At 35.3% G+C, this 288358-nt stretch overlaps 15 protein-coding genes, 1 long non-coding RNA gene and 2 other non-coding genes across 28 annotated transcripts in view; 9 read left to right on the top strand and 9 right to left on the bottom strand.

Moving 5' to 3' along the window:
- LOC123678155 (protein slit-like) overlaps positions 1-71519 on the bottom strand; it is a 129182-nt gene extending 57663 nt beyond the window's left edge. Inside the window, exon 1 of the mRNA XM_045615007.1 lies at positions 71249-71519. The gene's annotated coding sequence lies outside the window, so the exon portion shown is untranslated. The remainder of the gene's footprint in view (positions 1-71248) is intronic.
- Positions 71520-121321: 49802 nt separating this feature from the next.
- LOC123679144 (alanine--tRNA ligase, cytoplasmic) lies at positions 121322-125465 on the top strand. Its single transcript, XM_045616564.1, has 6 exons — positions 121322-121957; positions 122062-122326; positions 122404-122638; positions 122695-123091; positions 123354-123732; positions 124099-125465. The coding sequence occupies exons 1-6, from the start codon at positions 121496-121498 to the stop codon at positions 125259-125261; spliced, it is 2901 nt and encodes a 966-aa protein (XP_045472520.1). The 5' UTR covers positions 121322-121495; the 3' UTR covers positions 125262-125465.
- On the bottom strand, positions 125278-127277 carry LOC123679145 (mitochondrial ribosome-associated GTPase 2). Of its 2 annotated transcripts, none has more exons than XM_045616565.1 (4): positions 127046-127277; positions 126508-126993; positions 126313-126451; positions 125278-126257 (listed from the first exon to the last, which is right to left on the bottom strand). In XM_045616565.1, exons 1-4 carry the CDS (start codon positions 127157-127159, stop codon positions 125890-125892), a joined length of 1107 nt encoding a protein of 368 aa, XP_045472521.1. In that variant the 5' UTR covers positions 127160-127277; the 3' UTR covers positions 125278-125889. The 2 variants fall into 2 exon arrangements, with proteins under 2 accessions (XP_045472521.1, XP_045472522.1); XM_045616566.1 differs by having other exon boundaries at positions 126508-126977; positions 127046-127185.
- A 4258-nt stretch (positions 127278-131535) lies between these two features.
- Positions 131536-160163, top strand: LOC123679147 (plasmanylethanolamine desaturase). The gene is made up of 4 exons (XM_045616567.1): positions 131536-132370; positions 149944-150155; positions 157958-158176; positions 159812-160163. Exons 1-4 carry the CDS (start codon positions 132112-132114, stop codon positions 160076-160078), a joined length of 957 nt encoding a protein of 318 aa, XP_045472523.1. The 5' UTR covers positions 131536-132111; the 3' UTR covers positions 160079-160163.
- A 4575-nt stretch (positions 160164-164738) lies between these two features.
- LOC123678150 (U6 snRNA-associated Sm-like protein LSm4) lies at positions 164739-165820 on the top strand. The gene is made up of 5 exons (XM_045614998.1): positions 164739-164882; positions 164940-164981; positions 165038-165136; positions 165198-165393; positions 165449-165820. The coding sequence occupies exons 1-5, from the start codon at positions 164880-164882 to the stop codon at positions 165520-165522; spliced, it is 414 nt and encodes a 137-aa protein (XP_045470954.1). The 5' UTR covers positions 164739-164879; the 3' UTR covers positions 165523-165820.
- A 377-nt stretch (positions 165821-166197) lies between these two features.
- On the bottom strand, positions 166198-169540 carry LOC123678149 (PPP2R1A-PPP2R2A-interacting phosphatase regulator 1). The gene is made up of 4 exons (XM_045614996.1): positions 169193-169540; positions 169052-169136; positions 168471-168930; positions 166198-167773 (listed from the first exon to the last, which is right to left on the bottom strand). The coding sequence occupies exons 1-4, from the start codon at positions 169339-169341 to the stop codon at positions 167601-167603; spliced, it is 867 nt and encodes a 288-aa protein (XP_045470952.1). The 5' UTR covers positions 169342-169540; the 3' UTR covers positions 166198-167600.
- A 167-nt stretch (positions 169541-169707) lies between these two features.
- On the bottom strand, positions 169708-171046 carry LOC123678148. The gene is made up of 2 exons (XR_006747197.1): positions 170085-171046; positions 169708-170027 (listed from the first exon to the last, which is right to left on the bottom strand). It is a non-coding gene; the product is annotated as an uncharacterized LOC123678148 (long non-coding RNA).
- Positions 171047-171419: 373 nt separating this feature from the next.
- LOC123678147 (golgin subfamily A member 2) lies at positions 171420-176313 on the top strand. The gene is made up of 4 exons (XM_045614995.1): positions 171420-171587; positions 171663-172908; positions 172967-173991; positions 174761-176313. The coding sequence occupies exons 1-4, from the start codon at positions 171531-171533 to the stop codon at positions 175931-175933; spliced, it is 3501 nt and encodes a 1166-aa protein (XP_045470951.1). The 5' UTR covers positions 171420-171530; the 3' UTR covers positions 175934-176313.
- Positions 176314-176704: 391 nt separating this feature from the next.
- Positions 176705-176913, bottom strand: LOC123679381. Its single transcript, XR_006747394.1, has one exon. It is a non-coding gene; the product is annotated as a small nucleolar RNA U3 (small nucleolar RNA).
- Positions 176914-177537: 624 nt separating this feature from the next.
- Positions 177538-180967, bottom strand: LOC123678142 (probable ATP-dependent RNA helicase DDX23). Its single transcript, XM_045614984.1, has 9 exons — positions 180466-180967; positions 180261-180412; positions 179980-180199; positions 179662-179923; positions 179261-179599; positions 178943-179128; positions 178680-178879; positions 178115-178478; positions 177538-177839 (listed from the first exon to the last, which is right to left on the bottom strand). The coding sequence occupies exons 1-9, from the start codon at positions 180883-180885 to the stop codon at positions 177622-177624; spliced, it is 2361 nt and encodes a 786-aa protein (XP_045470940.1). The 5' UTR covers positions 180886-180967; the 3' UTR covers positions 177538-177621.
- A 222-nt stretch (positions 180968-181189) lies between these two features.
- LOC123678144 (conserved oligomeric Golgi complex subunit 4) lies at positions 181190-185418 on the top strand. 2 transcript variants are annotated; one of them, XM_045614985.1, is made up of 10 exons: positions 181190-181350; positions 181401-181598; positions 181675-182152; positions 182211-182527; positions 182601-182848; positions 183003-183222; positions 183274-183540; positions 184459-184644; positions 184709-184929; positions 184986-185418. In XM_045614985.1, the coding sequence occupies exons 1-10, from the start codon at positions 181273-181275 to the stop codon at positions 185026-185028; spliced, it is 2256 nt and encodes a 751-aa protein (XP_045470941.1). In that variant the 5' UTR covers positions 181190-181272; the 3' UTR covers positions 185029-185418. The 2 variants fall into 2 exon arrangements, with proteins under 2 accessions (XP_045470941.1, XP_045470942.1); XM_045614986.1 differs by having other exon boundaries at positions 181200-181350; positions 181405-181598.
- LOC123678146 (arf-GAP domain and FG repeat-containing protein 1) lies at positions 185236-256319 on the bottom strand. Of its 6 annotated transcripts, none has more exons than XM_045614988.1 (6): positions 256072-256319; positions 208518-209152; positions 189467-189571; positions 186628-186870; positions 186172-186440; positions 185236-185854 (listed from the first exon to the last, which is right to left on the bottom strand). In XM_045614988.1, exons 1-6 carry the CDS (start codon positions 256230-256232, stop codon positions 185813-185815), a joined length of 1455 nt encoding a protein of 484 aa, XP_045470944.1. In that variant the 5' UTR covers positions 256233-256319; the 3' UTR covers positions 185236-185812. The 6 variants fall into 6 exon arrangements, with proteins under 6 accessions (XP_045470944.1, XP_045470946.1, XP_045470948.1 ...); XM_045614990.1 differs by having other exon boundaries at positions 189491-189571; positions 256072-256318; XM_045614992.1 differs by lacking the exon at positions 256072-256319 and adding an exon at positions 253646-253826.
- Positions 256320-256598: 279 nt separating this feature from the next.
- On the top strand, positions 256599-260975 carry LOC123678145 (sentrin-specific protease-like). The gene is made up of 7 exons (XM_045614987.1): positions 256599-256755; positions 256814-256911; positions 257079-257164; positions 257224-258049; positions 258949-259276; positions 259553-259770; positions 260323-260975. The coding sequence occupies exons 2-7, from the start codon at positions 256844-256846 to the stop codon at positions 260630-260632; spliced, it is 1836 nt and encodes a 611-aa protein (XP_045470943.1). The 5' UTR covers positions 256599-256755; positions 256814-256843; the 3' UTR covers positions 260633-260975.
- Positions 260976-261566: 591 nt separating this feature from the next.
- LOC123677584 (protein Mo25) lies at positions 261567-264166 on the bottom strand. The gene is made up of 4 exons (XM_045614197.1): positions 263368-264166; positions 263150-263314; positions 262989-263093; positions 261567-262854 (listed from the first exon to the last, which is right to left on the bottom strand). The coding sequence occupies exons 1-4, from the start codon at positions 263923-263925 to the stop codon at positions 262672-262674; spliced, it is 1011 nt and encodes a 336-aa protein (XP_045470153.1). The 5' UTR covers positions 263926-264166; the 3' UTR covers positions 261567-262671.
- A 43-nt stretch (positions 264167-264209) lies between these two features.
- On the top strand, positions 264210-265622 carry LOC123677586 (sorting nexin-20). 4 transcript variants are annotated; one of them, XM_045614203.1, is made up of 4 exons: positions 264298-264459; positions 264538-264624; positions 264677-265119; positions 265178-265622. In XM_045614203.1, the coding sequence occupies exons 2-4, from the start codon at positions 264609-264611 to the stop codon at positions 265487-265489; spliced, it is 771 nt and encodes a 256-aa protein (XP_045470159.1). In that variant the 5' UTR covers positions 264298-264459; positions 264538-264608; the 3' UTR covers positions 265490-265622. The 4 variants fall into 4 exon arrangements, with proteins under 4 accessions (XP_045470157.1, XP_045470159.1, XP_045470156.1 ...); XM_045614200.1 differs by having other exon boundaries at positions 264671-265119; XM_045614201.1 differs by having other exon boundaries at positions 264210-264624.
- A 4-nt stretch (positions 265623-265626) lies between these two features.
- LOC123677585 (S-formylglutathione hydrolase) lies at positions 265627-267258 on the bottom strand. Its single transcript, XM_045614198.1, has 5 exons — positions 266990-267258; positions 266715-266920; positions 266425-266664; positions 266151-266373; positions 265627-265982 (listed from the first exon to the last, which is right to left on the bottom strand). The coding sequence occupies exons 1-5, from the start codon at positions 267035-267037 to the stop codon at positions 265803-265805; spliced, it is 897 nt and encodes a 298-aa protein (XP_045470154.1). The 5' UTR covers positions 267038-267258; the 3' UTR covers positions 265627-265802.
- A 300-nt stretch (positions 267259-267558) lies between these two features.
- Positions 267559-269433, top strand: LOC123678221 (mitochondrial nicotinamide adenine dinucleotide transporter SLC25A51). The gene is made up of 2 exons (XM_045615120.1): positions 267559-267909; positions 267971-269433. The coding sequence occupies exons 1-2, from the start codon at positions 267751-267753 to the stop codon at positions 268694-268696; spliced, it is 885 nt and encodes a 294-aa protein (XP_045471076.1). The 5' UTR covers positions 267559-267750; the 3' UTR covers positions 268697-269433.
- Positions 269434-270400: 967 nt separating this feature from the next.
- Trnae-uuc lies at positions 270401-270472 on the top strand. The gene has a single exon. It is a non-coding gene; the product is annotated as a tRNA-Glu (tRNA).
- The last annotated feature ends 17886 nt before the right edge of the window (positions 270473-288358 follow it).

Genomic DNA, 288358 nt, shown 5'->3' with positions numbered 1-288358 from the left:
ACCTTCACGATTTTTTTTTTCCAAATTCAATCATTTACTCCTTACTATACTATCTATGTTGTACCAAAAAAAAATTTGAATTTAAACAGCTCCTTCTGGGTGTTGCAGTTTCTTTGTGAGTTAGTATTACTCCCAGGCCTGGAGCAAAAATGACATTACCATAGCATAGCCAAATGAATAAAAACGAGTGTCTTGTATTGATGTTTTCTGATGGAAAAAATAATGGGCAAGCAAAGGAATTTCGCTGTAATGAAGAAATTATTGCCAAGATTAATACCTATTTCAAAAGAGGAGAATTTTCTTACAGAAAAAGTATTGAAAAGTTAGAGGATCGTGGAAGTACATGTACCACCCTTGAAGGTGATTATGCTGACGAATAATGTCAAATTTTCAAGAATATTGTGTTTTCACAGGCTGGGCCCGGAACTTATTGAGTGAATATAATTCGACACAATTTTCCCAACCACATATGCTTTTATGTTGCTACTGTTAATTCTACCAGAACCCTATGTATGTATATAGATAATTCATCAACAAACTTCTGGCCACCCACTGTGGTAAATGCACATTAATCGCTCTGTCTCTCTTCAATCTATACTCGGTTCATAAGTTGGGCCATTATGACAAGGGGTGAATTATCGTGTGAAACATTAACGGGACCTATCCAGATGTGCATTCGTGTGCAACAAGGGTTGCACATCTTGCTACATTGCGTGTAGACAGCAGCGTCATGTGTTGTGATTTTTCTGTAAACACGATAACATAACAGGTCGAAAGGCATGGGCGCTGATCGGATATACACATGGATTTGACGCTGAGGTGATATTAGTTTATGGCTTTGGGTTTTACTGGGATGGTACGGAGCCTGATTGATGCGATTGGACTGGAAATCGGATTATTCCATGATTATCCTCAATTCGAGGTATCATACTGTTGTTGTACACACATCGACAAAAGTGTTGCTCCCTCTAGGTTTCTCAAAAAATAAACAATCTGTGTTCTAGAAATGAGAAGACTATTTTCCTCTATTTCAACAATATTTGATAGAATATCTTTGTTCGTTACTATTGCCTTGTGTAGAATGAGACAGAATAGGAAAAATGAGAAAATATCTATAGTAATCAATTATTTATTTTTGATTAATTATAGTTATTCCACAACTGAACCCACATTCAATAGTCCGTATTACCACCTCTTCTTTCAATCAACTGTCCAATAGATCTAGGCATCCCACGAATCAAGTCATCAATGAAATTTTCAAGCTTATCGTTCCATTCTTCCAGAAGGGCTAAATTCAATTCCTGAAAAGTTGATTAGATATTGCTTTCCCTAAGTAATCCCATACGTGCTCCATTGGATTCATATCTGGTGAGTTTGCTGGCCAGTTCATTCTCTAAATATTTTTCTGTTGAAGAATGTTTTAACCCTGCCTATGCGTTGGGGTGGGGCGTTATCATCCTAATAAATGAAATTATCTCCGAATTCGTTAAGCATAGGAAGAATGATTTGGTCAATGATGTTTTCTACGTAGATGACACCAGTCATTGTTCGTTCAATGATAATGAGGGGGGTACTGCGACCGAACATTATACCCCCAGCGCAATATTGATCCACCTTGAAAGGGCACAACTTCCTCTCCAAACCCTTTCTTGTCGACTATCACTTTGTAAACCGAATCGTGACTCGTCCGAAATGAGTACGTTACCCCGTGGTAAAAGCCAATCTTGGTGATGTTCTGCCCATTGTCTTCGGGTAGCTCTATGTCTAGGTGATAGCCAAGGTACTCTTAAAGGTATCCTTGCCTTGCATTTGAGGAATGCAACCTTTCCTTATGGTATTGGTTGGGACTACCAGTCTTTAGGACTTCAAAAAATGACTTCGAAGGGCTGTTACAGATACCGTTCGATTCCTTCGAGTAAAACCGATATAATGGTCTTTCCTTGGAGATGTTACTCTGGGTCGACCAGACACCGGTCTCCGGGCAACACTGCCGGTTTTCAGTAGAAGTTGCGCAATTGGTGGTTCGACAAGCTTCTTGATGTAGGACTACTATTCTTGTCCTATCAAACCGAGAAATTGGAAGTCTTGGCATTTTCCACGGAATATTCCCAATATTACAACTTTCATTATCCTTTTACACCTGGATTCTCCCGAAAAAGAAACAAATTTTGTTGGTTTATTGCTTTCATTTAAGTGTTGAGATAGTGACGATTCCACAGGCAAAAAACTGTTACATTCAACAAGTTGAGAGTAGATAGTTGGGGAGGCAAGACTTTTGACGATCTGTGTATGTGTTGTCATTAATTACGAAGCTGAAGGAAGAAGATATTTTTGTGTTCTTTCAATTTCCTTGGTGATCCAGATAGATATCGAAGTCAGATATAAGGGTCGTTTTGGCTAGAAGGCTACATTTCAGAAATGCTAAAAGTTTATCAAGAAGATCGTTCACAATATCGGTGAATCTGCCAACGTTCATGGGAGTCTTAACTATCACTTTTCGGGAATTTGAAACTAGCTTCCCAAGAAGTGTAACTCTTAGTGTAATTCTCAGTTGAGCCAGACATTTGTTCACTATGTGTTCCGCTATTTCTAAGTCCGATTTGCAGACCCGGAAAGTGTTTGTCAAGTGTTTCAAAATTCGAGGAACAAAAAATCCGAATAGCAGAAGAAAATTTTCAGTAGTCTAATAGAAAATATGTCCACCTCTAGAGTTTATCAAAGCTCTTAACCACCTAAGTATGCTTCAAAATCAAATTCTGGGATTGTTGCTGCGGTATATTCTTCCAGGCTTCTTGTAGAGCCACAAAGAGTTCATCCCTACCGTAAAATTATTATAGTTTTGACAATAAGTAACTTTTCTCTGTAGCATCTCTCATTCATATTGAATTGAATTTAAATCAAGTAACGTTCATGATTCTGACTTAAGGTCAATGTTTTTCGTCAATTTATGTGCTGAATATACGTCATTTGGCGCTGGCACCTAATGTAGAAACAGTAGTGATTCATCTAACTATTCGCAATGGAAATCTACCATAAAATTTTCCTACTAAGTGATCTTTGATAAAGAGAACTCCAACAGAAAATTAATTGGAATGCAAAACTATCACTTATAGAGATTGTCAAAATTATTCTTGTCCTCGAATTCATTGATCAGAAACGCATCCTTATTAATAGTAAAAAACTTATAAAGGCTCTGGCCTGCCATGAACAGTTTTCACATCACTCAAGTGAAGAAGATTCTGACAAATAAGTTTACCAATAGATTTTCATGAAACCTGGTACAGATAAAAAACTATGAGAAACCCTAAATAATACTGTCTAGATCAAGAAACCCTTTCATCTAGTTCTCACCAATATCCAAATCAAATATCATTTACCTACCGACACTCCACCACCATTTCAACATCTTCAATCTTCATCGCATCACCTCTGTCAGAGACTCAATCGCCTCAGAACTCTAGGTGAGACGCCAATCGAGGCGACAAGGACAGAATTACCAAACGATGCGAACAAAATTACATTGTCGAGTCCAGAAGCGTACTCTTATCCTAATACAAGCGCCAGAGACAATCTGGCCGATAATGGAAATCAACGGCTGTCTGTCGGTATTGAAGTAACAATCTACCCATCGTGCCAATTCCGTGCAGAATTGCCTTTGCGGTTTTCCTCCTACGTGGAGACGCTGCCGAAGAATCGATTAAGCTGCGTCTGGCTTTGACATATAGTGGTATTTTATCGGAGCGAATTGTAAGACGTTTTGCGCGAAAAATTTCGTTCGGTGTGTGGAGATCTTTATTGTCAAACCTGAGAAAATGTGGAAGAAATGTTTCTTTTATAGGTGAATAATCGTATGATATTATACAGGGTGTTTCCTAAACATGCGGCAAAAATTCAGGGGGTTGTTCCTTGGACTATTCTAAGAATATTTTGTCCTTTGATGATTTTTGAAAAACCTATTTGTTTCGAAGATATAGGGGAAACAAAATTTCAGATAATAACATTTTATCATGAAAAAATACACGAAAATTCAACTCAACCTACAAAAACTGTTGAAAATGACCACCTCTAGCCAGCATACAGGCGATTCATAATAGTCAAAGATAAAATGTTAATTGCTAATACATCACAAAACGAATTCAAATGAAAACCGTGTTTAATCTGTATTCCTTTACCATCTGCACTTATCAATTTTTAGTCAAAAAACTGGCCGTTTTTAGTAATTGGAATGTTGTTAAACAAATTTAAAATAAATTGTACCTACTTAGTAAACACAGTGCGGTACGCATTTTTATTTAAACTATTATTAATTTCAAAAATATGAAAAATGTTGTTCGCCCTGTATCTTCGAAACAAAGAGGTTTTTCAAAAATCATCCAAGGACAAAACATGCTTAAAATAAGGAACAACCCCCTGAATTTTTGCCGCATGTTTAGGAAACACCCTGTATATTTCAAACAAAGTTGAATATCATTATGAAAAGTTGAATATCGTTTTAAAATACTCTTGTGCAACTCTTATTATCAATAGGGAACATCACAGAAATTAAGGCTTCTCATATACATCCATTTTATCAATATCCGATTAGAATGTTGGAATAAAATGAAATAAATAGAACAGAGCAACCCCTGCGTACGAAATTCCACATCCAATTCATTCGATAAGAGCCGATTAAGCCTCTGGAATTAGAGTAGTAGACGCACTATGAGTAGGCCGTTTCTCTAATCTGCCTCTACCTCATTAGAGAGAGAAGCAAGATTCTTTGCACTATGGGCGTATGTACCATAACCTCTGAAGAACCACGCTTATTGGAGTGACGGAAATACAATAAAATAATAAATGAAAATCTTCAAATTGAACCACGTTTACAGTTGACAAAGAAATATTCAATCGGGTTCAGATCCGGGCTTCATGCAGGCCATTCTAATCGTTGGATATGATCCTCATCCAAAAATTGGTTAACACTATTTGCTACATGCGGTCTTGTATTGTCGTGCATTAAAATGAAGTCATCTTTAACAAATGGAGCATAAGGAACTACAGCTTTCTGAAGAACGTCTTGTATGTAACGTTGAGCAATCAAATCCATTTTCAATAAATAATAACTCGGTATATGCTGCTCTAAATATACCGGCCTGTTTCTTTTTAGAGATTGGTGTGTTTTTAAAATTCCAGGCTTTTATCTGAATATGTGTATGTTCAAAAGAAATGAAGGTATATCACGGTGAAAAAAAATTGAAAAATGGCGAAAATGATGGTTTTTGTAATAAACTAAGCCTAAATTCTACAAAATTCCGAACTGTTTCACAGGGTGTTTAGAAATTGGACTACAAATACATGTTTTTCCTCACCCTGCATAAACAAGCTATCAACAAAGAATTTATCAACAATTTGACGTGCAATTGAAATCGATGAAAAATTCCGAAAGTTTTTGGACAACTTCAGCAAAATATTTAGGTTATTATATTGCTATGTTTTTGAGTTTTGTAATTCATTTGAACAAATACGAAGAGATATTTGTATGGGTTCATAAATTGAACAAAAACTTTCAAATAATACCACGAAGTTATTCTTATTGGTGATAACTGATAAGTAAGACCATGTAAGAACGTTAGAAGCAAAGAAAACAATTATTTCGGGTTTTAGATGATTTTAAGTATTTAAAAATGAGGAACGAAGAGATACCACTCTATATAGACTTTAAAGGCCTTCTCCTGAAGATTCCTCAACAAACAATGTTGCATATTTCCTCATTCAAATGAAATTCATTTGAATTCACCGCTTCCTAGTTCCAGAATTCATGGAATGAAACTAGGATTTACACATTCAGCTTCCTTTGGACTGGGAAGAGCAACTTCAATATTTATCCTTCATTTTAATTCATTCGAGGACCTGAGATGAAAGCGTAATAAGTTCATAAAAAGACGAACAGATCTCGATTGCGACTACGTGGCTCTGTATATCAAATATTAATGGTTGCTGAAGTTTTTCATCCACCATAAAATTGTATCAAAGTGTAGCATTTCCAAATAATGTTCTTTTTATACTTTCATCAGGAAAATTTTGATTTTTTTTATGATTTTCAAGTGTCAAAGTAATATATATATATGTCTCTACAGAATGGAAAAAAATTCTGAGAAATTGCCCAAGAAAAACTTTTCAAACATCTTGAAATTCTCGAGAATTCGAGAGAAATTTCAGAATGTTTAGGTGGAAAAAATTAAATAATGAAAAATACTGCAAATTTCAAAACTAAATGCATTATTTCCTGCTACCTCAATATAACAAATCCACTGTGTTTCCAATGAAAAGTCATATATCTCTTTTTGAAATTCTATTTTCACTTTTCAATACCACAAATTACAATTATTCCGCAACACACATTTTCAATGACTGATATTAAAAATGTATAATCTGAAAGAGCTATAGCGAACAAAATTATAATTTATAGAATCAAAATATGGAAATAGAACAACTGTCATTTTATTTTCGATTCAAAATTAATGATCAATTTTTAAATATTGTTCAAATTATATTTGCTTCCTCCGTATTGCGATAGATGGATGTAGCGGTTAGTGATAGTCGAAATAAATAGATCGTGATGTCATACAATGAGCTTAGGTATTTGTAAACATAACGCCATCGAAATATTAGTCGATTTGTGTCTGTATCATAAAGTTATTCTCAATTAAAAATGTCAGCTTACGAGCCAAATTCTCGTCATTTGCAAGAGGTTCTAATTTTCTGCTTTAATATGAAGAAATCTGCTGCTGAGACACATCGAATGCTCCCAAATACCTATGACGAGACCGCTATTAGTGAAGGAACGTGCCGAGAGTGGTTCCAACGCTTCAAGAATGATGATTTCAGCATGGCGGTGGAAGAGAGAAGGTTTTCTACTATGCAGAGGCATTACTTGATCAAGACTCGTGTCAAACGCAACAAGAATTGGCAGGATCATTGAGAGTGACGCAACAGGCCATTTCAAAACGCCTGAAAGGCATGGGAATCAAATCAAATTAAATCAAATTTTATTCCTTAGAAATATAAATACAATTTCAATCATACAATCTGAAATTATATACCCCTCATGTGAGGATGGACGCACCTAAGTAGCAACTTGTGTTGTGCTCTCCATCTTCCATTCGGGGTGTTCAAAGATATTACAAGAACTAAATATTGCAGGACCGAGATTAAACACACTTGTTTTTACATCCAAGGCAAACATTTAGTCTGATGATCCTTTGAGCAAAATATAGTAACAAAAATAATGAAAACAAAATAATGACAGAAAGAGAGAGGCAGAGAGAGAGAGAGAGAGAGGGAGAACCCAAGAAGAAAAAACACAAGCTGCCACTCTCATATGAATGATTCAGAATCAATGAATTGGGTGTTGTACGAGTTGAAGCCGAGAGATGTTGAAGGGGTTTGTTTGCTTGTGAACAGCTGCTTGCAAGGCAAGGACGGAAGAGATTTCTATGTCGCATTATGACTGGAGAAAAAAAAATGGGTTCATTACGATAATCCAAAACGCAGAAAATCATGGGGATATTCGGTCATACTATCACGCCAACGGCCAAACTGATTATTCAAAGGTCATTCGATGGGACCAGCTTGGCGTGGTGCATCATGAGTTGTTAAATTCGACTGAAACAATCACAGACGATTGTTATCAAACGCAATTAGTGCGTTCAAACAACACAACGAGAGACATGATAAAGTGATTTTGCAGCATGTCAATGCTCGACCCCATGTTGCGAAAGTGGTCAAGATATACTTGGAAACGTTGAAATGTGAAGTCCTACCCCACCCGCCGTATTCTCCAGACGTTGCTCCCTCAGACTATCACCTGTTTCGATGAATGGCACATGGCGTGGCTGACCAGCACTTCCGGTCTTATGATGAAGTAAAAAATTGGATCGATTCGTGGATCGCTTCGAAAGATGACCAGTTTTTTCATCGCGGGATTTGTACGTTGCCCGAAAGATGGGAGAAAGTAGAGGCTAGCTATGGACAATACTTTGAATCATAAATGTATTACCAGTTTTTTTCACAATAAAGCCACAGATTCCGGAAAAAACAGCGGAAGCACAGTTGAACGCCTATGTAGTAAAGGTTTTTTTATTTCCGAAAGTTTTTTCCATTATTTGGATATCCTATGTGTAAAATGTGCAATATGTATCCTCTGTGTGAACGGAATAACTGAACAACTTGCCTCGTCCCCCAAAAAAGGCTGAATACGCCCATAATTTTTCTTCAAAGAGGAAATTATAACAAGTTTTCATCCCCGCAGTTACTTTACGCACCAGCTCACGATCGCCGCTGGAAAAAGTACTGGAAATGGATCATTTCCTCGGTGGAAATTCAGTGCGTTAACGAGGTCTGAGCCTCGAGAAATATCGACTGCATACTGATTATTGCAAACTTTAATACCAGACGCGCTGAAAGGCTTGAAATATTCCACGTCAAAGTGTTTGGATATTAAGGCCCGAATAAAATTAACATAATTGCCTCGTTTATGTTCCAACTTTGGATATGGACAATTTTGGGAATTGATAGTGGCCGGGATGCCGGAAAAATGAATTTTCTCTGATAAATTGTCTTTGTTCTTCGTTGTAAAAACTCGTATTTCGATGGTGGGTGGAAGCAAAGAAGATATTTGGCTGATTTTCGAAATAATATTGCCGGATATTAAGTGATATTCACAAACGTTGTTTGTGTCCCTGGTGGTATAGGAATCACGTGGGTTCAAAGAAGCTCGTGAATCCTTATATACTACAAACATTTCAGAGGGTATTGAAGAACGATATTTACATATCTGAACTTATTTATTTGTTATTCGTTGCTATGGAAGCAATTATTATTTAGCGCCATGTTTCGTGATTTTGATTGTCAAACGAAGTGGAAAATAATAATAGTTTTTTTTTGTTATCTTTCATTTAAATTTTTTGATGTCGAAGAATATGTAAACTGCAATGTTCGATTTAGATAACTAACTTTTTTTCAAATGATATTTCTCACATAAGAAAAAAACAAAATGAAACAGTGTTCTAAATAAATACAATATAAACAAATACAATCAAGCTGCATCAAAATAATCTTCCAAACAATATGGCTCTAGCTCTATTAACAATTTCTTGGTTCTAGTTTTGAACTGCTTGTATTTATCAATGACCTTGATATTATAAGGTAATTTATTGAAGATTTTGATACTCGTATAAGATAGCATTTTTCAGAAAGAGATAACCTGTTCTCGTATTATAAGTCATATTAATTTGTAGATATTATTTGTTACAGATTCAGTTTTATTTTATATTAATACATTAGGCATTCATGAAGGTACAAGCCGAAAATCGTCACAAAAACTTGGTGTCTAAATTTTCCTCTGCATGATTCCCTGTAGCTCATATTCAGCAGTTATCTAAGGAGTCTCTTCTGATTAACAAAAATAGGCTTTACCGCTGAGTTGACTCCCCAAAATATTATACCATATCTCATCAGAGATTCATAGTTCGCAATTTCGCATAGTATAATGTCGTCTTTATATCATTGTCGATATATTTATTGATTATTCTCATGGCATAATATACACTATTTAATTTTTTCAAGAGCTCCTCTATATGCACTGTCCACTGTAGAAATTCATTTAGAGAACAACGTAACTCGACATTGAGGATTCAATCTGTGTTATCTATAATATAATTATTCATAAGAAGTCGAAGAGCAAGTATGATTTACAATGCCAAATTCAAAAAGTTTAGCTAACGTATTAGGTGTACAACTTGGCTTCCGCCATTTTGCAATGGATGGTTGAAACGAAAAGTGGTAGTCGAAATAAATAGATCGTAGATGTCATACGATAAGCTTAGGTATTTATAAACATAACGCCATCGAAATATTAGTCGAGTTGCGTCTGCATCATAAAGTTATTCTCGATTAAACATGACAGCTTACGAGCCAAATTCTCGTCATTTGAGGTTTTGATTTTCTCCTTCAATATGACGATATCTGCGACTGAGGCTCATCGAATGCTTTGAAATTCCTATGGTGAGGCCACTATTAGTGAAAAAACAGTAGTTACAACGCTTGAAGAACGGTGATTTTGACGTCGAAGGCCAGCATGGCGGAGGAAAAGAGAAGGTTTTTAAAGATACAGAATTGGAGGCAATACTTGTTCTAGAATTAGTAGGATCATTAAAAGTGACGCAACAAGCCATTTTAAAACGCCTGAAAGTCATGGGAATGATTCAGAAACGAGGAAATAAGGTTCCGTACGATTTGAAGCTGAGAGATGTTGAACAACGATTGTTTCCTTATTACCAGTCTTATGAAGAAGTAAAGAATTGGATCGATTCGTGGATCGCCAGTTTTTTCAACGCGGGATTCGTACGCTGTTCGAAAAATAGGAGAAAGTTTTCGATAAGCACTACTAATACCATTGTAGCTATGGACAGTATAAACTGTATTGATATGATTTTGAATGAAATTCTTTCTACTAGGGCCATCAAATTTTAAGCATTACTGGCTTGTCAAATATTCAATAGGGAAATGTGGAGCACAGCATTGAAAATTTTCCTGCAGCTGATTTGCTGAGAATCGAAAATCATTGGGGATTTAAGTCTTATACACTTACTGAAGTTCATGTGGAATAGTCCATAATTGATAAACATAAAATTTCCACAATTTTCGGAGAAAATAACATGAAAAATTTGCAAATTAATGCTATACAGATAACTATATTGATAACTGGGACCAATATTACTGATTGTTGGCGTTATATGTTGTTAATAATTATAGATAATACAATGAAGAGGTAGTTCTAGTAGATTAATATTACCATCATTCTGTATTTTTGGCAAGTATTGGCAAAATATACTTTTCATCAACACTTTACGCGAAAAGCAAAACATTTCAAAAGGTCAATAAGATATATATTAGAATAAATCCTTACTGACTCCTTTCAGCTAGCAACCGGTAAACAAGATCTACAGTATTGGCTAGCAGAGGGCTGGAAAATGCAAAAATTTTCCTCTTATAATTTTCTGAACCTTCCACATAAACAAATAGCAATAATTAGATAAATCAGAACCATACAGAGCCTAGCAATCATTCATCATATCCAATTGGAGGTAGACATTCATTCGGTACGTCATTCTTGTCAGCATCAAATTCATCTGGATTAAGCCTAATTGAATATCTGCTATCTGGGGAGGTAGCCACTCAATGGAGGGATGGGATGTCAACCCTAATAGACTACATTGGCGTTGTTCCAATGAAAACTGAACAATGCCGATAGATCTGTTCGGATTTCAATTGTGCAACGGCATTTCGGAGCTTTGTTCCTTTTCATTACGGAGGTGGACTGGCCATAATTCGATTCGGTCTTGGTGGCTCAATTGATTCGAAGTAGGGCTGATAGTGCAATGGATGAAACCATCGGTTCGCATCATGTAAAGTGAATTTGGGCTGGATGGAGATTTGCGCTGGGAACAAAGAGTCAACTTTTTTCTATATCTATGGTTGACAGGGAAATTCTATTCAGATTTATTTGTTATACAGGGTGTTTCAAGTTCGACAGCCTATTAGACGTTTCTGAAAATTTGGAATATGATATTGTTCATGATTCTCTATTCAGCTGAAATAAACTGCTCCACTTGAGTTAGAAATATTTACTTAAATTACAAAAAATATAGTTTCAAATGAGATTGTAGGAAATAAAATTAATTTTTGGCCTGTAGGTCTGGAGCGTAGATTAGGGTGGTTAAGAAAAATCGAGTAAAATAACGAAATTTCATTCTCAGAGAATTCAAGCATTTTAAGAATATCAATACAATGTATGACCTCCACGGACATCAATAACAGCTTGACATCTTCTTTGCATACTACACACGAGGTTGTTGAACATTTCTTGAGGAATTTGGTTCCATAAACGGGGCAGAAGCTCTCTTAGATCATTTGAGTATTCCGGGGTAGGTTGATGATTATATAATCTTCTTTGGAGCATATCCCATGCATGTTCTAAGCAATTCAAATCTGGTGAGTGCGGAGGTATTGGTAAAGTTGGAATACCAAGCTCCTCGCGCGCATTCTCAACTATGGCTGCACGGTGCAATCTAGCGTTATCGTCTAGAAATTGAAAAGTTTCACCAATAGCAGCGTGAAAATTTGGCTCAACAAACTCTTATAAATTTCAAAATAAAACAAAATTTTATGCAGAAAACCAAACATCAGAAAAAAGGCGACCAGATTGACAAAATGTCTCATACTGATTTTTATTGGATTGATTCAAGTTGTTAATGAGTTTTAAATGATTTTACAGCGATTTTCTCGAAGATTACATACTTTTCAAAACGATTGAATACGATATCCCTAACTCTTGTGGAGCAGTATATTTTCGAAGCTCCAGAACCATACGTATGGATGAATTTATAAAATCTCGAATAATTCTTGACTTATTGAATTTGGGAGCATAATTATGTTTGGTTATTACCCTTATTTTTCTCCCAAGAATTCAACGCAATCATAAAAAAATAGGGTTATAATTTGAAAATCGAAAGTTATAATCAATTTTTGGCACGATATGTGACCCCCGAGAATATATTTCTCAAGTTCAAGATATGCACGATATCCCTGCATCATTCTAATTCGAGAAAGTGAATCCAGTATCCGCATAGGATATTCACAGTAAAATAACTGACGTAATTGTGACTATGGAAATTCTCTCTTTTTTTCGTTTTTCTCTTAATATTTTGAAAACTATAAGGACCAACGCAATAATTTTAGGAAGGAGTAATTGAGAATGAAAATCTTGATATATGATATCTAAGACAAAAAAGTGCCAGAGCTTCGAAAATATTTTAGTTGAATAGGGCATCATGAACAATGTCATATTCCGAATTTTCAGATTTCAAATAGGCCCCGTTCTCCAGAAACGTCTAATAGGCAGTCGAACTTGAAACACCCTGTATACAGGGTGTTTCATCCGTAAACGGAAAAAGTAGAACGGTGAATAGAGGACACCGAGGTGGTTCTAAATGTACCCCATTTATTGGGTCTGACTGCTTTGTTTACCGAGATACAGGGTGATTTATGAATTTTACTCATTTCTTTCCGAGGTCATAACAAGCGAACCATCCAGTATATTTTCTTCATATTTGGCACACATCTTTCTCATTTAAAGTTTAAATGAATCATTTAATGATCACAAGGAAAATTCAGGTCCAGATTACCAAGAAATTATGAAACGATTGTATCCTTGAAACCACACCCTGTACATCATAATTTTGAAAATCCGTTTTTAGAATTTGAAAAGAGCACAAAAAACATAACGAATGCGCGTAATTAAAATTTCCGCGCAGACAATTTTGCTGCAATATTTTACAACTTGAACGTGAATTTTTCGATGAATTGGATATCAACATAGTGTAATAAACATAAATAGAGGGAGTATATGGAATATTTACATGTTTCCAACATGGTTATATTACGTTGTCGGATTTTGATATATTTTCAAATCTACAATTTTACTATATCGTTATGAATGTATAACGTATCGAATGAAATATATTTATTTGAGTGATTCCCGATTAAATATGCAAATGTGAATATTTGGAGTCCGATTTTTTCCCTAATTGTCGAATTTATAATAAGCAGGATATTTATTATTTTCTGTATCTACCTGCTGAAATCGAAGGTTTGGCAACTTTTCCTGAAGTTTGTTTTCTGATGTATTTAGGTATTTATTTCAATATATTTTGACTCAATATGAAACATTAATTCACTATGGAACATAAGAAGTGCGTTCTTTGTAGAGAAACTCGCGAATTGAGTGAAATAGCGTATCACTGATATGTTTTAATTTCCGCGCGCTTCATGTCAAATTTGTTAGTTCATGTTGGGGACAAAATTTGTTTACTGAAAATGACATATGCTTTTTCTATCTATGTTTATTACTCTGAGGATATCAAAAACTGGTTTTACTTCTATATTTATAAAGACATTGGAGGATACCAATATGAGAAAATGTCAAAAGATCTACCGTCTAAGAAAGAGACTAAAAGTAATTCAGAGATCTGAAACGCTCAAAAATGTACCTTTTACAAATACTTACAATATGTATGCAAAAGGAAACTTCAACATAATGAACTGACCCAATAAAGTCGACATTTTGCGACGTCATCGGTGAACATTTATTTGTGGTTGGGTTATTGGTTGCCATAATCCCGGAACGGTCCTAAATTGAAGGCAATCAAATAAATTGCGATGAAATATACCTAATACGTATTTTATTGACAAATACTCGACAACCTTTCGGTGTATCAATTGAGTTTCCCAAATTCATATAAGTACTCATTCATTCGCGACAACAAAATAAATAAAACCTGTGTATACAGTATATAAACAAAGTCTAAATTGGCCTCCCCTCCTGCCATAAAAATCAACCGTAACCGAACCCTAACCTCAATTAATTGTAACGGCATCGACCTAATTTCCGACCGGTCAAATTAATACCTTCGAACAAGCGTTACCTGCCGCCCAAAGAGCGGGGAAAGCACCCCGAAATTCGAAGAATTCGCCGAAATCGAATTCATTCTGGTATAGGAACGCACATTTCAATTTCCGTGCACAGAGGGCGACACCTCCGCCCCGTGAAACGTATGGTTATCAGTTATGTACTGGGTTGTACAAATTTGGTGATGAAAATCCCACATCGATTAAAATAAGCTTAATTGACAAAATGTTCGTCTTCAGTTCGACATCACACGTAATATTTTCTGACAAAACGAAACTAATAAAACACAAAAAAAACTACCAATTATTGAATCTTAGCCTTACTGCAGTCATCTTTGGTGAATGAGAAAACTAACTGAAGAAATTATAGATCGGGTAGAAAGTCAGTTAGGATCTTTGTTAGGTTTTTTATTAAATGTCGCCAAGCATTGGGTCATTCAGATGGCCACCTTTAGGGCACTACAAAATTTAGTTACAAACAACAAAGATCCTAAGTGACTTTCTATCCGACAGTAATTGAAATCAGGACTTACAATCAATCTGAACCTATCAGTTTAAAGTCAGGAAGGAACACTATCAAGAGTCGCATCTGACATCTCTGTACATAAAAATCTTCATGGTTTTTACATCAAAAGATAGATAATAACTATTATGTGTCAAGATAATCATGTGACCTCCTCTGGAGATTTATTTGCCAGCAGAAATTTCGCAAACTCGACGAAGAGGCACATTGGACTTGTGTGAAGTAGCACCATCCTACAGGACGCAAGTTCTTTGATTATAACTCAAAAAGTTCTGCAGTTCAGGCAACAAATTCAAAGCATATTCATTATGAAGAGGTTGGGATCATCACGAACAGACCTTTTAACCCTTTTCACGGTCTCTCAATATCAATAACCGAATTGTTCGAAAGGAGAGAAATGCTTGGCTTATAATTTAAATGAGGAAAACCTAGCAAAAGCTACGTTTTCGAGATACAAGGTGTTAATGATCTTTTCTCGTGGCATCTTTCCTCCACAACTCAAATTTGGCATAGATATTGCAATTCAAAGTTTACGTCATATGATATTTTAAGTTTGAATATAAATCTACAGGGTGATTTTCTTCTGGGTCAGTGCCTGCGCCCAGCTTCTTTCCTCCAGAATTTTTTTTTGTGTACCTTTCTCTGGTAATTTAGAAAAATGTAAAAAGAAATTGTGGTCCAGTACTACACTTTTTGCTTTCTTGTAGTTTTGTCGTATCTGCTACCAATTTCGAGAAAATAATTAAAAAAAATCTCTAGTAATCCGCAGGGAAATCAAAATTATTAAAGAGATCCAGGTAATGAGCTGTGTTCATAAATTTTGGTACCTATTTACCCAATCTATGATAAAGATTCGATAAACTGGTATAATTAATCTTGTATATCAAAACTAAGTATTTTAAGGGCCCATGTATATACATATATTTCCCTAAAAATTGTTCAAGAAATCTCTCACTTTTTTGTACCTCCAATTTAGGGACATCTGTATAAACAAAAAAAATTCCTGAAAAAAAGTTTTGGAATTTTTCGAGTATCTCACACAGAAACCAAGATAAAGCGAAAATGGTCTTTTTCCAAAACGCTTTATAAATCGAAATTGAAGCAAGGTTTTTGCGATCAGATTGCTGATAACTCATTATTTCTAAAAAAGAGATCGCGGGTCCTTGAAAATTTTGTGGTATGACTGAACAATTGTCAATAGTAATATCCCTACAGGATATAATATATGATAGACGAGATAAATTTATGGAATTCGAAAGCTCATTACTTGGTAACTGAGTGACTTTGTAAGCTGAGTGTTGTTATCAACATATGAGCTTGAGAAATTTGTCATGAAATTATGAGGCATTTGTCACTGCCCGAGAGATATTCGCTGGAAAATTTATTGACTGAAAAATTTATAACTTCATTGAAATTTAATCAAACATTAGATTTATTGATGTTCTCTACTGTAGATGATCTATTACCATTGTAGGCATCTCGGACCGATTCAAATACTATTGTTAAACGGGTCACTTATATTGTTACATTTTTGCAAGAGTTCCACGTTTCACATTGTCTTCTCCATTGCTTCTTCATATTCGATCTTGTGTTTCCTTCACATATTGACCGCTCAATGTTTTAATATCAACGTCAATTATTCTAAGCTCCCATGTTGATTCAATTCATATTCTCATTAGCAGCAAAAATCCATATTTGTGACTGTATGTTGTATTTCTGGGAATTTTTCTTTGATAAGCGCATTTATACTTCGAACATACGCATTGCCAAAATGTGACGTGTTGAAATTTTTTTGGAATTTAGTATAATGTTGTTCTGATTGGTTGCGTTCAATCAAACGACCTCAAATAAACTACTTTCATTGGATTTCTACTAGAGCAAAAAATTTTCGTACAAATAAAAATAGCGGAAGTAAATATTGTTTTCATTCATAATTTGTATGAAAGCTACTAAAGTCACTGTGTACATATATCAGGTTCATTAATCTCGGGGCCAGAGCTATGTAAAATTGTTAAAGCACTTATTTCGGGATAAACACGGCGGATTCGGCCGAGTTTCTAACGACGTATTTTTACTCCGTGTACATGTCGAATCAATTTTTTTTTGTATATTATATTCATTTGAATATGTAATATTGTATTGTTGGCCAAATAAATAAAGTTATTCAAAAAAGAAATTCGAACCGACCTGCGCCAGAAGAAAAAATTATGCCGTCAAAAACTCGGCCGAATCCGCCGTATTTACCCTGACCGGAACCATTCAGCCCCCTGGAATATATATCCGCGGCGCGAGAACCGATTCCAGGTTAAATGATTCCGCTCGCCGAATTGACGCATTAAAACCGGGCCAGACGGCCGCCCGCCGTATTCAAATTGCGTCGCATAAATTGCCATAAAATAGAAGAAACAAAGCCCGGTAGGGCGCGTTATATATCGACGGGTTCTCCGCGGCGAACAAAATAGAAAATGAATTTGTTCTGTTCGGGGGGACGAGGAGGGGGAGGCGCAAGGGCGTGCCGGAAAAACAAACAGCTGAAGGTTAATCTAACGAGGGACCCGCGGAAAAATCGGGGGTTTCCGGCCGGATTTGGGAAGTAGGGAGATGTGAGTGAATGTAGGTTTTTCCGGTTGGAAGATGGAAAGTTGAAATTTTTGAACGATACTGGAGATTTATTAAATGAGAAAAGCCGGTTGTGATGGAGGGAATATTTGCTTGTTGTTCAAATTTGTTCACATATTATTTTTTCCTTGATACCAGGGGGTTTTTTCAAGTTCAATCTGTCAAAAATCTCGAGGAGGAAATATCTCACGGAAACATGTTTCGAATAGAAGGTTAATGGTTTTGAGGGGACCACTTAAGCGACAATCTCTTACATTTAATTCTTCCTTCCTAGTTTTGAACAAATACAAGGTGTCCAAAAAGGGTATCGGGTATTTGTTTTGTCGCTGCATTTAATAATGAGTGACAGGGGGGATTGTGAAGGGGATCGTGATGTCCGCAATTCTTTGGAGTTTCTGTGACGAAGGAGCAGTACCCAGGAACGCATCGCGCTTTTTGCGTACGAGAGTATTATCGCAACGGTGATTCAATAGTAGCTTCTCAACGTTTATATCGTGAGGAATATCGTACACGCCATACACCAAGTGATGACTCCATTAGAAAATGGATCCGAATGGTCGAAAATACAGGTGCGACGATAAAAATTCAAGAATTTGAACGCCCTCGTTCAGTCCGCGACGAAGAAACGGTACTTATTTCCATGAAAATCGACGAGGCCAACCACTCAATGTAAATAGTGACGGTTATTGCGATATGCTGCGAAACTTTTTGGGTCCAGAGTTACTGAAATTTCAAGGTTATAATTCAAGAACGTGGTTTCAACAAGATGGGGCCACTCGCCATACAACAAATCAAGCAATGGTAGCTGTTAAAGAATTATTTCCTAATAAGGTAATTTCGCGTAGGGGTAACATCAACTGGCCTCCCAGAAGCCCCGACCTTAGTCCACTTGACTATTTTGCATGGGGGTACATTAAAAGTAAGGTGTATGAGAATAATCCAATGAATTTGACCCAAGTGGAGCAAAATATAAGGTCAGAAATGGCAGCAATATCGAGAGCTATGTGTCAGCGTGTGATCGCCAATTTTCGTTACCGATTAGAAGAGTGCCAGCAGCGTAACGGTCACCATTTAGATAGCATAATCTTTTCCAAATAATTTTCCACTTCATGCTGTAATAATTAACAATAATTTTTTTTTTTAATTGTAACTAGTTTTTGTTTTATCGAAGTTACAAATACCCGATACCCTTTTTGGAGACCTTGAACAATTTTTCACGAATCGTCCCAGATAACCGGTCAATTGAAAAGTCCCCGGTCTACCATTCATAGTGAAACGCATTTTTTTGGCAAAATTCGATTTTATTATTCAACATAGTTGCCTTCGAGGGCGATACGGCGATTATAGCGATCTTCCATTTTTGTAGTACGATTTGTCTTTCGCTTCAAAATAGGCCTCAGTTTCGGCGACTACTTCTTCATTGGCGCTGAATTTCTTTCCAGCGAGCATTCTTTTGAGGTCTGAGAACAGGAAAAAGTCGCTGGGGGCCAGATCTGGCGAATTCGGTGGATGCAGAAGCAATTCGAAGCCCAATTCATGCAATTTTGCCATTGTTCTCATTGATTTGTGACACAGCGCATTGTCTTGATGAAACAGCACCTTTTTTTTAAATGAGGCCGTTTTTTAACGATTTCATCCTTTGAACGATCCAATAACGCTATATTATAATCGCTGTTGATGGTCTGGCTCTTTTGGAGGTAATCAATGAATATTATACATTGCGCATCCCAGAATGCTGCTGCCATAACCTTGCCAGCTGATTGTTGTGTTTTTCCTCGCTTTGGATTCGGTTTGTCGTGTGTAGTCCACTCAGCTGACTGTCGATTGGACTCCGAAGTGAAATGATGGAACCATGTTTCATCCATTGTTGAATATCGACGCAAAAATTCAGTTTTATTGCACATAAATAGCTTCAAACACTGCTCAGAATCATTAACACGTTGTTGCTTTTGATCGATTGTGAGCTCGCGCGACATCCATTTTGCACACAGCTTCCTCATGTACAAATATTCGTGAATGATATGATGTACACGTTCAGATTATATTTTCACAATGTCTGCTATCTCGATCAACTCCTCTTTAAGGTCATTAAAAATTATTTGTGAACTTTTTTGATTTTTTCGTCGGTGACAGCCTCTTTTGGACGTCCACTGCGTTTGCCGTCTTCGGTGCTCATTTCACCACGTTTGAACTTAGCATACCAATCAATGATGGTTGATTTTCCTGGTGCAGACCCCGGAAACTCTTCATCAAGCCAAGATTTTGCTTCAATTGTATTTTCCCTTCAAAAAGCAATATTTTATCAGCACACGAAATTCTTTTTTTTCCATATTTTTTCAAATAACGAAAGTAGCTACACTCATAACGCATTATCTCACAAACTAATGGTCGGACTGCTGTCAAAGTTTGACACGCATTGTTTGAAGGTTGGTACTAACTAAAAATAAAATTGAATTTAATACTATCACCCCTATCTGTCCATCAGACCGGGGACTTTTCAATTGGCCTAATAGCTTTGTATTCGGGTTTGAATTCACATTGAATTTAAGTCGTATGTTGTCCAACTATTCATTGAAACAATGGAATACATTCTGCGAATAAAGATACATGGCTTGACGGAGATTTCAACTAGATTTCAAATAATTTTTTTAACACATAGAATGCGTGCATCGATTTCCTGCAGACTAAGAAACTCTCATTTGATACATTTTTTCATTCAGGCTCTTTCCAAAAAGTTATTTCAGTGGATCTTTTAAAATGGACCACCCTGTATATTGGCACGAAATATTCATTAAAATTTTTCCATTTCGCATTAAATCGATCGTTTCATTAAAATAGCAATTTCGCGGCTTGTAATTCAATTAACAAAATAAAGACAATTAAAAAATAATTATTTCACCAGCCTATTTCTATTTCTGGCAGAATCGCAAATGACCCATAGTGGTATGTAATTCAATGCGTTGGTCTAGCACAATTTGAGGAAAGCTTCGATCGACCTTGCCAAGCACTCAACCTAATGAAGGAAACAGGAACATTACGCAATTATTATTATTAATAACAATGACACCATTTCGTGTATAATTGGTTGCTTCCAATGTTCGAAATTAAACAGCAAATGTTAATTTCACCGGCTATTTAATTATGAATGTAGGCCCTGAGGATTTGGTTGAACGTTGTGTCATTCTGTTTTCGATAAATTAAATTAGCCTGCTTCTTTTCGTAGGGAATTGCGTTCGATCCTGCAACGAATGAATAACAGCAGATTCTTGGAAATGAATAATTTTACATTGTTATCAACATGCCGAATTCAGAGTTGAAACTTCTTCGATTTCAAGAAGCTAATATATCCTACCGTAATTCGTTGCAGAATCGAACGAATCTACTGTTTTACTGTTATTTTACTGTCTACTGTTATTCTACTATTTCACTTTTCTACTGCTATTTTTCTGTTCTACAGTTATTCTACTGGTCTACTGTTATTTTACTTTTCTACTGTTATTTTTCTGTTCTACAGTTATTCTACTGGTATACTGTTATTTTTCTGTTCTACTGTTATTATACTGTTCGAATGTTATTCTACTGTTCAGCTACTGTTCGTTGTAAAATCTTTCTGCTGGACGTTTCGTTCGATCTTCAACGAATAACAGTAGAAAAGTAAAATAACAGTAGAACAGTAAAAACCACTATAATAGTAAAATAACAGTCGATACTTCAAGAGGAAGGAGTTTTAATTCTCCCGAATTATATTCTATTCTGCAACGGATAACAGTGAAATTGTAGAATAAGTAGTTGGTTCAAAATCGAAATTCTTCATCTAAGACTGAAAGAATGAAAAATATTCGATTAAATTCTTCCACAATCTTAAGGTAAATCCCAAATCTTCCAGATGAATGCCGAGTTGAAAGTCTTACAATATAGCAGTTATGCTAATTTTATTCGGTTTTTAATGGTCCACCCTGCAAGCAATGAATTTTAATTCAACGTCTTACAGTTGGGGCGAAATCCCAGAGAAATAGGGTGTTTATTTTTATATGTGCTCCTTAAGACATAACGACTCTACCCTCAATTTGAAGCGTGAAAAAAACCTTGTAGTGTGATAAAATTCATTGGGAGAGCAGGCAATTAAGCAGGCTACGTAATTGTGTACCTGCTTCTGTAGAATGAATACAGAATGAAAATCATAAAGAAGCCGGTGATGAAAAAAAAATGCTTTTCTCCCTTGTGAAAGGTCGATAATTGGAACGAATAAATCATGAAGCCTCCAAAATAAAAGAACTGAAGATGGATCATTTGGAATTCTACTGAATAAATTGATTTCACTCTTATTAGGGAGGTAAGATCGAATGTTTTGAAAGGAATATAATGGATTACTCCAATAAATGCTGCACCCTATCTCAAGTGGAGCTTTTACCTCAGAGAGTGAGGAAATGAAGAAAAGAGGAAAAAACCTTTTAACTTTGACTATGAAATGAGAGTATTTAATTACATAAAATAAAGAATTGATTAAGACAAAGTGAACTAAAAATCCTTATATATAGGGCTTTCTAATAGGAAAATTGCAATGCGGAAAAGTTGTAATGAGAACACTGTTTATTATTTTTTGACATTGCTTATTTCATATGTGTTATTTAATCGTGGAAAGATACACGCTTCAATGACGTTCCGAAAATAAATTATTTTATCAAACTCTGTAACCATTTGTAAACAGTGATTTTGACGTCGAAGACCATCATAGCGGTGGAAGAGAGAAAGTTTTCGAAGATGAATTGGAGGCATCACTTGATCAAGACTCATGTCAAACGCAACAAGAATTGGCAGGATCATTGGGAGTGGCGCAACAAGCCATTACAAAACGTTTCAAAGTCATGAGAATGATTCAGAAATAAGAAAATTTGGTGCCGTACGAGTTGAAACCGAGAGATAAGGAACGGCGTTTGTTTGGTTGTGAACAGCTGCTTGCAAAGCAAATATGAAAAGGATTTCTGCATCATATCGTGACTAGAGACAACAAATGGGTTTATTACGATTATCCGAAGCGCAGAAAATCATGGGGATATCTCGGTCATGCTTCCACGTCGACGGCCAAACCGGTTCCAAGGTCATGCTAAGTATTTGGTGGGACCAGCTCGCCGTATTGTATTCTGAGTTGTTAAAATCGACTGAAATAATCGCAGGCGATCGTTATCGAACACAATAAATTGAAAGACAAACGACTGCAATACAACGGGAGACACGATAAAGTGACTTTACAGCATGATAATCCTCGACCCAATGTTGCAATAGTGGTCAAGACATACTTGGAAACGCTGAAATAGGAAATCCTACTCCATATTCTCCAGACGTTGCTCCCTCGAACTATCACTTGTTTCGATCAATGACACACGGCCTGGCTGACCAGCACTTCTGGTCTTGTATTGTTATAAATTGGATCGATTTGTGGACTACTTCAAAAGATGACCATCTTTTTCAACAAGGGATTCGTACGAAAGATGGGAGAAAGTAGAGAAGTATTGTCCAAGGCAGGCCACTACTTTGAGTAATAAATTTATAACCAATTTTTTACAATAAATCTTCGAATTTTGGAAAAACGGCAGAAGCAAAATTGTACGCCCATGTAATTATCTCAAAAAATGGGGATTATCCTCCCAGGTTGTGTGATTTGACTCCTTGAGATATATTTCCTTAAGGATATGTCAAGTTACGTTTATGTTGTTTTCAAAATCAGCAATTGAAAATAAACGATGAAATCGATTAAATACAGTCAAATTTATATGAAAAAGTGTATTATTTTGAACTCAGTTTTGAATTCGAGTTGGTTCGAATGGTTTTTTTTGTTTGAAAACAAAATTTTATGGGAGTATAAATCCGAAACCATTGAACGAATTTCGAAGTCAACGAGATATCTGAATCCTGATCATGCCTCGAAAATTTAAAATTTCTAACACATTCCTTTCAAGAATCATCTTGTTCTTACCCAGCGAACAGTTAAACGGCCTGACAGAATCGATTTTAAACTTGAATTCTTCCTCAGAGAGTCAAACTGAATCTTTCGAGACCATTTTTGACTTGAAATTAAGAATTACACATATTTGGACAAAATTATAGCGATTAATAAGTTATCAATTAAATCGAGTATCAATAAACTAGTTTAATACAATCGTGATTCATCGCTATTGTCATGAATAATCACCTAAAAACTTCGCAAATATAATTCCATCATCAACATCCCATTATTTCTCTACATACACGGATAAATACTTATCAATTCTCAATTAGATTTTGCCATCAAGTAATCTATACGTTCCGTACTTCATTAAAAACATTCCCGTATTGTCCATTCATTTATTTGAAAGGCTCATCATAACTTCATTTGTCAACTCGCTAATTTGATGAAAGGTTTCATTATAGCCAATGATGACACGCCATCTCTAGATGGCAAGAGAACAAATACGGTACAGTTTTGTTTAAAATGATTTACGCTAAGTTCATTAGTCAACAATTCGGATTATGAAGATAGGTACTGCACTTTTCACTCGTCAGACAGGAAGTGCCGTATGTGCAAGACGCAAAATGAGTTCAGCTAAGCTTTTATTTTTATCGACGGTGATATCTAGAACGGAAGACTTTTTTTGGTTTTTTATAAATTGAAAATTTGACAAGGGCGCTGACCTGAAGTGTGGAGATTTTGCGAGCTTGTTCATATTTGTACTTGCCAAAAATTATGTGTTTCTTCTTATATGATACATTTCCCAAGAAATTAATAATAATAATAATAATAATAATAAAATGGTTTATTCTGTAAGCTACAGGGTATAAACATATAATCACAGAGGCGTGAGCCTGTACGTGACTTCTAAATAAACAAAATATAATACAATAGCCGGTATTCAAATAATTCCACAAATCAAAATCAAATTCCAACAATATATCCTAACAAAAGATACAATAATCAACAAGAAATTAAGAGTACATCATCCACACACCACTATAAATAAGACCAAAGTTTGAAACAGATTTTAGTCAAAACTACTTGTCCGATTTGAACTTTTTTTTATGTCCTCTTATATTTTTTTTGAACGATGGTGTGTAAACTGTAGGCTTCAGTTTGTAAATACCGGATTATAACGTGCTTTTTCATGAAATTTAATTCAACAAAATCATGTCTTGCTATAAAATGGTGTTTCCCGAGTATTAAAAAAGATAAAGAAGTGAATGAAAGATGGAAAAGTTGAAAAACGATAAGGCTAAAATATAAGTCAAATTCTTACTTGATAATGTATCTCATACTCTACAAGATTTAAAAAGTTTTGACGAAAATGAATATTTAACTTTTGCTACTCTTTGGTGGTGCGTTAATTTTTTGAGAAAATGTATTTGATCTCTTTTAGTGAACACCACCAAGGTGAAAAATCTCCCTATAAAACTATCCTAACACAATTTCACATAAAGATTTCCCTTGCTATTTTGCAATTAATTTCTTAATTAAAATTCGATTTATATTATTAAAATCAGTGGAACCTTTTTTATGATTATAACATCATGCTAATTCCGATATGATTATAAACAAATAAACACAGAAGAAAATTATCAAAGCACTCTGCAACATAAGCATTTTCGTTTGATTTGAACGCATCCAGACAATTATCTAACGAAATATTCCCCAAAAGAGAAATACGAGTATAGACCTTCAAACCTTTCACCCGTAAAACCTTCTACCTTTGAGGTATGAGGGTTCATTTTTCATTTTAACTTGATACGAGCAAAAAACTATATTCTCTGAATAATTAAATTGGGGTTACGAAAATCATACGGCTGTTATGAAGCCAAACACCATCAAATTTATTGCTTGGCTTACTTGCCATATGTTCTTCAATATTTATAAAGGGTTGTGGAGGAACTGCTTTTATTCTGAACAGGTCGAGTCTCTTCTTTCATATCATCCTGTAATAATTACCCGCTACAGAAGTCTTGGTTTCATACCTTCATTCGATACAAATGGGTGTTTTTTTAAGAGCTTGAGAACTTTGAATGATAATACAACACAGAATTATTGTTAGAATCAATGTTTTATTATTATAATCTGATAATTCCACGCATTTATTTTTTTCATATGCTTTCAGACAAATTATGTACGCCGAGGCTACGAGCTATATCTATCATTCGATCAGTACGATTTTTCACTACTTCTTGATTGGATTCCAATGCTTCAAGAGTTGCTGGTTTATCGGCACAAATCAATGACATAACAAAGCCCTGTAAGAAATAATCGGGAGACGTTAAGTTGCACGAACGAGGGGACCAATTAAAAGGACCAATTCACTACTGAAAATAAAGTTGTCATCAAATTGATTTTGAGATGAATTGATGGCAAGTTGCGCCATTTTGTTGGAAACAAATGTCGTCGATGTTGAGCTTTACCACCCTGTATCTCAAAAGGTAAGACGTTTAGGACATATGTTCATATGAAGTTTTTTCTTAAAATGGGCTCAAAAATCACCCCCAAATATATGGACATTCAGTTAGGACACCCTGTATACTATATCGAATGAAATATATATTTGAAAGATTCTCAATTAAATATGCAAATTTGAATATTTGGAATCCGATATTTTTCCTAATCGTCGAATTTGTAATAAGCAGAATATTTATTATTTTCTGTATCTACCTGCTGAAATCCAAAGTTTGGCAACTATTGCTCTCCTCATATCATGGGTTGTTTCACGTCGTTTAGCGCGCTTGAAGTTTGTTTTCTAAATTTCTGATATATTAAGGTATTTATTTCAAAATATTTTGAGTAAATATGAAACGTTGATTCATTATGTGACATAAGACGTGCGTTCTTTGTAGATAAACTCGCTAATTGAGTGAAATATCGTATCACTGATATGTGTTCATTTCCGCGCGCTTCATGTCAAATTTGATAGTTCATGTTGGGGACAAAATTTGCTTACTGAAAATGACATATGCTCCCTCTATCTATGTTTATTACTCTGAGGTTTTCTCGAAAGAAAATTGCCAAATCTTACTTCAAGTGCTTTTTTTGAACGATCATACAAGGTGTAACATGACTAGTTGGCCTCAGCCTAGTGGTGAATGTAGGTCATCCAGGCCTTTTTGAAAAGCATCATGTTGTATATGCTGTTAGTGTCGAAGATACAGGGTGATTCATGAAAATTGGCCTAAATTTCTCATATCCACAACTTGAAAATCAGCAGTCCGATTTATTTAAATCTTTTGGGTTTTTTCACTTTATATAAACCTTTCAAAACGTTTTATGTAATTTCAATATTTTCAGAGCAGCACTCTGATTGAAGAATTTTATCCTTCGAAATCTTCATTTTTCACACGTTTCAGAGGAATATAGTTATTGCCATGAAAAAATCTAATGAATCCAATTTTTACTTTGAATAATATTCTTTTTTCAAGAGAGTCGTGAACGACAGAATCCATATTTTATATAATTTTTTCAAAATACGGTCCTGTTTTTATTTCTTTCGTGATAATATTTGATGTTGTCAGCTGAGATTTTGAATTTATAGCTTTCTATTCAACTTCAACTAGACACATGAAATGTTTTGGAGTTTACAAACCCATAAAATTGGACTGCTGATTTCCAAGTTAAGACTACAAGATAGCTAGTCCAATTTTCATTGATCACCCTATATCTCCGAAACTAACAATTTTGGGGATACACAATGAGTTACTTTTCGGAAAAACCTTGATGACTTGCATTCACCACTAGGCTATGTCCAACCGCTCATGTTACATCCCTGTATATCGATACTTCCTAGATAGAAGGCACACGATATTTCCACAGAAGTTCGAACAACTTTTTTCCGATAAACGAATCTAAATATCTTTCCCATGAGCTCCCCAGCCCTATCCCATAGCAGCTATCCATATCAAATGAAACCCAGAAGAAGTAACACGAGTAATTTCCCACTTAATACTTGTAACGAGAGATTACAGTGCGATTCCCAGAATGTGGGAGGCCTTGGCTGAGCGTATAATGTGTAATTGCAGACTTATGGACGGTGAACTAGTATCGGTCTATTTTTGTAGAGAAACTTCCGGCCATTTAGCAATTTCAATGGATTTTGTTCCGACCATTAGTTGGCTCTGGATCGCATGCACTCAATACACTCACTAAAGCGGATTTTTTTGGAGCTGTTGTCGCTTTTAAAATGCTGCGAATTTTACATGAAGGTTCGTTGTTTCTACTCCATTTCGTTTGTTGCGCTCAGTGGGATGTCTACTATCGAGAGAAAAATGGGTAAAAATAATGATAAACTGTAATGTACGCTATTTTTTATGGAAAACATTTGTCGTTTTACTGTGGCTTCATCAGGCCACCGATATAACATTTTCCCACATCTACTGCCTTATGAACAAGCCCATAACATAACACAGGCCAACAAAATGAAAAAAAAAATTTGGTGCCAGAAATCTAACATCTGATTTTAGATGTTTTTAATGTGCTGATTCCAAAAATGCCACCAGATTTTTTCTATCAGCTGTAGTTTTTGAGATACACGTTACAGGTTAAATGATATATGTATAAGAGACCTGAATCTCTCAAAGGAATCCGCTGAATTACTTGCATCCAGATTAAAAGAAAAAAATCTACTTTGTGGAGGTACTAATATTACATTTTATCCTAAAATAGATAAGGATCTGCTGCCTTTTTTCACTCAGGAAAATGACTTGGTATTCTGTAACAAAATAAAAGGGCTCTTAGAAAAAATGGGTTTGCCTGAATACACTCCAGATGATTGGCGCCTTTTTATTGACAGTTCAAAACGTAGTTTAAAATGTGTTCTTTTACATAACAGTAACAAATATGGCTCAATTCCTATTGGTCATTCTACTACCATGAAGGAAGAATATGAAACAATAGCATTAGTTTTGAGAAATATTAAATACGAAGAACATCAGTGGTCATTTTGTGTTGATTTAAAAATGGTTAACTTCCTCCTTGGACAGCAGAGTGGTTATACAAAATATCCTTGTTTTTTGTGCCTTTGGGACAGCAGAGCTAAAAATGAGCACTGGGTTAACAAAAATTGGCCTTCAAGAGATGTCATGATTCAAGGAATACAAAACGTGATCAACGAACCTTTGGTTTCAAGAGAAAAAATCTTACTTCCGCCCTTGCATATCAAGCTAGGCCTAAGGAAGCAATTTGTGAAGGCCTTAAATCGAGATGGAAATTGTTTTGGGTATTTGTCACGTAAATTTCCTGGCATTAGCACGGAAAAACTTAAAGCTGGTATATTTGATGGTCCTCAAATAAGGCAACTTGTTAAAGATCCACAATTCACCACATCAATGAACGAGACCGAATCTAACGCTTGGAGTTCATTTGTTCAAGTAGTACAAAATTTTCTTGGCAATCATAAAGCCGAGAATTACGTAGAATTAGTGGAAACTATGCTTTCAAATTTTAATATTCTCGGCTGTAACATGAGTATAAAAGTTCACTACCTCCACAGCCACCTAGATCGTTTTCCAGAAAACTTAGGTGATTGTAGTGAAGAACAGGGGGAAAGATTCCACCAGGATATTAAAACTATGGAAGATCGTTATCAAGGACGATGGGATAGCCACATGATGGCGGACTACTGCTGGAGCCTTCAGCGAGACTGCCCTAGTAAACTCCATTCTAGAAAATCGTATAAAAGAAAATTTTTATGTGATTAGTGACTAATGTAATTATGTAAATTAAGTTTTTGCAATAAATACTTAAATCCATGTGTCTTTGTTTTTTTTTAACTGTCAATAGTAATTTTATATATTATAACAGTTATAACGTAAATTATATACCCAATTTTTTTAAAAATCTCAAAAACTAGATCTGATAGACAAAATCTGAGAACTTTTTTACAATCTGCATCCAAAAATTACTCAGGAACAGTTAAAAAATCGCAGGCACCAAAATGTGTGTTGGCCTGTGTAATCGATGTATCGTTATGACATCCAAAATAGAAAAATGTATTTATTTTAGCTCTCTTATAGAAACAGTCTTTAACAGGAATTAGTACATGTTATTCTAAATGTCCACCATTAAGTAAGATGTTAAGATTTTGATGACCAGAACATTTAATAATGAAAATAGTGAGCAAGCCAATAAGCAAGCCAATTGGAGGAAGCCGAAACATTTAGATTATACAAGGGTTGTCCAAGTTTACAGAAAATCCTTTGGGACCAGTGAATTTATTGCCGATCAATACTTTAAAATGAACCCCGGTATTTAGCGGATCGCGGTATCTACTTCAAAGAAACATCTGACCAAGAGTTTTATGGACTAGTTCAAGTGGCTTTGGATATACTTTACCACAAGACTACTAAAGGTGTTCCATTGGTATATCTACCTCCTATACATAGGCCTGTTGATACATAAAATTTACAGAATTTGCAGATCGAATAAGGGACCAGCTGAACAATTACTAAAAGAATATCCTAAACTGGCAAGCCTGAGAAGCACACTTCTGGAAAATCGAAACCATCAAGAATCATCAAGAAGTTGTAGCCATTGCTGTTAAGGGCGTTGTCAGATTTTATGCGTTAACATAGTTACCTTAAAGGATGATACATGCTCTCTAACACTCCTTTCAGTTTTCAATAGGTATACCTATTCTTTAGAAACTATCATCTTTGAATTCGAGATAGGCTTAAACCTCGAATTCACTTCTTCGTTAAAGTAAAATTTCTTTCCCTGTAGCTTTCTTTTAAGGTTTGCAAAAAGCCAGTAATCACTGTGAAGCCAGATCTGGGCAATGAGCTAGGTAGTCAAAGTGTTGGAATCACAATTTGTTCAATTTGACCATGATAGTTATCAATTTGTCACAAAGAGCATTGTCTTGGTGGAAGAGATTTTTTTCTTCTGAAGTACGTTATTTCTTTTTTTATTGCAATGCATCGATTTAATAACGTTATGTCATAGTTGCTGGTCTTACCTTTGTCAAGATAGTCATAAAGTCAGTATGCCACCTTTCAACTATTGTTGTCGATGGAGTAGATTCTGAATAAAACTTATCAAGCTGCACAATATTTTCCTCGTCGAAAAACACTGTTTTATCAATCCAAAAAAAGCGTTCTTATCCATCTGTCAATAACAACAATTTTAGCGTCACTTAACCTCCAATACCCCAATCTAGACTCAATCCTACATTCCGAAATTTTAACACATATCTTTTGAGGTTGGCACGAACGAGAACAAAATGGTATGGTACCCCTGTCCCGGGAATTATTGGTAGATGTGTTCTATGCTAGAGATATAATTAGGGATTGTTAATATGAGAGACCTTTAATGACCAGATCTCTAATACTGCGATGACGGAGAAGACACGAACAGAAGAAGAATATGATAATAGGTTATAGAACGAAATATCAAACTGGCAGCAGTTCTGAAAGACTGCTTTTTATTCCTATATTTAATCTCATCAATGAACTGGTTCAGAATCCTCCTATAAAATCTAATTATTGTTTACGAACCTAATAAAATAGCACAAAAAATGGATCATTTGACCATTCAAAAATTTGAATAACCAAACAAAAAGAACGAGGAGATCAACAAGACTTTATAGACCTTCTCCTGACTGTTCGTCAGCCTAAAACTTCGAAAATTTACCAACTCAATCAATTCCAGCTTTTTCAAATTGTTTTCTTCCTAATTCCATTTGGATATTGTAGATTGTAGAGATGCGTAACAAACTTCAAAAATTCTTCTTTCGACCCAAAAAAAAAATAAAAAGGATAACACAACCTCTCACGCGCCCAATTCTCAAACCTCTGCCCGCCCACTTATCTCAGACAATTCAACGTTTCCGATGAGAGGCACACTCACTAATTTCCTCGGAGATTACGCTTCTTGCTAATTTTCACCTTTGCATCCCAACCCGACAAAAGCTCAACCGAATTGGCGCCGAGTAGTTAGAGCGAGCTAGTCAATAGAAAGGCGGCAAGATCTTAAGCTACATTGCCAAATCCCCGCTATGACAAGCGTGGGACGGGCTTACGTCCTTTGCCTGTTTAATTAGTGAATTTCATTAAGTGCTATGAAAAGCGTTCTATTAATTTCGACTTGTTGGCGGAACTAGAGCAGATAATACAAAATGGCATGTGCTCATCCCCCCCACCAGGTCGTGTGTGATGCGAAATTGGGTATTTGATGCGTGGAGAGGTTATGTTATTAGAGAACGGCGTCAGTCTCCTCTTGTGATATGTCGCGTTTGGAAAAATCGACTAATTGCCACTTGGATGCTGTGTGTAACCTGAGACAGTCAGATTAATAAACGTACAACGTATCTCAAGTAATTCCTTGAAATATAAGCGTGTCGAAGTGTACACTAGGGTGCTTCGAATGAGAACTTATCTTGAGTGTGATTCACACAAGTGAAAAGGGTCTAATTGAGAATTATCTGAAGGCTTTGATCCTCCTACGTCATATATAAGTAAAATGAATTGATCACTTAATAAGTCTGCATAGAGGGATTGGCAATAAGTGTTCAAGTGTCAATTGAGAACCATCTGTCCTTAGGCATAAGCTACCTATGTTTTAAGTTCAATAATTTCAATGAAAAAAAGTCAATTCCGGAAAATTTATGTGCAAATTTTACACTTGTGTTTATTATGTCCTATCTCATAGATTATCCAAATCTCGATCCAAATCATCGAAACAAAATGCTTTAGGAAATTTAAAAAATAATATTCTACCACCGAACTCAAATCTTCCCTTGCGCAACCACAGTAGGGCTCAACCGAGGGTTCAACCTCTGGTTGACCACTCTGCCACTGATAGTTATAGTGAGGGATTTTCCAATAAGAGGTTTCATTCTCAATAGTCTGCTGTCTAGGCTGCTATCATGTTTGAAGCTGTTATCTTCAGACATTCAACAAGTAAAAACTTTGCCAATACTATAGGAACTAATCATGCTTCAACAACGCAATGAAATTGTTGAAATTGAAGTTGCAGTTTGCAATTTTGGGTTGTCGTGAAACACCTTCTCGGCCAGCAATGATGAAACAGGTGGAAAAATTGGGGCTGTTGGGACAAGAACATGATGGGAAGAATCGAAACCGTGTGCGTCACTCAAGTACAACTGAGAATATTGCTGCTGTAGCGCGTAGTGTTGACAAAAAGCCAGGATTGTCAAGTCGGTCAATCACCAGTGACGTCGATAACGTTTATTTTCAACAAGACTCACTACGTGCCACACAAGCAACGAAACAATCGCAATTTTGTAGAAAATTTTTCCTGGCCGTGTTATTTCTCGAAGAAGTGATTACAGTTGACCACCGAGATTTTGTGATTTAACCCCTTTAGAGTTTTTTCTTTGGAATCGCGTGAAAGATAAGGTGAAAGTCATTATTGCTCCACAATCGATTCAAAACTTCAAAGATGGAATTTGTAAAGTTATCAAAGACATGGAGCCGCAAATGTGCGAATTGATCATGGAAAATTCTTGAACGGGATTAGGTGCTGCAACCGTAGCCGTGGCGGCCACTTAACTGATATCGTTTTCCATCGTTAATTGCATACCTCTTTGCAATGGGATAAACATCCATTGATTCCCCTTTGAATGTACTCTTTTTTTCTATATCGAAATGAAGCCTCCTATTGAAAAACTCTGTAGAAGCTAGTTATTCAGACACATTGTTAATATAATAAAGATGTATTAAATAATTCAGAAACAATAAGCACTAGGACTTCGTGGTAAAAAATACCATCGTGGCATGTACAGAGTTGCAAAATTGATGATACCTGAACTATAACTAAAAACTTAACTGTATAACCTCATTTTTTTCGAGTTATCGGCCAAAATTTAAATTTGGGCGATTAAAACATTGGTAATTATCTCCTTTTCTGTTGTGTTGTGCTACGATGATGATTTTTTATAGCAATCCTGTGGCTGACTCTTATTTTTTCCAAGAGGTTTCCTTGTTGAACTATAACAAGAAGTATTTTGTATTTCTTATGGAAACAATAGTTTATGGTTTTTCCGTTTCAAAAATAATATAACATAGGTAATGATCTGCCAATTTTTGTAACAAATTTCATGCGAATAGCACTTATAATTCGATTTTAAATTGAATGTTTCATCGAATTTTTGGATTTTTGCGTATTTCTAAACGTAAACTAAAACATTTTGGGACTAGTTGAATTTTTTCAAGCATGTAGCGATTATTTTCAAGTCGTTTTTCGTTTCCAAAAAAAAAATTGTTTCAAAGAAATGATAAATTGTGAGAAAATTACATAAATCCAAATTTGAACCATAGCGGAAAAGCTCTTGACCCTTCGTCTTCGCGTTTTCTTTTTTTTCGGGACGATGTCTTCACCTCTTCATAGGAAATATTAAACAAGCTTCTAAACACTGCCACTACGTCATACATCGTTGTTATAGTAAAAAGTTTTTTTGTTTTTTTTTCATGCAATAAGCACTGATTTAGGTAGTTGTCGCCAACCCAGACAAAATCTCCATCCTAAGCGGTTTTTATATACGCTGATGTAACATTAGAATTGATGGTATTACTCCCAGACTTTCTCCGTCATAAATACGACTTAAGGAAGGTTACACCCAGCAAATATCGTTCTTTTTCATGACCTTTTAATTGTGACGAAGTGTAAATTGGAAGAGGCCCCTCAGCCTCCTCTCATGTTGCTGAATTACGATAGATTCATTAAACGAACCGTTTTGGAGTGGATGAGTTTTTTTTCTAGAATTTACCTGCATTAGACCTTATTGATTGCGTCTGGCTTGTTAGACCCACCTGAAAAAAAAAATTTATTAGTTTAGGATGATGAATTTCAGGTTTGAGGCAATAGAAAATATACTGATGTGATAAGTTCACTCTAATTGAAAAGGTATTAGATTTATTCCTAGTAGAGGATCCACGAACACATAACAATTTTGGAATAGGTATTCCAGGGTGGCTGGTGGAAAGAGGAAAGGGAAATAAGGGTCAATACATTTCAGTAAAATTGGAACAGTGGATCGTTCAACATTGCTTATTTGCTGATCTTAGCGTTCACCTACCAGGCCGCTAAGATGTTCAATACATTTCTCATTGATTATTTAGATATCTCCGAATTTCGGATGAAGCGTGTTCTGAGAGCTAGACTTCTCGAATTAGTATTTAATATGGACTCTTTTATTTTACCTTTCCTGTTATACCCTTTCCCTTTCACGATACTAATACTGTTGAACTACTCCTCCTAATCATATTGGGTATGTTGTTTTGATTTTTGTTTCATGAAACCTACTGACGTGTTTTCTTTTTTTTCTTCTCCTCTCTGGAGTAAAAAACGCTATTGTAATATTTGTATATATCGTGCTGCACAGGTTAAGTGTGAAAATAGCCTAAGGCTAAACTTCGCCTGTGTTGTACTGAAAAAGGAAAAATAAAGACGTTTATTATTATTATTATTATTTGGCGTCCGTTCGCCTAAATGCTGTATTATAACAAATGTTGTAGTGCTTAAATTAATTATTATTATTATTATTATTGAACATCGATTAAAGTTTAGGCAATGCCTATAAACTCACAGAAAAAATATTTTTTTTTAAAGAGGAGAGCAAGGTAAAGTGCTTGAAAAGCGAAAAATAACAAAGATTATCTGGAGAAAAAAAAAATAACACAATAAAATTACACACTTTCACTTGAATGCCAAGGTGTTGAAGACTGAAGCGAGAAGGAATTCGTGACCAATTGTAGATGTGCTGTCGTACCTCGGGATTCACGGATGGAGCCAGGATTCAGCAGGCTAATTTAGTTTTTTGGCTGTTTGGTATCTGATATATTGGTGTTAACAGGAGTACCAGATAGATATTCATCAACATGGCCACCTTCAAGAGTAATACATGTTTTCCGATGCTATTCTAACTTTTCATAAACTTCTCATCTTGAAAAAGTTATCTTTGATTTCGAAATAGGCTTTAACCACTTCTATGACTTCTTCATTGGAGGCTAATTTTTTTAAATCACTGGGGCCAGATCTGAAAGATAAGCTAGGTGTTTAAGCAGTTGGAGGCTCGGTTGGAGGCGCAATTCATTCAATTTGACCATGGTTTTCATCGATTTGTGACAAGAGGCATTGTCTTCAAAAAGGTTTTTTTTTTGTGTTTTATCAATCCAATACCTTTATGTATTATTCACTGTTGATTCTTTTACCCTTGTCAAGATAGTCAATGAAAAATGTACCATACACGTACTGAAATACAAATGCCATAACCTTGCCATCTGATATTGGAGATTTTGGTCAAATTTCTCTTACTTCTTTTCAATCAGCTGACGCTCTCTTCTACTGAGTTGTGTAGTGTTGAATCCATGTTTCATCCAGTGAAAAATCAATCCAAAAAATCTTGTTTCATCATTCTCTTTTAGCATACCACTTTCAAACTATTTATTTCTGAATAACACCTATTAAGACATTGCTCTGCTTGTTCTAGACTCAATACTATGTTTCAAAAATGTGACAAGCAACTTTTGAGCTTGGTACTAACGAGAAAAAAGTATATGGCACAGGCGAAACCATCTTTGCGCGAGGCTCTAGATTTATTGAGGGATGTGCTATCTTTGAAGGGGATTAAAACTGTATAATATTCACAAGTGATAAGGCTCATTTTCATTTGAGCGAAGAATTCAAGCAAAAGATTTAGTATATCAGACTCCCAAAAACTAGCTCTTCTACTTCAACAGGTTTGGTGTGCTGTCTTCCGATTTGACATAATTTGAAAGGGTTCCACATAAAGGAGAAATTTCATAAGAAAATACTGAGTTTGAGTGGAAACGTGCGCCCAACAGGCTGGTTGTATGTCATCTACCCGAAATTATTTTTCGGGCTTAAAGTCAATATTCTCAAATGCTCATTTCCACGGTGATAGTAACAATCACTATCGTGATAATGCGACAGCACTCTCGCACTATTATGATAGTAACTATCAAGTAGCTTATATGGTGATAGTTCCTGCAATAGTAACTATCACGATAGCACTTAGGGATTCACAGCTTGCCTTGATATTCGAGCTACTCGACTTGAACTTGACTTGAAATCAACTCAAGTTCAAGATAAGTAGTAGTTTTTCAATATCAAGTCAAATATTTATTTCTCAAGTACATACTTGACTAAACATTTAAAAACTTCTACTTGAGTTTATTTCAAGCGAAGCCTAAGTAAGTAGCTTGAATATCAAGTCAAGCCGTGAATCCCTAATGGCACTATCGTGATAGCATTATCATGGTGAATAATATTCGTAGGGATTCATCAAGCCAAGTAGCTTGACATTTTAACCAACTACTTGACTTGCTCGTAAAAAAATGACTCGAGCTAGACTTGACTTGATTTTAGGTATTTATTGCTTGACTTGTTATCAAGCTACTTGATATTACTTGAGCTTGTTATGCACGTGTCACAAGGCATATATTTCTGCAATCTCGTGCGCGCTCAGACTAAATAAGGGGATTTCTCGAGCGTCGAGATACTGAAGTATTCGCCAGTTTGAATTTATTAGTAGTTTTCTCACATTTCTATGAAATCTTTTGATAGATTTTGGTAGTTTCAGAATTTATCTTCACAAAACTTAGCCAAAATGGCCAAGGATTTTTTTTCAACACCAGCATCTCCAGCTCCTGTTGAAAGACAATTTTCCAGAGCTGCTCTTACAGCTACAAGAACCCGCAATAGGTTAGGCAACAAATCTATAAGATGCCTCATGTGTCTTAGGACCTTAATGGAAAATAAAAAAAAATCAAACAAAGCCTGGCGGTTTCTCAATATTGAGAAACTTTATTTCTTATTATTTTTCATTTTGTTGATAGTGACTCAGTTCATGTTTCTATTTCAAAAGAGTTGATATTTTCGGTTCTTTTATACAATAAGTGTAATAAATTGAAGTGTTTTTTGCAAGGTTCCACCTCATTACATCATTTTTTATTGATATGACACTACACAAAAAAACTGCTAACAATCAAGAAGCTTTATATGATTCAAGTACTTGATAAATGAATATTTGACTTGACATTGAAAAACTACTACCCGACTTGAGCTCATGCTCAAGACAAGTAGCTTGAAAATCATGCCATGCCGTGAATCCAAAAATATTCTAGAGGAAATTACTGAGTAACAATGATTTGAACAACCTAGTAGTTAAATGGTTCATCCAATATTGTCAGACCTTGTCGACTAAAAACCGAATAACCCCTACAGAGAAAACACCTCATCCAGAAAGCGATTCCACAGAGATCCACTCAGGTGCTGAATCTAATGACACATATACGCCAAAAACAAACCATCCAATCAAGTGTATCTTTGTAAGGGGAATCATTCCAATTGAAACCGTCCTCATGGACTCTCACCCAATCATCCAGCACAGCCCATTCATAAAAGGATCATGTTCTCCTAATTGCCTGCATTCCCGAAGGCTAATTGAAAAATCTACAGCCAATCAACGTTGCACGTCCCAAAAAGGGACTGCAGCAGCACTTGCAGCTGCAGCATCCAAATCGGCCTCGCAATTGAAGGAACTTATACTGCATCCAGAGGGAGAATCGGGAAAATAAGTATGTCTGGATTGGGATAGTCTATTTGACGTTCTTGAAGTTTCGCAACTCTGGAGCGACTTCAACCGTGAACGCTGAGGGTAGGTATCTGGAAAGGAGAGAGAGGAAGTTGTTGGTGATTAGGGCCTGATTAGTTTATGTATATCTTTTGCGCAAATTGGGAGGATTTTTCGTTAGTCGAATTGGGAAGCTCCAGCTCAATACAATATAAAGGGCCATATACGGGGATGGAAGATTTTCAGGAGATGTTATCAAGGAGAGTTGCAGCTTTATTTATTGCTGTAAACGATTGGATTTGATTGCTAGTTCTGCTGGATTTGGAATTTTTAAGTTTCCAAATGGTTTCGGCGTAATTTTGCTGGCTGAAATTCAATAAATATTACTAACGCATCTTATATTCAGCGCTTGTTAACCAAGCAGATCGCTCTGTTATTTTCGAATTTTGACGAATCGATCCTCGAATTCGATTCTGTCTGTCTATCCGACGTAAATATAATAATGATAAAGACTTAAACATTGAGATTTTCAATCCAAATTCGGAATGTAACAGTTAAGTTCATTCAGGGGCAGATCCAGACGATGTTTGAGGGGGAGGGGCATAGAAAGTCACGGCTCATATAGGTTAGCAAAATTGCAAAATAGCGGAATTTTTTGTTGGTACCTACCGGGTCAAGTGTTTTTTCATAGAAAAATGGATTTTAGTAAATCATATCATATTCAGTTTCCAAAATATACGTAGGACAAAAACAAGGAAAAATTTCACATATTCCATAAATTTATTTCATAAGAAAACCCAGGTGCAAGAAAGTATAAGGTGTAGTAAAAAGAAAACCATTATCATTGCATAAAGAACAAGTCTTCAATTACCATAGTTAACACAGTTGTGCTCCAGGTGAACAGCTCTTGCAAGATAATTCCCTACCAATCTCACACGGCAAAACCTTCCTGGCCGTTTCCGAAGGCTCACCGCGTTTCGACCACGACCTGCATCCAGAGGGAGAATCGGGAAAATAAGTATGTCTGGATTGGGATAGTCTATTTGACGTTCTTGAAGTTTCGCAACTCTGGAGCGACTTCAACCGTGAACGCTGAGGGTAGGTATCTGGAAAGGAGAGAGAGGAAGTTGTTGGTGATTAGGGCCTGATTAGTTTATGTATATCTTTTGCGCAAATTGGGAGGATTTTTCGTTGTCGAATCGGGAAGCTACAGCTCCACATTGGAATCGTGAGGGCCATATATAGGGATGGAAGATTTTCAGAAGCTGTTATTAAAGAGAGTTGCAACTTTTTCTATTGCGGTAAACGATTGGATTTGATTGCTCCTTCTGCTGGACCTAAAGATTGGAAATTCGGATCATGATTGTAGCGGTTAAGTTCTTTGATAATTCAACTAGAGGTTCCGTGAAAATGACCGTTGCAAATTTTGTTTTCCTGTTAATTTAAAAACTCAATATTCGATCGATATACAAATGTCATGAAAATGTTACATATGAATGAAGAATGAATGAAAATGTTGAAAGAATGTAATTGAAAACCATGTAAAAGCAAAAATGCAAATGTTAAAAATTTAAAGGTAACTACCTATGTGCAAATTGTGAAATGTTAAATATGAAATGTAAAAATGTGATGATTTCTTCAGTCTCAGGACTAAATTAAAACAAAATATTGAAGTAATTACCCTATCTTTCCTTGACCACCAAATAGACGAAATTGAGAATCTGAGTGTTGACATGAAATAAGAATTTCAAAATTCAATCAAAACTTCAGGCTGATCATATCATCAGAACTATTTTAAAATTAAGCAGAGTATCTACTGGAAAAAAATCTCAATATTTCCATTGTAACGTATTCGACTATACATACTTGTATGCATTATAAGAGGTTTTCCAGTAGGCGATTTCATTTTGTACTGAAATAATAAGTATCTATGTAAATTTGAAAAAAAATTAGTGGATGTTTATTTCATTTCAAAAAAGAAGGTATTATATATGGAAAAAGATATAAGCCAAATAGCCGCCAATAGCAGCACCATATCCTTTACATGAAATTTTGCATGACCAATTCCCACAATTGCGGCTGTATATACTCTATAACTCCATGAATTAAATTTTTAAGGTCTTGAATCTAATGTTGAGCATTGGCATAGACCGTATTCCTCAAGTGGCCCCAAAGAAAACAGTCTGAAAGTGTTAAATCACAAGATCTTGATGCCCAATTATGATAACCTCTTCGAGAAATTACACGACCAGAAAACTTTGCATCCTAAATTGAGATTGTTTCGTTGCTTGTGTGACACGTAGTCCATCTTGTTGAAAATAAACTCAAAATAGCTCAAATTTTCTCAACAGTTCAACTATTGCCGGTTGAGAAGGTGCATTACGATGACCCAAAAGTTATTTAGTTTTGCTCACTAAAATGCAAAATTTTCACTATTTTTTAGTGAACTTCAAGAATTTCAGTGCATTGTTGAAGCATGAATCATTCAATTTTCGAAGATGACGTAACTTTTACTTGTCAACTATCAAATATGACAGCTTCAAAAGTTACAGCTAGTCAGATAGCGGGCTTTTCAAAATAAAACTTCTCATTGGAAAAACCTATAGAATTAAAATTTCAAGCATCTTGCAACTCATTCATAACAAAATTAATTTTGAATGAGGAAATTTATCAATAAATAATTTCCAAATGTAATTGAACAAATCGAATGTTTCACTCAACTGACTCCAATTAAATAGAAAACTCCTGGATTCACATTGAAAAATATCCGATACCTAGTTGATACAGCATTTGTTTGTTCCGGGAAATCACAAATGAATACAAGCAAAAGTCCGTTTTAACAAAATGCTTTTTTCCGGTGTTCGATTCCCGGAAACAAGCAGCAAAATGGAAAACATTATTCAGTCCCGCATCATGAGTGAATATAACACCCCAGAGGGGTGAATTCATTAATTAGGGGTTGCCGAATGATCTGATCCAATCTGATTTACGATTTACGTGATTTATTAAAGTAGGCATCGCGCATTTTTTGATCTTCGGGAATCCGATATCAATTGGGGTCCCAATTACGGAAAAACGGATTTTTTGATCCTTCGTTCTTCTCAAACGAAAGCCATAATATGATTTTCTTGATATGTCTGGGTATTTAGTTACTTTTCATCATAATTGCAATCGTTTGAAGAACAAAAAACCCTGTAATATTCATTGTGTTCATTTTGGAATATGCATAATCCAAAAATTTAATTGAAACATAATAAAGCAGTAACTTGAAGTAAGGAGTTTATTGCGCTGGTTTATTTCTGCGACAATTGCGATCTTCGAGACCACAATACAGTTCATAAATTCATCTGGTTTCCAAGGGCGCAATTTACGCTTGAATTACGAGCGCTCAGAAAATCCTGACTTTATGTCAATTTTTTAGAACAATCGCAATTTAGCAAAAAAAGTTTTCTGGCAGTGAACTAATAGATAGAGGGACCATATTTTATTTTCAGTAAGCAAATTTTGCCCCCAACATGAACTAGCAAATTTGACAAGAAGCGCGCGGAAATGAAAATATATCATGTAATACGATATTTCACTCAATTCGCGAGTTTCTCAACAAAGAATGAACTTCTTATGTCCCATAGTGAATCAACGTTTCATATCAACTCAAAATATATTGAGAAAATACCTAAATATATCAGAAATTCAGAAAACAAACCTCAAGCGCGCCAAACGACGTGAAACTACCGATGACACTAGGAGAGCAAAAATTGCCAAACCTTGGATTTCAGCAGGTAGATACAAAAAATAATGAATATTCTACATACTATAAATTCAACAATTAGGGAAAATTCGGATTCCAAATATTCAAATTCGCATATCCAATTGAGAATCACTCGAATAAATATAGTTTATTCAATTTAATATATATTCATAATCATATAGTAAAATTGTGAATTTGAAAATATATCATAATCCGACAACGTAATCCAACCGTGTTGGGGACATGTAAATATTGCGTATACCCCCTCTATTTATGTTTATTACCCTATGTTTGACAAAAATCCCGACTCAAAATTACAGAAACTGCGACAAAACCATACAACAATCTGTTCGGAGACTCCTGCTCAAAATTATGATCGAGCACGACCAGTCAGCAAGCCCCAAACCGAAATATTAAATATTACTCCCAACCCCGCTGAAAAATTAGACTCGCATCGCAATGATCTCCTCCGTGCCGCGTCTAGTGCCCAACTGGCAAGCGGGGTGATTTATCACGCCAAGAGCCCGTACCGAGAACAGACCTCGCGCCGTGGAACATCGCCTTCTTCGGGCCCGTTTCATTAATTCGTCCCGAACAAGTGATACGGCTCAATCACTCAAACTCCCACCGACCGGAGGCGGCCGATTCTTGCGAGCTTTTCGGCTCGTCCGTTCCATAACTCACAATGCCGGTAGGTGTTGGGTCTTTTGTGCGATGGCGCGGGCATCCATCACTCATACTTTCGAGCCGAATTGATGGACGAAGTCGGCGGGGTGGGAATGCTAAATGACCTCTCCGGAGATGAGATCCATTTCCAGGAATTAGGCTCAGGGCTCAGTTGGAGGAGAACCTATTGGTCCATTTGTTATTTTCGAATGATGAAAGGGGATTGTATTAGAAAAATAATGATGGGCGTTCAATTTCTACGATTTTTGATACAGCTTGATACGTCTGAAGAAGTGTTTCTCGTATATTCAGCTTTGAAATGGAGATTTTTCTAACCTTCACCATTTCTGAGGATTCTGCTCTATAACCATTAGTAGCGACAATTCGCTATCAGATGAAGTTGTGAAACCTACGCCATAGGCGTTACATCTGATAGTCCTATGTAGGATGTCGAAAAAGGGTCAAACATCACTAGTGTTTGATTTGAGCGATGATATTCTAAGACCAATTTTTTCAGAGCAAAGTACCATGATAAAAGATACTACTTTCCAGGGGTTTACCATTCATTAAAAATAACAATATTATTAGGTGTAGAACTTTGCTTCCGCCGTTTTGAAATAAATGGCTGTAACGGTAAGTTGCAGTCGAAATAAATAGATTATAGATGTCATACAACAAGCTTAGGTACTTGTAAACATAACGCTATCGAAATATTAGTCGATTTATGTCTGCGTCGTAAAGTTATTCCATATTAAACATGTCAGCATACAAGCCAAATTCTCGTCATTTGCGAGAGACCTTAATTAATTGCTTCAATATTAAGAAATCTGTAGCTGAGGCACATAGAATGCTCTCAAATACCTATGGTGAGGCCGCTACTAGTGAAAAAACGTGCCAAGAGTGGTTTCAACGCTTCAATAACGGTGATTTTAACGACGAAGCGTGGCGGTGAAAAAGAGAAGGTTTTCAAAGATGCAGAACTGGTGGCGTTACTTGAGCAAGACTCGTGTCAAACGAAAAAAGAAATTGCAGAATCATACAGTGTCGCAACAAGCCATTTCAAAACGCCTGAAAGTCAAAGGAATGATTGAAAAACAGAATAAGGAAATTGGGTGCCGTTCGAGTTGAAGCCGAGAGATGTTGAACGGCGTTTGTTTGCTTGTGAACAGTTGCTTGCAAGGCAAAGACAGGGCGGATTTCTGCATCGCATTGTGACTGGAGAAATGGGTTCATAACGTTAATCCCATCAAGCGCAGAAAATCATGAGGATATCTCGGCCATGCTTTCACGTCGACGGCAAACCGAATATTCATGGTTCTAAGGTCATGTTAAGTATTTGGTGGGACCAGCTTGGCGTAGTGTATTATGAGTTGTTAAAACCGACGGAAACAATCACAGGCGTTCGTTATCGAACGCAATTAATGTGTTTGAGTCATTGTCATTGAAAGACAAACGGCCGCAATAGAACCAGATACATAATAAAATGATTTTACAGCATGAAAATGCTCGACCCCATGTTGCGAAAGTGGTCGAGACATACTTGAAAACGTTGAAATGGGAAGTCCTACCCCAACCACCGTATTCTCCAGTCGTTGCTCTCTCGGACTATCACTTGTTTCTGACTGACCAGCACTTCCGGTCTCATGTAGAAGTAAAAAATTGGATCGATTCGTGGGTCGCTTCAAAAGCTAGTTTTTCAACGCAGGATTCGTACGCCACCCGGAAGATGGGAAAAAGTAATGGTCAGCGATGGACAATACTCTGAATCATAACTGTATATAACATACAATAAAGCCTCGAATATTGGAAAAAAACGGCGGAAGCAAAGTTGTATGCCTATGTACTTTGATCATAAATTGAAGGATAACCTCTGGACACAATATATTAATTCTATAATTCACTACTTATCTTAGCTAGTTGAATGAAAAGTACTCGAAAGTACTGTGAGTATTCTTTGATACTTTTAGAGTGTCAACATTCAGCATGATGAAAAATCCACATCAGCACTGTGTATAAGGCATGATAACAAAGAAATTCTTCCCCTTTTTGCACTATGTTTATGGATAAATTTAGATCAGTTAGCGATAAAGAGAAAAACATTTCAGATAGAGTTCACCTACATTTATCAATTGTACAATGTGCAACATAACAAAAATAGATACAATAAACGTTACATATACATATGTATCTGATAATATAATAAAGAATTGTATGTTCATGTTGTAAAGGGTGTTTTTTTTAGAGCTACAGAACTTTAAATTGCAATAAAACAACGATGGATTATTCGATTGACATGAATTTTATTTATCCGCAAGATAATCTTGTGGCATAACATTTTAAATATGATTTCTGGCATATGGCAGCCACGGCTGGCTCGGATGTAGTCCAATCTGGACGTCCAATTTTTAATGACTTTTTCCAACATTTGTGGCCGTATATCGGCAATAACACGGCGAATGTTGTTCTCCAAATGGTCAAGGGTTTGTGGCTTATCCGCATAGACCAATGACTTTACATAGCCCCACAAGAAGGTAGTCTAGCGGTGTTAAATCACAAGATCTTGGAGGCCAATTCACAGGTCCAAAACGTGAAATTAGGCGGTCACCAAACGTATCTTTCAATAAATCGATTGTGGCACGAGCTGTGTGACATGTTGCGCCTTCTTGTTGGAATCACAGCTCCTGGACATCATGGTTGTTCAATTCAGGAATGAAAAAGTTAGTAATCATGGCTCTATACCGATCACCATTGACTGTAACGTTCTGGCCATCATCGTTTTTGAAGAAGTACGGACCAATGATTCTACCAGCCCATAAAGCTCACCAAGCAGTCAGATGTAACGGTGTTTCGAAATACACTTGAGGATTAGCTTCACTCCAAATGCGGCAGTTTTGTTTGTTGTCGTAGCCATTCAACCAGAAGTGCACTTCATCGCTAAACAAAATGAAATGGACGTAGTGCGCGATACGTATTCCGCACAGAACCATTATTTTCGAAATAAAATTGAACTATTTGCAAGCGTTGTTCAGGCTTAGTCTATTCAGGATGAATTGCCAAACCAAACTGAGAATAAATCACTTGACAGTTGTTATATCGGTCGCCATCTTGAACAGTAATGCCAACTTAAAGTTATATACCTCGAAAAAAAACACCCGTTATATTGGTTGTAGGTGGAAATTCACCTAATATCAAAAGTGTACCTATATGAGAAACCAGTCCAGGAAAATTATTGCCTACCGACGGATCGGAATACTGTATTAGCATATTTTTTAGTCTTGATATGCTCCGAGAATGTAGCCATTCATGAACGATTTCAGAAAAGCTCAAAATAATAAACGCACAGGCTGAGCAACACGTTTTTTGCCATCCAGTGAGCAGTAGGAACCATTCTCGAACAGCCCCCGTTCCCAAAACTGAAAATAAACAAAGACCGAAACAAAACCGATTCTCAAATGAATAAACCCGCGAATCATCTACATCGCATCCATAAATTGCAAATGATCACTGACCCATTTTGGAGTCAACAACAGGGGCCCGTATTAACCCACCGTTTTGGGAACCATGAAAGCGGATCTGTCGAGATCAGAGAGAGGAAATGAAGTCATTTCGAATAGGTGTACCTAGAGCGCTTGTCGATAAAACATCCCGTTTGTGGAGCCTCTCTATTCTCTCTCGGTCTGGTTTCCTTTTGATAAAAGCGTAAACGTAAAGTACTGCTGAATTTTTGAATTGAATTTACGTATGAATACATCCCTAACAGGAGTCGAATGGACAGATGTTCGGGCTCTACTGGTTATTGGGATGAGGGGTCTTCATTTTGCGGCGTTGCCGGATTGTTGCGTTCTGGAGGTGTCTTGAAGGATTTCTTGGTTGATTGTATTCGATATTGTTTGAAGTTTGAAGAAATTTCGCGTTTGGTCTTTGGGATATCTGGAAATACTGAGAGAGTCTTTGACTTGTACATATATTTTAACATTGGATACCTGAGGTCAGTGCCGTATCTAGGGCGTGGCAAAGGTGGCACTTGCCACGGGCGCAAGGTCTGCAGAGGCACCCAAAAATATCAAGAGAAAAAAATATTGGAGCACCAGACGTAATAATTCGACAGATCACAACTCGGTTTTCATGTATACGCCTCGCTACGAGCAATGCCGAGGAATCTGGAAACCAAGTACGGAGATCTTTCTTTTTTCTCGAAAAAAAATTTTTTTTACAACAACATTTAATCATATCTGTAATGTGAGAAAAAGTGGTTTGATGAAGATGTTGGAACTTAATTACTCAAAATATTTTTTTTTATTACCTACTCGATTGTTCTCACCTTATACTGGGTTTTCCTAAAACGGAGTTACGAAGGAAAATATTCCTTGGATAATTTAAAAAAAAAAAAGTCCCATAAACTTGAGTCCGCAAACTCTTTGTTTTCGAGATACAGGGTGTTTCTTGTATAGTCATACTTTTTAGTGATGCTTGTATTTATTAGTTTATCGAATCTTTATTAATCTTCGCTACAGAATTTGTTGATAAGTAACATAAGTTATAATTAATTTATTCATTACAGCTTACTAACTGGATTTTTATAATAATTTGGATTTTCCTGAGGATTACCAGAGACCCATTTGATTTTTTTTTCGAAATCGATAGCAGATACAACAAAACTACAACAAACCAAAAAGTGTTGTACTAGACCAGAGTTTCTTTTCACATTTTTCTATAGAACCGGTGCTTCACCAAAAAAACAGTTCTGGTGGAAAGAAGCAGGTACCCTTCCAGAAAAAATATCATACTGTAGATTTGCGTACAAAATAAGCAGTTCACAAGATGAAAAATGAAAATTGGAAGATATATGCCAATTCAAGTTAAATATCTTGTGGAGGGAAGGTGCTATGTGGAAAAAAACTTTAACACCAGTATCTCAAAACCAAAGCGTTTGCAGATTCATGTTATAGGACTTTTTTCTTAAAATGATCCGAGAAATCTGTCATTTTCATTTGTACACATTAGGAATCAGATATAATTAATTCAAAACTGATATCTGCACAATTAAATTGCAATTTGAATGAATCACACAATAAATTGTATGACACGGCCCAGACAATTTTTCGATGCGAATTACTCAGTTCAGTATTTTGATAACTACAATATTGAAATTTTGTGACGAGAATGAAACAAAAACCGAAAACAACGAGTAAGTGCATGCCGATTACGAATGCAAAAATTACAGATGGCAAATTTATTAGTAGTATAGATAAGTACCATCCATTTCTACGCCCTTGCTGGAAACTTTGAAAATATTACTGGCCTTCCCTAGAATTTGCGTACTAAGCATAAAATAATCACAAAATATATTACTTGAGTTATGAACAAAAAAATACTATAAGAAAATATAATCGACGAAAAAAAATCTTCGAAAATGGGGGGCGCTGTCTAAGACATTGCCACAGGCGCAATAGTACCTAGATACGGCCCTGCCTGAGGTCAAAATAATAATAATAATAATAATAATAATAAGTTTATTCATTATAAACTACAAAAATCTTTCATAATATAATGTATCTGTAAAGACAATAAATAAACCAAGAAAGAAGTCACTAAAGGTCATACCTGTACGTGACATACCTATGAATACATGAATATAAGACGATAAAACTACAACAATGATAATATATACCCAATAAAAATAACAATAACATAACTATTTAAACTTATTAAACTGACCAATAAACAGTTAAACCAAAGTACAATAAAAAACACGGTGAGGGGATAATTTAGCCCAGAACTGATGGAGCAAATTATATAAAAATTCAGTCGGTCATCTACTGAAGCGCCATCAAAAAGCTCATCATGAGAACAAAGCAGGTGTAAACATTTCCAACCAGGATAGTGCATGCATTATATTCTTATTCATTCTATCATTCTGTGAATCATTTCTCTAGAGTTTTCAAAAATATAACTTTTCAGTAGATTTTTGAAATTTTTCAATGCATTCTCACATTTAATATGGTCTGGTAGTGAGTTATATAGTTTGGGGGCTTGATAAGTGTAACATTTTTGGCCAGTCGCTTTCTTTGTCTTCTTCAGTACGTATGTTTTATTTTTGTTTCTTGTGTTGTAATCATGGTCGTAATTCTTAAGCTGATATCTATTTTTATGTTGGTAGATGTTTGTAAAATAATAGTATAGCTGCCGTATGTCCATTATAGAACTTTCCCGAAATAGACTGTCCGATGGATAGGTAAAATCTTTTTTATACATTACTTTGATGATCCTTTTTTGAACTACTTCAAGATTGGTCAAAGTAGTTTTACCAACATTACCCCATGCAACTATACCATACATCAGATGGGGCTGGACAAGTGAGATATAGACAGTGTGTAGCATTTCAGGATTGAGAATCTCTCGTAAAACTCTGAACTTGAATATCAGAAATCTAACTTTCTTAATAATATGCTTGACGTGTTTATCCCATTTTAGGTTTGTATCCAAGACAACACCCAGGTATTTGAATTCTGTAACAGCACTTATATATTCGTTATTCAGAATATTTATTGTTTGGAAATCTGGTGATGTTCTACTGTCAATATGTGTGGGAAGGAACGATGTTTTTGTGAAGTTAATGGTTAATAATTTGCTATTGAACCATTTTTGAATCATAATGAGATCCTTTTCTGCCAGCATTTCGACCACCTTCCAGTTTTTTTCCTCATAGAAGATGCAAGTATCATCAGCGTAGGCTATAATTTCTCCGGCCGTAGGAACCGAGAAAAGATCATTCAAATAAATGTTGAAAAGGATCGGTCCCAGCACGGATCCTTGGGGTACACCGAAGGTAATTTCCCTTTGCTCGCTCCTGATGTTATTAATTTGTACCAACTGATATCGTCTTGTAAGATATGTTTTGAATAACTGTAGACCAACGCCTCTGATACCCACATCCTCCAAAGATTTTAGCAATAGTGTATGGCTAACGGTGTCGAACGCTTTCGAAAGATCAATGAAGACACTCAAAGCCATCTTATCAGTGTCCATTGCATTATACATTTTGGACGTTAGGTGCAATATGGCATCCTGTGTGGAAACACCACTTCGAAATCCATATTGTTTGTTGGACAAAATATTGAATTTGGTTAGGTAGGAGCATAACCTGACTTTCAGAAGTTTCTCAAATATCTTGGCAAATGTAGTCACAAGTGAGATAGGTCTATAATTAATAGCCTCTAGGGGATCACCGGATTTGAATATTGGTTTCACCAGAGATATCTTAAACAGAGAAGGAAAATATCCTTTTTCTAGGCTTCTATTCACTAAATTTGCTAACGGTTCAGAGATATGTTTCACTATACATTTTAGTGTTTCACCAGTTATTCCATCTTCTCCCGGAGACTTTTTGTTTTTCAATTCCTCTATGACTCTCACTATTTCTGTAGGCGTAGTAGGTGAAAGGAAAAAAGAGCTTGAGTTATTATATTTCCTTTTAGGGAGGGCATAGTTTGGATCCACTTCAATTCGATTAGCTAGGTCTGGGCCTACTGCAATATAATGTTCATTGAATACATTGGATATTATTTTTCCATCAGTGACAATATGACCATTTTTTCTTATTTGATTAATTGATGTCCTATTTTGTTTGCTGGATGTTATTTCTTGGATTGTGTGCCACATCGCCTTATTATTATTAACGTTTTCAGAAATTTTCTGTTTATAGAAATCATTCTTGGTTTTCTTTAAAATGAAGTTAAGTCTGTTTTTATATTCCACATATTTTCGATGCAACTCGTAGTTGAAGTTTGTTCGTAGAGTTTGATACATTTTATCTCTCTCATTTATTGATTTGATTAATCCTTGGGTTATCCAACTCTTGCGTTTTCTTTCTCTATTTTTCACCGTGTAGCTACAATCTTTAATTTCTGTGGTAACCAACATTATAAATTTTTCCACTGCTGTGTCAATATCTGTGATGTCATAAACAGGGTTGAAATTAGTATTTTTCATATTCATGGATAATTTTTTGTAATCAATTTTCTTGTATGTGTTTGCCCTGTTTTTGGTGGTGGTAGTTTTTGTATTAGGAAATATAACTTGTAATAGAACGGAATAATGGTCTGTTATTCTAGATTTTATGACAAAAGGCAAAAGCAGTTCTAAGTCATGTCTCGTGCGAAGAAAAATATGGTCCAGGCAGGATTTTGAGTTCTCAGTTACTCGAGTGTGTTCATTTATTGTGGACACAAAATTAAACTCGCTCAGTGTATTAATATAGTCCATAGCGTCTCCATCACTATCATTAAGAAGGTCAATATTAAAATCACCCGCTAAAATGTAGTGATGCGTTTCATCAAATTTTTCTTTCATTAAGTAGCTTCTTAGGTTTTGTATAAATTCTGCTGGTGGGTTTGATGGAGATCGATAGCCTGATAGAATCCTGACCAGCTTGTCATGAAATGTCACTGTCGTAAGTATCAATTTGTTACCATCATCAAGAGAAACAATTTTGTAGGTATAATCTAAGGATGATCTGATATATACCATTGTTCCATCATTTTGATTAAAAGTGCCATAATTGTATACCAAGCTATATCCATCTATATTCAAAATATCTATATCATCTATTTGCCAGGTTTCAGTCAAGATTATACATTCTGGTTTGTCTGAGAACTGTTCGAGGCAGCATAACAGCTGATCAAGATTCTTGAAAGCGCTTCTAATGTTATTGTGTAAAATTTTAAAATTATCACTATTCTGATTAACCCTGAGCACCTCATCGCATTCGTAAAAATTTTCTAGGACTATTGTTTCCACCTCACTTGCTCTGAAGTCCCTGATATAATCATCCATGTTGAACCACCCCCGAAAAACTCAACAAACTGTAGATCACCGGTTAGCTTCCCCAATTCAAGACCCAGTATAATGACACCGTATGTACACACAATATCATCGGGGCCACAATCACGCCAACACGAAAAATGAAAGAATACTCGAAATGTAGGGCAGACAAATTGCTCAGATGAATTATGTTATTACCCCATTCAATCACCAACCAATACAAAGGATAAAGAAAAAAAGTAAATTGTATTTGATTGTAAAGTTTTGCGACAACAATAAAACGAAAAATTAATTTTATAGATGTAAATGAGTCTGTGGAGTTATTTTCTGCTTGCTGAGCGAAGTTGAAGTTTTTCCGTGGATGCTTGGCCTGGGTTTGGGTTCGGTTTCAGTGGTTTCCTGGGCAAATTTTGGTTTGTTGATAATTGTACGTTCTCTATTTGCTGGATGCCTGTTATTTTCTTTTGTGTTTTAATTTGCGTTTTCGTCTCTATTCCACAGTCAGATTCCTTATTTCGGGTCCTGGTGTCTGGTGTTGCGGGTGCACTGTGGTTTTGCTTCTCAGCAGTTTCTTCCTCTTTCTTTTCTCTCAATGTTTCTGCAGTATAGGCGGTCCCATCCACAAACAATCTATTTCCTCTTATATAACTTATTATCCCAGTGTTTTCCCTAGCATTCTTCAAGTGGTATCTCAATAGTTTGTTATCTTCTCTCTGTTCAAACGTGAGGTCGTGCGCAATGCTGATCTGGGTACCCTTCAGCTTCTTGCAGTTTCTAAAAATCTCTTGTTTCTTTAGGTTGGATACTAAGTTGAGTTTGATCGGGTTGTTTCGAGCATTTTTAATCCAAACAAAATTGTTGACATCCGACCTCGATATAGCTACACCCAGTAGTCTATGAATTTCCTCGAAAACAAATTCCAAGGATATCCCCTCCTCCTTTGTTTTCATTCCAAATATGACAATACCATTTTCTCTCGATTTTCTCTCTAACGTTTCGACCTTACTCTTCAATTCTTTATTTTCCCTTTCCAAATATCTAATTTTCTCCTTCAATGACTCAATTTTCAATACAACTCTTGCTTCACTGGCTTCTATTACATTTCTCAGTTCAGTTCTGTTGTTAACTATTTCGTTCAGAAGTTTGCCAAATTGTTCATTTTCATTCATTTTACCACGTTCTTTTTAGTGGAGGTGTATGGTCTCCTTTAATTTGTATAGAGTTCCGCAAAAAATGGACGTGACTCTCAAGGACTGACATGTGATGGGGGTTTCCCTGTGTTTATCTTCTTTCTAACTTCCGTTTCGAGTACAGAATACTATCAATTTATTATCCAAATGTGTCCTTTAAGTGTTATTTCATACGTGTTTGAGTTTCAGAATTATATGCGGACTGTTACATACCAAGATATAATAATTTTTGAGCACGACGTTCAGGTGATGTTCACACTATAAAGCAGCACATACATGCGAAAAAAAAAAATAAACACTTCTTTCCCTTACCATTTCTTCCGATTCGGCTATGTTGAAAATATAAAGGCTGTTGAGAATTCTCCCTCAAATTGTTCCATCGAAGAAAATGATTTTTGAAACATTGTTTTCCTTTGATATGATCAATGTTCTCCCAATACATATTTCTATCCAAATCTCCCAGTTTCTTCATTATGACCATTATATTCCATAAAAAGGCCCGAAATTAAAAGAACCCAACTCTTTGAAGTAATTTGAACACTAATTAAAAAATAGATGACAATTTTGAGAAATAAATGTATTCCTACTTTTCGAGTAATTTGATCTTGAAAAAATTATGTGTGAAATTAAAAAAATTGGGTTGTTTGACTGAATGCAACTCTGTTTTTATAATATAGTAGCCCATTTCCAAGGTTAAAATGGTATATTTCCTCATAGGAAAAACTTAAGTCTACTGGTTTTCAGGGGTGGCATGGTTAATTATGAAAACTTAAAATGACTACGCTCAATCGGAAAAAATAGTATAAGAAAAAAGTTTTCCTATTGACTTCAAGAATCTGCTGTTATAATAAATGTACAAAATTCACTCTGTCTACATGTGTGTTCTTCAAGCTCTATGGAAAACTCTGGAACATGATAGCTGTGCACATTCCAAACTTTTTTCCTATTATTCCAATTAGTTTTTTGTGATGATTAAACCAGTTTATCCAATTTTTATTGATCTTCGCTACGGATTGTGTAAATAAGTACCAAAACTTATAATTAATTCATTCATCACACATTATTAACTAGTCTCTATAATAATTTGGATTTTCCTGATGATTACTGGAGAATTGTTTCAAATATTTTTATCGACATCGATAGCAGATACGACAAAACTACAAGAAACCAAAATGTGTAGTGCTGGTCTAAAGTATCCCTTTATATTTTTCTTAACTACCAGTGGTTTTTGTAGATTTAAATTGGAATATTATGCCGAATTTGAGTTGAATATCTTTTTGAGGAGAAGGTGCTATGAGAAAAAAAACTCGGAGAAAAATCAAACTTTAATACCCTGTATCTTGAAAACAAAGAGTTTGCTGACTTATACTTATAGGGCTTTTTCTTTCATAAAAAGATCCAAAGAATCGGTCATTTTCGTTTGTATCTTCAATTCAGAATCACCCTTTAAAAATGAATCTGAATGTTGTTGAAGATTTTGGATCTAATGCTTTGATCAAATTTGGTCAAATTTACACTTCACACGCAGTTTATCTAAGCTTATCGTTCGTAGTATTCATACGATGTAAACTAATCTTGCCAAGTGAAAATCCATAGCCTCCTGCTCCATTTTCCGCGAATGATCGAAGTTTTTCAAAGGAAAACTTCGAGGTACTTTTTTCAAGACTCAAAAACACGCGTAATCAACTTCAAATCACTCTTGTATCATCAAAAACAAAAATTACGAGAAAAGGAAGTAAAAACTCCACAGAATGAACTCATTTCCCCTTTGAAGAAATGAAATTAAATTCGAGAGTAAATTTTTATTGGGAAAGTTATCAAGGGTCCAGATCTTCATCCCTCGGTGGAGCCGAAGTAACTGCCATGTGCCTGGGGCAAAGGAAATGGATATTTACGCAATTATGAAAATTAAAAGTTAAATTACGGTCCCACAGGTAAATCTGATCGAAAGCTCGATGTAGGATAATTGTACGTAGGTTTGTAAGCCAGGGGGAAAAAGATGTTATGAAGAACTTGATTGGCGGTTTGTTGTCGAGTAGGTAGCGAAACAATGATAAGTGTAGCTACTTCAGCGTTTCCTGATCATTGAAAGGTTATACAGAATCATTTTGTTTAGGTGAATTTGGTGATTATTTGGGCCCTTTTTCTTCGAATTTTATTTATATGTTGTGCATTAGGTACGTATATATCCATAAAAAATGTTCAAAAAATTATCGCCTCACATTTTCTGTGTTGATATTAGAGCATGTGCCAAAAATGGAACAACTAGCGTTGAAGAAACTGAAACATTTTACTTATTCGAATGAATCTATTAGAAATAGATTGTACTAAAATAAAAGATATTACATATTTTCATCGTCGGAAACAATTTCGGACCTTGTTAAGATATAATGTAACGTTCATTTTTTCACAGGAAACTTGTGACTTTGCTTTGCACTCGGGATTTCTACATCTCTTGCCACTCTCGCGGATACCTTTTTTTTCAATTCCAATGTGAGGAAGGATAATTCTTTTTTTTCCAATTCCAATTGTGGCTCCAGTAAGAAAATTGTTCGCCTGCGCTTTTCAGATATCACGTAAGATCTTGATAAAATTTCTGATTAACCAAGTACGAATTCAGCCAGTGCTAAATAGCCACTAGATTTTTTGGCTATTAATGTTCTCCTCCACAATATCCAACTAGTGCAGCACACCATATCCAGGAATTGGAAAAATATTCTCAAGTGAAATATGCGGATTTAACAGATACCTTAGCCTTTATTGTGCACTGTTCCGAATATGGCAGAAATCAAGGAATAAATTTCAAGCAAAAAAGGAGATAGGTGGAAGATATTTCTTCAAAGTGTACAGGAATCCAAATAAGGAACATCTCTAATGATTTTTTTTGTTTTACTAAAATCCTATTTTGCATGGTTTTTCGAATAATACATCGTAACAGGTTTAAGCACACTAGATTTGACCTAACTCACAAAATAAGCGTCAGATTGCGAGAAACATTTCTGAACGCAGAGAAGCGAGTGTGCTGTATGTGGAACAGAATGCGTTTACGATTTTAAACCAATTCATCTCCCAGAAAAATTGTTGAAGAGGACATGTTCCAAATTTGGCACAGCGATATCTCACCATCCTAACCAGTAAAAAAAATATTTTCTTGAAAATTCTACTTAATTCGTCAGCATAGCAACTTCGACTGTCAAACATGTATTCCAACGTTCCTCTAACTGTTCAATACTTTTTCTGTTGGAAAGATTCATTGTTACTTTAGAAATAGGGTTCAACCTCGCCTGTCACTACTTCAGTTGAGCCAAATTTCTTTCCCTAGAACACTAAACGTTATTGTCGATGGAGCATAAATTCTAGCTGTCATATCAACTGGTATTTTCATCAGTCGGTTTTGTTTTTGATTCAAACATTTAAAAAAATATTTTTAATTTTTATAAATTATAAACAAAAATCAATCAAACCTTTGTTCATAGGAAAAAAATATCCTAAATGAGCACAACTATCTGTTGTCTTAATATGGATGATGGATTATATGTTTGATAGTTATTTGGGCTGTTTTCAAAATCAATATCAAGACAACAATAAGAAATTCGGCATGGGCCCGAATTATATCAAGAAGTTCGAAAATTTGAGAAACCCTCGAATGAACTTGCCACAGAAACTAACCACCCAACGTTTTTACACCTTGCCAGAGACCACAACCTCATTCCTAAAAGTTCCTCATAGTTAAGCTCCCAATAAGAGGCAGAAGGTCGGTCAGAAGGTCCAAAAGAGCAAGCCATGCACCAATAAGAGAAAGGCTCAACAATTACCGGTTCAATAAGACTAACCTACGTCAAACTTGTGACATAAGTGCAAGCATACGAGGCAAAACGAACGCAGAGGACTCTGAAAATGTCATAGAAGCAGTTAAGAAAAGTTATGAGAGAACAAAAAGAGACATAAAAAGAAAAATTGAAAAGCTGATGAAAGACTCCTGATGATGGAAACAGCCCAAATAACTATCGAGCATTACTATCATCCCTCAAAGTTTGTAAATTGGCTTGTAGAATAATCTGTAAGAGGAGTTATGAAAGAACAATAAGAGACACAAAGAGAAAAATTAAAAACCTGATGAAAGACTCATCATGATGGACACAGCCCAAATAACTTTTGAGCATTACTATCATCTGTCAAAGTTTGTCAATTAGCTTGTAGAATACCCTGTAAAGCGCTCAGTTGAAGAGACCAGCCCTCAAAAATGATAAGAGGCAGAAAGGCGGACAGAATCTTCAATAGAGCAAGCCAAGCACTAATAAGAGAAAGGCTCAACTAACACCGGTTCAATAAGACTAGCCTACTCCAAATTTGTGAGAGCATCAGGGCAAGCAAACGAGGCAAAACAAACGCAGAGGACTATGAAAATATTACAGGAGCAGTTAAGAGGAGTTATGAGAGAACAAACGGACAACAAAAAGAGATACAAAGGAAAAAAAATGAAAAGCTGATGAAAGACTCTAGATAATGGAAACAGTTCAAATAACTATCGAGCACAACTATCATCTGTCAAAATTTGTCATTAAGCTTGTACAAAACTCCGTCAAGAGAACAGCACTTCAGAATGATCCAGAATAAGACTGCTTGAGAAAATAATGTCATTACGTCCATTCCTAATCGTAAAAATATCACGAAAAAAAGTGCGTGCAACATCTCAAGTATTATAATCACTTCCATTCCTCAGAATTCGCACTTCTAATTTACATGATAGACTTTGCGTGCTCGACGTCATTTGGAGCAATACTGCTGGCATTACAGGCGAGCAAATTCGCAAAACGTCTGTATCCATCTGAGCTGCCAGAAAATTCAATTAGATGTCGCGATTATGTCTCGTATCTAATTTTGGCGAATCCATTAGTGGCATTTTCCGCTTCTTTTATTTTTTCAGGCGAATGGAATTTCGACAGCGATAATTTGAATTGTAATTTTCGAGGAAATGAGAGGAAATCGTCTTTTCGGATCTGGGTCCTCGCAGAGAGAGGGAGAGTTGTCCTGATTTTTTGCTGTGAGTAATTTCGTTGCCAAGATGGGGATTCTCGTGTCTGCTTCTTGGGCAAGGTTTATGTTTCGTCTCTTTATGCTTCGAATGTGATTAGTATTAAAATAACTTTGAGAAATGGGATTTGAATTGAAAAATTTGAGATGGAAAGAAATTTTAATAAATGGGATATTCCCCATTTCTTCAGTAAAAGGGAACACTACCACCTGATTGCGCAGTTCGGTATCCCTACAAAGCACTGATGTATTTTGAAAATATTCTGTGAAGAAATCCTAAAAAAACCATCATACAGTGAAATTTTCTAAAAATACTTGTAAAGTACTTCCTTTCGACGAAAGTTGGAATTATTGTAATATTCCTAACTTCTACTAATAATTCAATCGTTCTGGCAACATCGCATATTATTTGTGCACCTACTACTCATCAGGGAAAATATCGGCAGATCACGAGAATGCCACGTGGTGGTGTTTTATGTTTCATTTTCAGCCCAAATTTGAAGAAATGCATGTAACAGAAGTCTGTTTTCGTAAGTAATTGCACAAGTGCATCACAATTACCGATAATTTTGCATGACAGCGTGTTGTCATGAAAACTGCATGAGTTCATTTTCATTTTTAGAGAATGAGCCCGACTCCGAAGGTGAAGGGCTCTTTCTGACCAGCATGACCGCCAGATTTATCCCCATGTGATTTTTTTTCTGTGGGTCAGTTCAAATGTATGGTTTACACGGATTTTCCGTAGACCCTCCTGCTATTGCATATACACAGAAATGCTTGAAAAAGTGGAAACAAATGATACAATTTGAAATAGTTGCAATGGCAACACTGTGTATTATTTTTTGATATTTCTTATGTCATTTGTGTTCAGTACGTTATGCCATTTTGTCAAGTAAAATTACACACTTCAACAACAGAGACTGATAAATTATTTGATTAAAATCATTGCTCATTTGTGAATATTAAGAGTAATTTGAGAAGAATTCATGAACGACATTCTTCAGTTAATCGACTCATTATTCGATGAATTTTCAAGAAATTTAAAAGTGTACAAGTGAACAAAAGTACCAGTAGCAAGAACTGAGCAGTAGTTGTTACCACTTTCAAATTCATCTATAATGCAACGAGTAGTTAGTGAGTCGATTAATAATAATGTCATCCATGAATTCATAAATTTTTTTGAGTATTCATTCAGATATTATAATTATATGGCTTCAAGTTTTGGAGAAATAATTTCATTTTTAAAATTCATGTATCATATTTTCTAATAGGTAGGATCAAATCCCAATAGAATAACAACCGAATATGTAAGATATATCATGCAGATTACTTTCATAGTTCCTACTCAAGAAATTCTTGGAAAAAAGAGTCTCGCTGATTTTTCACAACTATAAATACCTCATTTGATATGGCCATCCGATACAATAAACTATGAAAAAAGTTGGTTTAAAACCTATCTAAACAATCATCAGCAAATCGAAGGTATATTTAGGTCCCAAAAAATCTGTACGAAAACACTGACTCCCTCTTATCTGGTTGTTTTGAAACGGTTTTTTGAGCCATGGAGCGAAATGCTTTTATCCAGCGATAACGTAATTGAGAGAGGTTTCATAGCTTTGCGGTATCTCAATATTTCAAGTGGGTTCTTGTGGTCTTGGAGATAATATCCAATTACCATGATAATTAAAAATAGAATCAAGAAAAACGAACCACAATGTGTTAAATTCGCATCTGTTGATGTTCCGCCGACTTTGCGACTGGAACTGAAACGAAGATGGATTTTGCGAATACAGGGTGGGCCTTAAGTACACTTCCGCAAGAAAAATTTGAATTGCGTATTCTCTACGAGCTTCTTGCCTTATAACTCGATAGCTGTGAGCTCTCACAGATACTATAGTCCGACTCTGTTGAGTTTCGATGAAGCTTTTTCAAAAGTTTGATATCCAAATGTTTGTAATTCTTGAGCGCCAGCGTCAATTCATTGAAAAGTAGGCTATACAGGGTTTTAGGTAAAAATGCGGCAAAAATTCAAGAGGTTATTCCTTGGAATATTTCAAGGATATTTATCCTTGTTTATTTATATTGTTATTTTATTATTATTATTATTTTAACTATTGTTCTGCACTGCTCATATCATGTACCCAGGGAGATATAAATAGACTTCAAATAAATCAGAATAAATCACATCAAATAATTAAAAATAAATCCATGAGAATAATCCTAAGATGTAGTAAATTAAGGCATGAAGTAGTTATGCATAATGAATTGAACTGATTACCCGTGGAAAAAAAAATATGAAAAAGGCCAATTTGACCCTAATATTCAAAATAGGGATTGATCTCGCACCAAGATATTCGAAAGATTTCTCAGACAGAAGAAGAAATTTGTATGATAACAATATTAGTTCAGGAAATAACTTCAATAACTGCACAGTGGGAACAACGTCCTTGCAGACGTCCTTGTTCTTTGTGTTTGTACAATGGTCTTCCAGAGGAAATTAAAATTGCACCATTTTTTAGTACATTCTGTAAAAAATTGTATAGTTATTTAAGAGGAATGTAAATAATGTTGTTATTATTATTATGTTCTTTTTTGAAAGGGGGGATGAATTATGTATTTTATAATGGCTTCAAATATTACGAGTATGAGCTCTAAACTAGTGTTCCTCAAGGATCTAATCTAGGTCCATTATTGTTTGTCATCTTTATGAACGATATTATATGCTCTCTTAGTTTCAAGGCTTTGGCCTTGATTTGAAGCTGTATTTGAAGCTGTATTTGAGAATATGTCGAACTGCTGATGTTTTTCGTCTTCAATCAAGTCTGGAGTTTGTCCACGGATGGTGTTCGCGGAATGGGATCATTTTGAATTTGAAAAAGTGCTTTAAGGTTACTTACACGAGAAAAACGGAGCCGCTCACTTTTAGTTATCAAATTGGAGACCACCTGATTACTGCTGGAAGCCGCTTTCACGATCTGGGAGTCCTATTCGACAGTGATTTGAGTTTCATTCCACACGTTGAAGAGATATGTGCCTCTTCTTGAAGGTCATTGGAATTCCTCTTCAGAAGCTTCAGGGAATTTGATGATTTCTCTGCTCTCAGGAGCGCTTACTTCTCGCTTGTTGTTAGTAAATTGGAATATGCTAATTTGATATGGTTTCCAATATATGCAACCCATCTCACTCCGGTTGAGCGAATCTAGAGGAAATTTCTAAAGTATGTCATGTTCAGGAGGACGAGGAGGTATCCTCAGCGTGGTGCTGATCTTTCGGGTATCATGGAGGAAATGGGAATATCAACTTTCCTTACACGTCAGGCACTGCAGTGCGCAAAATTCACACAGAAACTCCTTAGCGGAAGGATAGACTGCCCATTCCTGCTCTCCCAAGTCAACATCCTGTTGCCGAAAGTGGTGACCAGGCGTCCGCTGGCGTCTGGCCTGCCTACTCCTCAGAGCAACATACTTCGGAGGAGATCTGTGTTCGGTTTTGTGAAAGTGCTAATAAGCTGAGATTTGATGTGTTTTTATAGGTATAGTTTTGTATTTGATTTTTATAGTTGTAGACATTTTGAGTTCTTGATTTCTAGTATGTCTTTCTCTAGTTTATGAAATGCTTATTTAGTTGTAACTTCTAATTGGGAACTCTCCAGTTGGGTATAATAAAGATTTATTATTATTATAATGTTAATTTTCCAATTTTATTCTAGCCAAGTGCTAAATGAATAATATTATCATTATTATCACTACTCAAATATTATTGTTCAATTTCAGAAGTAATGTGAGATTAAAACTATAAAATTTGATTTCCAACGAGCCAGTGCTCGAAAACTTCTGCTGAGGCAAAGATTATCCAAAACATAGTGAAGAAACTCAAACGAATCAGCATATTAAGACGGAGAACACTTTCCGACCACAGCAAAACCAAGTGAAAATACCGAATTCAATTAGCCCAAATTGATATAGCTATTATCCAGCATATCTAATCTAGTTAAAACCATTTATGGTTTAAACCATTCCCGGATCTTCGCCGCGAGCTTTCAAAGCGATTGGGGAAGATTTCCGGTTCCGGTTTTTACGAGCGCAAAAGTCGAATAGATGGTGGAAAACATAATTGTTCTTTATTTCAAACAAGTCGACGGCGGCGGGGTCGCTAAGAAAACTCCCACAATTCAATTTTCCGCCGGTTTGATAATTCCGGGGAGTTGCATGAAGTGATAATAAGACCGGAGAGGTTTCCTGGTTGGACGCCATCGCCTGGGGTTCCCCCGTAACTGAGAGTTATAGTCGCGGTTGTTGGAGTTCCGAGGATTCGGGTAGTTTATCGGTTGGATCTCGAGGTGTTTTCGACGGTTGGTTTTGATAGGTTTTGGTTGGATTTGGGGAGTTTGATTTCGCCTATTTCGAAACTTTGATTGGAAAGAAAAATAATAATAATAATATTGAATTGTATATGCATTATTCAACTGCTTTTGAGCAATTAATAATATCTATTAGCAAACAGCGTGAGTTATAATAACTCACTGTAATTAGTCTGAAAATATGGATCTATGCTTTTATACATCTAATTCTATTTGATTTCCACCCATATTGAAATCTACTACGCTTTCTCGATTTTTCAAACCGAACTGTCATATTCCATTGACGAATTATTGAACGATTATTCTTTTCGCCGACTCGACATTTTTTATTTTTGAAAAATTTTTATATAATTTTTTTTTTCGAGGTACATAACTTTAAGTTGGCTTTACTGTTCAAGATGGCGACCGATTTAACAGCTGTCAAGTGATTTATTCTCAGTTTGGTTTGGCAATTCATCATGAATAGACTCACGCCTGAACAACGCTTGCAAATAGTCCAATTTTATTTCGAAAATGATGGTTCTGTGCGGAATACGTATCGCGCACTACGTCCATTTTATTTTGTTTAGCGATGAAGTGCACTTCTGGTTGAATGGCTACGTCAAAAAACAAAAGTGCCGCATTTGGACTGAAGCTAATCCTCAAGTGTATGTCGAAACACCGTTACATCCAGAAAAACTGACTGTTTGGTGCGCTTTATGGGCTGATGGAATCATTGGTTTGTACTTCTTCAAAAACGATGATGGCCAAAACGTTAGTAAATGGTGATCAGTATAGAGCCATTGATTACTAACTTTTTCATTCCTGAATTGAACAACCATGATGTCCAGGAGCTGTGGTTCCAACAAGACGGCGCAACATGTCACAAAGCTCTTGCCACAATCGATTTATTGAAAGACACGTTTGGTGACCGCCTAATTTCACGTTTTGGACCTATGAATTGGCCTCCAAGATCTTGTGATTTAACACCGCTAGACTACTTTCTGTGGGGCTATGTAAAGTCATTGGTCTATGCGGATAAGCCACAAACCCTTGACCAATTGGAAGACAACATTCGCCGAGTTATTGCCGATATACGGCGACAAATGTTGAAAAAAGTAATCTAAAATTGGACGTCCAGATTGGACTACATCCGAGCCAGCCGTGGCGGTCATATGCCAGAAATCATATTTAAAATGTAATGCCACAAGATTATCTTTCGGATAAGTAAAATTTATGTCAATCGAATAATCCTTCGTTGTTTTATTGCAATTCAAAGTTCTATAGCTCTAAAAAAAACACCCTTTATGTAATTGATTTTGGTGCCATAACTTTCAGGATACAGGTTTTTCATCAATCTCATTCACATAAGTTACAACACTATCCCCTATAGAAATCGCCCACAAATATCCCAAAATTAAACTCTATCCGTCGAAATAACTCGGTCCCTAAACGAGCCTTTAATTCCCTGAATGCGTACTTCAACAACTATTTAATGACGATCTGATATCGAAGATCCAGAGGGAGTTCCTGGAAATCCGGACCCAGATATGAATTAGTAGGGTAGATTAGAAAATACTTATACACGCGCGTGGTGGGCTCACCACTTACCACTGCCTCTGGCTCTCATTTGAATTCAGCGGAGACAGAATTGTAAATTCTGTCGAGAAAGAGCTAGCAGATATTGGAACGTGGAATTGCTCAATAAACTGAACGGGTTTGTCGTTACTGGCAGGGATATCAGGGAAGATCGGGATAATTCGTGTTTTTACTGAAACCGCTAAGTGATTTATATCTTGAGATTAGGCTCAACATCTAGGTATCTTATCAGGATGCTGGGTGGGGATTCTGTGCATGAAGTTGACATAACTTGTTGGCTTGTTACGTTTCGAATTATGGAGTGAGTTAATTATACAAAGTGCCAAACTTCAGTAGGAAACAAGAAAAGTAATAAAGCATGATGTGGAAATGTTGATGTTTAGGGTTGAATCGGATATACAGCATGTTCCTAAATTAAAGGTAAAAACGAAAATGACAGTTTCTTCCAATCATTCCAAGAAAAAGTCCTTTGAACATGGACCCGCAAACGCTTTGTTCTACAGTGTGTTGAAGTTTGATTTTCTCAGAGCATCTTTTCCTCACAAGATATTCAACTCAAATTTGGTATAAATATTCCAATTTAATGTTTTCATCATTCAATATGCGAAGTTTGGATGTGAATCTATAATACAATACAAATGGGAATAACAGACTAGCGATTTCGAGAAAAAATTTCAAACAATTCTCTAGTAATTTTCAGGAAAATCCAAATTATTATAAATATCCAGTCAGTAAGTTATGATTAATAAATTGATTATAAGTTTTGGTAATTATTTAGACTATCTGTAGCCAAGATTAATAAAGATTCAATAAACTGGGATAATCATCACAGAGAAGTAGGACTACAAAAAACACCCTGTATCACGAAATCAAAGCTTTTATATAGGTGTACAACTTTGCTTTCGCCGTTTTGCTATAGATAGCTGCAGCGGTAAGTGGTAGTCGAAATAAATAGATCCTAGATGTCATGTATGAAATCTGGGTTAGCTTAGGTATTTGTAAACATAACGCCATCGAAATATTAGTCGATTTGTGTCTGCAACATAGTTATTCTCGATTAAACATGTCAGTTTTACGAGTCAAATTCTCGTCATTTGCGGGAGCTTTTAATTTTCTGCTTTAATATAGAGAAATCTGTGGCTGAGACTCATCGAATGCTTTCAAATACCTATGGTGAGGCAGCTCTTAGTGAAAGAACGTGCTGAAAGTGGTTTCAACACTTCAAGAACGGTTATTTTGACGTCGAATACCAGTGGAAGATCGGTGGAAGATTTTCGAAGCTACAAAATTGGAGGCATTACTTGATCAAGAACGTAACAAAAATTGGTAGAATAATTGGGTGTGACGCAACAAGCCATTTCAAAATGCCTGAAAGTCATGGAAATTATTCAGAAACAATAAAATTGGGTGCCATACGAGTTGAAGCCGAGAGATGTTGAACGGCGTTTGTTTGTTTGTGAACAGCTGCTTGCAAGGCAACAGGAGGAAGGGATTTCTGCATCGCATTGTGACTGGAGACGAAAACTAAGCAAGCTAAAAAAACTAAAAACTAACTAAACTAGGTTCATTACGATAATCCCAAGCGCAGATAATCATGGGGATATTTCGGTTATGCTTCCACGTTGACGGCCAAACCGGTTCCGAGGTCCTGCTCAGTATTTAGTGAGATCAGCTCGGCGTAGTGTATTATGAGTTGTTCAAACCGATTGAAACAATCACAGGCGATCGTTATCGAACGCATTTAATGCGTTCGAGCCGAGCATTGAAAGACAAACGGCCGCAATAAAACGAGAAACATGATAAAGTGATTTTGCAGCATGACAATGCTCGACCCCATATTGCAAAAGTGGTTGAAACATACTAGGAAACGTTGAAATCAGAAGTCCTACCCCACCCGCCGTATTCTACAGACGTTGCTCTCTCGGACTATCACTTGTTTCGATCAATGGCATACGGCCTGGCTGACCAGCAATTCAGGTCTTATGAAGAAGTGAAATATTGGATCGATTCGTGGATCGCTTCAAAAGATGACCAGTCTTTTCAACGTGGGATTCGTACGCTGCCCGAGAGATGGAATAAAGTAGTGGCCAGCCATGGACAATACTTTCAATCATAAATGTATAACCAGTTTTTTAACAATTAAGCTTCGAATTTCGAAAAAAAAGGGCGGAAGGAAAGTTGTACTATAAGTTATCCAAGGAATCTCCCATTTTCTTTTGTACCTCCAATTTAGGAACACCCTGTATAGTATCGAAAAATCTTAAATTGACGAATAACTTCCGATATTCCTACTCTTCCGCGATAAATCTCAACTTTTAACAATAAAATATGGGATATGAATACCCTTTCATTAAATGGATATACTGAAGATAACAATTCGAATTTTATGTCAGTACGTACCTGTACTGCCTTCGTATATTCAATCGATTCAATCTATTTATATAAACTCTGCATGTGGTTGCAATTCTTCAGACGACATCTAGAAGAGTCTTATTTGTTTATCGTTGCTCTATGAGAAGAAACAGATATTGTGGCTCCTGTTAAATGTTTTTACGGCCTCAAAATCCTCAGTCAGCATATTATTAAGTACTTTCATCGCATGTAAGACACAAACACGTGAATTTTCTATATACGGGGGACTGTACAGGGTGGGGAAATAAGCGAGGTAAGCGGCTATATCTCAGGATCCACTCATCGTAGAGACTTGCGGTAAAAAATTTTACCACTAAAGTCGAGTAGAAAAATGAATTTTACTCGAAAATGTTTCATATGAAGTTGAACAAAAAATATCATCACTTTAATCTTTGGAAAATTCTCTATCTTTTTGAATTGTCACTTTCGATTTTTCGACATCAAATAAGAGTAGGTGAAAGGGAAAAATCTGACTGATTGAAACGCTTGTAACTTCAGTTTGGCTCAACATTTTTGAGCAAATTAGATCTCGTCTGAAAGATAATATCTTGTTGATTGAGAAAAAAATATAATCATGATAAATTTGTTTTTGCTGCTTTCGGTAGGGGGCGCTAAGTCAGAAGTTCATTGTTTTGTTCATTTTACTCCGAAATTTCAAATGTAATGATAGGATTTCCTTAACAGAAACAGAAATTCCATCAAATTTTGCATGAAAAAACCTGAAGGTCGCAATGCGATAATTTCAGGCGTTCTGAAGTTATGGCCGAAAGAAGATATTCTTCAACTGATGCACTGCGAAAAACCAAATTATTTCTTTAAGTTCTAAGAGAAACAGAAATCCCATCAAATTTGTATGAAAAAACCAAAAGGTCGCAAAGCGATAGCTACAGGCGTTCTGGAGAAACAATTTGGTTTTTCGCAGTGCATCAGTTGAAGAATATCTTCTTTCGGCCATAACTTCAGAACGCCTGAAATTATCGCTTTGCGACCTTTAGGTTTTTTCATGCAAATTTGATGGAATTTCTGTTTCTGTTAAGGATATCCTATCATTACATTTGAAACTTCGGAGTAAAATGAACAAAACAATGAACTTCTGACTTAGCGCCCCCTACCGAAAGCAGCAAAAACAAATTTATCATGACTATATTTTGTCCTCAATCAACAAGATGTTATCTTTCAGACGAGATCTAATTTGCTCAAAAATGTTGAGCCAAACTGAAGTTACAGGCGTTTCAATCAGTCAGATTTTTCCCTTTCACCTACTCTTATTTGATGTCGTAAAATCGAAAGTGACAATTCAAAAAGATAGAGAATTTTCCAAGGATTAAAGTGATGATATTTTTTCTTCAACTTCATATGAAACATTTTCGAGTAAAATCCATTTTTCTACTCGACGGTAGCTATTACGCCCCCTAGCGGTAGAGGTATGAACTTCAAAACAATTTGCAGTGTGTTCTCTTTATCACTTTAGTGGTAAAATTTTTTACCGAAAGTCTCTACTATGAGTGGATCCTGAGATATAGCCGCTTACCTCGCTTATTTGCCCACCCTGTACAGAGGATTTTCATTCAATTTATAACTGTTTTTGAACAACAAATTCCTGGAATAGGTAGAATATCAAATTACCAATATACGGAATACTGAAGTTATGAATTTTTGTTTCGAAAATTGCAATTTCCTTAAAGTTCTATCTAACAAGTCTTCAAACAGCTTTCTCATCTTAGTCCATGTATGAGGTATTTCCTTGGAGAGTAATTCTGTTATATTAGAAACTTCAAGCCAACTTCTTGTACATATGACTATTACGCGCTTGTATCAAAGTTCCTTTGAGAAGTTTCAGCTCATAGTTCTGACAATACTAGGGGACTTCAGCAAATAGCTGAAGTAGGTACTCGAACATTATATAATACCTCTAGCAAGTTTATCCGCTACCTATGAAAATGGATCAAGGTGTAATTTTCATAACTCAAGATCTTCGGATTCATAGATTGAACTTTCAAAATATTTTAAGCATGAATGTGAAAATATTTGAATGAACTGAAGGGTTTTCCAATCATAGGTTTCATTTTGATAAAAAACATAAAGGGTTCTCCAATAAGAGGTTTCACAATAACCAGCTGGGTAGCTGTCACTTTTGAAGCTGTCTTCTTTTGACATTAGATAGGTGAAAATTACGCCATTACTTAAAATGGAATTATACAATTTTTGAAAAAATGTCATACTGTCATTTCTGTCGAAATATTTATCTGTAAATGGGATCAAACTGGAGCAAACGATCAAGAAATTGATGTTTTCATGAACTTTTGGCAAATATTTATAAGAATCGCTGATTAAAGAAAAATCACATTACAAACATACAAAAAACTCATGTTGAGAATGTCCTAGTTTGAGTTGAAAGGATTTTGCCGAATGCCGAGGATTTCTCTCTCTTCTATTTAAAAAATACAGAAAGTTAAATTGGGTTCCTGGAAAGGCATCAACCAAAAATCAAACGATACCGTCCGTCCGCTGTTGAAAGCTTATCTTATAAACAATCGGAAAGAATTGATTGATATTCATTACATAAAGAATTATTTTCTTTTCGGCACCAACCTTTCAGCATAAAATCATGATTTTGGAGCTCGTGATGGCATGTTTACATCAAAGTTTAATGTATTCATTCCACATCATGAAGATCTAATCCTGATAGACTTAAAGTACAACTGAAAATATCGCATAGCAATGATAATGAAAAAGATTACTTCTAAAGTTAAATGCACATGTTGCCTTTTAATATCAACAGGAATAAATGTAAGCTCAAAGAATGCGATCTAAATCCTGGTTTTGAATCAAAAACGTTTGGTTTCATTATTGTATTGAACTGTCTGTACAAAGGAGATGCCGGCAGGTAGTGTTCTCCTTTATAGTTCTTTTTCGTATTTTTCTTTTGATGTTCAGTGTGTTCCTTCAATATGAATAGCATTGGCGGGTTCTATAAAGCACTATTTTTTATAATCCTCACGGAATTTCAGGAAACGTGACCATGTGAAATCCAATCACATCAGTGACACTGATGGAATGCATTCATATAAATTAGAAAAAGCTCCAGTTTTACATCGATCCAACTACTCCATAGATATGAAGAATAAATAAAAGATTGGGTTATATTTGCAGTGAATTCGTTAGTATGAACAATGAATTTAAAAGGTAAGAATTCAGAAATCAAAAGTTTAATAGCTCACTCCCAACTGAACAAAAATTTTAACAAATATAAATTCGAAGAACTTCCTAGAGTTATCATAACTGTGAAATATATATAGACATATAAACATTGCGAACCTTTTCAGGATGTTATTCTCTGAGTTATTTGGGGTCAGAAAGGTCATTCAGGTCGGAAGTACTTAATATTAAATGTATCTTTTCCTAATAAATAACAAATTCTTCGAAATTATCGAAACGGCTTATGATATTTGTACGAGTTTTGGTAAAATGGGTACCTCATTGAGGTCATTATCACGTGGAATACCTCGTTTTCAGCATCTATAGTGGCGTGCGTACTAGCATTGACTTTCATATTTTCGAAAAAAAAAATAATGCGCCAGTGCCTTTTTCCAAAATACGTTTCTACAATTTTGATTCAATTCAGAACAAAAAAAACTATCTACGCTTTTTCTCTAGAATGCATCACTTTTCAATAAAAAATTTGAAAACCGTTTGATATTCAAAAAATAAACAAGCAGAGTATTTTTTTTTACATCGAAAAGCTTTCTCAAGCCATTTCGAAAAATTGGATGAAGTTGTTATTCATTTGGAGAATATATACCACCCCTATCTTGGAAATGAAGCATTTCCGGATAAAAATCTGCTGAACCTTTTCGACTCCAAATAAATGAAAGATAATTATTCTGAATGTGATCACAATGTTTATGAAACACCCTGAATAACATAATCACATAAATTCATATCGGAGTGATGTCACTCTGCAACATACCTAGTTCCATTAACAATAAATCATTCATTTCAATTTCCCAAAATCACATGAACATTGAAGTTCAAATTATTTCTATTCAACTGACCCACTAGCATAGTAAATTTGACGTAATTTTACGCTTCAGCGTACAAATTTTATTACTGCAGTTATACTACACAACAGAATCAGGGTTACATAAGGGAATATCTACATTATATTTAATAATGATAATAATAATATAAAATTCAAAAGTATTGAAAATCCTGAGAGATACATATTGTATTAGAAATTAAGTAATAAGTTGTCACTTTTGTTGCTTATTATTCCTTATCTTCCACATCGATCCTATTCATAATAGAAAAACACTTTCTTCCATAATATTTAAAAAAATTAAATGACATCAAAATTATAAAAACTAGGACATTACAGTACCTGCTTCAAATTTCTTGTTCGCAAGACGTCATTTTTTTCTTCAAAGTTATTTGTGATGTCTTGTGAAGCAAAAAAGTGTGTAAAAGGAAGTAGTAGATGTACGAAAATAATTGTTTTCAAACTCTATTTGACAGCCAGAAATACAGCTATTGGTCTGAGTAAATTGAGGCAAAATTTTAAGAGGGAAACGTAAAATGCTTAGTTAAGATAAAATTGAGAATATTTCAGATGCATGCAGATGTTATAAGAATCGAAATATATGCATAATGAAAAAATTTCCAACAAATTTTCGTAAACGAAAATATATTTCATCAAAGTTCGGGATAAAATTGTATGACATTTTCCAAATCATCTAAAACCACGCAATAGATCAATATAAATTGAATCGAATACGAAAAACCAATTCCTGAAAAAAAGTGAAATTGCTTTTCATACTTTATCTAGTCGTAAAAGCACAACGTCAGATAAAAAATCAGCGAACAAATATTAAACACCGTGTATAATATTCCCTCGTGATTGTTGAAAAAATATGTTTATGGAGAAAACTTTCCCAATTTACCCCGAAGAAAACTGTCGATTCAACTCGAATTTTCACGTTATCTCGATATACACGAAAACATCAATCAAACAAATGACAGTTTCCCATATGGCAAGTCGTTCCATGGAAATCCACAGGGAATCCAAGCCTACTTATCTCATCAAAAGCCCTATATTCCGAATGAAAACAAGATTGATTTTCCGGCACCGGTTTCCATGGCGAAAACCCAACAATGATTTTCCGAGAGAGCTTCCGCGCAGCATCCCTGGATACAGACACAACATCACTGACCACAGATATCGGATTTTCCTACCTTATAATTTTCCAAATTTTCCACCAGATGAAAATCCTTAATGGTAATCACGCACTAACTGATCAACACTCGTTAAGTCTACTCGCACGTGTGTGTAGCATTTAAAAATCGCCGGCTATACGTTCTAATATCGCAGTAGGCACTGGAAGACATACGAAGCGCGCGTTTCAAAGCCCACTCGAAGGGATACCGAAAGCGTGGACTGTCAGTGCGCAGCTCTGTGTTTACTACGTACACCACGAGGTCCGTTGCTTCGAATTTGAACCCCTGTATGTAATCAGATTCGCCGAACGTGATATCCTGCAGAGTTCCATTGAGTTGTTGGTCCTACACACCTGATAGAAGCGTTAAAGGTGGCTTCACGCATACGGAACTCGCTTACGGTTGGATGTAATGGGACTATATCCGCAAATGAGTAGGCTTCGTTTGGAATAATAAATGTTGGTATACGCTATGGGGTCAACGGGTTTTGGGATGAATTGATTGTTGGAGCGTAGTACGAAGTCCTTTTTATGATTATCTATTCGATAAAATAATCGGAAAGTTTAATTTTCAAAACAATTTTCTTTTCAAGAAAGAGAAAAAAAACATTCGTTTTTATTAAGTCTGTTTATATTGCCGAAGTTTTATTTTACAGACTTTTACTTTCGGTAGGGTGCATAATATAAAAAACTGATCACTATCCAGTTGTTTGGAGAACTTACGGTATCTGTTGTAGGCGGTAGGTCTTGTTACCCGATTGCTAGTCAAAAGGCGTCGGTAAAGTCTTTTGCTGAATCCCAAATTGATAGCCATTAAAATTCACAAATATTAAGAATGGAGAGAAGAATATTTCTGTATAGAGGCTGACCATTTGACGTTTTCGGTTTGAAGTAAAAAGTTTTTCAATAGGAGGTCTCATTTTGATATAAAAAAACGAGTATATTTTGAGAGAAATCTATAGATATCTAAAGGGTGTTTTTTTTTAGAGCTATAGAACTTGGATTATTCGATTGACATGAATTTTATTGATCAGCAAGATAATCTTGTGGCATTACATTTTAAATATGATTTCTGGCATATGACCGCCACGGCTGGCTCGGATGTAGTCCAATCTGGACGTCCAATTTTCGATGACTTTTTTCAATATTTGTGGCCGTATATCGGCAATAATACGGCGAATGTTGTCTTCCAAATGGTCAAGGATTTGTGGCTTATCCGCATAGACCAATGACTTTACATAGCCCCTCAGGAAGTAGTCTAGAGTTGTAAAAATCACAAGATCTTGGAGGCCAATTCACAGGTCCAAAACGTGAAATTAGGCGGTCACCAAACGTGTCTTTCAATAAATCGATTGTGGCACGAGTTGTGTGACATGTTACGCCGTCTTGTTGGAACCACAGCTCCTGGACATCATGGTTGTTCAATTCAGGTATGAAAAAGTTAGTAATCATGGCTCAATACCGATCACCATTGACTGTAACGTTCTGGCCATCATCGTTTTTGAAGAAGTACGGACCAATGATTCCACCAGCCCATAAAGCTCACCAAACAGTCAGTTTTTCTGGATGTAACGGTGTTTCGACAAACAGTTGAGGATAAGCTTCACTCCAAATGCGGCAGTTTTGTTTGTTGACGTAGCCATTCAACCAGAAGTGCGGTTCATCGCTAATGGACGTAGTGCGCGATACGTATTCCGCACAGAACCATTATTTTCGAAATAAAATTGCACTATCTGCAAGCATTGTTACGGCGTGAGTCTGTTCATTATGAATTGCCAAACCAAACTGATAATAAATCATTCGACAGCTGTTAAATCGGTAGCCATCTTGAACAGTATTGCCAACTGAAAGTTATATACCTCGAAAAAAAACACCCTATATATCGTAAGGTATGCCATTAACGATGACAAACGAATACAGCCAAATGGTCGCCACGTCTGAGGTTGCAGAACAATATAACCTTCATGAAATTTTCTCAATTCGCACATTCAAGATTATGTCCACGATAACCTCACGAATGGCACCTTTAAGGTCTTGTATCGATTGTGGAGCATCGGCATAGACCTTATCTTTCACGTGGTCCCAAAGAAAATAGTCTGACGGTGTAAAGATCTTTGTGGCCAATTGTGATCACCTCTTCAAGAAATAACACGGCAAGAAAACTTTTCTGGCAAAACTTCAATTGGTTCGTTACTTGTGTGGCAGGTAGTGCCATCTTGTTGGAAATGAACGTCGTCCACATTAATAGATTCCAAATCTCGGCATAAAAAATAATGAATCATAGCTCGGTAGCGCAATTCATTCAATGTAACAGTGCATCAGCCCCATTTTCTAATGAAAAAGGTCCAATCACACCACCAGCTCAAGAACCGCACCAAACAAGGACATTTCAACATCATTCTTAGATTTTTCTAATCACAAATATTCTGTTTATCAACGTAGCCCCCAAGGTGAAAATGGGTATCATGGCTGAAGATGATTTTCCGGAAAATTTTGATGCATTTCGAAGAACGAATCAGCAAAGATATGACCTTGCTAGTAATAGACCGGCTTCAGTTCTTGTGTTAACTGAGTATCAAAAAAGTTTGTTGATGTCTGAAACAATTGTCTGTTAGGCCATCAAAAATATTATGAGTTTTAAAAGCCCTAAGAGGGAACACCACCACGTTATTGCTCAGTTCAAAACGTATTTAAATATAATTCTTCTTACAGAACACCGTTTTGTATGAGCTTTCTACATGATTTTTTTGAACGATAATCTTCATTGTAGTATTTCAATATTTTCAATTTGCAAATGAAAAAAAATAATAATTATGGTAACTTTTCGTTTTTTCGCAATAAATTTTTTTACAGAGCACTGACGTATTTCAAAAATATTCGAAAAAAAATCCTGCGAAAAACCATTACAAAAGTGACAAAACACAAAAATTCATAAAAATGCTCGTAAAGAATTCACTTTCGACAAAAGTTCAATCTATTGAAATATTCCTAACTTCTACTGCTCATTCAATTGTTTTGGCAACACAGCTTTTCATTTTTTAGAACAGAATATGATTTCATTTCCAATATACAGTAACAAAATAGCAAAATACAAAGAAGAGGAAACATATCAAAGTTACTTAAACCACAACATTAACACTATGATAAAAATTTCAGAACAACAATGTATTACAGTAACTTCCCTTCTGCTCTGGAAAAATATTAACAGGTCCCGAGAATATCACCTGGTGGTGAGCCTTCTTAAGACCTAAATCTTTATGCAAAATACGGTTTAATCTCTTTTTTATAAAGTGTAATTCCCAAGATCGAAGAAGAATCGATAAATTTGTGTTTTCGTCAACACTACGGGCTACAGTAGCAATATTCTTAGTTCTTCTTGAGTGATACACACGATTTCGAGTCTTGACAACACTAACTTGTCCTATCAGCTCAAATTTTTCCACCAGTTGCACCACAAATCGCTTCAGTTTTGCAAACTGTGTCTGCATACTTTTCACCATTTTGTAGTGAATTTCAGTAATTTTAATGCTTGATGTTGAAGCATGTATAGTTCCATTTTTAGTAATTTCGTAGTTTTTACTTGTCTGAACTGTTGTCCAGATAGCGGGCTATCCAAAATGAAACCTCTTGTTGGAAAACCCTTAATTTGAAATATTACCATCGTTCACAGTCAGAGGTTAAAGTGGCATTAATACTCCAGCATATAGAATTAATATCAATAAAGGCGACATTTATTTAGGTTTGCTGAAAAATTCGTTACCCTAATCACCACCCACTTTCAATGGTCTCATACCACATCATATATCAAAAATTTCACAATAAAAAACCTCACGCCTGTCGTCAAAATCAAATTCGCAGCAGCATCTGTCTAAGAGCTCATCTCATCTCGAGGCCACTGCACTCATTCTCCTAGCAACTGCATATTTGATACGCGTTCATTGCTACTGAAGGGCTGAAAATTTATAATCTGAGCTGCTACCCCACGCGTATCGTCAGATTACGAAACCCCGGGGGATTTTTAAGGGTTGTCCGGTTAAAACATGATTGCATCATTCGTAGGGGCGTTCTAGTTGGGGTGAGCGTGCTACAATTAAAGAATTGGATGAATTGGAGCGCAGGAAGGAATCGTTTATTTTTATCGTGTCGTGTGTGGCGGCTATTTGGGTTATTTCAACTTCGTTGGTTGATGGTTGCAACTTTGGGTCGTATTTTTTGTTATTTATCTGATATCTGGGTGGCATTGGATGATTTTGCTTTTATTTTTCACTTCTTGGCCTTCACGAACAAAACTGTATCACTTCGTAATTCGTTATTTTCGAATTTCGAGTCAAGAGTGATCTCAAAGGATAAGGTGTGCCTCACAATTGTGTAGATTATAGATTCAAGGAGGATTTCATTACATAATAGACCTTATGGACCATTGTGCCCCCATCAAAGCATTTCTCATCGTTAGTCTCCATTTGTCGTCGTAGTCTACAGCTCATATACAGTTTCAATGAGTTCTAATGAACTTATTTGGGATGGCTTCAATAAGGTTACTTCCACACTTTTACAAGTCTCTTGTCCAAATCATTTTGTAAGTTGGCTAGCGATGGTAATAAAGTTTCTTAATATTGAGGAACCTCGAGGTTTTATTTGATTTCAAAATTTCCATCCAGGATCTGAGAGACATAAGGCATATTATAAATTCGTCGCCTAAGCTATTGCAGATTTTCGTAACTGAAAGAGCAGCTCTGGAAAATTGTCTCTCAACAGGAGCTGAAGATGCTGGCGTTGATAAAAAATCCTTAGCCATTTGTCCAAGTTTGGAAATATATTTCTGAAACTACTAAAATCTACCAATAGATTTCATAGAAATGTGAGTAAACTACTAATAAAGTCACACTGGCGAATGCTTCTGTCTCTCGGCGCTCGAGGAATACCCTTATTCAGTTTAAGCGCGCACGAGATTGCAGAAATAAGCCGCGAGACGCGTACATATCAAGCTCAAGTAATAGCAAGTAGCTTGATATCATAATTAAAATCAAGTCAAGTAATTTTTCATGAGCTTGATTTGCAAGTCAAGTAATTGGTTAAAATGTCAAGCTGCTTGTCTTGATGAATCCCTAGTGGCCTGTTATGTATAACTTTTGAAGTAACCAGTTTATGATGAAACACCCTGTATTTACTTATCTCATGTCCAGTACAACCACCCCATCCTCAATCGATATAAAACGATCCTCCATTGATGTTAATTTTGTGCTGTAAGCAGAAGGGGTGCCTTGACAGGATTTAGCAACCCCTTCGTCATTAAAATACGAGTGCCGATGCGTGATAACCTCGGCGTATCAGAGAATGTGAAAACTTCCTGTATATCATCAGCATGCATTCATTTCGTCCCTATCGAGGTCCCTATCTCAAATTCACGGTACAACTGACCGGTGCGAAGATTTGAAAGGGTTTTGATAAGGAGGGTTGGAATGTAAGCGCCATGCTTATGAATCATCATCGGCTTTGTGTAGATCCCCTGTTTCTAGGTTACGCAGATTATTTTTGATGATTTTGGGACTTTAAAGAGTACTAAATACAGGGAAACGGATAATACCTATAGGGTTTTTCAATAGGAATAATACAATTTGAAATGATTATAATCGTAACACTGTGTATTATTTATTGTGTTGAGTAGAAAATGCCATTTAATTATTAAAAAAAGACTTGCTTCAACAACCTTTAGAAATTGTATAATTGTTTTATCGAAATGAATGCTCATTTTAAATGGTGAATATAAAAATAATTCATGGATGACATTATTCATTTAATCGACTCACTATTCTACGTATTGTAGAAAAATCTGAAAGAGATACGAGGTATGTGTGAAAAAAATCGCCTTCAAATTTGATAACAATACTACTACTTATTAACTGAAAATGTATATGCTGCCTACGATGTATAACTGGTTGCGAAATTGGACGCTACTGGTTCAGTCGGAAACAAACAGAGGGTGCATGAAAGAGACGAAGCGAGGAATGTTGCTATTTTAGGCCATGTAACAATGGATCCTACCTTGAGTACTAAGAAATTGTTCAATGTATCTGGTGTTTCACGCACAACAATCATGAGAATTCTGAAACAACATAAATTCCATCCTTATAAGATACGATTGGTTCAGGAACTGAATGAGGATGATCCCGATGGCCAACTCCAGTTCTGCGGAGTGGTCAGTGGAAGGATTAACAGTACTCAAAACTACATGTTCAATATTTCTTTTTCGGACGAGGTTTTATTTTAACTAATCGTCTTTGTAAACCAGCATAACTGTCGGTATTGGTCAGATGAAAATCCAAGATGATTATTTCGTGAGGTGCATATTCAGCGTCCCCAGAAAATAAATGTTTGGGCAGGTATTTATGGAATCACATAATCGGCCCTTTTTTATATCTAGCATTCTCACTGGTCAAATTCCTTCAGATCTACTGAAGAACGCCATTTATCCAGCCCTCATGCAAGAATTGGAGAATGCAGAAGACCATCCAACAATAATTTTCCAACGAGATGGCGCACCACCTCATTTTAACCGGTGTGTCAGTTGAAATTGGAAGAAGGAGACATATTGAGTGGCCATCCAGATAACCTGATCTGGCTAAACTGGTCTTTTTTCTATGAGGTTACCTGAAATCCAAGATTTACGCTAACCAGCCTGAGTCACTGGACGATTTGCGAACTCGGATCATTAATGAATACACTAGAAATCTTGAGTAACGTACGTTAACGTTTTCAGCAAAAGTTACATAATTGCATGGAAGTGAAAGCTGCCCAGCATTTAATAAACTAATCACAAAAGTAAGTACCCTCCCACTCTTGATAAGATCTTCAAAATGAGGTATCGCAACATCCCTCATCCCTATTCAAAGTCAAGGGGTTGTACTCACCCCCGTTAGGCGGTTGAAGTTTCTGAGATGCGAAGAGAGGAAAAGTTGTTCCCCTTCGAATCAAAAATTTACGGGTTCGAACGATTTTCCACATTTTCATTTCAAAGCCGGGAAATCGGGGTGTTAAGTTTTCGTAGACCACACTGTATAATGAATTCCACTGGTTGAGTCGAGCAATAAGATAACCTTCAATTCAATTGAACTAGGATTTAAATCGAGTTGTAAAATACTTCTTTCCAACATTGGAAACTACTAGTTGTTTTTGTCGGTTAGTTTAGCTAGTGAATCGTTAGGTCATTGAAAAAAAAAATCTTATGAATATATGTACGGAATAGCTTCCTTCCTGAGATACAAAGCGTTCAAGTTAAAGAAAACGTTATTTATAAAACATCACAATTATTCTCAAACCGATTTGACTGAAATTTGGTAGAAATTTGAAAAAAAATTGTTAATTTTTTACTTTTTATCCGATGTTGTTCATGGATAGTTTCTAGGACCGGTGGATTTTTTTCTCGAAAACGAAGCTTGCTATGAATAAAATACAAGAGACCAACAACATGAATATTGAGGAATCAGAAAAAGTAAAATAATACAAAGAAGTCAGTGGCGTACTTTTTTTCCTCAATATTCTTGGCTATGATGTCCGACTCAGTGGACCAACAATATTGAGACGCCACTGATCCTAATAATTTCAATCTATTTACCGCTAACTGAGCGCCTCAATACTTCAAATAATGGTACCAAATTTTAAACAGAATTTTAACTACCAAAAAAAAATTATAATTTTTTTCTTTAATATAACTTTAAGAGTCACCCTCTGAAGGTTCTTACCGAAGTTAGGAAACACCTTGTATATACACTCAAAAACTTAACTTGGTCGGTCACTGTAACTATTGCGTATTTCTTCCCGATATTTTTCTTGAATTTTCTTTGTTTTGAGGCACAATCAACATGAAATTTTTCATAAATTTTGAAATTGTTGTCCATATCAATATAACATTTGAATCAAATTGGTATTTAGAAAAATTAACAAAAAACAAAATTTTGAACGGCGATATTTACGAAACTATCACTACTAGATGAATTTTACCCAATAATGAATTCAACCCTTGCATTTAAGATCCGAATCTACCATGACAATTTGAAGATTCTAGGTTTTTCTCTTCGGATGTTACAATTTTTACGGGCGGACCGAATTGAATTTGAGGTCAGATTCGTCATCAGCGAGTCGTACCTCAGAATTCAATAACTGTGTTTGGCCAACGAGCGCTCGAAAATGAAAAAAAAATGCAGGAAATTAATTCATTACAAAAAAAATGCAATTCTACCCCTATATTGATAAAATTTCGCCGAGTGAAAAATAAACTTCCAGGCTTTCATTACATCCATAATTCCAGACATTTCCCCCCCAAAACAATAAAAAACAAGAATTCAAATACAAACACGTGAGCGTAACCCAGGTTTTTCATAAATTTCCCACTCGCAGATTTCAGATTCAATGAAAACTCCGTCGATAAAACCGTCAATTTGTTCTCAGTTGGACCTCATTTTCATTCGAAAAGGAAGAATCTAGACGCCTCGGGCCGTTTGCTAAAAACGGATCGTTAATTTGACCTCTGGTTCGGATTTTCCCATGGTCGTGTTGGTTCAACAGTTCCCTTCAAGCCAATACCAATAGGTTTGCCTCGAATTTATATTTCATCGCTGTTTCCCTCCTTTTATTTCTTACTGTTCCCGGATAACAACGTTTCGAATTCCGGGTATTTGCCTTGAATCAGGAGATGTTTGAGATATCCGGGAAAATGGTGGAGTTTTCCCATTCCATCAAAATCAATTCAAGGTCTGTTCTGAAAGAGGATTCGGTGTACGTATATCAGTACAGCAAATAAAGACCTCTCATGTTTTTCCTGTGAGGGGAGTAAACAGAATCACGAATTGATTTGGACCCTTTTATGCGATATTTTTCGGAGGTATTGGTAGATTTTCTGAATAGATGTAGAAATATGGGCTCTTGTTGCATTAAGTTTCCGAAATAAAATAGAAACTTCAATAATTCATCGGCTAGATGAAATGAATCGATAGGATAAATCCAACACAGAGCAAAACGGGTTTTCGTACAAGCTCTGTGCTTCCGCTTCTGAGAGGTTCTACACAAGCATAGTAGATTTGAACGATATTCTACACATCTCAATTCTTCTTATTTTGGTACCTCTTCTAATGTTGATTGACGACAACCTTGGCAAATTCGTTCTGCTCTTGGATGGTGTCAACCAACTTTTGGACATCCCTGTCCAAATTCATATATTCTTCATTCAAAAGTGTTGCCTCCTTTTTGGTCTTCGTCGTTTTCCCTCTATTTCGCCCTTTATGAACTGGAGCAATTGATACTGATCACCTCGTGTCCGAAGTAGACCATTTTCCACCTTTTAATAGATGTTTATAGCTCTCTATCTGCAGTAACACTTTCCAGTACCTTCTCATTCGATACTGTGTCCACAAAATTTTGAGCGAAATACTCACCTTTCAAATACTTCCCTCAAAGTGGCCAAATTGAAGGTCTTGGTCTCCAGAACAGCATTCAACCATTAGATTCACTTCTGAGGATGCGTTACTTAGGAGTTTTTTCATTAGCTCAAATCCTCATCTAGCATACTTACCTCTTTGATCTTATTTCGATGTCTGGGTTTAGACCAGACTGTTATCCAGCATTCCAATTATTTCATTTTCTTCATAAAAATTATTTCATTTCCACTTTTTTATTATTTTAATAATAATTGTTTTGCTACAAAGAAGCTCCTTCAGATTAAACATTTCAAATAAATGAAATCTGATGAAGCTACCGTAAAGCAAAACAATTGTTATTTGAATAATAAAAAGTGAAAAAAGAATAACTGCCCTTCCAGATACTGGAGTCCATCAGAACTCTGGAACTGGAGGGCGAGCTGTAGAGTCCGACGACTAATAGCGAGAACAGATCGGATGAGGGCACGGTAGACCATAATGTGGAATGAAACATCTCTTGAATCTACAAATTTAGAGTTTTGAAATCAACAAGAAGACAAAATTTCGAATAGCCATCAACAGAATACCCAGTCCGATTTTGCCCATCAACAAACTAAATCACGGCATTCTAGATCCGAACCTTCCCTGAAAATTTCAAGTATCTAGGTTATTCAATCGAAAGTTTTCACGTATACGACTTGACAGCTGGACACAATGGAATTTGAGAAGGGATTCATCAGCAATGAGTCGAATCTTATTATTTGAGAGGATCCCTGGCTTATAATTCGAAAATTACAGACATTGTAGCGTGTTATGCACTCAGAAACAGGAATACTCCTTATGAGAGGATGAATTTGTTCTACTTGTATCTCGAGCCATTAGAATCTATAGAGGCTGAGGTAAACAGAATATTCATCTTCCAATAATGTCGTTCATGTGTTCAATGGCTGATAGGTCAGGATATCTAGGGGTCCAAGGCAAGAAACAGAGTTGATGAAAATGAACCAACGTAATGCTGACTATATGTGGTCTTACATCATCTTATTGAAGAATTGGATTGGTGTGTCCGTAAACAAGGCATAACATAGGGATTCACTACTTTCTGCTTCCATAAGCAATAGCCCCTCAACACCATAATTTCAATGGTGTGATGCAAATGTCTCTATATAGAAAATTGAGAATCTCGTCGTTCAACACTTTGCCTGATCAACTCTTTGATGAAATAGTTGAAAACCAATAGGAAGGAAGTGAAACTTGCCTCTACATCAATCGTAGAAGAATGTGGTAAATAAGGAGACAAAAGGAGGAATGAAACAATTCAGGATGTCCGTAAAACATTAGGAAAGAATAAGATGCAAATTCGTTGAAATACTCGAATGAACTCTTTTTTTGCGTCCAAAAAAAGAGGATCGAAAAACACTCAAAACACTAATTTTTCTTCGAAGTGTAATAGAAACATAAATAAGGCATTTCTCACGCTCACCCCCAACCGCATTTCTACAGAAGATATAAATTGTCGAGGTGAAAATTTACAATCTACCCTTAATTGGCGCGGCTTTATGAATATTCACTAGCCGTGAAAAGTTCTTGGTTTCAATTAGAAAATCTGAATATAAACCAGCGACTCCAACAATTCAGGGAACAATTATAAATTATGAACTTCCCAAGCGAAATCTCACTTGGATTTCGTTCAAGAGGTGTGTTGGTGTGTTCTTGTGAAAATTATTAGATATTGCGAATTTTGGAAAATTAATTTTTGAATTATTATGTGTTTCGACAGGAGCCAAACAGTTTGAGTTCGATTTTCGTTCAAGTTCGAAATTTAGCAAATTGTGATGTGTAGATCTTAACGCCGTTTGTCTTATTTTGGTAACCAAAATCTCAAGCATTAGCTAGCAGGTAATAATATCCTTATTTTAGGACGTGCATGGTATATTGCTTATTGCCTATTTTGTCTAATGTAGAACAATCAATAATGAATATCACACATTGGATCGATAAAATGCAGAAATTAAGAAAAAATGTCCTCAGCGAAAGAAAAATTTCCATTTCATCAAGACAATGCTTCTTGTCACAAATCGATGAAAACCATTATCAAACTGAACGAATTGCTTGACCACCCAGCTTATTCTCCAGATTAGGCTCTCAGTCTCAGTGATTACTGCCTTTTTGGAGACCTCAAAAGAATGCTCCATGAAACAAAAATTGGGACTAAAGATGAAGTGATTGCCGAGGTTGAAGCCTATTCTGATAGAAAAGACGAAGATTTCTACAGAAAAGGTTTTAAAAAGTTAGAGAAGCTTTGGAGATGTATTACTCTCGAACGTTGTCGAATAAAGTCAAATTTTTAGATGGTCTGTCAGGTTTTCGAGTTGGGTTTTTGATCTTTAGCCCATTTTGTTCATTTGCCCTCACTCATTCTGAACACGTGGTTTTTCTAACATCGTCTCCTCATTCTGCCTCTATCTGGAGTTTTTCTCTTATGGACTCGCTCCTAATCTCAGAATCTTCATTTCAGTTGTTCGGTTGATGCTTTTTATTTTCGTCGTTTCAGCTCTCGTTTCTACAGAATTTTTTATGCAGATTTTATGTGTTATACAGGGTGATTCATCACTATGGCCTATTAGACGTTTATGGAAAACTTATCATAAAATTGTGATGAAAATTTGCCTGTTGAGTTTGAAACAATGACCTTTCTCCCTGAAATATTTTCAGATCTCTACAACTTCCTTTTTTTCAAATGGCACACCCAGTATATTATTGCATCATTAGATAGCTTTTTTCATTGAAATTTCAGCTATATGCCATACCTTGGGTGAAAACACAACGGTTCATGAGTTAATGAGATTCCTATGAAAAAAATGGTGGCGACGGAGACCATTGAATATTTTTGCGAAATTTTTTTGTTGAAAAAAACATTTTCCATTCTCGATTCTGCAAATACGTAGTATTATAAGACTGTTGCAGGGTGTTTATAAGAATATCACGAACTTGGACAACTCAAATTCATCAAAACTCAAGATTTTCAAATTAGAACATATATTTTTCATTATTTCGGTAGATTTTACGTACAAAAATAGTTGGGGTTACTTAAGCAAACCCTGTACCTGAAATCAATCATTCAAGAGTTATCGACAAAGAACTTTAAATGAGCAAAAGCCGAAACTTCTAACTGTGTAGAGTAGTCTGTGGCTTCCGGAAAACCCAGAAAGAAAATTCGATGTTCGGATAACTAAATTTTACATTTCATGACTTATAACTAATTTTCCGTTGGGAATGTTGAGAAATTCATAAACTAATACAATTTTCAATTGAGAATAATTCATTACATCTCTTGAAATTTAGTTATCGAAACATCGAATTTTAGTTTCTTTCTGTGTTTTCCGGTTTTTCCTCATTTAAAGTTCCCCCTCAATAACTCTTAAAGTATTCATGTTAGGTATAGGGTTTGCTGAAGTAACCCTCACTTTTTTTATACGTAAAATATAATATAATAAACAACAGCATCAAAGAATTACATGCCAGGCCAAAAAAGAAAAAACACATTTCAGTTCTTGAAGAATTCTTCCAATGAATATACTGTATTCTCTAAGAGGATCTGCTTCACACTTCTTGAACTTCTTCTCTGATAATTGCTTAATTGATTCAGGCAGCTTATTATACATTTTTGGACCCCAGAAGTCGACACCCTGTTGGGAAAATTTCCGTCTGTGGTATGGAATGCTGAGCTTATCTCTTCCTCTAGTATTGAAAAGATGATATAGGCCATTGGATGGAAAATGGTCCAGATTTTTATGAACATATGTAGCGCATTCAAGAATATATACTGCTGGTATGTTTAGAATTCCCAACTTTTGGAAAGGAACCCTGCAGCTGTCTGTCTGTTTGAGATTCATGATTATCCTTATAGCTTCCTTATCTTCCTTATAGCAATTTTTATTTCCTTATAGCTTTTTTTTGCAGAATCATGTCAGGACATGGACTAGTGATGAGGGACCCCATAGGAGTGTTCCATATGTTGCCACAGAATGGAATCGACTAAAGTAATAAAAACGATAGGTTCTAATGTGAAAATCTTGAGTTTTGATGAATTCGAATTGTCCAAGTTCATGATCTTCGTATGAACACCCTGTACATTTTTGTCCAAACCGCGAATAGATTTATAATATAACGTATTTTCAGAATAAAAAATGATGAAGGTTTTTTCGAAAAAAACTGTTTCTACGAAAATATTCAAAAAAATGCGAGTCCTCGTCGCCACCATTCTTTTCATAAGAATCCTATTAACTCCTGAACCGTTGACTTTTCTCCCAAGGTATGGCGTATAGCTGAAATTATCACCAAAAAAGCTATCTAACGTAAGATCAACCACCTACCGACGCCTTTGATATAGCAACCAGTAAACAAGACAATCTTGACAACACCTTATCTGCAGTCATCCATAAACCTGGATCGTGCTAAAAATCCATATTTTTGGCGTCCAGCTTGGGGGCTTCAAACACGTTAGGAACTATCATTCAACATTCAATCCGGAACTGAGTGATTTTTCAACATCAACGAAAACACATCGATCTGTTCTCCAAGGAAACACCGCAGAATTTTATCCAATATATCATTCCCGATACTGCTGAAAGCCCCATTTATCATATTTACTCTATCAATTAAAACTACATATAACTTTCCTTCACAATGCCACGGTTTAATTGAGGATAAAGCAAACAAAACTTTGAAGAGAAATATACGGATCCTTAATGGGATCTGCCATTCACTAGTTCTCGATCTAAATCCCATATTGCGTCGAAATGAGAAATTGTACTTTCCATAAATTCAATTTGCAACTTTCTATTCTCAAAGGTTTTGGGAAGTATTAAGGTATCGGGAAAGTTGGGATTAGGTCGAGGAAGAAGCGGGAGCCTGAAGAGAATTTTATTATGAATTTGGGAGTTTTAATTTTTGCACGGTCAATTTCTTGATTGAAAAATTGGGGGGATCTGTCTCATGTGCTTAATTGCTATCTCAAGACGAGGAATCTTCCGGAGAGGTGTTTTCTGTTCAATATTTGCATTCATAGTGTTGAGACTAATTCCTTTCGAATCCTACAAACTATCATTGTTAGGGAAGGCATAGTTTGAATATTTTACCCTTCTAATTGGTTCTCTGAACTGACATGATGCCAAGAGCTTTTAAACTCTTGTCGAAAATTGTTTTTATCATTTTTCCACGAAATTTAGCTTGAATGTTCGAAGCATTATTTTACAATCCAGTAGAAGATTTCTGCTGAAATACATACAATTTGGAGATGAGTATCTCCCACCGTTACTCAGTATGAAATTTTCATTTTAAATAATGTTTTGGCAACTTTCGTTATATGTAACTGTCGACCCTTTTAAAATATACTAACTGACAAAGAAACTGCAACACCTAGAATGAGCTGTTTAAATTTAAGTTTTATTTGGGTGCTACATAGATAGTATAGCAAAGAGTAAATGATTGAATTTGGAGAAAAAAATCGTGAAGGTTTTTTCATGTGAATAATTTTCGTTATTTAAATATAATAGTCGTTTTTTGCAAGTTTTTTAAATTTAACAACAAACCAGCTGTTCGGGGAGATCTAAAGTCGATCATCAGTTGTTGTTAAAATGATGCCTATAAAGCACGTGTACGCAGAATTCATCGCCAGCTAAGTGAATTTGAAAGTGGTCGAATTATTGGCCTACGGGTTGTCATTTCAAAAAATCACTAACCATACGAACAGAAATCCTACTACTGTTATGAAATGTTATCAAGTGTGGTTTGATAATGCCCAAAATCGAAGAATAGTAGGCACCGGACGTCGAAGGGAAACAAATGAAGTTCAAGATCGACGTCTAAGACTTATGGCCATTAGGGACCGATTTGCGACAACTCGATCTTTGGCCGATGAGTGGTTAGGACAACAAAGTCATTCTGTAACTCTCCGAACGGTTTACCGCCGAATAAAGTTTTTTGGACTGGAGCATTATCGATCCCATCTTGTATTATCTCTGACGGTTGAGCATCGCCGGCAACGATTACAGTGGTGCAGAGAACGTCAACATTGGAAAGTGGAATGGCATCAGGTCATCATTTTTGATGAATCTCGATTTTCCTTGGGTGCACATGATGGCCGAAGAAGTATTAGATGACGTCGGGGAGAAAGACGTGAATCTCAGTTTGATATTGAGTGTCATGTACACCGGACAGTAGGCATTATGGTATGGGGTGCTATTGCACAATCAAGTAGATCACCTTTAGTCTTTATTCGGGGTAACATGAAAGCGCTTCGTTACTTTCAAGAGATAGTGAGTCATATGTTCTCTCTCACCTTAACCGTCTAGAGAATCCAATATTTCAGCAAGATTATGCCCGACCTCATGTTGCCAGAGATCTAAACTTTTTCGATGCGACCCATGTGAATCTTTTGCCATGGTCGCCCAGATCCCTCGATCTTTCGCCCATAGAGCATGTTTAGGACATCATGGGTAGAAGACTTGTAAATTTACCCCAGCCCCCACGGACTTTGGGCATTTTGAGACATGAAGTGCAGGTAGCTTGGGATAGTATCCCTCAAGAAGAAGTAGACCATCTTATTGCATCAATGCCGAGATGTGTTGGGGAGATAACCGCGGAGGACAAACACATTATTAACAAATTTATTTAAAGAAATTGTAGAGCCTTCGTTTTTTCCTTCAAATATATATATTTACTATTTGATAGACTAAATCAGTTTTACCAAAAAAATTTTTAATTTGAACAGCTCCTTCTGGGTGTTGCTGTTTCTTTGTAAGTTAGTATATTAGCCTGTGCAACTCAAAAACTGGTCATAGCTAAGTCAATGCTGTATTGCTATATTATAATGAAGTATTTCATTAAACATGTTTTCTTTAGAGAAATGTTACTTTAAACCTTCAAAGAAATGGCATGTTCCAACTTCGACAACCTGTATTTCGTAAACTTGTCATATGATTGAGTTGGATCCATAGATTCTCTTGCTCCTGAGTTCATATTCTACAACATACGAAAAATTCAGAAGAATTAAGCTTTGACAATTGTTCCATTAGGCTACTACCTGGTCCATCTATGAACTCGAGAATTTTAATGAAAAACTAAAATGAAGGTACGGATTGCCTAAAAGCCAAAGATCGAGTAACTGATACGGCCTTTCTGTTTCTCCCTATTTAGAATAACACAGAACCCTTTCACCTTCCGTTTAATTAATATCCTCCCCACAGGGAACGTTGCTTAATTCACTCAGCCACCAACCTGTCCGATATTTATATCAGCTAATTTGCCATCTGAATATTCATAATATTGACGGGGGGTACGTGTATCGGTTAACACACCCCCTGAACTTGGCAGACGCACGTCTTCCCCTTTAGGTACTGAAGGCGGTTTCCGTCATTCGAAACATTATTTGCATTGGAAATATCCCGTTTCAGTTTGTTGTGTACGTCCCTGTGGAAATATCTATTAGGAACCCTACACCGGGTTACTTAACTTACCCTTATTCAAATTTGTCAATCGATAAAAAAATTAGGTTTCGGTACTGGCGGGTTTCCGGTCTAGGTGCGGCTTCCGCGACTGAATACAAAGGATGTGAGAATTTAATTCAATTTACGAATTTAAAAAAAAAATTAGTTATGCATTGACGCTGAATCGGATGCTATTTCTTTGGTCTTCACTCATTAAGTCCTGGGTCCAACCAGTAAAAACACATTTTTCCTGAAAAATTTAACTAGTCGTCAACATAGTCACCTTCAAGAGTGATACATGTACGGGGTATCCCAAATAATTCGATGCTCATTAAAAGCTTCCCAAGAACTATAAGACTTTAAAAAAAAATCTTCAAGAACCTCCAATCTCTTTTTTCGAAATAATAAGATAACAGAAAACAAGTATCTCTATCTATCTATAGGTATCTCGATTTTTCTCAAGTTACAGGTCGTTTTTGTCAGTAATTTTGGTTGTTTATATGATACTTATGATATATGATACTGATATTATACTGATGATGTTGTTTATATGATACTTATGATAGATCATAGAAATGAATTAACGTTTTAGAGATATAGAGGAGATTTGGTGGATTTTATATGATGATTTTTCCATGCAGTTTTTTAGCCGCAGAACTGTCGAAAATTGTTCTATTATCGGTTGTTCAAAAATGTCATCCGCTTTAAAGATATCGATGGTTTTACCTTACAGCCAATAAGCTATTTTATACCATGTACGACCCTAAATCGAATGTCATAACCTTGCCAGCCTATATTTGAGATTTTAGTCAGTTTGGATGGATTTCACCACTAAGTGACGCTTTCTTTTACTCAGGCGTGTAGTAATGAATCTATGCTACATCCATTGTCACATATCTAGGCAAAAATCTTTTTTTATTTCGCTTAAACAGCTCAAAACAGCCTTCAGAATCGACGATGCGTGGTTGGTTTTGATCAGTGTTGAGCAATCGAGGCACCCATTTTGCGCAAATCTTCGTAATGAACAAATAATCACGCAAAATAGTGAATACACTACCTTTTAATATACCAATTTACGTTAGTTATCGTATGGATTATTAAAGTATCAATCGATAATCCTACTAATTCATTATCGAATGAAACGTTTATAATCGATCAATCGATAATCCTACTAATTCATTATCGATTGATACGATACGATAATAATCAGTACCTGACCATAGCTTCTGTGGTGAGGGAGAGGAATATCAATCGATAATTCAACTTATTTTTTAGATAAGGAGAGTACAGATTATCAACGGTTCAATCGATAACCTTTTAATTTATTATCGATTGATACGTTAATAATCGCTACCTTACAATAGCTGCTATGGTGAGGTGAAGGTAGGTAGCCGATTATTAACGTATCAATCGATAATAAATCAGAATGATTATCGATTGAACGATTCAATTGATAAGGAATTCGTAAGATTATCGATTGATAAATTAATAATCGGTACCTCACTATAGCTACTATGGTGAGGAAAGGGAGGGAAACCAATTTTCAACGTATCAATCGATAATGAATCAGAAGGAATATCGATTGAATGATAATTAACGTATCAATCGATAATAAATTGGTAGCATTATTGATTGATCGAATATTTACGTATCAATCGATGAGGAATTAGTAGGATTATCGATTCATTCGTTAATTATCATTCAATCGATATTCCTTCTGATTCATTATCGATTGATACGTTGAAAATTGGTCAACTCAATTATCCCTGTCTGTAGCTCGTTTTATTGGAAGAGAAGACTTCAACTCCTAACAAAACAATATATTCCCAAAAAATTAGAAGCATGTGTTTTTAAAAGGAGTCAATTTTTTCAAACGATAATTTTATTTCGTAGTCCCGCTCCTTCTACAATTGGAAATCCATCAGGATAATGAAGCGAAATCCTACCTTCGGGTTAACGACAGCCTTAACCTACTTAATTTTATCGCATCTCCATTTCCATTTGCCTTAAGGAGGATTCATTACTTTTTGACTGAAAACTAAACGTCGTAAAGTTCGAGTTTACACCTTTCTTAATGTGTGATCTATGCCTCTTGCTTTATGCCACTGTCTAAAAATAAATCAGGGTGGTTCCATCCCTGTCAAATGTGCCTGCGGGCCAGGTCTTTTCCTCATTAAATCACACTTTAGTGTCGCCTTTAATGACATCGTATTTTTTAGTAGCGAGATTGGAGTTATAAACAGGAAAATAATGGATGTGATAAAGGGTTGTTAGGAGCCATTTAATGAATTTGATTAAATCGGCCGTGTCTATTGTTTATCATTCTTATTGGAGTACAAAATCATTAGGGAAGGCATTCCCCTCGCCTGCCTCGCCTCAAGAAACGAGGTGTTAATTATTTTGACGGTGTTCTGATAACGAAGGTAAACTTGATAGAAGAATGTTCAGATATTTCTGGTTCAATTAAGGTTGCTGAAAATTGGACACATTGGTTAGGTTTTTCGTCTTATCTTACAGGCAGAAGGAAAGGCAAGATTTGAGATATTTGAAGGAAAAATAGTGAACCAATCATTGCAACTCAATTTTATGTATATTTTGTTGGCACACAGAATTGAAGTGATATTCGGAAATATAAAAGTCTCATTCTGTTGTTAAAGGGCTCTCAAACTGACAACAAGTCTACACAAAAAGATCTCGGTTTTATGCAAAAATATTAGAAGTGTTGGGACAAATTGTGTGCAATAGTTTTGTGTAGTGACATAAGGCAAATGAAATGGCTAGACAAATCTGAACTACATAGGCGTACAACTTTGCTTTCGCCGTTCGCCGTTTTTTTCCGAAATTCGAGGATTTTTTGTAAAAAGATTGCTTAAACCGGGTCTGGAAGTTTGGAAGCGGTGAATTCATTTCGTGCACAGGTTGAATCTATTGAACCCATCAAATATTGGGTGCAAAAGTTCCTTATACGAGATAAGAGGTCCAACTTTGGAATCTGCTGTAAAAAAGATGGGTTTGCATTTGAAATTTCAAAGTTATCTCTTATCTCGTATGAGGCCCTTTTGCACCCAAAATCTAATAGGCTCAATCGATTCAACTAAAAAATTACTAAGGACCTCAGTATTACAATATGAATTTTTGCATCCTGATCTGAATTAACGCCCCCAGATTTTTGAACAAAAAACGCTGCATAGGGCCCAAAAAAGGACAAAACAATTTTGGTTTCCTCCAATTCGGATGTAAAGTATCCCGCTGAATCCGAATTTGCAATAAAAAAGATGAGTTTGTATTTGAAATTGGGCCTCATATCTCGCCCTTTTGGGTCCAAAATCTGATAGGCCCATCGATTCTTCAGGAGAAATTACTTAAGACTCCAGTATCAGAATTTCGATTTTCCACCTGTGCTCGAAAAAAATTCACCGTTTCCAGACTTTTGAACCACTCGGTATATTTATGATTCAAAGTATTGTCCAATGATGACCTCCCATCTTTCGGGCAGTTTACGATCCCCTCGTTGAAAAATCTGATCTTCTTTTGAAGCGATCCACGAATCGATCCAATTTTTTACTTCTTCATAAGACCGGAAGTACTGGTCAGCCAGGCCGTATGCCATTGATCGAAACAAGTGATACTCCTAGGGAGTAACGTTTGGAGAATATGACGGGTGGGGTAGGAGTTCCCATTTCAACGTTTCCAAGTAATCTTGGCCGTTTAAGCAACATGGGGTCGAGCATTGTTATGCCGTAAAATCACTTCATCATGTATTTCGTTGTATTGAGGCCGTTTGTCTTTCAATGCTCGACTCAAATGCTCAAATTGCGTTCGATAACGATCGCCTGTGATTGTTTCAGTCGGTTTTAAAACCTTATAATACACTACGTCGAGCTGGCCCCACTAAATATGGCATTGAAACCGAGAATATTCGGTTTGGCCGTCGACGTGCATGCATGGCCTGGATATCCCTATGATTTTCTGCGCCTGGGATTATCATAATGAACCCATTTTTTGTCTCTAGTCACAATGCGATGCGGAAATCCCTTGCGTCTTTGCCTTGCAAGTAACTGTTCATAAGCAAACAAACGCCGTTATGCATCTCTCTACTTCAACTCGTACGGCACCCAATTTCCTTGTTTCTGAATCATTCCCTTAACTTTCAGGCGTTTTGAAATAGCTTGTTGCTTCCCTGCCAATGATCCTGCCAATTCTTGTTGCATTTGACACGAGTCTTGATCAAGTAATGCCTTCAATCCTGCATCTTAGAAAACCTTCTCTATTTCACCATGCCATGCTAGTCTTCGACGTCAAAATCACCGTTCTTGAAGCGTTAAAACCCCTCTCGGCACGTTCTTCCACAAATAGCAGCCTCACCATAGGTATTTGAGAGCATTCGATGAGTCTCAGACGCAGATTCCTTCACATTAAAGCAGAAAACTAAAATCTCCAGCGAATGACAAGAATTCGACTCGTAAGCTGGCATGTTTATCGAGAATAACTTTATGATGCAGACACAAATCGACTAATATTTGGATGGCGTTATTTTTACGAATAACTAAACTTATTGTGGGGCATCTACGATCTATTCATTTCGACTACCACTCAATACCGCTACAGCTATCTATTGCAAAATGGCGGTAGAAAAGTTGTGCACTAATAGATTGTTACCACCCTTTTCTTTTTTTATCAAAACAATTTGATGTGTTTCTACTAACGAACAATTATTAACTCTGTGTTTGAACGACTTACTTAGAAATCAAAATTTGAATTTCAAGAACAAACGAGAAAGTACTCCTAAGCCTCCTACGCTTCTAACACACATGTTATTCATGCAGCTGCTCTGGTTACACTATTGCAAATCTAAATTCACCATAACACGATATTTCTGCATATATTTTTTCCGAACGAAAATAATTAGTTCTACCTAACTCAATATTCGCTTAATATCAGTAATCAAGTTTACACTCTCGATGCACACATCCTGCTCAATCAATTTTCTATCCGTGCTGGCGCTGCCCATATAAACTCAATGAGCTGTAATAAATGGTTATCATTCATTATACCTACGGAGATCGTAAAATCTGTCGCTTCAGATTGTTATTTTAATGTAATAGATCACTTCAGCTTATACTAATAGCGATATCTTCCTATCAATCTATTAAACACGGCAATCTAAGCCACTTCGGAGGTGTTAGCTTCCTTCGGGCGATATATAATTTGTTGATCAATATCAGGGATGGTTGCACATTCCTTTATGTAATCTCTACACTCCAAACAAGTTAGTTCCACTATTAGGGGTAACACAAAGACCAAAGGAACCCATTTGCGTCCAATTAGAGCCCAGTGTAGATGTATAGATTGTGAATTAACGATACTAGAAAGTTCAATGAGTTTCCTTCGATGAAGATGCAAGATAATGCACGTACACAGCAAAAGCGTGGGATCGAATCATTTTTCCACAAATGAAGAAAAATGTGGACTTTATTATTATCAGTATCAGTGTCTGTCAATTGCTTCAGTTGATCAATAAAGAGCAAAATAGAAGGAAAACAAGGATCATGAAGAGGGCAATACGACTAGATGAATATAAGAAACTGGATAGGGATGAATGTCCAAACGCCCAAAAGAGGGACAAATTTGCCATGATTGTTGGAAATCTTCACTTAAAAAAGCTCTAAAAGAAGATAATTATGACCAATACGATAATTACTTAACTTGCCGATGCCAATTGTATCTTAATATCAATAACGGTGAGCCTGTTCATATTGTTGTTTTAATGAATTGGAAGAACAAATTTTACAATTTCCATTTTTTAACAACAAATAGTCCAATAAAGTTGAATTTCAACAAATTGTCGATTACATTGTGCGAGCACTTAGTTTCAAACTTATTTCAATTTTGCACTACATTTCTTCAATTAACAACATTTAAATGATACATGTAGAATTAAAAGGTAGACGGCTCAACTATTTTAAGTCGATTGAAACTTTATGGTTAATGAACAGAAATGGTTTCAAAATTGAGAAAAAACAGTCAGAACCGTGTTTTTCCAAAATATTCAACGCGTTCAAATAATTCCTGAAATTCTAGACATTTTTTTAACGGCCAAAAACAATTTACAATTTTCTACAATGAATTTGTTAATAATGTATTTTCCACCGCGATTATCTATACACTCCCCAACACGTCTCGGCATTGATGCAATAAGATGGTTTAATTCTTCTTGAATTCTTGGGATACTATCCCAAGCTACCTGTACTTCATGTCTCAGAGCAGCCAAAGTTCGTGGGGACTGGGATAAATTTCCAAGCCTTCTACCCATGATGTCCATACATTCTCTATGGGCGAAAGATCGGGGGAACTGGGTGGCCATGTCAAAAGATTCACATGGGTCGCTTCGAGAAAGTCTAAACGAACTTTGGCAACATGAGGTCGGGCATTATCTTGCTGAGATATTGGATTCTCGAGCCGTTTAAGGTAAGGAAAAACATATGGCTCCACTATTTCTCGAAGGTATTGCAGCGTTGTCATGTAGCCTCGAATAAAGACTAAAGGTGACCTTCTTGCATGTGCAATATCACCCAATACCATAAAGCCTACTGTCTGGTGTACATGACGCTCAACATCAAACTGAGGTTCACGTCTTTCTCCCGACGAAGCCTAACCCTTCTTCGGTCATCATGTGCACCCAAGGAGAATCGAGATTCATCAGAAAAGACAACCTGATGATATTCCACTTTCTTATGTTGACGTTCTCTGCACCACTGTAATCGTTGCTGGCGATGCTCAACCGTCAGAGGTAACACAAGAAGAGGGCGATAATTCTGCAGTCCAAAAGACCTCATCCGGCGGTAAACCTTTCGGAGAGTAACAGGATTATTGTTTTCCTAACCACTCATCAGCCAAAGATCGAGTTGGTGCAAATTGTTCTTTAATGGCCATGAGTCTTAGACGTCGATCTTGAACTTCATTTGTGTCCCTTCGACGTCCGGTGCCTACTCTTCTTCGATTTTGGACATTATCAAACCACGCTTGACAACATCTCATAACAGTAGTTGGATTTCTGTTAGTATGGTTAGCGATTTCTCAAAATATGCTCTGGACATTTTAACAACAACTAAACATCGACTTTAGATCTCCTCGACCAGCTGGTTTGTTGAAAAATTTGCAAAAAAACGACTACAATATTCAAGTAACAAAAATTTTTTTCATGAGAAAAACCTGCACGATTTTTTCATTCAATCACGTTTTAACAAAAAAAATTAATTTAAACAGCTCCTTCTTGGTGTTGCAGTTCCTTTGTCAGTTAGTATAGTTCTTTTTCTGGAGCAGTTGAAAAAATCTTTAGGGACTTCGTTATGAAATCTGTACAATACATATCGTATAAACGAGCTGTCCCCATCTCCTTCGATGTGAAGAGACCATCCTCAAAAACCCCTCAAGACGGTCCACTCCTAAATTTATATCGAGAAATACCCAAACCAATTGGAACCATAAACATCCCCGCCATGACTCAGGAAATACTTGAACATTTCCGCCCCCTCTCCTGATAAATGAATGAGCTGCTGACAAAACGTGGAAACTTCCAACTCTACCCTATCCGCAATCTCCAGAAAATATGATTTATCGCAGATATTGAATCGGACATATTGTGGGGTGAAGTAATAGAATGTTGCTTTCCGTAATTCCGCTTTATTTTGTGAGGTTCCCGGATTTGAGGGCCACCCCCTTTCCTAGATTCTGGAGAACTATTCCGTTTCGGGGGCAATAAACGGTCACAAATCTCCATCGACGGCTGTTACAATTAGTTGCAATAGGTTATTGAGCCAGATAATCTATTGCGTTGTGTTAGGACATGTTGACAATTGATTTCGGTAGTTAGTCGATTAATTAGTCGTTTAATCAGCTCGTTAGAGTGGAATAATTGAAAAGGGGGGTGCAAGTTATTCCTCCTGATTCAGGTTATGTTTGTTTTCTATGGACAGGTAGAAAGCAGGGGATTTAACTTCTTTAAGGGTGCTAACGGAATGGAAGACCTTGTCCAGTATGATAATATAATATTCAGCTCAGCAGAGTTATGGCTTTGAATTGAAGTTTCGTGGATAGCGGTGGAGTTAAAGATATCAGAAGGCCTTGTATTCCCTATTTTGGTTGAATATTTGTCCATGAGAAAGCTTTTCTCGAAATGGGTAACAGGCTTGCCCACCGCTGTTCAAAAGTAACAACGTATCGTCGATTCTAAACGCTATTTGGAGATATTCAAGCTGAATAAACAGAATTTATTGAGTCGATATGTGGCAGTGAGATGAACATGGATTCATCATTTGACTCTGGAGTCTCAGGGAGTGTCAGCAGTTGATGTACTCTATCCAAAGCGACCAAAATAACAAACTTCAGCTGGAAAGGTAATGGCATCTGAATTCCGGGATATAATGCTTCAAGAAATTGAGGAAAAACGTCCACACATGCAAACGAAAAATATTATGTTTCACCAAGATGTTCCTTGTCACAAATCTATGAAAACCATGTTCAAATTGAACGAATTTCGTTTCCAAATGCTTGACCACCCAGATTATTCTCCAAAAATCTGGATTCCAGTGATTACTGGCTTTTTGGAGACCTCAAAAGAATAATCCAGGAAAATAAATTTGGCTCTAATAAGGAATTGATTTTGATGAGGTTGAAGCATATTTCGTAAAGACGAATCTTTCCACAGAAGAGATATTGAAGAAATATTGAAGTATTGGAGTACATTTTCAAGAAAAAAATTGTTTTTACTTGTTAAACCCGGGGCTTATTGAGTGAAATTGTCTCAATAAATGAAAATATCGATTTGATCGAACTGAAATTCAGAATTCCATTGCAAATTAGGGAAACAAACGTTCATACCAAAAATTGCAGTATAAATATCGATTTTTCTTAATCTACCTATACATCAGATTTTACTGTTTTTTTTTTGTATTAGGTGAACCACTTTGCAACGTTTTGCAATAGGTGGTAGCGGTAAGTGGTAGTCGAAAAATAAAGATCTTAGATGTCATACAATAAGCTCAGTTATTTGTAAACATACGCCATCAAAATATTAATCAAATTGTGTCTGCATCATAAAGTCATTCTCGATTAAACATTTCAGCTTACGAGTCAAATTCTCGTCATTTGCGGGAGGTTTTAATTTTCTGCTTTAATATGAAGAAATCTGCGGCTGAGCCTCATCGAATGCTCTCAAATGCCTATGGTGAGGCCGCTATTAGTGAAAGAACGTGCCGAGAGAGGTTTCAACGCTTCAAGAATGGTGATTTTGGCCAGCATGGCGGTAGAAGAGAGAAAGTTTTCGAAAATGCAGAATTGGAGGCATTAGTTGATCAAGTCTCGTGTCAAACGCAACAAGAATTGGCTGGATCAATGAGAGTGACGCAACAAGTCATTTCAAAACGCCTAAATGTCATGGGTATGATTCAGAAACAAATGCATTAGATGCCGTACAAGTTGAATCCGAGATATGTTGAACGACGTTTGTTGTTTGTGAACAGCTGTTTGCAAGGCAAACACGGATGGGATTTCTACATCGCATTTGGACTGGAGTCGAAAAATGGGTTCATAATGATAATTCCAAGCCCAGAATATCATAGAGATATCCCGGTCATACTTCCACGTCGGCAGTCAAAACGTTCACAGTTCCAAGATCATGCTCAGCATTTGTTGGGGCCAGCTCGGCGTAGTGTATGAGTTGTTAAAACCGACTCAAACAATCACAGACGATTGTTATCGAACGCAATTAATGCAATTGCGAGCATTGAAAGACAAACGGTTGCAATACAATGAGAGACACGATAAAGTGATTTTACAGCTCGACAATGCTCGACCACATGTTGCTAAAGTGGTCATAAGACACTCTTGGAAACGTTGAAATGGGAAGTTCCATCCCACCTGCCGTATTCTCTAGACGTTGCTCCCTCGGACTATCATTTGTTTCGATTGATGGTACACGGCCTTGCTGACCAGCACTTCCGGTCTTTTGAACAAGTAAAAATCGAGGTAAAAATTGGATCGATTAGTGGATCGCTACGAAAGATGACCAGTTTTTTCACCGTTGGATCCGTACGCTGCCCGAAAGATCAGATCGTGAATAGTAGTGGCCAGCGATGGACAATACTTTGAATCAGTGAAACCAGTTTCTTTACAATGAAGCCTCGAATTTCGGGAAAAAACGGCGGAAGCAAAGTTGCACGCTTATGTACATAACTTATTATTTCTTTCGAATTTTCACGGTTAATTGCAAAAAAGGTCGAAGAAATGCCAAGATGCCAAAAGATACAAAAAGAATAGCAAGAAAACATTTTATTTCAGAAAAACATAGACATTTCAATTGAAAAATGGTTCCAAGCTTTTGGTTTCTTATCTCAGCTTGTCGGATTTTTTTAATTTCTCAATCCAAAAATAATTCGATCGTGTAATCAGTTTTATATATTATAATGTTTCCCCATTCTAATTTCATGTTACACGAAGTCAAAAACGAGAACCTCGAATATTTCAGTTCGATTTAATGCCCCAACAACACGGCGATCGGAAGCGATAGGCGAATCAATTTCCATATTCTGCATCAGCAGCCATGCGTTCATATCAAAAATATACATCCGCTGCAATTTCTCAGAAGAAAAAATCAAATGGGGGTCCGATACTATTTATAAATCCGTCGTTTGTTATGTTATCGGAAGGAAATAATTTAATAGCCCATAAGACCAATGAAACAAAACACACCCATAAAATTTTCTATAGTGGTGGTGCTAACGCACTCCTGTAAAAATAGAAGCGACAGCTGGCCCTATGCTGGAGATTCTGATAGAAAGAATTACTACAATAAGAACCATAATTTCCCTTTAATAAAGTCACTCTATTCGTATACAGGGCGTTAACAAATAATTGCGAAAGTTTTTGAGGGGTGAATCCTTGGCGGAAATTGAAGGGTGTTCTTTCTTGTAAACAAAAGCTCTTAGGTCTTTCTTTGGAGAGATGGGGTGGTGTCTTGGATTTTCATAAAAAAGGTCTAGATGTTATTCAGAAGTGTATCCTGAAATTATATATGAAAAAAAATACACATTTTCTAGCAAAGAGATCTACAAAATATCCGAAGTAGTAGATATGAGACAGATATATCCTAATGAAATAGCAGTAAACATTTACCAGAAAAAAAACCTCTTGCACTGAAAGAACATAAAAATTCGACTAGAACAGAAAGGTACAATTATGAAAGACCAAGAGCGGAAAGAAGAATAGGAAAAAGATGCTCTACGTACATAGCCTCAAGACTGTATACAAAAATACCAATACAAAAAGAGAAATAAGAAATTCAAAAAAGTTCAAGAAAGAAATGAAAAACTGGTTAATTAAAGAAGATCGAATATTTATACACTGTCTAACAACTCTTCATCAATTGAGTTGGGGGTATTTTTGAAAGATGAGATGATGAAAGAAAATTCCCAAGATGAGTCAAATTCCCGATTATGAAAGCAAAATGAATCTCGATTATGAGTAAATTTCCCGATTATGAAAAAAATTTCCCAAATAAGACCAATTAGACGAATTTGATTGTGGAATAATGATGGAAAGAACTGTATTTCATTTTTTTGCTGTCGTTAGAATCATATTTTTATTTTATAGCTGTAAACAGTTATTCTAGTGATAACTCAGTTTTTTTCTGAGGTTAATTTGAACTTGTACTTATTGTATTTGAATGAACTCATTTATAATTATTATTATTAGCTACAGGCTTCCAAAAATGAGAAAAAAAGTTTTTCTTGAACTAGCAAAAGAGTTGAACAAATAAAATTTTGTAATCAGGATATGCCTGAGAACTTTTGTTCATATAAAAAATTCATCCCCTTAAAACTTCCGCACTTATTTGGTAACACTCTGTATATTCTTAGAGAAATGAGAAAAGCAGTGACGTGAGGTCAAGAACTTGTTTTTTTCAACTCTTTCGGTTTCTACATGAGAAATTAAAGATACTCCATACCAACCTTGAATCAAAAATATTGATGGTTTCGAAGATATTTAACATGACAAGTTTTTTTTGATTAGTCACTAATAATAGTAATATTTGATAAAGTTTTGTTGAGTCTTATTTTTTGATGAAAAATCAAACAGTAAATGAAAATTTGCAGGATCTCTGTTTTTGCAAATGAAACACTCTGTACTACATTATCGATCCAAAAAATGCACAAACGGACAGAGGCCCTACAAATCAAGTGAACCATATAGCGAAATCCTTTGGTTTTCCTTAAAACAGGTCTTTTCTCTAAAAATGATATTCATACGTTTTTGCTGTTTCATTGAACCACTTTCGAAAGAAAATTCCATTTGAGACAAATGATGAAAATGAACAAAATATATATTTTCCGATGATGTACAGTTATTAGATGTGTAGTTTTCTCGGATAAGCATTTTTCTGAAAAAACAGCTGTTTCAAGGAAAACCAGTGGATTTCGCCAGATGGTGATGAAAATTGTAGAGCTTTCGTTTGTGCATCTCATGAATTGATAAAATACAGACTGTTCAATTCGATATCAAATTAAATTCGGCAAATTTTCATCGACAAAATTTGGCAAGCTATTTTTCATACCCTGTATATCATTGATCTATTTCAGATACACAGTCCAAAGGAATAATTCATGTAGGTGTAACATTTCGAGAAAGTCCAATAGGACTCGCCATAACTCTGTAATATCAAATACTACGAGTATCCAATATTGGATATTGGATCGAAAAAAACTGTAAATCTCGAAAACCTCCAATATTTTCGACGATAGGGTAAGTACGGCGTATCTTTCATTTCTCAAGTAGAAACCGAAAATGTTCAAGACAAAACAGCTTTCCCATTGGAAAAAAAAAACAACGTTTGGAGCCGCGCACGAAAAACTGAACGCCCTGAAAATATTTTTTCTACTTAGTGCTCAAACAATAATGTTACTCTATAAAAAGTTAAAGATTTATATCTCTTCGCTTACCAGAAACATGGAGCGCCCCTGTTGCAATTATTGACAAAAAATGAACTCACAGAATTCGCAGTCAATTCTAGAATAATTGAATAAAAATTTATATAATCTTGCTACATTCAGATAACAAGGGTCAGAAATACAGTCAAATCAATGGTGAAAATCAGAGTTCCAACTAAACATAATATTGTAGGTATATTTTTATGATTGAAGTTCTGGATTTCATGTTTATATTATATCATGATCATGAAAATATTAGGTTTATGGTTTATAGGTACCTACAGATTATGTTTCTCCAGAGAACAAAAACATGAGCATTGTTTTTTGTTGAGGATATCTTGAATTTTCATTTTATCTGAACTAAAAGGTGCATGAAACAATAACAATAATAAGTATTTCTAACTTCATTTTTATAGAAAGAGAAGTAAATTCGTGAATTCGATGAGTGAAAAAAGACTCTAACAGACAATATTTATTCTCCAACAGAAATATTCACTCGGTAAAAAGAATTTATAAGTTGCTGTCGCTTAACAAAACCTGAGGTACATTTTTTTCTTTCATACTTATATATGTATTATGGATAAATGAAAATTTACAGCCTGAAATGAATGAAAAAAGTTTTAGTCTTTGTTAAATGGATAAATATAACCCTCGTACACTGTCAACAGTAATCACCAATTACGTTTATCGCTTGTCAGAACTTTAGAGTGATGTAAAAGTTATCAGTTACAGAGAAAATTATTTAATTAAGAGTTAATTCGATAATCGTATATTTGAGGTCTTCAATTGAGGGGAATTAGCTCGAGAGGTAAACTTTCATGATACCCTCATATAACGTGATCCCAGTATTCAAGTTGTCGCATGCTTTCGAATTATGTTATTTCCAACTTTTAATTGTGTTAAGAGGAAGAAATTGTTCGGGGTTGAGTGTGCTTTCATCAATCTGAGTGGTTCAAAATGGGTACATAATTGCAGTTTGTGAACATTTATGATTTCATGGGGTAATCTTTTCATTATAATAGAGGGTTCTTTTCTCTCAATTTTAACTTCAGGCATCTCCGTCACCTCAACATTTTAAAAGGGGAACTAATAGATTGGTCGAATACGTTAGTACAATTTTCTTCCTATCTCATTTTTCAATAGGAATGGAACATATTTGTTGGCATTTTTACTATTTTTGAAAAATACTGCTATAAAAATTTTCCATTGAAAACAATAAAGACACAATAGAGAGTAGAATTGAGTGAACAAGTTTACTCGAAAAAAATTATTTATGGTTTATGAAAATACACTATTTGGGACTTCATCTCTTGAAAAGAAATGCCTGCAATCGCGTTCATTCAATCTAACATTAAAATTTCCGATATCGGCTTGGCACGTATGATGGCTTCCATTTCATGGCGAACATTTTATTTTAATCGAGCCAGAGAAGTTGGTTTACTATCGTAAACTTTATATTTCAAGAAAACCCACTGGTAAAAGTCTTTAAGCATCAAATCAGGTAGATCAGCTGTTAGCCGGCTTCCTAGTACTCTTGAACTAAAAAACGTTTCTAATAGTTATTTATAATACAAGTGCAGAAGGCATTGATATTCTTCCACGAGTTCAAAATTCTAAAACGAGCCACGAAGTGGCGAGTTTTCGAATGAACGAGTGGAGAATGAGCCTTCTGTACGAGTATTATACATTATTTTCTCCAATTCGTTGCATTTTTATTGAAATTAATGAATTATTTCCATAAATATCATTTAGTAATTTTTGCATTGAAAAATGATGGTTGGCAGAACTGATTTATTTAAGGCCAATCGATGAATTGACAGATAAAGTCGTGGCGGGAAGTTCGGAGTACCAACATATAATAATGAAATATAACCATGAAAACTGTGCGTTTCTGATATATTCTCGCACGATTTTGTTCTACAAGATGTGGAAGAATGAACGGAATAACCACAGAATTAGAGAAATAATCTTCATTGATGAGGTCCATTTTCACCTAGGAGGCTACCTTAATAAGCAGAATTGTCGTATTTGGGACTCGAAAAATCCAAGAATGAATTGTTCAAAAGCCTCTTCATTCTCAAAATGTCACTGTTTGCAGCGGTTTTTGGAATTGGGTGGTGTGACAGGAAGTCACACCACTCTTAGGAAGGCTGGTGCAACTGTTACGGTGAATGGATAACGCTACCGATCTATAATCAATAATTTATTATGGAAGATATGAATGTGGAAGTCGGTTATTTTCAACAAGACGAGGCTACGTGCCACACAAGCAATGAAACAATCGCAATTTCGCAAGAAAAGTTTCGTGGGCGTGTTATTTCTCGAAGAGGTGATCACAATTGGCCATCGAGATCTTCTGATTTAACACCTTTAGACTTTAGACCATTAACGCCCATCAAAACGATGGCGGGACAGCTGACAATCTACATCTCAGGAAACAAATAGATGAGGAAAATAAACCGGAATTAAACAGGCATTGGCCTTCTAAAATAGAAAGAAGAATAAGACTTTTTTCTTTGGGTCCACATGAAAGATATGGTTTGTGCCAATGATTCACAATCGATTCAATGTCTTAAAGATGGAATTCGTGAAGTTATCGTGGACATACATTATACAGACGCAAAAATATCAATGCCAAGCTCCAAAACACCTTGTCACTTTTTTGTTAGATTCTTTTTCTTCTATAATTGAGTGTTCAAAAGATGAAGTATAGTAAGGTATCAGTTGACATAAAAACCTAGTGAAACCATTGTAAGTATGGCGCAATATTTATTGCTTACATTAAGTAATGAGTGTAGATCATTGTCATAAATAAAGTTTCAACCTGTCCGATTAAGAAAAATATTCTGCTTTAATCTACCAACCTCAATCTCACCAATTCTCGTATTCTGTTAGCGTAACGAAGAAAATATCGACCAGTCTATCAGGAATCTAAGAATCCATGAAAGTAAGACATTTTTATGTACAATCACGAAAAACTGGAACAATCGAGATGGTACTTCTTCAAATCAACCAGGAACGTTGACTGGTTTTGTTATCACAACAATTATTTACTACTCATTCTTCCAGAGACTGCTTAATACCAACTTGTATTCCATCTGGTATTCACGGTAGAATGAAACTTTTTCAGGAAGTTTTAATTACAGGCCGCAACGATTTGATTTATTATCACAGCTATTTTCATTGGTTAGGAATGCAGTTTGCAGGTTGATCTATACAGTGAAAAACTCGACTACTCTTGTTAGGAATGGAAAAGGAAGAATCTTATACCTTGTGTAGAATCCACTTATTTTGTTTTTACTTCAAGTAAACAGTTATTCCATAGAAAATACGGTCTGAAGCTTGGGATTGGTGACAAGTTGTGTGCGAAATGAATAAATCTTCTTTTTTTCCTATTAGGAGTTGGCAGAAATCAATTTCGTTTACTCAATGCGTTTAAAATCTACGTGAGTATCACTTGTTTCTTAAAATTCTTAAGAGGGATTACCACCACGTGGTTTTCCGCGTATCAGTCAAACTTTGTGACCCATTCATTTCCACTCTGGCGATCCTGCGATGACCAAACTTTGTGCGATGTACGGAGTTGTATCATATATTCATTTTTTTCATCTTCTTTCTCTTTTCGAAACATATAAGTAGAGTGAAGAAAATGAAAGAAAATGATATTAATCATCTGATGATATTAATTATGTGATTGATATTTCGGCAAAATGCCATCCACATAATTATTGTCAAACCGAAGATTTCCACGTTATTACGTAGGAATCAAAATCGAAAGTCACCCAAGGAGAATGCACGCCATCGAAGGAGAGTAGCGATATATCCCTTGTTAGGGATCATCAGTGGTGGGATTCTGTAACGGCAAAGCGAAGCGAAAACGTGACGAAACGACAGTTTTGCTCGGTTCGGTATTCTGTAAAGGGATTCGGCAATAGTCGTGTTTGCCGAAGCAAAGAACGACCTCATGACGATAACGAAACATTTTAGGGTTCGTTGTCATTACGAAAAGTCCGACGACGTTTTTGATTGGTTTATAATTTTGAATGTTTTGCTTCACAATATCACAATTCTTAATATTAAGTTTGAAATTCATTCTATTAATTATTGAAAAATTGCGTTATGAATATATTATGCAAATATTCTTGTCCAATTTGGTAATTTCCACTGGCAAAAAATCTCAGAGTTATCAATATTCGCTGTTCAAATGGCGTTCTCGTGTTCCTCCAATAGTTATCCATAAATGGTTTCAATTCATCGAATAGAACGTGAACTAAATGTTTCGACAAACGGAAAACGTCTATGAATCTCTCATTCGTTAAGTTAAATGGATCACTTCTATCTCGAAGAAATCTATTCTCCTCTCTTGTAAGAGTTAGACGAACTCTTCTTGAGATTTCCTCGTCGATGATCAGAATCATTGAAAACATGATGAATATTTCTTTATACCTATACACACTATTAGTTGACTCCCCGAACTTATTTTGTAGTATGGGTAGGTTTTGTAACTGGAATAAGAATGAAGGTTTTAAATTATAATCCATTGAACGAGGTTCCATTTCGAATTTCTTCCAGTGCTCAAATAAGACTTTTTGTAATACTCAATATTTGCTTTCAGGTGCTGTATTCAATTAGCTAATTCATTCTTAATGATAAACTAAACAGTTTAAAATGGTATGAAACCCTTTGCTAAGTAACTTCCAATGAGAGTCATAAATTAAAATATAATTTCTGACAATACTCAAGTTAAATACTGTGGATTATTCAAAGGACATTACAGCTAGATAGAGTCCATAAAAGGGACTCTTATCTCATTGCTCTTATTAGAGATTATCTCAGGTACCTCATATGGCAAAACCTGCAGAATCCTACAGTAGCTTAAATATCTACTTATTTGCAACGTTGCCAATGTTCCTTCGTGTAAAGTCGGTAAGCTCCGACAACGAAACTAAAAGCGTAAAGATAACGAAACGATAAAGAAAAAGACGCTTACAGAATACCGCATTCGCTTCGCTTAGCTTCGCTTCGTAACGTTATCGCTTTCGTTTGCTATGATAACGAAAGTTACAGAATCCTACCCCTGGGGTCGGATTCTGTAAGATGACGAAAAAATGAAATAGCAGGCACCTTATTGAACGCTGGCAGATGCAAAGCAGTATGATTACTGCGATGCGCCACCCAGCGTTATTATATTTATTATATAAGAAGAGGGCAGCACTGTACAACTGTAGAATATTTTTTACAAATTTATAGTATGACATCTTTTGTAATGATTTTTGTGAGTTTTTTTTCGCGAATATTAGATGTACAACTTTGCTTCCGCGTTTTGCAATAGATAGCTGCAGTAGCGGTAAGTGTTAGTGGACATAAATAAACAGATCGTATATATCATACAATAAGGTGTTTGTAAACATAAAACCATCGAAATTTTAGTTGATTTGTTTTTGCATCATAGGTCATGTCAGCTTACGAGCCAAGTTCTCGTCATTTGCGGGAGGTTTTAATTTTCTGCTTTAAAATGAAGAAATCTGCGGCTGAGGCCCATCGAATGCTCTCAAATACCTATTAGTAAAATAACATGCCGAAAGTAGTTTCAACGCTTCAAGAATGGTAATTTTGACGTCGAAGACCAGCTTGGTGGGGGAAGAGAGAATTGAAGGCATTACTTGATCTAGACTCGTGTTAAACGCAACAAGAATTGGCGGGATCATTGGGAGTAACACAAACAGTCATTTCAAAATGCCTGAAAGTCATGGGAATGATTCAGAAACAAGGAAATTGAGTGCCGTACGAGTTAAAGCAGAGATATGTTGAACGGCGTTTGTTTGCTTGTGAACAGCTGCTTGCAAGGCGAAGACGGAAGGGATTTCTGCATCGCATTGTGACTGAAGACGAAAATTGGTTTATTACGATAATCCCCAAACGCAGGAAATCATGGAGATATCTCGGTCATTCTTTCACCGAATATTCACGATTCCAAAGTCCTGCTCAGTAGTGTATTATGAGTTTTCAAAACCGACTGAAACAATCTCAGGCGATCGCTATGGAACACAATTAATGCGTTTGAGCCGAGCATTGAAAGACAAACTGCCACAATACAAAGAGAGACATGATCAAGTGATTTTAAAGCATGACAATGATCGACCCCAAGTTGCTAAAGTGGTCAAGACATACTTGGAAACGTTGAAATGGGAAGTCCTACCCCACCCACCGTATTCTCCAGACGTTGCCCCCTCGGACTATCACTTGTTTTGATCAATGGCACACGGCCTGGCTAGCCAGCACTTCCTGTCTTATGAAGAAGTAAAAAATTGGAGCGATTCGTACTCTGTCCAAAAGATGGGAGAAAGTAGTGACCAGCGATGGGCAAAACTTTGAATCATAAATTTATAACCAGTTCTCTACAATAAAGCCTCGAATTTCGTAAAAAAAAAAACGGCAGGAGCAAAGTTGGACGCCTAGGTATTTTAAAAAATATATGAGTTCTTCGTACATTGAACATATCATCAATTCTTTTGTGGAAAGTTACCAAGCTTTTTATATATTTTTTTCATTCACAAATTTAAAAAATTGTTATTCTACAATGTAGATTATTTTTTAAAGATATTATAAACATTGAATGTTTGGACCATTTGGGGAGTTAACAATTTCCAAAAATGAGAAAATTCCGAATTACAAAAATCCTATCAACAACATGAAGGTAATTTGGTCCGTTGATGGCTGTAACCTATGCTGCAGGAATTCTTTTATGTAGAACAATTTTGTCCTGCTATTGTTACTGCTAAAAGCTCGGAACAGAATGAGATCTCGTCTGTGTTTATCTTCTACGCGTCATGTCACATAACAGTTTATTGAAGCAATTCATTATGTGAGATCACGTTGTCACTTTATTGTCAACCGTTTATTAGACTAATTTGCTTTAATAACGACGCCATGGATGGTAATGACAAAGAAAATTTATTTATTCTATGGTTTAATTGTGTTGCGATGTATTTGGATTATAACCAGTGAGGGGACACTAGACGATAGTGACTCGGCTAAATATTGTTATCCTGAAAGATTCAATTGGAAAGAATTTCAGCCAAACAGTTAGTCTCGCCATGATCTGCAATTAATATTTACACTTCAATTTGGCGATTTCATCAGCAAATGTGTCATGGTCGAATTTCATAGGATAGAAAATAAAATATATATGTAACTTAAATTCGGAAAAATTCGTTCAACACTTCAATTGTTTTATCAACTACATGATTCTGCAATAAGAGGTTTCATTTTTATATTAAAAAAAAAACGAGTATATTTTGAGAGAAATCAATGAATATTTATTTAATTGTAAAGAGAAAGGTAGGTATCTAATTAATGATGAAAAACAAAATCGGCCAAATGGCTACCATGGCTACGATTGCAGGACCATATCATTTTCATTAAATTTTCCATGACCAATTTGCACTTTTTGGCTGTATATCCTAGGTAACTTCAGGAATTGCATCTTTGAGTGAATCGATTGTGGAGCATTGATATAGATCTTATTTTCACGTAGCCACAAAAAAAAAGTCTAGAGTTGTTGAATCGGTTGATATCGGTGGCCAATTGTGATCACCTCTTCCAGAAATTACACGACCAGGAAACTTTTCTTGCAAAATTGCCATTGTTTCGGTGCTTATGTGGCACCTATCGCCGTCTTGTTGAAAACAAACCTCGTCCAAATCAAAATCTTTCAATTCTGGAAATAAAAAGTCATTAATCTTAGCTCGGTAGCGCAATCCATCCAACGTAACAGTTGCACCAGCCTCATTTTGGAATAAATAAGAACCAATCACACCACCAGCTCAAAAACCGCACGAAACAGTGACACGTTGAAAATTTAGAGACTTCTTAACAATCATTCTTGGATTTTACAAGTCTCAAATACAATAATTCTGCTTATTAACGTATCCTTCGATGTGAAAATGGGCCTCATCACTGAAGATGAGTTTTCTATGAAAATCCAGCTTGAATTCTTGTGTTAACTGAACTTTAAAAACCTCAAGACCTAAGTCTTTATGTAAAATACGTTGTGATGTCATTTGTGAAATGCCAAATTCCCAAGATCGACGAGGAATCGACAAACCTGGGTTTTCGTCAACACTACGAGTTACATCAGCAATATTTTCAGTTGTTCTTGATCAACGCACACGGTTCCACTTCTTTATATCACTAACTTGTCCCAACATCTCAAATTTTCCTCCAGTTTCATTATTGCTGGCCGAAAAGGTGCTTTACAACTACCCAAACATGGTTTAGTTTCGCGAAGTGTGACTGTATAAGTTTTACCATTTTTGTAGTTAATTTTTCTTTCCATTTTTAGTAATGGCGTAGTTTTTACTTCTCAAATATCAATAGATGATAGCTTCAAAGGTGAGAACTGCCCAAATAGCAGGCTGGTTAACATGAAACCTCTTATTTGAAACCCCTTATAACCAGAACAAAGATGAACTACGAAAATTCATGCAATTTAGCAACAGTGAAGTTTTACAGGATGTCTCATCCTTATTCGGTATAATTCTTGTCGTGAAGAAAAGCCTAGGTGTGTTTTTCGATCTGTGACGCCTTTTTATGATGAATGTTGAGGAGTGTTCATGCTTTCAAACTTATTAAATTCCAAGTTATACCAGACGTAGACAGGGTAGCTTCGCCGAAACCCTTATGTTGGATTCAATTTCCTGTAGGAGTCAAAATTGAATTTTATGGGTTCTAACTTTATGTGTTTCTTCTATCGGTGATATTAACTTCTCCAGTAACAAAACTTCGCCAAAGAGAAGGAAAGTTTTGAGTAGGTACATAATTACGAGGAGCAACTTTTTTCTTCTCCATTTCTGTTGACGGAATTCAAGTGAGAAATAATTCAACAACTTCGTACTTTTTTATTGGTTTGGCCATTGCAGTATATGGGATCAAAAAGCGACGAATTGAAGTTGTGAATAAACCATAACACATTTTCGAAAACGAAAAAAAATTACTATTACACCGAAATGAGCCACTCCGTATATTTCCTATACTGTATGATTGGAAAAATTTCTTGAAAATGTCTATTAATTAAGTTTGGAGGAGATATTCTGACGTATCTTCGAGGCTTCAATATAGTTACTTTCACTTCATATTGTCATGTATTGTGATAGATTCATATGGTACCTAGATATTGAATTGGCTTTTGATCGAAATGTGTTTTAAAGTGGATATGCATGTTCGGCAATTTTTATTTTATATGATAAAGAGTAAAAAAAATTTCTATATTTTTGCGTCGTTTCTTCAGATAACACTTCAATGTTTATGAAGTTCATCGATAAAATGGATGATCCATAATTTTATATTTACCAGAGCGTGGAAAAAACTGATCTTTTGAAGCGATCCACGAATCGATCCAATTTTTTACTTCTTCATAAGACCGGAATTGCTGGTCAGCCAGGCCGTGTGCCATTCATCGAAACAAGTTATAGTCTGAGGAAGCAACGTCTGGAGAATACGGCGGGTGGGGTAGCAAATCCCATTTCAACGTTTCCAAGTATGACTTGACCACTTTCGCAACATGGGGTTGAGCATTATCATGCTGTTAAATCACTTCATCATCTCCTTCGACCGTTTGTCTTTCAGTGCTCGGCTCAAACGCATTAATAGCATTCAATAACGATCGCCTGTGATTGTTTCAGTCGGTTTTAATAACTCATAAAACACTACGCCGAGTTGGTCCTACCAAATACTGAGCATTGCCTTGGAATCGTGAATATTCGGTTTGGCCATCGACGTGAAAGCATGGTTCGGATATCCCCATGATTTTCTTCCTCCTTTGCCTTGCAAGCAGCTGTTCAAATAAGCAAATAAACGTTTGCCGTTCAACATCTCTCGGTTTCAACTCGTACGACACCCAGTTTCCTTGTTTCTGAATCATTCCAATTACTTTCAGGCGTTTTTGAATGGCTTGTTGCATCCCTTCCAATGATCCTACCCATTCTTGTTGCGTTTGACACGAGTCTCGATTAAGTAATGCCTCCAATTCTGCATCTTCGAAAACCTTCTCTCTTCCACCGTCTTGACATCGATATCACCGTTTTTCAAGCGTTGAAACCACTCTCGGCACGTTTTTTCATAGTAGCGGCCTCATCACAGGTATTTTAGAGCAATCGATGAGCCCCAGCCAAAGATTTCTTCATATTAAAGACATGTTCAGACATTCGTCTATATTGTATAAAACCTATGGCCAACCAATCATGTTACACCCTAAATAACAAACTGTCATTATTTGATCAAGCAGAATCTCATTTCTCTTTTTATATTTTTGTCATTAGCTTGATAGCCCGTTATTTGCAACGTTGTTTTTGTATTATTATGGACACCTCTTTCTTCAATCTTTTCACAATCTTTTTATCGCTTGAAATACAAATTTTGAGATTCTTTTCAGGTAGTTTCATGGAAATTAATTGTGAATCTATCAAATTCATTAGAACTCAATATTTCACAATCAAATCCATTTCCAGAATGAGTATCTGCACGCGGAACATAGCAAAGGATGTGTTTGTTTTCAAGATGGATACAGTCGGTAGTTCTAATTTACGACGTCATCAATGACGTCATGGCATTGCTAAAATAAATATATTATAGGTACCGATTACGTTCTCAGAAAATGTTCCTAATAAAGATAAATCAAAAAGATTAGATACTGCTGAAAGAAATCAAATCAAATCGATCTACCGATAAATCACTCAAAACACAGCTGAATCACCGTAAACCCAAAAAATCCCCCGGATAACAGAATTAAACCGGGATCAAAAGGAGAACACTACGCGGCGAAAGAACCAAAAATCCATCCATCACCTATCAATATCAGGCCCTTTTCAATATAATCCAACAGAAAAAGTTGCCGGGCATTATCCACATCTTTTGTAACGGCATCAAGAGGACCCTTCGACGACGCGGCTAGGTAAGACCGATGGTGTTTTGTCTATCGAAAATGACAAAAAACCATACGCTGAAGTCGTTTAGGGGGTTGTAGGGTCGAAGGGTAGGTCGACGCACGTGCTGCTGGCGAAGCCACGGTTGCAGCTGCCTGCTGGTTGCACGTAGAAGTTGAAAATCACAGTTGCGGAGATGCTGGGCTCGCGCCGACTGGTAGCTTCACCATGGGCGCGCGTGTTTCAATCGTTTAATTGATATTCGCATTGATTTGATTCTTGAAAAAATAAACAAGGAAAACAGGGGTTTTGAGCGCTCGCCATTCATGCGCAGTTTCATGTACAGGGTGGGCAAATTTCTATGTTTTAGCACTACAACTTTTAAACTAGAGGAGATAGACAAAATCTGATACCCGATCTCGGTCTCTTTTTCTGAGAAACTAACAAGGGTAGTTTTCATTTTTGGCCGCCTTCTTTTGTTTTCGAGTTATAAGCGAAAATTGAAAAAATGGCGATATCAAAAAACATTTATATCTCCGCTAATACTGATGATAGAGCTCTGAAATTAAATCAGATTTTGTCTATCTCCTCTGGTTTAAAAGTTGTAGTGCTAAAACATCGAAATTTGCCCACCCTGTACATGAAAATGCGCATGAATGGCGAGCGCTCAAAACCCCTGCTTTCCTTGTTTATTTTTTCAAGAATCAAATCAATGCGAATATCAATTAAACGATTGAAACACCCTGCTTTCCTTGTTTATTTTTTCAAGAATCAACATGAATTTTCTATGCTTCTGATGATTCTGTCCACGCCATAGAGTAATAAACATAGATAGAGGGAGCATATGACATCTTCAGTAAGCAAATTTTGTTCCCAACATGAAATATCAAATTTGACATGAAGCGCGCGGAAACGAAAACATATCAGTGATACGATATTTCACTCAATTCGCGAGTTTCTCCACAAAAAACGCATTTCTTATGTCCCATAGTGAATCAACGTTTCATATTAATTCAAAATATATTGAAATAAATACCTGAAAATATCAAAAATTCATAAAACAAACTTCAAGCGCGCCAAACGACGTGAAACAACTGATGACACGAGGAGAGCAAAAGTTGGCAAACCTTGGATTTCAGCAGGTAGATAAAGAAAATGAAAAATATTCTATTTATTATAAATTCGACAATTAGGAAAAATATCGGATTTCAAATATTCAAATCTGCATATTTAATCGGGAATAACTGAAATAAATATATTCCATTCAATTTAATATACATTCATAACGATATAGTAAAATTGTGGATTTGAAAATATATCACAATCCGACAACGTAATCTTACCATGATGGGGACATGTAAAAATTGCGTATACTTCCTCTATCTATGTTTATTACTCTATGGTTGCATGATGGCGCCAGCGTGTAAACCGTACCTCATTCAATTTTAATGGATGTAATGGTGATCCGTTAATGGCTTGAGGATTGTCTTTGCTCCATATACGGCCATTTTGCTTATTGACGAAGCCATTCAACCAGAAATGGGCTTCATCAATAAATAAAATTCTTCGGTAAATATGCTCATCTTCGGCCAGTTTCAAATTAGCCCTATCAGTTAAAATGAGACGTGAATGATGCTCATGTGGCCTTAACTCTTGCACGTACTGTTCATCATAGGCACGAAAGCCAAGATCCTCACGTGAAATTTTCCATGTAGTCGAAGAACAAAGGCCATCAAGTTGGGAACGGCGACGTATCAATTACCGTCATTTTGGTGTCTTCTTCAACACTTTGCGTTACAGCAGCAATAATATCTTTGGTACTCACATGTCTTGATGATGGTTTCGAATTGAGAAGAGCAAAATCAGTGCGAAAACGATTAGTAACTGCAAGAACTACTTATTTATTATTTAGTGTTGATTGCTGACCGTAAAATGAAGAGTGCTTTATAAACTTCAGTCAGTGCTTTCCCTATTTTGTAATGAACATTCCTCTAGTGTAAGATAGTCTAAGTCTGCTCCATTACTTAGATCCGTGAAAATCGTAGAAAATCCACAAGCTCAAGAATAATATTCCCACCAGCCATTTCTGCTACGTCACTGTCCTCACGTCGTCATACAGATCCTCATCATCCTTGGTTTTATGTTGTCAGTTCTCCTGTATTGTCCTAAATCCACACGTGCTCTTTTATCCTTTTATGCGTTGCTACGTCCCAAGATTAAGACGCAATTATAAGGGTGGATTTCTCTTTCCTGCCATTACGGCGTCTTCATATGGCGTTGTGGGATCCATTAGCGATGTTATCTAGGAATTTTATCTGAGGATGTGAGAATATATTACTGGAATCAAATTGGATTTAGTTATTTCGAAATCGTTGGGGATAAAGTTTGTGGGGTTCTCATGCCGTTATTCGTATGAAGTTTATTCGTGAATCATTTGAAGGAATTTAGTGGTTTTGGTATTATACCTATGTAATAATAGGTAACTGAAATTAAATTTTGGAAGCCATCAAAAATTTACTCTTCACGTCCCCTAAGGAATTCTAATGAATAAAATGATGAACTATATGAATTGAGGTTTCAGATTCTTCTGGTCAGTTTCGATGCTCGAACCTTTTTCTTCTTTTTTTGAGATGTAATACCATCAGATGATGCGGATCAGGTTTTTCTGCTCAGTCTCGACTTTAAGAAATTCTTGAACAATCCCTTTTTTTTAATTGATTAAGTAAAACAATCGGATGAATCATTTTTTTATTAAATTCAAATGCATCCACGCCCAACACTAGGTATAAAAGGAAAAGGATATATGTTGCAGACTTTCTTGATGCAAAGATGTTTCAGATTAGTGATTTCGATTTGAAAAATCATGTGTGAAATTCGTTGAAATTGAAAAAAAATATTTAATACATTCTTGTAGGAATCCAGATTTCTCGGAAAAGGCAGAAAATTGAAAATTCCGAGCTCCACTATTTGCTACCCCTTAGATTGGGGCCTGCGGTTTCAGGCTTTTCTGCTCATTTTCGACATTAAGAAATTTTTGAACATTCTCTCTTTTTTTGAGTTGATTGAGTAAAACAATCGAATGAATGATTTTTATTAAATTCAAATGCGTCCACGTCCAACAGTTAATTGATTAGTGAATTTTATGTGAAAAACCATGTGTGGAATTCGTTCAAATTAAAAAAACATTATCAACGTTCGCCAAATGTACATTTCAGTTGTGAGCTCTATTTATATCAGGTGTACAACTTTGCTTCGCCGTTTTGCAATAGATGGCTGTAGCGGTAAGTGGTAGTCGAAATGAATAGATCGTAGATGTCATACAATAATCTTAGGTATTTGTAAGCATAACAGCATCGAAATATTAGTCGATTTGTGTCTGCATCACAAAGTTATTCTCGATTAAACATGTCAGCTTACGAGCCAAATTCTCGTCATTTGCGGGAGGATCTAATTTTCTGCTTCAATATGAAGAAATCCGCGGCTGAGGCCCAACGAATGCTCTCAAATACAGGTGCGAGGCCGCTATTAGTAAGAGAACGTGGAGAGAGTGGTTTCAACTCTTCAGGAACGGTGATTTTGACGTCGAAGACCAGCATGGCAGTAGAAGAGACAAGGTTCCGAAGATGCAGAATTGGAGGCATTAGTTGATCAAAACTCGTGTCAAACGCAACAAGAATTGGCAGGATCATTAGGAGTGGCGCAACAAGCCATATCAAAACGTCTGAGATTCATGGAAATGATTCAGAAACAAGGAAATTGGGTGACGTACGAGTTGAAGCCGAGAGATGTTGAACGGCGTTTGTTTGCTTGCTTGCAGGGCAAAAACGCAAAGGATTTCTGCATCGCATTGTGACTGAAGACGAAAAATGGGTTCATGAAGTTAATCCCAAGCTCAGGAAATCATGGGGATATCCCGGCCATGCTTCCACACCGACGGTCAAACCGAATATTCACGGTCCCAGTATTTGGTGGGATCAGCTCGGCGTTGTGTATTATGAGTTCTTAAAACCAACTGAAACAATCACAGGCGATCGTTATCGAACGCAATTTATGCGTTTGAGCAGAGCATTGAAAGATAAACGGCCGCAATACAACGAGAGACATGTTTAATTGATTTTACAGCATGACAATGCTCGACCCCATGTTGCGAAAGTGGTCAAGACAAGACATACCCAACCCGCCGTATTCTCCAGACGTTACTCCGTCGGATTAACACTTGTTTCAATCAATGGCACACGGTCTGGCTAACCAGCACTTTCGGTCTTATAAAGAAGTCAAAAAATTTGATCGATTCGTGGATGAGCAGTTTTTTCAACGGGATTCGTACGCTGTCCGAAAGATGGGGTAAAGTAGTGGCAAGCAATGGACAATATTTCGAATCATAAATGTATAACCAGTTTTTCACAATAAAGCCTCGAATTTCGGAAAAAAACGGCGAAAGCAAAGTTGTGAGCCTATATATTTTGTAACATCGTAAGCATTTGCGTACCTATGGGAATTTTTTTCTTAGAATAACTCCTTGAAATTTTTTGGAACAGCCTGTACAGATAAGATTGAAATCGAATATAAGAGAAAAAAATTATCGTCTTCTCAATGTTATATATCACACTGACAAAAACTAGTCTTAAATAGGTACAAGCAAAGCCAGATGCTGCAGGATAATAAATAATGTAACTTATTCTACTCACCCATCATAAATACCAACCAACATATGTTTTGATAATGCGGATGCTGCACAAGCAAAGCCCTAAAAAACACAAATCAAGCCTCCCTTAAAACTGAACGCCTAATAGAACTCATACTCATCCATAAATATCTTAACACAATCGTATCCCTTAATAAGACAAATTCATAAATTACTACACCAACAGCTTGCAATCAGAAGAAAAAACGGGATGTACTTATGAGATTTAAACACGCTGCATCCAGGGCCCATCCACTTAAATTCGGAAATGGTGGAAGTTGTAAAGTGCATTTCGTTTTTGAAGCCGGCAAATGCACTCGCTGCCGTTTTCAAGCTGTTACAGAGAGTGAAGCTGTGTAGGGCCGTTTCAACAAATCATCGAAAAATAAGAGTATTCCGAATGGGGTAATTTGTAGGGAAAAGGGTACTCGTTTATTTATGTTTGCTTCCTTTGCAGTCCTACTCCCCAACTGGTTAGAGTGGAGGAAGAACTAACTTCGCCTCTCTAAAAAAAATTGGAACGGTAGAATGTTCGAGAGAGATGAGAGATTTATTGTGTGTACTCGAATTTCTGTCGTTAGTTTTGACAATTTCAGAGTTGTCAGTGATCTCAAGTTGAAAAAACTTTGATGATGTCTTTGATGAGTTGTTACTAACAATTAACATCATACGTATTGATATGATATTTTCTTGGACGTTGCAAGAATATAATTGTTCTCTTGGTATTGATGATGTACTAAAGGGTGTTTTTTTAGAGCTATAGAACTTTAAATTGCAATAAAACAACGATGGATTATTCGATTGACATGAATTTTATTTATCCGCAAGATAATCTTGTGGCATTACATTTTAAATATGATTTCTGGCATATGACCGCCACGGCTGGCTCGGATGTAGTCCAGTCTGGACGTCCAATTTTCGATGACTTTTTCCAACATTTGTGGCCGTATATCGGCTATAACACGGCGAATGTTGTCTTCCAAATGGTCAAGGGTTTGTGGCTTATCCGCATTGACCAATGACTTTTCATAGCCCCACAGAAAGTAGTCTAGCGGTGTTAAATCACAAGATCTTGTAGGCCAATTCACAGGTCCAAAACGTGAAATTAGGCGGTCACCAAACGTGTCTTTCAAAAAATCGATTGTGGCACGAGCTGTGTGACATGTTGCGCCGTCTTGTTGGAACTACAGCTCCTGGACATTATGGTTGTTCAATTCAGGAATAAAAAAGTTAGTAATCATGGCTCTATACCGATCACCATTGATTGTAACATTCTGACCATCTTTGTTTTTGAAGAAGTACCAATGATTCCACCAGCCCATAAAGCACACCAAACAGTCAGTTTTTCTGGATGTAATGGTGTTTCGACATACACTTGAGGATTAGCTTCACTCCAAATGCGGCAGTTTTTTTTTTTTGACGTAGCCATTCAACCAGAAGTGCGCTTCATCGCTAAACAAAATTCGCTTATGAAAATCGGGAACAACGGCAATCTCATTTTGCACTATTTGCAAGCGTTGTTCAGGCGTGAGTCTATTCATGATGAATTGCCAAACCAAACTGAGAATAAATCACTTGACAGATGTTAAATCGGTCACCTTCTTGAACAGTAATGCCAACTTAAAGTTATATACCTCGAAAAAAAACACCCTATATTTCTCGAAATGACAACCCCGCCTCCTGTAGACCAATAATTCGACACTTTCAAATTCACTAAGCTGGCGATAAATTCTGCGAACACGTGCTCTAGGCATTTTAACAACAACTAAAAATCGATTTTTTTCTCCGAATTCAATCATTCACTCTTTGCTATACTATCTATGTTTTATCAAAAAAAAAAAATAATTTAAACAGCTTCTGGGTGTTGCAGTTTCTTTGTCAGTTGGTATATCTTCTGAAAAGGTTTCTCGTTGTGATACAGTCTAATAGTCGAAAACAAATGTAATGATTAATAAAATATTAACGAAAGTGCTACATCTGTTTCATTATTCAGTTCAAAAGAACGAAAGCTTTCAATCCGGATGTTCCCAGTAATATATCATGGTCGAAACATCGGGAAAATATACACTGAACGACGAAAATGTTAATGAAGTATTATCAGGATTAAAGGAGACAACGAATGGGAAAGATAAACACATACGTTAACCGTTCAAAAAGGGATTTTAGGCGTGCGTGTAGTAAACACCCTCTAATGCTCGGATTAAGTAGAGAAAAAGGCACAACTACGTGGATTATCGACGTGAATAAATCAAAGGTTATCGGTCCCACGCAAAAGAATTTTTTCAACCTGAATTCTAATGGAGCACCCGCATTTTTCATAAACTCCACCCAGAGAATAATTTGAAGCGAAACCTGTCGCTTTCCTTTCTATATTATTACTGTATGTAACAGGCAAATTGAAAAGTCCCCGGTCTACCATAATGAAACACATTTTTTTGGCAAAATTCGATTTTATTATTCATCTTAAATTCTAACATAGAGGCCGTCGAGGGCGATACAGCGATTATAGCGATCTTCCAACTTTCCAATACCATTTTTGTAGTACGATTTGTCTTTCGCTTCAAAATAGGCCTCAGTTTCGGCGATTACTTCTTCATTGGCGCTAAATTTCTTTCCAGCGAGCATACTTTTGAGGTCTGAGAACAGGAAAAAGTCGCTGGGGGCCAGATCTGGCGAATACGATGGATGCAGAAGCAATTCGAAGCCCAATTCATCTAATTTTGTCATTGTTTCCATTGATTTGTGACACGGCGCATTGTCTCGATAAAACAGCACCTTTTTTTCTTCAAATGGGGCCGTTTTTTTAACGATTTCATCTTCAAACAATCCAATAACGCTATATAATAATTGCTGTTGATGGTCTGGCCTTTTTATAGAGGTAATCAATGAATATTATACGTTGCGCATCCCAGAATACTGATGCTGACTGTTGTGTTTTTCCTCGCTTTGGATTCGGTTCATCGTGTGTAGTTCACTCAGCTGACTGGCGATTGGGCTCCGGAGTGAAATGATCGACTCAAAAATAGGTTTATTGCACTTAAACAGCTTCAAACACTGCTCAGAATCATGTTGTTGCTTTTGATCGATTGTGAGCTCGCGCTGAACCCATTTTATAGAAAGCTTTCTCATTTACAAATATTCGTGAATGATATGATGTACACGTTCAGATTATATCTTCACAATGTATGTTATCTCTATCAACTTCGCTTTACGGTCATTCGAAATTATTTTGTGAAATTTTTTGATTTTTTCGTCGGTGACAGCCTCTTTTGGGCGTCCACTGCGTTCGCAGTCTTCGGTGCTCATTTCACCACGTTTAAACTTAGCATACCAATCAATGATGAATGATTTTCCTGGTGTAGACCCCGGAAACTCTTCATCAAGCCAAGATTTAGCTTCAACTGTATTTGTTCCCTTCAAAAAGCAATATTTTATCAGCACACTAAATTCCTTTTTTTCAAATAACAAAAGTAGCTACACTCACAACGCAATATCTCACAAACTAAGGGTCGGACTGCTGTCAAATTTTGACATGTATCATTTGAAGGTTGGTACTAACTAAAAATCATATGGATTTAATACTAGCACCGCCATCAGACCGGGGACTTTTCAAGTGGTGTAATGCAGCGTGCCAAAAAAGTAACGTAAAACTTCAATAATTATTTTACGAAGAATCATTAAGAAAAATTCTCGCACCCGTCGATTTTTAATTTCAAAGAGGTTATCAAATTACTTTTCATTTGAAGTATTACAATCCATGTATTGCCATTTGAAAAAATTAAGTAGATGGGTGCGGGGCGTAGTGGGTGAGAAATATCAATTTCAAAAAAGCACGGGATAAATTGCTTTTCAAATTAAAAATCGACGGGTGCCAGGGTTTTCCTTAATAATTCTTCGTACTGCATTATTGACGAGTTACTTTACTTTTTTGGCATGCTTAATATTAAATGATTAAAATGTAGAGAAGAAGAGAAGAAAAACTTTATTGAAACAATGTTTCAAAGGGCTAACGACCTAGGTCTTCCTGCCCATATACAAAGTCTTATTTTACAAAGTATAAAAATGTAAATAAAAAAAGAGTTTAGTTTTTGAGGTGAGTGAATTCATTGTATGTATATGTATGTTTATCGTCTAATTTTTTGTTGCGTTGTAATCTTGTGTTTCCCTTTTTTCGTTTCTTCTTACTTTCCACTGTTTGATAATTCGTATCGTCTTCTGAATCATCGACGGAAGCTTGCGATTTTTCGCTGTTTTGGGACATTTCAGATGAAAAGAACGCCTCGAATTCCGCCTCTTTAGCCGTAGAAGGAACATCTCAAGATGGTCCTTCTTCAACACCGGTGAAAATCTTAAGGAAAATCAAAATTCATTTTTTCGAAAATTGAGGTGTTCTGGTTAGGGGACATCTCTTAGATAAAAGAGGAAACATTTGATAAAATTGTTTAAAGAAAACTGTAAAATAACAGAAATCTGTAAAAGACTGCATAACGTAATAGTTTTCTATTCTATAAATAAGATGTGTTTATCCTTGCATGAGAATAGATGTCTCTGGACGTCTCAAAATTTCTTATAAGAATTTCAAACTACAAAACCGAAATTGAGGTTATTTTTGGTGAAACCTGCTGCGGGTGGGAATTGAAACTTGACATAAAACTGAACTGGTTTTAGTTCTTTGACTTTTGGTCCTAGAACGAGTGCAGTTACGTGGACGTAACTAACCATATGTTTTGAAAGTGCACATTGTTAACACTCAAAGTTCCGAAGAAAAATCGTCATCATGGATACTTCAATGACCGCAAAAGATGTCAGAAATGCCTACATCAATTTCTTCAAAGAAAAACAACACGATTACATTCATTCATCTTCTACAATTCCTTTGGATGATCCTACTTTGCTCTTCACAAATGCTGGTATGAATCAGTACAAGCCCATCTTTCTTGGTACAGTTGATCCAAACAGTGACTTGGCTAAATTGACGAGGGCTGTTAATTCCCAAAAATGTATCAGAGCTGGTGGTAAGCACAATGATTTAGACGATGTTGGTAAAGATGTCTATCATCATACCTTCTTCGAGATGATGGGTAACTGGTCTTTCGGAGATTATTTCAAAAAGGAAATTTGTGCATGGGCTTGGGAGCTTTTGACTGATAAGCTTAAACTTCCTGGCGAAAGACTTTATGTTACTTATTTTGGAGGAGATCAGAAATCTGGTTTAGAGCCGGACAATGAATGTAAACAGGTAAATATAAAATGTAACGTTTTACAACAAATGATGCAATGTTTGATACTCATTATCATCAATTTTTTGCTGTTCATTTTGAAAATATCTCATTTGTTGCATAGATATGGTTGGATCTTGGAGTGCCCCCTAGTCATGTCATACCAGGCAGCATGAAAGACAACTTCTGGGAAATGGGTGAAACAGGCCCTTGTGGACCTTGCTCCGAACTTCATTTCGATAGAATTGGAGGTAGAGATGTACCTGAGTTGGTGAATCAAGACGACCCAGATGTACTTGAAATCTGGAATCTTGTGTTCATCCAATTCAATCGTGAGACTGACGGTAGCTTGAAACCGCTTCCAAAAAAACACATTGATTGCGGATTAGGTAAACTATTACTCATTTTTTTCAAATCAAGTTAGTTTTCCAGGATAATATTGTAATATTTAAAAAATTTTCTATAGGTCTTGAAAGATTGGTGTCAGTTATTCAAAATAAACGATCAAATTATGACACAGATCTTTTTGTGCCGATTTTTGAAGCTATTCAGAAAGGAACTGGAGCCCCTGCTTATCGAGGCAGAATTGGTAACGACGATGTTGATGGAGTTGATATGGCATACAGAGTGTTGGCTGATCATGCACGCACCCTAACTATAGCGTTATCTGATGGTGGCTACCCTGATAATACCGGGAGAGGGTAAGAATTGGAAATTCGAATTTTTGAATAAGTTAATTTCTGCAATTATTTTACAGATATGTCTTGAGGAGGATATTGAGGAGAGCAGTCAGGTATGCAACAGAAAAATTGAATGCCAAGCCTGGTTTCTTCTCTACTTTAGTACACACAGTTGTTGAAATACTTGGGGACAACTTCCCAGAATTGAAAAAGGACCCTCAAAGTGTTATCGATGTCATCAATGAAGAGGAGGAGCAATTTTTGAAGACTCTATCCAGAGGAAGAAGCCTGTTACATCGTACCATACAGAAATTGGGTGATTCAAATACTTTACCTGGAGATGTAGCTTGGCGGTTATATGACACTTATGGATTCCCTGTGGATTTAACTCAGCTGATGGCTGAAGAAAAAGGGCTTGCTGTAGATATGAATTCTTATGAAGAATCCAAGAAGCAGGCACAACTTATATCTCAGGTAATGTGATAATACTTTTTGATATAAATCGAATAATCATCAATTAGTATGAGCTTGGTGGGGGAATCCATTCACTGTAATATTTGCACCAGCCTCACCTGGGTTTTCATCGACACTACGAGTTTTAACTTGTAAATTGTCAAAAAAAGACAGCTTCAAAAGTGTCAGCTATCCAGATGATGGGGTATTCAAAATGAAACCTCTTATTCTTCATTGAGAATTATTCATCAAAATAATTATAATTTGCTCAAAATTTAAACAGGGCAAAGGTGCTGGAGTAGAAGACACAATCAACCTAGATGTCCATTCCATAACTGAACTTCAAAACAAAGGTGTTCCCCCAACGGACGATGCTGCTAAATATGAATACGAAGCCGATAAGTCTTTGTCTTCGGAATACAAGTTTTCCTCTTGTGAAGGAACTGTAATAGCTCTTCGTTTCGACAAACAGTTTGTCAATGAAGTAACTACGGGGCAGGAGTGTGGTGTGATTTTGGACAAGACAAACTTCTACGCTGAACAAGGAGGTCAAATCTATGATACTGGTTATATGGTTAAAGTCGGGGATGATAGTGTGGAATTTTCTGTTAAAAATGTCCAAATCAAGGGTGGTTACATTGTTCATATTGGAACCATTGAAGGTAAGGGAATACCTAAATTTGGAAATTAGTTACAAAATAGTGAAACGACTGTTCACACAAAATTTGTTGAAGATCGTACTTTTTTTGGAAAATTTTGATATCTCGCAATATATCCATCAGATTTCATTGAAATGTTCATTTCCAAGGGGTAAATCTTTGTCAAATATTAAAGGGAGTCTTTCTTGAGTTTTTTTTTCTAAGTTTCGACATTACTTTCAGAAGGTTAAATTGAGTGTATCAAAACAAAAAGCTACATGTGAAATTATGTTAATAAAAATTTCAACAAACACGCCAAACTCCCAACATCACGTCAGTTTTTTTTCACATTTTTTTTCATTCATAAGCACAACCTTTGTTCTTTTGCAGGAACTCTGAAGAAAGGCGATAAAGTAATTCTTCATATCGACTCATCTCGTAGAAGGCTAGTTATGAACAACCACACAGGAACACATGTATTAAACTTCGCCTTAAGAAAAGTCTTGGGAACCGAGGCTGACCAAAGAGGCTCCCTTGTAGCCCCCGACAGGCTTAGGTTCGATTTCACCAACAAAGGTGCAATGACAACAGAACAAGTGAAGAGCGCAGAATTGCAATCGAAAGAACTGATCGATAAGAATGAAGAGGTATATGCTAAAGACACCGACCTAACACTTGCGAAAACCATCAGAGGTCTTCGAGCTGTTTTCGAAGAAACATACCCTGATCCGGTCAGAGTTGTGTCCATCGGAATTCCTGTAGAAACCCTTGAAAAGAATCCATCATCTCCAGCAGGCGAGAACACATCGATAGAATTCTGTGGTGGAACTCATTTGAAGTATGCTGGTCACATTGGTGATTTCGTAATTGCAAGTGAAGAAGCTATAGCTAAAGGAATAAGGAGGATAATTGCTCTTACTGGTCCAGAAGCTTCAAAAGCACTCAAAAAGAACGAATTTTTAGAAAATAGGTTGAACGAAATCAAAACATCAATTGCGGAAGATAAAGATGGAAACAAATCGAAGGAACATGTTAAACAAATAGTTGAATTAACTGAGGAAGTTTCTCAAGCTACAATACCTTATTGGAAAAAAGATGAGATAAGAAACACCTTGAAAAACCTAAAGAAGAATCTTGATGATAAAGAGCGAGCAGCTAAAGCCGCAGTTGCAAATAAAGTTGTCGATGAAGTTAAAGAGTTCCTCAATGAAAATAAGAATGTTACTATTATTGTTAAAGAACTCAAAGCTTTCAATAACACGAAAGCTCTTGACAGTGCTTTGAAACAAGTCAGGAGTTTGAGCCCTAACACATCTGCTTTATTTGTGACTGTTGATGAAGATTCTAAGAAGATGTTCTGTTTGTCTTCTGTACCAAAAGATGCCATCGCTAAAGGTCTGAAGGCCAATGAATGGGTTCAGTCTGTAGCTACCAAGTTAGGAGGAAAGGGAGGTGGTAAACCTGATTCTGCACAAGCTTCTGGAAGTAATTGTGTGGCAGTCAGTGAAATTTTAGAATTAGCTAAGTCTTTCGCTGAGGCAAAACTTTCATAATTGAGATAAAAAAAAATTTTACGTTGTCTGAAAGCCCAGTGTCTTAATGATTTATAATTTATTGTTCTAGAGTCATGAAAAAATGAAACATGATTTTTAACTGGTGCATTTTTATGTTTCCAAACTTCCTATATTATGGAATGCATTTTACTTCTGTCATTTTAGAAAATTGTTAATATTTAAATACAATTTTTTACAATCAAAGTGTCTTTTTTTATAAACAACAAAATTTCCATATATAGAAAATTCTATATCAAAAAAATAATTATTTACATATTAAATACTTGGATTCGATACTATACTTGAAAGGTGAAGTACACACTTCTCAATCTTCAAATATTTTTAAGAGAGTCGACAATAAATTCGCTTTTAGAACAACAACTGAAACTGAAAAATCAGTCATCCACAAAATTAAATTCGAAGACTGGAAAGAATTTTTTATAGAATAATTGAGGGCCCAACACACTCCCCTGGGGCACACCTGTTCTAATTGCGTCACCATTGGATTATTTGTTTTGTTCCGAAGGTACAATTACCTTTCTTGGATTTTGTGAATTGTAAAATTAGCAAAAAATAATGTTTTGACTTCAGTTATTCTGAACTTTATTTTGGTGGAATCAAGTAATTGTTATTCTTCAATTTCTTTATTTTCATCATAAATTTTTCTTATTTCTGATAAAAATTCTCTAACATTAGTTCCTAATTTTGCACTCAAAGGTATCACTTTCATTTCTGTTTCTTGTCTCAAAATATCTATGTTTTCTTTATTTTCAAGTATATCTACTTTGTTTGCAATAATAATCTTCGGTCTTTTTGCCAGGTCCTCACTGAACTGTGATAATTCAAATTGTAAAGTTGATATAGTTTTCCAAGGTTTGGGTAATGAAATATCAACTACGAAAATAAGAGCCAAACACCTTTCTGCATGTTTCAAAAATTGAATACCTAAGCCTTTATTCTTATGCGAGTCAGGTATAAGACCAGGCAAATCAGCAACTAAAAAAATTTCTTGTTAAGTACGAAACTACTACTATATTTTGAAAGTATTTACCAGTAATTTGCTCATAATCATCATATTCAACTGTTCCCAGCTGTGGTTTCAAAGTTGTAAATGGGTAGGGTGCTATTTTTGGGCTTGCTCTTGATATTGCTCTCAATAATGTACTTTTTCCGGCATTTGGAAAACCAATCTGAAAATTGAAAAAATGGTTTTCACAAGAAAATTAGAATTTACAGTTGAACTCACTAGTCCTATGTGTGCCATACTTTTAACCTCCAAGACATACTCAATATGTTCCCCTACAGCTCCGCGTTGACATATTTTAGGAGCCTGATTAGTTTCGCTAAGAAAGAAATGATTTCCTTTTCCACCTGCACCACCCCTAGCAGCCACAAACATCAAGTCTTCTCGTGACAAATCCCCTACAATTACTCCTTTGTTATTTCTTATAATAGTACCAACTGGGACTTCAATAATTTCATGATCCGCATTCTTTCCATGGCAATCTTTATTCCTTCCATTAACACCATCAGACCCTCGAATTTGAGTTAATATATTCCTCAAATCTTTAACATTATGAGAGGCTTTGAACATCACATGAGCACCGTGCCCACCATCACCTCCATCAGGACCTGCCATTTCGTTGCACCATAAATGAAGGAAAGATATGCAACCATCGCCCCCTTTTCCACCAATTGCTTTGACATTTTTTACATCTACGAAAGATTTGGTCTGAAATCAAATCGTTCTAAACTTCCTGTTGTATAGATGAAATTCAACTCACATATGATTTGTTTGATCTTAATTTGACACTCTTTAAGGGTTTGGGTATAGGAGATATGCAAAAACTACGAATGAAAAGTTTAGACAAGCATCTCAATTTCAAATCGAGCGACATAATTTTCAGATATATTTGTTTTTGGTGTTATCCAGTTGATAAAAAGCATTCGTCGCCTAGTAGGAACAGATTTTCTCAATTCTTTTTATTTATTTTTGTTATTGTTGGGTTATGTTGTAATATTTGATCTACTATTAGCCAATTTTCAGTAAGAACTACACTTACAAACTTGCGCTTAGAGCATAGAATATTCTATGTTCTAAGAATTTGCGAATATTTTTGGAAAAAGGGCTAGGGGCTATGTAAAGCTAAGAAACCAATAAAACAATCTATAGAATCATTAATAATGTTCCTATTTGGAATAATCTATACTGCATAATATTATTTTTTAATTAGGTGAAAAATCAGTGGATCCGTTAAAACCCTGGACCTTTCTTATTTGATCAATTTATAATGGATTGAATATTATTTTAAAAGGACGACGCTCCCATGTATAGGTAGAAATCATTCAATAAATTAAGCATTTTCTTCGAATAATTGAAAAAATATCAATTGGAAAATGATCATGAATTAAATTAATATAAACTTCCAACTTCAAACAAATAGACTTGTAATTCTTTTGAAACATCTAGTATTCATTATTCTAGTTGAATTATTGAAGCATAATGTGCCGACGTGTCCAATAAAAAATTTACGAAGGAAACTCTAAGTAGGGTCATTAGGATAAATACGATAAGACTAGAGTGAATAATGTATTCCTTTTTGAATTTTACCCTAACGAATTTTTATTATGCCACCTGTGGAGTATCCTTCGTTCTTTGTTGGATCTAATCAGGCTAAGGTTTATTCGATTCGAAATGTACATTATATATGAATTGAAGAAATAAATTCCAATCGCATTATAGCTGATCAACCATTCTATCGATTAGCTAATAAAGTAGTTCTATGGCTAAGCCAATTCGATCCAAAAATCAAACAAAAGAAAACAATAATCTATTATTTTAAAAGCTGAAAGTTAAGAAATCACAAAAATTTTGAGAGATTATTGAATTAAAATGTGACTTTTTGCTATCACGAGAAATGGCGCAACACGCCGTTCAACGGCGTAGGTGAGGGTGTAAATGGCAGGGACTACTCTTAGTCGCCATTTTGGTGATTCAATCAGTGGTCTCCCTTCCTATAGGATGAAACACCGGACCATAAAATTAGTTGACAACTCTTCGCCAAAAAAACCTGTGATACAATACAACAAAGATGTTGAAATCTTGTCCACAGATTCTTTCTCCTAATACTCTCACTCGGTCACTTAAAATTTTTATGAAGTTCGTTGAGCAAGAACTTTCGTATTTCTTTATCGATTTCAATTCTTTCTACCCCAAATTGAAGATGAATTATTTGGTATCAAAACAAACTCCAGAAAAGTTTTCCAAGAATGTTGATAGCTTATTTATACAGGGTTTATTACAAAGCCTATCCTTTTCGCCATCTTCCAGTTTTCATTTCACCTTGATATCTTGATTTCTTTCCAAGATACAAGTATTCAAATAAAAGCCTGGAATTGTTTCAGAGGAAAAAATCAATGACTAATGGTTTAATATTCAACAGAAATTTGAAACAAAAAAAAAAAAATTGGCTTTTTTCAATATTTCGTATGCCCACCTCTAGCCGTAATAAATGCACACAATCGCCGAGATATCGAACTGGTAAGACGAATAATGCGATCTTGAGGAATTGTGTCATATTCAGATTGCAACGCAAAATGCAGCTTGTCAAGTGTTTTGGGTTGTAAAGAACGACGACTTATGTTTCTTTGAATTTCATCCCAGAGATGTTCAATCGGATTCAGATCCGGACTACATGCAAGCCATTCTAATCGTTGGATATCAACCTCATCCAAATTAACAATACATGCGGTCTTGCATTCAAATGAAGTCAACTCCAACAACTGGATCATAGGGAACTACAGCTTCCAGAAGAACGTCTTGTATTTAACTTTGAACATTTAGAGCTCCGTTTCCAATAAATAATAATTCGGTACGTGCTGCTCTTGATCTGCCGGCCTGTTCCTTAACAGAGGTTGGTGTGTTTATAAAATTCCAGGCTTTATTTGAATACATGTGTCTACAAAAGAAATTGAGATATCAAGGTGAAATCAAAACTAAAAGATGGCGAAAAGGATGGTCGTCGTAATACCTAAACTGAGCGTGAACTCTACAAATTTCCTACTGTTCCACAGGGTGTTGAGAAATTGTACTACAAATACATGTTTTTTTTACTCTATATAAATAAACTATCAACATTTTTTGAAAACGTTTCTGGAGTTTGTTTCGATACCAAAGAATTTATATTCAATTTGGCGTAAAAACAACTGAAATCGATGAAAAATTATGAATGTTCTTGGACAAAGAACTTCAACAACATTTTAAGTGGCCGAGTTTTTTTGCTGGTGACTGATGAGTGTAGTTGAGTTATGAACAGATTCGTAACAAATAATTTCACTTCCTCCACATTTGTATGCATATTCTTCATCAATTTTGAATCATATCTTTTGAGAAAATGAAAATTTTAAACTAAGATTTCAATGATTCTGGTAATGATTAGAAACTAGATTACCTACAGCATTGCAGGGATTTAAAAGCTCAAAATCCATGCAAATTGGTTTCTTGTTCCAGTTTATGCATGTTCGTGAAAATATGTGAAAATCCAATTTAACGATTTCCACTGAACGTGACAAGACTTCATAATTGTTTGTATTATTGCTGCTGCACAATTAAAGTCCGGAAAATATCGATTCTTAGTATTAACCCTCAGTCCTCATTTGTTTAAATTTAGCTGGAAATTCAACTGTAGAATGACCTTATTAGGGTAAATACCTGCTGCTATAAACTTTCGAAAAGATTTACTACCTACTACTCCAGAATGAAGTTTTTATCGCGCAAATCGTATATTTTACAGTTGTAAATGGCGGATCTGCATGAATGGCATTTGGGAAAACCACTTTAACATTGGCGCAGCAAATTTCTTCAATTTATTCACTGAAATTTCAGGTGTAGGTTCTCCTATTTATATTCAGTGACATAGGAAGGAATATTTTCTTAGAATTGGTTTTGCTTTCGAATTCTTTTGAAGTTTGGAAAAAGCCATTTTGCTAAAGCTACTCTTAACCAGTTTACAAAATAGAAATAAAACAAAAATAATATAAAAAAAAATTTTTTTCTACAATTTCAACAAAATTGATTTGATCATCAGTAGAAGAAAAAAAACAAAGAAAATAGAAAGTACTATAGGAAATAACACAAAAATGCAGCATGAATGCACATACTCGTTTCAAACAACAAAAAATGTAGCATCACTTATTAACCTTCAATATCTCGATCCAGACCTCAGAGGACTAAACATAGATAGAGGCAGCATGTGTCATTTCCAGTAAGCAAACTCTGTCCTCAACATAAAATATCAAATTAGACATGAAGCGCGCGGAAATGAAAACATCAGTGATACGATATTTCACTCAATTCGGGAGTTTCTCCACAAAGAACGCACTTTTATGTCCCATAGTGAATCAACGTTGCATATTAACTCAAAATATATCGAAATAAATACCTAAATATATCAGAAATTCAGAAAACAAACTTCAAGTGCGCCAAACAACGTGAAACAACCGATGACACTAGGAGAGCAAAAGTTGCCAGACCTTGGATTTCGGCAGGTAGATACAGAAAATAATAATTATTCTGCTCATTCTAAATTCGACAATTAGAAAAAATATCGAATTCCAAATATTCAAATTTGAATATTTAATTGAGAATCACTCAAATAAATATATTTCATTCAATACAATATACATTCATAACGATATAGTAAAATTGTGGATTTGAAAATATGTATATCACAATCCGACAACGCAATCTAACCATGTTGGGGACATGTAAAAATTGCGTATCTATGTTTATTACTCTCAAGCGCGGTCCCAGGGGTGGTCAAGGGAGTCATGACCCCCTCTGGCAGTGCTATCTATAAGCTTAAGGCTCATTTCAGGAATGAAAGACTAGGAAGCATATAGTGCCTTTCTTATTGGTAGAGTATTTTCACGATGTGGTAACTTTATAACGAAATGATCCTAACATATTTTTTTTAAATTGAAATTCGAAAACATAGTATAAATTTCAATACCGTTTCCAGTTGTGTTGTGGAAAAATGATAGTTATTTATTTGGACCTACAGACATTTCGAGAGAAATGTGAAAAAAAAATTAGAATCTTTGGGACACGTAGCATCTCCAGCTCATAAATAAATGAATCACCCTATATTGTCCCACAATTTATTTGGACCCGCTTGATTACCGCATTGAGCATTTCAACTATAATTATATGACCACAAAATCGATATCACGTGTTTAGAGTCACTCTTATTATAATTCTAAAATCTGGCACACAATTCAAAACTGCAATGAAATATGTATACCGCACGTCAATAGAATATTGACCCCGACAATCTGTAACAAAAGGAATTAGTTCTCACGAATTCACTTTCTTTAAACTCCCACAAATCGATAAATTTCTCTTCCAAATTTCGAGCTTTTTTTTCTCGTCAATTTCTGACTAGTCGATTTGAGCGCGAAGCTTAACGCTCTCATCAAGAGTGCGCGTAAAACGTGAACCCATTCAGCTGTTTCAGTTTGGACGCGCTATCGAGTAAGGTGAGACGCTGTGGGCTCCCGGAAAAACGCGCTACTTTTCCGACAATTTCCCACGTACGTCGATTCAACTGAAGCGAAAAATTTCGAGTGATGATTTGCATTGTCAAAAAGTTTGACTCTGACGTTCCGCCGATGAAAATCCTAATCGGAAAATCCACCAGGTGATACCTACCGTGCATCAGAAACACCTACGTACCAAAAACGGAAGTTCATCAGACCTACACCTCGATGTCAGTCAAAAATTGTTCAAAACTTGTCAACCAGTTTTAACCAATTCAATTTAAATCTACTGATGCGCTTATCTTGAGCAGTTATGGCTTTGCCCCTTACTTTGACCTGTTCCCAAAGTGTGAAGGATGTACTTGTGAACACTGAACAACAATTGGAGATAGGGACTAGTATGGCCAACAAGATCCTGGCTCCTGTTAAGACCGACAAACAAATCTACGAAAACTCGATGCTGGAAGACGACCCTAATGCCAACTGTGCCATAAGGCAGGAGGAGAAGATTTTTCCAAGATGGGGGCCCCAACACAAAGGGGCGCAAGAATTGGCTAATTTGTACAGTAACGGTAAGAGTTCATCAAAGTTGTCATTCAATTTCATCTAATTGAGAGGTTGAGGAATACGCGAAACAATGTTTCTAAAATATGTTCATTATTATTTATAGCTCATTATCATCAGAACAATTTTTCCAATCATATCATTGACATACCTAATAATACGAAATGTCATGATGCTAAATCAACAAATGATAGATTATATGTTATCCGACAATGAATCATAACCGAATTTGCCAAGAATCGAAAGCCTTGAAAATCTTGAAATGTATGCAGGATTCTTGAAATTTACGGTAACTAGGTACATCCAAAAACTTGATTAACATTGTTAATTTGGAAATCATTGCTATTATTATTTTCATTTGATATACGGTGGAGAAGTCACTTTTGAATATTACATTTGTCATTATCAATCATTCAAATAGCTTGCAAAATATTCCTTTTCCGAAGTAATACACTAAAAGCAACAAATTCCTTCATTTTTTTTGTCTACTCTTTTACTTTTCTGAACCTTTTCCTTTCCAATTCGAATATGTTTGTGCAATATTGTATTTTTGCGCTATTTATTTTATCGATAAATTCATAAGATATAAACACCCCACACGAACTCTTTTGAAAATATTAAATATCAATTGAATGATTAAATTATTAAAAAAAATATAAATTAAAAGGCTGAAGGTCAATGGCCATTTGTTTAGGCAATAAGTAAGAGTTTCTACTACTTTCTACTACTACTATAAGGTATGAGGCTGGGATTCCTTTCAACGTAAAATATAATCTCTTTATGCCTTTTGTTATTACTGCCGTTGTTTTTTGGAATTGGTAATTTGCGTTTTGGAAACAGAAAAAAACACCGCAAGTTAAATCAGGAGAATGCAATGAAAGCACTTGTCAGATAATGGGACGAGGTTGTAAAACGCATGAATTTTTCAGAAAATGTTACTGAAAAAATTCATTTCATTTTGGTTTAATATTTTCAATAATAAGCATTCGATTATTCGATTTTTGTTGATTTTTTCAATTATCTTTAGATTCGGAATGTTTTTCGCGCAGAAGTAAATGATGAACCTTTATATAAAATTCGTAGTATTTTTCTTGTTATTTCAACTCAAACAATCAATACAAATTACAGTGGCGATGCCAGCTTTCAAAAATATGGGTGGTCAAGAGGGGGCCGTATTTTTTTTGGGGGGGCCAGAATAAAGCGAAATTATAGTGCTGCTAATCTTTTAGCCTTAGTATTTCAAATTTTAGGAGGGGAGCAGCAGAATTTTAGGGGTGGCCCATGCCCCCCCTGACCCCCTCACCTAGCGTCGCCACTGACAAATTACAACCCTTAGAGGTCATATCTTTACACACATACCACCTCAATTAATAAATCTCGGGCTTGGATCACAGATATCACCGCCAGTGCCGTACCACTTCTCAATTCAGTCTGGATCGAGATATTAAGGGTTTAGTGATGTTACATTTGTTGTTGTTTGAAAATTGGATAAAAAAGAGTTTCGCGTATTAATGAAACAATGTTTTTTCATTGGAAAAAATATTGGGCAAGCAAAGCAACTGCTTGATAACTGTTATTCAGTCTTTGGTGTATCGACAACAATAGTTAAAAGGTTCTCCAGGGCCTCCAGGGAAAAAATAGACTTTACAAGTCTATTTCGAGCAAAGACGAATATTTCTATAGAAAAGGTATTGAAAAGTCACTTTTAAGGTGACAATATGGACAAATAAAATTGAATTTTTATGAAAAAATGTACTTTTACTGATTATTAAGTGGAGTGTTATGATATTTACTATTATGATGTTATTGTTATTTGTTGATAAATTCATCTAGATGAGAGATTCTGATCATTAGATCCTTTTAAGATTTGGCATGAACGTTCAAGTGGTTATTTGATATATCTATACAAATTTTAAGATATTAAAATTTATTTTAGGTACGAAAATGGTTTTAGTTACATTGTTCTGTTGTCAGGGAAATAGAAGTGTTTTTTTTCGATATTCTACTTTTTATTTTTATCTATGTATCCAGTAGTAGTAGTTTTCCATAAAGCTTGAAATGGTTTTTCTTTAGTTATGGGTCTTGACACAGTATTAAAAAGAATTTTGACACAGAATTGAAAAGAATTTTGACACAGAATTAAGAATTTTGTTATACAAGATAGGTATGGCAGATTGATAGAATCGAACACAATTAATGCGTTTGAGCCGAGCATTGAAATACAAACGGCTGCAATACAACGAGATACATGATAAAGGGATTTTACAGCATGACAATACTTGACCCCATATTGCGAAAGTGGTCAAGACATACTTGGAAACGTTGAAATGGGAAGATCTACCCCACCCGTCGTATTCTCCAGACGTTGCTCCCTCGTACTATCACTTGTTTCGATCAATGGCACACGGCCTGGCTGACCAGCACTTCCGATCTTATGAAGAAGTAAAAAATTGGATCGATTCGTGGATCGCTTCAAAAGATGACCAGTTTTTTCAACGCGGGATTCGTACGCTGTCCGAAAGATGGGAGAAAGTAGTGGCCAGCGATGGACAATACTTTTAATCATAAATGTATAACCAGTTTTTCACAAAAAAGCCTCGAATTTCGGATAAAAACGGCGAAGCAAAGTTGTACGCCTATGTATTAGTCAATATTTATACATGTAAATGCCAAATACGATTTAGATATTATCCGTAGCTCAGAAAATTATTAGAAAAAAAACGGTCATATTCACGGAACCCTTAGTCAGATTTTTCCCATTAATGAACTCAACCATGGCATTCGAGATCTGAACCCCTCCTGAAAATTTAAACTTTCTTACTCTTTTCGTTCTAGAGTTAGCGTGTTTCTTTTTCGGCTTTAACGAGTCCAACCTTATAGTTTGAGACCATTCTCGGCTCGAAATTCCAAACCTCGCGAAGGAACGATAGAGCGCTCAGAGTTCGAGGAACGACCGCTCAGAAAGCAGTTTCAACTGGTTGAGTCCTGAAAACGCATCCGAACAATTCGAAAAGAGTAAAAATAAAAACGATCATCCCCATTTAGTTTTTCGTGTCCTAAACGATGAATAGAAATAGTGTAAGCGAGCTAATCCGATAGGACTCTCTCGAATTTAATTTTAGCATATATATCTAAGCGTGTTGCCAGATACCGTGTCATCTTTAAAATATTTCATTCAACTTGATGTGACATAACTTTCGATATCTGTAGGTAAATAGCGTATAACCCGCCTGTTTTTCTAGGAATAGAAGTAAGGGGGGTATTCACGGGAAATTTATTCGATAATACCGAGCCCAGAAGTCGTTGCCCTGCCAAAAATTCGACTCTTATTGTTATAGTGTGTTAAAATGTATATGTACAATTTTTAATTTTGATGAAGAATCTTGGAATAGTGCGTAAAAAAAATTAAATTCTAGTGAATGAAGAATATTGAAATGTTCTAAATAATATTACACCAAATATTTCCAAGGTTTTTGAATAAAATAAAATAGCAAAAGAACAAATACATATCACACCACAATATACAAAGGGCGGTAGGCATGCAAATTTTCAGTATTGTTTCGAAAACTAATTAGGATTACAAATATGTGTTTCGCTGAAAACATTTGACATTAATCAACTGTAACTAAAGGGTGTTTTTTTTTAAGCAATAGAACTTTAAATTGCAATAAAACAACGATGGATTATTCGATTGACATGATTTTTATTTATCCACAAGATAATCTTGTGGCATTACATTTTAAATATGATTTCTGGCATATGACCGCCACGGCTGGCTCGGATATAGTCTAATCTGGACGTCCAATTTTCGATGACTTTTTCCAACATTTGTGGCCGTATATCGGCAATAACACGGCGAATGTTGTCTTCCAAATGGTCAAGGGTTGGTGGCTTATCCGCATAGACCAATGACTTGACATAGCCCCACAGAAATTAGTCTAGCGGTGTTAAATCACAAGATCTTGGAGGCCAATTCACAGGTCCAAAACGTGAAATTAGGCGTTCACCAAATGTGTCTTTCAATAAATCGATTGTGGCACGAGCTGTGTGACATGTTGCGCCGTCTTGTTGGAACCACAGCTCCTGGACATCATGGTTGTTCAATTCAGGGATGAAAAAGTTAGTAATCATGGCTCTATACCGATCACCATTGACTGTAACGTTCTGGCCATCATCGTTTTTGAAGAAGTACGGACCAATGATTCTACCAGCCCATAAAGCGCACCAAACAGTCAGTTTTTCTGGATGTAACGGTGTTTCGACATACACTTGAGGATTAGCTTCACTCCAAATACGGCAGTTTTGTTTGTTGACGTAGCCATTCAACCAGAAGTGCACTTCATCGCTAAACAAAATAAAATGGACATAGTGCGCGATACGTATTCCGCACAGAACCATTATTTTCGAAATAAAATTGCACTATTTGCAAGCGTTGTTCAGACGTGAGTCTATTCATGATGAATTGGCAAACCAAACTGAAAATAAATCACTTGACAGCTGCTAAATCGGTCGCCATCTTGAACAGTAATGCCTACTTAAAGTTATATACCTCGAAAAAAAACACCCGTTATAAACATCTGCTTCCAATTAATTCGAAAGCGAAGGTATGTTGTTTTTCGTCTTTGTGAAATATATCCTTCTTTCAATGAGAGTAATAGGGAATTCTGTTTATATTGGTTGGGATGACATGTGTTATTTATTATACAGGCGGCTTAGTAAAGGCGGTATGAAAATTTTTATAGCAGGAAATGTTGCAAAAGCAGCGGAGAACAACCTTATGTTGTGTTTAGAATCAAGTTAGAAATATGAAACGGCGGCCAGCAAACTGGGCCGAATTGCCACCCCTCATATAGAGGCGCCTAAAACGGTCGCTTCACTGTTAACGCCGGCCCTGAATCCACACTTATTCCAATAGCATTATGAACGATTTTTTTTATTTATTCTTCTTTTATAATATTAAGTTTCAACTGAAATTTGAATCCAGGCCGAAATCCCAGAATTTCGTATCAAATTGAAAATTATCACCTCATTCTTATGCAGAACGACTTTTGTAGACCATTGTTTAAAGGATTCGTTACTTACTTGATGGAAATTCATCACAAAACCTAATATTTAAATCTTAACAACAATCGTTTCGTTAAGACAACATTGGAGATTATTACAGATCTCACACCTCTTCACCTTGTGATAGATTAACCCATGAGGCTATGTAGGGTGTAACCCAAAAATACTGCAATAGATGTACGTCATGATCGTAAAACCGATAATGATTTATGGAGCAAAAGTCTGGCCTGTCAAACCAAATCAGAACAACACAAGAAAAGCCCTCGATAAAATACAAAGGTAAGCCTATGTTTGTATCACTGGAGATATGAGAACGTTCCCAACTGGACATTGGAGATCATTACAGATCTCACACCCCTGCAACTTGTAATAGATAGATTAGCTCATGAGGCCATTATAAGACTATCCAGGGAAGATACCTGAAATGAGGGAATAAGGAATCAGAGAGCCAGGTTTTCTCTGGCCTATTACATACCATCAGCGGACCTTCCCAGTGACTAGATGATAAAGAAAACTACCATCGAGAAAACCTCAACTACGATGCTAAGTAGAATAAAAGATTAGGAAAGGGAGTCCTCAATCTCAGCTCCCAAAAAGAATACCATCGAATGATACAAAGATGGTTTTGAAACCTCAAAAGGAACTGACGCTAGAGTACTCGGAGTTGGCATACAAATGCTCACTATCGTATCGTATCGTATCGTCCAAGTGTCATTCAGGCAGAGATACTTGCAATCGGAAAATGTGTGGAAAAGAAGCTAGTAAGAAACTGTCTGAAATGTGATAAAGTGATACATTCTGACAGTCAGGCTACATCAAAGCAATGACCTCACATATAATCGATTCTAAGATGGTATTGGAGTGCTAAGGAAACTTAATGAAATGGACAAGAATAACACAGCTGTTAAGTCTGGGTTTCCGGTCATTCGGGAAATAAAGGAAATGAAGAAGATATACAAACTTGCCACAAAATGAGTACAAACTCCTTTCATTGTCCCAGAACCTATCTGTAGTATGGCTAAATTTACCTACAAGAAAGAGTTTCAGGAGAAGGAAAAAACCGAAAGAGAAACACTCTGGTGGAATCGTCCTGGGTTGGGACGCCCCAAATTATCCTCATTTTTGAGTAAAGGCATCTATTTATGAATTGCCCTGTATAGCTTAGCTCTTCATCCACTCGAAAGCTTGTATTATATTCAAATGACAAGAATTGTTTTCACTCTCATTTATTATCAGTGAATTCAATCCTGATCTCAACTAATAAACTTTAGCTACTTAGCTCAGAAAACCGTAAGAAAAACTTATTCATAGAGGATATCGAGTTGTTATTCTTGAATTATTCTCAATATCATTAGAAATAATGAAGCGATACCCAACGCAATATATCAAAAAAAAAACATGTCAAACATATCAAAGTTCTTTAGGGTGGCTGCTCTGTTATTAAATTCATTCAGAAACCATTTCTTCGGCAAAATATAGAGCCCGATCCTGGTGGAAGGGATATTTCTGCACGCATACCTATATACAAGTCACAAAAGGAACAATAACCATGTCAGACTTTGTCCAATAAAATTTCAACCGAAGTATTTTTACGAAATCGACGATCAACCTATCATTATATAGGTCACAAAACTATATAGAGTGGATAGAACGATGAAAGAAAAGGGTAGCAACAGCTTTCTCGTGAATTTACCTCCTTATCAATTTTCCTTGAATGCATAAGAATGCTATTCCGATTTCTACGTATTTATTTCATATATAACATTGTTTTGCTAACATTGCGCCTTCTTCAGATGTTGATATTGAATAGCCTCATAACTTTTGAAAAATTACCTATGTACTCTAAGAATTTTCGTGAAACGTCATATTGTATATATAGAGTGTTCCACCAGTCGAATTTTTTTCGATACAATATCATTAGGTTCCATTAGAGCCACATTTTCAAATCGTTTGGAAATACATAGTGTACCATAAAAGTGTAAAAAATCAAAAATATGTTTTTTCTTATGAAACAAACTGTTTTTCATTGAATTTTCAGATTGCATGGAATGAATAGACGCAAGTTTGTTGAAAGTTTCATATGCTTAAAACTAACTTACCGTTTTTGAGAAACTAAGTGTTAGGGCTTTCCGGTAAAAATAAATTTATTCAGTATATTATCATAGCAAGTTCAATTTCAAGAATATGTATTGTTGATTTTTTCATCTTTCTCCATAATTTTTTGCCTTTAAAATTCATGGATGCTAAAGAAACCGATTTTTGTACCAATCTTCATGTGAATAACACCAATAGTTTCCGAGAAAAGTTCTAGATTTATGGATTCTACTCATTCCAAAACGTACCTATATTGTAAAATTTTCAGGGACTGTTCAAGTTTTTTTCTGACCGCTGCTAAAATTTTTTATCGAAAATAATAAACCAAAATGAATAAGAAGACATTGACCTACGTGGTCGACAAACTCCTCAACTCCAATTAGATTTTATCGTAGCAAATTTAGCTCTAATAGGTCATTGGAGTCAAAACATTCCGTCTTTTCTTTTCGAATTAACAACTACTTGTGGTCAAACAGGAAGTTCGAAAATAGTAGGTGGAGAGGTCAACAGGATTATTGATCCTTACAAAAATAACCGCTAGCAAATATTAACATCATAAAATCGATGAAAAAAATCCAGGATATCACCGGAAAATTCGGGATATGTAGTGCCATTTTTGTGAGAAGTTTAGAATAAAAAATAAAAAAAATGAAGCTCGAGAATGATATATAATGTAACTGTGGCAAAAATATCGACCTAACTGGATACAATCCAACCTTCATAGGTCTAAAGCAGAAAAGAAAGGAAAAATGTGAAATTCAGTTTACGTGGAAATTCTTTTTTCTTCGAACAATGAAAATGAACAGCTTGTTACTGTAGACAAATAGATCAGAACGAAATGACAGATAATTACAATGCATCATTTAGTCGATATTTTGTCATGTTTTCTATCAGAATATCTGTATCCATCAAAAAACATTTTTTTTTCAGTTACTAATTTTATTCATGTCACTATTAACGAAAGATTCGATCGGTCTTTATGATAATGTCGGTCATTGAAAAAAAACTAGATGAAACTTTTTGCCATGAGCAATCGAAGACTTCGTGTTCAACGATTCTCTTAACTTTTATTAATAGTTTATTCCAGTCAGTCAAGTGAATTAGCCATAGATGCGATAGGGTTCGAAGAAAAATAAAATAAATATTTACAATTCAATAAAACAAAAAGAAATCTTTAGAAATTAGCTATAGTATTTAAAAAAGGGAAAATTCACTTAGAATTCGCATTAAAAATTCGCACTCTATACCTATATATACAGGATATACCTAATCATCAGTTCACTGTGTTATACGATCAAAAATAATAAGGAAGTTAAATTTTTCTCCAAAAAAACATTTCTCGACATAGCGGCAGCCCTTCAAAGATACATCAAAATTACATCAAATAAAAATATCCCTGAATGTGACAAAAACTGAAAACCTACATTTTTGGATATAAACAACGCATTTGATAAAATTTGATTAATGGCCTTCTTCAATGAATAAAGGAAAAGTTGCCATAATACTTCAAACTGTTTACCTAAGCGATCGTACCGTCAGAACAAAATTCAACGGCATATATTCCAACCATGAAGCAATGGTGGTGTGCCCCAATGGTGTCTACAAGGCCTTCTACTATTCTTCTTATACACCCCCACATCTGCCCACAACTGAACGCACCCAAACAATTACTATTCCTGATGACACAGTCATACAAGCTACCTGTAGTAGCTTCATTTATTCTACAGAATCACCTGCAACATGCTGCAAAAATGATTTGAAAGATGGAAAATCAAAGTTAACGAGTCCAAATCAACCCAGGTTACATTCATATTCAGAGAAGGGAATTATCCTGCTCCTGCTGTCGAAATCAATATCAACAGCAATTTAGCAAATGTCATCAGTACCATTATTGGAATTATATCAAGAAGAAAGACTTAATTGGAAACAATACCTGTCAAAAAAGAAGGTAACAAGTTGACTTAAGATTGCGCTAACTAAACTGTCTTCAGAAAAAAAAAAGAGTATTCTTCACTACATATCTGAGTCAAAGAGAGCGACAGCTGAGTGGATAGAGATAGAGCTAACAAAATCAACTGGCAAAGGTTATGGTATCAGTATTTTGGGTACCTATATATTGTTCATTTTCTATCTTGAAAAGATGAAACCATAACGTTATTGAATGGATTACGTGCATAAATTAGGAAAAACGTCCTCAAATGCAAAAGAAGAACGGTCTCTTTTACCAACACAATGCTCTTATCAAAGATCGATGAAAACCATAGTCAAATTGTACGAATTGCGCTTTCAACTGCTTTACCATCCAGCTTTTCCTCCAGATCTGACCCCCAGTGATTTCTGTCCTCAAAAAAATGCTCCAGGGACAGAAATTTGGCTCAAATGAAAAAGTGATTGATGATGTTTAAGCCTAAATCGAAAGCAACGACGAATCTTTGTACTGAAAAGTTATGGAAAAGTTAGAGGAGCCTTGAAGTATATGTATCAATCTTGAAGGTGACTATGTTGATGAATTAAGTCGATTGTCTGAGAAAAATAGTATTTTTACTGATTGGGCCCGAAACTTATTGTTAGGAAAAACAGTAAACACAAACTGGAAACGTTTCCCCGCCGTCACAGCCAGTGAAAACTAGAATGAACGCATTTCCAATGCCACTCGAATTAATTAAAGCACTACAACATTTTTTTACCGACGCATCGGAGCCGTCACATACTGGTATCTTTCGGTTGCGGCTCAGGGAGTCCCAAACTGATGTCATTCGTTTTATTTATTCACTTCGCTCACGCATTAGTCATAACGTTAGGCGATATTTGGATAAAATAGGGCACCGAATGCCGATACATTCGTCGCTAGGTTGTTGGTACTCTTCAAAATCAGGGGCTTCCATCAGGTGTAATTCAAGCCGGTATTTTCATCGATCTGGTGGTAGAGTGGCGTTCGTAATTGGGGCTTCATAAAACATTTCGTCTATCGATATTTCGCATTCGGCTACGAAAACGCTAATTTGACGAATTTTTTTAATCGTCTTAAATTATTCAGCGAGGTTTATTGAGCCGATAAAAGGTGGATATTTACGATTTTCATCAATATTTTTCAAAAAAAATGAAGTCAGTCTCTTTATAATCGCGATACAGAGTGTTTTATTAATTTTGACAATTTCTTCAATTACCCGTAACTTTCAAACCACCCTATAGATATGGTATGTTTTTTTTTCTGCAAAAACTACTTCATACAGAGTAACTGAATTTTTTCTTCGAAAAATCTAGGAAAAATTGATAAATAAGATTCAATAAAAAAAAACACCCTTTATAAAAAAAAATCCTTGAATTTATTTGGATATTCGAATAAAGGAGCAAAACTAAAGGGAGCAAGGTATTTCTCAAACTTCTGCATGCGATTTTAATACTCAATATATCTAGTCGAATCTCAGACAACGACGTTCGTTTTTATTATGTACAAAATATTATACGTGTTTTATATGATGGGGCTGCACCTCACTTCAATGCTATTTCTCGATTTCGATTTCTCCAACGAAAATTATTCGAATCGTTGGATAGGTAGGGGTGGGCCTCATAACTGGCCTGACTTGAATCCCATCGATTATTTTGTATAGGGTTACTTAAAATAAGAAGTTTACTTGAAACGAATAAACGATAGCATGCAACTTCTTCAGAGAATCGAAGATGCTTGCAACAAATTGAAAAATAGTCAAGAAATGATAAGAAAATCAATAATTTGTCCAATTATACACGAACACAGAAATGCATTTCTTCTGATACTGTAACCTTCTGACCGTTTTGGATTTGTTTTTTGTGACTGGAAATTAAGTATGGCCAATAACCATCACATGAGTGATCCGATTCTCGACATTCTTGAAAGAATGGTCATCAATATCATCAAAAAGAGTCATAATCGAATGTCGATTGAAGCTTGGAGAAAATTCCAATATTCTTTGAACTGACTCTAATTACAGAACTTGTATAATTAATAGATTTCCATAAAATTGATGATTTAATAGTTTGTATTCAGTTTTTGTAATCGACATAAGGTCACATCATTTATCGACATTAAGTTACCTACTAAGTATCGAGATCAAAATTTTTTGTATTCGTGCTATTTGATAATTTGTTGAAAAACAGTATGTTGATAATAATTGGTACATAGAAAATTGGGGGTTTATTGAACATACCAACGAAACAACTATTCAGTGGAACGTTAAAAGTGTATTTCTAATAGGAAATCAAAAATCATCATAAAAAAGGGATGCTCAGGAGAAGTTGGTGGTAAATTCATATATGTTCAGGAAACTACGAAGTTGTAACTTGTAGAATGAAAATTTTCATAAGAGTTCTCTTCATCTTATTAGGTAGAAAACGAAATTGTCGATAATTAGGACACTGTCGATAATTGGGACATTCAACTTACTCTGAAAATTTCAAGTTTTAGTTCTTTCCTTTCGAAAGTTATCGTCTATACGTTAAGACATTGATTCATTAGATTTCTCCTATAGCAATCTATTCGAGATTAGAATTCAATGTTGCTTCGAACGCCCTATATTTTCATTGTCTCTTTATAGGAAAAATGGATCTATTCAAACTCACAGAAGAACTATCATATTTTATTGTAGAAAATGTTGATGTGACATTTTGTCCAATTTTTATTGACAATAAATGTTGATCTGTCGAAAATACAATTTTTTCCGTGAAATGTGTTCAATTTGAAAAGAATATCTGGAAGAATGACCCATCAAGCTCATAAATCATAATAGTCAGCATACATAAAGCCTTAGAACACAACTTTTTATGGAATCACAAGTAGGTGTGCTTCCAATCATGAAGATGATGTCACAAGTATCTATTAACACTCGGTAGAGCACGTGGAATAACATCATAATAATTCTATTATTTATCGCCAGTTTACGTTACAGATATACGAATGTTTCGCATGAATTTTTCGATGATTTCTTTATTTCGTACGTTGACGAACGAGTGAACTATTTGTGCGAAACGATTAGAATTCCAATGAAAACTTTCTCGCTTCAACACAAAAAGCTCAGATCTACATTTAGAATGTACAATTGGAATGAGATCGAATGAAATTTTTGTGTTTATAGATTATTTTATTCTTCAATTCCAGGAATTGTTGAATATTCCAACTCAGTTGTGTCTGGTTCATTAATTCCATCAAGAATTTGGGGAATAATATAAACATCCAGATTCCAAATGATTTATTTTTCCTAATAATTTCAACACTACAAATACGATGGAGCTGAAATTCCACTTTTAGTTGTAAAATAATATTTTCAAGCCTCGTGCAAATCTTCATTCAGATCGATTTACCGAAACTAGCAAAAATACTCAATATTTCAGTGATGACAGGTCCGACCAAGTTGAGATTTTTGAGCAGATAAAAAATAATACATAGGCGTACATTTTTGCTTCCGCCATTTTTTTTTTCGAATTTCGAATTCGGTGAAAAACTGGTTATACATTTATGATTCAAAGTACTGTCCATCGCTGGCCACCACTTTCTCCCATCTTTCGGGCAGCGTACGAATCTCGCGTTGAAAAAATTGGTCATCTTTTGAAGCGATCCACGAATCGATCCAATCTTTCACTTCTTCATAAGAGGGGAAGTGCTGGCACCTTATACTATGGTGCTGGTCAGTCAGGCCGTGTGCCATTGATTGAAACAACGTTTCCAAGTATGTCTTGATAACTTTCGCAACATGGGGTCGAGCATTGTCATGCTGTAAAATCACTTTATCATGTCTCTCGTTGTATTACAGCCGTTTGTCTTTCAATACTCAGCTCAAACGCATTAATTGCGTTCAATAACGATCGCCTGCGATTGTTTTAGTCGGTTTTAACAAATAATAATACACTAGGCCGAGCTGGTCCTACCAAATACTGAGCATGACCTTGGAACCATGAATATTCGGTTTGTCAGTCGACGTGGAAGCACGGCCGGGATATCCCCATGATTTTATGCGCTTGGGATTATTGTAATAAACCCATTTTTCGTTTCCAGTCACAATGCGATGCAAAAAGCCCTTTCGTCTTTGCCTTGTACGCAGCTGTTCAAAAGCAAACAAACGCCGTTCAACATCACTCGATTTCACTCTTACGGCAACCGATTTCCTTGTTTCTGAATCATTTCCATGACTTTCAGGCGTTTTAAAATGGCTTATTGCGTCACTCTCGATGATCCTGCCAATTCTTGTTGCGTTTGACACGAGTCTTGATCAAGTAATGCCTCCAATTCTGTATCTTCGAAAACCTTCTCTTTTCCACCAGGTGCTCTTTGACGTCAAAATTGCCGTTTTTGAAGCATTGAAACTATTTATTATTATTTGAGAGCATTCGATGAGCCTCAGCCGCTTTCTTCATATAAAAGCAGAAAATTAAAACCTCCCGTAAATGAGGAGAATTTGGATCGTAAGCTGACAAGTTTAATCGAGAATATCTTCATGATGCAGACATAAATCGACTAATATTTCGATGGCGATATGTTTACAACTACCTAAGCTTATTCTATGACATCTATGATCTATTTATTTCAACTACCACTTACCGCTACAGCCATTTATTGTTAAACGGCGGAAGCAAAGTTGTACAGTTAATACTTTCAAGCTTTCTTGTTGATCGCCTCATCAGAACCATGGAAAATTCAGGCTGAATATCGAAAAAAAAATCCTAATATTTCAGTGAAAACTGATCCGACTGAGTTGAAATTTTACGTGCAGATTCATTATAACAATTTCAATCTTAACGCGAAATTTCATGTTGATCACATTACCAGAACCATAGAAACTTCAAGAAGAATATTGAAAAAATTAACCAATATTTCCGTAACAACAGATAAGAATTACTTTCGGGACACTTGTATTTTCGTTCCTTAGAAATGACCTGACGCAGACATGAACCTTCATCTGAAATATTTCTAGTGTGTATTTTGATTCCAAATGTGCACGCATCATTAGATGTTTCGTATAAGAAAATCGATGACAATTGTCTCAAGGCACAAGAATAAATATATATTTTCCTTCAATGTTGAAACAGATCGATTTTCCGGTCAAATAGGCATTTTCACAAGAACTTGAGTGGTTTATATCGACCCTACACCATTTCATGTCTAATTATTTCGCCCAATTTAGTTTGTAATTGGTTCAGCGGAAACAAAGTTATCTGATCGGTAGCGGGAAATGCTTATTTACTCTAGAAATAAATAAGTCGCTAATTTTGCAGTTCGAACCAATTTAGAATTTATATTTTTAGCAACCTTTATTGTGCAATAGTCAATTAAGTGCCCGCTATCTGGGCATCTGTCATCTTTTGACATTTGACAAGTCGGAACTACGCCTTTACTAATAATGAAACAATACACGCTTCAACAACGCATTGAATTTGTTAAAATTTACCACAAAAAAGGTGAAAATTTTGCAATGTTCGAAAAACTGAAGCACTCTTGGTTCGTCGTGAAGCACCTTCTTTGCTGGCAATAGTAAAATTTATGGAAAAATTTGATCTCTTGGGACAAGTTATTGATGTGAAGAATCGACACCGTGTGTGTAGCTCAAGAACAACTGAGAATATCGAGGAAAATATTGCTGCTGTAGTTTCTACTGCTGACGAATCCTAATTTTGTGAATTCCTGGGGAATTAGGCATTCTACAAACGACATTACATAGTATTTTTCCTAAAGACTCAAGGGCGTAGAAATGAGGGGGTACTGGGGGTAATTTTTTTTGGTGCACCACTGATAGTTTAGAAAATTGTAGAGAGAAACTCTGGTCCAGTACTACACTTTTTGGTTTCTTGTCGGTTCTTCGGTAATCGTCAGGAAAATTCAAATTATCATAAGATCCAGTAAGCTGTGATGAATAAAATTGATTATAAGTTTTGGTTGGTACCTACTCATTTACCCAATCTGTAGAGAATATTTATGAAGAGTCGATAAACTGTTATAAGCATCACAAAAAAGTAGGACTACAAGGAACACCCTATATCTCGAAAACAAAGCGTTTGCGGGCCCATGTATAGGACATTTTATTCTTAAAATGATTCAAGGAAATTCTCATTTTTCTTCGTACCTCTAATTTAGGAACACCCTATATAAGAGTAGAACAATCGAATCGGATTTCAAAAAAATGCTAATATTTCGAGTGATTTTTGGTTGAAACTTCGTTATCAAACCTTTCATTCTCACATAACAGATAAGAGTAAACGTTGTCGTCAAAAATTTTTTTTCGATTACCAAGTGCGAATTCGTCTTGGAAATTTTCATGAAAAGGATAATTTTCTGCAACCATTGTCGTGGCATCCCTTCTTTAAATGACATACCTTCCTCTTTACAATGAAAAAAAGATCCATCGATTTCTCTTAAAATATATATTTTTTTTCTATATTAAAATGGAAAATTTTATTGGAAAACCCTTTATTAAACTGTATCACAAACTTATGCGAGTGAGTGGTACGCAGTGTATTCAAATGTGATCAAAATGTAAGAGTAAAAAGAAAAAATTATAAAAGCCTTATGTGTTCGAGGGATCAAATTCCCCAAAAAGAACTGGTTCTTCAGAAACAAAACTCAAGCATTTTTTGTAACACACCATTATTGTGAACGAATTTCCACCCAAAAGCTCAACAAACCTCATCAAGATATTGAGTGGAAAAACAGAAATCGAACTGAATTATTTTTCGTATTCAGAAACACTCGATATATTCTCGTTCAGTTGTTTACTCACAATGAATTTAATGATAATTTTATATTAACATCACAATTTCCTTGTTTATGCAACTACGCAGTTTTCACATCATAATTGCATTCTACATATTAAATTTCGACAAACGACTCCCTTCTAATAACCCATCTACAATTATCTATTTATGGAATGATAACTACCGGTGATGGAACTTTGACACGCAAAATAAAATAAAAATGAGATACGAATATCACTTTCTGAGAAGTAATTTCAACATGTAATAAAGCATTATTTATTTAAGCGATAAAGGGGAATTGCTCAGCATTTTTTCTTCATGGCTGAAATCATATCTACTGGTTAATGTGTGAAAACTACAAAAATAATGATTCTATAGTAAATGCGTTTCGCACATTACGGCAGGTTATGGTCAACATAATCGTCCATCTGAGCGTACAATTGGTAAAACATTGATTGAAGTCTTAAGGCCCATACATCAACAAAACGCATGTTTGACCAAAAATATTGCTGCTGTAAGTGAAAATGATGAAGAAGATCCAAATTTATCCATTCCCTGGCGCGTACAACATTTGGCCCTCTCTTACGGCACGCTAAGGGGTTTTTTGCATCTAGATTTGATTGTCCGTCCTGCGTAGAACATAGACCGATTTGGTGCTTATAGAACAACATTATAGTGACGATTTTTCGCATCAAATTTTTTTCAGCGACGAAGCACATTTTTCACTTGGTGGCTATGTAAACAATCAAAATTTTCTTGTGAAAATCCTCATGTAACTGCTGAGAGACCATTTAATCCACCAAAAGTCACTGGATGGTATTCAATTAGGTCTGGTGGAGAGATTGGCCCTTACTTTTTTGAAAATGAAGGTGTCTCTCAATCCTTGAATTCTCATAGCTATATCCAAATGATTACCGTTTTTTTGGCCTGAAATGAATTATATGGAATTAGAAGAGATGGTGCAACAAGCCACTCAACACCACCCTTTTTGGCTTTATTGTATCAAGAAAAATTTCAGGGACGTCCAATTCATCGTTTCGGTGATGTGAATTGGCCATCAAGATCTGATGATTTATCGCCGTTGGATTTTTTGTGGGATTATACAAATAATAATCCTCACTTTCAATCAATAGCAATCATCAATAGTTAGAATTATCATCTGATATTGCCCGTAAGGTTATTCTAAACTAAATGACAGTTTTTTATTAACGTTTAATTTCAGAATCACAAAATAGATAACCCTTCATTATATAACAAGTCTTAAACTTCTTTGCTGAAAATAGGGCTTAAGAGGGGTCTATACCGTTTCAGCGATCAGTTCAAAAATTGCTTAATTTCACGCTAGAGACCAACAATTTATTAAGGTTTTCATTATTATTCATTTTAAAGAGTACGTCATTGCAGAAAGTCCTGATTTATTAATTTTTTTGGAATGGAAAAAAAGAATTGAATGAATTTTTTATTGGAACATAAATATATACATGATAGGTATAACTTTCCGAATAAACATTTATCTTTTCACATCAAAATATTATTCAAGTCTTGTCAAAGGCTGTAAAACGGTTTTTCAAAATTAAAATAAAGACACGTGCCACTTTTTGACGAAATTTTCTTCGATTTCAATATTCCTAACTTCTACTGATCATTGAATATTTGACAAATATTTTCAATAATTCCGAATTCTTATTGACTTTATTTTTTGCAGGAAAGAGAACACAAGAATGCATATGTGTAGGAATATGCATAGCCTTGATAGTAGTCAATTTATTCCTTATAATTAAGAATTTGAAAATAGAGAATATGAACGCCATTGTGGCAGCTGCTTTTGGAGGGATCGTCACTGCAGATTTTTGTTCTGGATTCTTCCACTGGGCAGCAGACACCTGGGGTTCCGTAGACTTTCCCATATTGGGAAAAGTGAGTATACTTCTGTGATATGACTAATCTTTGTTGTTTGGGACAGTGGGATTCCCGCTACTATATCCTGTATAAAAAAGTAGAATTTTGGACTAACATAGTTGTTCATATCTTCAGCGCAAGATAAGACTCTAGGATGTTGGTTTTTCCTATCATGAAATTGGCTTACGTGTTGACTGTACTGAGATTACATTAAAAGGTGTGTGTCGTTTTTAGATACGAAGAAGGCCAACTTGTCAAAATGGGAACTTTTGTCAACTAGCTCTACATGACCAGGGTTTCTGAGTTTATACTCTGAAGCAGAAAATTGACACAGTTGGCCTATTGAGTGTCCTCAAACTCATTCAAAAAGTCCCAAAGTAATAAAGGGTCTTCCAATCAATTAAAAATAAAAAAACAGTAGGTATATTTCAAGAGATGCCAATAACGATAGAAAATTATATCAGCCAAAGCCCAAATAGCCGCCACTGCTACGGTTGCAACACCATTTAGTTTCCATGAAATGTTCCATGACCAATTCGCACATTTGATGCTGTATGTATGTAGGCTTGGTTAATCGATCGTCTAGAGGTATGATTCGATTACCTGGCCTTTCGTCTTTTTCTCCGTGACTTTGTTGGATTTGTAATAATTAAACTCTTTTCAATTATTAACATCTATTTACAAAGCCACAATTATACAGTACAAACTCAGTATTGAGAAGATCCTAATATCGTCCTTATAACAAGTTTCTCACTACGGTACTGAATTTCGTCTTTGACTCGAGTGTTAATTACTCGAAGCGTCTTCGAATATCTCGTCTTTGTCTTATTACAAGTTTCGGTCGTCTCGTCTTTGATTCGTTTGTTACTCGTCTTAATCTAGTCCGCGAACCGTCTTTTCGTCTTACGTCTTAAGTTTCAACCGACTAGACTTACTCTTACTTCGACTTAGGTTGACCGACCGAACTTTTCTCGTCTTCGACTTAACTTGAACTTCTCTCGACTCGAACTTACTCTGTCTCCCTGACCGCAACTCACCCCGTCCACCCTGAATATCCTTCCCTCCTTCCGGCTTGACCACACCCTTAGGAAAAGTACCATCCCCTAGTCCAATAAGAGCTTTGCCGTACCGCCCACAAAGATCTTCGCGGATTCCTGGAAATCGAATATTCTCGAAGGACTAGAACCTGATACACAGATGTGACACATCTGGTACAACCGTGTTGTCTTCGAACTTTCCCAACCCCCCAGTAAATCTCTTCAAGATTTACAACTCCATGACATATCTTCGACACCTCGAAGAATAACACATCCTTTTTACATTATATGTACAATAACAATTCGTTCCCTGTAAATTCATTGAAACTGTCATGCCCTCGACACTTGAAGAAACTAATAGGTCTCCAAGCATCCGGTTGACCATCTCGATTATTTACAGGTAACAATAACTGGATCCTATATATTATTATATTATATGTATATAACTTCCCGATTTCCAACTTTAAAGTCTTGATTGAAGGGCATCGGCATAGACCTTATCTTTCACATGACCCCAAAGAAAAAAGTCTGGAGGTGTTAAATCAAAAGATCTCGGTGGCCAATTGTGATCACCTCTTCGAGAAATAAATTGGTCAGGAAACTTTTTCTGCGAAATTGCGATTGTTTCGTTGCTTGTGTGGCACGTAGTGTCGTCTCGGTAAAATTAAATCTTAGTCTTTGTATAAATATTTATATAAATACAGTCCATTCTCGTTTGTAGAATGCCCAATTTCGAAGTTCGACGAGGAATCGACAAACCTGGGTTTCCGTCAACACTACAGGCTACACCAGCGTTATTTTCAGTTGTTCTTGAGCGACGCACACGGTTTCAATTCTCTACATCACTAACTGTCCCAACAGCCCAAATTTTCGGCCTTTTTTCGGTTTTTTGCTCATAACTTCTAACCTAATTAGTTTTCGATCGAAACGTTCGTTTTTAAATTTATAGAGAATTAAATTCCCTATGATTATGTATCCATAAACTTCTTTTTAAACACAATATTAACCGAGATACAAAATGGATCGGAATTAGAGGAATTATCTCAAAATGTCAAAAATTGGCAAAAAAACAAATTAATTAATATCGGTTCTATGGTAATTATAGTAATTACTCATCTATATCGACGTATCAAAACATGAGGAGATAGCTTCGACTGAAATTCTATGTTTTTGTGAATGTAGATATTTCAATGCTATCATGACATGTTATCGCCTAACTATAAATTCCTATCGACCTATAATTATTTCGAACATCAATAATCAGATAGACAAGGTAAAAATCAGTAAATAATAAACCAAGAATTAATTGAAAATAATGATAGGAATAAGAATAATGGTAGTACATACATTCATGCAAGCATAGGTATACAATTTATGTATAGGGTGTTTTTTTCGAGGTATATAACTTCAAATTGGCATAACTGTTCAAGATGGCGACCGAGTTAACTGCTGTCAAGTGATTCATTCTCAGTTTGGTTTGGCAATTCATCATGAATAGACTCACTTCTGAACAACGCTTGCAAATAGTGCAATTTTATTTCGAAAATAATGGTTCTGTGCGGGATACGTATCGCGCACTACGTCCATTTTATCGTCGACAAAATCGTCGACACTTCTGGTTGAATGGCTACGTCAACAAACAAAACTGCCGCATTTGGAGTGAAGCTAATCCTCAAGTGTATGTCGAAACACCGTTACATCCAGAAAAACTGACTGTTTGGTGCGCTTTATGGGCTGGTGGAATCATTGGTCCGTATTTCTTCAAAAACGATGATGGCCAGAACGTTACAGTCAATGGTGATCGGTATAAAGCCATGATTACTAACTTTTTCATTCCTGAATTGAACAACCATGATGTCCAGGAGCTGTGGTTCGAACAAGACGGCGCAACATGTCACACAGCTCGTGCCACAATCGATTTAGTGAAAGACACGTTTGGTGACCGCCTAATTTCACGTTTTGGACCTGTGAATTGACCTCCAAGATCTTTTGATTTAACACCGCTTGACTACTTTCTGTGGGGCTATGTAAAGTCATTGATCTATGCGGATAAGCCACAAACCCTTGACCATTTGGAAGACAACATTCGCCGTGTTATTGCCTATATACGGCCACAAATGTTGGAAAAAGTCATCGAAAATTGGACCTCCAGATTTGACTACATCCGAGCCAGCCGTGGCGGTCATATGCCAGAAATCATATTCAAAATGTAATGCCACAAGATTATCTTGCGGATAAATAAAATTCATGTCAATCGAATAATCCATCGTTGTTTTATTGTAATTTAAAGTTCTGTAGCTCTAAAAAAAACACCCTTTACAAAAACTTGTTGGAGCCACCAACTATTTTTTGCGCTTGGGGGTTGCTGCACCATCCTCGACGTCTTCGTCATCGTAGCCCATGTTTTCGAAGTCTATCACCATGTCTGGAAGAGGTGTAAATATGAGATTTTCTTCACTCTCGTCGTCAGCATCAACTTCGTAGTTTTCGTCCAAGGACTGTTTTCGCATGCTGTGCCCACACAGTGCTTGAATACTGCGGAGCTCATTAGACCAGCCTTTCTACAGTGGCAGCCAGCGGTGGTGCAACTAGTTATGCCCAAACAGCGTACTATATGCGGAGCTGTTTTGGTGTAGCACCCATTGTTGTGGAGTTGGGAATCTGATACATCTATATCACCATCTTCTTCCCAATACCAAAGGGTGCTGAGATGTTATCAGCGTACTATGCGGAGCTGTTTTGGTGTAGCATCCATTGTTTGGTGTTGGGAACCATCATCTGATACATCTAAAGGGTTTTTTTTTAGAGCTATAGAACTTTAAATTGCAATAAAACAACGATGGATTATTCGATTGACATGAATTTTATTTATCCACAAGATAATCTTGTGGCATTACATTTTAAATATGATTTCTGGCATATGACCGCCACGGCTGGCTCTCATGTAGTCCAATCTTGACGTCCAATTTTTGATGACTTTTTCCAACATTTGTGGCCGTATATCGGCAATAACACGGCGAATTTTGTCTTCCAAATGGTGAATGGTTTGTGGCTTATCCGCATAGACCAATGACTTTACATAGCCCCACAGAAAGTAGTCTAGCAGTGTTACATCACAAGATCTTGGAGGCCAATTCACAGGTCCAAAACGTGAAATCAGGCCGTAACCACACGTGTCTTTCAATAAATCGATTGTAGCACAAACTGTGTGACATGTTGCGCCGTCTTGTTGGAACCACAGCTCCTGGACATCATGGTTGTTCAATTCAGGAATGAAAAAGTTAGTAATCATGGCTCTATACCGATCACCATTGACTGTAACGTTCTGGCCATCATCGTTTTTGAAGAAAGTACGGACCAATGATTCCACCAGCCCATAAAGCGCACTAAACAGTCAGTTTTTCTGGATGTACGGTGTTTCGACATACACTTGAGGATTAGCTTCACTACAAATGCGGCAGTTTCGTTTGTTGACGTAGCCATTCAACCAGAAGTGCGCTTCATCGCTAATGGACGTAGTGCGCGATACGTATTCCGCACAGAACCATTATTTTCGAAATGAAATTGCACTATTTTCAAGCGTTGTTCAGACGTGAGTCTATTCGTGATGAGTTGCCAAACCAAACTGAGAATAAATCACTTGACAGCTGTTGAATCGGTCGCCATCTTGAACAGTAATGCCAACTTAAAGTTATATACCTCGAAAAAAACACCCTATATATTTTTCTTCCCAAAAACAAAGGGTGCTGAGATGGTATCGCACTCACTTACAACGTACAGGAAAAGTATGTCCTAGGGCCCATGTTTGAAAGAGTGGGAAAAATAAAATACGGTTGGGATGATGTCCATTCCACTTTACCTTAAGATGAAATGTACATATCTACTGGACCATACTGTTTTCCTGTTTTTGTGCCCTATACTATAGAGCAAGATAAACTTAGGGACTTCAAACAAGTCCCTAAGTCGTTGAGGACACTCCGAAGACCATTTAAGCCAATATTCAGCTTCACATAATTTAGTGTTGGGCTCAAATGACTTAGCCAACCAGACAACTAGCTCTACGAAGCAGTAGAAGGTTGAGAGAAGAAAGCAAACTAACCTGCGGATTTTCTTCAAAACGTCCACGACTATAACATCGAAATATTCCTATAATGAAAATGGATTTTCTTGTTTAAATACCACTTCCGATAGCATACGATAATATCTCTTGTTTACTTGCGTCTACTGCAGTATCGTTCCGACATTTTCCGACTTAATTATAACGTGAACGAAAGCCGCATCGCAATCACAATCGTGATTCAGTCTTGGTAATTTTCAATTCGTGCTTTGCTTATACGAAAGATAGCTGTAATCGTATGGGGTGAAAAGTTCGAAAATGTCGATCAATAGGGCGACTACTCTGTTTCATATGGACGTGGCGTCTTCAGGTCTCTCCGTTTGGCAGTCGGAAAAACGTGTGTTTATTTGGTTCACCTTGCCCAGAGGGGGGCCGCACAGATATTGTGTTATGGTATGAGGGATTGAACCAATCGCGTGCATTGGATGGCTCCGCATTCATGAAGTTATTTCACATATTTTTATTGATTATATTAGAAAGGAAATGAAATTTCCGTCTGTTATGATGTTTCGCCTACAACAGAGGTGCTTCTTCAAGGGGTAGTTCGCTTCGATTGGCTCGCTCTCATGATGAAGTATTAGGTCAATTGTAAACTCCCCGGTCTGATGCACAGATTGCGGTGCTAGTATTAAATACAAATGATTTTTAGTCAGTACCAATCTTCAAACGATACGTGTCAAAATTTGACAGCACTCCGACCATTAGTTTGTGAGATATTGCGTTGTGAGTGTAGCTACTTTTGTTATTCGAAAAAAGATGGAAAAAAACAGAATTTCGTGTGCTGATAAAATATTGCTTTTTGAAGGGAAAAATACAGTTGCCTTGATGAAGAGTTTCCGGGGTCTGCACCAGAAAAATCAACCATTAGTATGCTAAGTTTAAACATGGTGAAATGAGCACCGAAGACGACGAAGGCAGTAGACGCCGAAAAGAGGCTGTCACCGACGAAAATATCAAAAAAGTTCACAAACAATTCTGAATGGCCGTATAGTGAAGTTGATGGAGATAGCAGATATTGCGAAGATATCATCTGAACGTGTACATCATATCATTCTCAAATATCTGTACATGAAAAAGCTGTGTGCAAAATGGGTGACGCGCGAGCTCACAATCGATCAAAAGCAACAACGTGTTAATGATTCTAAGCAGTGTTTGAAGCTGTTTAAGTGCAATAAACCTGAATTTTTGCGTCGATATGTGACAATGGATGAAACGTGGCTCCATCATTTCACTCCGGAGTCCAATCGACAGTCAGATTAGTGGACTGCACACGATGAACCCAATCCAAAGCGAGGAAAAACACAACAGTCAGCTGGCAAGGTTATGGCATCAGTTTTCTGTGATGCGAAAGGTATAATGTTCATTGATTACCTCCAAAAGGACCAGACCATCAAAAGCGATTATTATATAGCGTTATTGGATCGTTTAAAGGATGAAATCGTTAAAAAACGACCTCCTTTGAATAAAAAAGGTGCTGTTTTATCAAGACAATGCGCCGTGTCAGAAATCAATGAAAAAAAAAGCAAAATTGCATGAATTGGGCTTCGAATTGCTTCTGCATCCACAGTAATTGCCAGATCTGGCCCCCAGCGACTTTTTCCTATTCTCAGACCTCAAAAGAATGCTCGCTGGAAAGAAATTTAGCGCCAATGAAGAAGCAATCGCCGAAACCGAGGCCTATTTTGAAGCGATAGACAAATCGTACTACAAAAATGGTATCCAAAAGTTGGAAGATCGTTGTATCGCCCTCGAAGGCAACTATGTGAATGATGAAATCGAATTTTGCCAAATAAATGTGTTTTACTATGGTAGACCGGGGACTTATCAATTGGCCTATTACACCACTTTTTTGGTATGGTTTCAACCAGGTAATCGATTTTCTCTTGAATTGTATTGTACTCCAAGCAATCTGTTATGAATGCTGGCGAGCTTCTAGCGTTTGTAGAGGATTGGCTAATTGATTCAGCCTTCTACCCATCATTTCCCACACATGTTCAATTGGGTAAAGGTCGGGAGATCCGTGTGGCCACGGCAAAATTTTGACGTTAGCTTCTTCGAATGGTTTGCAATTTGGGAAAGGAAATTATTCTGAAGGAAATGAAGATTCTACCACTTCATCAATATATCGGTGTCGTTCATATTGCCTTGGATGAATCCCAACTGAGATTTACTACCATAAACAATAGCACCTCATACCATAACTCCTACAGTGGGGTCCACATGCGGCTAAACGCAAAACTATACACTGTGACGTTAGCCACGTCTCACCTGGTCATCTTGCTACCATTTTGCAACCAAAAATAATGCCAAAATAGATTTGATTTTCCAAGAAATATACCAGATCATTTCGATTGTAACAAGTAAAACGGCAAATTTTACATAGCTACTAGATTATTTTAATGGAATTTCAATCAATTACCACTCTTAACTAGTTGAACATTTATGTCCAGTTTGGTCCAAAAATTCTAACTTGTTGTTGCATTCTTTATACCATGCAGAGTATACTATTATACAGGGTGGCCAAGTTCTGGCAAATAAGTTCGGTCTGCCATTATGTAGAGTTGATGTTCTATCTACCCTTCTGCGAAACTAAAGATAACCAACAACCAGTGTCTTAATAATTCTGCTACATATATCTAATTCACTAATTTTTTCGTTCTTTCCAGAATTTCTTACGTCCATTCCGTGAACACCATATAGATCCAACGTCTATAACAAGACACGATTTCATCGAAACCAACGGTGATAACTTTATGGTTACGATACCGTTTCTAGGACGCATGTTCTGGGATTTTGTTACTCTGCCAGAGGATGAGGTGCAGAAGAAGTTCACTTGGAACTGTTACGTGTTTCTTCTAGCCATCTTCATCGCCCTCACTAACCAGGTAACATTGGTAGTACTGTGATATTGGGACCAAGGAATAGTTGCGCACTTGGTCTTTCATTTTGCACGAATGCCTGTGGTTTTTTTAATAATTTTAAGCTGGAAGTAGTCTCAGATTATTGAGTTTGACTTACTAATGAAGAATTCGAGGTCAAATAGATTAAATAGTAAAACAAATAGATACTTAGTATACTTCTGTGACAACTGTTCTTAAAGGGTTATCCAATAGGAATGATGATTTAATAGTATATCCAAAAACAAGTTGCAGAATGGGCTCCTATTCCAACACGTATGCAAAATTACGCACGAGTGTTGGAATTGCCTTCTGCAATACACGATATTTTCTCTATTTTAGTCATGTTTTGTGTAATATTGTAATCTTAGTGACTTTTGTATTGTGTCTTGGAAGTTGGTGTGACTGTAACGAAAATTGACAGACTACGGAATTTGAATTTGAATCGTACTTTTCGAATTATGTCTGAAGAAATCGATTTAACAACACACGAATTGAAAGAAATTGCGAATAATTTGGAAATCTATTCAGTATATTCAAATTATACTATATTGACAATTGATGTGTGTTGAAATTTGATAGGTTTGGAAGTCAGTGTTGATAACCACAAAACGAAAAATATAACTGAAAACAATGCTGTAATGAATTCATTATGGAATGGTTTTTAGTACTGTAATGAACTCATTACGATACTGAAATAGAGAAACTTCATTGAATCATACATGATGGCTCATTTTGAAAGATCCACTGAAATAACTTGTTGGGAAGAGCCTGGAACAACAAATGTTTCAAATGAATCATTTCCCTGAATCTTTTAAAATGGCGGTAACCCTGTACAGGGTGTTCCTAAAATGGAGGTACAAAGAAAAATGAGAGATTCATCGAATAATTTTAAGAAAAAAAAGTTCTATTAACATGTGCCTGCAAATGAGATACAGGGTGTTTCTTGTAGACCTACTTTTTTGTGATGATTATACCAGTTTCGAATCTTCATTAATCTTCGCTATAGATTGGGTAAATAATTACCAAAACTTAAAATTAATTTATTCATCACAACTTACTTACTAGATCTTTGTAATAATTTGTATTTTCCTCAAGATTACGAGAGAATTGTTTGAATTTTTTTCAAAATTGATAGCAGATTTTAGTACTGGATTAAAGTTTCCTTTTACTTTTTTCTTAACTACCAGTGATCCGCTGAAGAAAAGTTATGGAGGAAAGAAGCGGGCACTGTTCCAGAAAAAATATCACCCTGTAGATTTGCATTCAAAACAAAATTAGCATATCACATAATGAAAATTTAAGTTGAATATTTTGTGAAGAGAAGGTATTATGAGAAAAAATTTGAAAAAAAAAACAAATTGTAACACCCGGTATTTCGACATCAAAGCGTTTGCAGGCCCTTGTTTATAGGCCTTTTTTCTGAGGAATCTGCCATTTCATTCAATTCAGGAATATCCTGTTTATACCATCAAGCAGAAATCTACAAGTAAAGATAAACTACTAAACTTAACGAAAAATTGAATAAATACGAATTCGAACAAGCGCGCAAAAGCTCCTGCCTTTACCTAAATTCCCATCAAACGAAGACCGAACCAACCAAATATCCACTTTCGTTTTCAGATCCACAAGTGGTCCCACACCTACTTCGGCCTGCCTGGCTGGGTGGTTTTCCTGCAGGACTGTCACATAGTACTGCCCCGCAAGCATCACAGGATACACCACGTGGCGCCCCACGAGACCTACTTCTGCATAACGACGGGGTGGCTGAACTGGCCTCTGGAAAAGATCCACTTCTGGACGGGACTCGAGCTTCTAGTGCAGGCCACCACCGGTTGTAGACCGAGAGCCGACGACATGAAATGGGCGCAGAAAGGCTCGATATCGTGATATTAATTAGGGTGTTTGTCTGGAGTTAATGAGACTTTCCACCCACCCTGTGGAGAATTGATTAATAAAATGTTTGCACGGATCACTCGGGTTATTTCACTGAAAACGCTTATTTTTAGTTGTAAGGTGGTTTGGAGCTGCCGTTGACGGCAAACGAGAATGAATTCCTTATTACACCGTGCCTTTTTTCGTGCCTGTTTCTTTGAGGAAACTCGTATTAAATTAATATAGTTAATTATTGGTATGAAGCATAATAATGAAAACATGTTTTCGTGCCTATTTCTTCTTTCAGCATTCATTCGTGCCTTTTTTGTGCCCCAAATTTAACATAATTTCCTCAAAAATCAGTCCTATAAGATAGATATAATTGGTGACAGCAGCATAATAACAGTATGCCATTTTTCGTGACTATTTCTTTAAAAGCACACGTCTGAAATGGATTAATTAACTGTTTATATAAAACATAATTACAAGGGTATAACTTTTTTTCGTGCCTATTTCTGACCATGCCTGAAATTTTATGCAGCATTTATTCGTATCTTATATTTTATATCGTCTAGCATTATACAGTATCTATGGTATTCTCGTGCCTTTTTTTGACCATGCCTGAAACTCTAGGTAATCTGCTTTGAAGTCAGTCCTATAGAAATAATCCATAGTTCATAAAATAATTAGAAAATCACTGCGGCAATATTTTTTTCATTGATGTTTTGATAATTATTCTGCTATTCAGGATGGAGACAAATCGAAACAATTTAAGTACAACCTGAAACAAACATCAAAAAGGATATGGTGCCATTCATCGGGGGGAAAATTCAAATTTCAAGAAATTAGAAGTCAAAATAGGCAGTAAAAAGGCTTTGTGTAATAAGGGAAGGAAGTGGAAGACAATATTAGTGGGGTTAAAACTAACACCTTGGCGGGATATTCATATTCAAAGTTAAGTTAGTCCATAGTTTTATGAAGTATACATATATCAGAAATGTACCTACAATTTTATAGTGAACTTTTTATTACAGCTTATGAAAAAAAAATCACTCTATCTTTTCAGCCAGAATTAAAACTTGAAAAACTTTTTAACAGATCACTCAATAAGTCCCTGTGCCATACCATTTTTTTCTTGTTTTTTGGCACATAGTATGAAGTCTGTATCTAGATATTGAAGGTTAAATACCGCTACATTTGTTGTTGTTTTAAAAATTGATTTAAACGAGTTTCGTATATTGTTGAAACACTGTTTTTATGGGAAAAAATACTGTGCCAGCGAAACAATGGCTTGATAAGTGTCATTCAGACTCCGCTTTTCGTAAAAGTTCTGAACTGAAAATGTGGAACGAATGCTGTCGGGTTTTCAATTGGCTGATTCCACGGGCGTAGCCAGGCGCCTATTGTTTTCAAGCATACTTTTTTGTTACTGATAAATCATATCAATATAATGAATGAAACTTTTGAAGCCATTTAATTTCTTAAATAAGTACTTGAAATCGAAGATATATTCCCATAATGTTTTTTTGTTGAAATTACTTGATCTTTCATATGGCAAATTTTTTTGGTGAGCTACTACATCACCCTGTACAGGCATACCCATCAATAATCACTTTAATTAAGTATTGGAAGTATAAAATATTTTTTATTTTCCGAAAAAAATGTCAGCCGTTATTCAACTTCAGCGCAAAATCAGTTTTATCCTGAAACAAATTGAATGGTGTATCGAAAAATATAATTTTTAATTTTGAAATTGAGTTTATTCTTAACAACCTACCCAAATAGCATGTTGTTAAAGTGACGATGAAATCTACAAAATTTCAGAGATGTCCATTCAACAAAAGAATAAATTGATTAGGTATATCAAAATAACAATTCCGTTTCTAAATTTAAAACAGTTTTCGATTGATTGGAAGAATAAACAGCTTATCATCATGTTTACTTTTGTATACTTAGTAAAGTTTATTTGTACTTAGTCTTTGGAACAAAAACATTATTTTTGTGTATGTAGACATATCAAAATGCACCTGTTTACATGTTGTATAGGTTACAATTTCAGTCGTTATTCCGAAGTTTTGCTTATTTATAATTTGTTTCACACTGGATGGAACTACGAAAAACTTAGGTATATTGATGTAGATGTTTCTGTAAACCCCCCCTCTCGCGGACCTTATAAATATAAAAATGTATCCTGAAAAATCGAAAAATATGCGTGGGCACTCACAAGGGTGAAAGATTGGATATGAACTTGAATGGTTGAAGACAATTTGAATGTATTGGCATTAATGCATATACATACAGTGGCGTACCCAAGGGGGGGAAGGAATATCCATTATATGTAACAACCTTATATATCTTATCTTATATCTCTTATATCTTATCAATCTTATTATGAGTAAGCAAAATTCTTTGGAAAAATTCTTCAAAAGAAGGAAAAATTGAAATTTTTTTTCTTTATCCCCCCCCAAGGCTTATGTCTGGGTACGCCACTGTATACATAGAACCATTTGCAGCAGTCTTAAATTTTTAATATTTGATCATATGTTTTAATTTAATAGGTGTAGAAAAAGGAATTCATTATTTGTCCAATAGATGGCTTTAGTTATCTGTATCTTGCGTTGTACAAGTCCGATCGGGTTGCACTATATGGCGTTAAAAAGATGAGATATCGCACTACAAAAACATTCTAACCGTTTTGTGATGAGTTGACTCAGTTAAGTTTGAGCGCGCCACAATGATGGACACTAGCAAAAAGAAAATACCCTATATTTTATAATTTTTCTTAGATAAAGACAAAAATACCAGTCAGGCTGCTGAAAATGTGAATAGTGTTTCTGCCCTTATACTGTAATAGCCAATCACGTGCAGTTTTGGTTTCGTCGATTCCGTTCCGGTAATTTCGATGTCAAAGATGCACCACGCACTGAAAGGCCACTGGCCAATTATCGAAAATATCGATAAAAGCATGGATATTGTCGAGTCCTGTTTCGATTGCTCAAGAGCTTAAGAGAACACAATGAACCGTTTGGAACACTATTTGCATAAGGCTGAACTCAAGAAGGTACTAGATGTATGGATATCACATGAGCTAACCAAAAAACCGCATGGACCGAATTTCCACTGCGAATCACTGGAGAATCGCAACAAAATCGCCCTATTTTTGAAACGCTTGGTACCTGGTGATGAAGAGTGAATCATTTATGACAACGTCAAGCAAAAACGGTCGTGGTCGAAACGCGGTGAACCTTCGGAAACGGCCAGGAAGGTTTTGCTGTGTGTTTAGTGAGATTGGCAGGGAATTATCTACCAAGAGCTGTTCACCTAAAACACAACTGTGTTAACTATGGTAATTGAAGCCTTGTTCTTTATGCAATAATAATGGTTTTCTTTTTACACCTTATACTTTCTTGCGCCTGGGTTTTCTTATGAAATAAATTTACGGAATATATTTATGGAATATGTGGAATTTTTCCTTATTTTTGTCCTACAAAAATTTTGGAAACTGAATATGATATGATTTACTAAAATCCAATTTTCTATAAAAAAACAATTGACCCGGTAGGTACCAACAAAAAATTTCTCTGTTTTGCTAATCTATATGAGCCGTGACTTTCTATGCCCCCCCCCCTCAAACATCGTCTGGATCCGCCCCTGTCTGAGCACTTAGGAAAATGGAAATAAGGAAAAAGTGAAATAGACTTCAGTTGCTGAAGGCCTCTCTCTAAAAATGAAACATACCCTAAATATTTAAACTACTCAGAGTTGAGTAAAAAGGTGAAACATGACCTTGGTTGCTGAAGGCCTCTCTCTAAAAAACGGAACATGGATGAGGATACTTCACACTGATGTGAAATACCATCATCCTACCGAGTCTGGAATGTCATTCCCAAACGACACATCGTCAAAAAATCTTATAAATTTCAGCCACTGTTATTGGATCGTTTAAAGGATGAAATCGTTAAAAAACAGCCCAATTTGACGAAAAAAAGGTGCTGTTTCATCAAGACAATGAGCCGTATCACAAATCAATGAAAACAATGGCAAAATTGCATGAATTGGGCTTCGAATTGCTTCTGCATTCAGTATACACCGTATTCGGATCTGGCCACAGCGACTTTTTCCTGTTCTCAGACCTCAAAAGAATGTTCGCTCGAAAGAAATTTAGCGCCAATGAAGAAGTAATCGCTGACACTGAGGCCTATTTTGAAGCGAAAGTTAAATCGTACTACAAAAATGGTATCAAAAAGTTGGAAGATCGCTATAAATGCAGTATCGCCCTCAAAGGCAACTATGTTGAATAATAATATCGACTTTTGCCAAAAAAATGTGTTTAACAATTTATGGTATGATTTAAATCCACGTGTCTCGACAACTAGGCCATTGACACATGTACAAAGTACTATTCCTCTAAGCATTTTAGGTAATAATGTTTACAAAATATTTACAAGTAGGTATTTACAAGAAAGGAAACGTAGTATTAAAGTTACATTAATCGATTGGAATACTTTATTTCAAAAAGTCCACTCCTACTGGAACAATGAATCCTATATGTGAGTCTTCATTTTCAGGACAAATTATAATTATTTTCCAATACCTAAAATCCGGAAATTCCATTAGCAAATTATACTCGATTGGCGAGGTTCAAAATTGGTTCTCCGATACTTTTGTTTGGATAGATATTTTTGCACATCCCTAGTCTATGATATTATTTATCCTAACCTATATATCACTTTCACTGACAAGATTATTTCTAATTATCAAAAAGACAATTGTTTATTGTTTCTCTACTACATCTTAGATCTGTATAATAATCAATATGGTAAGTTTTATTGTGATTTGTAAGCATTCAAATATCTTTAATTAATTTTGTTTTTAGTTGCCTTTATCGTTATTGAGAACTGCCCAAAATCATCCTATGGTGAGTATTAAATGAATTTCTCATTTTTCTATATTTCATATTTTTGCTCTTCGTAGCTGGTGGAACTCAAGAATGGGGAAACTTACAACGGTCATCTTGTAAGCTGTGATAATTGGATGAACATAAACTTGAGAGAAGTTATTTGTACATCCAGGGTAAGTAAAACCATTTGTATATTTATGAAGCTTATTGCTTACGAGTTCTTTTTGTTTAAAGGATGGTGACAAATTTTGGAGGATGCCTGAGTGTTATATTAGGGGTAGTACAATTAAATATTTGCGTATACCAGATGAGGTAATAGATATGGTAAAAGAAGAAGCTGTTGTTAAGAATAGAGGCAAAGAGCAAAAAATTGGTGGTAGAGGAGGTGGTGGAGATCGTCAAATGCAAAGAAATAGACCAGCTGCTCGAGGTATGGTTCAAGTCTTTTTAGATATAAAATATATTAATAAAAAATTTTATCATAGGCAATTTTGGTGGGAGAGGAAGCAAACCTGGACAACCCAACAAAAAACCACTTTTTCAAAATAAAAAACAGTAATTACATTTTGGTTATACCTTCGTTTGTAAGATACATTAATACTAATATCTGTTTGAAATTAGTACTCCTGGACTTATGCTTCGTTACTGGATTTGTAAATAATAACTTTTCAACATGATTATAATGAATTTCATTATATTCTCAATGAATTTAGTTGTTTGACAATATAGATAATTTTTTTGTATGAAAATCATGATTTCGTTTTTTATTGTAAGGATAATTTATATTCATTTTGTTTCGAGTACGAATGCCACTTAAAACAAAGTTTTTAAGATTCAATAAACTTTCTAAAAATGTTCATTTTTCTTAAAATCATCTCCAAGTTTTAGACATGCTGAGGATTATGCTAAATCAAAATGAACTGTTATTGATCAACTAAATTTTTACTTGGTGGAAAACCATTTAATTGATATTATTTACCTGTATTTAATGTCGAAATGAATTGTTTATGGGAAGAATTCCAGTTATATTGTCCAAAGGTAAAATATCTTTATTTGTGTAAACATTTTTGTTTACCATAACAATTGTTTCTTCGAGTAAGATTACTAACAAATATATAAAAACAAATTTTTGTGGAAGTATCAATATCAAAATGAATTTGGGTCAAAGGACCAAAAATTTCAATTATTATTGAAAATGAGCAAGAAAAAATAGGGTTCATTGAAAGATGGAAAATGGGTGATCAGTCTATAATCTTTATCCTAAAAATATTACAAAATATTCATAGAATTATTCAACTACTAATATACACTCATTATTCTAATATTTACATTTGGAAGATCTTGTACAGAATATTTCAGGAAAATTAACAACTAGGGCGAAATAAGAATTAATTATGCATTGCACAAAAAACATCCTTCGTCTTGAGTTATTCTTCTAAAATAACATTAATAACCAATCGTTTTTGACTACTGTCAATGATCATCATCAGCTTAAGTTCTTCAGCCTTTCTAAAATAACTCTTTACCTTATAATTCAATATTCCAATTCAAATAGTTCAACATGTACATAAAACTTTTTATGTTTTATTTGCTTCTTGCTAATTTGAAAAACGAAAGTTAATTCTGGCAAGAATATACTTATCTCAGAAAAAATAGGTTGTGAAATAACTTGTAAGAAATTGATCTTTTCATTTAGAACTACCATATTTTATACAATATTTCTTATCTGCACAACGTATATCTCAACATAATTTTACATTAAATACTTGATATGGGGGATACCTAACAAACGGAAAAACTGCTAGATAACAATTATTTTTAGAAGATATAACATTATAAAGATCTCAAGTTCTTTCCAAAATAATGAAGATTTTTAGGACACTGCCTTTCTGGTAGAATATCTTGATGAATATCAATAATCAAGATATATCTCATAATAGCACCACAAGAAGTCTTGTAGGTAGATATATTTATATAAATAAACAAGGTGTATCTTAAGTAAATTGAAATATTTCCCCTATAGAATCTTGAGACTGAAATATAAAGATTCACCCTAATTTACCTAGATAAAAGGTGCCTCCTGAGGTGTACATTTATACATATGTAGTTGATTTGGGTTAAAACTTCATATTTTGAGTTCAAGAAATACTCTAAATATTTCCAACTACTTATGAGACAACCTGTATATTACAGATATGATTTCAACTAAAACAAACTTTAACAGACTAGATATTTTGCATTTGTCTGTTTGAACAAAAACATTTTAATCTACAATATTAAAAGTCATTTCAATATTTCTAGATGTCCAACACTCTTTCCATTGGATAATTCAACAATGTGCACTTCATTCAATTCATAATATTCATATCATAAAATTCAGAAAAATCACTTACAGTGGATTATAATAATATCAAATTTGAAAACATTTCCAAAATCGAGAGAAATTACGGTCAATCGGGCTATGAAACTCTTATTTTTTTGGCTATTAAAAAATATTGAAATCTGTTAAGAAGTTATATAACTTAAAAAAATAAATAAGAAAATAAAATATCAATTTGTAACAAACACAAGTTGCTAACATTCAAACACAAAAAACAAGAATATGGTGATAACCCAAATCTAAGTTATGACTGAGATTTAACTTGGGCTATCAGCCATATCATGGTCATTTTTAGATAGAACCATGGGTTCTACAGATGATTCGACATTCATAGCTCTACTGGGAGAAGGACTATCAACATTTCTAAAATTAAAACTTGGTGAATCAGCACTGGAGAAAGATTCTGGTGTCCCAACTGAACTCAAAGAGCCTGCAAAATATTAAAAAACCCATAATTTCATAGAAAACACCATTATCAAAGAATCATAATATGGAAATAATAAGGATAATACTTTCCAGTATTTTCTCTAATTTTGTGTCAAATCCGTTCATTCTGCCATACCTTGTAAAACAAAATCGTGCAAGAATATCTGAGTTCCACGCAGATTTCATGGTTATGTTTTGTTATTATGTGTTGGTACTGGGAAATCTTGTGTCACAGTTTTAACTATTATCTGTCAAATTTATGCTAGTGAAAACAGTTCTGCCAACCTACATTTTTCAATGCAAAAATTACTAAACGATATTTATGGAAATATTTATTCCATTAATTTCAATCAAATTCAATGAACTAGAGAAAATAATGTATAATACTTGTACAGAAGGCACATTCCAACACTCTTTCATTCAAAAACTCAGAACTTTATAGTTCGTTTTTGAATTTTGAACTTTTTGAAGAATATCAGTATAGAAGTGTCTTCTACACTTGTATTATAAATAATTATTTTAGTGAAAAAATATACTAATAGTTAGGAATACACCCTCAAACGTTGAGCTCAGTAAATGAATTTTTCCAAAAAACTAATAGAATAGAATAGAATTAATCTATAAAAGTTGTTTCTCAGGTAGTGGGCCATACATATAATACGTACATAATAAATTACTGTTCTTGAATTTCAAATAATTACCTGGCAACGATGGAGCAGTAGTGGTTAGTAGGCCCCCACGTTCAACAGGTGTAAAACTGTGAAATCTTTTTGCCTTTGGACTAGAATAAAAATCCACCTTTTCTTCATCCAACTTTCTTTTAACACCCAATGGGCTTGGCTTGAGGACAGGACTCGCGCTTCTCCTAATTAAGGTACGAGAAGCCCTCGTAGGACTTTGGAAATTTGGGGAATACAAACGAGTTGGTGAAGGTGAACTATGGTGAGGATTGAATGATCCCAAACTGACATGGAGGGGCGTCAATTTAGCCTTGTTCTCTCCAGTAGAATCTCCCATAAGACTGAGATCTTCCCATGACTGTGAAATTTGTATTGTATGTTGGATTTCACGCTCATGTGCGAGTTCCCGAGAATTACTTATGTCAGCATGTTCTTCTTGTCTCAATTGGCTTATTCTGGGAGCTAGTCTCAATGCAGAAACCTGTTGAAAATTGAACTAAAATATTACAAGTTCACATGGTAAATATACAAGCAATAGAATTCTATTATCTTGTAGAAAATTGAAATTGTATTTATTTAAAAAACATTTCAGTACTACATACGGGTGATCCTGTAAGTGGGCTAAAACTAGCACTAAATCTTCTTGTTCTGGTTTGAGAAGCACCGAATATGTTATGACTTGGTTCCCTGTAACAGAAACCATCAGCAAAACCTCTCAATGGGAGACATATTTTTTTATATACCTAATAGTAGATGTGGTTGGGGGTGCTGTAGCCATTACTGCGTTACCTTCGTTGATCATTGGGGCACTAGAACAACGTTTCAAAGTCCCTGGACCGTTGGTTGGACCATCAACGTCCATATCGACAACCGGGGTATTTGGTGATGACATTCAGAATATCTTCAAAAACAAAAATAACACGGAAGTATGGGGACATTTGATGGTAAATTGATCCAGATATCCGGTGCACAATTACAAGAGTATAATAACGTTTAATGCTAAAACAACAGTTTATTTTTCAACATACAACTTCTTCCAAATTTATTACTGGGAACTTATAACTGATTTCTGTTGGATCTGTCAAATATTTCTTGTATTCGCGCATGTCCAAATTATAACTTGTAATTCTCATGGATTTTACTTTGCATTTTGAATTTTTAATAAATATTTCACCTAAGTTCGGAGACTTTTCGAAATAATTATAAAGAACTTTCTGTAATTAAAGAAAAAAAGGGTATTAGTTAAATAGAAGTCATATTATTTTTATATTTTATTTAATAACATAAGCAATTAAAGCAACTTATTATTTATCTACATATTTTAATATAATACTAAATTCAAAAGACACAGTTATTTTTTTTGGTACCTATTATTACTTGAATGTGGCACAAATGGCGAATATAAGGATTGATACGCCCATGAGCTCTATAAGTACGTCTCGTTGTTGTAGGAGCTTGATTTACTTGAATATGATGGATTACATATTGCTCAGGATCTTTATTACTATATTCTGTATTTGAAATTGCATTTTTCAACACTTGCATTACAATTTCTGCGGATTTTTCAGGCCATCTTCCCTGGAATTAAATATAATTTTTAATTTGTGAAGTTCAATGTCACATTTGATGTAATACATTTACAACACCAAATTGTTTGGCTTGCGCTTTTCTTCCAATTCCACATTTGAATTTTTTGAATGGAACACATTCTTTATGAGCCTTAACATTTTTTAAGTATGATAACGCTCTGGAAACAGTCATTCTTCGAATTGCATTAGCGGTTTCTACAGTATTCTTAAAATGAACAGGAATATTTGAAGCTTTCGCTTTAGCATGATCCAAATCTTGAAGATCCTTGCTTTTGACTGAGTAATTATTTCCTTTGGTTTTTTGACCCATTTTTCGATTACTCAAATTAAAACAAAAATCTTATTCAAATGTTTCACAAGAGAGCATAGACATATATATCAGTTGTGTCTATTAATTTATTAGAGAAACCCACGATCAAAGTTGTCTTGAATAGGGGAAAACCCTGGAATAAAAAGTACACTGTTAGCTCAGCACTCTATCGTCGATCATCAACTGATAGGGGGACAGCAAGAAAATATTGACGAGAAGTTCTGAAATTGTCGTGTAGACAATAAGTTGTCTGAACGCCACGGCTAACCAGCATTAATATATATTTTGCATTCGTAAAAACTTGTTTCTTACGAATTTAGCAATCGACATTTGAATTTAGTTGATTCAATTTCAACATCTAGGGGGTAGTCAAAAATTCGTTTTTATTTTGATAAGTTTTTTCTTCGGGGGGATATCGGCCATACTCAAGGGGGGTATTACCCCTGAGTATGAATATTAGTGTTTCAACTTTCCTGAAGATGAAAATAGAAGACTGATGGATTGGATTTGTTAAGAAGCGCCTAGATTTATTTTTATCAAAAAGAATATCTATTATGTTCCAGACACATCTCCAAGAATTGTTTTTATTTGTTATTAAGTTAAATATTTATTTATTTATTTTACTCAACTCAACATAAAAATTAAAAAATCAATATATCATTGAATATTTATGGTGATTCCTGTTGTGCGGTTTTTAAAACAAGATATTTCTGTATTTTGTCAGAATAATAATAATAAAGGATAGAAGAAGTCAGAATAATGTTTCTGTGATGAGAAGTCAGATATTTACAGGGTTGCCATATTGGGGTGTTTTCCCCCAAATTTGTGAAAATTTGTTTATTTTTTTATGGTTTCAGTTAATATGTCTTAAACACAGCAAAAACACTTGCGTGTCCCCTGCAACCCCCCATCCCCCTAGCATCGCCAATGTTATAATAGTTATCAACGTTCAGTAATATTACAAATGAACATATGAAAGTTTGGGGGATTTTTTCGAATATATCTGAAATTGGGGTATTTTCAATGAAGCAGCATGGCAACCCTGAATTTTTATTTATGTTTTGAATTTATGACGTGGATCTCAGCTGTCATCCGTGTCAAATTGAAAGCAAATAATAATGAAAAGGGAAAGTATATTTTTCTTTAAAAACTATTAGAAAGGAAATTTTCATAGTCAGTACAATGGCTGATAATTCTAAAAGAACGGTTGCTGAAAAATTAGCAGCTGCCAAGAAGAAGGTAATGAAAAATTCAGAACATCCATATTGTTACTAGTGAAAGTAATTATATTCAATATCCGTTACTGTATTTCAGCATAAAGCTTACTTAAAAGAAAAGACTCTCAAAAATAATGTGACAAAACGGAAGGACCAAGAAATTGAAAATGAGCGAATTCAACCTGATACAATTCCAATTGAATCTGACAGAATAGAAAGTAATAATATAGATAATATTGATACTAATCACCTTAGTGAAAATGAAAACGAGAAAACACAAGTAGATTTTTCTCAAAATAATGCATATGAAGCTGATCTGCCTCTTCCACAGTATCCAATGGATAATTATCAGGCTAGTTCATTACCTGATCCACTTTCATTCTTTGACAACTTCAATTACTCAAATGTTGGTACTACTTTTCAGAATATTACACAACCCCTCACTAGCTTCTTCAACAATTCAAATAATAATCCATCAGATGAAGATATTGTGACACCAAATCAAATACTTATTGAAGAGCCTAATTTGAATATTAGTAATGAATGCAATCTGCAATCATCCCAGAATTTAATGAATGAGGATACCATTGGACAACAATTATTTTCATATGACAGATTTAAAGTTAACGCTATTAACAATCCTTTTACTGCAAATGAACCTCAGATAGATTCAAATTCAGAAACAAAGGAGTTCATAGAAAATCCAGTATTTGATCAATTTACAAATGCTATTGAGTCGTCAACAGATTTTCAGAATTCAGGCACTGCTTCACAAAATTTTGAAAACTTTGCATTTCCCCCTGCTACTATTCAAAGCAATTTACAAGAATTTATTCCAAATGCCCAAGAGCTAGTCATTCCAGAAAATATAAATGATAATATATCTGTTACATTTGAAGTTAAACCAGAACATAAAACAGTGGCAATAAATGAGAATGAGAATTACAATTCAAATTTTGAAGTCAAGGATGAAATTTCAAAAGAAAGTTCAAATCCCCATTCCAATTCACTGAGTTTTCAAGATATTTCGAATGATATGAATGTCTACATTAAGCAGGCACGACAATTTGTAGATTTTTCAAATATTTCTTCAAATGAAAGACCGAAAGAAGGAACTGAAGAACTTCAATTGTTATTAGATCTGCAGAATGCAAAATGTCTTGAATTAAGCCAGAAGTTATTTGAATCAGAAACAAAATATTCAAAATTGGAAACGGATTATAGAAATTTGGAAATGAGAAAACAGGAGATTGAATCTGATTTGAATTCGCAGGGGGATAGCCATATGGCTAATGATCTGAGTAAACTAAGGGAAGATTTACAGTGCCATCTACAGACAATAGGTAAGTAATCAGTATATCATTTTATAACTGAAAACTGTACTATTTTGAATTTCTTTAGGTATGTTGGTTGCTGAAAAAACTGAACTAACTACCTTGTTGCAAGAAACCCAAACAGCTTTCAGAAATGAATCTTCTCAGTGTGTAGATTTACAGAACGAAATCAAAGAGATGAGGATTTATTATTCTGATTTAGAACATGAATTACAATCGTTAAAATCTGAAAAAATCAGTCAAAATAGTTCCCAGAAGGAGAAAGCTGATATCTGTGAGAAATTACAGAAGGAACTCGATGAAACAAAGGCGCAATGTGAAGTCTATATGCAAGACCTCTTGGAAAGTAGGGAAAAGCTTAAAGGAGTAACTGAGAGTAATCTAGAGTTGCAACGACAAATTCAAGAAATGGGCGGTCAACTTTCAATGGCAAATATCAAGATACAACAGTTAACTCTTCAAGAATCTTCAGAACTAGAAAGTCAACTGAGGAAATTAATTGAAGAGAAGAGTTCTTATGAAAAGCAGATATCCATGTTGAATGATGCTTTGAAAACAGTTTCGAAAGAAAGAGAAGAATCCAATATACAATACCAACAATATGCTCAACAGTTGAACGACCAAATATCAACTATGGTTCAGAGACTAGACGAGCAACAAAAAAATAATGACCAGTTGAAGTTGCAAGAAGAAAATCGCATTAAACACATAGGAGATTTGGAAAAACAATTACAAAATGTACAAAGCGATAATACATCGTACAACTTGCAGAGGAATAACAGTTTCCTGAAAAAGGAACTCGAAAATTCAGTAGAAGTAAATAAAAATTTAGCTGAAGAAAAAGAACAATTGAACAATAATTTGATGAAGGCTTTAGTTGATAAGGAAGTTTTGGAGAAGGAATTGGTGGATTGTAAATTTTCAATATGTCAATTAGAGTCCACCGTCGAGCAGCTTAGAGGAAGTCAACCGGACAATGCTGTTCTTTTGGCAACTATGGAGAGTGATAAGGTTGCAGCGTCTAGAGCTATATCGCAGAATAATGAACTTAAGAAACAGATGGAGGGCATGCAAGAGGTCATGTTAAAAGTGGTGAGAATTTTATTATTAAATTTGTCAATTTTTTTCTGCATTCAAATTCATCTCAATTACTTGCTGAAGGTTTCAGTAAATCTTTCATACAAGGTGTCTTAAAAAATTTAAAATAAAAAAGGGATTGAATAAGCCGTTTGTCAGAAACTGGACCAGGGAAGTTGGTTTACTAACAAAAACTTAAGATTTAAAGAAACCTAACAGGGTGGAGGCTAATGAATGTCACCTCTTCTGGAAATTGATTTGCCTGGAAAATTTCACTGATTCATGATAGAGACACATTAAACATGTGTGTATATGCTAAATCTTGCTGGAACCGTTATGGTCCTAGGTCTATAATTATCTAGTTGACGAAATTCAATTTTATCCGCCTGTCCGGCCGCCGTGGACAGGATAACTCTTGAACAAAATGTGTTAGATTATTAGGGCTAAATCTATTTGATGATTTCGAAATTATATCAAGATAAAGGATAGAAATCAATTGTAAAATACTGGGACTAATTTTCATGGCAAATTTTGTGAGAATTGTATATTAGAAAAATAAAGAACTATCTATTTTTCTATATATTTTTTCGTTATCGCAATAAAATTGTTCAAAAAAAAAGAAGATAAATGACAAATATCACGTTTTCTTTAAGTTTTCAGGGCATTTCTCAGCCCAGGATGTTTCATGAACAATTACATAAATATGAACTTAAACAAGCGCACAAAAATTCTTGACTTCACGTTAGTGCTTTTTTCATTTTTATTAATTAATTTCATATTTCAGAATAACGATAATGTTCAATTGACTGAAACTGTGTCATTGGAAAGAAAAACTAACAAAGAACTTTTGGAAAAATTACAAAAGACAGAAATTTCATTCCGAACATTAGCCGAAGCAATTGAAATCAAAGATAAGGAATTAGTGCATCTTAGAAACCAAATAGAAAATATGACAAAACAGATTATTCATCAAGAACAATTATCCGACCGTTTACATCATTATGAAGCCCAAAATCACAGTTCTTCCTCCCTTCAATTGGAATTACAAGAAGCTAAGCAGATGATTGCTCATTTAACTAACGAACTGAATATAATGAAGAGAAGTCAATTAAACCAAACTAGTCAAATGAACCAAACTATGTCCATTGATCAGACTGATCAAATGAACCAAACTAATCAAATTGATCAGATAAATCAGAAGACGCAAACAAATGGCAATTTTAGAAAACCCAAAGCGCAAAATGGTGAATTGACAAATTCTGATGTAACGGAGGAGTTAAGAATGCAATTGAGTAATTTGCAGATACGAAACAAAGAACTGGAGCAGTTGTTGCAAAACTTCCATTCAACAGAAGAGAAGAAAAGCTTCGACACAAACGGAAATGAACATTTGGACAAAGAAACTGCAATGACGCATTTGGAAAAAAAATTCTTGAGAACAATGGAGGAAATTGCGAGACTAACAGAAGAAAAGCAACGATTGGAACATCTAGTCTTACAGTTACAGGGTGAAACGGAAACTATTGGAGAGTATGTGACATTATATCAGCAACAAAGGAGTATTTTGAAACAGCGAGCCTTGGAAAAAGATCAACAATTGCAACAGTTGACGAACGATAGAGAAATAATAAAAGCTAATCTAGATCGTTTGAATAGTTTGGTGAAAAAATTAATATCTGAAAAAGGTGCTATTCCTAAAGAGCTACTAGACCAGCACGAACATTTCAGTAAAGATAAAAACGATCTATGCACAGAACATCAAAAAATACATCATGAAATAAATAAAATAGCAAGTAATGGAATTGGTAACTCGGAAATTATTATCAACCCAAACACGGAAATTGCTGAGGAAATCATTAGTCTTTTATCTGAAATTAAATCTAGTAATTTGGTGCAACCTAATGATGAGGGCATACATCATTGTCCGTGGTGTTCAGGAAAATTAATTACAGTTTAATTTCTAAGAATCCAATTTTAAAAAATCTATTGATAATATAGCCCTGTATTTGATGTATTTTATTTAAAATAAATATTTCATTTTATTCTACTATGAGGTGTAACTTCCAATATGTTCATTCATAAAGTAGGATATTTGGTTTATTTTTATCATCTTTTATCGTTTCTTATACATATAAGGTAAAATATATATTTTTTTTCGTTGAAATAGGAAAACTTTTATATATTTCTATCTTCCAAGAGATCATCTAGAGTTCTATGTTATTATTATAATTAAAAAAATTTATGACAGCATTTTATATCCAGCAGATCTTCTGGATGTATTGAATTGGCTGTTAATTTTGTACATAGATAATTTATATAATAAATATTGTTGATTAATTTTTGTTTAATTCAAAATACATTAATTTTAATTATCCATGAAAAATTTTCATACCGCGGTATGGTGCCTTCTAATCGAATTCTAACGTTCATTCTGCGTTACCTTGTAGAACAAAATCGTGCGGGAATAATTCAGCTTTCCACAAATTTCATGTTCAATCGCAAAGTAATCATTCATTATTAATCTCGTCGCAGTTTTGTTATACTTTTCATAACAGACGAAATTTTATATGAAAATAAGTCACACATTGGATAAGTCTTCAAATTGTCTATTCTCCCTGTGTTCCCACGTACAAGTCCATAGGGTTTTTTTATGGATTTTCGGATGTTTACTCAAATCACATAGAGTTAATCTAATAGAAATATTTATATTAATTACATGAAAAATGCAACCCCTCAGATTGTGTCGCAACCGTGACCTAGACAACTCCAGGTGAACGATCATCGTTGACTACAAGGATTTCCGTAAGGAATCCCTCGAGTCTGCCTCACGCTCAGGTAACGACACTTCATCTCATCGTCGAGGATGCAACCACTCTCAATTTGAGTTGAGAATGTGTGAAGATATACTACAGAAATGATCCTGTGAAGTATGATCTTAAAAATTTGATGAAAATTTTTATACTTAAAGCAACAGGTTGAGAAGTATTTAGCATTAAATTGTAACTAGCGTCACCTACACGATCACATTCCAAACTTCCAGTGAAATAGAAGTTTTCTATTTCGACTGACAGAACACTATAAATAGTTTTATGTTTCGAACGATACAGAATCCTACTTTGTTGTTATGAACTTCGCTTGCCGCTAGATGTCTCTGCTAACGTGCAAATCTAAAAAAAGACAACACATTGTATAGGTCTTTTAGTTTAATTTCAAAAGAATGAAATGATGTAATACACAAGACGTATACTCTTTTAGTACGAGTCTTTTCCGAGAACGATATAAGTCAATTTCTATCTGGGGGAATAAGTTGTGAATGCAAACGTGGTGTCAACCCTAAATGAAGCACCCATCAAAATTTCCATAAATATTCCATTGATTTCATGAAAATTCAGATCAACAAAAATTATGTATAATCCTCGTGAAGAAGGCTCACTTTAACACTAGTTCATTCCAAATTTCGAACTTGTGGAAGAATATTAATCCTTTCTGCACTTATAACTATTAAGGAGTGTGCATTCAAATACCCCTTAATTTTCAATCAACTAGAGAAAAACGAGAAAATAATTGAAACTAATTTTAATTCCAAATACAAAGAAAACATTCTAAAATTTTTAAATATAGAATTCCTGCATTCGAACATCAAAATCAAGCAAAAATCATTTCATCTCTTCTCCTCTTAGGTTGATTGGGCTTCATTTGGCACTCAGAGTGATTCATTAATTCTGGAGGGCAATTTGAAACAGGAGACGATAGGAGCATCTGTTTAAGATCATAGAATAAAGCTGAATCATCATTGGTACAAAAACTGACAGCAATACCAGCTTTTCCAGCTCTACCAGTTCTTCCAATACGATGGGTATAGTCTGAAAATAAATTTATTAGTCACATTTCTTAATTTTTCAAATCATATCAAATTAAAAATATAGTGAAGTCAAAACTGAATTTAACCCAAGACGTCATCAATGACGTCACTTGAATATATATATGTGTATATACAAAAACATTATCTGTTATTATTAAAACATCTGTTTTACTTTCTGAAGATGATTTTGATGCAAGTAATAAACTCATTATTATTTATCGTTGAAAAAGGTGTAATTTATGAGAATTTTCACAAATAGTTAAATTTTTTTCTTACCTTCAATTGTTTTTGCCATGTCGTAATTGATGACCATCGATACATCTTTGATATCGATACCTCTTCCGGCCACATCGGTAGCAACCAAAATATCTTTGGATCCCGATTTAAGACTGGCCAAGGCGTATTCTCTCTGTTCCTGACCTTTACCACCGTGGAGCGTACAAGCGTTATAACCCAATTTCTCGAGGCCTTTAGCCAAAACATCTGCCCCCTTCTTTTGGTTGACGAATATAATAATAGGTGGATCAACACCCTTAGACAAGTACTCGATGAGTTTACGTCTTTTGTCATTTTCTCCCATAATATGAACGATTTGTTCCACTCTCTCGACAGGCTTACCAATAGAACCAATATAAACAACCTGTAAAACAAAATCACTTCAAATATTAATATGGTCAAGAGAGTACCAGTTATTGATCTTTTGAAAATACTAAACTTCCTTCATTACTGCAGAAAAAAGCTTAACACTTAACACAATGTTTTGCTCTTAATTTTTTTTATAATATTCGATTTGTGGAATTTCACTCCACTAGTTAAAAACATAAAATTTTCTTTTACTTACAGCTGGTCTCCTTAAGTACGTTCTGGCCAATCTTTCTACCGCAGGGGGCATAGTAGCTGTAAACATCACAGTTTGCCTGTACTTCTTCTTACTGTTATAATTTGCTAGGAGTACTTGACTATCTTCAGCCTCTTCCGTATCTGGTTTCAGGTTAGTTACAGGCATGTGTTCCAGAATTTTCTGTACATCGGGTTCAAAACCTTTGGACAAAATGAAAATATTCCAGTTTGTGTATTAAATCGATCAAATTAACTTGTTCTTACCTAAATCTATCATTCTATCGGCTTCATCCAGAACTATATAGGTACACTGGTTCAACACCAAGTAACGATTCTCCAACACGTCAATCAATCGACCAGGTGTTGCGATTACGATTTCGCAACCCATTCTCAGTCTGAAACCTTGTTCTTCCCTACTAAGACCTCCTACAACTACCACAGTTCTGATTCCTGTAACAAAAAGAACACCGTTGCATATTTCGCAATATGGATTGTTATCACAAACCTTTCGAAAAGAATAATGGAAATCTCAAAAATCTTTATCTTGGCCATTATTTACTAAAAATTTATAGTAATACTAACCTAAAGGTTGACCGAACTTAACAGTTTCCTCTTCTATCTGTTGAGCCAATTCACGAGTTGGCGCCATAATGATAGCGTATGGTCCTTGATCGGCATCTTCATTCCTCTCAATCTTCGGAAGAGACTGTATCCAAGATAGCAATGGTATAAGGAATGCTAGAGTTTTTCCGGAACCTGTTTCAGCAACACCGATAATGTCACGATTTTGCATACCTATGGGTATTGCCTGTCTTTGGATAGGAGTGGGATCTTTGTAACCGACCTTATCAATAATTTCTAGCAGTTCTTTTTGAATACCAGATTCTTTCCAATTTCTTATAGGTTCTGGAATCTTTCCACCTGAAATTCAAAACAATTGAGTCATTGCCATGAAAGAACATAAATAGTGTTATAAACTTTACCTTTAATTGTAATGTTGTAGTCTTCTCTAAAAATTCTCCAATCTCTTTCCGTCATTTCTGTATTTTCTTTTTCAGACCAGTGTCGATCATCCCACAATTGCTTTTCTTCCTTCCTCTTAACCTTCTTGAGCCTGACTTTTTCTTGAGCTTTCTCTGCTTCTGTTCTTCTTTTCTCCAGGAGCTCTCCATAGAATTTACTTTGATCCCGTTTCTGGGCTTTTATGTCTATTCCTGCCAAGTTACCTCTACCGAAAAATTGAACCTAAAAACAGCCACTCTACTTAGAAATTAATATTGACTTAATGTTGAACATATTACCTGGTGGCGTTCTTTATATATGTTGTTATAATCTGTTGATGTATCTTCCCCAGCATCCCAATCAAAGACAAATTTTCTGTCATTTAGCCTTCTCACTCGTCTTTTCTTTTTTACTAAACCTAAATATCTCTCCTTAATAGCATCCTGTTCTCGTTCCTTATCTTTATCCTTTTGTTTTTCCTCTTCCTTCAATTCCCTATCTCGAGGTCTTCTGAATTCTCTGTTGTGAAAGGAAAACAAATTCATATATAAACTCTTCTACAAGATTGTTAATTCCTCACCTCTCTTCTTTTCTCTGTTCTTCTATTCTACAGGTTTGAATATTCTGAATTAATTTCTTTTCATCTTCTTGTTGTTTTCTCTTTTGAGCAATCTCCTCTTCTCGTCTCTTAATTGCCTCTGCTGCTCTTTGTTCTTTAGTTAAGAACACAGGCTACAATAAGAAACGATTAGAGCAATTATTCACACGTATTTGCCCTCACTTACCTTACTTTTTGCAGCTTCTTCAGCTTTTTTTTTGGCCAATAGCTCTTCAAGTGATAAAGGTTCTTTTTTCGCATTTGTAGCAGTTTGTTCCTTTTTTAAAGTATTTTTAGAATCCTCATCAACAGGAGTTGGGGATTTTTGGCGTGATTTGGGGTCTTTCTCATCTTTCTTTCTATCATCTTTTCTGTCTCTATCGTTTCTATCACTTTTCGAATGCTTGTCGTATTTTGTATCATGTTTATCATAACGATTAGAAGATTCATATTTATCTCTCGATCGTGAACGATGCCGTTTATGACTCCGATCTTTGCTTCTTGATCTCGAACGTTTCCTTTCCCTCTCTCTAATACGATCTCTGTCCCAATCTTTAATATCATGCCTTTCCTTACTTCGGGATCTCCTTTTTTTATCACCACCCATTCTTTTGAAATTTTAAATTAAGAATTACGTTTTGTTTTTACTCTTACACTACGTATGACAAACATTCAAATTACAGGTTAATTAATCAATTACAGAATAAGAGTATAAATCATAGAAATAATGATTGAAATATTCCAGAATTCTGCTACCACCTAGTAACTCTGAAAATTATAGTTCTTTATGTTTTTTGAATGTAAAATAATCAGTAATTATTACAGAAATATCAAAGTAATAGTAGTTCCACAGAATTGAAAATAGTAGTTCATTAGAATATTATAATAGTTCATTTAATCCGCCATAAAGGTTATGTTGTTTGTTGATGTGTCAAACTAATAAGTTTGAACATATCTGGAATATAATATTATATTAAATTTTTTTAATATAAAAATGCCAGAAAAAGATATATCGTTCGAAGAAATGCAAGAAGATATTCGTGCGCAATTAGATAAGCTGAGAACCGAAGAGGTGAGTTTCGAATTCTTTAAAAATGCTTTTAAACTTCACTTATTTCGAAGGTAGCATTAAACGAAGAAATGAATATAATCATGAATCAAGCTCCTTTCGTTGATGAGAAAATAAGAAATTTGAAAAAATTACTTCCATCACTGAAAATTATAAAGAATGAAGCAATGGATTTAGTAGAAACAATCAAAGATATATCAGAGTCTTCTGAGAAAATAAGTGGAAAAATACGCTCCTTAGATGAAGCTAGAGTAAGTTTTTGTGAAAATATCATTTTCACATATTTTGTTTCAAACAGAGGACCTAATTTTTCCAATTTTATTGCAGAATCGTGTAGATGAATGTCAAAATAGAGTTTGCGATCTTATAGATTTGGAAATTTGTTCTCAAGGTGTTCAAGCAGCAATTCTGGACTCAGATTATGAAAAAGGTGCAGCACATGTGCATAGATTTTTATCTATGGATCAATCACTTCTTAAAAAAACTGCAACCGATGTCGAAAATGTTTCCAATACTCTGAAATCAGTTCGCACTCTTCAAGATGCTACTAGTCAATTAAGAGCTTTAGTTGAACACAAATTCAATGAAGCTGTGAGAAATGAAGACTTGGTGTCAATTGAAAGATTTTTCAAAATTTTTCCTCTACTAGGAATGTATGAAACTGGAATTACTGAGTTTTGTACATATTTAAGGGGAAAAGTTTCAATCACAGCAGAAAAGAACTTGAAAACTGCTATAACAACACCATTGTCTGATAAAAGACATCCTGTTATTTTTGCTGATACCTTAACATTATTATTTGAAGGTATAGATCATTCTTATTCTGCAGAAAAATAATGTAATACAATGTCATATATTTTAAGGATTAGCAAAGGTTATTGATGTTCATCAACCTCTTCTTGAGACATATTATGGGCCTGGTAGATTATACAACGCTGTAAATATTTTGCAAAAAGAATGTGATATTCAGGTCAAAAGAATTTTTAATGAATGGCTAAAATACAGACAAATAAATAAAAAAATGCAACTCATAACGGAGACAAGCAAGATGGGCCCCAATTCAAGTTTTAGTAAATTGGAACGAATTGACCCTAAAGACTTAGATATACTGATAGGCGAAATCACACTTATGCATTATAGAAGTGAACTTTATATAAGATTTATTCAGAGAAAAGTCTTGGTAAGATCATCATTAATAACACTAATTTTTTTTTAATTATAAATATAATTTCATGGATTTTATTCTACTTTAGGCTGATATAGATGTTGGAATTCTTGATTCTGAGAAAAGAGGGGAAGCAGTGAATATTTTCAATCAAACTATTAAAAACAGTGATTTGTCACAATTGAAACATGAACTTCTTTCACATTATTTGAGGTTGGAGCAATATTTTATGGAAGAATCCATAAATAAAGCAGTGGCAATGGATTTCATGGATTCTTCCCAACAAACTTCAAGTATGGTAGACGACACATTTTTCATCGTCAGGAAGTGCATTAGGTGAGATAGAATTGGTCATATAATAAATTATAGATGACGTCTTAAGCATATACTTACTGATCTCTAATGACCTAACCTATACATACAAAAAAATGTTTATTCATTCCAATAACAAAGCTTTTGTTATGAAAAGAATTGAACAGAAAATTTTCAGGAGATCTATATCTAGTGGTAATTTGGATGGAATATGTGTACTCATAAACACCGCTTGTAGAGTCTTGGAAAATGATTTTTGCGATGTTTTGAGGACAAAACTCAAACAAGGATATCCATCAGGATATTTAGATTTAACTCAGGCCTACAATGTGTTGCAGACTATTCAACAGGGTAGATTACAATCAGGGGACACGGAACAATCTAGAATAGCTTTTATTGTAATTATGAAGTACGAAAAACAAGAAAATTTTTTATATTGAGAATTTTAGGTAGCTCTCAATAACGCTGATAGCTGCATAGAATACGTGGATGCATTGTGCGATGGTGTTCTGAAGGAAATAGAACAAGCTTTACCTCCTATGAATTCCAACGAACAAGGTAAACTGGAAAGCTGTCTTTCAGGCTTATCTTCAGTCACCTCTAATTTGAAAGATATTCTGGAGTATGGAGTACAGCAACTTCGTTCTAGCGTTTTAAAGCCAAGAGTTAATCCATGGGTAGATGCTTTTCTGAATATAAATCATCAATTCACAGAGGTAATGATCAATGATAATTTTTGAAATGTGAGTTTTCAGAAAAAAAATATTTGCAACGCTCTTGACGTGAAGTCAGGAGTTGAAAAACCATATAAAAGTTAAAAATGCATGCTTGAATAGTTATTTATAATACAAATGCATAAGGCAAGGATATTCTTCCAATTTCAAAAATTCATCAAAAAATTATGATAGATGTGACAACTTTGAGTGATACCGCGTATTGAAGCTGAATTTATGTACTTTTTGAAAATACGAACAATGATTTAAAATTCAAAATACAAAGTGATATTTTTAACCTGAATACTTTAAATTAGAAATGAGTCCGGTCCTGGAATATTGAAAAAATTAACATGTCTCGACCTCAGTATATGTCAATTACATCCCAAGTTTCAATTAATTCCGCCGATATATTTGGTTCTGATGATGGTTTCATTATTTCCATGAATATGCAAACCCTTCAGCTTTCTTAGGAAAGGCAGAAATAATTTTTTTGCAGTCAATTCGTACTCACCTAGTCCTACTCTAGCTCTGGTAAAAATATGTAAAGTTACTCCTGGGACACCCTGTACATTATTTTCACTAATTCATTGAATTTATCTAAATGAAAGTTATATTCCCAAAATTGTTGTTTGATTTTTGCACTGAAAAATTTTGGTTGGTACAACTGTTTTCTGTATCACAAATTTGACGTGACAGGAGAATTTTGAGTACCAAAATAATGAAATATAACCATGAAATCTGAAGTAAATCAAGACATTTCCGCACAATTCTGTTCTACAAGGTAAATTATGTCCTTTTATCAATTGGCAGCAGATTATGAAAGAACATTCAATATTTGAATTGAATCAAAATGCAAGACAAACTGAAATAATATCAATATGAGGAATATTCCTTGTTTCAAGTGCTGTAAAATTATAGGAAGAATTGTCTCAATACGAAGCTGGAGAAACGTTTGTGCAGACTCTGATTATGAATTTAGAATCCCTGTTGAGTTCATTCAAGGAACAGTTATCTTCGTCAAATTTTGATGCTTTTGTCAGTGCCCTTACTACCGAAGTTACACAGAGATTGGAGAAGGTCATATTGAAATCTACATTCAATAATGTAAGATCGTTTTTATGTAATTTAAATGAAGATATTGGCCATGATGTGTGATTTTTTGGTTTAGTTAGGCGGTTTGGTTTTGGATAAAGAAGTTAGATCGCTTGCTAGCTACATAACAGCAGCTACGTCTTGGTCAGTTCGAGATAAATTCGCAAGATTGACTCAGATAGCAACTGTTCTCAACTTGGAACAGGTTTCTGAGATTTCTGAATATTGGGGCAATCACGATGGAGCTCTAACTTGGAGACTTACACCTTCGGAATTGAAATCGTTCATGCTTCTAAGGTGAGAGAAGAATTGCTTTGGTCACTTTTTATATTGATAAAATTCATTTTTTTTAGGACTGACTTCAAGGCAGATGATATAAAACGATTAAAACTTTAAAATGGCATAACATTAAGTTCTAAAGAAATTATTTTAGGAAAGATATGCTAAACAAGTTTGTAAATTAAAATATTTATTCCTTAATATTTACAAAATCTTTAAACATAAACTTGAACATGTGAAATATGTGCAAGTTCCTTTGATGAATTTCAGCAGGACGGAGATTTGTTTAATGGTTCAACAAAAAAAAAAAAAAAAACACCATTGTAGAGGTAACAATTTTGTAATTTTACTGTACAACAAAATTGTATTTTCACCTTTTTGTATCACAGAACAATGTCATTAGCAATTAAAACTTACCAAATATGAACTTTAGTATTTAAAAATAGTTTTTATGACATTAACCTAAAAGTGGCTGATTCCAAAAATATACAAAACAAGTTACTACCTACTTGGTTGTTCATGATTTGTTCCTTATCTAAATCGACATACAATGAAATTATAAAGGGTGTAAAAAATTTCTGTTACATGAAACATAAATAAATAACCCTTTTTACACCCATTATAAAAAGGCAACAGAGATGAATTTCATAACTTTGCATACAATATTTAATATTCAGATGAATACTAATTTTACACTCATTTAAAAAATATATAAAAGATTACAAGCATTTTTTGGTATAATATCCTTTTGCTACATAGAGGCCTTTAAATAAATAAATAGTTTTCTTTTAAAAAACTGCAGTGTTAGCTGATTATGGCAAAGTTGGGTTCGAAGCATTTGTTGTTGAACAGCTAGACTGATGAAGTAGAAGGAGATTACCATACAAATTTTATTCACAACTCATAAGAACGGGTTATTTGAACCCATCGTAGTGGCCCCAACCTGAAAAAGAGATATAATCAATTCAATACAATTTAATAATAGATGGTTATGGAGAAAACTACAAAAAATAAAGAAATTTGGGCATTTTAGAAATAAGGGAATCAGAACATACTCAGATAATGATGGCAACACTGTATTATGTTTTGACATAATGTCATTTGTGTTCAAGTAGGTTATGAACCATGGAAAGATACACCCTTTAACGTTTAGAAATTGTTGAATTGTTTCATCAAAATTAGTGTTCATTTATGAATACTGAGAAATTTAAAAAGAATTTATGAGATAACCAAAATGTTTTTGATTTAACAAAGCCTTACCTTAAACGGGTTAGCATTCCATAACATATCTCCACCCATTTGAAATCCATTAGGCTGCACCATTGGAGAAAATCCGTTCATCTTATTGTTCATTTCACTCACTCTGAAGGGATTCTGATAATTATTTTGCAGGTGAAAACCATTTGTACCATTCATGCCTCCATTCATACCATTTACTTTAGGATTGTTCCAACTGAAACCATTATTTCCAAATGGGTTGGATATTCCATTCATCTCTTGTTGGGCTACAAAACCATTCAAGAATTGACCTGAAATATAGACAGTGTTAGGTTAAACGCTAAAAGAAATTAATAATGAAGAAGGTTACATATACAGGATGATTTACCTAAGAGAAATGTTATTGCATGATTATGTAGATGGCGCTAGTGTGCAGAAATATATTTATCGGCGGGGTTATCACAACTTATATGTAGATGATTAGATTAAGTTTCTTACTTTGATTAGGCGAGCCGAACAAGGAACTTTGCGGTGAAGGACTGCTGTACATTGATCCTGTGGGTGTGGGCGAACTGTATAAAGATCCATTTGATCCACTAGAGCTCCAGTCTAAGGCAGTCTGCGTTTTGAGGGCGTTATCCAAGTCCTTCAGAGCTGCATATCTATCCTCGGAAGGTACATTGTTTGATATATTCTGACTATGTTGATTCATTTGGTTTAATGTTGAGGTTGGAGGCAAGCCTGTAAAAAAAATTGTTTGAAAATGTAGGAATATTTATTATGCGGAATAGCCTACAGCGGGTGTTACTATGCTCTAGTAAGTTTATTGATAGCTTCTTTGAAGATGAGGAACATAAAATAAAGGTGATTTGATCTGATAATAGATATAGGCTAAATACAGATGCCTATTGGTGAATATTATATCTACTAGTTCTAGTCACTAGTTCTGAGTAAACGATTATCACCAAATATGTGTCTACGAAGGCTGACTAACCTTATTATTACAACAACATAGCTTTACTCTTCAACTTTGAAAAGGAGGAGAAAACATAAAGGATTGTAGTTTTAGGAGAAAATGCTTGAATTGATATATATTGAAGATGTACATATCTGAAGGATAGCTTAAAAATTCCACTTCTTTTGTCTAGGAAATTATGTTCAGTTTTTCTTAAGCTCCGACCAGATCGCGCTCTATCATTTCGTCACAATATATGTAATTTTAGAATTTTGAGGCAAGAATCGTGCTGGTAGCTTCATCAGAATCCAGTGCTTTCCTCTTTTTTATCTCCCAGTTTCTACTTCCGATATTCTTTTTTGTTTTACTTGCTCAAATGATCTTCGATCAATTTTGTCTGGAAGCTTGCCAAAGTCAAATTTCCCAAACTAACTCTGCTAGTATCAATATTAGATGGTTACTTTTGGCCCATACGTAGAAAATAAGATAAAAAATTTTTTTGTTGCTTTATTCGATATCGTACACTGCACACTACTTTGTGCCCAATGTGAACCCCGTTCTGAATAATTATTCATCCAATTCAGCTCCAGCTAAAGGAAATAATAACGAAACTGTTTTTCTTGCCCTGTTACTCACAATCGCTTAATACCATATGGGAATAATTCATACGGTAGCGTGTAATATTCAAATGCTCATTAAAATATTCCGAGTAATGTGGTGTTCCGGAGCGTAACGCAAAGCGCTTGTGAAAAGGCGTGATTCAAATTCCAGCTAAAATAATGAATTTGTTATATGCCAATCATAAATTAAAGAAATTAAACAAGGAAGCATTAAATTGCCAAATTTCAGCGAGAAAGTTAAGTTGGACTAGCTCATTTTCATTCAGGAATGTCTCGAATCGAATGCAATTGCGTCATTGGATTTCCAAATATTTTTTTTTATCTGAAGTATAATCTTCCACAATCACAACCAGATATAAATATTTACATATTTTGCATTAAGAAGAATATAATTTCTGTATAAACAATTTCAAACTAGGCTATTTGACAGATTTTTTTTAATTCTCTCAAATTATTCGGTGATATTAAAAAAACATAGATTAAAAAATAATTTAATTTGAAGAGGTCGACAAAATATAATTTTACGCTACGTAGTGCCAATTACGTCTCTTGAAATTATAAACAAACAAGCTGTTTTCAATATTGATTCTCTGAAGATTATTTTAATTCATTACAATCAATGTTATTTTAAATAGAGTGTTTAATGACCTGACTATCGTGAAAATGAAAAAAATAGCATATTTTGTTTTTCTCCACATGCAGCGAAATGCATATGACATTTTTTCTACCGCAAATAGTGTAATACTTTCAATTTCAACAGTTTAATTCGCCGATCTGAGAGTAGGTCAATTAGCGACAGACTCAGAGTAATAAACATGGATAGAGGGAGCATAGGGTATGTCATTTTCAGTAAGCAAATTTTGTCCCTAACATGGACTATCAAATTTGACATGAAGCGCGCGGAAATGAAAACATATCAATGATAAAATATTTCACTCAATTCGCGAGTTTCTCCACAAAGAACGTACTTATTATGTACTATAGTCAATTAAAGTTTCACATTAACTCAAAATTTATTGATATAAATACCTGAATATATAAGAAATTCAGAAAACAAACTTCAAACGCGCCAAAAGACGTGAAACAACCGATGACACTAGGAGAGCAAAAGTTGTCAAACCTTGGAAATCAGCTGGTAGAAGCAGAAAATAATAAATATTCTGCTTATTATAAATTCGACAATTTGGAAAAATATCGGATACCAAATATTCAAATTTGCATATTTAATCGGAAATCCCTCAAATAAATATATTTCATTCAATATAATAAACATTTATAACGATATAGTGGAATTGTGGATTTGAAAAAATATCACACTCCGACAACGTAATCTAACCATGTTGGGGACATGTAAAAATTGCGTTTACTTCCTATACCTATGTTTATTACTCCATGGTGACAGGTGAATGAAAATATCCAGGTAATTCCGGAATTTTCACCAAATATTTCAGTTAAGTGTCATAGGCACTAAATATCGATCAATCAACAATCAATTTAAGTAGTCGTATACAGTTAATTATTTGGAGATTACTTGCACTTTATGGCAAACATTAAAATTCGATCGATTCAAATTGTTGACGCATTGCATAATTCGATACACTCTCTGAAACAATTCCTCCAAACCAATTAGGTTAATTACAGACTACATAAACGAAAAAAGAAAAACAAATATAACAACTGGAATGGGTGCATCGATATAGAGCCATAAAAAAAAGAAAACATTCCCAACTCTCATTTACTGTTATGCCAATGCACCACTTACTCCATCTGTTTTTATTCACATTACATTTAGGAAAAAGAGGCACTTGGTTTAAAACTGGACCGCAGCTGGTAAAGTCCAAATCGAAGATGCTGAACTCTGTATTTGCTGAAACGAACATGTGTACATTTAGGAATTAGCTTGACGTGTCTGCCTCAGCTCAGTGACATTACGAGTGTTGCGACCAGAAGCAGCAGTTCCTTCAGGGCGATTCTAAAACGGAGTTCCTCAACGCGTCACGTAAGGAGAGAGCGTTATGTCCTTTCCAGGAGACCTTTCTTCGCTATGTTTACATTTACGTTTATCAATACAGGCATGTGTGTGAGTATTCAAGCAGCAAATATTTTGCGCGGCCAGTTATTAAGGCCCAGTTTCACCAAATGCTTTAATCTTGACTTGGCTCTTAAGTGAGGCCTTAGATCACGATTAATGTAATGTAGCGTTTCACCACATTCCAAAGCGCCATTTAATCAACCAATCGCGATTTAGCACTAATCGGCCATTTTTGGAGGATTACAACCTTTCAAGTTGAGATTAATAATTATTTTTCAGTATGGAACTCTTGTCTATGTAATTATTTTTCCGGAAATTTCTAATTTTTGGGTCAATTTTATCAAAATATGACTATATGTATAGGCTCAATATTTCCCATTTAAAATACACGTAAACTTTGTTTTTGTGTTTTATGAAATTTATTGCAAAGAATAATTTATTGATATGTTTGATTGAAATATTATTTAAGAAGCAGTTAAACTTGTTAATAAAAATAAATAAGTTAATAAAATTACTTATATAGTTTTTTTTCCAGAATATGTGGTTTTGTGAAATGGGATAATTTCTTTTTAACTTCTGCAAGTTTCCGACATTTCGAAGCACATCACTCGACATTTTCGGCAAAAATTAACTTTGTTTTTTGTTTACAAGATGACAAATGTTTTGAAATGTTATGAGTTATGAATGAATGACACCTGACACCTAGCGCCAATGGTGGTCATCACTGCTAATACGATACAGAACACTATATTACTTTTTGTTCACAACGTTGCCAAATGGTTTGACTATTTAAACGCGATTTGGTTAATCGCGATCATCTTCGGACGGGTTGATGCATGGTGAAACAGAAAACACTGTTAAGCCTGCTTTAGTAACAAGCGGAGTTTAATCAATCTGGGATCAAGTGCTGTTTGGTGAAACTGGGCCTAAGGGTTTTACAATAAGAAATTTTATTTTATTTAAAAAAAAAATTTTATAGAAGATAAATAAATGGATATTTTTTTCATTGCAAAGTGGAAAATTGCGGTTGTTTTGATGCTTATGTGGCACGTAGCGATGACTTCCAATTTCGTTAAAAAAATATTGATCACAGCTCGGTAGCGCAATCCATTCACCTAAACAGATGCACCAGCATCATTTTCGAATAAGTAACAAACACACCACCAGCCTAAAAACCGCACCAAACAGTGAAACTAGAGATTCACGGCTTGGCTTGATTTTCAAGCTACTTGGCTTGAGCTTGACTTGATTTCAAGTCAAGCTCAAGTCAAATAGTTTTTCAATCTCAAGTCAAATCAAGTATTCATAATCTTCCATCCAGAATCTAAGACACATGAGTAGATTTGTCGCCTAACCTATTGCGGGTTTTTGTAACTGTAAGAACAGCTATAGAAAATTGTCTTTCAACAGGAGCTGAAGATACTGGCGTTGTTAAAAATCCTGGTTTGGAAAGATATTTCTGAAACTACCAAAATCTACCGATAGATTCCATATCACAGGATTTAACACCGTTAGATTTTTTCAACAATTTAAAATTGATAAATGATGTTCTTTAAATGTGACCAGAGGAAAAAATGTAACTATGTTAAATCCGGAGACCTTGGTGGCCACCGAATATTTTAATTATCTGAAGTTCATAGATTATTTCTCATCTAATTCCGATAAAATAAGATTTAGCCTGCCGCAGAAAAAGATTTGCAGCCACAAATAATTTTATTTCTGCGAGTTGAAGAAGAAACTACCACTTCTGGGTGTAACACTACTGCCGTCACTGATGACAATATATACAATTCATTGTTCATACGAGGATACCTTCTGTTTGATGGTTTCGAAAATAGGTCGAACCCATCCTCAGGACTGCCAAATAAGGAGCTTCATTGTAACCAGACAACTGTATACTTCGTTCTTCGAATGCAAACATACGACTTATATTGGAGTATAAACTGGGCAATTGGGAAACAGTGTAAACAAATATGTAAACGTTGCAACAGTATCGACCTTATGTACATCCAGGAATGGATTCTTGAATGCCGCGCTGTCTTGACAGACAATCAATGATTTCCTTATTATTACAAGTTGGATTTCCCACGAATTGGAATTGGGCTTTTCCTGAATGGTGGGCAAATATTCAGTTCACTCGAAGTGATGCAAAAAAAAGTGCAACATAAATTATTCATTGCGAGAACAACGCTGCAAATTCACCACAAAGGATTTTTCTTCTTTCGCTATTGTATCTATTTACTTGGTAGAAAGTTTTTAGTTATAATATGTTCAACTATTTTTTTTGCTAGATTGGGCCTTCTGTACGAGCATTTTATATTCGTTTCCCTAATTCACTGAATTTTCATTGAAATAATGTAATATTTCCATAAATATCTATCGTTTAGTGATTTTTACATGGAAAAATGTTGGTTGGCAGAACTCTTTTCGGTATAACAAATCGGAAAGATAATAGATACATACGTGACAGGAGATTGTCAACTGAATTTTCATTGAAATTAATGTAATATTTCTATAAATATCGTTAAGTGATTTTTAAATGGAAAAATGTTGGTTGGCAGAACTCTTTTCGGTATCAAAAATCTGAAAGATAAAATAGATACATACGTGACGGGAGATTGTCAACAAATGAAAATTAAAAATAATCATGGAAACCTGTGTGATACTGAGATATTCCCGCACGATTTTGTTTTACAAGGTATTTCGGAATGAATGGATTGCCACAGAATTGAAGAAAATTGATTTTTTAAATTGTTCGTACCGGGTGTCTCAAATTCGTTGTCTAGTGAGGGGTTCTCACATGTAATATCTACGTGTTAGGAAGAAATGCAGATAGTTATAGACATTTCAAACACACCTACGTGTACCATCTTCTCTCAAAGTGATGTTGGAAAGAGAATTTTTCAAATCGTTACATAATATTGTTATTATTTAACTGATGGGATTTCATTTCTGTTGCTGTAAATATGAATATTATGTCAGTTGAACCTGCTTCAACCATACACAAGGTTATCCTTAGGTGGTTGAATGAATATGATTTTTTTTTTGTGAATTCTATGGATAAATCAAGATTTTTATTTATTTTCATCTCTGTTTCTGACTTTGGATACATGAAGGGGTTTCCAACAGGAATGATACAATTAAAAATTGTTATAATGGCAATACTGAGAGGAATTTAAGAAAAATTCAAAGACGACAGCAAACCCTATACAGGCTGGTTCAGATTTTAGTGCAATAATTTTGGCGTCGGATAGAACAACTCTTTTCATGAAAAAATATTCCTTTAAACACATTTCCTGAGAAGCTTTGTTTCCGAGATCCAGAGGCGAGGTATGGATGATAGAGAAATGAATAATGAAATATTGCATTTTTCGCTACAAAGTCATAACTTCAATAGTTTCAAATTTACGAATTTTCAAACATTCGAATAAACCAGTTGGCCAATAAACAAAAACATCGAACAAACATTAGACAATCATCAATTCACGTGTAGCCGCAAAAACGCATTGTACCACAAGCAATTACAATAATTTACGATCTCTCCGAAAAATTTTACAATCCCTGTTATCCAATGACTAATTTGCATTATCTGTTTCGTGGAAATTATTGTTTCGATTCCGACCGAAAACAAACACACTTCGCGGCTGACCTTCACAACTCGAACTAGCAAATCATTTTATAAATTGGCGCTTCTCGCGGGGCAAACGAATAAATTCGTTTCGAAGAGATATCGAACATTTTAGATATTATTGTTTATTATTTGAGAACAGCTTCTCGGCTGCAATAAAGATACGAAGGTCGAGATCGGGATAAAAACGGATTTTACGTTGGAGAATGGATTTATTGGAACTTGGCTCATCTCGGGAACAGAGAGGTTGATAGGCGAGTTTTTTCAACGTTCTTGGAAGTACCATTGTTGACGACACGTTATTGACGATGTAATATCGACTCCGATCGGTACGAAAATTTCTCGGTGTATTTTGATAGGGAATTCTTTGAAGTTTAGAGATTTCTAGTGCTTTACAGGGTGTTACTGAATTGAAGGTACAAACCTCAGAGGAAAGAAAAGATAGAGGTGCCTTATGGCATTTGTTGACATCGCTATAACATTTTTGTTTACAAACACTTATAATGTACTGCGTTGCCATTCTGAGGAAGAAGTAATCTTTTCTCCGTTCTGTGGCATAGATGTTTTGCGAATATTCTGAGGATTTGGCAAAACGGTTCTGTTGTTGTTATTGCACGTGTCAACTAGAGGTGCGTTAAGGGTTAACTGTTCATTTTAATTTCACGTTTGTAATCGGCGTTATTTCATACAAGTTTGTGAATTTTAAGTTACATATTGTTAATTTTAATGATGGTAAATACTCGAAAAACATGTATAGTGTGTAAAACATCGGAAATGAAAACCTAACCTATCATAGGTTAGTTCACGTTTTGAGTCCATAGGCGTAGAATATATCTCGTCTATGGCGTAGTATTTGTGAGATATCGAAAACTTAATTCAATGCTAACATTTGTAGGTTTCCTTCAAATAGAGAATTTAGCAAAATATTGTGCCACGTATTAATATTGCAAATGAACAATTTGCCGAAATATGCATATGTTTGTTCCAAACATTTCAGCACCGAAAACTTAATAAGAGGCAGTAAGAGAACCATTGACTACGCCACTGAAATGTTTACCGCCCCTCTAGTTGTCAATTTTGCAGGTTTGTTGTTGTCCTATCTCACTTTATCATCATGCTGTTGCAATTGATTACAATACAACGCTATTTACTTCTAAGGGCACCTCTATCTTTTCTTTCCTCTGAGGTACAAACGAAAAAGATATATTTCTTGGATCATAGTCGCCGCTAGACATTTTGGCGCCCCGACAAAATAAAATTTCCTCAGGGCCTTCGCCAGACATATTGGCGCCCCGGCCAAAAAAGAATTCGCCGCCCTGCTTTGCCTAATTTATCTTAATTTTCTTTGAAGGAGCCTGATCTTAAATTCATATTCAGTTGAGAGCAAGCGCCTAATCGATTCCAATAAATATGGCGCTTGGCAATTTTTTTATATTAATACAAAGAGTGGTATTTCCGATAAGAAATCATTTTTGAGTCAAAAAGTATTACTTGTTTTATTAACTGACTTTGCGCCCCTACTATTTGGCGCCCCGGCAAAATGTCCTCTATGCTCCCCCTTATGACTGCTATTAAATTGATGTTTTGTTATTTGCCAGAAAAAAAATTGTTTGTGGTAGCTGAGGTCTCTGTAGAACAACCACTTATTACTAAATATTTTTAGATTAAATGAGTAACATATACAGGGTGTTCCACCGTTGACGCGAAGCCTTATTACGATTGAGCGCTGAAATTTTCGATTTTTTTTTCGACACAGAAGCATTAGGCTCCATTAGAACTACATTCTCAAATACTGCTTAAAAATTACCGTTTTTGAGATTCTGACTATTCATAAATTGAAGAACCTAATAACTTCGAAATGCATGAATTTATTTGATTCAGATTTTGAAAGTGAATACTAGAAGAACGGAGATGAGTAAGTACTTTTTGATAATCATTGAGAACTCTACTAGGTGTTCGTAATGTAACAATTCATTGATGATTTATTCAAAGGGCGTACTCCAAATGGTACATATTTCTCATATGGTATAGATAGTAAAAATTCGAAAAATTCAGCGCCTCACTGTAACAGAGCGTCGAGTCGATAGTGGTGCACCCTGTATATTTTAACGCTTTCGAATTGGGGGTGCATGACTTGTCTTTGAAGGAGCCTTTGTTATTCCTCTCAGGCATTTTTTCAGTTTCATATAAAATCGTATTTTTGAAATCAAAATCACGCTTTCTTTCGAGGTACAGAGTGTTACAGTTTGTTTTTTTAAGTGTTTTCATCATCCTTTCAACCTAAGTTTAGCATATTTATCCAATTTAAAGTGATATGCTAATTTTGAAATCTCCAGGGTGCCCGCTTCTTTCCACCAGAAAATTTTTTTTGGTGGACTCTTGTAAAAAAAAGTTTTGGTCCAGTATTACACTTTTTAGTTTGTTGGTGTTTTGTCGTTTCTGCTACCGATTCTGAGAAACAAAATTTCAAATAATTCTCTAGTAATTCTCAGGAAAATCAAATTCATTATCGAGATCCAGTCAGTAAGCTGTGATTAATAAAGGTTAGAAAAATAGTATGATCACCACAAAAAGTAGGACTAGATCTCTACAAGAAACGCCTTGTATCTAGGAACGAAAGCTTTTGCGGGCCCAAGTTTATAGAACTTTTTTTTTTGAAAATTATAGAAGGCATCTCTTTTTGTACCTTCAATCTAGGGACACCCTGTATATGTATAGAACCAATCAGGAAGCCTTGTCCTCTTCGACCAACTACATACCATCAGCGGGCCCTCCTAGTGACGAGATGAAAAAGAAAACAAGCCCCGAGAAAACCTTCACTACAATTAGATCACTTTCCAGAAAACTTGGTTTTATAAATATTAGGAGGAAATATTCCATTAGGACATTAAAGCTATGGAAGGTCGATATCAAGGGCGATGGGATATCTAAATGATGACCGACTACTGTTAGAGCTTACAGCGTACTAACGAAAAAAAGGAAATTTTCAAGTTGAAAGAGGCTGATGCATGTAAATTTTGTGATGAATACTTAAATCCAATTTTTTAACAGGCAATAGTAATAGTTATAACGTGAAATATACAAAATGCAACATATCTCAGAAAATAGATCTGATAGACTGAATCTGAGGGTTGCTTCGGTTTCTTCACCTAAAAATTAACCAGTTAACCAATTAAACAGTTAAATAATCGCTTGGACCCAAATGTTTTTCGGCCTGTGTTTTTTCCACCATCAAGCAAATCGATAAGGCGCACAAGATATAGCAGAATCCGATATAAACACTCTCTTCTTGTTACAATAACTGATTATTCAACTTATCTATTCACATGATGAGTCACGGTTATCTCCCTCTCCCACATTTGAAACGGCTCTTGGAAAAAAATGTAAGAGCCTTCAAAAATTTCTTGGAAATGAAATTACATCGTCCAAATAAACAACACTCCATAATAACTTTTTAGAAACTGAATTGGAGGAAAACAATTTATGCATTAATTAATCAATAATGGCAACATAAAAAAAACCTCAAAGAATTGACGACACATGCAACAATGAAATTCGAACAAAGTTCGTATTTATTTCAAGTGCATCTGATCATGACGTTATGAGTATTTTGAGGCAGGGCAAAAGTTACAATTGGCAACTACACAAACTATTCGAACTATAGCCAAATTGAAGAATGCATTGGTTGCGTGAAAACGATAGTCCCATTCATATTTGTTATAGTGATTATGCACTTTGGTTATATTAATAGCTGTCTAAACAATCTATATTGCGTCATTACAAACGCGAATCATCCAAATAATTCTGATCAAACTTTTCTAAGACTAGCATATTTCATTGTAGAGAAATTCGCACCAAAACACAATAGGAAATTAACGTTGAAAAGCTAATGAGGATGCCAATAAATCAGAATATTCTTCACAGAATTGTCTGTTAATGCTGCTGATCCTTCATAAAATGAAACTGATATAACAAATTACATATATTAATATGATTAATATTTCGAATTTTGAAAAATATATTAGGTGTACAACTTTGCTTCCGCCGTTTTGCAATAGATGGCTGCAGCGGTAAGTGGTAGTCGAAATAAATAGATCGTAGATGTCATACAATAAGCTCAGGTATTTGTCAACATAACGCCATCGAAATATTAATCGAATTGTGTCTACGGGAGGTTTTAATTTCTACTTTAATATGAAGAAATCTTCGGCTGAGGCTCATCGAATGCTCTCAAATACCTAAGAGAAGAGAGAAGGTTTTCAAGATGCAGAATTGGAGACATTACTTGATCAAGACTCGTATCAAACGCAACAAGAATTTGCAGGATCATTAGGAGTGACGCAAAAACGCATTCAAAAACGCCTGAAAGTCATGGGAATGATTCAGAAACAAATAATTGGGTGCCGTATGCATTGAAGCCGAGAGATGTTGAACGGCGTTTGTTTGCTAGTGAACAGCTGATTGCAAGGCAAAGACGTAAAGGATTTCTGCATCGCATTGTGACTGGAGACGAAAAATGGGTTCATTACGATAATCCCAAGCGCATAAAATCATGGGGATATCCCGGTCATGCTTCCAAGTCGACGGCCAAACCCAATATTCACGGTTCCAAGGTCATGCTCAGTATTTGGTGCGGCCAACTCGGCGTTGTGTATTATGATTTGTTAAAACCGACAATGCTCGACCTCATGTTGCGAAAGTGGTCAATACAAACTTGGAAACGTTGACATGGGAAGACCTACCACATCCGCCCTATTCTCCAGACGTTGCTCTCTGGGACTATTACTTGTTTCGATAAATGGGACACGGCCTGGCTGGCCAGCACTTCCGGTCTTATGAAGTAAAAAATTGGATCGATTCGTGGATCGCTTCAAAAGATGACCAGTTTATTCAACGCGGGATTTCTACGCTGCCCGAAAGATGAGAGAAAGTAGTGGCCAGCGATGGACAAAACTTTGAATCATAAATGTATAACCAGTTTATTCACAATAAAGCCTCGAATTCCGGAAAAAAAAAACGGCGGAAGCAACGTTGTACCCCTATGTAATATAATGAAAAATGCCTTTCTTCTTGTAAGGGATCTCAAATTCCCTTTCTCAGTGCATCGAAAGAATAACAAGGTTGTTAAATGTTATTCATTACATAATCATTTGAATTACTTTTCGTATTCAAAATCCTTAGTATTTTTTCCTTTCATAACAATTGTTTTTGAGTCATTAGTTTGTAGGCATGTTATATTTATGTTTTTTTCTGTTTATTACGATCACAAATTTATTAAATGTTCTCCAAGGGGTAAAAGTTTGTTGTTGTTTTAAAATGTTTCTTGTTGTGTATATACGTTTCAAGTATTTTTTTATGTTTACCCGACCTCCCACAAAGGAAAAAAGGCTAACACCCTCGTCACAAAGCTTCCACTCCTAGACTCGGAAGCAAAACAGTGCCCAACACTTCTTGCAAGTGCGTAAGTCTCGCCACCGGCAGGTTCAGCAACATCCGCAACATCTTTTATTCGGCCATTAACAGTATCATTGACACCGTATCCTATTTCAAGATCCTATTCAACCGGCGAGCAAGCCGACGCTGCGACGGCACGAGGAGGTACAACAAACGTTCTATATTGCATAATAATGACTGGTAAATTGGAACACGCTAATAACATGGCTTGAGCGGGTCGCTGGCTGGATATGTAAGAACGGCTCTCTCGTTCACTTGTACCTAAGCGGAGGTCGCTGTGGCCACAGCTAGCCACGGTGCGGGACAAGATGTCCAGAGGAACACCGGTGTGTATCAACGTTATCACGAAAAAATTCGGGATGAAATTGAACGGTCTTCTTCGATTTTATCCGCGTATTGTGCCAAATTCGGAACATGCCCTTTTCAGCATTTTTTCTGGTTGAATGGTCCAATAGCCTAAAAGCTGTTTGTTGCACATTCAGTTCACTGACTTCTCGGCGTTCAGAAAGTTTTGCCGTCATCTGACGCTTATTTAATGAGTTAGGGCAATTCTAATGTGCCCGCCGGCTTACACCTGTTACTTCGTATTATTCGCAAAGTTTGGGTGGTCGTAAAACCTTGAAAAATAGGATTTTAGCGGAACAAAAAATATTCAGTATACGGAAGATGTTCCTTATTTCGATTCTCGTAAAGAAATACCTTCCAACTTCTTCTTTCTTTTCTAGAGATTCATTTGTTTACTTGTACCATATTCGGAACAGTTTTCGATAAAGGCAAAACTATCCCTTTTTGGCAACTATGTGAAACACAAGAGTGGGGGGACTGCCGAGAGATCTACCTCTCTTTTTTCCCTTTCTCTAGAAAGGGAAAAAATCTTGTAGCTATCAACCTTAAACAATATAATTCATACTTGTTCTTGCAGAAATTTTAACAAGATTTTGCGTGACACTTGAGAAACGTAGCCGACCAAGTTTCCCATTGCAGTCACAATTGGATTTGAAGAGAAAAAGAAAATGTAATTATCTCTGTGGCTTGTTCATGTTTTAGAAGGTTTTGGTTCCCTTAACCATATTTGTGCCATATTTGGCACAAATAGCGGGTTGTGCCATATTTGGCACAAATCATAAAATCAAAATTTTTCGCGGAAAATTTGAGGCGGGAATTTTGTTGGAATTTTTTTATGGAAATGTATATGTCTTATACACAACATATAAAAGAAACGCGAGGAAAAAAAAGGCGCGGTAAGGGGTTAAGGGAGCCGGTGCTTTGCCTTTCTGCATTTATTTCTAACGAAACCGAATTACCAGCCTGATTTTACAATTTGACAGTATCTAGATCATCATGTGGCGGACACTTAAAAATTGCGTATACTTTATGTCTCTATATTTGCCACTCTGGGGAAAACATGGTGTCAACACTTCCTCGCTAATACCTATTAAAATTTCCGTTCAAAACGCGTGCCAAGAACTATCAAACACGGGGATATCGTGTTTATTTCACTCTATGAAATCGATTATTCCATACCTGACAAGTGAAAATGATGCTTAAGAAACAGCACGACAACAAATGCAAAACCGAATACACCTTTTCAATTTTAATTTAATGTAATCACTTCGTGGATAGTGAATCCAAATAACTAACATTGAAACCTCGTAAAGTCCCGTCAGGCCTACCACCGTTACACGTATAGAGTCTCGTCTGGTGAAGAGAAACACGAGGATGTTGATAACTTACTCGGAGATTAATACGTTAAATACACACAGCCTACTTCTGGGAACTTTCTAAACGGATACTTGTCCGGATGAAACTGATTTTCGTGTTTGCGAATCGGCTAGTTTGGGGGATTCCCCGTTTCCGGGTATCCAGTAGATCGAAAGTTCTTTACGTAATGAGTTTGGACGTTGATTAATTTAGACGTTTTTTCCAACGGTAGTCGTAGAAATTGTATGAACAATAGGTGGGTTCGGAATTGATCATTGGAAAGGCCTGCTGGATCTGTCATTGTGACTTGTTGATAGTGGAGACAATATCCATGGAATCAGTCTTGAATTTTACATTGTAAATCGATTTTCATGTGTGGAGATCACCGTGAACATCATCTAAGTCTAAAGTAAACGGATATTTTCAAGAAACATTTGTGCATTAGAGGCACACTGCATTTAAAAAGGGTCGACAGACTGGAAGAAAATATTATTAGAAAAGCCATGCTGAGGGATTTGAACCTGGGGTTATTTGTAACAAAGTGACTTTGATCTTTGATTCGGCAATGTTTTCCGGAAATTCTGACTATTGTTTTGAGGTTATGGTACTTTGACACTAGATGCCAAGTTGAAGAATATCGTATGTCTAAAAAGTTTTGGCACGAATCTCAACTGAATGAAAAAAATTGAAACATTTGAAATGTCGAAATTGATTGCGTCGTAAAGGCTTATAAATTGGAGCTTAGACAAAGTGTTTATAATTTAGTTGGGCTGTAGCCTGAAGTTCAAATAGTTGTACTCATTGAATATCGCAATATTTCTCAGAGAAGAATATATCATGAAAAAGCAGAATGTGAGGAAGGTTTACCATGTCTCAATCTTCTGAAAAGTGGAAGACCTCTATGATGGGTTTAATTTGACCGATTAACTCTTTTATTGTAGTTTGAAATCTATGGAAGTGTCAAAAATGAACTGAAATTGAATACAAAAATGATTTGATCGAGCAAATTACCACGATAAAAGTTTTATGAAACCCACCACTAGACTATTAACTGGACGTAGAGCAAATCAGTTAATCGAAAGTGTCAAGAAGAAAATTGAAAAATCATCGAGATAACTTTGGCGAGGTTACGGTATCTCCAAGGATACAATTTCTAGAAACCTGAAGAGAAGTACCAAATAATTTAGCTCTAATACGGAGATTTTGCCGTGTTTAAACATTCATCCATATTACAAATAACAAAATCATCATGGGTGATGATTACTTCACTCAAATCAGTAATCCCGAAATAAAAGATAACGATGGATGTTACACCAACAATATCAAAAATTGTCTAGACAAACTGGTGGACTTTCCAGAACCTATGTGGGACAAGTTGCAGATTGTGGACGGTCAAAGTTACATTCATAACTGCTCAAGAAGATTTTTATCTTGGCTGTGATTTTGCACGGGATACTCAAAATTGGTTGAATTGAATGCTCACAACATACCTGTTTCGCAGAATAACGACAATCCAATTACCACAGACTAGGCTAATTGAAGATTTCTTTGCTCTTTTGTCCAGAAAAGTATATAATGGAGGCTGGGAAGCGGAAAACGAGCAACAAGTAAGATGGCGGATTTTAATTGAAATTCTGGAGATCATGCTCCAACAGTCCAAGGCCTGATGCTAAATTCACCCAGAAGACTGCGTATTGAAGAAAACCAAGGACTTTTTAATTCATTTCAAAATTTCCTCTATAAAATTCTATGAAGAAATTTGTTCTAAATTTTTCGAGATTTATGTTATAGCTTGGCGTAATTTTTGACCAGAGTAATAAACATAGATAGAGGCAGTATACGCAATTTCTAGATGTCCCCAACATGGTTAGATTACGTTGTCGGATTGTGATATATTTTCAAATCCATAATTTTTATATCATTATGAATGTATTTTATATTGAATGAAATATATTTATTCGAGTGATTCCCGATTAAATATGCAAATTTGAATATTTGGAATCCAATATTCTTCCTAATTGTCGAATTTATAAGGTGTGTGAATAAGTCTTTCCCGTTTTTTTCAAATTTTGAGCCTTTATTGTGAAAAAATGGTTGAAAATGAATTATTGAAAGTATTGGCCATCGCTAGCTACAAATTTTCCCCATCTTTCTGGCAACATACGAATTCCGTTGCGAAAAAATTCGACCGGTTTGGCCTCTATCCATTCATCCACCCATTTTTTGGCTTCCTCGTAGGAATGGAAGTGCTGGTCAGCCAGGCCATGCGTCATCGATCTGAAGAGATGGTAATCAGACGGAGCAATGTCTGGACTATACGGCGGGTGGGGTAGGACTTCCCATTTAAGCGTTTCTAAGTATGTTTTCACCGGCTGTGCAACATGTGGGCGAGCATTGTCATGTTGCAAAATAACTTTGTCGTGCCTGTCGGAGTATTGTGGCCGTTTTTCTCGCAGTGCGCGGCTCAAACGCATCAATTGTCGTCGATAGACCTCGCCTGTGATCCTTTCATTCGGTTTCAGAAGCTCATAGTAAACCACACCTAGCTGGTCCCACCATATACAGAGCATGAGCTTGGCGCCATGAATATTTGGCTTGGCCGTCGATGATGATGCATGGCCGGGTAGTCCCCATTATTTTCTTCGCTTCTGATTATCGTAACGGATCCACTTTTCATCGCCAGTCACGATACGATGCAGAAAACCCTTTCTTTTATGTCGCTGAAGCAGCTGTTCGCAAGTGAAAAAACGCCGTTCGACGTCTCTCAGCTTCAGTTCGTACGGCACCCAATTTCCTTGCTTTTGGATCATTCCCATGGCTTTCAAACACTTGGAAATGGTTGTTCGGTCAACTCCCAATGCTTCAGCAAGTTCTTCTTGCGTTTGACACGAATCTTCATCAAGCAAAGTCGCCAATTCTTGATCTTCAAAGATTTGCGGCCGCCCGGAACGCTCCTTGTCTTCCACGTCGAAATCGCCACATTTGAAGCGTCGAAACCATCCGCGAACACTTGAATCATCGACACAACCTTCTCCATAAGCTTCCTGAAGCAACCGATGCGCCTCGGCAGCATATTTCTTCAAATTGAACCAATAAAGTGAAACTTCCCGCAAATGACGTCGACTCGGCTCAAATTTCGACATTTTCACGATTTCAAAAATTTATGATGCGAAAAAATTTCAACTAATGTGTTAGTGTGGAATTGTTGACAGATGAATAAGCTTTGATTATGACATATGTAACCATTAAATACTCGCACAGTATTGGTGGCGCCATCTCTTACAAAAAACGGGAAAGACTTATTCACACACCTTATATAATAAGCAGAATATTTATTATTTTCTGTATCTACTTGCCGAAATCCAAGGTTTGGCATCGTCATCGGTTGTTTCACGTCGTTTGGCGCGCTTGAAGTTTGTTTTCTGAATTTCTGATATATTTAGGTATTTAGTTCAATATATTTTGAGTTTATATGAAACGTTGATTCACTATGGAACATAAGAAGTGCGTTCTTTGTGGAGAAACTCGCGAATTGAGTGAAATATCGTATGACTAATATGTTTTCATTTCCGCGTGCTTCATGTCAAATTTGATAGTTCATGTTGGGGACAAAATTTGCTTACTGGAAATGACGTGTGCTCCCTCTATATATGTTTATTACTCTGAGGTTTTGATCATAGAACGGAAGTATAATTGGTCCACAAAATTTTCTCTGAATTCGACGAATTTCGACGTGAAATTCAGATTCAGAATTCAACAATACAACTTTGTGATTTCAACCGAAACTAAACATCATGCAAATTTGTTCGAAAATGCAAATACAATTATGCTAATGCACCGGAATGAAATTAGTATTGATAACATGCTACTCATTCAGTCACAGCTGAATTCCCGACTCAAACAACGTTTGCTGGGCCCCCCATAGTCAATGAAATCCATCTGCTGAAATTTCGCCGACGACGCATCGACCTATTTTCCATCGAGAAAAGCAAGGTGGCGTCTCTAATTTGAATCTCATCGGACCCTAACTACAACGAACTGGTTTCAGATCTAATAAAGAAATAACCTTTGTCCAATTGATAACGGCCGGTTCATTGAGGCAGACGCGCGAGTGGGAGGAGATATTACCGGTATTTACAGGAGATTAAGGCCTCGTCTCAATGACAAAGAAATACCTAAACATCGGAGAAGGCGGAGTTGATAAACAAAAGGTTCGGACTTCGTGTGGCAGTTATTACGAAACGAGAGAAAAGCTAATCTCTAATGCCTGGCTCTTTATGACAGCCAGGGGTTCTTTTGGGGCTTATTGGACTTCGCGTAATGAATACTCTACCTGACTTTTTTGCCAATGAATGCTGCGGTGGAATAATCATTTTATTTCGGGAGAGCTTATCGTAGTTGGTTACATCATTCATTACTGAATGCAGCCTGATCTTTGATTTGCCTCTGTTACGAGCAGCAGAATATTAATGGATAATAAATTCATTTTCTCTATTTCAGTATTACAATGAGTTCATTACAGTACTAAAAACAGTGCTGTAATAAATCAATTACAGCATTGTTTTTAGTTATATTCTTCGTTTTGTGGTTGTCTACACTGACTTCCGATCCTATCAAAATTGAACACACTTCAATTGTCAGAGTAAAATAATTTGGATTCAGTGAAATGATTTGCGACATTATTCGCGATTTCCCTTAATTCTGTTGATGTTAAATCGATTTCGTAAGACATAATTCACGAATTTAAAGCGTTATTATAAATTATTTCTAAATCAGAAACGTGCCATTCATATTTTAATTCCGTAATCTGTCAATTTTCGTAACAGTCACACCAACTGCCAAGATACAATACAAATGTCTCTAGTATGTTTAATATGAATTTTTCATTGAATTCCGACAATATTACATAATACTGTATGACTGTAATAGAGAAAATATCGTCTAATACTCGTTGCAGAAGGCAATTCCAACACTCATGCGTTCGAAAACTCGCTTCTTCGTCGCTCGTTTTCGAATTTCGCATTCTTGTTGTGAGCCCATTCTGCAACTTGTTTTAGAACTAGAACTATTTCACAACTATTATAATATCAACAACTGTTTCGCTAAAATTTTGTCTTCTTCAGGTTAATTTGACTGAAACAAACCAGAGTTTGTAGGCCAACTTGAATAAATAACAAAATTCGAACTTTGACCGAAGAAAACATGCAAATTAAAATTTCCTAATATACTTTACAGATAAATTGGACATTTGCCGCCTGGGATGTCCAAATTATCTGAAGGTTTTTAACAATGGAAAAGAGTTAACATCAGTTCATTCAAAAGAATATCTTGTCTTGTACTTTTATTTTTCATATGGATAATTTCGAAATTATTAGTCTAAAAGCCTCTTCTCAAAGAATCTTCCAGTTTGTCCAATGTAAACCATGCAAATAATCATATAGGCTCTGGATTCGTTTTCTTTCTTGGGCCTACCTTTAGTGCTTTTGATAAAACATTTACATTGGAGAAACAGGAAGAACATTCAAGAAGAGAATACATGAAAATCAATAGAGTTCTACTTCAGATAGTGTACTTTCAACATTATGCAAATCATTTAAAAGAATGGGACCATAACTTTAATTATAATTTAGAAATTTTCCATATGAAAATGAATAAAGAATATTTCGAAATAAATATTTTTAATTACCAAAATATTATTTTGAATGAACAAACAGATGTAAACTCATTCTCATTATTGAATATCTTCAGATAGTGTGGAAATTCCAGACGGCAAATGTCAAAGTAACTGTAAAGTACTTTTGAGTTGTCATGGATTTTTCGGTCAACATTCTAATATTGTTACCTATTTTGTATCTTTCGAAATGTAAAATCAAACCGAAGAAGCCACAGTGTTGACAAAACACTTGTTAATATTAAAATAGTTTTCAGTTTGAATTTATACTAGTAAGTAATAGAATATACCATCGATGAAACGAAGAAATAAAATCCTTTGTGGTAAATTTGCAGTATTTTACCTGTCATTCTTAGTTTACGATTGTATTCCGATTGATTCAGTATAATATGAGTTCACATGCAAAAAAAGCAACAAATTAATATTCGCTAAATTTTATAATTTCTTTCTAATTCCTACTTTGAGTAATTTTTCTTCCAACTGTACATAATGACTTATTTCGAATATGACGTGTAACTTTAATTATACAGGCTGACAACAATTCCTTTCGCAAAATTCTTTTTTGCCTTCAAGTGCACTAATTCTTATTTTGGAGTTTTTGATTTTTATTTTATAAAAACAATACACGTCTAAGTTAATAACTCATTATTGACTCAAGAGATATAATGTACATGTGATGATAATTATCATTATAAAGTTAATTTGATTTGAATTTCGTAATTTAATATGACAATAGAGTCGATATCAACCAAAAGATAGAATGGAATTTTCGAAATGACTTTTATCTGAAGAATAGAAGCTTCATTGAATAGAAGAGGAAATAATCTGACTTTTATGGTTATGATGCTACTTCTGTGATAAAAGTCAATGTAACATCTTCAGCCATCAAATTGAGGTTAGGTCTCAACTTATAATTGGTAAAGCTTGTGAACAAATTCTAGTTCATGAATTTGAGGACAAATAAAAATTTCGGAATGTACCGGGTTTTTCACCATAATTTGACCCCCCCTTTAACTTTGTTACTAAAAGAGGTACAAAAAAATGTTTTCTACAAAAGTTTCACGAAATCGACTAGTGTTTTTTAAAATGATTTCACAAATCGAAATATATACAGAGTGATCAACATATTGATTGCAACTTCATTTTTTCAAATGGAACACCCTGTATATTTTTCTATATTTGACTAGCTCCTTTTCTCCTGATTTCGAATATATAACATATGTTCGGCCTATCTCTCTTATTCTGAGTACCACAGAGTTTCAAATTTTAAGAACCACCTGGCATGCTCAGTAATCAGTTTTCAAGTGGTAGGCTGCGATAACTCAAAATGCCATTTTTTGAGTTATTTCGTTGGCAATTAGACTATATGTCATATCGTTGCTAACGGGATAACTCAAAAAAGGGCATTTTGAGTTATCGCAGCCTGCCACTTGAAAACTGATTACTGAGCATGCCAGATGGTTCTTAAAATTTGAAATTCTGTGGTACTCAGAATAAGAGATATAGGCCAAACATATGTTATAAATTCGAAATCAGGGGAAAACGAGCTAGTCAAATATAGAAAAATATACAGGGTGTTCCATTTGAAAAAATGAAGTTGCAATCAATATGTTGCCCACTCTGTATATATTTCGATTTGTGAAATCATTTTAAAAAACATTAGTCGATTTCGTGAAACTTTTGTAGAAAACATTTTTTTGTACCTCTTTTAGTAACAAAGTTAAAGGGGGGGTCAAATTATGGTGAAAAATCCGGTACGTCAAGCTAATTCATTATTTTAATTAGTTAGCTATCTTCTTGAATTGTTGAGTCAGGAATTTTGTTTTTCTTTTGGTTAATATTTGTCATCAAAGAAATGGAATTTTTCAAGGCAAACAAGTATTCACTATATAAATAGATTTCACTATAGGAATTTGGATTTTTTTGCTTTTTAATGCATTTTTATTATTGTTATCATCATCCTACATAAATATTTTATGTACCGAAATACAAGAACATAAAAACGAAACCTTGGAAAGGAAATGTTCTTAACAAAATCTGTTAAGTAAAATAAGTCATCAACAGTTGGCGAAAAAAAAACACAAATGAAAAAATTATAAAATTTAGTATTTTATTGAATAAAAAATTTGCTTTTCTTGCATGTGGACGTATATTGGTTTCAATACCGAATCACGACATAACGCAACAAGAGATAACTCTCAGAATCTCAAACCAACCATACAAATCTCCAACAACAACAAAAAAAAACCAACATCTCCACCCGGATCAGAACCCGCACCTTCCATTTTACTCATTCATAAAAACCGAGCACATCAACACAAACTCACCGTTATTAGAAGTAGTGGTAATATTACTGAACACGGGGTTGTTGTCGAAATTTGCGAATCCCTGCTGTTGTTGTTGCTGTACCGGCGTCGACGTCGTCGTGTTATTATTCGACGCACTAAAAATGTCCGCTGTGTCGAAATTCGCCACAAAGTCACCTCCGCTCTTCGGCGTCGAGACGCTGGTCGGCACCTCCGGCCTCTTCCTGTACTCCGACTGGTACGGGAATATGATACTTAGGGCGTCTTTTGGCATGAAGTCGTTCTTCTTCGAACTGGACGACATTTTGTGCCCTTTCTTTGGTGGCTGTTCGATCTTTGCCGCGGCGCTGGAGCTCAGGGGCATCGTCTTCGTGTGACCGTTCGTGGTGGCGGCGACGGCGGGCGTCGTTTTCGTGTGGCCGTTTTTCGGCACGTGCTTGGGTTCCATGTAGTATCTTTTGCGTTCGTATTTCTCGACCATGAAGTCCTTGATGGCCTGCTCGTCTCTGGAGTCGTTAGGGGGAGTGCCTTCGAATAGGCCGAGCCAGACCTTTCGGCAGTAGTCGTTGCCCTTGCTTTCTAACTGGGTGATCTCGTCTTGGTTGAACGTGGCCATCGAGATCGACTTCACCCTGTGGGGGGGCGTTAAGCCTCGCCTGTAACAATGAGAAAGGGTCGTTAGTTTGTCTAAAGACTAGAAATTCGAAGAAGTACTAGAGTCTGAGCTTTAAGTGTTGATTTATTTCCGTCAAATGGCAAACTAAAAGGTTTCCAATGGGAATGATAGGTAGTGCCAGTTGAGCATGGACAGATACAAGCTTCAACAACGTTTATGAATTGCCAAATCGTTTTATCAAATTCAGAATTCATTTGTGAATATTTAGGGCCATTTAAGAAGAATTCATGGGTGACATCATTCAGTTATGCAAATAAACAAAATGACATAATTTGAAGTGATAAAATTGCACACGAAACTGTTGAGACACCATTACATCCAGATAAAGTCAATGTGTCATTGTGCTGAAGAAGTTATTGGCCCGGCCCTTATTTCTTTGAAGAAGATAGTCGAAGAGAAACAGTAAGAGAAAAATATTTTTTCTACTGTTAAATAGACCATTATAAAGGGGTAGAACTATTTAAAAGGGCACTACAGGAATTTTGAAAACCGTTAGAGACACAGGGTGGTTTGAATAACGAAAAAGGTGCCTTATTTAGAGATTAGTGTATTGGTGTTAACAGATCCAAAAATCTCCAATGGTTCTCGAGATATCTCGAATAAAACTGAAAAAAATTGCGATTTTCTTTTTTCTGTATAACTCATTTGTTTCTGGAGATGACTTCACGAAATTTGGTTTGTAGCCATAATCCAATATAGAGATTCTGATGGTGTCGTCAGATTTTTTCTTTTTTTCCATCGTTTCAGAGACGCGATAGTCAATTTTTCTTCTTATGGACGCCATATTGGTTAGGTGATAAAGAAATAAATAACGAATTCAACAATGTATCACTCTATACAAAAATATCGAGTCTAGCTACGAAAATTTGAATGTCTTTATTTTTTTTTTGTTTAAGTAGTAGGCTGGTGCCAGAATTGTCAAATAACTTGTAACTTCGTTCAGTTATGTGAAACCATCACTTCATTTTTGTGAAAACCTATATCCTGTTTGATAAGTAACGTCCTATTAATCACATAATCATTCTGATACCAACACTCTACATAACATGTCTTGTTCTACATAATTAAAAAAAACTCAAGTGATTGTTTCACACAACTGTCCACAAAGTTATTTGACAATTCTGACTTCAGCCTACTACGTGAACCAAAAAAATCAAAAGGAAGTTCAATTTTGCGTAGCTACTCTATATTTTTGCAGAGTGTTATACATAGTTGAATTAGTAATTTTTTTCTTTATCACCTCAAAAGAAGAACCAATATCGTCGGCTAAGAGTGTAAATCTGCTATGTCCATAATGAACAATTTTACAGGAGACCAAAAAAACCGTACAGTAAGTGTTATAATAATAAGAGAGTTTATTCATGAAAATACATTCAATAAACTCTATTGAATGTATTTTCATGAATGAACTCTCTTATTATCATTATTATTATAACACTTACTGTACGGTTTTTTGGTCTCCTATAAAATTGTTCATTATGGACATAGCAGATTTACACTCTTATCCGACGATATGGCATCCATAAAAAAAAATGACTATCGCGTCTCTGAAACAATGGAAACAAAAAAAAATCTGACGACACCATTGGAATCTCTATATTGGATTGTGGCTACAAACCGAATTTATATCCAGAAAAAATGAGTTATACACAAAAAAAGAAAATCTCGATTTTTAGTTTTTTCGATATAACTCGAGAACCACAAGAGATATTTTGGATCTGTTAACACCAACACATTCATCCCTAAATAACGCAACTTTTATGTAATTTAAGCCATCCTGTATCTCTATCGGTTTTCGATATCCCTGTGGTGCCCCTCTAAATAGTTCTTACCCTGTATAAGGTTTTCCAATAGGAATTGTACCATTTAAAATGGTTATAATGGCAATACTGAGTATTATTTTTTGGCATTTCTTGCATTATTTGTGTTCAGTAGGTTATGCCATTTGATCGTTGGAAGATGGAAATAAATTGTTGAATATATTATCGAAATCAGTACATATTTGTGAATACTGAGAGAAATTTAAGAAGAATTCATGGAAGACATTATTCTGTTATTAGATTCCCTATTTGCCAAATTCTAGACTAATTTGAAAGTGGTACCAAGACTATCAAATACGACTCAGTACTTTATCGTGCCAAGAAAATTCATTTCAAAATTTATCAACAATAAATGCGACGAATAGTGAGTCGATTAACTGAATACTTTTTTCCAAAAATTCTTCTCAAATTTCGCTAAGTATTCACAAATGAGCACTGATTTCATAAAACAATTTCTTATCCTTGTTGAAACATGTATCTTTCTATAATTAAATGACATAACCTACTAAACACAAATGACATAAGAAATGCCAAAGAATAATACATAGTGTTGCGGTTACAACCACTTTAAATTATATAATCCCATTGAAGATTCCTATACTATAGTAAGTTATTCAATAGTATATAAATTATTCTCCTATTTATCGATATCCTGATAGATTAGACTTTCAAGAACGGAAGGAATTAAACATAAATAACCAATGCGAACAATGTCATTTTATTCCAGAAATGCGCATTACAACCTTCCATCTTGATAGATTTTCGATTATAAATTCACAAGGGTTTGTGCTTATAATGTCAATATTGAGATTAGTAGCGATCAATCAAAGCCATCGAACGGAAGAAAACGGATCACTGCATTCCGCATTGTACATTCAGACGATCTGAATAAATATCAATTTCAGGAAACTTCCACATGGGCAAGTTGGACCAGTTTCAAAACAACTATAAATTATAGAGGAGAATGAACTTCTGAGTGCTGGAATATTTATCGATCATGTTATGCCATAAATACAGGGCGTTTCCAAATTAGACGTGAACCTTGGAGGACGTGTTAATATGACTCATTTGCTGTCCTTTGAGCATTATTTAGTGATAACCAAAAATCAACAGTTAGATATAGAGATATTTGAGTTCTTGTGATTATTGAAAGATTTTTAACCTTGCATCATTTTTCGTCAATTTTTTACGTTGACCAAATTTGATTATAATTTTGTGGCCAACAAGAAGTCCGGATCTAACACCGTTAGAATACACGAAGCAGCGAGAATATTGAGAGTGAATTCCAGACGGAAAGTAACAACTGAAGAAATAAGAAAAAGGGCACGTGCTTGTAAACGGAATATTATTTCAAACATAAAATATTATAATTTTCCTACTGAAATTTTGAGTTTAATTGCAATAAAAAAATATTTAATTCATTACTTTCCTTTCTTTGCTTCTTTCCCTTTCAAATCAAAATCTGCTGAAACAAAACTAGTGCCAGCATTCTAACGAAAACTTTTTTAGGAGATATGGAAGGAAATTGGCAATTTTTTACAATTATGTTGTCATACATAATTTATGGAATTCGAAAGTTGCAGGCAAATGTATATTAGAAGTTTACTATTATTTTTTTCATATACCAACTTTTAAATCATACCAATTCTTATTCAACATCTAGTACAGGCATAGTTTTGCTTTTTTTATACATATCATATCCTTTTATGATGAAAATAATCCAATATTCCAATCGAACTTGGTCGACATAGAGAAAATTTACGAAAAGTAAAGTATGTTAAAAAATTTTCAAAAAACACTAGAACCGAAATATTTCGGAAACTGTTGATTTTCGGTTATCAATAAATATGGCCCAATCGACAGTAAATGAGTGAAACTTACACCTCCTTCAAGGTTCACGTCTAATTTGGATACACCCTTTCTAAAGGAAAGTAGAGTCTACATGAAATACTATTGATTTCGATAAATTAATCAATTATGTCATTGATAAAATGAATATGTTGGTAGCTATCACACAATAATAAGAATACCTACTTAATCTTAATAACATATCGAAAAATTCCTTCATTCACCGTGAACAAGGAAAAATTCCATTCAAGTCATTTCAAACGAATCAACTCATCCAAACACTTGATAAAATCTTATTCACTCATTCACCAAATATGGTTTCATCTCAACAATTTAGAGATAATGAAGTTTCACGATGACGCACTACTCGCTATATTATGATGTATATATACTCTGTAATATAAAAACGATTTAACACCAAGAAGGCATTGGAATAGTTTGACCAAACTTGGTAGAAAAGATCAATTAGTTAAAAATTGTAATTGATTGAAATTTCATTCAAAATTATCTAGTAGACATGGAGTATTTAACGTTTTACTTGCCACAATTGATGAGATCTACTAGATTGTATGTCTAGAAAGATTAAGTCGATTTTGGTATTATTTTTGGTTGCCATTCTTTTTTGTGTTCTTCTTTCGCGTTTTGAGTCTGCAATTATATCTAGAAAGCGACTATGTAAAAATTATCAACATCTGAGTGAATTCGACAGAAGTCACATTATTTGATTACGTGAATTTCAGAGAAATTGCTAATCGTATACATCCTGATGCATCCGTTGATCTTCTTCCTAGAACGATTCAACGTTTTTCGAGGCAATAATAATTTTTCAAATGGAATTCATTGAAACCGTTCATGTAATAAAGCCATAGATGACGTTAAAACTTGAAATTACTTCCGACAGTGGTAGGCAATCACTATAATACATGCATTTATTTTATCAACTTATCAGAGACGGAAAAACCTACGTATAACCGACTCTTTATCCGCTTTCTTTCGACACCAAGTTATGGACCGTTTACACGAGGACATTCGGTGGGCCATTCAACTGCCTCGAGCCATTATCAGTTTTATATAATTCAGGGAAGATCAATAATTCTCGTTCTGCTAAAGAAAATTCCATTTTCTTTAGGTGCCTTCTTTATTACTGAAAGTTGGCGACCATTTCAGCAAACTCCTCCCTATTTATCAATAGGATGGGTGTGTGTCCAACCCAGTCCACTCTCTGACATTTTTAAGCTACGAGCATTTTCGTCTTCCGGGACCTCTTCGGCCATCTATTTTCCCCTCCATGAGCAGTCTCAAAAGTTTGTAAAGGGTGTTTTTTTTAGAGCTATAGAAATTTAAATTGCAATAAAACAACGATGGATTATTCGATTGACATGAATTTTATTTATCCGCAAGATAATCTGGCATTACATTTTAAATATGATTTCTGGCATATGACCGCCACGGCTGGCTCGGATGTAGTCCAATCTGGACGTCCAATTTTCGATGACTTTTTCCAACATTTGTTGCCGTATATCGGCAATAACACGGCGAATGTTGTCTTCCAAATGGTCAAGGGTTTGTGGCTTATCCGCATAGACCAATGACTTTACATAGCCCCACAGAAAGTAGTCTAGCGTTGTTAAATCACAAGATCTTGGAGGCCAATTCACAGGTCCAAAACGTGAAATTATGCGGTCACCAAACGTGTCTTTCAATAAATCGATTGTGGCACGAGCTGTGGGACATGTTGCGCCGTCTTGTTGGAACCACAGCTCCTGGACATCATGGTTGTTCAATTCAGGAATGAGAAAGTTAGTAATCATGGCTCTATACTGATCACCATTGACTGTAACGTTCTGGCCATCATCGTTTTTGAAGAAGTACGGACCAATGATTCCACCAGCCCATAAAGCGCACCAAACAGTCAGTTTTTCTGGATGTAACAAAATAAAATGGAAGTAGTGCGCGATACGTATTCCGCACAGAACCATTATTTTCGAAATAAAATTGCACTATTTGCAAGCGTTGTTCAGCCGTGAGTCTATTCATGATGAATTGCCAAACCAAACTGAGAATAAATCACTTGACAGCTGTTAAATCGGTCGCCATCTTGAACAGTAATGCCAACTTAAAGTTATATACCTCGAAAAAAAACACCCGTTATTTTGCCCCTCTGTATATATGTCCCAGAGAACTCCGTTTTTGCCGCTTTACGCATTGTAAGAGTTCTCTATCTGTCCCCATCATCCTGATAACATTCTTATTTATCATACGTCTTGTGTATTCGCAAATGCGAAATTTGAGGGAGATCCCAATATTTCTGGTCCTACCACAATTATATTTTTGATAAAATTTGGTTCGGGTGTTCGGGTTGGGACCTAAATAATTCCACAGCAATTTCAGCTCAAATCAGTCTCACAATTAAGGAGTATTCTCTAGATAACCGTTCTACAAAATCAAAAAATACCATACATAGCGTGTCACATCCATCGGACGATGATCGTCCAGGTATAAATCGCCACCGGAGGATCATCACCACCTGCTACAACTAATCGAAGATCCCATCCCCGACTTCCTAGTGGCAATCTTTCCGTATCATCAGACCGACCGGTTGTTAATCGGCCTGTTCGCGACGCCTTCAATTATTATACGGTAGAACTGGGGCAGTCCGGATCGGCCATTATCGGTCACCTGCCACTTTTCGCCCGTCGAAACGTTGTTGCCAGGTGAATCTGGATGATGTATCGCCCGACGCCGCGCGGAATCCGACCAAGTTACCGTCGAGTCGTCCGATCCCGCTATATAGATTCTCTCTAGGACGGCCGGCGATCCGACTTGCTGGTCCTTCGAGCCGGATTCGAGAAGTCGATCGAGGACGAGCGCGCTTACGGTAAGATGCTGCTGCGGTTCTTCGGGTGATTTTAAAACGGAAAGTTGGTATGGATGTATGGCCGTTAAGGCCTAGTTTTCGAAGTACGGGGTATTGAACTTGGAAAAATCGCTGCAAATGCTCCACTAGAGGGTATCAATTCCTCGTATATCATAGAAAGTCCATATCTTCAAAATTAGATTGAACAAAAAGTATTTGATAATTGTTATACATGTTATTCTAATATTTTTGGTATTTTATTGTGTAAATAACAATTGTTTTGCTACACTGTAGCTTCTTCAGATTCTTTACATATTGAGTAACTGTAAGAAATCTGCAGAAGCTACTGTGAAGCGAAACAATTGCTATTTACATAAAAATAAAATAGTGGACATTAAAATAACTAGTATTTGATATCAATCAAAGAATAGTTATTTATAATACAAGTGCAGTAGGTATTGATTTTCTTCCATGAGTTTTAGAATGAGCCTTCTGTACGAGTATTACGCATTGTATCCTCTAATTCACTGAATGTTGATTGAAATTTATGGAATATTTCCATAAATATCGTTGAGTGATTTATGCATAGAAAAATGTGGGTTGGCAGAAGTTTTCTGTATCACACATTTGACAGATAATAGATAAATCCTCGGCAGGAGAGTTCCGAGTACTTACATACAATAATAAAATACAACCATGACATCTGTGCCAATCTACGATATTCTCGCACGATTTTGTTCTACAAGATGTACCAGAATGAACGGACTAGCCACAAAATTAGAGAAAAAATACTCCCTAGACAGAGTTTTGATCATACGATCTTCATGATATTTGGCTTGATTCGATCTAGTCGAATCTGCTGTTACAGAAATATTGGGTAATTTTTTTTTCGTTATTCTGCTGAAAATTTCTACGGTTTCGAGAATGCTATCAATAAGGAAATCTGTCAGAGGTTCGAAATTGGTATTTTATACAGGGTGTTGAACAAGCTCAATGACAAACTTTGACAGACAGATAGTTGTGCTCATTTTGAACATTTTTTTAATCAAATTCTTGTAACTTCTGAACGAAGACAAATCGAACCGATGTTCTTAGGAAAACAATGTTCAGAATGAGTGCAGCTATCGTGTGTCGAAGTTGGTCACAAGCGCTCATAGAACACCCTGTATATACGTGCATAATCTCAACTCGTTGGGATCATTTTTCTCGTGAAATATAAAGTTTCTTCAATTCTCGATGAATCGACAAGAAATTTTGGATGAAAGTTGTTATTTTACATTTGAATTTGAAATTTCATCTGAATCCACTCCGAAGTTTTGAAATTTTAAACGTCTATATTTACGAAAACATCAGTTGGATTGTGCCCATTAATTTCAGAATTTGAAATCCGAACCTATTCTAAATATTTAAAGTCTCTAGTTACCTCTGTTCGGAAGTTCATGGTGTTTACGTCCGGTCTGAATAGAATTGAGTGAGTTGAACCTCATCGTTTGAGAACATAGAGTAATAAACATAGATAGAGGGAGTATACGCAATTTTTACATGTCCCCCAACATGGTAAGATTACGTTGTCGGATTGTGATATATTTTCTAATCCACAATTTTACTATATCGTTAAGAATGTATATTATATTGAATGAAATATATTTACTTGAGTGACTTCCGATTGCATGCATATTTGAATATTTGGAATCTGATATTTTTCCTAATTGTCGAATTTATAATAAACAGAATGTTTATTATTTTTTTTATCTACCTGCTGAAATACAAGGTTTGGCAACTTTCGCTCTCCTAGTGTTATCGGTTGTTTCACGTCGTTTGGCGTGCTTGAAGTTTGTTTTATGAATTTCTGATATATTGAGGTATTTATTTCAATATATTCGATTTAAAATTAAAAGTTGATTCACTATGGGACATAAGAAGTGCGTTCTTCATGGAGAAACTCGCGAATTGAGTGAAATATCTTATCACTGAAATGTTTTCATTTCCGCGCGCTTCATGTCAAATTTGTCATGTTGGGGACAAAATTTGCTTATTGAAAATGACATGCTCTCTCTATCTATGTTTATTAATCTGAGTTTGAGACCATTTCTTCTCAAAATTAAAAAATTACACACATCTTAACGGAATTATACTACGATTGTTCGGGGAAAGAGCGCTCAACCTGAAACATCCCCCGCTCCCATTCACACGTCAGGCCGATCTATCAGCATCCGATAAATAAATATTCCCACGCTCGTCGACACATCACAAAAGCCTTCTCTTTTCCAAACTAAACGCCGCAACAATGCCATGACGTCACAAAGACGGCCGTCCCTTCTTCGATTTTTTTCTTGGAAATGGCTGAATTGAAAGCGCGCTCAATGGGAAGAAAATCCACCGCACAAAACGCTCAATGGAGGTGAAACGCAAGATATCTGGGCGCATAACTCACGAAACGTGGAAAAATAGAGAAGAGAAAGAGAAACGGGCCTGATGAACTATGCCCGTCAGGGACGCCGTTCCTATCTACCTGTTTCGCTACACTGCTCAACAATCGAAATGGTCCTTTGTATTTCTTAAAATGTTTGTACCTATTCGATGTTTTTATGTCCTTGAGTAAAAGTTCGAATTACAAGGTTATAGGACCATTGAAATAAGTCTACCAATTTGGACTAAAATAACGATTCATTATTATTTTAGACAAGTCTCAGATCTTTTTTTTGTATAAAGACTGGAATTTTATTCCCTACGCCCCTACTATAATTTCTTCTATTTCCTACTGTTCTCAGATCGGGAGACTTTTGTTATGAAACAAGCTTGTCCTTGTTGGAAAAATAATCCACACTTCTAAAAGTTCAGCTCGAGATTCCTCTCATAAAATGAAACACTTTTTCATATACCATTTTGCCAGATTTGGCTGAGATTAATAGTTATTTATGCAAGAAGTGCAAAAAGTGAATGTTTATTGCACTCGACGTGAAATTGTCCGACGAGGCCGTTAGGCCGAGTTGGACAACACGTCGAGTGCAATAAACAATTTTTGCACGAGTTGCATACAACATTTTTTCGACGTTCATGCAAAAAGCAAAAAATGATTCATTGAGGTGCGGCACTAGGTGTAGGAAAATGAAAAGCGCAACTTGAATACTTTATTATTACAAATCGGATCAGTTTTGATTGAGGAGTCATTCTCGGGAAGGCATTGTTTGTTTATCTCTGGCTGCTAACATTAATATAAAATATGTAACTGTTTAAAACGTATTGCCAATCTCACAACATATCTGATAAATATGTAGTGAGTTTGAACGTTTATGTTTGTCATGATGACAGCACATTGAAGTAGAATGACAGATGAGTGCAATAAAAACTTTATTGCACTAGTGCAATAAAGAACTTCTTTTTCCACTAAATATAGTTCAATAAAGTTTTGCTTTTTGCATGAATGTAGAAAAAAGTTATTTTTATGTTGAGTTGAGTAAATAAATAAATTAAAGGCTTCATAAAGGGGAAATGCAATCCTTTCCTTAAGATGTTCACACCACCAAAAGTTTCCTATATTATCTCAAATCTGACAGATTAGTACCAACATATAATAATAAAATATAACCATGAAATCTGTGCGAATCTGATATATTCTCGCACAATTTGGTTCTACAAGATGTGGCAGAATGAATGGATTAGCCACAGATTTAGAGAAAAAACCTTTCTTCGCACGCTCCTAGCCGAAAAGCGAAAAGGAAAAGCCTTTAAGACAATGTAGCCACATAGTCTTAGCTTGCATTGAAGGCATTTGCTTTATCCTGAATCCACAATTATGGTATTATTCGTCAAATTTTTCACTGACTTCAATTCATTCAACCTTGAATAATATCTTGAAAATAGTACGTATTGCGAAATCCGACGAAGAACAATTTTATTTTTTAAAATGATTGATTATTGTAATCGTGACATCGGATTATCTCTAATTGATTTCCTATGCTAATTTAATACAGTTGTATGGATCGGCTAGGCAATAACTTAGAAACCATTAGAAGTAGAAAAAAATTATAATTGAAGAATATCTCTATTAGTTATAAAAAACTTCACACAGAAATTCATTCAATTTATGATCATGTTGAAGCTACAAAGGAAAACAATTTTTTTGTGGATATTTAAAAGCCTGCATCTTCCCACCAGAGCCAAATCTGGAAAAAGTTCATACGAACATTTCGTTAAAAAACTACATCTCAAATGTAGTGGACTCAATTTTCTATTTAAGGGGATTCGATTCGATCCAACTCGACGGACCAACAAAACACTTGATGCATCTATAAGAGATTCATAAGTGAATAGCTAAACAATAATAAATGATAATGAGGCAGTCCAGCATCTAACATATCTATCCAGCATCTAACGTATCTATCCACCCTCTTCAGCAATATCCATTTCGATTGTCGAGCAGCGTATTATCATCCCGTCTCTAGTCGGAGGGCACGCCGCTGCAACACAAACGATGTAAATTCCAACGAGACCAAACTGTATAGGCGTAGGTGCGGAACCTGTTCGAAGAAGTGGAGTCAGGTACCACATTTGATTCCGTGTGTACACCAAACAATTGTTACGATATCGCGATGTTTTTTTTTCGTGTGACGTAACCGTTACCGCTTTCACGTACCTTCCGACGAGCGTTCTGCATATAATGGAGGGGATGTGAAAGTCTGGAGATCATCCCAGTGAGTCATAATTCAGGAATTCCACGGAGGAATTCCGAAATGAGCATTCCACTAGCCGGCTCCTTAGATTGCTTCCCATTATTTTTCATTAAAATATAGGGCAAGAATTTGGGTGTAAAACGCCCAATAAAGTACAAAATGAAATTAAGATTTTTATTTTGAATTATAGTTGCAAACATTTTTCTATTTTGTATGGAATATACGGGGTGTTCCTCAATTGGAGGTACAAACGAAAATGAGAGATTCCTTGGATAATTTTAAGAGAAAAAATCCTATAAACATGATCACTTGCAGACTTCATCACAATTGGACTGAAATCTTGTGATTGCCACCGAAATCTTGTGATTAGCTTTTTTCTTTCTGGGGCCACTTCAAATATAAAGAGAATTGTTCGAACTTTTTTCTCGAAATCGGAAGCAGATACGACAAAACTACCAAAAAGTGTAGTACTGGACTAAAGTTTCTTTTTACATTTTTATAAACTACCAGATAAAAAGTTCTGGAGGAAAGAAGCGAAAAGTGTTCCAGAAAAGATATCAACCTGTTGATTTGCATTCAAAATTAGCATATCACATGATGAAATCTTTAAATTGGAGTGTTATGCCAAATTTAGGATAAACATCTTGTGAAGGAAAGGTGCAATTAAAAAAAAACTTCAATACACAATATCTTCAAAATAAAGCGTTTGCAGGTTCCTTTTTCTTCAAAAGGAAAACTGTCATTTTAGTTTTTATCTCCAATTTAAGAACATCCTTTATAGGATGTTTAACAAGTTCTATGGTAAACTTCGACAGATGATATTCCCATATATGCCCATTCCTCAGAGTAATAAACATAGATAGAGGTAGCATGTTATTTTCAGTATGCAAATTTTGTTCCCAACATGAACTATCAAATTTGACATGTAGCGCGCGGAAATGAAAACATATCAGTTATACATTGACATTGTGTGATCCGCCTTAGAGTAAGATTGCTCGAATTGTTGCTCCGTGAAGTTAATCAAAATATTGAGAAATAGCACCCAAGAAAATATTTCAAACAAGGTAGGCCTAGAAAATAGAGCATTTAATCGCACTCAATTGTAAATTTGATGAATATGGATGGAGTACAAACCGTAATATTGACTGAAGTAACCTGTCACTGTGTGAATAAAAAAGTCAAAACAGTCGCCTAATCAGTGGTTATCTCTCCTTACTCGATACTATCATAAAGCGGTCCATACACTCACATGGCTTCTACTGTGAATCTTACTGGCGTTGATACAAAGCGTATAATTGAAGAAATCCAACAAAATAGGACGGAATTAAAGATTGCTATTGATGCCAGTGAAGCACGAATACAATTGCGAATAGAAGAATCATCCAAGAGAATAAAACAACTGGAAGTCGAATATTCTTTTCTGAAGCAGAAAATCGAAAAATTAGAACGGCAGCAGAAGTCGAATAACGTTGTCATATTTGGACTTGATAGAGAGCGGCACGAAATCACTTTCGATTTTATTCAGGACCAGTTAAAGTCGCTGCTCCAGGTGGATCTTGCAGCAAGTGAAATAAAAGACATATATTGCTTGGGATCAAAAAAAAACTGCCCTGTTAAAGTTGAATTTGTATCTAATCTCACCAAGAAGTACATATTTACAAACTGTAAGAAACTGAAGGGAACCAAGGTATCCATCTCACAAGACCTAACCTCCAAACAAAGAGAGGAACAGTCAGTTCTGAAGAGGAATCTACAGACCCAGAGACAAAACACAGGCAAAAGATCTTTTATTAAAGGAAATAAACTAGTGGTTGATGGGGTAGAATACACAGTAAATCAACTACTTGAGACCGAAAAAGAAAAAGCCATTAGGACAAATAGTGCCCCATCGACACCTACTCAACCACTCCTCCGTGAAGAATTTGAAGTGGAAACGGCCAAGATTCTGGAAGCAGCGATCAAATCAAACATTGGAACCCCCAAAAGCAGCGGAAACCTTGGAATCGATAAGAAACAACTCCAGAAACAATCGACTAACCAAATCATCGAAAAAGTGAAGACAAGGTCAATAAGTGACAGGGAAAAGAAGAAACTTCCCAATTTGTCACACGTGAACTCTGCGCGGCTGCAGTGATGGGATTTTGTTGGGAGTCTGTTTTGTATGCCGTGGTCAAGCTGGAGGTTTGTGCATGATCAGGTGAGTCAAACTGTAACATGGATCCCTATATAAGAGACTTTGTTGTGGTTAAGTTGGATTCGTTCTCCTTGAGTACTGGTGAAGAGGTCAAAAAAGTTTTAGAAGTCAATAATCCACATGATGATTTCAAGATCATTCATAATAACATTCGCAGTTTGTCAAATAACTTCGATGAATTTTTGATCACTCTAGATCAATTAGAAGTATCATTCGACTGTATTGTACTTACAGAGACGCGCATTATTCCTGATATTAAAGTCTTCAACATTCCTGGATACAAAACAATCTACAATTCTGGAAATTTAAATCAAAACGACGGAGTTGTAATGTTTGTGAAATCAGAAGCGTACGTGTCTCACACCACAATCAGTCTAAATGGAAGTTTCCTCCTGAGGGCCAAGATGAATGTACATGGCTCAGTTTTCAAAGTAGATGGCATATATAGATCACCAGCTACAGACATTGATTCATTTGTTGACGAACTGAATACTGTTTTGGGTAGGGAGGATGAAACTTTTCACTATGGTATAGTTATTGGTGATATGAATATTGATTTGTTGGGTGCCTCTTGTGATACTGAATTTTATCTGAATACCATGAGTGAACACGGATATATTTCCGCGATAAATACACCTACAAGAGAACAAAAGAAATCTCGCACATGTATAGATCATATGTTTATAAAATCAAAATATCATAACTATGACTCAATCTTGCCAATTACGTACGAAACATCGATTACAGACCATTACACGATTTTGGCCCAAATAGTCCTTGAAAATAGTAAGAGTATAAAAGATGATAAAGTACGGTACTATAAACAGATAGATGAAAAAAGGTTCTTAGAAAATATAAAGGGGGAAAACTGGAATAGTATCTATCATTGCGACAATCTTGACTCTGCAACAGATGAATTAGTCAGGGTTATAAGGACTAACTTGGATGAGTGTACGAAATTTATAAGGATCAACAGTAAACAGAGAGCACGAAAAAAGTGGATGACCAAATCTCTCGTCAATTCTGTTAATAAGAAGAATAATATGTATCATAAAGTGAAAAGTGACCCAGAAAATACTGCCTTTTCTGAAGAATACAAAGAGTATAAGGGAAAACTGAGTAAACTCGTAAAGATCGCCAAGACTTCATACTATAGAAAACGCTTGGCAGAAGAAAGAAATGATTCTAGGGGGCTTTGGCGGACTGTGAATGAAATATTGACTAAAGATGAACCTTCACCAATAAAATTGATAACGACAAAGAATAATGAACAGATCAATGAGAGTGTCGAAATAGCTAACGAATTTAATGAATACTTTATATCGGTAGGTGGAAGGCTGGCTGAAGATATTGATAGAAATTCAGATTACCAAGAAAGAAGAAGTTTGTGTGACCACTCAATTTTCCTATATCCTGCAACTGAAAGTGAATTGATAGAAATAATATCACAACTTAAAAATAAAAAAGCCCCTGGCATCGATAACATCAAAGCAGAAACCCTCAAACTTATTTCCAACTATATATCGAAACCACTCAATTACATAGTTAATAAATCGCTGGAAAAGGGGTATTTCCCCTCAGCATTTAAAACGGCTATGGTGATACCTATCCATAAAAGTGGAATGAAGACTGATGTCTCAAATTATAGGCCTATCGCCTTGATAACATGTCTGGCCAAAATATTGGAGAAGGTTTTACAAAGGAGGTTGAATAAATTCCTGCAAAAGTACAATCTGATGTCAGAATCGCAGTATGGATTTAGAGAGAACATGTCGACTCAGGACCCGATAAGGATTTTGACGCAACATATATATCGATGCTTGGATGGGTCCAAGCCGTCGATTGGTGTTTTTATAGATCTGAGAAAGGCCTTTGATACCGTAGACCACGCTATATTATTGAAAACTCTAGAGGATGTGGGGATAAGAGGTATAGCACAAGATCTTTTCAAAAGCTATCTACTAAATAGGCGGCAAAGAGTGAAAATTGGTGACGGTGTGAGTGATGAAAAAACTATTGAATGTGGTGTACCTCAGGGAACGGTCCTAGGACCAATACTGTTTAATATTTACCTCAATAATCTCTTTTTATTAAATACCCACTCAAAAGTTATTAGTTTTGCCGATGATACAGTCATATTCTGCGAAGACGACGACTGGTTCCATTTAAAAAATAAGCTAGAGAACGACCTAAGCAAAATAAAGGAGTGGTTTGACTATAGATTGCTATCAATAAATTTTGAGAAAACCTCCTATTTACCATTCAGTAGTTATGATATATCCCTGCCAGATTATGACATAGAAATATCCGGAAATGCCGTCATCAAGCCTGTAAAAAAAGTAAAATACCTCGGCATTATTCTAGACAACCACTTAAGATGGGACCAACAAGTATTACATCTTGTAAAAAAGCTACGATGTATTCTGTACGGGTTCAAGACAGTGATCAGTATATTAAATAATGAACAAAAAATAATTTTGTACAAAAGTTTGGTAGAGTCTCACTTGAATTACGGCATAATTGGTTGGGGAGGAGTCTCTAAAACGCATCTGCGTTCCCTTGAGGTAATTCAAAGACGTTTTTTGAGGTGTATTCTGCAGAGGAGATACGACTATCCTAGCAACCTGCTATACTCGGAGACTAAAATATTTGACCCAAGACAACTATTCTTCATAAGTGTTGCTACAGTTCAATACAAGTACAAAAATGAATTAATCACCTACGATCACAACTATAAGACCCGCCATAAAGAAAGTATTGTGATACCAGTCATGCACAAGTCGGTCGGCCAAAGGAACTATAATTATTTGGGTCCCAAACTTTTTAGCAGTCTACCAGAAGAACTAAAATGTGAGCTCAACCTTAGAAAATTCAAGAATAAACTTAAATGTTATGTTCGACATGCTTCCCGTTCTGAAATGCACGAGATGATCGAGAACTGAAAGTGACTTGTTGTCACAAATGGGTTGAACAGTAATTTTGTGTTTTGTCGTCTTTTGTCTGCTTCGGCATATTTGTTTTTATCATGTGACAATTGTATGCTCGATCTATTTTAATGCTTTTATATTTATATTTTTTACTTTTGAAATTTTTGTTCATGTGGATCCTTTTGGATTTTTATAAATTTGATCACACTATATGCTATATATTCTTACACACAAGCAGACGTGCTCTGCTTCGTAAGTATGCTCATTTATTCACCATTCCAAAAATGTAATTAATTCTAAATGTATACTTTAATTGAATAAATGATATTATTATTATTATACGATATTTCACTGAATTCGCAAGTTTCTCCACAAAGAACGCACTTCTCATGTCCCATAGTGAATCAACGTTTCATATTAACTCCAAATATATTGAAATAAATACCTAAATATATCAGAAATTCAGAAAACAAACTTCAAGCGCGCCAAACGACGTGAAACCACCGATGACACTAGGAGAGCAAAAATTGCCAAACCTTGGATTTCAGCAGGTAGATACAGAAAATAATAAATATTCTGCTTATTATAAACTCGTCGATTAGGAAAAATATCTGATTGCAAATATTCAAATGTGCATATTTAATCGGGAATCACTCAAATAAATATATTTCATTCAATATAATATACATTCATAAAGATAAAGTAAAATTGTGGATTTGAATATATATCAAAATCCGACAATGTAATCTAACCATGTTGGGGACATGTAAATATTGCGTATACTTCTTCTATCTATGTTCATTACTCTCCTATGAATATAGGTCCAATTCGTTAAGAAGTTTATTCATTACTAAAAGTCACTTATAATGTAACCACCTTTTAGTATTCAAGTATTCAAAAACTTTACTTTCAAGTTGAAAATTTTTGCAGTAAAATTTTTTCCCAAGAATGTGAAGAACAAGTTTCAATTTAGTTTTGTTTCCTTTTCTTATATTCAAATCTTTTCTTCTTTCACTTCTGCTTCTATTAAACCTTGAGATCTTTTCATTAGGAAGGTCGCCTCAGAGGGTTGTGGTTTTCTGGGAGTTATATATGCAGATCGATTTTCAAAATTCTGATACAAAACCTTCTGTATCTCTCGGTAACATAACTTTTATACAGGGTGTTTCCTTGGAAAACGGAAATACATAAAATGATAATAGAGAGCACTGAGATGGTTCTAGAACATATTATTGTTCTAGAACCATCTCAGTGCTCTCTATTATCATTTTATGCATTTCCGTTTTCCAACGAAACACCCTGTATAAAAGATAAATGAATAGAAGTCTGATAAAACCCACAACCAACCTACGAAACACATCCAAAAAATCATTAAAATATGCCCAACCAGGTGTTTCCATTTTAATAGATATTATACAGCCCGAAACCAGCCCACCTCCATCGCCCATACGAAAAAAGTTACGCGGGTTTCGAGCCGTTAACGACATCATCAGACGCGCCGATGTTTGGGTCGACGTATCGTCCAAAACGATGCCCGCGTGTGTCGCCAGATAAAGCCTCCACACAATTTCCGATAAGATTCGTGACATTGACCGTTTCCTGGTGGCGTATTAATAAACATTTATTCGGATACGTAATTGCGCGATCTCGTATGCCGGCCGCGTATAGTCCGACGTCTCTCGGGACTGTTTATTTCTACGCGTCCCGTTCTATTTTGGGTAGGAAGAGAGACGGACCTGCGTTTGTTACGCGCCTATAAACAAAACAAAGGAGATATGAATATTTATGTCCTTGGTCGTTCAGATGCATATATACGAAAATATGGTCAGCACCTTCAAAGGAATGTTTTCAAATTCGGCTGCGAGAGTTGTTTATTAGAGACCAATAACGAAGGAAACAACAAAGAGATAGCAAAAGCAAAAAATACCCCTCTTAAAAAGGGTACGTAAACGAATGGAAAATAGATACTTCTCATATTTATAAAAGGTATTTATAAAGAATACCCATAGTGGTATATATACCCATTATGTTCATAGAACATCAATGGTGCCCATTTTATAAAAGGTATTCAAATAAATACCACTAATATGACCATAGAGGCTTTTCAAAGTTCAATTTTTATAGTCGATAAGAAAAAAAAAAAGAACATCAATAATGCCCATTTTATAAAGGGTACATATTTAATATAAACGCGAAAAGTGCCCAATGAAATCTCCCAGGTAGGATATATCAATTTTATGAAGGGTATAGATTGTAATTTTACGTTCGAATTCACTATATTTACAAATAACGCCCATTTTATAAAGGGTATTCGAATAAACGCCGATAATAACAACCAATGAAGTTTTTCAAATTCTATAGTCTACTTTTCGTTCCATAATGGGTATTTGAATGGAACGCCATTTTACTGGTACATATTTGAAATAGAATCGAAAAGTGCCCATTATTTTTTTTTCAGAAAGGAGGTGCAAATTTTATAAAAGGGAATATATACACAATAAATTTAATACCGCTCGTGTCATAAAGGGACAAAGGGTATTTGAATAGAACGTCAATAGTGCTATTCATGAAGAGTATCCTAATAGAACATAAAATATATATAAAGGGTATATGAACAGAACGACAATAGTGCCCATAAGGTATATGGGGTATTTCTTCCAATTGCAGGTTAATTGAATTAGATCCAGTGTTCAACGTGTTTTCATGTTCAATATCCATCTATATTTATTAAATAACAAACTCGTGTAAGTTTACATCATTCATAGTTACGAATTCGACCAGAATAGTTATTTATAATACAAGTGCAGAAGGCATTGATATTCTTCCACGAGTTCAAAATTCAAAAACGAGCCACGAAGTGGCGAGTTTTGGAAAGAACGAGTGGTAGAATGAGCCTTCTGTACGAGTATTATACATTATTTTCTCTAATTCATTGCATTTTCATTGAAATTAATGAAATATTTCCATAAATATAATTTAGTGATTTTTGCATTGAAAAATGTTGGTTGGCAGAACTGATTTCTTTAAGGCAATTTGATGAATTGACAGATGAAGCCGTAGCGGAAAGTTCGGAGTGCCAACATAGAATAATAAAATCTAACCATGAAAACTGTGCGTTTCTGATATATTCTCGCACGATTTTGTTCTACAAGATGTGGAAGAATGAACGGAATAACCACAGAATTAGAGAAAGATTGTTCTGCATTGAAATAATTTGGAAACCAATTGTGCTACCGAAATGAAAGCAGAATCTTTGAAACGTATGCTGGATCCTCTAATTTCTAATAAAAATGCTTTACCTTCCGCATTCCAACCCGTGGCGACGCCTGCTTTCAAATATAGGGGTAGCCAAGGGGGGACAAGTATTTTTTTAAGGGGGGTCAAGATTTCCAGGACCATCTGGTTTATTTAAATTGATGATGTATTTTTTTGTTCATTCAATATTTTGGTGTGGGGAGGTGGGCAAAAATTTAGGGGAGCCTGCCCCTCTCTAGAGACGCCAATGCTTTCATCGCTTTTCATGGAAACCTCGAGATACCGGCATAATATTTTATAAAGATATCGGCATTGATTATCTTTACGCGATCTATGAATTTAAAATGCTTCAAATCAAGTAGTCAAATTATAAAAATTCCTGAGAATTCAATACGCAATTCTCTGAAATGCGGACAAACGAATAGCCTCGGGTTCAAATCCGGCAGCACGACATTCCCAACAAGATTTGTTCCATTCGCTCCGATAAAAAGAAACGATTCTTAAAATATGCGGCAATTTTTTTTTTCGTGGCATTCTCGTCCAAGATCCTTGACTACGGCAAAACGGTCTTCACGGTGCTGCGAGCCCGCTAATGCAACCGTCGTTTTGTCGAGCGTCTTTAAGGCCGACGCCGGTGTTTTACCCATACTTTCATGCATTTCTGTCACGCCGAATTGAACACGGTGAGTGCCGTCTCCTCCTCTTAAAATGCAACAATCTGTTCTTTCCAACTTCCGACGTTCGAGGCGTGTGCCAATCGTACAAATCGAATTATTGCGATTGCGGAATAACACTAGGCGTTTTAATTTGTGATTGGCTGGTCGCTGACTACTTACCGATTCTATGGTCGTGAATGAATTCCAGATTTGAGCAATCACGCCGTTCGATGTTGGCTAATTGGAATCGATGCGTAATAACCGGAGCGCTTTGGGTAATGGGGTCATGTGACGGAAATTAAGGCGATTGACTCATAACGAAAATATTTTGAAAATTCGCAGGAATTCCGTAAAAATCCTTACAATGAGAGAAGTGTTTATTTGATATTATCGAACACACATTATAGTTAATAAATCATTTATTGGATATATGGACAAACAAATATTAGTTTCATGGAAATAAATAATTTATTTGAAATCCCACCAATAATCATCATTTATTATTACACTTCATTCATTTACGCATAACTTATATTAATAATGCTGAAGAAATATCCATTTGAAGGAAATAAATATAGTTGAGGTTAATATATCATTGAGTAATAACTAATAAACCTTATTAATATGTAATATGTATCCATGCTGAATAAAAATAATATTTCAATTCAGTAATGGTTAACGTATTTCTCAGATAATTATTTTGGTTGTTACTATTATCCGATTGTTAGGGTCTGAGAAGAACCGTTTGCCAAACTAGGTAATTTTTTAGAGTTCATATTGAGGGTATCCGGGTTTGAACCCTAATCATCTTGATTGCATCTGTTCACTCTGATCACTGTTCTGCCAACACCACTAATTACTAAGCAAGTACAAACGATATAAACCCAAAATTCAGTACAGATGTGCTGAGCGGCGTTCAATAAGCCCATAGTAACACAGATTTTATGTTAAAAAGGGAAATTCAAATCAAAGGAAAAGTTCAAAGACAGATCCTTCAAGGAGATGCGCTTCTCTTTGAGGGATGTGTCCTTATTCCCCATAGATTGGATCACTAGAATTATGTTAGTTTGTTCATTATTAATAAATCATATATTCTGAGTGAATGAATTATTGAATTCTTGTAAGAGTTTATTCATAAATAGCAAATGGTCGTTAACTATTTTTAAACTGGTGAAAATCTTCCGACTTCGTGCTACAAGGTGTTTCAAACTAACGAATTAATATAAAGATAAATTTTAAATAATAACGTGAATGATTTTGTCTTTATTCGTATCAAAACTTGAAAGCCTCAAAGGAGTTATTAATATTTTTGTGTTGGAGCAGTACCCGATTTATCTATTTCAAATGCGGATGTTTCGCCGAACATAAAGTCAATATTTACTAATCAGTCGTTAAAAGCGTGATTTTATTGAACAAAGTGCATTGCGATGTTCAGGTGAATATTTGTGCGAATAGAATCATATGTAATTACATTGTCAATGAATTCATAACATACCTTCAATTCATTGCATTGAGGATGTGAATAAAGCAAAATATTTGTAGTATGTATGAAAATAAACAAGTCTCAATGAACATGAGTTCACTAAAGGACAATCACTAAGATATGTAATGTTATTTTTCAAACTACTCTCGTTTATTCAGATGGAACTATTATTTTAAATTCATATTTGGTAGATGTTTTACGAGTTACATATTGTAGTATTTTTGTCATTTTGCCCTTTACGTGAAGCCGTGCTAAAAGTATTGCCAATTGCTTTTACATGGTTAAGTTTAAATATGAAAGATTTACAAATGATAACGAGAAAGTGGTCCATCGAGATAATATCCGAAAAAAAAACTATTCAAATCAATATCAATCAATATACGCAAGAATTGTAGGTGAATTCCTTGCGCTTCGTTTATTCCTATAAATAGACGTTGGCACCTTCATTCGTTTTCGCCGGAGGCACCGTTATTTTTTTTCAGAATTTAAAGGTGCGAAAAGACAATAAAAACAAGGTGCATTATTTTTACGACTCGACGTGACCTTTATTGTCTCTTAACGATCGCAAGTTTAGATCTATCGACCTTGTACCAGAATAAAGAAACGTCGTGCACTTCGCACAAAGCTTTATCATTTCCATATCGATCCAAACTCTAGACCGTTAGGATTAAATTATTTTTTCGGATATCGTTCAAGAATGCCTACTTTCAGGGGCGAATTTATACAACAAAATATGCTAAAATTCTGTATTCATGATCCTTCGCTATGCAACGAGGTTTCTTGGAAGGTTTTGCGGTCCGGAAAAGTTGTTTTTGCGGTTTAGGTCCTCAAAATTTACCTCTACTATTTTTTTTATATAGGTACACTTTGGATAGTAGGTGAATTCAGGCTTAAAATCCACTTACATCAAGAACATACATTCATTAAATAAATTACTATACTTTTTCAACTTCAAATTGAGAATAACGACATTCAATTTGAGATTAAACAATTTCAAAATGAGATTAAACTACTTCAAAATGGTTAGCACAATCAAAGTGGGAATAAACATCTTCAAAGTGAAAATAAACAACTTCAAAATGGTTAACAACCATTACATTTACAGATCGTGAGGTCCTCTTTTTTTTTGCAATAATCAATGAAAAGTTTTTTTTCTTCAGGCAAAAAAAATCAAGATGACGTGCTTGAGCTTGAATTGATTTTAGATATTTATTGATTGACTTGATATCAAGCTACTTGATATTACTTGAGCTTGATATGCACGCGTCGCACGGCATACATTTCTGCAATTTCGTGCGCGCTCAGACTGAATAAGGGTTTTCCTCGAGCGCCGAGAAACTGAAGCATTCGCCAGTTTGACTTTATTAGTAATTTTCTCATATTTCTATGAAATCTATTGGTAGATTTTGGTAGTTTCAGAAATATCTTTCCAAACATGACCAAAATGGCCAAGAATTTTTAATCAACGCCAGCATCTTCAGCTCCTGTTGAAAGATAAGTTTCCAGAGCTGCTCATTCCTCATGTGTCTTAGATCCTGGATGAAAAATTATGACCTCAAAAAAGCCTGGAGGTTTCTCAATATCAAGAAACTTCATTTTTTCATTATTTTTTATTTTGTTTTGATTTATAGTGATTTAATTTATGTTTCAATCTCAAAAAAAGTTGATATTTTCGGTTCTTTCATACAATAAGTTTAATGAATAAAAGTATTTTTTGCGAGGTTCCTTCTCATTTCATCATTATTTTCATTAATGTGACACTACACAATAAAACTGCTAAAAATCAAGTAGTTTGATATGATTCAACTACTTGATGAATAAATACTTAACATGAGATTAAAAAACTATTACTTGACTTGAGCTTGACTTTAAATCAAGTCAAGCTCAAGCCAAGTAGCTTGAAAATCAAGCCTAGCTGTGAATCCCTACACACAATGTATCTATGAATTTTTTTCTAGTTCACAGTGACGTTTTACTTTACTAATGTTGAAGTACTGAAAGTTGTCGAAATTTCCGTCAAAAGCTAGTAGATATATAATGGAGAAGATTGTGATCGCTTCAACCTTAAACTCTATCGAAGTTTCCACAATTCTACTCCAAAATAAAAAAACAAATTAACAGACTACTCACATAAACTGAAACAAAACGAGATATTCACACACCAATTATCGAATTCAAAGCAGCAAAAACGCACTTCAATACCCAAAACAATAATTCAGAACCGTTTAAACGAATCGATCGAGTCACATTCCAAACTGATCGATCTAGTTACGATCTCCGAAAGTTATAGGGGACACAAACCGAACCCTGCGGGATTTCCACCGATCGTCATACCGAACGATTCTTCTGACGCATTTCGTAACAGAATAACTGGGAGTAGTAGCTTCCTGGATTCCGTTTCAGGAAATTAGAAGAGATAAACGTTACGCAGCCCGTTTAAGCGAGGGAGAAAAAAAAATTGGGCGCGATAACGTCTATTTCGGGAGCAAGATGCGTCGCACGATCGATCGTAGATATTGTGTTGCATCACACAATTAATTGGCTTTTATCGGTTTTTGTCGCGACGTATATCGTCTCTGGGGATGAACACGATACCTATTGTCGTCCATTGAGAAGAAATTTACGCAGCGATAAATTACCGATGCCCTGTTTATGTTCGTTTGAAAAAAAGTATGAGAAAAACTATGACGTGGGTAAGAGATGCTTTTGCGCCTTTGTTAATTGAATTGCGCGATCGGAATGTTCATTAAAAAGCGTCCTGATAAACGATCTGAGGAATTCTAATGATTCAAGAGGGAACACCACCACGTGGCTGCACAGTTCAAAACGAAATTATTTTTTGTTACAAATCACCGATTTTTATGAGGTCTTCAAACAATTTCCTTATAAAATAATCTACTTTGTAGAAAGTACATATTTTTAATTTTCGAATGAAAAAAAAATTAGTAACTTTTCGTTTTCTGCAGAAAAAAATTAATGATATGTACTTTGCACAAAGCACTGACATATTTTTGAAATATTCGTGAAAACAAAAATCATCACAAAAGAGGTATTTCGTGAGAAAAATAACCGATCGTCGTACAGTGCTGCCCTCTACGTGTCTTCGAAAAGAAGAAAGAAGATAAGGTGAATGTACAACCTCGTACAAAGTTTGGTCATCGCAGGAACGCCAGAGGAGAAATGAATGGGTACCAAAGTTTGACTGATATGCGAAAAGCCACATGTTGGTAATCCCTTTTAAGGTACGGTTTCCTCGAACAGTGTCCGTCGACCGCCGCATTTCGACGACTTTATCCAACCAATCGGAATCCTAGCAATCTCTTAGCTGGGCGGAGCTACGCAGAAGAAAACGTACCTTTGTAACTCTTCATTACATGAAAGCAACACAAAATTAATGATGATTGATAAGAATGATTCAGAAACAAGGAAATTGTGTGACATACGAGTTGAAGCCGAGAGATGTTGAACGGCGTTTGTTTGCTTGTGAACAGCTGCTAGCAAGGCAAAGATGGGAGGGATTTCTGCATCGTATTGTGACTGGAGACGAAAAATGGGTTCATTACGATAATCCCAAGAGTAGAAAATTATGGGGATATTCCCGACATGCTTCCACATCGAAGGCCAAACCGAATATTCACGGTTCCAAGGTCATGCTCAGTATTTGGTAGGACCAGCTCGGCGTAGTGTATTATGAGTAGTTAAAACCGACTGAAACAATTACAGGCGATCGTTTTTGAACGCAATTAATGCGTTTGAGCCGAACATTGAAAGACAAACGGCCGCAATAGAACGAGAGACATGATAAAGTGATTTTCCAGCATGACAATGCTCGACCCCATGTTGCGAAAGTGTTAAAGACATACTTGGAAACGTTGAAATGGGAAATCCTACTCCACCCGCCATATTCTTCAGACCTTGCTCCCTCGGACAATCACTTGTTTCGATCAAAGCCACACGGCCTGGCTGACCAGCACTTCCGGTCTTTTGAAGAAGTAAAAAATTGGAATCGATTCGTGGATCGCTTCAAAAAATGACCAGTTTTTTCAACGCGGGATTCGTATGCTGTTCGAAAGATGAGAAAAAGTATTGGTCAGCGATGGACAATACTTTGAATCAGTTTTTCACAATAAAGCCTCGAATTTCGGAAAAAAACAGCGGAAGCAAAGTTGTACGCCAATGGCTCTTTTGTGATACGTGTTTCTACACACGTAAAACGAGGCGTTTCCTCAATATAATAGCTCTAACATTAAATATCCACTATAATTCATTTCATATTGATGAACTTTACATTATTGACAATTGAGTTTCTGTGTGTTTTGATAGTATCGTATAATTTAGTGCTTGGAAGATATTTGCAGGAAAATAAAAAACAAAAAACGTTCTCAAGATAATTATATGAATTTAACTTTCGAGATTCACTGGGACTAGCCGTTAGACAGTTCTCTTTCCCACCTCTAATCTGCGAAACTCGAAAGCGAACCGAACGGCCCAACGTCAGGTGCGAACCCGCCCTAACCCTTTCCAGTTTTTCGGAGTCCGACGATTCTCCCTCGGCGTAGCCCGAGTCGCGACCGTCGTCCTGCCTACCTGCCCTGCCGACGGTCGGTCTCAGTCAAAACACAAACCGCGATAAAAACGCGAGGGCAATGAACCGTTCGATCCGCGGTCGACAAACCGACTCACACCGGCTGTCACCGTGGTGGTCGTCGTCGCGGTCCTCCTTTCCATTCATGCGAAAGGGGCCTTAGCCCCTTAGTTATTTGGTGATTGTTGCCGGTTCGAAAATAGGGGAAGCGGTAGATTTGAAAATGAAACGGTGAATATGTCCTTTTCATTGTTTGGGCTAAAAATACGCTAGAAATATCAAGTTCTAAGATGAACTGTGGATAGTATAACAGGCCAATTAAAAAGTCCCCGGTCTACTACACTTTTTCGGCAAAACTCGATTTTATAATTCAACATAGTTGCCTTCCAAGTTTCGATACCATTTTTGTAGTACGATTTGTTTTTCGCTTCAAAATAGGCCTCATTTTCGGCGATTTCTTTTTCATTGGCACTAAATTTCTCTTCTGCGAGCATTCTTTTGAGATCTGAGTGGATGCAGAAGTAATTCGAAGCCCAATTCATGCAATTTTCCATTGTTCCCATTGATTTGATGGAACAGCACTTTTTTTTTCTTCAAATGGGGCCGTTTTTCAACGATTTCATTCATTAAACGATAAATAACGCTATATAATAATCGCTATTGATGGTCTGGCCTTTTTGAAAGTAATCAATGAATATTATACCTTGCGCATACCAGAATACTGACGTCATAACCTTGCCAGTTGACTGTTGTGTTTTTCCTCGCTTAGGATTCGGTTCATCGTGTGCAGTCCACTCAGCTTACTGTCGATTGTACTCCGGAGTGAAATGATGGAGCCATGTTTCATCCATTGTCACATATCGAAGCAAAAATTCAGGTTTATTGCACATAAATAGCATCAAACACTGCTCAGAATCATTAACACGTTATTGCTTTTGATCGATTGTGAGCTCGCGCGGCACCAATTTTGCACACAGCTTTCTCATGTACAAATATTCGTGAATGATATGATCTACACGTTCAGATGATATATTCAAAATGTCTGCAATCTCCATCAATTTAACTTTACGGTCATTCAAAATTATTTTGAGAACATTTTTGATTTTTTCGTCGGTGACAGCCTCTTTTGGGCGTCCACTGCGTTCGCCGTCTTCGATGCTCATTTCATCAAGTTCAAATTCAGTATACCAATCAATGATGGTTGATTTTCCTAGTGCAGACCCCGGAAACTCTTCATTAAGCCAAGATTTTACTTCAACTGTAATTTTTCACTTCAAAAAGCAATAATTTATTAGCACACGAAATTATTTTTTTTCCATCTTTTTTCAAATAACAAAAGTTATGCACAGTGTTGCCATGATACACATTTCCCTCTACTTCTGTCTAAATTGAGAGTCATTTGGAACTGTCCTCTTCAATATCATATTTTTGTGAGGCAACAAATGTAATAACTTCGAATAATATTTAGCTATGAGAAAATACATTTAAAACGATAGATCTACCGCTAAAACTGTAGATCCGGCAAAAGTGGATATGGCGTTCGGTCACGACACCACGTGATGACAACGATGATTGCGTTTCGGTTAAGGAGGGTGGGGGAGATTTAGCGGTCTTCAGTGACAGATGGGGTTGGGGGTTATAAGTTTACCTTCGAAGGGGAAGAACGGCCAGGTTGCCGGATTAGGTTCGATATTAGACGCGAATATTTGTTTGTCTGTTTGATCTGAAGTTTCCATATGAATCCTCGATGACTAATAACCACGGCTCAAGTCAGACTTATGAATTCTTCAAAATAAGAAATGTTTTAAAAAAAAGTCAACTTTATCAATGTCAGTTCCTAATATTCAAGTTTGATATTACTTGTCACTTTTACCTCTATCCGTGAACGTGCAAAATACTAATAGCGATTTTTTCATGATGACATAATTTTTTTTCCGCAAACGTCAATGAATATCGACTTTATTAATGTACATAATGTAGATGGCGTGCGCCTCTTTTTCTTCCAGTTGTGAACGCAAAAAAAAAAACTTTCACCTACACTTACGGTCTAAAGTAGAAGTGACATCTGTTAAACGATGGAAATTTAAGAGCGAAAGTTAATATTAGTTGAACTTTCGAACTTCAATAACGATAATTGTCAATCGTAAAATTAACATTATTTCAGGTTGCACCACGCAAACTCAATAGGTTCGCTTCCTGGTTTATTTATTTTTATTCTATAATTCAAAAGATTTGTGTACACAATTGAACAAGCTTGCCTACTAAAGTTCCCTTGACTCGTTACTTCTCTGTTTCTGTTACATTGCCAATTTGAACATGTTTATTCCCAATTTGAATATGTTGATTCTTAATTTGAATTTTTTAAGTCTCAATTTAAAGTTGAAACGGTATAGATCTGCGAAGTAAAGCGAACTGTGTATTGGGTTGTAATGGCAACAATGTGTATTATGTTTTGACATGTCTTATGTCAATTGTGTTGAGTAGGTTATGTCAAGACGAGGCAGATTTGTAGACTTACTGATTATTATTATGATATTCTAACACGGTAAGAAAAACAACTAGGTTCGATTGAATAATTCTATACGTAAGTGGTTCCAAGAGTTTTAAGGACGAAAGAGCATCAATCTGGTGATGCTCACTGCGACAATGCATGATTGGCCGGTCTGTTGTTTTATGTTCGGCAAGCGATGCGAGACAACAGCCGGCCGACGGATCTCTGGATGGGAAGAAAAGAGGCTGGTTTTTGTGGGGTTCTGGTGAATGAGCCCGTGGCCATGTCCAAGGTGCACCGTGAGGTACACAGCGCGTGAAGACCGACAAAAAACATCCATTCAACCACAAGAAAACGACGAGTCGGATATTCGAAAACAAACAAATATAATCTGTTATTGCGAAATTCTGTTATTCGTTATCCTGTTATTTCATAATATATAAATATGTTATTCGTTATCCTGTTATTTCATAATATATAAATATGTTATTCTGTTATTCTTTTATAATCTCATTATGTTAGTTTCATAATGAACCAAAGGTAAAGGGAAGCTATATTCGATTCTTCATATCACTAACTTATTCCAACAGTTCAAATTCTTCCACCACTTTTACTATTGTCGGAGAAGCTGCTTTAGTTTTGCGAACTGTGACTTCAAAATTTTCACCATTTTTGTTGTGAATTTTAAACTTTTTTTTGTTGGCGTGTTACTCGTCAAATATCAAAAAATGACAGCTTCAAGAGTGACAACTGCCCAAATATTGGAAAGTCTTGTACTTGTTCTTGTTTTTAGTAGATCGTACAAGAAATTAGCAAACTATAGAGGGGTGCAAGGTTTTCCGGAAATTATGACAATTCCAAAAATTGGAGAATTCACCTACATAGTTGAATGGGACTCCGTAATATTATCTCACAGTATAATCAAAATTGGTAATTTTGCAAAATTTATGAGACTTTGAAAATCGATGTCAATTTTCAGAATATATGATGACGTTAGTTTGACAGACATTATATGTTGGCTGGCCGATCATAGAACGGGATGAGAGAACAAAGATTGTTCTGCATTCAAAAGAATAGAAACGTTGTAATTCTCAGATTTCTACATTTAAAATTAGTCCATTGTCCACTGAAATGAAATTTGTGATGATAATATTTCCGAAATGAATTATACCAACGAATTCCTGGCAGCACAACATCTGTTCTGGGTATTAGTTGTATATTTTCCATTTCGAATATTTACAGCCTTATGATTCATGCTGACCCCTTTGCTGCTCACCTCAAGTGCCCCACACGTTGAACTTGACTACTATTGATTGGAAATGGGGTCCAAAACTCCGCCACTTCCTTTGGTAATTTCATTTTTAACATCTTGTCGTGTAGGTTAGTTTCCCAGAACTCTACGATAAAGCCAAGGATAAAGCTCTATCAAAACCGGAAAACCGTTTCAGGAAGCAGGAACTGGAGATAAGAATAAGGATTCGAATTTTTAAACGATCGCTTATATTCAGTCGCGACAATTGTTACCGCGACAACAATATTAAAAATTTTATTGCGATTCCACGGATTGATCGTGACAACAAACTCGATCAAATTGATCTTGAGAAAATATTGAAACTATACATAGGACAGGTACAGGAACCAATAACGAAGAAAACAACAAAGAGATCGTAAACAATCCCTATTTTATTAAGGGTTTACAAATGGAACGTATATACTGCAATTTTGTATAGGTGTTGACGACAATAAAAGGTATATATTTAATATATACGCGAATACTGCCCACAGAGATTTTTCAGAAAGTATGTACAAATTTGATGAAAGATATATATACAAATAGAACATCAATAGTAACCATTTTATATGTTCCCAAATAAGGTTTTTCAAACAGATGGTTCAATTTTTATAATGGGTATTTGTATATACAAATAGAACATGAATATTGTTCGTTACCTACATAAATAATATTCAAGTAGGACGTCAACAATCTATAAGGGGGTATTCCAATAAAAAGTTAATAGTGTCCATTTTATAAAGGGTACACATTTAATATAAACGCGAATAGTGTCCATAGAAGTTTTTCAGACAGTATGTACAAACTCGATGAAAGGTATATCATATTAATGCATCAATAGTACCCATTTTATAAAGGGTATCAGAACAAAGTCACGAATATTGCCCAAACGGGGCTTTTCAAACATATGGTCCAATTTTTATAATGGGTATTTGTATATACAAATAGAACGCGAATACTGTTCGTTCCATAAATCACATTCAAATAGGACGTCAATAGTGCCCATTATATGAAGGGTGTTTAAATAAATGCCGATAATAGCACCAAATTTGGTTTTTGAATTTCTGGTTCAAATTGTATAGTGGGTATACATATATACAAATAGAATGCAAATACTGCTCGTTTAATAAGGGGTATTCAAATGGAAAGTTGAAAGTGTCCATTTTATAAAGGGTATTTATATAAAAGCCAATAATAGTATCCAATTTGGTTTTTAAAATAGGTTGTTCAAATTTTATATTGGATGCAAATAGAATGTAAATACTGCCGTTCTATAAGGGGTATTCGAATAAAAATAAATATATATGAATATATAAAATAGAGGGTACATATTTAATATAAAGGCGAATAGTGCCCATCAAGGTTTTCTTGACAGGAGGTGCAAATTTTATAAAGGGTATAGATACAGGGTGTTCCACCATTGACGTGACGCTCTTTTATGGTTAAGCACTGTAATTTTCGAATTTTGTTTCGACACAGTATTATTAGGCTCTATCAGACCAACCTCCTCAAATTGTTCAGAAATAAAAAAACCTCCGACTTCAAGGTTTCACAATTCATTTGTATACACAAAAAGAAAAATTTAAAAATTTATTATTTTCTTCATTATAATTTCCTGAAATTCTAACGACCTTATCTAAATGGCGCACAACGGGGGGCCTTCGGGTCATGGACCACCATAACAACCATCTAAAATCACGCCAACCGTTCTCTGTAAACATTTTTCCACCGGCGGTCTTAAATCCGGCGCGTATACGGGAAAAATTCATAAACGCTCCTTCTCTCCATTTCCTCGTGCTTTTTCCCCGAACGCTTCCGTCGAAAAACACGCGTTAAATTTAGCGCCGAAGGCCTCGCGATAATAATTCAATTTTCGCGTGTGTGTCGAGAAACACCGATATTTAAATTTAGAATGTAACCCAGAAGGAAAATTCCTCGCGTTCCGTATTCTCCAAAGTGATGAGTTCCGCGAGTTCAAGGTGGAGCGCGTTCTTGGTTTTCAAGGGAAATTGCTTACCTGCTATTTTCGGAGTTTCGCCAAGCCGTGGAAATTGGTGGAAACGCGATCGGAAAATTGTTCCTGCGGGGAATGGAATTCGATTTCTAACGTTCGCTCCGGGTGGAAAAACGCTGAGAATTCTACAGGATGGTACAAATTCTCCAAATCCGATGATTTTCAATTAATAAAACACAGCACATTATACAAAATGGTCTATTTCAATCCCTAAGAATATTCCAATGATTACAAAAAAAATAAAAATTTAATTATATTCAACCTCTCTTAGAAATAGAACCTGTGAGAGCAACATTACTAGTAGGGATTCACAGCTTGGTATGACTTTCAAGCTGCTTGGCTTGAGTCAAGTAGTAGTTTTTCCATGTCATGTCAAGTATTTATTTATCAAGTAAGTACTTGAATCATATCAAGCTACTTGATTTTTAGCAATTTAATTGTGTACTGTTACATCAATAGAGATATGATGAAATGAGAAGGAACCTTGCAAAAAGCACTTTTATTTATCGAACTTATTGTATAAAAGAACCGAAAATATTAAATTTTTTGAGATAGGAACATAAATTAAAACACTTTAAATCATAAAAAAATAATACAAAATAAAGTTTCTTAATATTGAGAAACCTCCAGACTTTGTTAGATTTCATAATTTTTCATCCAGGATCTAAGACACAGAGGCATCTTATAGACTTGTCACCTAACCTATTGCGAGTTTTTGTAACTGTAAGAGCAGCTCTGGAAAATTGTCTTTCAACAGGAGCTGGAGATACTGGCGTTGATAAAAAATTCTTGGCCAATTCGGCCAAAATTGGAAAAATATTTCTGAAACTACCAAACTCTACCAATAGATTTCATAGAAATGTGAGAAAACTACTAATGAAGTCATACTGGCGAATACTTCAGTCTTTCGACACTCGAGGAATCCCCTTATTTAGTCTAAGCGCGCAGAAATATATGCCGTGCGACGCGTGCATATCAAGCTCAAGTAATATCAAGTAGCTTGATATCAAATAAAGCAATGAATATCTAAAATCAAGCTCAAGTATGTAATTTCTGACAAGCTTGATTTTCAAAGTAGTTGGTTAAAATGTCGAGCTACTTGGCTAGATGAATCCCTAATTACTAGGATACATAGCAGTTAAAAAAGGTCTACACTGTTTCAGGGGTCAGTTCAAAACTTAGTACGCTATACTATTTTACGCTAGCTACAGACAATCGATTTATATGAAGTTTTCACCTTTATTTATTTTAAAGAGTTCGTTATTGCGGAAAGTCCTTAATTATTAATTTTTTTTGGAATGGACACAGAATTACATGATTTTTTTTTTCATCGAGGAGAAAATATATGCACGATATAACTTCCCGAACAAACAATTCTTTTTTTTTCTATTATCACCTTAAAATTTGATACAAAAAGTCTTATCAAAAGCTGAAAATCCAGTTTTTATAAAAACCGGAAAATGAAGACGCAAAAACGCATTTGAATTCTTTCATGCGGTAGAAAAGGACGGCAAGTCAGAGGAACGTTTTGAGAACATTCAATGATTCGAATAGATTTTTATATATTTCAATTTTATAAAAACTGAATTTTCAGCCTTTGACAAGACTTCTTGTGAAATGTTTGCTCGGAAAGTTATGTCATGCATATATTTATTCTTCAATAGAAAAGTCATCAAATTTCCATTTTTTTTTAATTACAAAAAAAATTTCAAATAAGGACTTTCCGCAATGATGAACTCTTCGAAATGATTAATAGTGAAAACCACAAACAAATCGATGGTCTCAAGCGTAAAACATAGCGTTTTTATGAAATGATATAGACCTCTCGGCTCTCATTTAAGGGCATGCGATGACGAAATATTCACCACCACCCCCAAACCTCCCCACCCCCCCAATATACGTCCAAGATCTGATCGGCCCGTCCAGGCGGAAACACCCAAAGAAACGCCGATGACGCACAGATGGCACAACTTGTCAATCGCCGGAACGCCCACAAGTGCCGATAAATCGCCTATACTTTTAGGGTTACGAACCGACATCGTCGAACCCCTATCAATTGCAGCGACGCTCATCGCGACGGGCGTCCCGACGTCCTAGGCCGTCTTCTCCCCCGTCCGTTCCTGAATCACGACAAATGCAAGGTCTTAATTGCGACCCCGCAATTTAAAAGGGTCTGATCGATAGACGACCACGCGTTAGTCACGAAGTGGTCAAGAAAGTGAGGGGAATCGGACGCCGTTGAGTTAAAAGACGCCCTCTTTTAGTAGTATTAAGTATTTCAATATATATTTTTAATTTGCGAATGAAAAAAAAATTATTTTGGTAACTTTTGCGTTTTTCGCCAAAGAATTAAATTTTGATATCCCTACATAGCACTGATGTTTTTATAATAATTCGTGAAAAACTTCTAAAAAATATCATTGCGAAAGAGACATATCCCTTATTTTGTGAAAAAATATAAAAAAAGACTCATTTCCATTTCCATTCGACGAAAGTTGGAACTATTGTAATATTCCTAACTTCTACTGATCATTCAATCGTTCTGGCAACACTGCAATCATTTTTATCCCTCCTCCTTTGAAATTGAAACACCCAGAAGGAGCTGTTCAATTAAAAAAAATTTTTTTGGTAAAACATAGTATAGCAAGGAGTCAATGGTTGAATTTGGAAAAAAATTGTGAAGGTTTTTTTCATGTAAACAATTTGTGTTACCTCTGACATTGGTGAAGAGAACGTCAACATTGGAATGTGGAACGGCATCAGGTCGTCTTTTCTGATGAATCTCTATTCTTCTTGAGTGCACATTATGGCCGAAGAAGGGTTAAACGACGTCGGGGAGAAAGACGTGAACCTCAGTTTGATGTTGAGCGTCATGTGCACTGGACAGTAGGCGATATGGTATGGGGTGCTATTGCACAACCAAGTAAGTCACCTTTAGTCTTTATTCGAGGTAACATGACAGCGCTGCTTCGCCTTCAAGAACAAGTGGAGCCATATGTTCTCCCTTACCTTAACCGGCTCGAGAATCCAATATTTCAGTAAGATAATGCCCGACCTAATGTTGCTAGAGTAAGTTTAAACTTTTTCGAAGCCAGATGGCCAGATTCCCCGATCTTTGGCCCATGGAGCATGTTTGGCACATCATGGGTAGAAGATTTGGAAATTTACCCCAGCCCCCTCGGACTTTAAAGGCTCTGAGACATGATGTACAGGTAGCTTGGGATAGTATCCCTAAAGAAGAAATAGATCACGTGTTGGGGAGTGTATAAATAATCGCGGTGGGCAAACACATTAACAAATTTATCAAAAAAAATTGTAAACCCTTCGTTTTTTCTCCAAATTTCAATAATTTACTCCTTACTAATCTTACTATGCTATCTATCAGGTGTGTGAATAAGTCTTTCCCGTTTTTTGTAAGAGATGGCGCCACCAATACTGTGCGAGTATTTAATGGTTACATATGTCATAATCAAAGCTTATTCATCTGTCAACAATTCCACACTAACACATTAGTTGAAATTTTTTCGCATCATAAATTTTTGAAATCGTGAAAATGTCGAAATTTGAGCCGAGTCGACGTCATTTGCGGGAAGTTTCACTTTATTGGTTCAATTTGAAGAAATCTGCTGCCGAGGCGCATCGGTTGCTTCAGGAAGCTTATGGAGAAGGTTGTGTCGATGATTCAAGTGTTCGCGGATGGTTTCGACGCTTCAAAAGTGGCGATTTCGACGTGGAAGACAAGGAGCGTTCCGGGCGGCCGCAAATCTTTGAAGATCAAGAATTGGCGACTTTGCTTGATGAAGATTCGTGTCAAACGCAAGAAGAACTTGCTGAAGCATTGGGAGTTGACCGAACAACCATTTCCAAGCGTTTGAAAGCCATGGGAATGATCCAAAAGCAAGGAAATTGGGTGCCGTACGAACTTAAGCTGAGAGACGTCGAACGGCGTTTTTTCACTTGCGAACAGCTGCTTCAGCGACATAAAAGAAAGGGTTTTCTGCATCGTATCGTGACTGGCGATGAAAAGTGGTTCCGTTACGATAATCAGAAGCGAAGAAAATCATGGGGACTACCCGGCTATGCATCATCATCAACGGCCAAGCCAAATATTCTTGGCGCCAAGCTCATGCTCTGTATATGGTGGGACCAGCAAGGTGTGGTTTACTATGAGTTTCTGAAACCGAATGAAAGGATCACAGGCGAGGTCTATCGACGACAATTAATGCGTTTGAGCCGCGCACTGCGAGAAAAACGGCCACAATACTCCGACAGGCACGACAAAGTTATTTTGCAACATGACAATGCTCGCCCACATGTTGCACAGCCGGTGAAAACATACTTAGAAACGCTCAAATGGGAAGTCCTACCCCACCCGCCGTATAGTCCAGACATTGCTCCGTCTGATTACCATCTCTTCAGATCGATGACGCATGGCCTGGCTGACCAGCACTTCCATTCCTACGAGGAAGCCAAACAATGGGTGGATGACTGGATAGAGGCCAAACCGCTCGAATTTTTTCGCAACGGTTGTAGTTGTAGCTAGCGATGGCCAATACTTTCAATAATTCATTTTTAACCATTTTTTCACAATAAAGGATCAAAATTTGAAAAAAAAACGGGAAAGACTTATTCACACACCTTATATGTTTAACCAAAAAAAAAATTGAAATTTAAACAGCTCCTTCTGGGTGTTGCAATTTCTTTGTCAGTTAGTATATTAACAGATCGCGAGAATGACACCTGATAGCGTTTCCTTCCCTCTAAACGTCCGGTCAAAGTGTTGTTCGACTGACAGGTTTACATAGCTGTCAAATAAGTTCTAATCTCCGGAATGTTAATCACTGACAGGTCGTATGATCGATTTAAGACTTCGGGCAAGGCATTTTAGCAAACAAAAAAACATCAAACCTCGGACTAAATTAGATAAACACACTAAACAACATACTAGAAGTAACAAAGAATCGTATAAACCAAATATTCGCTGAAATAATACGCATGTCCACCTGAAATCGTCATCATCGATAGTTTGACCAATCCACTTCGTTGATCTAACGAGATGATGATGGTTAGAATTATTGCAGTCTTGAAAGACTGTTTATTCAATGATATATTATTGTCGATATCGTTCTAGTCTAATCAATGAGGCTGTTAATAAATAGATCACCTTTTTTCATACTGCCAAATAGCCAATCGGCAAAGATTTCGAGCTAGATGAGAGTACAACTACGACGAACTTTGTTTCTCTAGTAGTTATACGTGACCAATTGACCTCCTTTTCCTCGAAACTAAACAATAAACAAACGATCGACTCGTTTCCTAATCCAAACAAATCCTACATCGCCAAATATTTACGGCAAACTACTACGTCCATTTACATTTCGTACCTCTCCCCTACGGCAAACCTGCCCCGGCTCTAAGCAAGCAATAGATCGATGAGAAAGGAAAAAAAAAGGTAAACGAACGAAGAGACGAACGAATAATTACGCTGCCATCGAAAGTATATCGATCGAAACTGAAATAGGCGAATCGGAGGATATCAGAATCACATTAGCCCGATTTCTATCGGATTCTCTTGGGTTTTAGAAAACGTTGGAACGAATGTAATTCCGGAGAAAAGAGGTCAAAGGGGTCGATGCGATGGTGATACCAGATCGAAAACCTTGTGTGTTTGAAGCGCTGAATTACTTCCCTTCCACGTTCGAAATCCAGCCTTCAATCCTGACGATTTCGTTTTAAGGTACGAATCAACATCGTAAAGAATCTATTACTGGTTCAAGCTTCATCGATTCGAGGAACATTGGAACAATTACCGACCTGGTCAATATTTCATCAAATGAAATAGATACCTCAATAAGAATAGTGGCTCGTCGCTTGAGTTCAGGCGAAAACCGCTCAATATTTGATCAAATGAAACGCCAACGGAAACTGAAGGGATACCTCAATAAAACTCGTGGCTCGTCGCTTGAGTTCAGGCGGAGCCTTCTCAATATTTCATCGAATGAAACGCCAACAGGAATTGGAAGGATACCTCAATAAACTAGTGGCTCGTCGCTCGAGTTCAGGCGAAGCCTGCTCATTTTATTCATTTAGCGTTTGGCTATCTAGACTCATAAAAAACAGAATCACAATTATTAAACACAACTTCAGGACACATTCAAACATCGAATTTATTCATATAATCTATGGACTCTAGGGTCGCTAAAAGCAAGTCTTCAGGTTTTCCATTGTATGATCGCATAGTACTTCCTTCTTTCTTCTGAGATATATCTGATGGTTTGGGTTTCTTCGCTGTCACAGAGCCGGCTCAATATTTGATAAAATGAAACGCCAACGAAATAGAAGGTAGATACCTCAATAAAACTAGTAGCTCGTAGCTTGAGTTCAGGCGAAGCCTGCTCATTTTATTTATTCAGCGTTTGGCTATTTATACACATAAAACACAAAATCATCAGTATGAAACAACTTTTCAGGACACAAACGAACATCGAATTTATTCATATAATCTATCGACTCTACACTGAAAAAAATATATGCTATATCCAAGACTAGTAGTCTTGACTGGAAGCAATATTAGACTCATATATCCGCAAGCATAACTTGACTCAATGCAAGATGCACGTTATTCTTAAACGTAAATGTTCACTACAATTCATATGAGGAAAAGTAAACTTGAGAATAGTATAATAACTTTTATATCAAGATGAAGGATTACTTTAACCAAGAATAAGCCCACTTGGATCGAACATAGAACAATCTTCTGGCAAAACTTTCTTAGTTTCCGATTAAGAATAAGGCTTCTTGGAATGAGTATAGAACATTCTTCGAGTAAACCTACCCAAAACTTCGAATAAGAATAAGACTTCTTGGATCGAACATAGAACAATCTTCTGACGAAACTTCTTTAGTTTCCAAATAAGAATAAATAAAACTCGGTGGTTTACAATTCTTTGGGTATATTAATCGCTAGAGGTAACATTACGTCCGAGATTTAGGGTACTTCAGTGTGTACGATTACTGTAGATTTGTACGAATTGTAAGGAATATAAGGTTCTTGGTACAACTCTACAGTAATCGTACATAATGAAGTACCCTAAATCTCGGAGGTAATGTTACCTCTAGCGATTAATATACCCGAAGAATTGTAAACCACCGAGTTTCGAATTGTATTATACTTGAGTTACGTGAAATGAAGTTGAATTTATTTTGGAAATCATCTATTATCTCTTCAAATATAGAGAAACTTGTACCTTTCAGGCAGTATTAACATATTAGGTATCACGATATTATTTATCTCGACAAATCATATTGGGCATATATCGTATAATCCCTCAATATTGGTTTTTGAAATAAATGACATCCTCTATTAGGCAACAGATTATTTTGGAGAGAAGATCGAGTTTTTTTTTAATGATTAAATATGGAAGGTCTAATATCACATCGTTAAAAAACGGATAGCTGATGGAGGGATAACAACAATAATTATTTTCTCCGAAGGATCACTCAACATTCCATATTTTTCTTATGAGGTACCTGAAAATGGAATTTTGGGTGATAACAGAATTTACAAAGGGAAAAATTGAACACATTTTATTTTCTCAACATAAACATATAACATTCGTCAAAAATATATAATATATCATCATAAAAAAAACGTATAACAAAAATTAAAAAAATATATCTTTGTTTCCTAAAATTAGAACAGGTACTAAATTTGTATCACCTATTGCATGAACTATTGTGTGAACATACTTGAGTACATACCGACGACTCTACTATCTTAATCCACTTCTCAGTGAATTTCATCCTTTTTCCGATATTAGGGATCAATTCCTTAATTAGGCTTTCTGTTAGTTTTGTTATATTATCAGGTGTTATTCCATGCTCTGAAAACCCAAAGCGTGAATTTCAGTATAAAATCTAATGATACCTGGCCAACAATCAATCTGTTAATTTTTTCATTCAGACCAACGAAGTGCATAAAACAATTTCTCAGAATATCTGTAAATATAGGTACTCACCCTTGAATATTGGAATCAAATCGGCCAATTCCCATTCGTCTAGAATTTTCTCCATAATAATAAATCACTAAAAATATTATAAACACTAAACTATAAAAAACTGTTCCTGCTCTCTTCGACTTCGAAAATGTCTGCCAATAAACTTTCCACTTTCCACTAGTTCCAACTATCTAGACTAGCATCATGCGCAAGCCCTATCATTCGCTCCGACCAACCACAATCTGCGCAGGAACAAACGGCCAGCCGTAGTAGAGCGTATCTGTATTTGGCTTGCGTATATTAGTATTTGGATGAAGAATAGTGTATGCTTCAGAAAAGCAGTAGTTGAATTCGCGGAAGATATTTTAGATTTTAACCAAGATAGCTATTCTTAATATAATCAGTGCAACTCTTCCATCAAAACAATTTTTACTACATTTGATGATTAATATTCTAGTTATAAGAATGGTTTTCTTTCAAGTCAATATCAAAACTAGACTTCGATCGACTTCTATTAATTTTGACTCATGTATTACATTTTCTCTAGAGGAAACAAAATGATTTTCAATGGATCTTGATAGCTATTCTTGCTTTTATACTAGTGATCTTGTTGAATCGAGAACACGAAATTTTCAGTTAAATATATTGTAATCTTGGTAAACAAGTATATGTGTGTTCTTGAAATGAAAGAATGATATTTTTGTTTCAAGTAAAATAGTTTCAACGCAATATTAAAACAACTTAGATTTAGAATATTTGTTCAAGATTATCCTTATACTTGAATGTAGATTACGATTTTTTTCCGTGTAGGCTCGCTAAAAACAAGTCTTTGGGTTTACCATTGTATGATAGCATAGTACATTCTACTGTGATATGTCTGATGGTTTGGATTCATCCGCAGTCACAGAGTTGTTCAATATTTGTTCAAATGGAACGCCAACGGAAATTGAATAAAAAATAAAACTAGTGGCTCATCGCTTGAGTTCAGGCGGAGCCTGCTCATTTTATTCATTAAGCGTTTGTCTATCTAGCCAAATAAAAAACAAAATTACAAGTATGAAAAAAAACTTATAAGTATACAAACGAACATATAGACTCTATAGACACTATATAGACTCTAGGGTCGCTACAAGCAAGTCTTCGGGTTTACCATTGTATGATCGCACAGTACATACTTCTGTGATACGTCTGATGGTTTGGGTTTTTCCGCAGTCAGAGCCTGGTCAATATTTAATCAAATTAAACGCCAACCTCAATAAAACTAGTGTTTCGTAGCTTGAGATGAGGCGAAGCCAGCCCAATATTTCATCAAATGAAACGCCACCGGAAATTGAAGGGATACCTCAATAAAACTAGTGGCTCGTCGCTTGAGTTCAGGTGAAACCTACTCAATAATTGATCAAATGAAACGCTAACGGAAATTGAAGGGATAACTCAATGAAACGAGTGGCTCGTCGCTTGAGTTCAGGCGAAGCCATAATTCTATATACTAATCGTGGAATCATATCAACTAATATGCAGATAAGACGAAATCACTACGTTCATAACTTCTAAAATACAACACAATATGGAACAAATACCTTGTTGTTCAGCGTTTATTCCTTATTAATCGCCTTTCAAGGAAAATTATGTATTCGCTTACGCAAAATTAGGGCTGACAATTATCCAAAATATCATCCTGCAACTAAAACGAGTAATTGGCGTTGCATAGCGAAACGTGGAATACCGCTGGAATGTTTCAAAGTCGAGCCAATGAGAGTCGCGTTACTGCGTCTTATCGAGATAGTGGCGGATGTGTATTTTTTCGACCTCGGTACATACATACGTCTCGTTGCTGCATATTTCCATCTCCGGTCAGAATGTTACAGTTCTTTTCGAGGCATCTGTCACAAGGCGGCTAATGGTGAGCCGGACGAAAGAAGCTGTGGCAGATATGCGTGGAGGTATTCAATTAACTTATAAATAAACCGTCGAGAGATACGGGGCGGTATGGATGCGTGCCTTTCACCGTTTATATTCAGCGAATCGATTAGTTTTTAATTCGATCGAATCGCTGATCTAGTAAACGATTAGAAGTTGAATGTGATGAGTACACGTGATCCTCTGATGCATTGCGAATTCCCTGGTTTCTGCCTTCGACGGAGGTGAAACTCCGGTGCAAATTTCAACAGAGTTGAATTTATGTACAGGGTGGGCCAAATTGGACACTTTTGAAGAGGAAGTCCTATTTCTATACTAGATAGGCGAAAACGGATGTCAGTGTCTGAGGGTCATTTTTCATGAAAAACTCATTGGCGAAAATCGCATCTCCATAGCTATCACCGATACATAGTTACCGGGTGATTCTCGAAAATGTTCATTTTCTAAATATTGTTGTTACTTTTTTTCTGTTCAAGATTTTTCAATCCTGTAAAAACAGTTTTGCAGCAACTTTTTACGTAGAATTCAGCGAATTTGATTGAATTTTCCGCAAACTGATATTGTATGAGATATCGCTATGAGAATTTTTTTCAATGGGACACCCCGTATATTTCTACATATTTCGATAGAGTCTGAAATTACCAACTATTTGTAGAAATTATGAAAAACGTTCTGCGCATGAAGATAGAAGACGGCTAAAAGGAGATATCTATTCTAAATCATCTTCTTTCAGTTGATACATCCACTGAAATATAGGTTTTCTGATCTGACAACCCTCTGAACCATAAAATATCTTTCGATGAAGACTGATTTATTGAAAATTTATCGGTTAGTTGCAAGGAAAGTAGAAGAAATGTCAAAATGCAAGAAGGAAGAGAGACAAAATTTTTGGTTAAATGTCGAGTTTATTACAAATTGGAATTTCAATGAAAAGAACGGTTTCAATTAATATGTCTAGAATACTGGTGTGTTCACTGACTAGATTTTGTTCAAGATAATACTGGCGACTCGCTCAGCATGGGACCCTTTTCCCTTTTCTTCCTTAAGGTGGCACTATACAAAGAATTGACCAATCAACGTCATCATTTTAAAATATTCATTTGTTTTGTCAAAAGTTGATTGAATTTTGATCTAACCTCAAAACGATATTGTCAGAAAAACGACGTGAGCGCCACAAGACACGATGCGGAAATCAAGTGAAGAGGGACCAATGTCATTAATCCAAGAAGGCTAGTCTCTTCAAAAGTCGCCATTTGAATCTTAAGGTTCATCAAGAGTAAGTTTTTAGACATCTTAATTTCATCCGAATTGGACAACTATAAATGCGGAATGTACTGTTCGATAATTTGGCGTAGATATATAATGGCTTTCAAGCATTCATTTAGTATTTTTAAATGCTTTGTTTTCTGAAAAAAATTCCAGAAAAATTGTTAAATCCAACTGAAAAACTTCAAAACAAGACGATTACATAAAATGATCTAGACCGTTGCACATTTCACGGTATACAAAAAAATTCAATTCGGAGAACCTTTCTCATAAGTTATCGCTGAGCAAACAGTTATGCAATTTAAGATTCGAAATATTTATTTTATTCCGAAAAAGTTTGTTTTCTGCGATAATAGTTCATTCACGTTTATCTATTCAGGACGAAAAATCAGCAAACTTTTATATTTGACAACCGATAACAGATCACGACTATTACAACGTTCTATGCTCATAGTCGAAACATATACGTTCAGAAATAATTGAAAAGTTCCCCTAGAAACACCGTCATATTCATAGACAACTATGTGCATAAAAATTAAATAAAAGACAACAAGCTATCAACCTTCGAATTTACGATAATCATAAAAACGCTAGCATGCCACCAAGCAGTCCTGACGTGCTAATTCAAAACAAAGCTGTAAGCCTAAATGGATGCAAGGCAAAAAAACATCACTTATGGTAATTCATCATCAGTTATACTGTAAATAAATGAATAGCAACGAGATAATCGTGTTAATTTCAAGGTCGCCATCGCCCAACTACCGAGACACGATGGTACCTTATTGATACACTCCATATTAATCATCGCGTCGAACAAATCCTTGACATTGTAAGGAACACAGCGATTCTTTATAGAAATCAATCGAGCCAATAAAATTTCAGAATGTTCGCAACGCTGTGCGAGGTCATGAAAACTCTTCAATGCGAGTTCTATGCAATCGTAGATCATGAATCTTGTATACATATTCTATGAGTTTATACCGTGGGCCTATGTACATAGAAGACAGAAGGTTCGATGCAATCATAGATCATGAATCTTATATTTAAATATTCTATGGGTTTACGCCGTTTATCTATGTACATAGAAGAAGATGAAAGGTTGATATAAGGTTCATAGAGATTTCTTCTTTTTTTTTACTATTATAGCTACTCGTTATCACTAATCAGATTAAAGAAAAATGGATAATAATACGCACATATCGAAATTCGTGGTTTTTCTGGCGCACTGCATCCTGTTTGGGCACCAAACTAAACTGAACTATACGAGAAATCGAGCGGACTGACAGAAGGAAAGCACACCGCAGAAAGGTGACTATATCTACCACAACACTGGTGACTCGAATTTGAATATATGTATTTATTTATATGTGAGGCAGTTTCGACTACTTTCACCAGTCGAGTTCAAATGGGTTAGCGAGTAGAAAACGAACGCATTGACACTAAACGACCAAATGAAGCTGAAATAGAATGGGTGGTACGTTTTTGATGATTGTCACTTTCCATTGAAGAAAACTGGCGCCTTGGAGAAATGGGCGACGATCTCCGTTGTTATACAGGGCGATTCACCGAGATGGCCTATTAGACGTTTAAGGAAAACTAATCATAATTATGTGCTGAAAATTTGCACGTTGTGGTTTGAAACAATGATCTTTTTCCCTCAAATATTTTCAGATCTCTACAACTTAGATAGTTTTTCAATGACAATTTCGGCAATATGCCATACCTTTGGTAAAAACTCAACGGTTCATGAGTTAATGGGATTCTTAAGAAAAAAATTGTGTTTTCGAAAAAAACGTTTTCATTTTGAATTCTGCGAATACGTAATATTATAAGACTGTTTTCAGTTTGGATCAAAAATGTACAGGGTGTTTATAAGATCATGAACTTGGCCAACTCAAATTCATGAAAACTCAATATTTTCAAATTAGAACCTATATTTTTTCAGTCAGTATATTTCAGTCGATTCTACGTAAAAAATTAGTGGGGGTTGCTCAAGGAAACCCCTCAAGGAAATCAAAACGAAAATTATTTCACACTATAAACACTCAACAAGACATAAACCAGTCATTGATCTCGGAAACAACTGCTAACGGCAGCGAGTGAGCAAAATCAGCTGTTGAAATACATTCTTCGATAACACAAGTGGTACCAACGCACGAACCTGAAAGGCACACCTGCATCCTGGATATATGCACAAAACCGTAAAAATACTCATACGTATGAATGTATGATGCTTGTACAAAAAAAAAATTATAATTTTAATGTAGTGATTGCAGAATACCAGTTCGATAACCGGACTAAACAATATTGGACATGTTTTCCCAGATTAACCAATCTAATCACGGAACAATCTAATCACAGAATATCAATTACATGATGTAGACACAGATCAGACCACTATTAGAAGGGAAAATAAAGGAAGATAGGAATATTTTCGAAAGTAATTAGATAACAAAAAAAAACAACTCTAAAAACCTGATGATATGATTTTTGCGGAACTACTGGAGAAATTCTCGAATGAATAATTTAATTCCGTATTTATAAATTCTCACACTTTTCAATTTCACTCGCCATTCTGAAGGAAGAAGAATCATCCAATGATGACTACATATTATGCAACTTATATTGATGGAATGAAGTCAGGATGGTGTTTAATCCATTGTTTCCCATTCCGTGGGATTGGTAAGAGCAAAGTCTCTTCAATTTACCATAATTTATTAATTATTATTATAGGTTTCGAGTGCAATTCAGAACAATAGATATTTTAACTAACATTCTTCGCCATTTCAATCTCTTTAATAATTACAATTCGTCTTCAACAATGTAATATTCAAATGATATATCCGGATGAAGAACTTTAATGAGTTATCAATTGTTATTTATTTCATTTATTCCTGAAGGAAATCAAAGTAAAAAGAACACAGAGACAGCTGTAAGAACTTCCAATAAATGTTCAAGAACCTTCCGCAAGTTGGTATATTAACGTTCACGGAACAACTTTTCACGGTGCCATTGGTACGGCAAGGTACCGGTACCACTCACGCAGTTGTAGATGTTTAGATTGTTTGTTGGATACCGCGCGCAGGTAGGTATGACATCAACACGATGAGAAATCAACTTATGATTTTCTTGGTAAAAGTATATGGATATTATTGCAGCAGATTCATTGCACGATGATCGAGCAAGACAGATTTACTCTAATTTTGTTTCGTTAGGATCGAGACTTGCCCATTAAGAAATCGGAATGTTAATGCATGATTTGCATTCAAATAAATAAATATTATTCAACCACAACAAGATGAGGAAAACAAAGGAGATTTGAAAGATATGAAGAACTCAATGTCGCATAATCATATAAACAATATAGAATACTTTTGAATGGGTTTCTTATTAGAATAAGGTCATTATTCTACCACACGTTTTCCCTTATTAAAGTAAATAGCTCCACAAGAGGTCTAAATTAACACCAATATCTTCCGATACCATTAACAAGTAACTGAGCATAAACTTATCTAGAAAGTTACCACCACATCTAAAAATTAATATCCCTCTCTTTAAGAAGAAGGTAGTGAAACGTCTTTCAAAACAAATCGAAATAATATGAAGAAAGAACGGTACTTACAATAATCCAGAACATTTAGTGCAAACAAATGAGCCTATTGTTATATCTACGTATGTGGGTCCCCTTTGATTACAGTCAAAACAGTACTTGTTAGAAGACAAGGCAGCTAACTCGCGAAGAGTTTTCAAGTTTTTCTCGTCTTGCTTTTTACGGGAAGCCATGTCCGCACAACACAACACAAACTCTGCTTTCCTCAACTGACAACTACTGAACTATTCGCGATCGCAAGCGTAGAGCGTAATGAATTGACAGTTGGAATCTATGACAACCGATTGTCAACAATGAATTCCTCATGTCACTATCACAGAACACTTACAAACTTTACTGTCACTATTCATGAACTTTTTTAATCTTGGTCAAATCAAAAGATGAATGATTTTGATATACCGAATCATCACTAACAAATGAAATTAATGGAAACTTTATTATATAATGATATTTGAGTTCATTAAAGCAAATTTTCATGACAATGGAAGAACAGTTGCTGTCAACATGTCACCTTATTCTGTGGTTTTCATAGAAAATTATGATTTTAATTTATAAGAAAATTGATATTAGGATACGCAAGTAATCTAGTGTTACAAACAAAAATAATAGAAATATACATGATACATTTTTGAATTGTTGGTAACAATCTATTTTATATTGAAATGATACAATTCAATAATAATAGACATACATCAGGTAAGACTGTAACACCTTTACCATAAAGATTACAATACAACGGTTTATCTAATTTCAGATCCTTTATAAAATATCCAGGAAATATATCATGGACTTCTTGAACTACATCAAAAATCTATTCAGTTTCAACATTCCAGAACCTATAAGAAAAAGGAGGTAAGAATAATTTCTGGATTTCCTCACTTGACACTGTTGGTTTGGTGTTTTATTCAATGATTCATTGATATTTCCCAAGTTTTTCTGGAATATCACCTGAAAATATCAAATAAAAGAATCACTAACATTTATTATGAATGCTATAACTTGAGATCAATGGTTTTCAGGTTAACCGATGATTTTGAAGACATTGAAATATTTAGCAGTCCAAAGTTTCGAAGAATTCAAAGTCCTCTTCGCAGGGAAATGGATGGTGAGTCATTAATTATTATAGCTAAGAGATGAAGAGGTTAATATTTTCTCTCTCCTCAGATATTTTGATTTCTCCTGATGTTATAAGGAGGCCTATGAAAAATATAAAGTCCCCTAGGTATTCTTTTCCCAAAGAGGTTATTCTACTTGATGATTATGCCAAAAATGAACACAGATTTAAAAAAAAATATAACACATCAACTCCTGCTGATACGAGAATGAGAGAGGACGATGATGAAATAAAATTTGTTGGAGAATATAAAGCTTCCACTAAAAAAAAAGATATCCAGACATATAACTCTAGATTTATAAAACCATTCTCTCTCTTTCACAATGTATTATCAGAAAAACAAAATAATACAACTAACCTTAGGCAGGTAACTTCAAAGCAAATGATGGGTGATAATAGTAATGTCAATAGAAGACAAGTTTCTTCATACACCAACAGATTGGATGACAAAAAAGAATTTCAGAATCTCTTGGAGTCTCATTTGTCATCGGATAATAGTTTTAACGATAGTTCCCAGTATTTCACACCCAATAGCCGTCTGTCGAAGTATGATTTCAGCAGTAGAGGAAAGAAAATTGTTGATCTTGCAACGAAGAAATCTAGAAATAACAGCTTGGTGGCACCTTTGATAGACCTCACACACGAAGAACAAAATGGGAGTAGTTCATCAGGGAAATTATCAGTGAGAGATAAAATAAAAAAAGTTTTGAGCAGCTTTGATGATGAACCTGTGGAAATTCAAGATTCTGAATCAGATGTGGAAATTCTACCGAGGCCTCCATCTCCGGAAAAGGATTTCAAAATAGAACCAGTTAATTCTTTCAAGAAGATTGTTGATACTTCTTATGTTTCCAATCAGAAATGGTTGGCAGACTTGTAAGTACAAACATATTATATATTTTTTTTTTCATCACGAGAGTTTCAAAGAGTTATATATAAATTTTGTAAGTAGGCTATTTTAAAAGAAAATATACTAATTACATTTTTTAATGGAATGAGGATATAACACTTATCTTTTAAATTATGATTAAAACTCAATAAACTACCCGAGCATTTGGATTAATTTCTATTTATTTTTATTAATATTATCACCTTAATGATGAAGGTTTTTCTATCGGTAGTGATTCAATTTAAAATGGTTATAATGGCAACACTGTATTATTTTTCGAAATTTGTAATTTCATTTTTGTGCAGTAGGTTAATCATGGAAAGATACATGCTTCAACAATATTTGGAAATTGTTTTATCAAATCAGTTTTTATTTGTGAATATTTAGGAAAATTTAAGAAAAATTAATGGATGACATAATTCAATCAATCGGCTCATTATTTGCAAGAAAATAATGCAGTATCCCCATTAAAACAATTTCAAATCGCATCATTTCTATTGAAACACTTTATATTAAGTTTTAATTGGACCACCTTGGATACCGGTAATATAAAAATATATCGCCCTGTTTGTTCATGAAGCTTATTTTCTTATTATATTCTTCGGATAGTTGAAGTTATTACATTACAAAAAAACTTTCAGCTTGATGAATAGGAGGAGAAGTGCTCACGTTGTGTGTTCTATGCAATACAATAATTTTGAAATATCTCAAAATTGTCAAGAATTTTTGGTTGAGAATCAATTTTATTCAAAACTAATAAGCTTCATTTTTAATTTTAACACATTCCATCAATCATTCAAATGGGTATTTTACTATCGTATCTTTTCAATAGGTGAATTTCTCAAATTTGCTAGGGTTTTAAATTAAATTTACAATGGAATTTCAGAGTGGAAAGGCATAGGAATTTGATTGAAGAGAGAACCAAGGATATAAAATGTCTTGAAGAGTCTTCCAAAAAACTGAATGAAATCAATAGGGATATAAGAATAGGAAATCTAACCAGACAGGTAGATAGATGCCTTCAAATAAAAGAAGCTGTTCTTCCTATTGAGATTGAAGAGCCTGAATTACCTTCACTCACACAAGAACAATATGCCCTTGTGGAAAGGGCATTTAAAGGACCTCCTAATGAAGTTCTAGTCAGAAAGTTCAACCTCAATATCACCAGAAAAGATATATTGACGTTAGCTGGCTTGAACTGGCTGAACGATGAGGTAATGTATAAAGTGGATTTAATCGAATTCAATTTCCTTACTTTGCGAATTATCTCCTATTTACAGTGTCGATTAAAACAATTTAGATGGTTAGAATTCTTTTCTTTCAATTAATGCAATGAGCTTTTTGACAAAAGGAATAATTTTATTCAATATTCAAAAAAAGCTCTAAAAACTTGAATGATTTGAGATCAGAGGAATTTGTCAATAGCCCATTGTTGAAATCGATCACTAATCTATTTTGAATCGATAATAAAGCATGTGATAAAATTTTAGGTCATCAATTTCTACATGAACCTTATAATAGAGAGAAGCACTGCGGGAGATTATCCAAAAGCTCACTGCTTCAACACATTCTTTTATCCAAAATTGTTGAAAGACGGGCCAGAATCATTGAAAAGGTGGACTCGAAGAATAGATGTCTTTTCTATGGATATCATTTGTGTACCTATCCATTTGGGCGTCCACTGGTGTATGTCCATTATAGACTTCAGGTAAGATTTCAGAAATCATTATATTGGCTAAAATTGTTTGAGAAAATTTAAATAGTGAACACAGTACACTGAAGTTAAAGGCTTATTGCCCCCCGAAAAATTCCCTATTCAAACCTGATTGAATTCAATATCTCACTTTTTACATCTTCATTTCATTTTACCAATTAACGAACTCAACTAGATATTCGGACCCTGAAAAGTTTAAATTTCTAGCATGTTCCTTTCGAGACTTATCGTATAAACGACGAACGTCAGACAAACATAATTAATTTTGACCTTGAAATTCAGTGAGTCCAACAATCAATTATGACAGTGTTGAAAACGTCATCAATAACACAGTGATTTTCGATTACTACGACCCACATCTTTTTGTTATCTTGTAGATGTATTTCCCCATTATTGGAGGGGATTTCAAAAACTGTCACCTAGCCTATTATATATATTTGGCAGAATAATTGCCCGGTGTTCCTCTGAAATAAGCTTGTGGAAAAATAAGAAACCTAACGTATGATACCAATAGATCTCTAGCTTAATAATGAACTTTGTTAACAGGAACAAATCAATTAGATATTACGACAGTATGGGCAGCAGCAATCCAAAATGCCTGAATGCCCTCAGGGGGTACCTGGAATTCGAACACATGGATAAAAAGAAAACTCCCTATGACACTAGTGACTTCACCGCAGAATGTGTCAGAGATATACCCCAACAGATGAATGGTAGTGATTGTGGCATGTTCTCCTGTACGTTTGCAGAATTTTATTCTCGCAATGCCAAATTTACGTTTAAGCAAGAAGACATGCCGTATCTCCGAAGCAAAATGGTGGTCGAAATCATGAGTGGCGAACTTTTGATAAAGTGAATTTTTTTTATCTGAACAGAATTTATTTTTTATTGCATAGTACACAATTTGTGGAATGAAGTCGAAGTGTTTTTCGATGAGATGGATCCTGATAAGCCGACAAATTTTGAGTTTTCAATGGAAACTTTACATTAAGAATTAAAACAAAATTTACTGAATAAGTTTTTTTTAGTTTTTCTTTGTGAATTTCATTTTATACTATATGTTGTAGGTAATGTATTTATATGTGTTTATAATGAATAAACTTATTTGATGTAACTACAAATAGAATTAATGGTATCTCAAATGTTTGATTTTGATTCAAAAAAATTGTATCATAAAAATACAAGGAACAAAATGGTATAAAATGATTGAAATATCATTTTTCCTATTAAGGTTAGTGAAAGGAATATCATCGTATTTTCACCCTCATTTTTTTTATTACTGTAAAATAAAAAAAGGAATGTAGAAAATTATTTATATTTTTGAAAAAATTTTCACTTGATTATTTTTTTTGTTAATATTGAAATGATTACTAATTTATTTTGACAAATTGTTTCAGATCTGTTTTTTCATTTTAGTTGAAAATATGGCTGATAATCTGAAATTTATCCTATTAACATGGATGATAAATGTTAACATTCTCCAAGTAAATTCAATCTTTACTTTCTGTTATGTTTTAATTAATTTCATGTCAAATGAATTACTATTTCCACATTCCTTTGTTTTTCTGACCATTGAAAGTCTGTTCGATCAGATCAGGTTTTTTTTCAATTATTGATGAAAAAAATTTCATATAGATTTCAAGTCTTGTACGTTTGAGAATTAATCGAATTCGAATTCTTCATCAGTAAGTCGGATTTTTCGATTTAAAACCATTCTTTGTTCAAAATTTGGAACAAGCGCGAAAAAAATATAAACTAAAAAAAAACTAGGAATCAATATAAACACCAAATCTGTATCATAGATTTTATTGATCTGGTCTCATAACATTGAATACAAATTTTTAAATACAGGATATATTTGAAACATGGGTGAAAGAAAGGCTAGAAAGAACAAGGTGAGGTCCTGTTTTAGGCTTATATCAATCAATGATATCCTACTTGAAAAAATAAAGTTGAATCTTTGGGTAAACGAGGCAATTTACCATTTATTAAATGAACTAAGTCAACCCAGCAAATATTTTGGGCAGGTATAATAAAATAGCTTTTTAGGCATTTAGCTTCTCAAAAAATTATTAGGAACTATGTCCTGCTTATCTAAATGGTTTAACTAATTATAAAACATCACTGCTGTCACCAATTTAACTCAACTATCACTTCTTCAACTTGTAAATATTTAATTGACAAGGATACAACTATTATTCCTAAATATTGACCGAATAAAATTTTCATTCATTCATAAATAATAAAAAAGAAAAACCAAACAAAAACTGAAAATAATTTATTGAAAAAATTGAAACATTATAGAAAGAATATAAAGAATTACTACTAGCAAAATAATATTGTTAATATCTACTTACTGTAGAAACAATTTTAGAAGGCCCCTATTGTTTAAATAATAAAAAAGTGGGATATTAAAAAGACAGATGATGACATATAATAAGGGAAATCATTGGAATTTTAGGATCTTCAATTTGATGAAAAAATAAAATCTCCTTGTATATTGTAACATTACATTTAAAAATGTTTATTGTTAAAATCATCTAGTGTTTCAACTAGATTAGCTGCTTGGTGTAACTCATCACAAACCATCCTTTTTCCTTCTGAAACTATTTTGTATAGAAATCGCATATAACATAACTACACCATCCAATAAAAACATAACTAATGTAATAACACAAGATATTAACCCATTATTGACAATAGCACCAAATGCACATAAACACTTCAAGAATCTTTCGATGAGATCACAAGCCCAAAGTGTGCATCCTACAATTAGATAAAAAAAATTAGGGGCCGACAATAATTTCACTCAATTCAACTAATAATAGACAGCAGTGATATGCCAATTTATAAATTGATAGAGTCGATAGGTCTAATGTTCAACTCAATTATTATTTAATGCCCAGCCACTGGCCTAAGTTCTTGGATCTGACGAATCAGGTAGGCTTTTTCATCATTGAACTGTTCGTCTTCGGCTCTATCTGTATGGAATTTCATCAAAAAATCTACTAGTCTTTCTTGGTTCCTCAAAAGAATATCAAGGATCGGCTTTGGTTTGTTTGGATTGGCCACAAATACCTAAAAAAAATACTTATATTGTCTGTCTATCCAGAATCTTCAAATAGATTAATATTAGTTTTAAATTACAGTGGCCCAAGAAATGGATATTACTTCATTTGAATCAGACAATCAAATTAGATAACAATACTTACTTTAAAAACGTGGAAGGCTTCAAACTGGATATTTCGGGAACGTTCTTTCAACATATTCATCATTAATTTTAGATTATCTGGATTAGATATATACCTAGTCATAACCTAAAAAAATACAAACTAGTAATCTCACCTAAAACTATCTGATTAATGGGACTTACAGTAAAATTGTGTCGGTCAAGTAGGAGTTCCCCTAATAATTTCAAACTCTGCCGTCTGGTGACATAGTTTTCTGAATTTAGAAGACTTTGGTAATGTTCAAATACTTTGTCATAGTTTGTTTCTAAGAAGTCTGCACACACAACCTTGTGTCGGGTCAACAATTCCTAGAAGAATTCAATATTAATACAAAAATACCATGAATAAAACATTGACATACCTTGAAAGTGGAAAATGCATCTGACGCTATATCAAAAGTGGACACTTCAACATATCGGAAAAAATTGTAGAAATCATCTGAATACAACATAATCTTTGCCAGAGCTTCATATCGAGCACATTCCCTCAACATTGTACCACAATTTAAAGCTATTTCTTGGTGTTCATAACCAGTCATGAGGGTGAATAATATCTCAGGCTTCGTACAAATGTATTCCACAGTAGGTGATCTGGTCCCAATTTGTCTTCGTAAGATATTATTGAACACTTGTGCCACATCTTTTTTACCCTCGAAATCAATGCGGTTCAAATTTTGGATGAGTAAAAGTAGCAGGTTACTGTTGTATAATTCCTGGGCAAGTTGCGCCACTATTATATCCGTTTGGGGCTCTGCATCCGATGTACCATAAAGCATATTCTTTATAAGCACTAAATTTTTGCTCACATCTTCCTGTGCTTTCTCAGCTTTTTTATCCCCTTTCTCCAGAGAATTGACTGCCTCCTTAAGCGCCTTCACAACATCAGCAGGACTTTTTTGCGACTTTCCAAATAAAGGCATCTTGATCGTGATATTTCAATATTTTTTACAATATTTATAACACCTAATGACGTTTCCAGTAAAATACGTGTAAGTTTTATTTATGCTAATTGTGGTATTTTTTTTCAAATACACTCACGTTTCCATTGGCAAAGAATTTAAATTAATCAACAATTATTTTATTCATAACTTATTTGGTTTTTGTTTTCGGATCAGACTTTCTTGAACATTTGACAGCTCAATAGTCCAAGACGTAACTTCAACTTCAGAAATTCAGACATTTATGTCAATTGTACAATCAGTGCCAACTGCAATATTGCATTTCCCCTTCCGCTGGAGAAAGTCGAAAGATTCAAATATTTCAAATCTTTGTCATGTAAAAGAATATTAGTCTCGCCAAATTATAAAACATGACTTTGAAGAGAAGAATAGATATTAATTGATTGGTAGTCATCTAAATTTTAAACAATCAGAAAACATTGATGTCTTCTCCAATTTGATGGTTAAATTTTTAAATTATCTCTATGTACTCAATTTTAATGAGAGCAAATTCCTGTGAGTCATTGCGTTGTTTGTAAATATTAACTTAAGTTTTGTAGATAAAAATATATTAGTTTTGTTGGTTTATAATAGATATCCAGCACATTATATTACTATTGTTCATATTTCATGGTAATAATTAAGTTCGCAGTTATTTTGAGAGAATGACTCAAATATCAGGTAATTATAAAGTAATATTTTTCCTGTTCCATTGTTTTCATTCGAGTTTCAGCTAATGACAGAAGTAATCTGGTATTTGAAATTATTTCTGCCAGAATACATGATGAGGACAAAAAATATGTAGTTTATAATCTACAAGTAAGACACATATCTGGGTTTGATGATTTGAGTCCTTCATTGATCGAAAGAAGGTATACTCACTTTCTTAGCTTGTACAACTCTTTGAAAATGGAATACCCAGATCTAATGGTAACAGTAGAATTTCCTAAAAAGGTTTTACTGGGTAATTTCGACAATTCTCTTATTTCATCAAGAAGCACTGGATTTGAGACAATGTTAAAATATGTTAGTTCAAATAACAACCTGAGAAACTCTAAGTCTCTTCTAGTCTTCTTACAAGAACCAGAACTGACTAAAGCTAAAGATTTATTGGAAAGAAAAGAATTTAATGAGGCTTTTCCAATATTAGAAGCCAACTTTTTGTTACTGAATAAGGTATGTATCAGATTTTAAAAATGAATATTTTAACAAGAGATTTTCATTTATTTTATAGGTTTTTACTGACAGATCACCAGCTGTGCTCATATCTTTATGCAGACTTCTAGGGTGCGGGGTCCAAGCAAATGGTATTATATGGAGAAAATGGGCAGAACTAGCTTTGCATCGTTACGAAGGTGTGAGTGATAGTGACCTTCTAGCCTTATATGTGCCATTGATGCAATTATGCTTGAAATACGAATTAAATAGGGAAGACTTAGAGAGGAGATTATTGGATTTGAGTAAAACAGGATTTATGGTTAGCGATACAAATTCATTATTGAGTGAAGTTGACAAGGTAGAAAAAAAAATATTAAATTTAACCTGAGTTTATAGCTGTTATAATATATTTGAGGTTTATTATTATCATTACAGTTATTTACCTTTATTATGAAATTTTATGTGATAAATTTTTGAACTAATGAATATGCATATCGAATTATATTTTATTGTAAATAATACCAATTTTATCAATTGAAAAATATATTTATTTTTAACATTAAGTCAATTTATTAAAAATTTTCTTAAAATTCTTATAGGAGTATATGTATGGCTATCAACAGACTATAACCTTTACCCATTAAAATTAACATATAAAACCAAACAGAAATCAGACATTTGAATGGATATGGTTGAGAAGTCTATTGCATTTCTTTAGCATGGTATTTAATATGTTCTCCAATGAAAGAAGCAATAAAAAAATAACTATGATCATATTCTTCTCTGTTACTGAATTTTAAGGATATATTTTCGTTTTCACATTTTTCCTTCAAATTTTCAGGTAGAAGTTGCCCATCTTTGAGAAATTTGTCGGAAGATCCCTTTGAAAAATAAACCTCTCATTAATAATAATAAATTCAACATTTTATTATATATTATTTAAGTGGTTTTAAATAAACTAGCACCGAAAAGATTTTGTCTTCAAGTTAGTGCAACTTATATTTATACATTCATAACAAAGGCATTCAAAATATATTATATATACAAACCTGCTCAATTAAAATTGGAAGATTGGGTCCATTGTATTTAGTAACAAGTTCAGATGCATCCCAATCAGACCAACTTGATGTTTCTTGTGGCCCCAAATATCCACTGAAAGCTTTTATTCCCCAAGGACAATTACTTGGATTACAAATAGGGGAAAATGCTGATACACATTTGTAAAGGCCCGGATTTTTCAATGCACAAATGAGAGCCCCATGTCCACCCATACTACAAATTTTAATATGTGAATTTATTTTCATTCAATAATATCTATATTACCTATGACCCATTATTGATTGTTTCGTACCAAGGACATTGAAATTAGAGTTAATAATATCTCTTAATTCTTTAGTAACATAACTGAACATTTTATAATTTTGACTCCATGGTTCTTGTGTAGCATCAACATAAAAGCCAGCTCCTTCTCCAAAATCCCAAGTGTCTTTATCACCTGGGATATCCAATCCTCTTGGAGATGTATCTGGATTAACGATAACTACACCATGCTCTGCCGCATACCTACATATTCATGATATATAAAATAGGAATATATTTAATTTTTCTTTTACCTTTGGGCACCTGACTTTTCTATGAAATTGGCCTCACTACAAGTAAGCCCGGATAACCAATAAATAACTGGTAACTTTTTTAATTCAATTTGAGGTGGTAAGTATATGCCAAATTTCATTGTACATCCCAATGTTTTGGATTTGTGGGAAAACACTACCTGAAACCCTTCGAAGGACTTGACTCTAGATACTTCAATCAGAGACATCTAAAAATAAAAACAAACATTTTTTCATTTATTGTCCGATTTTTTTTTTGGTCGAATGAAGGTACTCACGATGTTCCGGATGGAAAAATAATTATTGAAATTTAAGTGGGTACGCATAAAATAGAATTTATTACATATGTGTAATATCTTATCTTCAAAGAAACATGACCTTTCTTAGTATTAAGTTCAATTCAGAGAAGAGAAATAGTTGAAAATCATTAATATTAATTGCTATTTATTTCAACCCGAAAGTAATGATAACATAACCTAGGAATAACATCAATAATTGCGCTAAGAATTATTATATATATAAAATATTTCCGTCTAATATCATACTATTGAAAAACTGGAAAATTCAAAGATTTTTTCAAATTTGGATATTATATACCATAGAAGGCGGAACATTAATTTACACTGAAGAAGAATATATTATATTCAGTGGATCTGACCTGATCTAACCATAGAATATTTATAGGTCTAGATAACAATATTTGAAGGAAAGTGAGCAATTCAGGTGCAATAATTATATCAGTTCTCTTATAATTCGTTTTTTTATATTTTGAAATTTTATATAGCATCTGATATTATATCGTTCATACTATTCTATGAGACACTTTTATAATTTCCAATTTTCTGTGTTTGACAGTATTCTGTGGTTACCATGAAGTGAAAAAGACTAATTAGAAATATTTTATTGAAAAAATGAATCTGTATTTGTTTAGTAGTATTACAAACCTAGTCAAAAACCCTAAATACTTCTTATGTGTATTTAAAGATTGATAAATCATTAAGAAAACTTTACCTAACCTATATAATTTACCACAAATATAATGAGTACTTCATCTGATGGATTGGAAGTTAAAACAGCCAATTCAACATATAAATTACCTAGACAGAATGGGGGCTGGCGAGAATTTGCTTGTGGATGGGGGGCTGCAGTTATTAATGTGGGCTGCACATATCCTATTAATAAGATGATTTTTAGACAAGTGGGTATATATTATTAGGTATATGTAACCTTCATTTCTCATATTTCTATTCTACTTATAGATGTTACATGGTATTAATATTTACAATGCATTTTTGGAAATCAAAAGTGAAGGAATGTACTTTTTGTATAGAGGAATGCTGCCTCCCTTGTGCCAGAAAACATTTTCAATGTCTATTATGTTTGGTGTATATGAAGAAGTCAAGGGACCTCTCATTAATAATGGAATGAATAAGTATGCTGCTAAAGCAACAGCAGCTATGATATCTGGAACATCAGAAGCCATTTTGATGCCATTTGAAAGAATACAAACATTATTAAGTGATTCTGGTTATCACAATCACTTTAGAAATACCTATCATGCATTTAAAGTTGTGGGTAATCAATATGGTTTCAAAGAATATTATCGAGGCCTCACACCTATCTTATTAAGAAACGGACCATCAAATGTTGGATTCTTCATAATAAGAGAAGAATTCCAGGCTAGAATGCCAGTTTTTGATTCTGAGTTGAAGAGAACACTAGCCGAATTTATGTGTGGTGCATCTATAGGTTTATTATTATCTACTGTTTTCTATCCCTTGAATGTTGTCAAGATTGCTATGCAGTCTAAAATTGGCGGTGATTTTGAGAACTTTTGGAAAGTTTTAATACAAATTTATCATGAGAGGGGAGGTACAATTAGAGGCATATATAAAGGAATTCACACAAATTGTTCTAGGGCAATTATAAGTTGGGGTGTCATGAATACAGCTTATGAACATTTAAAAACTTTTATTTGTAATTAAATCTTAAACAATATTAGTGAGATAACAGCAATTATGTTCCTTTTTATGTAGGATATTTGAATTATTGAAATTTTATATCAAAATTTGGTATCAGTCGAAACTATTTATTTTTATTTAAGTGTTCTGTTTATGAAGCATAATCTTCATATAAATGATAATAGGAAAGTTAGTTCTATTGTGAGATCCCAGTATATTGTTTTATTTTGCTATTTCGAATGTTTGCTCACTCCTACCTTAATTTACAATAATTTTTTCTCAGTTGAATACATTCATTTATGCTCAGGGAAAAAACAATTTAGCCAAATTAGTTCAATTATATTATTAGTTCAATCGACATCTTTGAATATGTAATAAGATTTTCTGCTAGTTTTGTAGTGACTATATTTGATTTATTATTTTTTGGAATTCGTTGTTGGTTCAGTGTCTTGCTGTTTTTGTGACTCAACTGATATATTAATTTTTTTTTTTTATTCTGACCATAAGATGATGCTCATTTTAGTAAGGAAAAACATTGTTTTCAGAGTTCATGTTTCAATCAAAATCTTTACTTTACAATAAAGTCATATTTATCAGAGAACTAGCATTATGTAAAATTGTTGGATTATATCAGAATATTTTGAGATCTCTTGTTGAGACAAGGTCTTATATTTTTGTTATACCCAGTAAATGTTATGTAGATATTTTATAGGAAAATGATGGTATGTGTGCTTAATTGAATAAATTATTTTATCCGCTGATATTTTTTATTTTCAGGATCCTAAATTGATGATGTATGATAATAATTCTGATTTATCATTGCTGCATACAGAGAAATTACGATTTCATTGATGTTTTAATTATTTTAAGCTTCAATTAGATATTAACTTTTTGGAGGTAGATGTTTAATGTATTCTATATTGTGACAAAAACTGATGAAAATCGTCTGAAATATGTCAACACATTATCCTAATAAAATGTATGCTCAGGAAAGTAAAACAAAGAACTTATCAATCTGTAACATTTCATTTATTTGTATGCCGTTTTTGTCGAGTTGCCTAAGAAAGTACTTAAAATCTTATTAGATTTTAGTAGATCGAGTGAGTTCTTCGTAGCTGATTTATCAAAATTTTCGGTGTATTTCAACTAACTTTATCACATCTTCCTCCTTTCGAATTATTTCATTTTTCCCCATTGGAAATCATTCAAAAAAAGTCTATGGTAGAAACATAGACATATAATAACAATCTTGTTATTATTCTATGTCTATGGATGCAACTCAATGAAAGTAAATAGATTCCTGTATCGAAATATAGCTTAAGTGACATCTGTAGATTCGTTATCAATGTTTATCATTCCGAAAATAGTAATTTTCCAATTCACAGAAGATTTCTATTTTTAAAATTTTGTGAGCGCATTCATAGATGTCACTTTCTTATTTATAGAAGATTACTATTCTGAAAGTATTGAACTTCAAAAGAGAATTTGTAGATGTCGCTGAAGGTATATTTTGAAAATTCTGTCTACTTTTTATAGAGGGCGGTACCAATCAGAAATACGAAGATGATTAGTTTATGATGCAGATTATTGAGCATTATATGATATTGTGGATAGGATATTCCTCTTGAAGTTATTGATACATTTTAAAGACGTAAATGGAATGAAATTTCAATATAAAATCTCTATATTTCGGATTGAGATCTCAAAAAAACTTATGCTTGTTACATATCCGATATGGTCTAGTGGCTAGGATACCTGGCTTTCACCCAGGAGGCTCGGGTTCGATTCCCGGTATCGGAATAACCTTTTTTTATCTCTAGCAACACTGTATTTTCCTTATTTATGAGAAATACTTTTTGCAGAATGAATTGAGATTATAATTTAATTTCATTATTTTCCTTCTGTAACATATTTCTTGAAAAAATTCGAAATGAAAAAAAGATAACCACCGCGCACGATGTTTTCACTTTTTTGGTGTTGGAGAATTCAAGAATTTAAAAAGCGGCAGTATTATGAAAATAAGAGAATTATTAGGAGTATCTACCTATTTGAAGAGTTTTTGAATCTGAAATAATTATAAATTTTCATATGTTCGTTCAAATGAGTCTAGAAGTTCTCAAGAAAAACTTTGGATGGTTGATGAATTCATTTTGATTTTTTCATTCTACACTATCCTAAGAGCAAATTGACAATTTTTATAAACGTTGGAATAAATTGCACAACAATTGAACCTGAATCGTATCAGGTTCAATTATTGTCTAATTTATTTGAGTTTATGTTGAGAGTTAACCTAGAGGATTCCGAAAGAACTGGTTCAAGAACCAAGTCAATTGATTTTCATTAATATGTGGGATGTGGGGCAGGATCAAATTATACAATTATTGTGAAATTATAATAGGAATTAGTGGAAACGTTTCGGCAAAGCTATAAAGTGTGTTTCATTCCACTTCAATATCCTAAAGCGCGTTTTATTGTTTACATAGAGTTTTCAATGATTTCTCATCAAAACTACTAATTCCAACGGAGCTGCCTTGAAAATTACATGTTTAAATGTAAACCGCAACACACAACGGAATATTAAGAGCATTATAATTAAAATATCGTTAATAAATCAGATATACTCATAATAGCGGCCAAAAAGAGAAATAATAGGCATAATAGCGAGCTGACTTCCATATCTTAACATCTCTCTGAAAACGGTGACATTTCATAATTACGGTTACTGTAACTTTTGTTGTTGCCTGCCATAATGGTGCAGAAATTAAGATACAAGCTGATAACACAAATTGTCTCCAGTGGGTATCCTGTTTCACTTTTTTCGTCGCATTATAAACATCAATTACACGTTTTCTAATCGCTGATACGTTTGTGTAACCGAGATAGGTGGTTTGGGGTAATTATTCAGGGTAGGGCGACATTACGGTTGCTTTTGGGAAAGATTGAAAATGTAGATTGAGAGAATTTTATAACAGGCGTACAATAAGAAATGTGCTGGAAGCAGATTGTGCGCGGACTGGGATTTTATAATGTCATTCTATGTTCTTGAATAGATTTTTTATTGGAAACAATGATAGAAATTGACTATACTTACATCAGAGTTATATGTTTATTTTTCTATGAAACCTATTAGCTGTTTTTGTAGGGCAAGTAGTACTTTTCCAAATTCGTGGGGAAAAGTACTACTTTCCAAACGTCAATGCGTGTGGAAAATATTACTTTCGAAACACTAGTAGGAAACACATATTTTATTATCGATTTTAATCTTCTTCTATGATTTCAACTACAAAAGTCGCCTTACAAAAACAAAGCAACAACAAAGCGAGTGTTTTTTCTGCAAGCAAATACTAAAGAGTCGCGTCAATCATAAAATTCTGGCATGTCTCTATGCGTCAATCATAAAATTCAAACGTTTCTCTATGCGGCTGAGCGCACAAAAATATAATTTCTTATAACGACAGTCGGTATCAAGACGAAAACTCTCCGTGAAAGTGTTTCATTTACGCTAGAAGGAAAAATATTGTTCCTAACTCATGTGGAAAGTGACTTTTCCGCACTCGGCAGTTTGACCAACTGCAGTCTCTTGCGGAAAAGTAGGTATCACTTTCCACACTTGTTAAGAAAATAACTTTTTTCAATAATTACATTGGAATTGTGTAATTTTTGATGACTTTCAAGTGTCATCATACGAGGATATCATTAAACAATGCAGAAAATTTGATAAAATTTTGTAAAATTCAACTTTACGCATATAGACGGATTTTTAAAATTCCAATTTCCAGAAAGATTGCGAGAAATTATGTCGTTCAACTAAAATAATGTCGAACATAAATTCTTGAATTTCTCTCAGTATCCACAAATCAGCACTAATATTGATTGAACACTAATTGAACAATTTCTAAAAATGTCTTTATACACAATACACAATACAATATATTACACTCTTTTGCCATTTTAAATTCTATAATTCCTATTGGAGAACCCTATACAGGTCGTTTCTTAATTGGAGGTAAAAAAGAAAATAAGAGATTTCTTGGATAATTTGAAGAAAAAAGTCCTATAAACATGGGCCTGTGAACGATTTGTTTTCGAGACACACGGTGTTTCATGTAGTCCTAATTTTTTGTGATGATTATTGGAAGCAAAACATAATTCATTTATTCATTACAGCTTAGGTACTAACTGCAGGATATTTATAATAATTTAAATTTCCCAGAGGATTACTAGAGAATTGTTTGAAGTTTTTTTCTCGAAAAAGGTATCAGATACGACAAAACTGCAAGAAACATGAAAGTGTATTATTAGACCAAAATTTCTTTTTACATTTCTCTAAATTACTAGAAGTTCATCAAAAAAAAAGTTCTGGAGGAAAGAAGCGGACATTGTTCCAGAAAAAATATCACCTTGTGTATTTGCATTTAAAATTAGCATAATTAAATGATGAAAACTTTGAATTTGAATATCTATGCTTAATTTGAGTTAAATATCCTGTGAATGAATGGTGTTATCATCAGAAAACTTGAAAAAAAATCTAACATCCTGCATTTCGAAACTCAAAGTCTTGGGCCCATGTTTATAGGATTTTCTTTCTCTTGAAATGAATCGAGGAATCTGTCTGTTCTGTTTGTTTGTTTTCATTATCTTTCAATACGATCTGCAGGTCGTCCTATTTGAAAAAAATGTACTTTTTATCATTTTAGTATGTCTCTTGGAGAACCCTGTATTATTAGGGACGTATTTTATTACAAGTAAATGATAAACGAAATATTGGTAATCCATACCCGAAATTTAAAAGTTCTAAGATTTCAAGTACTGAAGTGATGAATGTTTAATTAGAGCTAAAAAAAACACAAATAAATCAATCAAATTAGATCAAATCAAATCAAATCAAACTTTATTCATCATAACAAAAATTACAATTCATTTACATACATTTTTATTTGAAAATTATTGGAAAACCGAAAACCTGGAAAAAAAGTAATTATATACAGGATGTTCTATTTGATATACAGTAATGTATGGATAATCCGAACCCCGGATAATCCGAACGGTAAAATGATATGTATAATCCAAACAACCTAAACTCTGCAATCCGAATGGAAGAATGGAATCCAGCAGATTTGATTTCTTTGCGTGAATTAGGAGAAGTATTAGATTAAGTATTTGTTTTGGTTAGATGATACAAATAGTTCAAAAACGGGTAAGAGCTGATGAAGAAGAAAATTAGGACACAAAGTTTTCGGAAGATTATGAGACAATTGCTGATGTCATTGAGGAAAATAGATAAATAATGGTTTCACGTCTGTATATTAAAATATATCAAATTCAATTCACGGCATTCAGACAATTTTTCAATTCTGGAAAAAGTACCCCCCTGAGCGGGGCTCGAACCCGCAACCTCCGAATTACATTTCCTCGTTGCGAAGAATCTTCAGCTTCCCCGGTAGCTCAACGGCTAGAGCATCGGACATGTAATTCGGATGTTGCGGGTTCGAGCCCCACTCGGGGGGTACTTTTTCCAGAATTGAAAAATTGCTGAATTTAATTTAATATTGAGGAAAATCAAAGCTTTAACGACGAAGATGAACCTTTTCAGGAAGTGTCCACTGAAGAGGCGATCAATTCGTTCAATTCATGTCTTCAATGGACAGAAGAAAATGAAGTGATTCTTCTAAGAAGAATACGACAAGAATACGAATATGAGCAATAACAAACTTGTTCTACCCTGTGTATTTTCAAATTATTAATGAACTTATTCTATTTTATCCCGAGTATTCTAATTCAGAATTCCACCCATTTCCATTCGAGCAAACTGTCTAATGACGCAGTTGGCGCAATTCTGTCCGTAAGTACGTCTAAGGCACCTACGTATCATTAGAAAACCGCAGCTTTGCTCACATCTATCGCTTAAACACATCTCCCGGGTTCAAGCGGCAATTTGCAACCATTATTAGCGATTTTTTTCACGTTGCGTATGCAATCGACAAGAAACGGTCCATTAACTTTTTGCCGTAGACCTGGCGAAACGGATTATCGCAAAGAAATCGCGGCAATTTTCTTACATTGATGCAAATACGGCGGTACCGATCGATTCATGCGCTTTCAATTATGCGAAATCGGTTATCTTAATGCGATATTGATTGGCGTTCGGGACACGACATCGAACTGGTAGGCTCGATGGTTGTTTTGATCACGGTATCCGGAAGTCTTCCACCCACTGCTGGCTGGAATAGCACTCTATGGTCCATCAGCACAAAGGGGACTAGGTAATATGTCTAAAACACTGGTGTACTCACTTACTCTTGAAACATCTTAAGGTTAAAGTGGTGACTCTCAATGGGACCAGCCTTTTTGGATTTTAATGGTATTGGTCCCTTTCTGATAGTAATAAACATAGATAGAGGGAGCATATGTCATTTTCAGAAAGCAATTTTTGTCCCCAACATAAACTATCAAATTTGACATGAAGCGCGCGGAAATGAAAACATATCAGTGATACGATATTTCTCTCAATTAGTGGGTTTCTCCACAAAAAACGCACTTCTTATGTTCCATAGTGAATAAACGTTTCATATTAACTCAAAATATATTGAAATAAATACCTAAATATATCAGAAATTCAGAAAACAAACTTCAAGCGCGCCAATTGACGTGAAACAACCGATGACACTAGGAGAGCAAAAGTTGCCAAATCTTGGATTTCAGCAGGTAGATACAGAAAATAATAAATATTCTGCTTTTCATAAATTCAACAGTTAGGAAAAATATTCCAAATATTCAAATATGCATATTTAATCGGGAATCACTCAAATAAATATACTTATTTCATTCAATATAATATACACTCATAGCGATATAGTAGAATTGTGGATTTGAAAATATGTAAAAATCCGACAACGTAATCTAACCATGTTGGGGACATGTAAAAATTGCGTATACTTTCTCTATCTATGTTTATTACTCTATGGACCCTTTTCACTTGATTCCTGCATCGTTTCCTTTGACGGCCACGTCGTCTTTCTGTCGTTGAGGTTAAATAAAAATTTTAGACAGAACAAATGAAAATTTTAAAATGATGCCGAGGATTAGTCAATTCTTTGTATAGCGCCACTTGAAGGAAGAAAAGAGAAAAGTGACCCATACCCAGCCGAGTTGCCAGAATTATTTCAAACAAAATCTAATCAGTGAATAGACCAGTATTTCATACATCTTAGGACTAAGAAACTTACTTATAGAGGGTAGAGATAAGGAGAATAATCTTCCCGTTAAAAAATTGTCCTTTCAATTGAACTGACCTAAATTGGTGGCGTTAGTGTAGCTAGAGGGCGAATTTCATAGAAAACGCCTAAAAATGCTGATAGAGATAAAGTGCGAAGTAAACAAGGATGAAAGTGTGTTAGCTTTCTTGGGTTGGTTACCCTTTGGCTGTACTAGCGCCATTGTGAATAATTTTTTTAATTTTTTATCCTTTTCCGCTGGACACTTTCTCAACAGTTCTACCATAATCCATAAGAGATTATTCTCCTCATCTCTACCGTTCATAACCTTACTGTTACCTTTGTGTAAAAAATAATCTACCGCCTTACAATTCTGCCCTCTACTTATATGCTTCGTACAGAGAAAGGAGATAAAATGAATGAACACTTCGTACAACTTACAAAATTTGGCATCGCAGGTGCGCTAGAGGGTAAATAAATTGGTACCTAATGTTTGACTGATACGCGGAAAGCCACGTGGTGGTAATCTTTCTTATGGCATTCAAAGTTCAGTTGAGACAATAACTCACACCAGTCGATGACCATCAACGTAGTAACTACGCTGATTGGGCCCTGAAATGCATCAAAATGATATTAATCGAAAAATCTTTAGTGATGAGGCCCAATTTCACCACGAGGCTATGTTAATAAGCAGGATTGTGGCATTTGGGTCTTGGAAAATCCAAGATAAGTTGTTGAAAAGCCTCTCTCCACCCTCAAAGTGTTACTGTTAAATGCACTTTTTGAGGTGGTGGTGTTATTAGACCCTTTCTTATTCGAAAATCAGACTGTGCAACTTATTGGAATTGCAAAGATTATATATAATGTTTTTTATATATATCTTGTACGTTATAATAATTTCAACTCTTTATTGCATTAAAAATGGTATATTAGTTTATAAACAAAGTGCAATAGGCGAGCATATCGCATAACGGTGTTTCCTGCCAACCTTCACAGAGTGGTCTACTACTTAATATTGTAACAATTTGAGTTTTCAAGTTGTATATACATAAAAAAATCTTTACAAAAATTTACTCAGTGTAATTATTTTGTTAGATAGATCTATCCAGGTTGTCATGTTTGTAATTTTGAATAATTTAGTATAGTCAGAATAAGAAATATATGATATATTGTATTCGAAATTAGGATATCCAAAAGATTATGAGCCCAGTTACGATACAATTGTACAACAAATATAAAAATGGCAGAAAAAATCATAAGTTATACTTTGCCAAACTCAACAACGATATTTTTCTGGTATGGAGCTTAACGATGGAGTTGTTTTCCACAAGAGGAGGAGGTTGGGATGTCATTGAAAATCCATTGCCTGATGCAGAAGATGATCGAGATGCCGAATGGAATATTGCATGGAAAGGATATGGTGCTCCAATCGTAGCCATTACGGTCATTTGGCTGATATCGTTTTCCATCGTTTATGACATACCTTCTTCTTCATAACACAATAAATATCCATTGATTTGTGAAACCTCTTATTAGAACAACCTTCATTGCTCACAACTCCCCTAATATCGTGCTCATCAGTAAATATGTAGTAGCAAAAATAATCAACCACGTAAATAAGTCAGATTTAAACAGTCTTTCCCCAACATTAGGTCATCTGCTCCAATTTAGCATAACTGCGTCTTTCCATTTCTAGATTAAATTAACCCACGAAGTAAAGTATCCAATTTTTATCGTCCATTGACAGACGAACGATTTTTCCTGAAACGCCAGCAACATCGAACACGACAACCCGGCAGGTTTGTAATCACATAAATGTGTTTAGGTTTTTAGTGAAATTGGGCTAATAACAACGGTAGAAAGGAATAATGAAAGGACAGAAGCATGCAAACACAAGCATTTGTTTAATAACAGTTATTGTCCAAAACACCAGGGACTTTAAAATTATATATCAATTATGTGCAAGTCCCCCAAGAGATAGACCTAATGGTCACCACAGCCAACCCCACAAATCGAAATTGCCCTAAGCAGGTGGGTCTAGTAGACATCAGCAATAGTATTAAGTGGATGGCTGCTGGAGTACCTTTGAAGGACGTAGATACAAATTCGATTTGCTGACTTGCAAGTAGAGTGCAATTCGCACGATTTATAGTTGTGTCATTTTATTCAATCTGGATCATTAATTTTCGTTAAATTATTTTCAGTATTGAAACCTTTGGAATTCGAGGAAAAAGCTCTCTAATTCTGCTTGCAGTTCGTTTTCGTGCAAAACACTGAATTGATAAAAATAATTGAATGTTCCAGTTTCGGAAAGAACTTTAAAATATAAGGAGGATCAAACCTTTCATTTCAAAACAATAGGTTATGGTCCCTTTGTCATTCTCTAACATACTTTGAATAAGAATTTAATTACTAGGTAGCAAGCGGTAAATAATAAACAATTTGAACATTTCAATACTTAAGATTTGTACTGAAATTTATAACCACATGGTTGTCTCACCATAAGTATTCTTTATACCATTATACCACATTGTTATAGTTACTAATTTTTTCCTTCTGATTGGAATACTTCTAATATCGGTAAGTATATTTCATTATAAATGTTAAATTATTACCCACTGAAGATGTCAAGCTGAAAATGGTATTAGAAATAAATAAGTGTCCCGTACTTACCTATACGAAAATGTTTTCGATTTTATATTAGGTATAGTGAACAGAACTCCATTATTTTCCCAATAGATAACGTTAGAAGGATGACATTCCGTACTACAAAATATTCTGTGATAATAATAATAATAATAATAATAAGGGTAGCGGTAGGTGAATCTCTAGCGATTCACCTATCAGGAGAGTTGAATCGACTCCTGCCCACCGCAGATTCCAGGAGCTCTCTGACCCGGGAAGCTGAAACCTGTCGAAGGGTCCCTGTCCAGGGTAACGGACGAAGCCGTGTGGAAAGCAGCTCAAGAATTCTCCCACCGTAGCTCTGCGGATCGTAAAAAGCGATCAAAGGCCGTCTCCCCCACGACACGGAGGAACCCATGAATGATGGTGAATTTAAGGAATAGGAATATAGAGCCGCTGCCTGAGGTTCGTCAGGGCGTGTCTGGAGCCGGCGCTGGACATGACAGTATGCGGGACGTCGGTGACAGAGTGCTAAGGAGACGGGCGTCTGTCGAACAAAATGCTACGCCTCCACAATCTCAACATTCTAGGAGAAGAATAACACGAGTTTCTCCGACCGCTGAAGGTGCTGCGCAGGATCCCCAACCAGCACTCACCCAAGCAGGTCTACCAAGAAGACGCATGAAATGGACAAGTTCGATAAATGAAACGATCATGCGCATATATTATGAAGTGACTAATATGGAAGAGGATAAAATAGGCTACCGTCAAAAATTATTTGCAGAATTCCACAGAAACTATCCCGAACTTCAAGTTTCTGAGCAAAGAGTAGCCGACCAATACCGGGTCATATTGAGAAATAAACTTGTACCCGATGAGAGACTTAACACCATAAAAAATGAAGTCCAACTGAGGCTACAGAATAGGAACCTCACTAACAACGAAACGACAATTGAAGAAAACTACGATTGTGCTGAAAACCAACACAACATCAATGCACAAATGAACTCTGAGGAACAAAACAACGCAGATGTGTTAGCAATAAGTGATGCTCAACGACGGAATATATATGCTGCACCCGTCGTAAATCCAGAAGAAGACCAAAGAGAACTACTGGAGCGATTATTTGCCACAATGAATAGATGCGTTATAGATTTTGAGGGCACAGATCCATTGAGACGACCGATTCTGCCAAGATTGAGGACATCTAAGAAACTATCTCATCTTCTGGTCATGATCAACAAGGAGATTATACCCAAGTATCTTTCTGACTACCATGATCTCGAATCATTACACCTCATCATATACTGTGCAGCATTTTCAATAGCAACAGTGCTAGGTGTGAAGCCAAAACCTAAAAGTCAGCAACCAGCCAGAGAAAAACAACAAAATAAACCACATTGGCAAAAAAGACTAGAAGACAAAGTTCATAGCATCCGCCAAGAAATTGGGAGGCTCACCCAATTTGCAAAAGGTTCGCCGTCTAGAAGATTACAAAAAATGGTGAATATAATAATGGATCGTCACCGGCAACATACAACGTATGATCCAAACAATGAAAATGCTCAACAAATTTTAGACACACTGAAACAAAAACTTAGTGTGTACTCCGAAAGACTCAGAAGATACAATGAGAGCTATAGAAGAAAACAGGATAATATGATTTTTGAAAATTCCGAAAGAAAATTCTATAGAATGTTAAACAATAATATGTCAGCAACACCAGGAAGTTATCCAACCGTCGAGGATATTGAGAATTTTTGGACAGATCAACTGGCTACACCAACCCCCTATAACTCTCAGGCTGATTGGATAAGAAATGAAGAGAAATCCTGTGAGACAATAGAACACATGCCGCATAACGTAGTTTCTATAGAAGAATTCCATGAAATATTGAAAAACACACACAATTGGAAATCACCAGGTCCAGATGGAATCCACAACTTTTGGTTGAAAAAATTTTGGTGTATACACGGCAGGCTAGTTGAAACCATAAATGATGTTATAAGTAATCCAACGGAAATGCCCAAATTTTTAACAACAGGGACCACTTACCTCTTACCGAAGGATATGCAACACACAGCGGATCCATCAAAATACAGACCAATTACATGTCTACCAACAATATATAAAATCATCACATCATGTATAGCATCTCGTATCTACAAACATTGTGAGACAAATAATATAATGACAGCACAGCAGAAAGGATGTTCCAAGAATGCACTAGGATCGAAGGAACTGCTGATAATAGATTCCATCATATGCAACCAAGCCTTCAAAAAACACAGAAATCTTTTTATGACATATTTTGACTATAAGAAGGCCTTCGACTCTATTCCACATGGGTGGCTGACAAAAATTTTGGAAATATACAAGATCGATCCAATTACAATAAACTTTCTGAAGTATGCAATGTGCAACTGGAGAACGAATATCGAACTCTCTACGGCGAACATAACTACTAAAGATATTCCAATAAAAAGGGGAATTTTCCAAGGAGATTCGTTGAGTCCCTTATGGTTCTGCTTGGCGCTGAACCCCCTTTCTAAACAACTGAATGCTACTGAAAAAGGTTTCAATGTGAAAGGAAACAGAAATAATATTGCACTCAATCATTTGCTATACATGGATGACCTCAAACTTATAACAGGCAACAAAAACCACTTGCAAATTATGGTCAAACTGGTGGAAAATTTTTCGGAAGACGTGGGGATGAAATTCGGATTGGACAAGTGTCGTACTATTAGCGTAGTGCGTGGCAAAATCCAAGATGAACCGATAGCTCTCTCCAATGGACAGGAGATAGAAGCAATGAAATCGGACGATCTTTATAAATACCTAGGAATGGAACAAAACCGACGAATAAACCATCAAAGAATGAAGGAAGACTTAACAACTGAGTTCATTAGGAGAATCAACAAAATTTTGAAAACAAACCTCAACAGCAAGAACATGACGAGAGCTATCAATACATATGCATGTTCAATTCTTACATACTCTTTCGGTATCATTCCATGGACCAAAACAGATATGGAAAACCTGCAACGCAAAATGAGAACCTTGATGACGAAAGCACACAAGCACCATCCGAAAAGTAGCATTGAGAGGACAACACTGCCGAGGAATAAAGGAGGTAGAGGTCTGCTAGACATCATGGAACTTGCCCATGGTCAAATTAAATGCCTACGAACATACTTCAAAGACAAATCAGGCACGTCAGAGATCTACAAAGTACTGTGTGAAGCAGACGAATCAACACCTTTACAACTGCACAAGGAGCAATTGTCATACAACCACCAGACAATCCAAGAAAAACTGCAAAGATGGAGAGAAAAGCCCCTACATGGACGACATTTCAACGAGGTGAACCAGGATCATGTCGACATTGAAGCGTCGAACTATTGGCTCACATCAGGTGCGATGTATCCAGAAACGGAAGGATTTCTTTTAGCCATCCAAGATCAAGTGATCTCAACAAAAAATTACTGCAAACATATCATAAAGGATCGAACTATTACTGACGATCGATGCCGTTATGGGTGTCCAACGAACGAGACAATCCAACATATCACGGGAGGATGTCAAATGTTTGCAGGAAATGAATATAAAGAGAGACACGATGCAGTAGGAAAGATACTACACCAAGAAATGGCAACTAAATTAACACTGATTAATTCTGAAAAAGTGCCATACTACAAGTACCGACCGGAAACCATCCTGGAAAACGAACGCTATAAACTGTACTGGGATCGTACAGTTTTGACTGATAAAACAGTCCCTCACAACAGGCCAGATATATTGCTAGTTGATAAACATCAAAAGGCAGCAATACTTATCGACGTAGCAATACCTAATAACAACAACATGCGTCAAAAAGAGGTCGAAAAAATTTCAAAATATAGGGACCTCGAATTTCAGATAAAGCGCCAGTGGGGAATGATATCAACGAGAACTATTCCAATTATCATCTCAACAACAGGAATAGTACCCAAAAATCTCAAGAGAAATATCAAGCAACTAGGACTTAGTGAGTATATATGTAATATAATGCAAAAAGCTGTTCTTTTAGGTACTGCAAGGACGGTGAGAAAATTCCTAGGAAGCGAAGGACAGGTCCAGGGATCGCGTGTAAGAGGACCAGAAGTTCGACGAGAACCAGGGGGACCACAAGAACCGGACACGACCGAGGTCTGCCCTTCTGATATTTTAAATATCTGGGATTGAGTGAATGTTCCTCTTAGCGAGGAGTGAGAAGCCGACGGCGAGGAGAAATCCTACGCTTATAGGCAAAAGTCATAATAATAAATTTATTCATCCTGTAAGACATTTTACATGTATAGGACAAGTCATAAAATCAGTGAACAATCACAATTTAACTGAAAAATATTCGCTAACTGAGTAATAACATTTTTCTAATATTATAACCTTAACTACTTTCCTAAATTCCTTAAAACTAAGACATTGAACACTTCTTGGAAGATGATTAAAAAACTTCATACATTGATATAAGGGGGACTTCTCAAACTTAGTAGTCCTGTGTTTAGGGATGGACATAATTCTATCATTTCTAGTGTAATAGCTATGAAATACTGAGAGCTTCGTAATATTGTTTTCATTCTCTTTAGCATACAAAAGGCATCTGAAGATGAAAATTGATGCAACAGTCAAAATATGATAGTACTTGAAAAAGGGTCTGCATGAGGTTCTAGGTGTAAGATTAAACATCATTCGCAGAATCCGTTTTTGTGCTATGAATACTCTATCAACATCGGATGAGTTTCCCCATAACATAATATTATATGAAATGTGACTATATACAATACTATAGTAAACATTTATGAGTGAATTTAAGGGAATAGTATTTCTAACTCTACTTATAGCATAGAAGGAGCTATTAAGTTTTTTGCATACAGAATGGACATGCGAGTCCCACTTCAAGTTCTGGTCTAGATATATTCCCAGAAATCTTGCACTTTGTTTAGCTTCTATAATAAAGTCCAAATACCGCAAGGTTAGCCCACCCAAATCATAACTCCTATTTTTGAAGTAAATGCATTCTGTCTTGCCGATATTGATCATTATACTATTTTGACGACACCAGTCTACAAAACACTGTAGGAAGAGTTGACATAAACTCTGCAATTCATCGAACGTCTTGGCGCTAATCACCACTGAGGTATCATCAGCAAACAAAACCAATCTCAACATGTTCATGAGAAGATTAAAATCAGTGTAACCGGATGACAAAAAAAGCATGTTCTTCAAATTCATGGGTAAGTCATTTACAAACAAAAGGAAAAGAAGTGGCCCTAATACAGAACCCTGAGGTACGCCTAAATTAATATTCTCTTCTTGCGAGAAAGTGCTATCAACCTTTACAAGTATAGTTCTACTCTCTAGATAACTTCGAATCCATGTTAGAAATATACCCCTGAATCCCATGTTGTAACATTTATCAACAAGGAACTCATAGGAAAGACTATCAAAAGCCCGTGACAAATCAAAAAACAACCCCGCGACGAACAAATCTTTATCAAGGCAATTATGCACAAACTCAACGAAAAACAAAGCTGCCGTGTGAGTCGAGCGACCTGACCTGAAGCCATGTTGTGCAGTGTCTAATATATTATACTTATCTATATAGTTCATCATTCGATTGTAAACGATTCTTTAAAAAACTTTGGAGAAGACACTGAGAATAGAGATAGGTCTGTAATTAGCAACATCATGTACATCATTTTTTTTATAAATAGGCAAGACTATGGCTTTTTTCAAAAGATTAGGGAATACACCTGAGCTTATTGACAAATTAATTATATGGGCAAAATGAGGTGCGATTGCAGGTCCAATATTTTTCAGTATACGTGTTGAAATATGATCAATGCCCGAACACTTGTTGTTTTTCAAATTATTTATTACATTGACTACCTCATTGTCCAGAACTGGTTGAAAAAAGAAGTTGAAATTCAAAATTGAAGAGGTCGTGCACGAATTGGACAAGTTAGAATTATAATAATCGTGCAGAGCTTTTTCAGTTACTGAGGAAAAATATTTGGCAAATATAACCGCTAGATTTTCAGGGTCAACATATGATTTTCCATCAATAATCAACTCAATGGGCTTGTATTTTTTTAACGTTCGGTTTGTTTGGGAATTCACGATACTCCACACTGTTTTATTTTTGTTGTCAGAGGTTTCAATCAGATTACTGAAATATCTAGATTTTGTTTCCTTGATTAACGAGTTATATGAGGATTTGACTCTTCTATAATTGTCATAGGTAGATTGGCATTTCATGTTAGTATACAGCCAATAACAATTATCAAGATTTCGCTTTGCCAGGTGAATAGCGGGAGTGATCCAACGGTTGTCATATTTAGTATGATTATTAGATTGAATTAATGGAAAAATTTTTTGGAAACTATCTTCAATAAGATACATGAATGCTTCAAAGCATTCATCAACGTCATGAGAACAATAAAGAAAGGAAAAATCACAATTATTGATAAAATGACTAAAATAGTCAAGATTTTGAGGGCTCAAATCCCTGACCAATTTATGTGAAAGAGTTTGTTTCGGAATAAAACCCACTGGAAACTTGAGTGAGAGAACTCTATGGTCACCAATATGAGCCTCATAAACCTCAACACTAGATGTGGGAAAATTTATATTGGTCAAGATGTAGTCAATCTTCGACATGAATGTGTGGCCATTAACATTCCTAAAAACTCTGGTAGGATTAACTGATGAAAAATGTAAATTGTAGCATTCAAGTAAGTCTAAAAATAATGTCCGATTAGGACAATCATCTTTCAAGATATCCACATTCAGATCTCCGCAAACTAACATTACTTCACCTAATTTACAAACATGATTCAATGTGAATGAAAAATATTTGACAAAAGATGCAAAGTCACCTGAACAAGGTCGATATATACTAAGAACAACATATTTACAATCTTTAGCTTCTACTATGGTTCCACAAACTTCAAACACCATTTCCTCGGAATATCTCGACAGGGATAGTTTCTTTGTGGGCATATCCTCTTTAACATAGATCAACGAGCCTCCATGCAACCTGTTGGAACGGCAATATGAACCAGCTTGGACATATCCAGGAATAGTCATTGCTTCAACATTTTCAGGACTACACCAGTGCTCCGCAATACTGACAATGTCTGGCTTTTTTTCTTTGAAGAGGACCTCGAGTATATTCAACTTATTAGATAGACATTGAGCGTTTATTTGAAATATAGTCAATTCTTCTGTGTTGGGTTTGGGGATAGCAAGTTTCCCTTCATCAACTGGTCCGGAGGACGATTTGATTTCCTTGGTTGAAAAAAACGATTTATACTCGCCTTATTTGGCCAATTCATACCATTGAGTGCTTTTTCATAATCTGAACTGGGAATGAGAACTTTGAATGATGAATAGCTTTCCGGAAATTTAGATTTGAGTTTCTCACATTTTACGTCCGAAAATTTATCTTTGAGAAAGTGTTGAAGATCTTCTGCTTTGGTTTCTGGTTTCAAATTTGAAACATGGAAAGCTCTATATTTTTCCACACCCTCAACAAGGGAATCTCCGGAACCGCTACCCACAACAAGTGAACGCTTTTGTTTGGTAAACTTTCTACGGGAAACAATGTTCCAGTCATCTCCCTTACTATGTGATATCTTTGAATTAGAAGGTGGGATATTGATTTTGACAATATCAGAATAAGTATTTCCTTTAGCAACTTTTTCTAATTTTTTATTGGATGAATCAGCTTGTAAATTTGAATTCATAGTTTTCGAGTTTTTAACTTAAGAAGTGGACAAATCAGTGTTTAATTCACCGATAACCGATAGTTTTGTGATTAGTTTAGTGACTCAGTTTAGTTTGAGCGCGCGTCAAACATGGAAACTAGCAAAGAGAAAATACGCTATATTTCACAGTTTTTCTTCGATGTCGGCGAAAATGCAAGCCAGGAGGTTGAAAATGTAAATAGTGTTTATGGTCCTGATACTGTAATAGCAAGATGCACAACGCACTGTAAGGCCAATTGTTGAAAATGTCGATAAAATTATGGACATTATCGAGTCCGACCGTCATGTAAGCACTGTTTCGATTGCCCAAGAGCTAACGAATGCAGAAAAACCGTTTGGAACCATTTGCATAAGGCTGGTTTCAAAGAGGAGCTCGATGTGTGAGTAACATACGAGTTGACCCAAAAAATCCATGTACCCAATTTTCATCTGCGAATCGCTGCTGAATCGCAACAAAATCTACCAATTTTTGAAGCAGTTGATGACTGGTGATGAAAAGTGGATCACTCACGACAACGTCAAGCGAAAACGGTTGTGGTCGAAACGCGATGAGTCGGCGAAAACGGTGGCCAAGCTAGGATTGACGGCCTGGAAGGTTTTACTGTGTGTTAGGTGGGATTGACAGGGAATTATCTACTATGAGCTGCTCTCTTATGGCACAACTGTTAACTCGGAACTGTCCTGTCAGCAATTGGACCGTATGAAGGAAGCAATCGCCCAGAAGAGGCCAGCTTTGGCCAATAGGAGAGGAATTGTGTTCACATCAATAGTAACTCGTCAGAAGGTCCGGGAGTTTGGTTGGCAGGTTCTTATTATTCTTAGTGATTACCATCTGTTCCTGCTCATGGCGCACAATTTTACTGGTGAAAAATTTGGTTCAACAGAGGCTTGTGGAAATCGAATGTCTCAATTTTTTTGCAACAAGGGAGGAGGGCTTCTATAAGAGAAATATTACCTTAAAAATGGCAAACAAGTTATCGAACAAAACGGCGCATATTTGACCTAAATCGAATCATTCTAACTATGGTTGTTGAGAGGGATTACCACCACGTGATTTTTCGCGAACTCGAATCTCGATCAGTCGAACTTTGGTACCCATTCATTTCCCCTCTGGCGCTCCTGCGAAGACCAAACTTTGTACGGTTCATTCATTGTTCATTCACTTCATCTTATTTTTTTCTCGAAGCAAACAAGTAGAGGGCAGCACTGTATGACGACTTTTACGAAATTATATATTTACCTCTACTGTAATGATTTTTGGTAGATTTTTTTCACGAATATTTTGAACATACATTAGTGCTTTATACAAAGTACATACCATCAATTAATTTGGGAAGAACGAAAAGTTACCAAATTGTCTTTTCTTCATTTGCAAATGAAAAATATTTGCTTTCTTCCATGTAGATTATTGTTTGAGGAAATTTTGTGAGAACCTCATTAAATCGGTGATTTTTAAAAAGAAATATTTCTGATTTTAATCTTATATTGAATGAACTCAGCGGTCAATAGTACAGTCTGTATATTCCATAAAGCTGATTGAGATAATTAATTAGAGTCCCCATTTCAATATGCTCGAAAGTAATTAACCCTTTATTGAACTCGTAAATACACGCAGTCTAATTGAGTCTCTCTAGGGGGATAAGCAAGCATACTCCCCAAACCGAAGAGAGAAGCAACTCAGCTACTTTTAAAAGAATTAAAGTGAATTGGCCTCTTGTTCCAATCCAAATCCCCTTGGTCGTTGAGAAAATGACAGGTAGGAACAACGAATGTCATACCATATGTTCGGTGTTGCGTGTCTCTCAAATAGATGCAATAAAAGTTGATATTCACTCGGACCGTTCTGCATTTAGAGTAGTAAGTGGGACCACCAAATTAGGGACTTACGGAAATTAGAATTTGTGACGTCAGCACGCTGTTGAGTTGATTAAAAACGGTTTATTGGAGGGAAAGATTTGACTTTCGATTTGGGAAAATGTGAAAACAAGCCTAATCTATTTAAGTACTAACTTCAATGCAGTGTAGGTAAGGTTTTC

This window comes from Harmonia axyridis, chromosome 4 (assembly GCF_914767665.1).
Source record: "Harmonia axyridis chromosome 4, icHarAxyr1.1, whole genome shotgun sequence".
NCBI classification, from domain to species: domain Eukaryota; kingdom Metazoa; phylum Arthropoda; class Insecta; order Coleoptera; family Coccinellidae; genus Harmonia; species Harmonia axyridis.
Note: the sequence above shows the minus strand (reverse complement) of the source record. Positions and strands in the feature narration are given on the sequence as shown.

Bases quoted from the DNA above. Each gene is read 5' to 3' on its own strand.
- LOC123679144 (XM_045616564.1), top strand. From the start codon at position 121,496: ATGGATACTTCAATGACCGCAAAAGATGTCAGAAATGCCTACATCAAT. The intron at 122,327-122,403 runs GTAAACTATTAC...AATTTTCTATAG, and splicing joins ACACATTGATTGCGGATTAG to GTCTTGAAAGATTGGTGTCA. The intron at 123,092-123,353 runs GTAATGTGATAA...AAATTTAAACAG, and splicing joins AGGCACAACTTATATCTCAG to GGCAAAGGTGCTGGAGTAGA.
- LOC123679145 (XM_045616565.1), bottom strand. From the start codon at position 127,159: ATGTCGCTCGATTTGAAATTGAGATGCTTGTCTAAACTTTTCATTCGT. The intron at 126,994-127,045 runs GTGAGTTGAATT...ATTTGATTTCAG, and splicing joins TAAGATCAAACAAATCATAT to ACCAAATCTTTCGTAGATGT. The intron at 126,258-126,312 runs GTAAATACTTTC...AAATTTTTTTAG, and splicing joins TGATTATGAGCAAATTACTG to TTGCTGATTTGCCTGGTCTT.
- LOC123679147 (XM_045616567.1), top strand. From the start codon at position 132,112: ATGGCTTTGCCCCTTACTTTGACCTGTTCCCAAAGTGTGAAGGATGTA. The intron at 132,371-149,943 runs GTAAGAGTTCAT...TATTTTTTGCAG, and splicing joins GGCTAATTTGTACAGTAACG to GAAAGAGAACACAAGAATGC. The intron at 150,156-157,957 runs GTGAGTATACTT...CGTTCTTTCCAG, and splicing joins ACTTTCCCATATTGGGAAAA to AATTTCTTACGTCCATTCCG.
- LOC123678150 (XM_045614998.1), top strand. The intron at 164,982-165,037 runs GTGAGTATTAAA...TGCTCTTCGTAG, and splicing joins CTGCCCAAAATCATCCTATG to CTGGTGGAACTCAAGAATGG. The intron at 165,394-165,448 runs GTATGGTTCAAG...ATTTTATCATAG, and splicing joins AAATAGACCAGCTGCTCGAG to GCAATTTTGGTGGGAGAGGA.
- LOC123678149 (XM_045614996.1), bottom strand. From the start codon at position 169,341: ATGTCATCACCAAATACCCCGGTTGTCGATATGGACGTTGATGGTCCA. The intron at 169,137-169,192 runs GTATATAAAAAA...TTTCTGTTACAG, and splicing joins CCAACCACATCTACTATTAG to GGAACCAAGTCATAACATAT. The intron at 168,931-169,051 runs GTATGTAGTACT...AATTTTCAACAG, and splicing joins GCCCACTTACAGGATCACCC to GTTTCTGCATTGAGACTAGC.
- LOC123678147 (XM_045614995.1), top strand. From the start codon at position 171,531: ATGGCTGATAATTCTAAAAGAACGGTTGCTGAAAAATTAGCAGCTGCC. The intron at 171,588-171,662 runs GTAATGAAAAAT...ACTGTATTTCAG, and splicing joins TAGCAGCTGCCAAGAAGAAG to CATAAAGCTTACTTAAAAGA. The intron at 173,992-174,760 runs GTGAGAATTTTA...TTCATATTTCAG, and splicing joins AAGAGGTCATGTTAAAAGTG to AATAACGATAATGTTCAATT.
- LOC123678142 (XM_045614984.1), bottom strand. From the start codon at position 180,885: ATGGGTGGTGATAAAAAAAGGAGATCCCGAAGTAAGGAAAGGCATGAT. The intron at 179,924-179,979 runs GTAATATGTTCA...GGCTGTTTTTAG, and splicing joins TATATAAAGAACGCCACCAG to GTTCAATTTTTCGGTAGAGG. The intron at 178,479-178,679 runs GTAAGTAAAAGA...TTTGTTTTACAG, and splicing joins CGTACTTAAGGAGACCAGCT to GTTGTTTATATTGGTTCTAT.
- LOC123678144 (XM_045614985.1), top strand. From the start codon at position 181,273: ATGCCAGAAAAAGATATATCGTTCGAAGAAATGCAAGAAGATATTCGT. The intron at 181,351-181,400 runs GTGAGTTTCGAA...CTTATTTCGAAG, and splicing joins ATAAGCTGAGAACCGAAGAG to GTAGCATTAAACGAAGAAAT. The intron at 184,645-184,708 runs GTAAGATCGTTT...TTTTTGGTTTAG, and splicing joins TGAAATCTACATTCAATAAT to TTAGGCGGTTTGGTTTTGGA.
- LOC123678146 (XM_045614988.1), bottom strand. From the start codon at position 256,232: ATGGCTTCCCGTAAAAAGCAAGACGAGAAAAACTTGAAAACTCTTCGC. The intron at 209,153-256,071 runs GTAAGTACCGTT...TCATTGTTACAG, and splicing joins ACTAAATGTTCTGGATTATT to GCGAGGCTTAACGCCCCCCC. The intron at 186,871-189,466 runs GTAAGTGGTGCA...TTTTTTTTACAG, and splicing joins TGTGAATAAAAACAGATGGA to GCTTGCCTCCAACCTCAACA.
- LOC123678145 (XM_045614987.1), top strand. From the start codon at position 256,844: ATGGACTTCTTGAACTACATCAAAAATCTATTCAGTTTCAACATTCCA. The intron at 256,912-257,078 runs GTAAGAATAATT...AATGGTTTTCAG, and splicing joins GAACCTATAAGAAAAAGGAG to GTTAACCGATGATTTTGAAG. The intron at 259,277-259,552 runs GTAATGTATAAA...ATAAAATTTTAG, and splicing joins TGAACTGGCTGAACGATGAG to GTCATCAATTTCTACATGAA.
- LOC123677584 (XM_045614197.1), bottom strand. From the start codon at position 263,925: ATGCCTTTATTTGGAAAGTCGCAAAAAAGTCCTGCTGATGTTGTGAAG. The intron at 263,315-263,367 runs GTATGTCAATGT...GAATTCTTCTAG, and splicing joins ATGCATTTTCCACTTTCAAG to GAATTGTTGACCCGACACAA. The intron at 263,094-263,149 runs GTAAGTCCCATT...GTATTTTTTTAG, and splicing joins TTGACCGACACAATTTTACT to GTTATGACTAGGTATATATC.
- LOC123677586 (XM_045614200.1), top strand. The intron at 265,120-265,177 runs GTATGTATCAGA...TTTATTTTATAG, and splicing joins ACTTTTTGTTACTGAATAAG to GTTTTTACTGACAGATCACC.
- LOC123677585 (XM_045614198.1), bottom strand. From the start codon at position 267,037: ATGCGTACCCACTTAAATTTCAATAATTATTTTTCCATCCGGAACATC. The intron at 266,374-266,424 runs GTAATATAGATA...TAAAATTTGTAG, and splicing joins CAATCAATAATGGGTCATAG to TATGGGTGGACATGGGGCTC. The intron at 265,983-266,150 runs GTTTGTATATAT...TATTTTTCAAAG, and splicing joins TTCCAATTTTAATTGAGCAG to GGATCTTCCGACAAATTTCT.
- LOC123678221 (XM_045615120.1), top strand. From the start codon at position 267,751: ATGAGTACTTCATCTGATGGATTGGAAGTTAAAACAGCCAATTCAACA. The intron at 267,910-267,970 runs GTGGGTATATAT...TTCTACTTATAG, and splicing joins ATAAGATGATTTTTAGACAA to ATGTTACATGGTATTAATAT.